Below are 288,358 nucleotides of genomic sequence, written 5' to 3'. Positions count from 1 at the left end.
CCCTACACACACACATACACAACGGGGACACATACCCGCACACATACATGCCGACATGCGCACCCGCCGAACTACACACATTGCCCATAGGCACAGCAGCACTCCCCGCCCGCATGCACGCACTCACACACCCCCTCTACACACTCACACGCACGCACACATCACACAACACCCCCCCACCCCCTCCCCTCACGGACGATCAACTTACCTTGTGCGTTGGTCCTCCGGGAGGTGACAGGAGCCATGGGGAGGTGACCGCCAACAGAAGACCGCCAACAGAAGACCGCCACACAGAAATGTGGGTCGTAATTCTGTGGGCGGTGTTCTGCTGGCGTGGCGGTGGAGGTTGACCAGTCTCCACTTTCCCGCCGACCGCCAGTGTGGCTGCTGGCGGTTTTCCGGCGGAACGCTCCCAGCGGTCAGAATGCGCACAGCGGCATACCGCCGCGGTCGGCGGTCTTCACCGCGGCGGTAACTCGGCGGTCTTGCGAAAAGACCGCCAAGGTCAGAATGACCCCCCAAGTGTTTAGTCCATTATTTAGTTGCATTTCCCATTGTTTGATTTCTTTTTGCAAAGTCCTGGTCAATGTCCACCTTCCCTGAGAAGGGGATTGATTAACATGGACAGTGTAGATAGCACTTTAGGCCATTACTTTAGGGGGGCAGTCTTTCAGCTGATCCTGCCCTGTAAAGAATTCCAAACTTTGCATCAGCCAATTGTCAAGATGTTTGATGTTGTCAATTTGCCATTTATTCTTTTGAATCGGTTCCAGCTTACGTTGTGCTCAATCAGGATCAAAGGGAGAAGATGAGTTTCTTGTATATTTATGGCACACTCCAGCTGTGTGTGATCCCTCGCCAGGGTGGGCAGCACTTTAATGTCTCTGATCTTATGAAAGTGTGGGATGGATACCCACATGTAGTTTAACGTAGCAAGTATAGGGAGATGTGAGTATAAGCAGCTGGTTGATCATTTGGCCCTTTTCTGTCAACATACGTAGACCTAAATCTTTTAGGCATTGCTCATACGGATACCATGCACATCCTTCCTTGGGAACTGAATCATTTTAAAAGGGAAACTCCAATAGCTGTTATCAATGTCCTGCCAGCAAAGGCTGGCTCCAATGTTAAAAACACTGGCATTGAAATCACCAGTAATTAGACACATCAGTCCTCATTATGACTTCAGCAGTCTTCCTTGAAGACCGCCAAAGCTACAGGCGCCAGAAGACCGCCCACCATCTTACGGGTACTGCTGGATTGCTGCCACATTTTTGGCGGAAATCCAGCAGTAGTCATGCTGACAGGCAGAGGCACTTGGGCGGATCTACCAGTGGCCCCGCCCCACCAGAAAGACTCCGCCCGCCAAATTATGTGCAATAATTATCCTCACCGGATAAGTTAAGTCGGGTGTCTGATGGGGGGACGGGAGGGTGAGGGGTGTTGTTTGTGGGTGAAAATTGCCTGAGAATTCTCCATGCACTATTCCTATGCCCCACTCAGCCATCTGACCACGATGCCCTTTCAAATGAGGAACTACACCAGGGTTGCCAAATGTTACTTTTGTATGTTTGCTGACCTCAATTCGCCTGGGAGGGTTAAATGCTACAGATTCCATGTCATTTTACCTTATTTTATCCAGATGGCTTAAACTTTGCACACGGCTACTTCCACTCTACATTGAAACTCTACATGCTGAATATGTTTGAAAGTTTTTGGCCACAGCTTTATTCACACCAATGTTGTAAAAGGCCTAGCCCCGCTCCAGCTTTATTAGGGACATAATTCATCCTGCACATCCACTGCTCACAAATGATCATTATCAACCATAAATCATAAATGTCATCGAAAATCACAGATTGTTTCTTGCGGCTACATCATAAATCATGCCATAAATCAAAACAGCTTGGCTTGTCACCAGGTCATAAACAAAGTTACAAATCAAACGTACGGGTCATAAATCAAGTCATAACTCAAACATATGGGTCATATATCAAGTCATAAATCAGATGTACAGGAATCTTGTTGCTGTGTCATTAAGTCATTAATCGCCATCAGTCATTCTGGTGTTTATTGCTGTTAGCTGGAGCCCTTGAGCTGGAGCTTCACCATCTATATTGGGTGGGGGGGCCACTTTCACAATCTCTTTTCAGGACCAACTTGCTACCTTTGCTAATTTGGTGTGGTCTGCTGACTGGGGGGCCTGGGCTGCGATTACCATGTTCTGTGCCCCCCCCAGACCGCCTTACACTTCTGTGAGGCATCCCAAGGTAAGTAGCAGGTCTACCACCCCACCGGGATCAGGTGGGTCCTTTCAACCTCCTTAAGCGCCATTTATCTGTCTCCTTTATTGTCTTGTTGCTGAGACAACCCTTTGTTGGGTGTGGGTTTCAATGAGGAGCGGCACTCGTCCTGCACGAATAGTGACCAGACATGGGCGCTTGACCCCTCTCAATATGGCAAAAAATGCCCTAGGGGAAAATTTTGAAACCGCCCGGGCTTCCCACTGGCTGGAGGGTTTTGCGCCCTTTCTTGCAGGTTTAATGCCCTTTCCCCATTTCGCCCCTCTTCGGGGCGGGGGTACCATTTGTTGTCTGTTGTCCCTTCTGAGGACCTCCATTCCCAGACCATGGTGTGGTTTATTACACTGGCCTCTCTTGCCCCTTTTGGGTGCGGATCTCTGTTCTAAACTTCACACGCGGCTACTCCCATTCTGCATTGAAATGCTACACGCTGAATATGTTTGGAAGTTTTTGGCCACAGCTTTATTCACCCCAATATTATACAAGGCCTACCCCCACTTCAACTTTATTGGGGTCATAAATCATCCTGCATGTCCGTTGCTCATAAATGATCACTATCAACCGTAAATCCCAGATTAATCTTTGGGGCCACATCCTAAGTCGTGCCATAAACCAAAAGACCCGGCTTGCCACAAGATCATAAATCAAGCTACAAATCAAATGTACGGGTCAGAAATCAAGTCAGAAATCAAACGTACAGGTCATAAATTATGTCATAGATCTAACGACAGGTCATAAATCAAGTCATAAATCAAACGTACTGCAATCTTGATGCTTTGTCATAAAGTCATTAATCGCCATTGATCACCATTAATCATTCTGGGGTTTATTGCTGTAAACTGGAGCCCTTTTGCTAGAACTTCACCATCTATGTAGGGGGTACTTTCACTATCTCTTTTTGGGCCCGACTCGCTACCTTCACTTATTTGGTGTGGTCTGCTGACTGGCGTGCCTGGGCTGCGAGTGCCATGTTCTGTGTCTGCCCAGTCTCTGACCGCCTTAACTTGCCATGAGGCATCCACAAGGTACGTACCAGGTCTACCACCCTGCTGTAGTCGAGTGTGGCCTTTCAACCTCCTTGAGCTGCATTTATCTGACTCCTTTACTGCCATGCAGCACGTGGCCTTACGTCCTCGGGCAATTCCCCTTTCTCCGGTTGTTCATTCATTACTGGCAACCTGTCAGCACCATGGCCGCCCATAGTTCATAATACTTCAGTTCCAGCTTCTGAGGGATGCACCCCGTCCTTAATCAAGTATTCTGGGCATCTCAAATGCCTGTCATATTGTGAGTGCTATAGTTATGGAGAACAGTTCTAAGACGGATATGTTTTGGTTGTCCCTGCTGCTGCCAATTCCACAGGCCACTTCTTTGTGCACCACTTGTCTCCTACAATTAGTCCAAAACCCAGGCTGCCCACAACATCTGTGTTGGGTGCTATTTCACTGTCTGAAACCAGCCTTCCCTCCACATGAGCACTGCATTCAAGTCCTTCAGGAAAGATAGCCATGTCCTCAGGTCCTGTTTTGCCCCTGCACTTAACCTGACAAGGTGGTACTTCTTCCGCAGCCCTCTTGTCAGCTGCATTAGCTGCCCTGCAAAGTCTCTACCTGCTGGGATGACCCTTGCCGTGAAGTTCAATTTACCTATCAGCTCTTGTAGTGCACCCAGCTTGGCTTTCTCTTTCCCTATCAGCATCCTGATTTTGCTTGTGATATCCTGTGCTTTGTCTTCAGGGATGTGCAACGTGCCCGCAACTGAGTCCAGTTCTTTCCCTAGGAATACAATCTTGATAGCTGTCCCCACCATCTTGTCTGCGGACAATGGCATGTCCAACTTGGCCGCTAGTTGCTGGAAGGCGCTTAGCATGTTCCTGCACTCATCTCCCCTTGGTTCAACTACGAATAGGAAGTCAACTAGGAAGTGGAGCTTGCCCCTCTCTTGGTGCTTTCTGTGTAGTGCCCACTCCAGAAAGGTGCTGAATATCTCAATATATGTGCAGGATATGGAACACCTCATGGGTAGGACTTTATCAATGTAAGTCTCCCCTTCAAACTGGAAACCCAGAAGGTGGTAGCTCTCAGGATGCACTGGCAGGAATCTAAAGGCGAACTCTAAATTCGCCTTTCACATCAATGCCCCAATCCAGCCGCGCACGTCAACTCAATAACAGATCCACTGATGCATAATAAACTGTGCAATCGTTGGGGTTGATCTCATTGCTGGTTGATTCCCCTTCGAAAAAAGACAAATGGCCATGTTCCTGCTTGGGTACCACCACTCTTGGGGAAATCACCAAGTCAGTTGGCTTCTGCATGCCCAGGCGACCTTCTATCTTACGCAACTCTTTCCATTTCATAATCTTGTTGCACTCTATCTCAGAGTGCTGGAGCACTGAGCAAATGTTTTTGGTTTCACCCGCCCTGACTCGCCCTGTTACTGAAATCTTGAAATGTTTCTCAAAGCCTTCACATAGCAGGTGGGCATCCGCCTTATTGTCATATTGATTAGCTTGCAATCTTTACACATGGTCTAGACCTTCTATTTGAATCTCCAACAGTGTGAAAATATCTATGAATACTGCCAGGAATATCAGGCTTGCTAGGCCTGTGGCTTTGTCACCATGTGTGGGTTTCTTAGTGTGCCCCTCTTGTAAGCTTCTGGAGGTAGCCTGACCCCATCTTGGCTTTGGACTCTGTCCCCTGCCTTGCTCCTCTATGGCTCTTTGGGTCCGGGTGGGCATTACTTGTTAATGGTGTCCCTTCAATGGTGGTTGCTTTGCTTGGGGGCTGTGTGGCTCCGTGTGTAGCACTTGTCTCTGTCTCCCGTGACCCTTTGCCTTGGCTCCTCTCCCCCAGCATGTCTGCCCAATCACGCTTATTTTCTCACCATTTAAAGATTTTGGGGGTGATTCTAAGTCTGGCGGGCGGCGGAGGCCGCCCGCCAGACTTCCCCCTCCAAAATACCGCTCCGCGGTCGGAAGACCGCTGAGGGTATTCTGGGTTTTGCACTGGGCTGGCGGGCGACCGCCAAAAGGCCGCCCGCCAGCCCAGTGCAAAACTACCTTCCCACGAGGACGCCGGCTCCGAATGGAGCCGGCGGAGTGGGAAGGTGCGACGGGTGCAGTGGCACCCGTCGTGAATTTCACTGTCTGCAATGCAGACAGTGAAATTCTTTGTGGGGCCCTCTTACGGGGGCCCCTGCAGTGCCCATGCCATTGGCATGGGCACTGCAGGGGCCCCCAGGGGCCCCACGACAACCCATACCGCCATCCTGTTCCTGGCGGGCGAACCGCCAGGAGCAGGATGGCGGTATGGGCTGTCAGAATCCCCATGGCGGCGCAGTGAGCTGCGCCGCCATGGAGGATTCAAATGGGCAGCGGAAAACCGTCGGGAGACCGCCGGTTTTCCACTTCTGACCGCGGCTGAACCGCCGCGGTCAGAATGCCCAGCGGGGCACCGCCAGCCTGTTGGCGGTGCCCCCGACCGCCAGGGTTAGAATGACCCCCTTTGTCTTCTTGCTGGCACTGGGTGTTGCATATGGGGGTTCTTTGCCTTGTTTCCATCCTCTTTCTCCTCAGCATCCTTCTTGCCACTCCTTGTAAAGAGGCACTGGCATTTCTTCGACTCTTCTGTCTCTTTGCTCTCTTCCAGGCTGTCTTCAGACCACTCCTCACTGTCGCCACTGTTGCTAGGCTCTTCAGGCTGCTCCATCCTCATTGCTCCCGTCTTAATTATTTCAACAACCATTCTTTGCTATGTGTGATCGCTGCTTCTCTTGCTGCCCTGATTATCTTCTTGATGTCCTCTGGCTGCATGTTGCTGCCTGGTTCCACCAGCCTTCTCGAGTTATTGCTCCTACAATTGTGCAGATGGGTCATGCTGCCAATCGCTGGCTGTCCCCGCTGTCCTTGCTGGTCCTTCTGTGGTCTTACACCAGCCTGCATTGCGCCACCCCTTTTGGGGCTGTCCCCAGCTGTGGACTTGCTTGGCTGCATTTGGCTTGACCACCACGGGTTGCATCGCTCTTTGTGGGCTACTCCTGGGTGCAATATGACCACCTGCCCTGCTGTTTGGTGGTGGCTCTGCCCCTTTTGCCCCATGGGTCACATTGCCCTTCTGGGCTGTCCCCATGTGCTCTTAGTGAAATAGGGGTTGGGTATGGGGGGGGGAGCTTTGGTTTGTATTGATATTCCACTGATGTATTGTTGCAGATATTGATGAAGATTGTCCTTTATTGGTTATGCAAAATGCCCAGTGGTTGCTCCCTTACCCTATAGTGCTTTGCTTGTCCCCATTGACTGGTTGTCTAAAGCTGCTTAATCTGCTGAGTGCACCAGCTCAAGGCATTGCAGGGCTTTAATTCAGCAGTTCGGTTGCTGATAAGTTGATGCGCAATTGGGTCATGCACCCAGAGTGCTTCCGCATGTGGCGTCCCCCGCTATCTTGGTTGCGGGTTCTTGTGAGGGGGCCGGGATGAGTTCCTAATAGGCTTTTAACCCACTACTGGTCTTGTCAGCAGGTCACTTAATATAGGGGCTCAGATGCCATGCCTGCACCTTTAAGGAGACTCTGGCTCTTCCTTATTTGTAGGCGGGCCCCCAAAGTTTGGGTGAAGGCCCACACCCGAAGGGAGCTCGAGGGGCCGGAGCAGAAACCCCTCCAAGGCCCTCGAGTAAAAGCACGCTGGAATGGGGTGCGCAAAACAAAGGGGGGACCGGAAGTGGTCTCCCCTCCTCTCAATCACCTCCTGCCTCCCCCACCCTTCCGACACCCCGGCACAGGCAGGAAGCAGAAAGGGGGCAGTAAAACTGATTGGCCCAATGGGGGCCAAAGTATTATTTGAATTTCCCCCACCGTGCCCCAAGGGCATAGGTGGGGGCTTAAAAGGAGGCTGCCCGGCCCGGAACCCCTCTTCTTTTCTGGGCTGCCGGGCAGCGACAGTGGAAAAGGAGAGCTAAAGAACAATGAAGGCAACACCCAACATAGCAGGGTGGCAGGGCTACTTACCTTGGAATTCCTCACGGCAGGCTAACATTCAGATTTCGACAATTTATGGGGGTTGTTAATATGCAAAGTGATTTATGACCAAAATGTACCAATTTAAGCATAAACCCATGGGCCTTCAACCTCATGGACGATAACATGATTTATCATGACCTCTATTGCATGTACAGGTGATATGACACAATGATCTATGGCCCTCTTAAAAGCAGGGCAAACATGCTGTAAGTCAACGCTAATAAACTGTGGCCAACATTTCCCAAACCATGAAACCGATTTATGTACTATTTATAAGTATTTGTGGGAATGGGCCGTCTGGGGGGTTTACGCTTGCTCACCCTGACTCCGCTGAGCTCTCTTCTCTTTCTTGGTCACAGGCCATGGTGGTAATGCTGCCCTCAACAGGACAGCCTTGTGGCTGCAATGCGATCATCCGGAAGCTCCCAGGACCTCTTGATGTTTCTGCTTCATGCAGTCAAAGCACCGCTCCTTCTTTTCTGCTGTATGACTGTGGCACGCTCCGTCACCAGCACCAGCTCTTTGCCTCACTTGCTGCTCCTTGGCTGCGTCAGTGGTCCACTCCTCGCACATGCGGCTCAGTCTCCTCTTGGCTTGCTCGCCTCCTGGGTCGCTTTCGTGATCTCCACGCCAGTATGCAGTTCCTGGGCTGCAGCTGTGATTCCAATGAGGGAGAAAACTTTGGTAAGAGGTAACTTTTAAGGTCATGTTGAAGGTTTCAATGAAGAACGGCAACTGTCCTGCACAAATAGTAAATTTTGAAACCCACCCAGCCTTACCATTGGCTGACTGGTTTGGTGCCCTTTCTTGTGGGTTTGGCACCCTTTCACCCCTCTCCCCCCGCTCGGGTACGGGGGTGCCATTTGCTGTCTGTTGTACCCTCCTGAGACCTACATACATGGGCCTTGGCACTGTTTATAATGCTGGCTCCTCTTGCCCTCTTCTACCAGGAACATCAAAGACGGCGGCGACGACCACAGTGAGTACTGCACCTAGCACACAGGGGAGGGGGGAAGGAAAACGAGAGTGACACACACATGCAACACCTTCATCCCCCACCCACAACAACATACACATAAACACATACAGCAAAATTACATTCACTCTCCGTAACCCCCTGGAATAACGCAAGGACCAAATGAAATGATTGTAACAAATGTAATCATCGAAAATCCAGATAGGCCAACATAAATTTAAAAGATCAGTATATACAAATATTTACAGCAAGTACACAAGTCCGGATACTGTTCCATTACATGTCCATGGACCAGTGGTCCCAAAAACCATGGGCGAAGCCCACACATGACACCTGCCTCAAAAGGGAGAGAACACTTCTGGGGCATCAGGTCGATAAAAAATAGGCACCTCAGAGGGAAGATGAGGGGGGGGCTCTCAGCCGGATGATGGGACGACCCCACTGCTCCACGAGGGGGCTCCATGCCCACTGCTTGCTCCTGGGGAGTGCAAAGCCACAGTCACTCAAGTCTCTCAAGTGGGTGCACTGGCCACTGTTTGGTCCTGGGGACTGCAAAGCCACAGTCGCTCAAGTCTCTCAAGTGGGTGGTTTGCCCACTACTTTATCCTGGGGAGTGCAAAGCCACAGTCTCTCAAGTCTCTCAAGTGGGTGGTTTGCCCACTGCTTTATCCTGGGGAGTGCAAAGCCACAGTCTCTCAAGTTTCTCAAGTGGGTGGTTTGCCCACTGCTTTATCCTGGGGAGTGCACAGCCACAGTCTCTCAAGTCTCTGAAGTGGGTGGTTTGCCCACGCATTAGTCCCGGGGAGTGCAAGGCCACAGTCTCTCAAGTGGATGCTGTTCTCCACTGGTTCTGGAGGGGGCTTTGTGCCCAGAGGGCTTCATCCTGCCAAGGACTGTGTTAGTGGATGCTTTTCTCCACTGGTTCTGGAGGGGGCCTGGTGCCCAGAATGCTTCATCCTGCTAAGGACTGAATTAGTGGATGGTTTTCTCCACTGCTTCTGGAGGAGGCTTTGTGCCCAGAGTGCTTCATCCTGCCAAGGACTGTGTTAGTGGATGCTTTCCTCCACTGGTTCTGGAGGGGGCCTAGTGCCCAGAGTGCTTCATCCTGCCAAGGACTGTGTTAGTGGATGCTTTTCTCCACTGGTTCCTGGGGAGGGCCTGGTGCCCAGAGTGCTTCATCCTGGCAAGGACTGTGTTAGAGGATGTTTTTCTCCACTGGTTCTGGAGGAGGCCTGGTGCCCAGAGTGCTTCATCCTGCCAAGGACTGTGTTAGTGGATGCTTTTCTCCACTGGTTCTGGAGGGGGCATGGTGCCCAGAGTGCTGCACCTGGGGTGTGGCAGTTCCCATTCCCTCACCTGGGTGTCTGAGCCACGCGATTTGCTGGGAACAGGTAGCATGATCCTCTATGGCGGCAGAGACACACTCCTCCCTGCGGCGACTTAGCCTGCCAACTGCTGGTTGTGATGCTTCATGTAGTGTGTGCAGGGTCCAGGACGTCTCCTGCAGCCTCGGACGACTGCCCACTGGGGATGATGCTGATATCGGCCTGGTGGCACTGGCTGGGCACGTCACGGGGCAGGTGGCGGTGGCTGCGGCGGAGATGCTGCTGGTGGTGCTGGTGTCAGCACCTGTGGAGAGAGACAGCAGGATGTCTCCTGCAGCCTCGGACGGCTGCCCACTGAGGATGATGCTGTGGACTGTATCAGGGGCAGCAGACGTGGTCACTGCCGTACAGGTTGCTGTTCTGTCTTGCAGAATGGGTGACACCAATCCCTCACCCGGAGGCTCCGTGCCCTGAGCTGACTTCCCTTTGGCCTTGTGTCCCTTCCCCACCTTGGAAGTCGCTGCTGGGACCTTGGCACTGTCCTCTTTTGTCTTGGAGGAGGCCTTGCTGGGTGGTTGGTGCAGCTTTTCCCTACGGCATGCCCCTTCTTCACCTTGGAAGGTGGCGGAATAGGGTGATCCTTGGCCTCACTAGGTGGCACACTGGCAGCCCTGATGGGTGCCGCCCGCGATGTTACTGGTCTTGCAGGGACCACAGTGCCAGAGGATTTTGTGGCTCAGGTGCTGGGCTGGGATCTGTACATCCTGGCCCTAGAGGAAGGACGGGGGGGTGTACAGAAGAGGTCAATGTTAGCCAGGAAAAGTTTCTTTGACACCCTGGGACGGGAAGATGGAGGGGGTTTGGAAGTGGAGGAAGAGGTAGTGGTTGTAGGAGGTGTACGTCTGCTGAGTTTGGGTGAGGGTGCATGGGCAGGAGGCTGTTGTGAGGTGGATGGCTGTTGAGTGGGTGTGTGCCTGCGTTTGTGTACTTTGGGAGGAGGGCTCACAGACACCTGGGAGAGGGCACAGGGGATGTGTGCATGGTAGTGGGGGTGGTGATTGCACGTGAGCGGTGTGTGGTGACGGGCATGCTGGTGATGGAGGTAGTGGCTGAGGATGTAGTGCATGCAGGTGTGAGTGGAGACGAGACTGGGAGGGAGGTGGAGGATGTGGAGGAGGGGGACACAGTGGAGGCAGTGGATGTTGGTGTGTCTGCATGGGGATGGTGATTGTGTGAGTGCCTGTGGGATGTGTGCTGCTTATGTTTGCCTGAGCCACTTTTGTGTGTTGATGAGTGTGCATGCTGGTCTGATGGTTTGCTTGGGATAGGCTGAGGTAGAGGGGATTGGGTCTGGGTAGTGGAAGTTGGAGGGTGGAGGCTGGACACAGGGACAATGGCTGCCATCAGTGCTGAGGCCAGAGCCTGAAATGCTCTCTGTTGGGCTGCCACACCAGAATGAATGCCCTCCAGGTATACATTTGTTTGCTGCAAATGCCTCCCAACACCCTGGATGGCATTCAAAATGGATGACTGCCCAACAGTGAGGGATCTCAGGAGGTCAATAGCCTCCTCACTGAGGGCAGCAGGGCTGACTGGGGCAGGGCCTGAGGTGCCTGGGGCGAAGGAGATGCCCACCCTCCTAGGTGAGCGGGCAAGGGAAACACGCTGAGGGGCTGCTGGGAAGGCAGTGCTGGTAGGGGGGTGGCGGTTGTACCTATTGTTGAGGTGGGCACATGGGTGCCCACCACCGAAAGGGAGCTCCCATCAGAGGAGGAGTCGCTGTCGCTGGTGTCCTGTCCTGTCCCTGTCGTGGAGCTCCCCTCGTCCTCCGTCCCACTGGTGCCTTCAGACTCTGTACATTCACCCTCGTGGGCCATGTGGGTTGCAGCTCCCTCCAGCTCCAGTGCCAATGCTCCCCCGCGAGATGATGCTAATGCACACAAGGACAGGGTGACAAAACAAAAAGGGGGGGAAAGACAGGAGACACATGGTCAATGCTAGCAAAAACACCACAGTTGGCGGACACAACACACAGGGAGCAGCCCTATGCACTAGGCCATGCACTAACTGTACTTGGGAAAATCACCTCCCCATGGAGGACTGTGCCTAAGCCCATTTGATGCACACCTGGAACCCACAGGAGCCTGACTTGGTGTAGATGGCCACTACCACTTTTGGGGTTGGAGTGCCACAGAGCCTGCCTAACAATGGACCTACCCTAGCAAGTTTGCCCTGGCCTAGGGGAACCCACAGCCCACTTCCCCCACCCTGACACCTCATACAGTGCGTAGAGTCAGCTGAATGTGACTGCACTCACCCCCTTGTGGCTGCTGTGATGCCTTTAAGCGCCCATCCAACTCAGGATATGCCATCGCCAGAATCTGGTACATCAGGGGGGTCATGGTGCGACGGGCACCCCTTCCACATTGGGAGGCCATCCCCAGCTGGGCCTCCACCATCTTCTTGGTCCAGCGGCGCAGGTCCACCCCTCTTTTGCGGCAGTGGGTGCTCCGTCTATGGTAGACCCCCATGGTCCGCACTTCTTGGTGATGGCACGCCAAATACCTTTCTTCTGGTGGGCGCTGACCTAGAGGAAAAGTGAAGTAAGAATGGATTTTACTCCCCGTCCGCTTCTTCTTACTCATTGGCCACAACTTCCCACCCTGGCCCAGAAACACATACACTGACCATCCTCACATGCTGGCCTCAGCCCCCCCTGTATCTTCCATCCACCCCACTCCATATATTCATGTCCCATCCATCATGCTCACAGTGTACTCACCTGTTTGTCTGGAGGACTGTAGAGTAGCATGTACTGGGGGAGGACCCCAGCTACCAGGTTGTCCAACTCCTCCGCGGTGAAGGCAGGGCCCTTTCCCGAGACACTGTAGCCATTGTCGCTTCCAGACTCAGGTCACAGCAGCACTTGCAGTGTAGGTCCTCTCCTGTTGAAGGTCAGGTATCAAGTGAGTGAACAGATAGAAAATGGCGGTTACGTCCGCGGAGGTGCGTACCATCACCGCCGGCATACATCATCATTGGCTCCTGGAACCCATAGGGCCCAATGACAACCAATGCTGAATTGCGCCGCGGTCTTCGCCGCCTACTGCGACGCTGCACAATGCCCAGCGCAGTTACCTCATTTCCCCTTGTCCCTCCTTACAGGTCAGGCAGCTGCCATTTCAGGGGGCCACACGGCAGGGCAACTAACTGCGTCACAGCACTTTTGGGCATGAATACGGACAGACAGCACCACACACCGATTACATCACAATTGTTCAAAACACCCTTGTGCAAGCTATGTGGTGTATGACCCTCTGCTCACCCTTCTCATCCATAGGGCCCATCTGTTGGGGCAGATAATGAGATGGCGTCATCCTCCAGTATACAGACCCCTGGTGGACCTGTCGACAATGGAAGACAGACACATCATTATCACCTACAGACTTGATCATGCCATAATCCATGAACTGTGTGCCCAATTGGAGCCAGACCGGATGTCAGCTATCCGCCATCCCACAGGAATCCCCCCTCCAGCGCAGGTCTTGTCAGTACTCCATTTCCTGGCCAGTGGGTCCTTTCAAACAACAGTGGCCATAGCATCAGGGATGTCACAGCCAATGTTCTCTAACGTGTTGTCCAGAGTGTTGTGTGCCCCGCTGAAACACATGCGCAGCTACATCATTTTTTCTTAGGTGGAGGATTTGCCCACAGTGAAAGATGGCTTCTATGCCCTGGGACATCTCCCCAACATCATTGGTGCCATTGATTATACACATGTGGCATTTGTCCCACCCAGCAGGAATGAACATGTGTACAGAAAACGCAAAAGCTACCATTCCATGAATGTGCAGATTGTGTGTTTAGCAGACCAGTACATCTCCCATGTGAATGCCAAGTATCCTGGCTCAGTGCATGATTCTTACATTTTGAGGAATAGCAGCATCCCTTATGTGATGGGGCAACTCCAGAGGCACCGGGTGTGGCTACTAGGTGAGCCCAAGGTCCCAACACAGTTTGAATAGGTGTCTGGGTATGGGAGAGTCCCTAAGGGTTGGTGTGTGTCTAACAGTTGTCCCTCGATATTTGCAGGTGACCCTGGTTACCCCAACCTGTCATGGCTACTGACCTCATTGAGGAATCCCAGGACAAGGGCAGAGGAACGCTCCAATGAAGCACATGGGCGAACTAGGAGGATAATAGAGTGGACTTTCGGCCGCCTGAAGGCCAGGTTCCGGTGCCTCAATCTGACAGGTGGCTCCCTATACTACTCACTGAAGAAGCTGTGCCAGATAATCGTGGCATGCTGTATGTTGCACAACCTGGCTTTGCGATGCCAGGTGCCTTTTCTGCAGGAGGATGAGCCTGATGTTGGTCTTGTGGCAGCTGTGGAGCCTGTGGACAGTGAGGAAGAAGAAGCAGAAGAAGAAGATATAGACAACTGAAACAACATCATCATGCAATACTTCCAGTGAGACACAGGTAAGAGACTGGCACTGTTCCTCTCATATCATACTACTGTAAGTCATAGCATGATTCTACCTTTTTACCCCTGTGTATGGACCCTGACAGTTCACTTTGGTTTTCCATTTCACAGATCTGGGTACCACTTTCTGCCTTCTGCTATGTTTACTGCTGCCCAACAACTGTTGAACATTGGTATGTGAAAATGAACATTGACATTACTATTTGTCAGAGAGGTTGTAATAACACACTTGTGAAAGTACAGACTGACTCCAGATCGTTTTGTGATTCAAGGGAGTTTATTTAAGTGCTATTCAGTGGAGGGGTATGTGCAATGGGCTGGGGTGATGGTGGAGGAATGTCCATGGTGGAGTCCAGTCTATTGGTATAACAGGTGCATTGTCCAAGGGGGCATAGGAAGTGGAGTAATGGCAGTTCAAGGTTGTCAGGGTGACATAGTGGGACAGAAGGGTGACAATCAGGAGAGTCTTATTTCCTGGCAGGGGTCTTGGCAATGTATTCTGTCTTGTGCCTGGATCGCAGGGACTGTTTGCGGGGTAGTTCTCCTTCTGCAGAGGGTGGGGTGCTTGTGGCCTGTTGGTCCTGGCTGTCCACTAGGGCCGGCGGACGTGGAGGGCTGTTCATCGTTCAGGCTAGTGTCAGGGGCCCGTTGGTGTGCCAGTGTCTCCCTCATGGTGTTGGCCATGTCTGCCAGCACCCCTGCAATGGTGACCAGGGTGGTGTTAATGGACTTCAAGTACTCCCTGATCCTCATGTACTGTTCCTCCTGCAGCCGCTGGGTCTCCTGCAACTTGGCCAGTACTGTGCCCATGGTCTCCTGGAAATGATGGTTTGCTCCCATGATGTTGGAGAGTGCCTCGTGGAGAGTGGGTTCCCTGGGCCTGTCCTCCCCCTGTCGCACAGCAGTCCTCCCAGCTTCCCTGTTATCCTGTGCCTCTGTCCCCTGAACCGTGTGCCCACTGCCACTGACCCCAGGTCCCTGATTGTCTTGGGTTAGTGGGGTTGCCTGTAGTGGTGGACACACTGCTGATTGACGTGTCCTGGGGACAGAGGGATGGGCCCGCTGGGTGGGTGCTGTGGTGGTGTTTCCTGCGGGGGGAGGTTCAGTGGTGGTTTGTGAGTGTGGCAGGGGAACCGACTCTCCCGAGGTCCCTGATGGGCCGGGCTGGTCATCTTGATCTAGGTTTGCAGAGCTGCTGTCGTCTCTGTGGGCCTCTTCTGTGGGGGGACTGGATATGGCTGGCACCTCCTGTCCGGTGACGTTGGGTAGGGGTCCTGTTGGGGTGTACATGCATAGTTATTGTGTCTGTGTGTGCCATCTTGTGCAATGGGTGAGTTACCCTCCGCTCCTGTGCTTGCATTATTGGCTTGGCCCTTGAGTGATTGGTGATTTTGTGGCCTGGGTGAGTCTCTATACTGGACATGCTTTGGTGATGGGTGTCCATGCATTGGTGTTACATGAGGGCTTGGTATTGGGATGTGTGGGTTGTGATAGTGGGGTATCTGTAGGGAGTTGGGGTGATGGGTGTGAGGGTAGGGGTAGGAGTTTGTGATGGCATGCAGGTAGGGTGGGGGGATAAAGTAGTAAAGATTTGCCTTACCAGAGTCCAGTCCTCATGCTACTCCTGCAAGGCCCTCAGGATGCATGACTGCAAGACTTGCTCCTCCCATGTTGTTAGTTGTGGGGGAGGAGGCGGGGGTCCACCGCCAGTCCTCTATACAGCTACCTGGTGTCTGGATACTACGGAACGCACCTTCCACCTCTTCCTGATGTCATCCCGTGTTCTTGGATGCTGTCCCACTGCGTTGACCCTGTCGACAATTCTCCGCCATAGCTCCATCTTCCTTGCAATGGACGTCTGCTGCACCTGTGATCCGAATAGCTGTGGCTCTACCCGGATGATTTCCTTCACCATGACCCTGAGCTCCTCCTCAGAAAACCTGGGGTGTCTTTGAGGTGCCATAATGTGGTGTGGGTGATGTGTGAGGTGATGTTTGTTGTGCTGCGTGATGTGTGTTCTTTGAGGTGCGTGGATGTTGTATGAGTGATGGTGTTCTATGCCTGTGGATGCTGGTGTTGTGTTTGCTATTCTCTCTTTATCTGTGCTTCTTGCAAAAATGTAGTTGTAAGGGGTTGTGGGTAATGTGGGTGTGTGTATTTTGATCTGTCCAATGTGATTGTGTTTTGTAAATGTGTGTGTATTTTGAGAGCGGCGGTGTGTACCGCCAATGGGTTACCGCGGTTGAATGACAGCCGCGTTGATTCGTGGGTCGTGATAGTGTGGATATATTCTTGTTGGCGTGACGGTGTGGGTTTTGCTATCGCCAGTTTATCACTGACCTTTGGTGTGGCGGACTTGTGTGGGTGTCTGTATTGTGGTGGATTACGAGATGTGGGTTGTAATACCTGTAGCGGATTTCTGCCACGGTATCTTGAGGGCCGTCAGCACGGCGGTAAGCGGGATTTACCGCCAGGGTTGTAATGAGGGCCATAATATCTTATGGACAGATGGCAGCAGAAAGAACAACACATTAATTTCTCACACATACAGAACAGGTACAACTCAGGCTTCTATCATACTAAAGAGTGAGTGAAAGATATTAAATTGTATAATTTTTGTAAACAGACATAAATATTTAGAAAGTAGAAATCTCCTGCGAGACATATACAAATTCCTTATTGCTATGCTGTCCATTCATGTAATCATATAGGGTGAACCCTCACCTACCTTGTGTAATATCCTTTATGTATGGGCTCCATTTCTTACACTGTGACGTATTTGACAGTACTACTGTTCACTGGTTGTACAGTCTCCTAGTTATTGGGGTCCCTAGTTTGGGCAAGGTTATGTCACATGTCGACATTTATTTTCTCCCTTTGTTAAACTGTTAGACCTACATTAAACTTTTAGGCGGGTGAGCACAAAATGTTTTAACTGCTGTCTCCCTGCTACAAGTTTAACAACGGAGGGCCAAGCAATGAACACTTCTTTTCTATCAACTTATTTTAGTGCTGGAATATTGGCCCTTTAGGGTCAGGTTTCTTTCCCAGAAACATAGGTATTTCACATTAAGGGGGTCATTCTAACCCCGGCAGGCGGCGGGCGCTGCCCGCCTGGCGGGAACCGCCATTTGGCCGCTCCGCGGTCAAAAGACCGCGGAGGCCATTCAGACTTTCCCGCTGGGCTGGCGGGCGCCTGCCAAGGGAGCGCCCGCCGGCCCAGCGGGACAGGCCCTGCAACATTGAAGCCGGTTCCGAATGGAGCCGGCGGTGTTGCAGGGGTGCGACGGGTGCAGTTGCACCCGTCGCGATTTTCACTGTCTGCTATGCAGACAGTGAAAATCATGCTGGGGCCCTGTTAGGGGGCCCCACGACACCCGTTCCCGCCATCCTGTTTCTGGCGGTGAAAACCGCCAGAAACAGGCTGGCGGGAAGGGGGTCGGAATCAGCGCCGCCATGGAGGATTCTCCCAGCCGGGGGTAATCCGGCGGGAAACCGCCGGACCCGGCTGGGCGACCGCGGCTTTACAGCCGCGGTCGGAATGCCAAATGAAGCACCACCAGCCTGTTGGCGGTGCTTCCGGCGACATCCACCCTGGCGGTCATAGACCGCCAGGGTTGGAATGAGGGCCTAAGTCTTATGAAACAATCCCTGCTTCATACAGCATGTTCACCAGTCTAAGAAGCAGGAGTGGTGCTGGGGCAGGCTGCACAACAGGCTATTGGAGAAGTTGTCAGTATGCAACATGTTTCCAAAGAGTCACTGTAATTTCAGCCTGCACTATGAAACAGACCATGCCCATGCTGCCAAGCCACACTCGCAACTGCCTGTGTGTGGGCATCAGAGATGCACAGGCCTTGAGACTGCGAACTACACGCCCAAAACCAATGTTTCTCCTGTCTCACTGCAAGCAACAGTAGGATAGTAGTAGTGAGGTGTGACCGCCAGTCCCCTAATTCTCTGCAGACCCATATGTGTTGCATCTAGTCTGGAAAAAGCAGTGCAGTGGACGCTTAAGGGAACAGCTCCTGCCCCAGCCTGGACCTCCTCATCTTCTTCAAATGTCAGGGACTGACACTTTATTTATAGCTGAGGTACAAACTTGTAGGCAAAAAAGTGTATTTTGGATTGTTTTACTTTAGCGTCTTACAGTTTATCACTGCTCAGAACGGCCTTTATTAAAAATTGTGAATCACACTCTTCCTGTTGTGACAATTTTATTAATCACTCAAGGGGAAAGTCAGTTGTCTTGTTTGGTCCTATATACACCTGTTATTTTTATAGAAGCAGCAGCATTATGGTCTATAAAACCATACACGAGAGGTTGTTGTACAGTTTGCATCCGGAACTATTTCAAGGTTCTCTCAAATGTTGCAATCATGAAAAAGGAGTGGAGAAAAGTAATTGCCTGAGACAAAGGTGACTACGAGGTGTAGGATTCAAATGGTATTCATACTGGTAGGCATTTTTTAACAGTGCTTGGTCTGGAGAAACTCAAACTCAGGATTCAAAACATAACACAGTGGTTAGGGTTGGTTTTAATTTATTTCTACCCAAACAAACCCTTTTAGCAATATTATGATAATGAAAGACTGGAAAAAAATAACTTTCTAGCATGTACCATGCAGTTTGCATGCACCTCTTTGAAGGCAGTTCATAGCTCACTTTCTATATTACGATTGTAACTTATGAACTGAGAGTAACAAAAAGGATTTATATGACAAAAGCAGCAACCTGCTGAACTATCCACATAAAATATAGTTCTATTATCTGCATGGTACACTTTTCAGCAGGCATACTAACCCTCTGCACTACTTTAGACAAGTCAAAACTGCAACTAGACAAAACTCTAATCCCTCTCCAGCAAGAACACTAATCACCAAAGTTACCTTGACTTTTTGGGAAACGTCCTGAACAACGCATTGTGAACAATGCAGACTTTTTCCATGTCAGTGTAAGCACGCTTGCCGGAACAATGCATGGCTTTTTCTCTGCCTTTACCACACGTGCTGAACTACGCATATGCATGGTTATGTCAGAGAAAAAGGCAGAGTGCATCGGGCAGGAACGCAGTCAGGTAAGTGGGGTTGGGGCAGGGTTGGGGGTAGTTTTTAGGGGTGGGGTGGATAAAGGGCTTAGGGTGCCGGTGAGGGGTTGGGCTATTGATTTTAGGGGCGGCATTAGCGGGTATTTGGGATTTTTTTTTAAAGGTAGGGCTTAGGGTGGGAGTCGCGCAGGGTTTGGGGGTAGTTTTTAGGAGTGGGGTGACTGGTTGGGCTGTTTTTTTTAGGGGCGGGTAGGGGATGTTTGGGATTTTTTTTAGGGTGGATTGGGAGAGGGCTGAGGCTAGGGGGTAATTTTTAGGGGTGCAGTGGGGGGTTGGGCTATTTTTTTTTAGGGCTGGAGTCGGGGTAATTTTGGTTTAAGGGTGGGTGGGGTGAGTCGGGTAGTTTTGTTTTTAGGGGTGGGGTCAGGGTAGTTTTGTTTTTAGGGTGCGTCGGTTGTTTTTTGGGCGGGTGGGGGGGTTCAGGGAAGGTTTTAGGGCTCAGGGTGGGTGGTCAGGGTAGTTTTGTTTTTGGGCAGGTGGGGGGGTCAGTTGTTTTTAGGATGGGGGGGTCAGGGAAGGTTTTAGGGCTAAAGGTGAGTGGGGTTGTTGGGGTAGTTTTGTTTTTAGGGGCGATGGTGAGGGGGTCTGGGTAGTTTTGTTTTTAAGAGCAGGTGGGGGGTCGGGGTAGTTTTGTTTTTAGGGGTGGGGTCGGGCGTCAGGCTAATTTTGTTTTTAGGGCTGGTGGCGGTTCAGGGTAGTTTTGTTTTTAGGGGCCGGGTGGCGGACTCAGGGTAGTTTTGTTTTAAGGGTGGGTGGGGGGCCAGGGTAGTTTAAGTATTAGGGGTGGGGTACTTTTTGGCCTTAGGACTGGTGGGGGGGTGGCATGATAGAACCACGCATGCCGTTCCCACATATGCCTTTCCCAGATATGCTTTTACAATGAAAAATCGTTGTGAAGGCGTGCGTGGTAAAGGCATGCGTGGTAACAATGCAGTTGTTGTCCCAGCTGCGTTGTTAAGGGATGCGTGGTTCCCACATGTGTTGTTCCATCATACATTCTGACATTTTTATTGCTGTCTGAAAACTGCTGGATATAAAAGGAACTCTGCAGCAGTGCTTTGAAAACCAACACATTTTACAAAACACAGTACCCCCAGCACAGCAAAACCGTCCCCCGGGAACAAAACCGTCCTCTACCATTCAAGCCCCCACAGGGAAACGTCCTTACAGCCAGTCCAGCCTTGTCGATTACAGGAGTGGAGGCCCAAACTGGCTGGTTGCTGACGGCTTTATCAAAAAATAAAATACAAAAAAATAAAAAAACAACCGGAGACGAGACGTCAACTCTTAAAATTAATCACTGATGAGCCCCCATTACCCACTGGTCTGTCGGTTGTAACATGTGGAGTGTGGCAGCCTTTATCATACTCATCCCACTGTCCTTTATATATGGGGAAGGTGCTCCTTCTGTCAGAGTTTACAGAACCGGGAAATTCAACATAGAAGAAATGCCCAGAAGAGCCGTAGCACCACAAGAGTGGAAATCAGTGGTGTAAAATAAGCCCTTGCAGCCCTGAGGTGCAGGATGGGGGGCGGACTAAGTTTCCGGAAGCCCCCTCAGCAAAACTGTTACGTAGTAGGCCAGAGAGGAGGGGCCCCCCTCCACAGGGTCGGCTTAGCGCTAGTGCGTCCTGTGCAACAGTCTTTTTTGGCGCCCCCATCCCATGACCACCTCCTCGGATTCACTCACTACCATGTGGCAAATGTGCCCCTCATCTCTCCGTAGCCCCCACCTTTCACATACATTCATATGTTTGAAAGCGCTTGTAAAGGCTGGCTTTACTAATCCACTCAGCTATCCACATAAAATATGGGGCCATATGTATGAACTCATTTTCCCATAGACGCAGAATGGGTAAAACCCTTTGATACATCTGGCCCATAGTTCTGTTCTTTGCAACAGGCACATTAACCCTCTACACTACTTTATGGAGAGTTAAAGCTGCCACTAGACAAAACTCCCATCTCTCTCTCTAGCAGGAACATTAATCACAAACGGTATCTTGATATTTTAATTGTTTCCTGAAAGCTGGACTAACAAGGAACTTTTCGGCAGGTGGTTTTAAATCGCACATTTCGTAAGTCATTGCTAAACACAGCGACCCCCCTGATGTCAGCGCCCCCCAATCCAGGTCATCACCATGTGCGGCCGCACGGCTCGCACCGCCATAAAGCTGGCCCTGCCCCTCCATGTCCTTTGCAGGCCCCCACTTAAAGTTTCGTTCTGCTTTCTGCTTGCACTAATCTGTCCGCCACCTTTCCGCATCACTTTGTGCTTAAAGGAGGCTACAGGACGGATGCATTACTCTCACCCTCATGCACAACACGACCACTTCTAACATTATAAAAGCACACTCTGCTAACCGTGCACGGCAAAAGGAGTGGTTGCTTGCCTGACCACCAAGAATGTGCTTGGGGGCCTGGACAAGAATACGAAGAGCTCTGCTAAAACCAGTGCATTGCGAACCTGCTGGCCCAGAGACTTAAGCACCAAATGAAATCACAGGAAAGTGAACTCAGTGCCTCGTTTAGTGTCCAGTATCAATGGAAAATCCTCCAGTTTGAGGAGGAAGTGCTAAATCAGGAGCCGCAGCTAACAGCTGTGATTTCCATCAAAATGCTATCCAGTGGACGAATTCCTCTTCGGATGTAGTACTTCCACAAGGAGCAGAAAAACTTTCAATTACCACCAAACGCTACCCCAGGCCCTCAGACATTCATCTTTCGAAGATCGATAAAAAGGAGACCTTTGACTTCGGCAGCAAAAATAAAATCGGCAACACATACTATACTTTGTGGAGTGCCCTATATACAGAAAGTAACTTTATCTTTGATAATGTCACATCTCCCTGAACCCGAGGGGCTCCCCAGGACTGTGTATTTATACCCCCTTTCTCTGATGTTCATTTCAGTCATACAGCTCTCTCGAACTGATACAAAAAGTACTGACCTATCCTCTGGTCTACTCAAGCAACGTCCATTCAGAAAATATTGCGACTAAGAAAGGCATGTTTTGAAAAACATGTCTGTATTAGGCCCAAAACCCTTATTTGCCTTTCTCAAAAGTGCTTTGTGTGGGATGTTTGAAGCATTGGTAGATAATGTGTTTTTTTCAAACATCAGTGTGTGCAGCGGGGAAGCAGAGGCTGCACTCACAGCCAGGCCACGGGCAGCTCGGGTATAATTGTGTTGTCATGGGAAAGAAGTCGCTGAGGCCAAAATAAAAGGGAGCCTTGGCTGAATGGCACTAAGGGGGTTCGGCCCTGACCTTTCCCCTCTCCCAGATGTCTAAACGGGCCGCGCATTCAAAGGGCCTTTTTAATTCCATTCGGTTCCCGGACGTTAGCCCTGGGGACACATTGGCCACAGATTGTGAGATTTAGGGCCAGATGTAGCAAAGGTTTTTCCCCATTCTGTGTCTATGGGAAAAAGTGTTCGTACATATGGCCCGTAGTACCACACTGGGGCTGGTGGGCTTCCATATTTGAAACAGAAACTGCAAACACATTGCACTGGACTTGGCTGCACTGAAGGGAAAGGATGAGCTCGAGTTCCTTAAAGTGCAGCGCGCAGGGTCGGACTGGCCTACGGGCAACACATGATTGACAAGTAGCTTGCAGACAGCTCTCTGGAGCGGATGCTTAACTCTTTAGGGGGTGTGTATCGGTGGATAACTGAGTGAATACACAAGTTCGGACACCACTGGAAGACCTGCTGTTGTCTGTCGAAGACCTGTTTGTGTTGATTCTTTGATTCTCCACACGTTGGGAAGTAGTCGTTCACTAGTAGGTCACTGTTCTTGGGAGCTGCCCATCCAAAGCCTACGTTACTATTCTCAAGAAAGGCACACAGATGCCAACCTTTTTAAGAAAGGTTTTGAATGCACGCTCACCTGGCGCAGTGCAATTCTAACCTCAGTGAGGTCCCTGTTCAATATGTTGAGGGCCACCAGTACCGAACACTCTCAGAGTCTCAGCCGCCTCCTCTGTTTCCTCCATCGCCTGCTCTCAGGTCCAGCCATCCTCCTCTGCTGCCTGCCGCTCCAGGTCCCATGGACGTGTGTATGTTCTGTGAGGTCAGAAAGCATGTACCAGTCTGCTCTGCTGGAGCTATTCTGCGGGGAAGCGAAGATTGGACTTGCTGCCTTCTATGAGAGGGGAAAGAGTGCTTTACTACTTCATGCTGCACCCGTCCTGTGCACTGCTGCTGCAGTTTGCGTCTGTCTTACAGTGGGGGAAGCTCATGCTGCTGTTGCCTTAGCTGCATCTGTCCTCTGAAGTAGGGAAACACTGTTTCTGCCCAATGTGTACATGCTCAATGAACACGCGTTGTCACTGTTATTGCCCAATCATATGAAAAACAAAGAATATATTGAATGCACTTGCATGAGATGCCCTATGGACCAGGGACTTTCAGAATACATGCTATGAAATAACTATATTCCAGTGGAAGGAGAAAGACTCCTTTGGGGCAATATTTGAGGCAATATTTGAATGCTGAAACATGTTGATGGACAAGAAAAGCAGTGTTCACTGCTTGATCGGCCCGTTCTTAACGTTGTGGTAAGGAAACATAAGTAAAAACATTTTTAGTTTACCAGCACAATTCTAATACAAGTCTAACAATGGGAGGACATAACTGTTGACACAAGAGGGGACATAATCTCACCTAAATTAGGATTCCATAACTCAGAGACTGTACAAGCATTGAACAGTAGCATTCTCGGATGCTTCTCAGTGTCATGTGTGGAGCCCACTGATGAAGCAAACCACGCTAGGTAGATATAGGTTCATCATCGTATATGAGTACCCGACTGCATGGTAATTCGATAGAATGTTTGCCTGTTTCTCTCAGATTTGTAATTCTTTTATTTTTATGTCTGTTTATGGGGAGCATTTAAACTCCCTCGCTTGCTCTTTAGTCTGCTAGCTACTCGTGTTGCATACGTTCTGTATGTGTGGTAGAACGGTGTGATGTTGCTCCTGTTGCTCATCTTGTCCTTTGTTTTTTTGTTTTAGGGAAGGTTGTGCTGCTGCAAGGACATCATTTATGGGTCGCCAGGGGTCGCAGCTGTGACCCCTGGCCTGCTCTTTGTGACCCATGGCACTGCCTTTGCCACCCCTGGCCTCAGAGTTGGAAAAAACAGTGCCTGGAACACAGGACAGCAGTTGGGGCTTCACCCATTTTGTTTTCTGTCAATTTGTTATTACACTATTAGTGATAATGGTACATTATTCAGTATTGGAGTAATAAAGTGGCTTTTTATTAGTATTTATTAGTTGGACTATGACCTTCCCTGGCAGCTGAGGTGAGTAAAAAAGGCCTTTAAATGTAGGTTGTGTGCGTAGCAGCAGGTGAGATTGTGTTTATGTTGGAGAGTGTGCGTAAGCGTGGATGTGTCTATATGTCTAAGCATGGGTGTGTGAGTGAAAATGAAGGTCAAAGGGCATGTGATGTCACCTCTGTTACCCCTGGTATTTTGGTGAATTGACGTCCATGTGTTGCTGCTGTCAATGTTGTATCTTTGTTGTGAAGCTCCGTATAAAACTTCCCACTAAACAAAAGACAGCATGACTTTCATTGCCACTGCTAGTTTTAAAGTATGATGTGAATGAAAGCGTAAACGCCCGCAAAACATGTGACCAGAGTTTACTTTTGGTTTTACATGTAAAAACCCTTGTAAGATCTACACAAATGACCCCTTGATGAATTCAGAATTTTGTCTACTTTTCAGAAATATTTAGCTGTCTGGGATCCAGCATTGGTTTCACACCCATTTCTGTCACTAACTGGGAGGAGGCTGAAAGCACCAAAAATAGTAAAAATGGGGTTAGTCCCAGTAAAATGCCACAATTGTGTTGGAAAATGGGGTTTTCTGATTCAAGTCTGCCTGTTCCTGAAAGCTGGGAAGATGGTGATTTTAGCACGGCAAACCCTTTGTTGATGCCATTTTCAGGGAAAAACCACAAGCCTTCTTCTGCAGTCCTTTTTACAATTTTTTTTGAAAAAAACAAAATTTTTGCTGTATTTTGGCTATTTTCTTGGTCTCCTTCAGGGGAACCCACAAAGTCTGGGTACCTATAGAATCCCTAGGATGTTGGAAAAAATGGACGCAAATAGCTTATGTGGACAAAAAGTTATGAGGGCCTAAGTGCGAACTGCCCCAAATAGCAAAAAAAGGCCTGGCACCTGAGGGGGGAAAATGCCTGGCAGCGAAGGAGTTAACCATGTGCATTACTGCCTGGTTGCCCACCATGAAAGTCATACTTCTGCCCCTCAACTCCTCACCCCCCAGCCTCACTGCCAGCAACACTGGAAAAACAAAATATAAAAATGCAATTCTGTACTTCCTTTGCTTTCATGCAATGAGTCATGCTTCGAACACCAACTCCCTTTCAAGTACAATCAAAACCCTTCAGCCCCGGGTGCACTGGAAATATTTCCATCTTCTATGATACTGGGCTTTCATCTGCATAACTGTCACAACTGTGATGGCAATCATCAAATTATCACTGCAGAGTCCAGCTCTAGCCGAAGATGTAGTGGCCTCTTGTCTTTTCATTCGCTTAAAGAATCCCAAAATAATGTGTCACTTCCTGAAGCTTGGCATGAGCCTTGTACATTCACGTCCCTCCCCCGCCTTCCCCACTATCGGAAAATTGTCAAGGTAGTGCAGCACATGCTTTGATCCTGTGACTTTCAATACTGAGCAGTCCATGAATGTGAAACTGTAAACTTTGCACTTGTAAGTTAGGGTCTCAAGGCGCTGTACACATACCACTGTGGAACCCCTCCTGGCTTTTCCCTGTGAAGCGCCCACTCCTGGGCAACCCCCATGGTGAAGCCAGGCATCCAAGCACTGTTGGGGCCGTTGGGGAGATTAAGCAAGCTATTGCCCAGAGTTACAGAGTGGGGACCCATTAATTAGATTAGGCACTGAGGCGAGAATGATCTGGTACAAGGGAATTGAGCCCAAGACCCACTGAGGCAGGAATTGAACCCTGGTCCCAGGCCAGATCTTTGCATCAGGGTCTGCCGCTCTAACCATTGTGCCACACTTCTCCACTAAGCTGCTAAACCTCTTTAATGCCACACACACACACAACCCCACAGCCTTTGGACAGGGACATATCTATGTACATACACCCTTCAAGTTGTATGCCCAGCAACTGAAAGTCATTTGGGTGTACCAGCAAAAGTTTAAAAGCAGACTTCTTGTCTGCTTTCCCCACTTCTGCTCCTATACCGCAACATCTAACCATATTTACTGCATCTAAGCTGAAGCATGACACCGGGCATTCATTTTGGTCCAAGTAGTCATTTACTAAACGAGGACCTTTCCAGCCTTGAAAGATGATGTTTCAACAGGAATTTACCCTTACTCTTCTTTGGCAAAATGCCAAACAATTATATCAGCACGTCTTCTGTAGGTGGCATCACAAATGGCCCTGCCTTACTCCCACCAAAGGCTTCCTTAGTGAGTTGGTCATGCATAAGAAAATGAGTTACTTACCTGTAACTATGGTTCTCCAGTATTGATATCTTTCATAGATTCCCATACTTGAATGATTCCCTGTTGTTGTAGTGGGAGTCCCAGGGTATCGTAATAAAGTAGTAAGTGACATTGCTATAGGCTTAATCGGCAATGAAAAGTCACTGCAATAGCCTATCTATGTCATTTTAAAAAAAGGACCAAACTTGAACCACAGCACCCTGTAGAACACTCCCAAGAGAGGCTGAGTCCCTCAGATTTTTAAACACAATTGTGACAAGAATGATGTCTAGCTTACAAGGGAAGCCTCTCAGGGGAGGAGGGGAGGTCGCTTGTGAGTCCATGAAAGATACCAATACTGGAGAACCATAGATACAGGTAAGTAACTAATTTTCTTCTTCAGTATTGGATCTTTCATAGATTCACCTGCTTCAATCAGAATAGCAAGCAGTTATTGTAAGTACACATTGCAGTAATATAATTACCCTTTGAGGATGGTGGGTAATACTTCAATAGATACCTATACAGCTAAAGAACATTACTGTATACATAATAAAGGAATCATGAACTACATTTGACCATAATATGAATTATTAAGATATAAGTGCAATAAAACATCTCTATGAAAAGAGGCCTACCTTATTGGACGAGATGATGTAACACCGCCTGTCCTACAGCTGCATCACTGCGGTGTGCGGATTCCAGGCAGTAGTGCTAAGTGAAAGTAGGGTGCTGTTGGAAATGGCCCTTTTTGCAGGGTTATCCCCAAACTTCTTGCCTTCTTCCTCCTATTGTTTTAGGTCTGTTTTTTGCTGGTTTATTGTCTCTGCGCACTTTACCACTGCTAATCAGTGCTAAAGTGCAAGTGCTCCCTATAGAAATTGTACTGTTGATTGGTTTATCCATGATTGGCAGATTTGATTTACTAGTAAAGTGCACTAGAGGTGTCCAGGGCCTGTAAATCAAATGCTACTGGTTGTGCCTCCCACATCAGTAGCCCTGTAAAAATGACTCAGACCTGCCATTGCAGTGTCTGTGTGTGCAGTTTTAAACTGCCAATTCGACTTGGCAAGTGTACCCACTTGCCAGGCCTCAACCTTCCCTTTTACTACATGTAAGGCACCCCTAAGTTAGGCCCTAGGTAGCCCTCTGGGCAGGGTGCAGTGTATGTTTAAGGTAGGACATATACTAGTGTGTTTTATATGTCCTAACAGTGAAATACTGCCAAATTTTATACTGTGCAAGGCCGATCTCTCTCATAGGTTAACATGGGGGCTGCCTTTAAATATCCTTAAAGAGCAGATTCCCTTTGAGAGTAGATAAAAATGTGGAGTTTAGGGTCTCTGAACTCACAATTTAAAAATACATCTTTTAGTGAAGTTGGTTTTTAAATTGTCTGTTTGAAAATACCACTTTTAGAAAGTAGGCATTTTCTTGCTTATACCATGCTGTGACTCTGCCTGTTTGTGGATTGTCTGTCTGGGTCAGTTTGACAGTTGGGCTGTTCACACCTCTCCTCTAGACAGTGACACAAAAGGGGGCTGGGGTGTAGCCTGCATATCTTGATTAGCCATCTGTGCTGGAGGGGAGGTGAGGAGTGGTCACTCACACCTGAAAAGACTGTGCCTGCCCTCATACAATGCCATCTCCGACCCCCTGTGGAGTGTCTGGGGCCTCGTCTGGACAAGGAAGGATCTTGCAAACACTTGAGACTTTGCTTTGACGTTTGCCAACTTCAAAGGCAGAGCTGGGTATAAGAAGAACTTTTAGAATCTTTCTGCGATCAAGAGGAACCTCTGCCTAGGGGAAGAGCTGAAGGAGGAGTACTGTCCCCCTTTGCTGTGTTGCTTTGCTGGACTGGCCTGCAGTTGCTGCTTCTGCCTGAAAAGAGTGCAAAGGGTGAACTTTGCTGTGTGTCCTACTTGAGAAAATTCTCCAAGGGCTTGGAGTAGAGCTTGCCTCCTGTTGGAAGTCTCAGGGACACCAAAGACTTCAGTTTCCTCGACCTGCAGCACTGGGAACTGTGTGTTTTGTGCTGTTCCAGAGCAGAAACCACTGCGACGCCACCAACGACGCACTGGCCTGCACCGTGACCTGCCGACGCCAGTGGAGTCGCACCGCCCCGCTTCACACCGCAGCCCTGGTTTCACCGACGCCGCTGGACGCTGTCACCGAGCCGTTGCCTGCACCATGACCTGTGGGCACCGCACGTTGCATTGTCTCACTTCGCACCGCAGCCCGACGCCATCCACGCCAGCGCACCTGACTTCATCAGCCTGAAGTTCGATCTGCAATGCGTGTGACCTCAAGGGCCCGACGACTCCTGCACCGACTCCAGACCCGACACTGCAACGTCAGTGACGCTGCCCTCCGTAGCTCACCGGGAGGATCACGGCACCCTGCAAATCCAAGGTACTGTTTGCGGGTCTTCCCGACACCGTAGCTGGGCCGCTACGCTGGGGCCGGCCTGAACTGTTGGTTTTGTTGATCACGACGCCGTTATAGCCCCAGGTGGAGCTATCGACTTCAAGGAACTGTAGTTTTGAGTAAATCTTGCATAATTCATATTTTTCTTACTGTATGTTGGATTCTTATCGTATTTGGTCTTGTTTTATATAGATAAATATTGGCTATTTTTCTAAAACTGATGTGGTGTCCTTTTGTAGTGTTTTCACTTATTACTGTGTGTTATGTGCAAATGATTTACACATTGCTTCTGAGACAAGCCTGACTGCTGGTGCCAATTTACCAAGGGGGTGAGCAGGGGTTATCTGAGCGGGCATCTCCCTTATCCTAACTAGAATGAGGGTCCCTACTTGGACAGGGTGCAAACCGACTGCCAACTAGAGACCCCATTTCTAACATTGGTTGTCAGCGGTGAGGATAGGACTTGCATTTGCACTTGACCTACAGTGATTGGTGTACACTACTACCATATCGCAGACCATTACGTGCCACATACATTTTTTTTGTTTTTGATTTTTTCTCTTTGACCTATTTTTGATCTTGAGTTCAAATGAACCCCAACAACATCATGTCTCAATCAAGAGCATCTTTAGTTGCATCCCAGGATTTGTTTTTTGAGTAGGATAGGTTGGAAACCTATTCCATGAAGGAACTGAAGGCAGTTTGTAAAAACCTCAAAGTTCAGATCAGAGGCCTCGCCAAAAAGGAGGAGCTACAGAAGGCGCTGAGGGCCTGGGTAGCAGCCAGAACTGCTAGTGGGCAGTCTGAGGATCCAAATGGAGAGTCTACTGACACAAATTCTAGGGAAGATGTACTGAGGGTGCAGGAGCTGCCGGGGGTGGAGGTACCCCCTGTGCCAAGCAGCAGTGGTGAATCAAAAGGATTGACTCCAGAGGAGATCAAGGACAGGAGAGAAGCCAGGAGGCACCAGATTGAGTTGGAGAGATTAAAAATGGAGGCTCAGAGGAAGCAGCGAGCCATGGAGGAAAGAAAGATGCTTTTGGACCATGAGCTTAAAGTAAAAGAGCTGGATGTGAGGAGCAGGTCCAGCCAAGATGGTGGCAGCAATTGCTCAGTGCAGTCAGACAGAATTGTGCACATTCCTAAAAAACGTAGGGAGAGAGTACAAGAAGGGAGATGACATACAGAGGTGGTTTCAGGGATATGAGGCATCCATCCACATGAATGGGGTCCCTGAGAAGAATTGGGGAGCAGGATTGTGGAACCACTTCACAGAGGAGGGGAGGGACACTTTGCTAGCTTTGGGTAAGGGGTACAACCTCACCTACGCTGAGATGAAGGAGGCCCTTCTCACTCAGTATGGTCTAACTCCTGACAAGTACAGGGATCAGTTTAGGCAGAGTAAGAAAACTGAGTCCCAGACCTGATTAGAGTGTGTAGATTCGTTTTACAGAGCACTGGATGGTTGGGTGAAGGGCAGTAATGTGACAGATTTTCAGGGGCTGTACAACTTAATTGCGTGGGAGCACTTGTCTAGTCTGTGTTTTGCAGAGCTGTGCCAGCACTTGACTGATAGTAAGCTGACAGACCCCAAGAAGCTTGCTCTGGAGGCGGACCGCTGGGTGAGTACCAGGGTCCACAAGAATGTTTATGGGGGAGACTCAGCCAAAGGTGGGCAGGGTTCCCAGAAGAAGGACAGGGAAGTCAAGGGAGATGCAGACAGGTCCCAGGATAAGGAGGGAGAAAAAGAGTCCCTGGCCCCTTCTGACAGGAAGGAGGGAGGTTCTGGTAGGCGGTGGCCCAGGGCACCCCATTTTCAACCCCAGTGCTTTGAGTGTTCCCAGTTAGGACACATAAAAGGGGACTCTGTCTGTCCTAAGACAACCCACATTGGTGGCCCCTCTACCGAGGTGGCTAATGTGGCCTTAGATGAGGTAGCCCCCAGGGGCAGGTCATAGACCATGCCATGATATCCCTTAGTTGGGAGGTTGACTCAGAGGGTGAGTTGGTGATCCCTGAGGGTAGGAGTCGTCACTTCCACCAGTTAACAGTGAATGGGGTCCTAGTCACTGTGTTGTAATTTAATAGCGATTAGATTAAGCATTAGCAGAAGACATCTTGTATTTAGCAACTATTGTGAACATTTGGCGGAATCCATTTTGTATTCATGGCAGCCATTTTCTCTGCCATGTGCTCGCCATGTGCTCTGTCCTACCTATCTGTTAACTACTCTTGAAAATCTGTCTAGTGACAAGTTATATTTAGCATTTCCCACTTTCGCACATGCCCAGTAAGATATGCAGCTGTTAGTAATCAGTAACAGACAGTAATGTGTCAACTAGTCCTTGAAACTGTTAGCCCCTCATACCTGTCGACTGTGCATTTCCATATGACCTTACATGTATGTAAGTCTTGCTTCTATAATTGTACCACCTTCTTTTAGCCCCTGCGTGGGTATAAAAGGACCATGCTCTCTTAGTTCAGTGTGCTACTTCAAACATTACCGAAGGGTGCTGTTTGAACTGTAGTACCACCTCATGAGGTTTAATAAACTTTGTCTTTTATTTCAGTTTCTGTGCCAACTTCTTCCTATATGGTCTGAGGACTTTGTGCAGAGAAGGGCGAACCCCTTGCACTAGTAGGCCTTGCTGAGGCTTACTTCAACAAATTGGCACCCGAACAGGGACTCATCGGCGACTCGGACGCCCGACGGATTGGTCGCGACGAAGGATTGGGATCTCGCTGCAGACGATCAATGCCTGAGGAGACCCGAGTCTTGGCAACCACAGCGTTTTTCCCTTCTTTCTGATTTGACCATCCAGGTGGCGCCGGTCCTCGACTGAGATCCTTTTTGTTAATTCGTCATGCAGTGACCATTTGGTCGATTTTAGAACTTGGCGGTTGGAACCTGGACACCCTGTGATTGGTAAGAGCCGTTTTACGGCACTTGCTGTGGGTTTTGATGCCTTTGTTTGGTAATGAAGTTTACCACTACTTACTGTGGCTGTCGTGTTTTGGGTGACTAGTCAATTTGTGTCCTTTGAATTGATATATAAATTGCAATTTATATAGGCAGGTAATGAGGAGAATTTTCTCCAATTTAATTTTGATTTGAACAGCACCTTAAGTGCTACTTTGATTATAGTATTGCATATTCTGCACTATTTTTGGCATGCCTGTTTTTAGCGCACTTCGTAGGATGTGTTGCTTTTGAAATGTACCAATTTGAGACTGGAAGAATCGCAACCGGCACCCCCAGAGGGGACGCCCAATAGAGATATGTATGTTAAACATGGTCTTTCTTCTATAATGTACAGCACATTATGGAATAAATACACTTGTGTGGATCCTGAGTTACGTTGGCCTATGCATGGGTCATTTGATTTGCGAAAGATTGAGTATGTGGAACAATGTATGTGTAAGCGAAGGTCTAGGCAAGATATGTTTGACTGTGTACGAATGTGGGAGAAAGAAGTGTGTGGACGAGTGAAGCGTGAGCAAGCCTTGCTTGAGAAAGAGCAGCGGAAGAATGTATATGTGAAAGCATTGGAAATGAGAAAGAAAGAAATAAATGACTTAAAGGAGCTAGAAGAGAAAGAACATAAATTACAGGTAACTGGCCAATACACCGTTAGGCAACCTCTCTATCCTATCCTTAATAAAGCACACAATGATTTTTTGTTACTAGATCGCCCTCCACCTCCGTATGTCGTTCCTTCTGCCCCTCATGAGTTAGCTAAGGTCTCCGGTTCGGAGCAACAGAAGATACGAGACAGTCGCTCTATGTTGCCTGCTGACCGTGCGTCTGAGCTTAGATCTATTGCTCATAAAACAATTCGTAGCGTTGTCTCTGCTTCTGAACTTTTAGACAACATGAAAGGGTGGACGGAAAAGGAGAAGCTATATTTTACTGAGGCATTTGGCACAGAAGTTATTGAACTATATCGGAAATATTCTGATGAGTTAGAGCCCGATGATGTAGCAGCTGATCATAAGCAAATGCGTGATGGTCTTTTTGTTTTCCCCCAGGTGGCTGATGCAATCAGGGGTTTGGTGAAATTATGTGTTGTGGCAGTCCGTTTGCAAGAGGAGAAAAGGGCCGTGGACGTAGTTGCACGGACATCTCAGACCGGCGGGGTGCAAGCTTCCATCTTCGGAACAGATAAGACTATGATAGTTCCCGCGAAACCAATGCAGGAGGCTGCGTCTTTGTATGTTCCTCCTAAAGGATTGGGTACAAGTGATGATAAAACTTCAGTTGATGCTAAGGGTTATTTTATTTATAATTGGGTGTATACTCCTTGGAATAGGGCAGATGTAATGGCACTTAAAACAGCATTACCTGACCAGCAGAAAAATCCAGCCACCTTTTATGAGGAAGTTGAGGGAGCAATTAGTTCTTGTACTATGACTTTGGCTGACATTGATTTATTTTTCGGATTGATATTACCGCCAGATATGTGGAGAACTGTTCGTAAAGTTGATAATCGTGTAGTTTTTGGGGCGTCATGGAAAGAATTAGAACAGATGGACGGGGATAGGGAACCTGCGAAAAAGCCATATCAGTTAAGTTAAAAACGATTATTCCCCCTAAAAAGATAGATTGGACTGTTTTAGTGTCTTGTAAGCAAAAGGCAGATGAATCGGTCTCTGATTACTTTACACGCTTTGAAGAAGCATTTCATGATTTTAGCGGCCAGTTATTGTCAGATGATACGGGCAGACATTTGTTTGTTGATAAATATATCGCAAATCTGTTACCAGGAATAGCTAGTCGTCTAAAAGCTAGTGAAAGTTCATGGACTACCTCTACTCCGGTTTCTCTTTTGACTATGGCTCAGTATTATGAACGTCAGGAATTAGAAGCAAAAGGTAGCGAGGATAAAAAGATTAAAGAATTAAAGACGAAGGTTATGTTGGCTCAAGCTTATGGTCCGCCTTTTAGAGGTAGTGACAGAGGTGGACGTGGATCTTGTGGTTCTCCTTACACTCGTTCGAATTTGTCTGTTGATCAGTGTGCGTATTGTAAGAAATTTGGCCATTGTCTGCCGATTGTCCAGCACTACGTGTTCAGCAGTGTTCACGTGGTCGGGGACAAATGAGAAATCGCTCAGGATATTCAGGGCCTAGAAGAAGCACGAATGATCATGCTAGGGTTGATGCTAATGTACGAGGGCAGGATGGGTTTAACACTTTTGATAGACGGAACCAATACCAGATGTCTAACTATGTGCAGCCTGATTTCCAAGATTCTGCTTATGCATAGGATTGCCTAGGATGGGGTAGAGAATCAGTTGAAGTTCCAGTAGATCAGAGGGGTCCCTATGTTACAGCACATGTTTTGGGTTCTACTGATCAGTTTCTGGATGATACAGGAGCTACTCGTAGCGCCTTATCTAAACAATTGATTCCAAGGGCTCCCCTGTCTGGCTTAACCATTACATCGATAGGTTTCGATGGAACACCTTCCCCTAGCCCATTGTCACAACCACTTGTATTCCATGTTGATAAATTTACTGCTCCATGTCCATTTCTGCTTTCTTCAAATACACCAGACAATATTGTGGGTCTTGATATGCTCAAGTATTTCAGGGCTACAATACGATGCTCTCCTGAAGGGGTGCGTGTTATTTTAAATGATAATCATCCTGTGGTGGAAAGAGTTTGTCTTGTTAAAGAGAATATTGCATTAGCTTCACTCCCTAGTACTTTGTGGGCTAGTTCAGATACTGATGTGGGACAAATGATTATTCCACCGGTACATATTAGTGTCAAGGAGGGAGCTGTATTGCCATGTTTGCCTCAATACAAAATTTCACAGGAGGGCGAAGAAGCACTCACACGAATTATGCATGATCTTATTGCAGTTGGAGTTGTTGAGAAAGTTCCGTATAATGTTTGTAACAGTCCGATTCTTCCTATTCTGAAAAAGGATACTGATACTAGGATTTACCGATTCATTATTGATTTACGAGAAGTCAATAAGATTGTGATACCACAATATCCTGTGGTATCTGACATCACAACACTTCTTACTTTGGTTCCCCTGACAGCAACTACATTCTCTGTGATAGACTTGAAGAATGCTTTCTTTTCGATCCCTATTCATCCTGACAGCCGATATTTGTTTGGTTTTACTTTGAATAAACGATCATATAGATTTTGCAGAGTTCCTCAAGGCTATACTGAGAGTCCTAGTATTTATAGTCAAGCGTTAAAACAACAACTTGATTCTTTTGTTTTGCCTGAAGGTGTGGCTCTCATACAGTATGTCGATGATATTTTGTTGGCAGCTGATACCCCTGAGCAATGTGAAAAGTGCACTTTGTCCTTACTTTCTTTTCTTGCTTCACACCATCATAAAGTGTCACGAAAGAAATTGCAATATTGTAGACCAAAGGTAACCTATTTAGGTCACCTTTTGTCTAAGGAGGGCCGTGCACTTACATCAGATCGCATTCAAGCAATTTTAGACACACCAGTACCCTCTACTCAGAAAGATGTTCATGCATTCCTTGGTCTTACTTCTTTTTGTAGGCAATGGATATGAGGGTTTTCACACATTGTCAAACCTTTGCTAGCATTTTTGACTAAAGATACTCCAATGCCCCTCCCATAGACAGATGAATGTGAGACTGCTTTCTGGCAGCTACGACAAGCCCTTTGTTCAGCACCAGTGTTAGGTACTCCAGATTACATGAAGCCTTTTGCACTTTACGTATATGAGAAAGATGGATGTGCGTTGTCAGTTTTAGTACAGACACATGGCGATAAGCAGCATCCCTGTGCATATTTTTCAGCAGTACTTGATCCTGTCGCTCGAGCGTTGCCTGGGTGTTTACGTTCAGTTGCCGCAACAGCTGTGTCAATACGTCAGAGTGAAGGGATAGTTTTGTCACATAAGCTGTTGGTGTTAGTACCCCATGCGGTTGATGCTCTTTTAAATCAAACAAAGACACAACATTTAACTAGCGCTCACCTAACAGGATATGAATTGACATTGCTGGCTCCTCACATTACACTGAAGAGATGTGCAACACTAAATCCAGCCACTTTGTTGCCATATCCGGTGACTCAGCCTCAGTCACAAGAAACACATGATTGTATATTCCTTACCGAAGAACAGACAAAGGGTCGTACTGATTTACAAGATACGCCCCTTCCAGATGTAGACGGGGAATTGTGGGTTGATGGGTCTTGTTTGAAGTTGCCAGACGGTACGACCTCAGCTGCATATGCAATCACCACAATACACACTGTAGTGGAGACAGCTCGTATACCACAGAGGTAAGCTCAAGCAGCTGAACTAATAGCTTTGACACAAGCATGTGAGCTTAGTACTGACTTATGTGTGAACATTTATACAGACAGCCGCTATGCTTTTGGAGTGGCTCATGATTTTGGTTTGCTTTGGAAGGAGAGAGGCTTTCTCACATCCCACGGGATGCAGATAATGCACGGAGAATTAGTGCATAACCTCTTGACTGCATTGACATATCCAAAGAAACTAGCTATTGTGAAATGTAGTGCACACAAGAAAGTGACCAATAAGATAGGGCAAGGTAATGCCCTTGCGGACCGGGTAGCACGTGAGACTGCGATGCAGCGAAGTACTACTTCTATGTATGTAGTGAAGTCACAAGCTGAACGTTGGTATAATGCTAGAAAAGACGTATTAGATATCCAGAAATCTGCTTCTGTGAAAGAACGTGAGCAATGGTCTGAAGAAGGAGAATTGGATGATGAGTGCTGTTGGTGGAATAAGCAGATGGAAAAATGGAAATTGCCTATAGCTTTTGTACAAACTATGGTTCAGATGGCACATGGGCTGGCACATGTTGGAGCTGGGAGAATAGTACAGTCTTGTTTGATCTGTTTACAATACAATCCTGGAAAAGGGACATGTACTCCTGCAGGAGGGTTTGCTACACCAACTGCACCTTTTGAAGTTCTACAAATGGATTATATTCAGCTTGAACACTGAAACAATTTAAAGTATGTCTTGGTGGTGGTATGTGCCTTCAGTAAATGGATAGAGGCGTACCCCACAAAGGATAATACTGCCATTACCACAGCGAAGGTGCTTTTTAAAGAATTTTTCCCTAGGTTTGGTGTTTGCAGACTTTTATGGAATGATAACGGAACTCATTTTGTTGGGGAAGTTATTAAGTATGTCCTGAAAGGATTAGGGATCAAACAGAAGTTCCATGTTGTTTTCCACCCACAATCAGCAGGGTTGGTGGAAAGGTATAATGCTACTTTGAAGCTGAAGTTAGTGAAGATACAGGCATCCACATCCTTAACTTGGCCGGATGCATTACCGTTGGCATTATTGTCTATTAGGTCAGTGGCACACTCTCGAATCGGCCTCACTCCTTACGAAATAGTGTTTGGAAGGCCAATGAACATTTGGGGAGTTCCTAAGCCAAATTCTGTATATGATGTACCTTGTGTCCTGATGAATGATTATTTGGCACAGTTAACCAACAATTTGGTTTCTATTCATCAACAGGTTCGAGAAGCACTTCCTGACAGATCTACAGGTGAAGGCCATGAACTCCGACCTGGTGACCAGGTGATGATTAAGTCCTTTGAAAGATCAAGCAGCTTGGAACCAAGGTGGCGAGGCCCAGAACAGGTGCTCCTTGTGACAAGGACAGCAGTTCGAGTGACAAACCGAAAGAATTGGGTCCATAGTACTCACTGCAAGAGAGTGCTACCTACCTTGGTGGAACCTGCTGTGCTGACCGATCATCGAGAGATTTTGACTACAGAGAAAGGCCGTGCTATATCACCTGATGAATCCGCGGAGTTCTTCCCGGACCATACGATTTCTGGAGTGTCGCGATATAATTTGAGACCGAGGAAAGCCCCCGTAGTGCTGGAGAAAACTGGTTGAGCTACCGCCCTGGGTTAGTGAAACGGAGAGCCAATCTGGCAGGGGGGGGAGGAGGGGAATCAGCCATGCATTAGAGTAGTGACACCCGTCTTGGTCCGTGGTGAAGAAATCAGCGGCTGCCCAGGGATAAGAGCTCCAACGATTGTTTTTAATTAATTTCTGAAAGGGTCGATTATCACTGTTGCTAAAATGAATAACAAACTGATCATTAGTACTATGGGGTTTGTTGTTGTTTTGGTGGTTATAGCAATAATCACCTGGTTTGTTGAAAAGAAGGCTCCTGCTCGTGAGTTTTTTGTTGCCACTACTCCAGTACCAGAGGATCACTATTACTTTACACTTCCCTATCAGGAGCAGAAGCACCGTCAATCGTACTTCAATAATACTTCATTCAGATGTTGCATCATACTCATAATGCTACAAATACTACTAACTGTTGGGTATGTGGAATGATACCTGCGCATCAAAAGAAAGGAGGAACACCTTTCATTCCTCTTCCTTTTTCACACAATGGTTCTTGTCAAGCTTGGTATACACTTTTGTTTGCATCTGGAAAACGTACAGAGGGCGGACTTCTTTTTTGCCTTAATAAAGTATGCTCCCAAGACAAAGATGGGTATCCCCAAGCCAAAGGAACTAAATGGGAATGGGAAGAGTATCAACCGGACAATGTTTCAATACCATATGTCTTCACAAATATAAGAGACTCTGACAAGAAAGAACAATTTGTGATTTCTGTTACAAAAACGAAAGCAGATTTATGTATACATAGCATTGGGCGAATTCCAGTAGGGATAAGCGATTGTACCTTGATTTTAACTATTGAGTGTGTAAATAATAGTAGTTTTACAGCTTCACATAATACACATTTTGTTTCTGGTAACTATGGATATTACCAACTACCTGTTGGGTGGTCAGGTGTGTGTTATGTATCTTTTCTATTACCCCCTGTGTTTTTGGCCCCTGCATCATATCACCGAGATTTTAAACTGTTCAATGACATCATTAAAAATAGATATAAAAGGACAATAAGTACAAATGAGGTAGACCAAACGGATACTAGCCTGCAACAATATGTTGATTTTAATTTAGGGTTGTTCTCCTTTGTGGGTGCTGCGTTAAACAGTAGGAAAGTGAGACGATTGACTAGGGTTGTGGAAGCTATTACCAATCAGGCAGCTCTGGCACTTGGGAATATTACCTAGAAGCTCCAAATTGCGAGGATTGTAGCTCTCCAAAATCTAATGGAACTAGATGTGATATTAGCTGATCGAGGTGGTGCATGTCGCATCATCGGTAGTAGTTGCTGTGTTTTTATTCCAGATCACTCACCTTCCAGTATATGATGCAACATCTAAATTGCATAAAATTGCTGCAGAAATCCATACAGATACTGGTACTTGGACTTTTTCTGGATGGTTTTGGGCTCTTGTTTCCGCTTGGGGCTGGAAACTACTGACTATCCTGTGTGTAATGATTGCAATATTTTTCACATGCTGTATCTGTATTCAGTGTGGTCCAATGTTCTGCTCCATGTGTATTACTGCTTGTATGCCTACCAAAAGAAATATTACAGAAATGAAAGCACAACACATGTTAGATAAGGAAATAGCTGAAATGATGAGCATAAATATACAAGAAGAATATTTAGATTATCCCAGAAAGACGAATGTCTTCAGCTAATGCTGAAAGGGTCGTCTTTTGTAATTTAATAGCGATTAGATTAAGCATTAGCAGAAGACATCTTGTATTTAGCAACTATTGTGAACATTTGGCGGAATCCATTTTGTATTCATGGCAGCCATTTTCTCTGCCATGTGCTCGCCATGTGCTCTGTCCTACCTTTCTGTTAACTACTCTTGAAAATCTGTCTAGTGACAAGTTATATTTAGCATCTCCCACTTTCGCACATGCCCAGTAAGATCGGCAGCTGTTAGTAATCAGTAACAGACAGTAATGTGTCAATTAGTCCTTGAAACTGTTAGCCCCTCCTACCTGTTGACTGTGCATTTCCATATGACCTTACATGTATGTAAGTCTTGCTTCTATAACTGTACCACCTTCTTTTAGCCCCTGCGTTGGTATAAAAGGATCATGCTCTCTTAGTTCAGTGTGCTACTTCAAACATTACCGAAGGGTGCTGTTTGAACTGCAGTAGCACCTCATGAGGTTTAATAAACTTTGTCTTTTATTTCAGTTTCTCTGCCAACATCTTCCTATATGGTCTGAGGACTTTGTGCACAGAAGGGCGAACCCCTTGCACTAGTAGGCCTTGCTGAGGCTTACTTCAACAACTGCTCTGAGGGATAGTGGGGCTAGCCATACAATGATGGTGGAAAGGCTTGTCTCCCCAGAACAGTACACTGGCCAGGTGTGTAGGGTGACAGCAGCCCATGGGCAGGACTTCTTCCGTCCTATGGCCCTGGTATCCCTAGAGTGGGGTGGGGAGGTGACCCTGAGGCAGGTCATTGTCAGTCCCCAGATGCCCATAGACTGCCTTCTGGGTAATGAGTTGTCCCAGGTGTCAGGGGAACTGGGAGGGGTGGTCCCCAGAGGCACCCTCACAGTTCAGTTGTCTGGGGGTACCACTCCAAGGCAGAGGGTACCAGATCCCAGCACGAGGGACTGGAGGAGGGAGAGCCCGCCCTTGCCCCCTGCTCAGCCTGAGGGTACAGACCCAAGGGTGAGTGACCAATCTCAGGACACCACTCCTGAACTGGTGGGAAGGAAAGTAGAAAAAGGGTGCAAGTCACCTGTGGTTACTGCCCCCCACTTTTTAAAACCACAGAGGCTAGAGACCATGGCCTGGGTCCTGGCTCTTGACACTGACAGCTGTTAGTGGCCTCTGTTGGTTGTTATCCTTGTGGTAAAAGTTTTCCCTGGGAGGGGGACTAAAGTCAGACCATAGGGGCGGAATTGGCCACATCACACTGTTGGCTCTGGTGGTACTTTCTGCCTACTGGGATGCATCTGTGAGCAAGGTAAGGTTAGGTGCTGCACAGATGGAGCTCTCAGATGAGGAGAAGAGGTCCCCCAAGGTTAGTTCAGTGGGCCCTGAGAGTGTTGACCGAGGGATCAACCTGGGTTCAGAGAGGCGTAGAACTGGCAAGAGCTCCTGCAGTAGTGGGCCATTGCCCTGGTTCTATCGCCCTGAGCAGGGAAGTCCAGCAAGGTATTGATTGGCCTACCCTGGCTTTAGGCTGGGAGGGGGTTGTGTTGGAAATGGCCCTTTTTGAGGGTTATCCCCAAACTTTTTGCCTTCTTCCTCCTATTTTATGAGGTCTGTTTTTGCTGGTTTATAGTCTCTGCACACGTTACCACTGCTAATCAGTGCTAAAGTGCAAGTGCTCCCTATAGAAATTGTACTGTTGATTGGTTTATCCATGATTGGCATATTTGATTTACTAATAAAGTGCACTAGAGGTGTCCAGGGCCTGTAAATCAAATGCTACTAGTGGGCCTGCAGCACTGGTTGTGCCTCCCACATTAGTAGCCCTGTAAAAATGACTCAGACCTGCCATTACAGTGTCTGTGTGTGCAGTTTTCAACTGCCAATTCGACTTGGCAAGTGTACCCACTTGCCAGGCCTCAACCTTTCCTTTTACTACATGTAAGGCACCCCTATGTTAGGCCCTAGGTAGCCTTATAGGCAAGGTGCAGTGTATGTTTAAGGTAGGACATACACTAGTGTGTTTTATATGTCCTAACAGTGAGTTACTGCCAAATTCAGTTTATACTGTGCAAGGCCTATCCCTCTCATAGGTTAACATCGGGGCTGCCTTTAAATATCCTTAAAGAGCAGATTCCGTTTGAGAGTAGATAAAAATGTGGAGTTTAGGGTCTCTGAACTCACAATTTAAAAATACATCTTTTAGTGAAGTTGGTTTTTAAATTGTCTGGTTGAACATACCACTTTTAGAAAGTAGGCATTTCCTTGCTTATACCATTCTGTGACTCTGCCTGTTTTGTGGATTGTCTGTCTGGGTCAGTTTGACAGTTGGGCTGTTCACACCTCTCCTCTAGACAGTGACACAAAAGGGGGCAGGGGTGTAGCCTGCATATCTTGATTAGCCATCTGTGCTGGAGGGGAGGGGAGGAGTGGTCACTCATACCTGAAAGGACTGTGCCTGCCCTCACACAATGCCGTCTCCGACCGCCTGGTGAGTGTCTGGGGCCTGGTCTGGACAAGGAAGGATCTTGCAAACACTTGAGACTTTGCTTTGAAGTTTGCCAACTTCAAAGGCAGAACTGGGTATAAGAAGAAGACCCAAAACCCCAGACTTTTAGAATCTTTCTGGAATCAAGAGGAACCTCAGCCCAGGAGAAGAGCTGAAGAGCTGAAGGAGGAGTACTGTCCCTTTGCTGTGTTGCTTTGCTGGACTGGCCTGCAGTTGCTGCTTCTGCCTGAAAAGAGTGCAAAGGGTGCACTTTGCTGTGTGTCCTGCTTGAGAAAATTCTCCAAGGGCTTGGAGTAGAGCTTGCCTCCTGTTGGAAGTCTCAGGGACACCAAAGACTTCAGTTTCCTCGACCTGCAGCACTGGGAACTGTGTGTTTTGTGCTGTTCAAGAGGAGAAACCACTGCGACGCCGCCAACAACGCTGCTGGCCTGCACCGTGACCTGCCGACACCACACGGAGTCGCATTGCCCGCTTCGCACCACGACCCTGGTCTCACCGACGCAGTCATCGAACGACTTCACCGAGCCGCTGCTCACACCGCGACCTGTGGGCCCCGCACTCCGGCATCGCCTGCTCACATCGCAGCCTGGGCATCACTGACGACGATGCTCCTGCTGACACCGGTGCCGCTGCCTGCACCGTGGCCTGTGGACACCATTCGTGAGGTACACAAAGCACCGTTCCATCCCGCACTGCAGCCCCGGTCCAACGACCCCAGCACCATCGACTCCTGTGTCGTCCCCAGGCATCCTGCCTGCACAGTGGCCTGTGGACACCGCTCGTGAGGGTCATGAAGCACCGTCCCGCGCTGCACTGCTGGCTTGGGCATACCGACGACAGCGCTTCAGCAACGACGCCGCCGTTGCCTGCACCGTGACCTGTGGACACCGCATGTCGCACCGCCCGCTTCACACCGCAGCCCTGGTTTCACTGACGCCGCTGGACGCCGTCACCGAGCCGCTGCCTGCACCGTGACCTGTGGGCACCACACGTCGCATCGTCCCACTTCGCACCGCAGCCCCGACGCCATCCACGCCGGCGCACCTGACTTCATCAGCCTGGAGTTCGATCTGAAACACGTGTGACCTCAAGGCCCGACGACTGCTGCACTGACTCTGGACCCGACACCGCGACGTCAGTGATGACGCCCTCCGGAGCTCACCGCGAGAATCACAATGCCCTGCAAATCCAAGGTACTGTTTGCGGGTCTTCCCAACACCGTAGCTGGCTAGCAACACTCCGGCCGGCCTGAACTGTTGGTTTTGTTGATCATAACGCCGTTATAGCCACAGGTGGAGCTATCGACTTCAAGGAACTGTAGTTTTGAATAAATCTTGCATAATTCATATTTTTCTTACTGTATGTTGGATTTTTATCGTATTTGGTCTTGTTTTATATAGATAAATATTGGCTAATTTTCTAAAACTGGTGTGGTGTCCTTTTGTAGTGTTTTCACTTATTACTGTGTGTTATGTGCAAATGCTTTACAAATTGCTTCTGAGATAAGCCTGACTGCTCATGCCAAGCTACCAAGGGGGTGTGCAGGGGTTATCTGAGCGGGTATTACCCTTATCCTAACTAGAGTGAGGGTCCCTACTTGGACAGGGTGCAAACCAACTGCCAACTAGAGACCCCATTTCTAACAGGTACTCTTCCACGTTGCAGCATGGCATATCTTTTCAAAGGCACGCCAGCAAAGTGGAAGTTGAGTTGGACACTGCTGTTGTGGACTGTTCCTTAGTCTTTACTGTGACTGGTTTGCCAACTTTTGAATGGCAAAACTGGATGGTAGCAGAAATCCATTGTGCAATAGTTGCTTTTGTGACTGCGTTGTGTAGCCATTTTGGCTATAATTCTATACGTTATTTTAGCAAACTAGGCCTGCCGCTGTGCACTTTAACCTAGATATGTTTTGTTTTAGCTTCGTTATATTATTTTAACAGTAGCCGCATTTGCGGTCTTGTTTTATTTTTTCTATCTAACTGTTCTTCGTCTAGGTCAGCACTAAGTTCTTAAGACATTTCTTTCATTCTGTTGCCGGCGAAAGTGGTACGCTTTGTCTCCAATGTTCACAGCAACATACACACTCTTACGTGGGGATCCTTTCTTGGAACATCAGCTGTTTTATTATAAAAACACTACTTTGACCCATGTACGTGAGGGAGATTCTAGCCAGATGACCACGACTGTATGCTGATTGCTTTTCTGCAGCTGCCTATTTAGACTACAGGCCTCTTGCTCAGGTATGAGGGATGATGTCTCCCCAGGGGAAACCTGAACAGCAGAATTAGAGCTTAACATGATATGCTCTAACACAGCCTAGGTAGGAACTATCTCTACAAACTCTAGTGACACTACGGTAGCATTATTTATGTGTTTTTCTCTCCTTGTCACAATTTTAATCTTGTGCTTTATCATCCTAGTTATTGCAATGCATGCCTTATTATCTAAGCAGTTACTTCAATAAAACCTTATTGAACTATACTCTGTCTCTGATTGTCCTTGCATATGCGCAACTAATGTAACTGAGAGAAACGGATGAGATCTGAGTGACCACGATTCCCCTGAGGGGTCATTTATGTCATGCGCCCAGTTGCCTACTCATCCCTGCTCTTGGGTGGAGATGAGGCACTGCTAGTTAGCTGGAACAAAAACGGATTAGGCCGACAAGTGTCACATGGTGCGGGATCAGACTCAGTCCCCCACAATACAGGTGATTCTGCCGCCAAAATCCAGTAGTCTCATTAGGATAATGAGAACCTAGGCGACATGGTGCCGCCAACGTTTGGTCAGGCACTAATTTTCAGGTCCTCCTAAGTATCTCTGTCTCACTACATGCAAAGACACCTTAGTACTATTTACGGAGATGTCCATGGTATTGGGGATTTTCCTCCTCAGCTAAGTAGGGAGTACCTAACTAACAATTTAGGTTGTTCAAGCCTGAACTCTAAAAGGATAATTCCCATTTGGTGTACTCATCTCTGAACAAAATTTACCATTCACCATGGCGAACTCGCAATGGGTAGCAATTGCAGTTAATATGCGACCATCCCTTACTGGACATTTACTGGCACATGGCCTAACGGCCAGGGGGGTTCCAGTTACATTTGTTGATGAGGCTCATCCAGCCTATAGAACAGACATTTTCTATTCTTGGGTCACATTTCCAGCAGCCGATGGGAACACAAATACATTTCACCACTATACACCTGCAAACATACCTGCACAATATAGAGCCTATGCATATCTAGAGACATCTCTAGCTTATCAAGACCATAATAATTGGCTTGATGGACCCTACTACATACAGTCCTACATGTTAGGCTAGGTCCTCTAAGTAATGATGGTCATACATGGCCTTTATTGGCCACATATGCACCGCACCCTGATGCAGCAACACTGACGGTAGCTGAGGTTCGCCACTTAAATGCTGAACTTACGGCAATATAGACGATTAGTACAGTTTGTAATGCAAACATTAAATAAATTCAAACCCAGCACGTGCTGCCCCAGCGCAACCACATGCAGCAACGCCAGGTATTAATCCTGCGACTGTACATTCAATTATGGGTAAGGTACCCGCTAAACAGGAAGAGATTCCGTTTTGGTTAGCTCAAAAAATATATGCACTGGAAGCAGAATTTCCCCATACGGGACCTTAGGATAAGCATAGAATATTTACTATGTGCTTGCAATTTGGCATGGTTCCCACAGTAGATAACTGCAATACTTGGAGCACAGTATTTGCTACGCTCTATACTACGGCACACAGTACACCAACACTTGCCAATCTTCCGGAAGTGTTCAAACAAATTCAAGATGAATACGGGGCTACTTCGGCCCTAGACTTGGGGATGCAACTCATGGGCAATTTTGCCACTGTATCTTCAATTATATTAAGTAACCTTAAAGGGGAAGGAGTTGCACTAGCATTGCGTATGCAGCTTTGGGACATTCCTCCACAGGATCAAGAACGTGAGCTGCCAAAGATTATCTCGGAGACCTACTCTAGTATTGGTCGAGATAGCCTGGGGGCCAGACCCACGAAACCGCAGTTTCAGGGTAAATCTAATAAAGATTCTACTAAGCAAGCACCTGAGGGTTCTAAAAAATGCTGGAATAAAAAACAACAAACAGTTAAAAAAGAAATGGGAGAATCTCCGCACTCGGAGACCCCTCAGAACAGATATAATATCAGAAATAGAGATAATATCAAAACACCTGGCAGATATCAATATACTGATACACGTCAATCTCTTTCCTTTCAAGACTCACTGAAAACACGCAGTGAGAGAGTTGGGCGGTCAAAACGGAGAACTGAGTACGTGAAACCGAGACTGGAATCACAACGCTCTACAGAAGTTTCTGTTAAAAAAGAAGAGAAAGTTCCTGTAACAGGGTAATCTGCCCTGCCGGGGCACACAATGGATCAGGCCGAAAGGATGGTGCCACAGAGGGACGGAACAGGGAATCGCGTGCCGACGTCAGCATGTTCAAAAAGGTAATCCAGAAGAAGGAACCGCAGAGAGGGAAGAGATGAGAGGGGCATATGAGGAGGACGGACGGGACACCGCAGGGACTGACGGTAAGCCCAAAAACCAGGAAGTAGAAGGAGTCACCTGCAACATTGCCAACGAGGGGAACGCCTGAGGAGAGCGGAAGACTCGACCGAAGGAGGACAAGGAAGTGGATGCCTTCAAGCACGTCGAAGACGCAGGCCAGAGGTGCAAGGAGGGCTTCGAAGAAGACCGAACCGCTTAAAAGATTGAAGAATCCCAATTTTGGGACCCAGCAGCCCGCCACATCCCAGGAGGGACATGGCTAGCCCAGGTACGTCCCCAAATTCAGGGCTCTGCTACCACATTATTAAAAAGGGGAAAAAGGAAGTGGGGAATGGCAACACAGGAAAGGGGGAGGGGGCCCTACAATAAAAATGAAAAGGGCTGCTAGGAGGTTAATTGAATTCATATGAAAACGCATGTTGTTGGTAGCACATACACGCCTACACTATATATGAGCACAAACTTAAGAGATCATACACAGAGTGGTTACATTTATCACTAGACCCTCACCTACCCTCCCACTATAGATAACTGTAAAAATATACCAATCACCAGAATAATAAACTTACCTGTTGCAACACTATTTTCTGTTCTCTCCTCATGCTCCTTTGTGACGATGTTGCGACTGCAAGGACCATCTGAAAGATACAAGAAGGAGATTAATGTAGAGGACTATAAAGAAGAGACAGAAAAAAAGAGAGAATAATACGAACACACAAAGGACTATTCCAAGAACACTATTTAGAAGTGTGGAAAGTGCTAAAGAAAATAAAAACCTCCCTGGTGGTGATAAAGACCTTCCTGGAGTTACCCCCTACACTTCCCCAAAACATACCCCAATTTAAAAAGAAAAAAGTGGCAGCAGTTGCGATTCGTCTTGCCACTCAAGAAGAGGGATCTATTGAAGAACAAGACGTGGGTGCTAGCTCTGCTAGACAGCGCAGCAGAGGTCACAATAGTTCGCCGAAACCTCCATGAGCATCTGGAGATGAAAGCAACTGATGACGTCCTACAAGTTGAAACTGCGGACATGCATGTCTGCACACCTGACAGGGTGTACAAAGTAACGATACAGTTAGAAGGAGACATTGAAAGCACAATTGACGCAATCTTCTAGGGCCGCTCCATTAACATTTATATTTTACTGGCCAAAAAGGATTGGCCACTTGAATTAATCCCTACTTGCCCATATGGGGAAGAGGTTATCAAACCTTCTTCCTCACCTCTTGTTCCCGATGAGCTCTCAAAATCCTACACCATTGATTGGGCATTGGCGCAGGCACCCGCGTTATATCGCAACCATGTAGAGTGGGATAAAGATTCCCCATATCATGTAATTCCAATTAAAAATCAACCCCAACCTCAACCCCAATACCCAATAAAACATGATGCTAAAGCACCATTGTGGGAGATCCTCACACAACTAGAGTACCGGGTGTAATCAAACCCTGTGACTTACCAATGAATAATCCTCTATTTCCTGTAGCTAAACCATACCATTCATACAGAATAGTCTTAGACTACAGACACTTAAACAGTCATACATGCACATATGCTATACAAAACTCTCATAGAATGGCACATATGAATAACATAGTGCACAAAAAATACAAAACAACATTGGATATCTCCAATGGTTTCTTGTGCCAAAATATAGCACCTGATGGTAGAGACCTAACAAGTTTCAGCGCACTAGGGGCCAGATGTAGCAAAGTGTTTGCGCCTCGCAAACGCCGAAAATCGCCGTTTGCGAGGCGCAAAAGCCACTTTGCTATTCAGAAATGCATTTTGCGAGTCGGCTCCGACTCGCAAAATGCATTTCCGACTCGCAAATAGGAAGGGGTGTTCCCTTCCTATTTGCGACTCGCAGTGGGATGCAATTCCATTGCAAATGGACTCGCAGTTACCATCCACTTCAAGTGGATGGTAACCCACTCGCAAATTGGAAGGGGTCCCCATGGGACCCCTTCCACTTTGTGAATGGACCCAAAAATATTTTTTCAGGGCAGGGAGTGGTCCAAGGGACCACTCCCTGCCCTGAAAAAATACCGAAACTAAAGGTTTCGGTTTTTTTTTTAAAGTGCAGCTCGTTTTCCTTTAAGGAAAACGGGCTACACTTAAAAAAAAAAAAACTGCTTTATTTAAAGCAGTCACGAACACGGAGGTCTGCTGACTACAGCAGGCCTCCATGTTTGCGAGTGCCTATACTCGCAATGGGGCCGCAATTTGCGACCCACCTCATGAATATTGATGAGGTGGGTCATTGCGACCCCATTGCGAGTCGCAGTCGGTGTCTGAGACACCGTACTGCATAGCAAATTGCGACTTGCAATTTGCGAGTCGGATGGACTCGCAAATTGCAAGTCGCAATTTTGCATTTTGCTACATCTGGCCCTAGGCTCCCAGAAAAAATTCTGTCATTTACCACAGGGGTACAAGAACAGTCAAGGACTGTTCTCAGCTTGTGTGACTTCAATTGACGACATTGATCCTGAAGCATTGTCCTATGTAGATGATATCTACCTTACAGACGATGAATTACTGCAACATCTAAGACGGGTAGCACACATTGTTGTAGGATTTGACGAATTCGGCTATAAATTAAACTTCAAGAAAACAAAAATAGCCTTCCTTAGTGCCCTATTTCTAGGATATGAATTATCAAGTGAAGGAAAGAGCCCAGCGTCACAATTCTGAGAAAAATGTGCACAGTTACAACCTCCAAATACCATTAAAAAACTCCAATCACTATTGGGTTTTCTAAATTTTGGCAGAATATACATTCGAGATTACGCTTCACACATAAAACCCTTATATGACCTAATACATCCTGACTTTTCCAGTAAATTCTGGACAGTCGAACACACACATATCCTCAGAGCATTGCAAAAAGACATGCTTGCAGCACAACACCTCCACACAAAGGACAATAAAAAACATCTGGTCATCAGAGTAATTGCTAGTGCCTTTGGTTTCACCTATGTATCATTCATTAGGGTGAGACGGTCCCGATTGCATACAAAACACATTTGTATTCTATAGCAGAACAACATTTTGCTCCCACTGAGAAAATTCTCGCTGCTGTTCAGATGGCTGTCATTAAAGAAAGACCACTAGCCCATGGGAAACGCATTATTGTCGTATCTTCAATCCCAGCTCTGAAGGCTGTTACCAAAGCCAGCGTTCCAAGCGCTACAGCATTACATCCACGTTGGATCCAATGGGCGACGTCTCTGACAGCCACTGATGTTGACTACATTTTGACCCAAAGTTACAAACTCAATAATTTTTGCAATATTAACTAGAATACCCAGTTCCGGCAAATACATTGCCTATTGATCAATATCAAAGAGTCATGTACGCCATTGGCTCAGCACAACCTGCAATAGGCACTGAGCATCAATACTCTGCTGCTTGCGCAGTTGTAAGCGGCTATATGGAGGGTAGTAAACTATCCACAAAATACCTTTACGCAAACTCTAGGAGATTGCACTGCACAACTAGCAGAGCTAAAGGCTCTGGTGATGGCACTGGAACATAAGGATCCTGACCAGTTAACACTGATTGTCTGTGATTTGTACTATTGCGTCCAGTCCTTCAATGAATATCTGTATTACTGGTGCCAGAATGGTTTCAGAGATTTCAAAGGTAACACCATCAAACACAGACTTCTGTGGGGGAAAGTAGCGGACCTGAAGGAAACGCTACCAAATGTCCATGTTGTACATACAATTGGACACCAGCGCAGTGGAATACACATTGCTGGATATACACTAGCTTATGAAGCAGCCAAATCAGCAGTAGCTACGGCTTCTTTTGCTGAAGTAACTCGTTCTAGAACGAAACCGAACGATGAAATACTGGCTGCCATGCAAGTGTCGGCTGACAGAACACCTTTACCTAAAGGATATCTCAATAAATATTCCTACCGGATGGGAGGCTTCCTTGACACAGAAGTAAAAATACCAGGCGTGGGAGTTCGAGTAATTCCCAATAAAGACCTCAGACCGGAGTTGATCAAAGCAGCGCATGAGGGAGTTGCCTGTCCCCATGCTGGTGTGGCGACTACAATTTCAATATTGCAGGCTCGTTATTGGTGGTCAGGTCTTTACAAACAGACCAAGCAATATGTACTTTGTTGTGATATCTGCCAACAAATTAAGGGGTCCACCGTCAAACACCCACCGCAGACACCCCTCCTAATTTCTGACAAACCATTACAATGTGTGTACTTGGACCATTGCGGTCCCTTGACACCTGACAGTGCATACAAATACATCTTAGTCGCTGTTGACTCTTGCTCCCGATTCCTATGGGTGTGGCCACAACGTGCGGCTGATGCTCAGACTGCTATTTGCAAGTCTTTATCGGCACATATGCAGTTGCAGCTTTCCACACAGACCAGGGCCCTGCTTTTGCCTCAAGGGCATTCAGGGACGCCATGGCATGGTTAGGGGTCCAACTCCATTACTCGTCTCCATTTCATCCCGAGGGAAATAGTGTCGTGGAGCGACGAAACTGAGATTTAAAGCATTCCTTAACAGCCAGAGTATTAGGTACGGGTTGTAGTTGGCTTAATCACCTGTATGGAGTCCAGAAAGCACTTAATAATCTGCCTAGAAGGTCCCTGGTGGGTCGTACTTCATACAAGTGCCTGCTTGGAACTCAAGTGTATGTTTCAGATCTTGATGGTCCTGGCGTGGAGCAGAAGAAACACCCTTCGACATAAATTAACGTGTCACTGCCTTGCAGGAATTACAACAGTTCCGTGATGACAACGCTTCTGCCAGTGCTGCCTCCATAGGAATTAAGGATGTACCAATAACATCTACCGGCTGGATTCCAAAGGTTGGGGATCTAGTATATGAAAAGGTTGCTGTGAAAAAGTAGTTTGGTCCTTCCTATCGTGCACCAGTTCCAGTCCTGAGAATACACTGTACCAAAACTGTTATTCGACCACCGCTGCCTGGCTCTAAAGAGAACCGCTTTGTCTCCATTGACAATGTCAAGTTACACCATGTGGCCGATCCTGCACAGCAGACCAAGAGGAACAACCAGTAGTACCCGAATCCCTCTTACTACTGGTCAAGATGTCCCTCTACAAGTTTTGATCAGTAACGCTGACACCTCTCTGAGCAGGTCGCGTTCCCTGGCAACATGTCAGCGCAAGGGACATATTTTCCACATTTAATTTAACACGACAACAACAACCAATGGCTAAAAAAGAAACAACTTATGTCATGCTAAATACTGAGAAATTAGAAAAGTTGCCTTTTACTGTGGCTGAAATACCATCCGCTGAGTGGTTAATACACGAGTTTATTAATCTGCCTATTTTAACACTTCAATTCACATCCTGCTTAAAACACATTCCAGTGGGCAGATATGAAAGGCTAGGAAATAGTTACATACATGAGGTGTGGGAGCTGCCCTTCTCGTACAAATGACTCAGTGGAGTGAAAGAGGTCTTTCTTTGCTGTAGTGAATGCAGGACGTCTGTCAGCCATTTGATGGTTTGTAAACAGCTGTCCTTGCATGGTGCGTGCAATGGTTCAGCAACAAACTTGGCTTGTTATCTGAAGGGAGTCCCAGTCCCCATGATTAGACCTAAGTTCCAGGTGCTCTCGAATGGCAGCTATGTGCTCCTTAATAGTGAGAACTGTTGTGGGATGCAAGCCGGAATAGTTTATGTTGTTTCGGTCTCCAAAATTGTTACATGCTGTGGGAATGTATTTTTTCCTCCTGCACGACAGAGAAAAGTAGCTGAGATTTGGCCCCATAGCACTACTTCAAATGTAAATTTGGACAAGTTGAGCAGACTCAAGGCTTTATTGTTTCAAAAACATGTGGTGCTTACATCTGCACGCAAGACCTACGCTCTTTAGGTTGCGAGGTCATCCGCAGTGATATAGTCGCTTTTATGTACTAACTTTCTGAGACACTTTGGTGAGCTCGTGGGACGGATATTTAATGCGTCCAGTACTACTGGAATCACAAATTTCTTTAAGGCTGTTGGCTCTGGTTTCGTTCACACCTTCTCCTCTGTATTTAGCCTAATACCTTCAGCCATCCCCTCAATATTTTCCAGTATTTTCGGGGGATTTCCAATAACTTTGGCTAGAATAGGTGGCATCTTGCTATTGCTACTTTTTCTGCTCAGTGGCTGTCCCGTTACAAGAAGGAGGACTGAAAGCGCTTCCACCAGCGCAGCTGTGTCATGAACGCATGATGCAGTACTTTGGAGCATCACTCCGGGAGCAATTGGAGTGCAACTTTGTCTCTGTCATTCAGACCGGTTTTGCATTGTGTACAGCCCGTGTTTCGGTGCCTCTGGTGTCCTTTTGAATGTGCACTCAAGGTTTGTCTTTCTACGCAACACTTGCTTTCATTGGATGCTGATGTGTTGATGTTCTCTCTGAGGGCTCATTACCAGACATGCGCGTTCAGTGTGCATTTGCTACGGGAAGCTGTTTATGTGTTGCCCTGTGGATCATGCAGCTCTAAACTCACTGTTGGACACACCACGGAATCCTGCTGCCTCAGCTGGAGCTCAGGCTTTGGAACATGAATGCTCCTTGGTTTTCCTTGGCAATGAACTTCCTACTTTACCACCTGCCGAAGTGGAAGATTCCCTATATTAAATTAACCTGGATTCAATTGGCGACTTTAAAAATAACTCTGACTTTTGAAATTCAGCTTTTCTTGACCCCACATTTAACATTTTAAATTGTCTTTTTAATACATGCCTAAGAATCTTTCGACTTGTCATCATTGACATTCCTGTATATATGCTTTAAGATGCATTTTAGTGGCTTTTATATATTAGATTAGGCTTTGAACTACCTTTTGAACCGGCAAGGGGAGGGTGTTGTGTAGCCATTTTGGCTATAATTTTATACATGTAATTTTAGCAAACTAGGCCTGCCGCTGTGCACTTTACCCTAGATATGTTTTGTTTTAGCTTTGTCATATTACTCTAACAGTAGCCGCATTTGCGGTCTTGTTTTATTTTTTCTATCTAGCTGATCTTCACCTAGGTCAGCACTACGTTCTTAAATAAGACATTTCTTTCACTCTGTGCTTTTCTCAAGGCTGCAGTATGATAAGTTGCTGGCAAAAGTGTTACGCTTTATCTCCAATGTTCACAGAAACATACACACTCTTACGTTGGGATCCTTTCTTGGAACATCCGCTGTTTTATTATAAAAACACTACTTTGACCCATGTATGTTAGAAGGAGATTCCAGCCAATGACCACGACTGTATGCTGATTGCTTCGCTGCAGCTACTTATGTAGACTACAGGCCTCTTGCTCAGGTATGAGGGATGATGTCTCCCTAGGGGAAACCTGAAGGGCAGAACTAGAGCTAAACATGCTGTGCTCTAACATAGCCTAGGTAGGAACTATCTCTACAGACTCTAGTGACAATATGGTAGTGTTATTTTTGTGTTTTCCTCTCCTTGTCACAATTTTAATCTTGTTGTGCTTCATCGTCCTAGTTATTGCAATACATGCCTCATTATCTAAGATGCAGTTACTTCAATAAATCCTTATTGAACTATACTATGCCTCTGATTGTCCTTGTATATGTGCGACTAATGTAACTGAGAGAAACAGATGAGATCAGAGTGACCACGATTCCCCTTAGGAGTCATTTATGTCATGCGCCCAGTTGCCCAAATATCACTGCTCATGGCTGCTAGTTAGCCAGACCAAAACCTGGATTAGGACGACAGGTGTCACATGGTGTGGGATCAGACTCAGTCCCCCGCAGTACAGGTGATTCTGCCGCCCGAATCCAGTAGGATAATGAGAACCTATGCAAAAACTGAAGCACCTTGTTTGAATGAACCATACAACAGTAACAGTTGGTCAGCCTTCCTAATTTGTTTAGTATGCTGCACATAAAATTTAAGGCATCTTTTAATGTACGGAGAGACCTCTCAGCTGGTGAAGAAGGATTTGGAAAGAAAGGTACAAAATATGATAGGTCCGTTGAGATGGAACTGAGATGGAACCTTGGGAATGAATCTTGGATTTGTCCTGAGCACACATAGGGGGTCATTACAACCTCTGCGGTCTTTTTACAAGACCGCTGAGGGACCGCCGTGCTGAAGACCGCCAGTGCAGGCAGTTTTCTGCTCGGCGCATTATGACTGCTGGCAGCCCTCCGTCCTTTTCCAGACAGAGAGCCGCCAGCAGCCATACTGGCGGTCGGCGGGGAAGTGGAGGTTGCTCCACCTCCAACGCCACGTCAACCAAACACCGCCCGATTCGGCATGGCGGTGTTCTGTTGACGGGGTGCTGGCGGCGGAGCAGCCCCCATGGATCCCGTCCCCTCCCGGAGGATCAACGGACCAGGTAAGGGGGTGTTGTGTCGGTGTGCATGTGAGTATGTAGAGGCGGTGTGTGAGTGCGTGTATACATGCGGGGTGTTGTGTGTTTGGAAATGTGTGCGTGGCTGTCTGTATGTATGTCTGTATGGATGTGTGCGTGTATGTCTGAATGTGGGTGTGTCTGCATGACTGTGTGTGTGGCTGTTGGCATGTTTGTTGGTGTGTGTGCGGGTATGTGTGTTGGTGGTGCCTGTGTGCGTGTCGGGTGTGAATCAGTAATGTGATGTTGGGGGTTGGGAGGGGGGTCCTGCCACCTTTGAGGGGTGGCAGGGGGTGGGGGGTGTCGGGGAAGGACTCAGGAGTGGGGGTGACCCCTATCAGTGCCAGGGAAGGAATGACGGCGGTATGATCGGAGAAGTGGCGGATGACCATGGTGGTAACTGCCATGGTCATAATTCCAATTTTTTTACTCCCAGCCTGTTGGCGGTAACACCGCCACTTCTCCATCAACCGCCAGGGTCGTAATGAGGGCCATAGTCCTCCGTGAACAATAGAAAAGTTTCTTGTGCTGTGAAAGCTTGAATTTTGCTGACTTTTCTAGCGGAAGTGAGAGCCAACAATAATGCAACCTTCTAAGTAATGAACATCAGTTCTGTCTTGTGGATTGGCTTGAAAGGTGGTTTCAAAAGCTGGGAAAGATCCATATTGATATGCCATTCCAGAGGAGAAACTCATAATGGGGAGAAACCTATGAATAACCCCTTCCTGAATTGTGTGATTATTCTTCTAGAACAGAGAAATAAAGATTGCAAAGAATGTCTATATCTTAAAATCACAGTGAGGTGACACTTGACAGATACAAGCACTAATCCTGATTAAGCAAGTGGAAGAAGGTAAGGCAGAATCTGTTCTGGTGATGCTTCCAGAGGATGGAGGTTATGCTGTTGACACCATGAACAGAATCACTTCCATTTCAATTTGTATGTTTTGTTAGAGGATTCAGCTCTTGCTTTGGATAATATATCCCTACATTCTCGAACAATGTCTATGTCTTTGAATTTGTTGCATTTAGGAGCCATGCATACAATTGAAGAGAAGTGGAATCTGGATGCAGGACCTGGCTCTTGCTCATTGTTAACAGTGCTTTCGTTGCTGGGAGGTGAATGGGTTCGGATTCGAAGAGCAGAAGGAGGAACATGTACCAATGCTGTCAGGGCCATCATGAAGCAATGAGAATCAGCAGGCATGGTTCCCTTTTAATTTTCCTGAGAAACCTGGGAGTGAGAGGTGATGGGGAAAAAGCGTAGGCATAGATTCCTGACCCTCTGATTGAAAACGCATTCCCCTGTGACCCTCTCTGAGGTTCCCAGCTTGCTCCGAACCAGCATTTTTGATTTTCCTGAGAGGCGGAGAGATTTAAGTTTGGTTTGCTGCATTGTCAGAATATGGAGCTGAGAACTGGTTGATTGAGCTTCCATTCATGACAGGACTGACTGGTTCTGTTTAAGGTATCCGCTAGATTGTTCCTTATGCCTGGCAGATGTTCTACTCTCATGGATCTCTGGTGTAGTAGAGCCCATTTCCATATTCTTTGCGCCTCCAGAAACTAAATGCGAGACCTCGTACTCCCCTGCTTGTTGAGATAATGCTTGTTTGTGGGGTAGTTTGTCTATATTAATAGGGATGACCATTGTATTCTTGGTAGGAAGGACTGAAGGGCTAGAAAAATTGCTCTTAGCTCGAGGAAGTTTATGTGCAGAGAAAGATTCCATCTGCCACTTATTTGGAGGTCTTGTAGATTGGCTCCCAAGCCCTCTAAAGAAGCGTCCATGGGGATTATATATTCGGGAATCGAAGAAAGGTATTTTAGCCCAGATGAGAGATTCTTGGTGACTTGCCACCAAGGAGGTGTCTTTTTCATAGTTGATGTGACCCGAATGAGATCATCGTATGAGCTGGTCACTTGGACCCATTGCTTGTCCAGCTGTTCCTGAATGGGTCTCATTCTGGGATGGCCGCATGGCACCTAAAGAATGGCTGATGACATCATGACGAGAAGCAAATTGAGGAGACAGACAGAAGTGAACTCTCTTTTGGAAAGATCGTGAGCCAACTACATGATGCATCTTTGCCTCTCTGTGGACAAGAATGCTTTGCCCTGTAACATATCCAGGGTTGCTCCGAGAAATGTTATCCTTTTTGAGGGCGAAAGGAGAGACTTTTGGTAGATGACTGTGAGCCCCAGGGATTGCAACAATTGTAGGCAGGTTGTTGTAGCTTCTGATGCTTGCTGAAGGGATGAGCCAGCCATCGAGGTACGGAAAAACTTGCAGGCATTTTTGTCTGAGATGTGCTGCTACTGAAGCGAGACATTTGGTGAAAATCGGGGAAGCTGACCTTAGACTGAAGGGAAGAACTCTGAATTGATAATAAGTGCCTGCTACGGTAAAGAGGAGGAACTTTCAAAGTCTGGGATGGATAGGGATGTAGTAGTATGCATCCTGCAAATCCAGGCTGGCCATATAATCTCTGTGATTGATGAGTTGTAATATCTCTTGGAGAGTGACCATACAATTTTTTTTTTCTGCAGGTACTTGTTGAGTTATCTGAGATCCAGAAGGGGACACCATTCTCCTGATTTTTTCTTTACTAGGAAAAAGCGAGAATAGAAGCCCATTCCCTTCTGAGACTGTGGGACATTTTCCATGACACCTTTGATCAGCATGGCTAGCGCCTCCTTCCTCAGCAGGTGGAGACGGGATGGGGTGATCTTTGTGGTGGATGTGTAGGTGGAATTGACCTGAACTCCAGAATATGGCCATAACTAATAAGAGCGAGGACCCACTTGTCCGTTGTAATTTTCTGCCATTGATGGTAATAACGAGAAATGTGTGCTCCCGGAGACCAAGGTGTTATGGGGAGTGCAGCAGGCACTAAAATGTTGTCACTGTTTTCGGACAGTGGCCCTCATTCTGACCCTGGCGGTCTTTGACCGCCAGGGCGGAGGACCGCGGGAGCACCGCCGACAGGCCGGCGGTGCTCCAATGGGGATTCCGACCGCGGCGGTAAAGCCGCGGTCGGACCGGCACCATTGGCGGGGTCCCGCCAGTGTACCGCGGCCCCATTGAATCCTCCGCGGCGGCGCAGCTTGCTGCACCGCCGCGGGGATTCCGACCCCCCCTACCGCCATCCAGATCCCGGCGGTCGGACCGCCGAGATCCGGATGGCGGTAGGGGGGGTCGCGGGGCCCCTGGGGGCCCCTGCAGTGCCCATGCCACTGGCATGGGCACTGCAGGGGCCCCCGTAAGAGGGCCCCTAAATGTATTTCACTGTCTGCTGCGCAGACAGTGAAATACGCGACGGGTGCAACTGCACCCGTCGCACAGCTTCCACTCCGCCGGCTCGATTCCGAGCCGGCTTCATCGTGGAAGCCTCTTTCCCGCTGGGCTGGCTGGCGGTCTGAAGGCGACCGCCCGCCAGCCCAGCGGGAAAGTCAGAATTACCGCCGCGGTCTTTCGACCGCGGAACGGTAACCTGACGGCGGGACTTTGGCGGTCGGCCTCCGCCGCCCGCCAAGGTCAGAATGAGGGCCAGTGTCTCTTAAATGTGTTGACTGCTTTCGATGCAGTTGTTGTTTTGAGTATGCAGCCGCTGGTGGTGCATGATATGACTGGTGCTGCTGATAGGTAGGGCGAAAGGACAGACAGGGGTGGTACGATTGGTTTCGTTGGTATCTGTCATGAAAACAATCGGTACCTCGTCCACAGGCTCCTCTGAAAGGTGTTTTCCTGAACTGAAGTGTTCCCAACAACCTTGCAGTATCTGTGTCTGCTTTTGTTGCTTGTAAAGCATCATCAATGTGCTTTCCAAATAACGCGTCACCATCATCTGGCATGTCTAAGATCTTGACCTGTATTGCAGGGTGGAATGTTGTTGCTTTAAGCCAGTCCTGGCATCTAAGGACTGCTGAACCTGCAAGCTGATGAAATCCAAGGGGAAGCTATGTCTTTAGCACAATTGATAATTTTGGAAGCAGACTTCTCTTCCTCTAATATTTTTCTTGCTTCTGCTTCTGCTTTCTTGGTATCTGGCAGAAGATCTAAATATGGCGTAATATCTGACCATATCTGTCAGTCATACCTGCTCAGGATTGCTAAAGAGTTTGCAGCATGCACAGTAGTGCCTGAGATGGTGGAAAAACGTTTGCTGATATTATGAGGGTGCCTGCCCTCTTTGTCAGGTGGTGATGAAATAAGCGTCGAAGGGTTCTTCGATTGGCACTGAGCGGCTTGTGTTTTCACTGAGTCTGACTTTGGGTGTCCTAGCAAACATGCTGGAGAATCGTGAGGAGCCTCATATTTCTTGTTAGTTCTAAAAAGAACTGCAGTTACTGTAGACGGTGTTTGTATTATCTTTATACCTCTCTACCAGATATAATTAATCATAGGGATTGTCTTCAGTGTCTTCCTTGGCTGCTCCTTGAAGTCATAGAGAAAGCAGTCGAACTGCTGGGCTGTGATTGGAAGCTAAAACCTCGTAGCTGCCCTCTCTAGCAATGTGTGAAAACCACAGATATCCTCTGGTGGAGAATCTATTGGTTGAGGTGCTGGGGGAGATGGTACGGTAATAATTGGCAGCTGACTGCATGTCCTGAAGTCCTCCCTCTTCTCTGTCATCTTCAGATGAAGACGGGTCATCTCTTGGAGGCATGGCAATGCTTGAAACTGGCGTAATCCCAGGTGTAGGATGTTGATTAGGAGGTGCCAGAGGTGATGGCTGTGCACGCAAGGGTATTGCTCCTGCGGGTAAAGGAAACCATTTATGATAGTCCTGCAACACTGCTTAAAATTCATGCACTAAAGCAACCGGAAGTTGGACCATGGGTTCATGTGTAGGTGTCAGGATCCTACCTTTTCACAGGAGTGAAATGGGCATGAGGAATAATTCCCTACCTCCCAGCAAGTTGGACAGGTCGTGATAACGATCTAGCCTGGCTCACCATGATGAAGGGACGAGGACAGGACAATGTAAACCCCAGACTGGAACCTGACGTCTTCAATTCCTGGCTTCTTCTGTACCTGAAACAGACAACAAACTTTATTGTTCTGAGTAATAGGGGTGTAACTAAACGTAAGTGTAATTAACAAAAATTCCACACACCTATTGTCTCTTCTTCCTAACGTATTGAGCAGAATGCACCACTATTAGTTTGCTAAACCTGCAAAAAAGAGAACCAAAACACTAAGGGGGTGATTCTAATCCTGGCGGGCGGCGGAGGCCGCCCGCCAGAATTCCGCCCCCATAATACCGCTCCGCGGTCAGAAGACCGCGGAGGGTATTATGAGTTTTTCCCTGGGCTGGCGGGCGGTCTCCAAAAGACCGCCCGCCAGCCCAGGGAAAAACTCCCTTCCCACGAGGATGCCGGCTCGTAATCGAGCCGGCGGAGTGGGAAGGTGCGACGGGTGCAGTAGCACCCGTCACGTATTTCAGTGTCTGCAAGGCAGACACTGAAATACCTTGCGGGGCCCTCTTACGGGGGCCCCTGCCGTGCCCATGCCATTGGCATGGGCACGGCAGGGGCCCCCAGGGGCCCCGCGACCCCCCCCTACCGCCATCCTGTTCATGGCGGCTTTCCCGCCATGAACAGGATGGCGGTAGGGGGGGTCAGAATCCCCCATGGCGGCGCAGCAAGCTGCGCCGCCATGGGGGATTCTGAGGGCAGCGTTAAACCGGCGGGAGACCGCCGGTTTACCCTTTCTGACCGCGGCCAAAGCGCCGCGGTCAGAATGCCCTGCAGGGCACCGCCGGCCTGTCGGCGGTGCTCCCGCCGACCCTCGCCCCGGCGGTCGAAGACCGCCGGGGTTAGAATCAGGGCCTAAATATGTAAGTGTTCGTTCCTAACTACTAATATACCATAAAGTGTCTCTATGTGATAAATGCTTACCTAGTAAATAAGGTGACAATACATTGTTATCTCATTCTTAGGTCTATCATGATCCACCTGGAACCTCATTCAACAGTATTTTCTTTCCTTTACAGATAGATCATAGTCTTTTTCACATTGGCAACTATACATATAAATGCCAGTCTTTGTATGTCCTTAGAGATTAACTTACAATAACCAATAAGGAAAACTCTTGTTATTTTCTCCTTGTAGAAAGTTTGGGACACAATCTCCAATAGAGTTCATTAAGTTTGTGCCACAGTAACTATAGAAGTCCAGAAATCCTCAAATAAGTCTTTTAGAAATATTAGCAGAAACTATGATATAAACGTGACGCTCAGAGAGACAGAATTACTGCTTACTTGTTCTTGTATATTTGCAAGATGCTGGAATGCTCACATCAATGCCACGATGAAGCAGGAAGACCGACTGACCCGATGCAACACATCAGCGCTACATAGTCAGAGAAGCCTAAGATGATGAAAGGAAACACCGAGATCCAAAGCCAGCCATAGGGAAACAGCAGGGAGCAGAGAGAAGACAGGAACTGATGTCAGCAGCAGGTAAACTTGATCCACATACATCGAAGGGGACTCACTGAATGACGAGAAGTTGTTCAGGTGTAGCGCGCTCCCCCCACTGAAGGGACTGCTCCAAGAATGCCGCTTCCGCCAAGTGCCCGACAGCACCCGCCCCCCCCCAAGATGCACTCCACAGGCTTCGGTATGTCTGGGTAGCGCTGATGAAACCTCCGTAACAGGCGGGGCGTGTACGTGACATGCAGGTTCCCAGGTGCGGTCTTCTGGTCCAAAACCCTTCCAATTAATCAAATAATACAGTGTATGGCGTACACGTTTGGAGTCCCAAATCTCCCCAACCTCAAATTCAGGTTCATTGTCTATAACAATAGTTGGAGGTTTTTGTGAAAGCAGTGTTCCAGAAGCAACTGGTTTTAATAAAGAAACATGAAACACTGGGTGCACACACAAATGTGAAGGTAGCCACAAATACTTTTAGGTAATGTCATTGATTTTCTTAATTACTGGATAAGGGCCTATAAACCTGGGTTGGAATTTCCATGGCCCCTTTATGTTAAGTTCTCGTGTGGAAAGCCATACTTTGTCCCCAACCTGATATACTGGGCCTTCCCTACGATGTACATCAGCAGTGTATTTGTATGCCTGTTTTGTCTGTTCTAGATTGTTTTGTGTTGTCTGTTGAATAGGCTTAATACGTCTGTAGTAGGAGATGACTGCAGACCTCTGTAGTAGAAGACAACTGTAAAAATAGAAAACGTGGATGCAGACCATAGTTACATTGGAATGGAGAGACCTTTGTAGCGCTGCGTTGAGCATTATTGTAAGCAAACTCTGCAACCCAAAGAAATCTGTCCCACTCTGCAGTATCACTGAATACTTGACACCTGGTATGTTGTTCTAGGCACTGTTTGACCCTCTCTGGATGTCTGTTTGGCCCATATAGCCCGTAGATAAATGGATCTCTATTTGCAGTTCCAAACTGAGGATCTTGATCAGACACAACTACTGATGGTAAGCCATGCAACGGTACAATGGACTGCAAAAAGGTATCTGCTAATTTAGGAGAGGGAGGTAAGCCTGACAATGGTATAAAGTGGGACATTTTAGAGAACATATAGAATTCAGCCAGCACTGTAGTAAAGCCCTGTTCTGATTTTGGTAAATCTGTGATGAAATCCATGGATAGTATATGCCAAGGATATAGGGAAGTGGGCAATGGCTGTAATAAACCTGTCGGAGCTCAGTGTATATCTTTGTTTTGAGCACACACAATACATCTTTGCACAAAGTGTTTGGTGTCAGATACAAGTGTGGGCCACCAAAGATAACAGTCGACTAGTTCAATCGTCTTCTTCTCCCTTGGATGACCAGCTAGTAATATTGTATGGCACCAACGTAACTCTTCTTTTTGTAGAACTATCAAGGGTTACTTATAAACCATTTTGTATATAGTAAAGATCATTAAGTAGCTTGCTATCTTGATCCTGTATGATTTCCTATGGTTCTTCTAAAAATTGTGCTGCAACTACATCGTTCAGGGATGCTTATTCAGACATTATAACATTATAGCGGTCTGGAAATATTTTAGAAGGAGGCTCTGATTTGTGTACCTCCATCCCTAATCCCAGACGTGATAGGGCATCAGCCTTTCCATGTTGTTTACCTGACTGAAACTGTATTACGAAGTCATAGGTAGTAAAGAATTGGGTCCACCTTAACTGTCTCATGGACAAAGCTTTAGCTGAATTCTGAAACTTTAAATTCCTGTGATCCGTGATTACTGTGATTGTATGCAAAGCACCCATAAAGTAATGTTGCCATTCCTCAAAAGCCTTTTTGATGGCCAACAGTTCATTGCCTCCACCTGAATAATTAACCTCTGCTGGGTTCGATTTCTATTAATAATAAGATATAGGGTGAAGCTGACCGTTTTCCTTATTTCTCTGTGATAAGACTCACCCTACTGCCACATGTGACGCATCAGCCTCCACTTTAAATGGTTGGGACGTATCTGGGTGCTGTAAAACGGGGGCTGTAACAAAAGCCTCCTTTCACTGTTGAAAGGCTCGCTCAGCAGCCTCTGTCCAGTGAAAAGCCTTTCCCTTTTTTAACAGCCTGAGTAATAGGTGTAACCACAAAGGAGAAGTGATCTAAGAATCGTCTGTAAAAATCCTAGAAAACTTTGGATTTCCTTTACCGACCCGGGTAAATTCCACTGTATTACAGCCTTAACCTTTTGGGGATCCATACTGACCCCTTGAAAAGAAAGAACAGATCCCAAAAAGGAAACCTTAGGTACGTGAAATTCACATTTTTCTAATTTGAGATAAAGCTTATTGTCCCGTAATCTTTGTAATACATTCCTCACATGCACCTTATGTTTTTTCATTGTAGAGGAATACATGAGAATATCATAAAGATAGACCACCACTTATGCATCCAGAAAATCCCTCAATTCTTCATTTATGAAGAACTGAAAAACTGTGGGGGCATTACGCAACCCAAAAAGGCATTAACAGATATTCATACAGGCTGGATTTAGTGCAGAAATCAGTCTTCCACTCAAGATCCTCCCTAACTCATACCAGATGATAAGTCCCCCTTAGATTTCATTTAGTGAAGACTCGTACTTCTTTTACTTGATTGAGTATGCTAGAAATAAGTGGCAAAGGATAAAGGTTGCTCACTGTGACATCATTAAGAGATCTATAATCAATACACGTACGCAGCTCGCCCCCTTTCTTTGGTGCACAAAAGAGAGAAGAGGATGGAGAACCAGAAGGTCTAATGAACCGTATATGTAACATGTCATCTAGACATTATCTCAGATGGATGTTCTCTTTTTCAGTTAACACATAGATCCTACTACATGCTAAATGGGCCTCAGAGATGAAGTCAATCTGACAATCATAAGGACGATGTGGAGGGAGGGTGGTAGCTTTCTGTTTATCAAAAACATCTGCTATATCTAGGTAGCATGAAGGGATCTGAGGATCTACATCCTCCACAAAGTGGCTGCAGTCTTTTCTGACACTAAATTAGGTGCCTGTTTCATGCAACGTTCAGAACAGAAGGAAGAGCAGAAGGTTACAATTCGACTCTTCCAATCAATATAGGGGTTGTGTGATTCTAAACATGGTATACCCAGTATGGCTTGAAAGCGGGGTGCATGTATCAAATCAAATGTTACTGTGCACTGCCATCAATAGTCTTGACTTCATCTACCTGTTCTTTCTGTTCGCATGGAATAACATAACAGGAAGCAAAGGTCTGATCCATAATTTCCCTGTGGCCCCTGAATCTACCAATAACTGGAAATCCACTGAACCCCCAGGCCAAGATAAATGAGCTTTCAGAAATAAATGATGGTATTGTCGTACACTAAACGTTTGAGCTAAAGTTATTGAGGTTAAATCATTCTGTATCCCCAAAACACTCACCTCCCCAGTTTTGGGGTACTTTAGTGTCCTGATTCTACTTTTTTCTTGGGTTTTACTGGACAATCATGCAAGAAATGACCTTTGTTACCACAATACAGACAAAGCTTTAACTCCCTCTGTCTTTGGCATTTATCTTCACTCAGGGGTCCTCTAAGACTCCCTTCCTGCATAGGCTCAACTTCATCGGTCTTTTCCGACTCTGATCTTTTTTCCCTGGGACCCACCAATTTAGTTTCAGACCTTCGTCTCTCTCTATGGCGTTCCATCAGTCGATGATCCTATTTTACCACTAGATCTATCAGTTTGCTACAGTTTTCTGGAGGGTCAACCATTTGCGCTAGTAGGTCTTTCAGCTCATCCCGTAACCCCTTATAAAACAAGGAACTCCTTTTGCTCTCTGACCTACCAGACTCTGCCATTAATCTATTGAATTTTGTTATATTTGTCAATAAATCCTTGTTCCCTTGACGTAAGTTTAGTAACTCCATATCTACTGACTGTATAACTGTGTGACGATTAAACAACAGATTTAACTCTGCCTTAAAGGCAGAATAGTAATACAACAAGGGATCACCCCTCTCAACTAAGGGTATCGACTGTGTGGCAGCTGTTCCTCCCAAATATGGCAAGATAAAGGCAACCTTAGATGAATCGTTAGGGAAGCAAGTGGGCTTACTCATAAAGTGTAAATGGCACTGATTAATTAAGGTTGCAAGTGTAGTGGAATCCCTAAATAAATGTTCAGGAGGGGCCAAGAGAAGAGCAGGAGGGGTTGTGACATGAAGCACAGGGTTTCCGATCTCATAACTAGGACCAGCTGCCGGACACTGCACAAAACTACCATCAACAGATTATCCGCCCTGATTTAGACCCATAGTGTTAGGAGTGACATTTGATGCTTCTAGCAAAGCATCCACTCTCTGCGCAAGTGCCTGAGTTTCTTTTTGTAAGTTACCAATCATGTGGGCCAAATCAGCTGAGGTGACTTCATGTGTGTCCATTTCACCAGGGGAAAATGTCAATGTGGGCTCGTCATTCCATCAGGATCCTACCTTTTCGCAGGTGTGAAGTGGGCACAAGGAATAATTTCCTACCTCTCAGCAAGTTCAACAGGTCATGATAACAATCTACCAAACAATAGCAAAAAGAGGGGGGGGGCTAAACAAATAGCGGGAGGTTCGAAAACAACATCCTGGTCCTGTGTATACTACTCCCAACAAACGTATAAATCAAAAATATATACACAGTTCCATCGCAAAAGGTATGTAACCATAAATCACAGGTCTCTGGGAGTCAAAATATTTGAAGCAAAAGCCCTCACTCACCGTTCGGTGACTTGCTGCATCATAGGGCTGTGCTCCTCGTCAGGCCGGCGCTTCAATGCCTGACAGGCCCCATGGGGGGGCTGTTTGCAAGAGATCTTTTGCAAATGATAACTAAGCCGGTCAAAATGAGTGCTGATCAAGGATTGGTATGGAAAACAGAAAAAGCAGTTAAAAATGACTAGAGGTAAAACGTAATTTAATAAGATGTCTGACCTCTGACATGATTAAAAACAGGAGTTGGGGAGAGAATGGAACAATGTCTAAACTCCCCAAACAAAACACAGGAAATGTTCTTTGTAGTAACTAAGTCTCTCAATATAGACATTAGTGAAAGTAGACACAGGATCCCCTGTACTACTCATGCATCTTGGTCAACATGTTTCTCTCTGTGTGCATTTTAGGCAGTGACAGTGCTGGTTAATTTTTCTTCTGGCCTTGTCAATCGCTGCCGGCTTGATAACCCCCAGCCAGGCTCTCCTAGGAATTAACTCTGTCCACAGTATGTAATACCCTGACCACTGTTGCTTTATCTCTTTTAAGTCGTCCTTCATGGCCCTCATCAACGCTAACCCTTTCTCCATAACCAAGTCATTCTCACTGACATGCAGTACTAAGACATCTGGACACTTCCCTCCTATTAACAGTTTGTTCAGGAAGAACAACAGTTTCCTCAAGTGCAAGCCCCCCCTGCCATGAAATCACACTTGAAACAGGGTGGAATAAAGCTCCAAATTCGTCCATGACTCCTCTGGCTTGCCTGCCTATCTGACCATTACATGAATGAGTGACCCACAATCCATATGGATAAATCAGCAGCCTCCGGGCCAGGTAACGAACCTGAAACACAGCAACAGCAAATGGATAATGGTAATGGATCAACACTCCCTCTCACCCTCCTAGAACATACTGCCGGGAGCATTCAGAAGACCACCCACCCAGCCCCATGAAGCACTCTCGACTGAAACCCCTCTTGCCTGGCCTGCCACCATTCCTATTCTAAAGGAATGTATCCCATAGCCTCTTGCCTTCACCGCCAAATAGGAAAGTGCCTTGCACAGAACAACTGAAATGCTGTCACCAGCTGTGCATCCTCATGCTTGAAAACTGACCCTACAGCACACCTGGTCTGAACCTCAGAGGGAGATGCCCCCCTTCACCGGGCAGAGCCTGTCAACAGGATACTCCCGGAGCAACACCATCCTACCCTTCCCCCCTGATATGTTTTGACCTGTATAACCAGACTTCATGCCCCGCACTTGATTGCCTCACTCCTTCCCAGAGCAACCCCGACTGCCTAACAGCTCTGAGACATGAAACTCGCCAAAGAACATCCAAGTCATCAACATGAAAAACAACACAGATTCGCTATCCCCCGACAAACTGCGGACAGACTGCAAATTATGTCACAAAACATGACTCAAGTCAGTGGCCTCCTCTTTGTCCCTCACGTCTGGCTTCCCTGGCACAACCTCCTAGCATCCTTCTCCCCAGTTCACCTGCCAATGGATAGTTACCCCGGAACACCTCACCCATGAACGCTAAGCCTGACAGTTTCTCTGATGTTATGACCCTTGACAGCCCGGTTTTAATTTACGACAAAATTAATTGTACTACATGCTCTGTCCTGGCCCATCCCTTCTGCCTTCTTCAAGCCTCACTGTCCAAAAAGTCCACCCAAGCCTGTGCATATGTCTCCCACGTGGATACTGCCAAGGACCCTACCACCAACTGGAGCATCCTCTGTCACCTACTGTACAAAGCTTCAGCAGCATTCCAGTCCTGTCCCTGTCTGCCTCCGTGGCCAGCCTGAGGAATTTCTCCCACTGTAAATGAGACAAGACATTTGTAATGTCATTGTCCACCCCGCCCACGTTTCACCCTAAACAAAAGATCATACTTCAGATACCTCAACACAGATATACTCAGCAGCTTCAATACCTGTGCATCTCTTGTGGAAAGCCGGTTCACCACCTGTACAACTGCCATGTTATCAATCCAAAACCTGACCTTCTTGTATGGCAACTCCGCCACCAGAGGGATATTGCCACCACCAGGGAAAATATTTCCAGAAAAGCAATGCTCCTCACCTCTTGTTTCCATGCCCATGGCAATTCCTCAGTGAACACTTCCCCTGCCAATACAAACTGAAGCCAACTCCTCCGCAGCACCTGAGTAGATCTGTGCATCCCACTCCACTTCCTTGAGTGCCATCAGTGGTACACCACCGAACAATTCCAAGAAAAAACGCCACATGTATAAGTCCTCCAAACACCACTGCTGTCAGCCGCACGTGGTGATGTAGCAACAGCAAGCCAGACAGGGACATTCTCAGACACCCACAGAAAGTCATCCCTGCTCTCACTACTCTACAGGCAAAGTTCAAATGCCCTAGCAACACCCGTTCCTCCTTGACAGTCACCTTGTCTTTAGCCCACATGGAATCCAAAAGCAAGTACATTGTGATTTTCTTATCTGCTGGAAGGCATGCTTCCATAGCCACTGAATCAATCTCAATTACTAAGAAAAACAGCACCGCACTTGGTCCAGCTGTCTTCTCTGGCACCAGCGGCACTTCAGATCCCCCAAGAATTCCTGAAAACTTACCAGCAGCTGCTGGCATCCCGTGGAACCAGGGTTACGAAAAAGAAATCATCCAGGTAGTGTGTATGTATTTGTGCCCTGTACACCATGAGAATAGCCACTGTAAGAAAGTACTAAACTGCTCAAAGAGGGCACAAGAGATTCAACATTCCATTGGTAGAACCATGTCCGAATTCCAGTGGCCTTCAAACTGAATGCGCAACAGTTGAAAATCTTCTGGGTGTACTGGCAGCAAGGGTAAGGCTTACTTGATGTTGCTTTTGCCCATGTGTGCCCCTTTTCCACCTTTTGCACAAGGGAGAGTGCTACATCAACCGATGAGTATGTCATTGAGACTTGTTCTTCCGGGATACAGTCATTAACTAAGTTCCCTCCGGCCACAATAGATGCTGTATCAGTCTGAACTGCCCCTTTTTTTGGGAACAACATCAATAGGGAACACAATCGAATTAGGCATGGGCCACTCAACAAATGGGCCAGCCATTTTGTCCTCTTGTATCTCTTTATGCAAGTAATCCCTCCCCACCTGCTTATGTACACTGATGGATTTACAATTGTTAGCCCATCTACACTCCCTTGGGCACTCGTATCCTAGTCGGAACCCCCTGCGGAACCCTTTCTTCAGTAAATCAGCATCCTCTTTTTGATTATAGCGCTGAAGCCAAAATTCCAGCCTTTCCAATTTAATTAGTGTTCATACCCTTACCCCCAGATCCTCGTGTCCCCTGCACATTCTCCTGAAACCTGTCATTTGTTCGTGCTGCGGAGTACCAGCGGGTCCCTGCTGCCACTGCCCGGCATATGTGCCTATGTGTCCCCCACTTAATAACAGTGGATAAGGGCATGTCTTCCTGCACACTTTGAACATTTGTGCCGGAATCTGCAGTATTCCCTTGTGCACAAGCCTTTAATAAATTCCCAACAGGCTCCCAGCTGTGTCCCTCACTCAATGTTTCCACCCCTCCCTGGGTGGCGCGCCCCTGAACGGCAGGCAAATTATCAGCAGTAAAGAACTTAGATGGAGTCACTGTAGGTTGCCATAAATCAGAATCTATCTCCCCCCATTGTGTCTCTGAATCCCGCTCCATGCTTGCCTAGAAGTCATCATCATATTGGGCCCAAGCATATCCCCCATAATTGATCTGCGCCTCCATGTCACGTCCAGGTACTTAAAAAGAGCCATGCACTCTAGGCCTTCTGGATAACTTGTGCTCTTGCTCCTTTCACATCTCTTTCTCCCTCAACTCCATGTGCAAGAGTATGAGCATCTCTACGTATTCTCCCTTCCAGATCTTTTCTTTGGTGGCCATCATTAAATGTGTGCCCAAAGGAATGGACACCTCCATATACGGAAGCTTTTTGATCTTTAGTTCTTTACCCTCGGGCCCATTGGTCTTCCCTTCCTCTCACTGGCGTCCTCCCTGTGCTCTTTCCTGCATCATTAGTGGCTGCATCTCTGCTGTCCCCTCAGGTAGCTCTTTTTGCGCCCCCCTCAGGCGTACTAACATCCTGTTTACTATCCCCCAACCGGTACCTGACTCTCCTTTAGCCTCCTCGCTGTGTACCTCCATGCCCACCCCGGTATCTTTTACATACAGGCCCGTCCTCACCCTAGTTTCCCCACTTTTCAGCATCTCTTTTGCACCTACTCCAATTGACACCATCCTGGAGGCTTTCGCCTCGTCTTCCAAAACCTTACCTGGTGCCAAGGTCGGTGCCCGCTCCGGACCCTGCAGTCTTGCCAGTTGCCCCCTTGTCTCCAGCACACAGTGCCCTCCATACCATGGCCGACCAGCACCTGAATTCTGAAAAACACTATGCACAGATTTATTAGACTCCCCCTACCTGTCCCGGCCAGTGTTGCCACCACCTAGTCTCTTCTGCTTGAGGTGCATCATCATCCAACCATTCGCCCTCCTCCAGACTCTCCTCATCATAATCCAGCATTATCTCCTCCATTGCGTCCATGCCCCCTGAGTTTTGCACAGCATGTGCTGCCCACCAATGATGGAACCCTTTTGCGCATGCGCAGTCCAGAGAAAGGGACAGGTCCGGCGAACAGGCCCTGGTCTGGCTGGAGCCCAAAACCGGTACTCGAACTCATCTGGCAGAGTAGAGGCGAACAGAGCCATTGCCAGAGTCAGTCAGTGTCAGCCAGTCAGTTACTACTAGCGGACTGAAGGCGGACAGTGAGTGCTATGTGTTTGGTTTTCTCTGTGCTCTGGAGCAAATTTAAATGCCAGGCTGGCTACGATCTATGATCAAGGACACTTGGATATAGCATGGAGCTGGCAGTAGGCCTCTGTTCCTCTTGGTAGTGGTGCAGAAGTTGGCCAGCGTTAGGCCAGTGCGGCTTGCGCCACACCTAGGGACCAGTGCACCCACGCACCTACGGGCCTGCGTTAGCTCCATCTCTCTCATTAGAAGCAACAGCAGCACAAGCAAACTTTCAGTCCTGCCTGCATCAGACACCTGGTGTGCTTGTGCCCTCTGCATTGTGCTCCATGTCTAAGGTACATGCAGGTATGTGCAGATAGGCGTCACCGCTCAGGAAATTCCCACTGTACTGGTGCAAGTTTTTGAGTGGTGCGAGAGCCAAGGACCAGGGTGTGCAAATGTCCGACACAAAGTTGCCTGAAACTATGTGAACTGCTGGTTTGCTCGTGCCTTCCTCTGTTGCTCTGTTGTGTTCGAACTTTGCTGGAGTGCTACGAGTGCGAGGAGGCAGCACCGGCCTACAAATAACTGTAGCTGATGTATTATGTATACTGCTATGCTATCTGGCTTACTCACCATAATTGGCCCGTTTCCCCTCCACATTCACTAACTTACAAAACAAAAACAAAAAAACACGAACCAACTTGACTGTAATCCAGGCAGCAGGAGAGTAGGAAGCCACACAGCATCTGAGACAGGTTGGGGAGGTGGGATCTTGAGAGAAGGGAGGCGATTAGCTTCGTCTGACTAGGTTGGGTACCCTTGATTGTGGAGGTGGCCTGGCTAGGCTCTGGTGCAGCTGCAGCCATGGGTGAGCTTCTGCCCCCCATAACCTTAGCTTTACCCCTTGTTTTAGAGGAGTAAAAGCAGTAGAACACTGGCAAGCACAGAGAGCTGCAGCAAGCTGGTTTAGGTGCACAAAGGTATTATCCCCCTATAGAAAACCGAGGAACCATTTAGAGCCTTGAACTCAAAACCCCAACAAGACTAATCATCTGGAGGGACAGATTATGATTAAAAATTCAATCTCACCGATCATTAGTGAAAAGAAAATACTAGAATTAGAAATTAATCAGAAAGCGTAAAGCCTTGGGGCCTTCAGCCCAGCAACAACTCAAGCCTACGAAAAATAGGCTGTGCTGCACATGGTAGGGGCAACTACATTATTCTGCCCGGATTACATCTCAAAAGGCCCTTTTCATATTTTAAACAGAGGTTAACACCCTGAAGCTCACCCATTTGATTCTGTCTCTGGGGAGTGTAACTACGAAGGATATTTTTGCAATAGAGTTCATAAATCCTGGCCCAGGGCACCACAGTGAGCATACCAAAGTCACCTGGAGCTTCGATGAATTAGGACACAAGGTAATGAAGGAGGCAGAGATCTTTAAGAACTGGCGCATATTGATTTCTGCACCTAAGACCTCTGGGTATCCCTATCCATTAGAACAATTTCACAACAAAGCACTCAGAGCAAACATGATGTCACAAAGGGTTTATTCGGTGTTAAGGAATGCCCGGAACAAATCTATGGAAACAACCTCACTTCCGGTTGAAGTGATAGCACTGGCACGCCCCCAACACGAAATCATTGAATCACAAAGGGGATGGTTAGCCCGTATGTTAAACACAACTAGAAAATTACGGTGACCAAGAGAATCCATCAGCGTTAAGAGTAAAACCACCCTAAGGAACTACTCCTGAAACATAAATGGGCTTATCAGCAAACTAGATGCCAGACAATGCAATACTTACGCAGCTTCCAAGCTGTACTTCTGCAAGAAACTTGGGCACACAAATGTGTGCCAATGGAAGGTTTTTCAAATATTTATATTCTGGCAACAGAAGCCCTAAAGCATGGGCACTGAAAATGGGCCTTGCTACTTATTTATCTATCTTCTATCCAGACGGAAGGCAAAGAGTGTAAGGACAAACATGAAGGGCTCCAGATAACTGATCTGGCTGCGACAGCATCTGATGGTTGGGTTTTCACCACAATAATGGTGAATATACTGTATACATCCAACCTAGCAAGGTGGTAAGAACGAAACTCTCCAAAGCCCAGATAGGTGAACTTATGAATTTAAAGTTGAGCGAGGGCATAGCTCCATCATAATTTCTGGGGACTTTAACATGTGGTTGGTGGAAGCACAATTATCCAATGAAGTTCTAAGGGCACAAGATCAAGCCTGGGGGATACAGCATGAAGAAAGACCAAAATGGCATAAAATGAAAAGCAAGGTCAGCTGCTGTCATCTTGAACATCTTGGGTTCAGGGCTCTAAATTGTTGCTTTTCTGGTGATCAACCCCCGGAGTTATCATACTACCTCCAGAGTTATCCCTGATTAATTACACCTTGATGGGTGTATCTTTATTGCAATATATAACTTCATACGTTCGGGGGGAGAAGATCGATAGCGATCATCGTCTGCAGAAGATAGCCTTATCGATCACCCTGTTAGAGCATGAGCTAGCGATCGTCCAGGAGACTTCAGCTTATATAATTAACAACAAGAGAATTAAATGGACTACTACTTCCTTGCCCGTTCTCCTGCAGGGTGCAAAGGAATTATTTTACACCCTGGCTGAAACATATAACCCAGTAAGAAGCTGGAAATACTTTACAAGTAAATATGGGGCACACTTTGCAACAACAGTAGCTACTCGCCATAATGGCTCTGGAGTCAAAGATCGCACTCATGGCACCCTAAGGAGAAATCATCACGTCAGGGAAATAACAAGGCCAGTAAACCAATTATGGAGACAACTGAGGAAAGCCCCAAGTGATCTAAACCTCTGGCGCACCTTCAGGAAAGCAAAACAGGATTTAAAAAATCAGAAATGGGAGATGTTGAGAATAAGCAATGAAACTTTTTGGGCAAAATTGCTCTGTGACACAAAAAGAAAAAAATTAGCAAAGTTTTGGGGTACAGTAAACAGCATCAGCAACCCCCCACTGCGGGAGCAAAGTTCAAATATTTTAGAATCTACCTGGGCTAGTTTCCTCACCTTGCATTTCAATGCAAAGGGTGCAACACATTTAAACAAACTTTTTGAACAAACTTAGGGCCTCAGGAATTAACCCTCAATCAAGTGTCCCAGTTTACACACTATGGAAATACTGTTGAAAGTGTAACTGAACAACATCTGGAAAGGCGAGATGAACCCGGCTTAATAATCAGTGTACAGAGTATTCAGAAACAAATTTTCAAAGGTCGATGGGAAAGAGGGCCCAGCCTCAATGGGATTGCCCTAACAATCTTTAAAGATGAACCAGCATACTGGGCGGAGAAATTAGAGCCTCTCTTCAAGTTTGCTCTATACAGCGACAGAGTCCCTGCCTCATGGAATGGATCAGTGATCTTGCCAATATTTAAAGGGGGAGATAAAAGCAAGTCTGAGAATGACCATCTAGTGGCATTAATTGACAATGAAGTGAAATACTTTGCGGGAATTATCTTGGAGGAGCTGCAATATTGGGCTGAAGAACATCATATTGTACCTTCAAAGCAGACGGGCTTCACCAAACAAACAGGATCTATAAGAAACATCATAGCCCTAGCCCTGTTAAGTGATTAGGCAATGTCATACAATCAGCCTATTCACCTATGTTTCATAGATTATAAATATGCTTTTGACAAGGTGAGCAGAAATAAACCATGGCAAAAACGTGCAGATTGGAAGATACCTGATGGTCTGTTAAAACACTGAGAATGCTGCATGCTGATACTTGGATTAGGATACAGCTTGGAAATGGCTCTCGCCTGTCTAGGCGGATAACAACGAAAGAGAGTCTAAAACAGGGATGCGTATTGGCCCGGACACTTTTTAATCTGTTTCTTGCAGATCTTCCACATTTTTTTTCACAAGGTAAATAATCATGCACCAAAACTGGGAGGATTTATGACACTGAACCTCCTATATGCATTGACTTAGTCCTGATAAGTGGGACAAAAGTGGGACTGCAGCGGCTCTTGGACACAATTTTGGACTACTCAAACAATAATGAGCTAACTGTTAATATGTAAAAAATCAGAATACTCGCATTCCAAATGAATAAGTGGGAGAAATACAACTGGCGCTTGGGCACTGGAACAGTGGAACAAACAGACATATATAAATATCTGGGAGTCCTATTTAGTTCCAAGGGGAGATCTGTAGTCCAAATGGAAGACATTAGGAGGAAAGGGAAAGCGCATGAGCTGTCCTGGGACTACTTTTAAGAAAATAAAAGGCTCTCTTTTATTCCAATACTACAGGTGGCCCGAGCCAGAATCCTGCCTACGTTAGCTTACAGGAGTGAGGCTTTGAGGTGCCAGATAGCACAACACTTGATCTTACAATCAAAAAAATTAACAAAGCAGTTTTTCATCTTCCGACGTATGTGTCCCCAGCACAAATTAGACTGGAGTTTGGCCTGGTCAAACAAACCCTGTGCAGATGGGTGACCTTTGTGAAGTGCTGCCAAAGCCTTAAACTCGTATAAGAAGGCTCCTTGAGTCATCATCTCAAAGGCAAAGGCAAACCGATCATATAAGCATGAGTAGAGAATGACAGCACTAGGGGCATGTAGAAATACAGTGAAAGCTACAAAGCCACCAGTTAAGTAACTAAACAAAATAAGCATTGGAAAAATTAATAGAGCTGGTGTTGCCCACCAACCTTTGGGTTTTGTCAATGCGTGTTTTGTTCTGTTGTGGTTTTTGCAAAACCTTATTGTTGGGGAAGCTGCCAGCCCATCATCTATCTAAAAAACACAGCTACATTTTAAAATATTTTTATGGACTCAAAAAGTACACATTTCTATAGTAGTGCCTTGTAATTTAGGAAAACTACTCTGTGTGCAAATGTGCTCCATGTGAAAGAGCACAATGTTGTCACTCATAGTGAAGTTAGCCAGTGGTGGAAGAGGGCTGCCCTACTGCTCCATGCTGTATGCTGGAGGGGGCAGAAGGAAAATGTAAATGACACAATAACAGACCAATGGATGTAAAGTGGTGGCTGAAAACCCCATAGTTAAGTATTTAATACATATATTTTTAGTAAAATCAAAAGCTCTTGGCTAATGCCAGACTTAAAAAAGAGATAAGAAGCAACAGTGTGAAAACAATAATCGTTGTATAGCCCAAATTATTAAGAAACATTGTCAGTGATGCATTCTGGGTATAAATACATTATCACTGAAAAAGAAAGGGAGAAGAGAGACTCAGGTGTGAGCTTCAGCCCTCTTGTGCTGTCAGGAGCTCCATGTAATTTAGCAACTAAAACAGAAATATTCTCAAATGGGAGATAACAGCTGGCAGTGATAACAAACAGATAGCAGGATCTGTTCTGAACAATGCCCAGTCAGCCACCCCTGCCCTCAGAAATCATCAACTGGCAATCCATTGCCACCATTTAGTCAGCTGGATGGCACAGTTGACGGCAGCCCCGAGTTTTCATGTCTAGGTGGCCTCCCTCAATAATGACATCAACTTACTAAGACAAAAGGGCAGCTTGCTAAAGCCATCTCTACGATGCAGGTGAAGAAATATTCAAATTGTTTCAAAATCTGTCAAATATGGGGGATGAACCAAACTATGATGCAGCAGTGGCAGCACTAGAGACAAACGTTATCCCCCAATTGAACCCAGACTATGAACGGTGCATTCCTAGGTCTAGCAAAAGAAGGGTGAGTCATTCAACAGTTTCTACAATTGATTGTGTTTCACCTCCGCACTAAAGTAGATGGCTGAACTGTGAAACTGATGCAACAGAATGGTGGCCACATCAAAACCACAGCAACTTGGTGCCATTGAGATTTGTAGCGATATGCATCTTCTGAATCAGGCAATTAAAAGTAGTGCTACCTTCCTCCAACCATTGATGACCTGCTATCGGATTTCAATTGAGCAAAATGGTTTCCAAACCTCAGCCTGAATTCCAGATATCATTAGTCTAGTCATTACTTCAAGAATGTTTTTACACAGATTGATCGGAGACACTAACAAAAGAGAACGTTGTGGCATCTCATCGACCCCCCTCCTCCAAAACAAATTCCAGAATTCCATTTGTTAAGCAATCAGGTCTGTACAGAGTCATGAACACCAATAATATGATATGTATTCTCATTCACACCAAGAGTGTAGCAAAACGTCACTGCCTTTTCTATAATGCATAAAGAAATGCAGCCTCACACTGAATCATGAAAAGTAAGAGTTCTTACAAGACAAGATCTATTTCTTTGGTAGAGTCTTCTTCCTAAGTGTCAGTATACATCCCAAGAAAGATATCATTATCGAGCATGTTCTATCACAGATTTTTGTGGTTTGCCCAGAATGAAAACCCACTGTGGTTAATTTCTCCTGAACCTGGTGACCATTATAGACTACCTAGGACTGGAATGCACTTTTGTATGTGCTCACTCTACAGCACACCATGAGGTGTGACTCAAGAACGAATTTCTGTACCCTCTTTCGATAACACGGGCAGGACTACTGGAAGAGTCCCACTACAGGCGAGGTGGCACCCAGTGATCTGTAGGACTGTGGTTCGCGTAATTGCCACCCATGCATTGCCATTCCTCAGGTATGGGGTGGCCTAATAGGCCCTCTAGCAGGGCCAAATGGACAAATGGACAAGTTTGACATCATTCTGTTGATCAGTTTTGTGGCTGTGTGTGGGCCTTTTTTGGTGTGTTGGGCCGGTTTTGTGGCTGTGTGGGGGCTAGTGTGGTTAACATTTTAAATAAAAGTGGCAGTAGGGAGCAGTACTGTGCAGGCCGTGGATCCTTTTGTCTCATTACATGCATGGACCTCATTTAGGGGTGCGCAGAGGTCGCAGCTGCGACTCCTTGACTGCAGCTTGGAACCCCTGGCAGGCATCTTGTTACCCCTGTCTTCCAATTGAAATCCGGTTTTATTGGACTTACTTGTTGCTTTGGTGAAGCTGCGATTTGGAGATACACAACCTTGCAATGTATTTTTTTACTCTGCTTGCAATCACACAAAGACTTTGTAGGGTGAATTTTAAACATTTTAGAGGTTTACTGGCACTATGGGCGAAGGAGTATGGCTTCATTTATTGAAGGTGTTTGCTGGAGACAGTGCTTCTGGAATCTGCTCCAAGCAAGATTTTCTCACTTGGGTGAACTTTCCCACATGTAGTGGGTATTGATTTTCTGTGCTTCCGTATGGGAATGCCTGTTTTTGTATGGTCACCCCCAAGTTTGTGTCAGTGCCGTGACCCCAAAATGTGGATGTTACATTTGTTATGCCCAACTGGCATAGGCTAGCTTACATATAGGTCCCTAGTATATGGTACCCAGGGCATGTAAGTTAGCAAGTCAACCCACGGATTGCAGCACTGCTTGTGCCACCCTCGCTGTGACACAGGTAAAATGTATCTCCCCATCTGCCACTGCAGACTGGAAATCAAACCAACACTAAGAATCAACTGTAGTAGGGAAAAATACCTTCTCATTATTTTCAAAAGTGATACATAAATTGATCACTTGAGTGTCCTGTATTTGTTTACACACTCTTCATTTTAGAATCCTCTTCTATTTGTACAAATGACTATTGCCCCTATATTCACATACGGAGTTAGTATAAGCACCTCAATTAATCATCACTTATTCAATATCACTACATGACAAAATACAAAATATACACAAGACAAAATCACATGTTTTTTACAAAAAACAGGTATCACGAATAGAAAAAAGTTTTCCCTAATTTCAAGTAAACTGCTATATGTACAATTCACCAAGCAGTCATCTCCTTTGGGGATGAAAATGAAAGTGTCCAGCACAATTGTCTCTTATGACATCCTGATTCCTTCATGTGGACTCATCTTTTTGCTTTTATGTCCAATTTACAAATTTTCATTTCTCCTCAAGAATCTTTGTCTGTCTACGCGTTTCGGCTGTGATAAATTTCAAGCCTCCTTAGGACATAGGAAAACATGAATACCTAAATATAAAATCACACTAATATATATTCTGGAATATAAAAAAGTGACTTTTCTGAAATCTCAAAACGTGACATAAAACCACCAGGGTTGAATTTCACCCTGCTCACCGAGGCATTTCGTTGCCGCTATACCATTGGAACACCTTGTGATTATTTTAAAACTATTTTACCCTAATAGAAGCTATTCACGCACCTCTAAACAAAACTTAATAAAATGGTGTAAGGACCTTTAACCCCTGTTGGAAAAGCAGTTTTAAAGCCACGGAAAAAGCCAAATCTACCTCTGCACTGTGTGTAAGTCACCCCAAAGGCAACCCCACCGAGCCCTAAGACAATGTGCAGCATATTTCACAGGCAGAACATGTATTTTACATGTTCTATCAGTAAAAACACAAAACTATTGGTTTTACTATGGAAGGACTTGGTTGCCCATTGGCGATTATGGCGTTACCTGCTAATCCTTCAGCTGTGCTAACTCTCAAATGGTGAGACAATAGTTGATGCTCCAAGGTATCAAATAGTCCTTTACATTAAGCCCGACTTGATCCTCAAGTTGAAATCAATATAACATGTGCTGTGTGCAACTTTTAGAAAGTTGCTATTATGTTGCCTTTAATTTCCTGTGCCCTTAACATTTGCAGAAGGAGCCTGTCCCTGAGACAGCTTTCTGCCCTCCTGGGGAGAAGTGCTAACAACTTGCAGGAAAGGAGACAATAAAAAACTACAATGGAGAGAGGTATTAATTCCCTTCTACAGCAAGTCACACAGGAGAAGCCACCTTTGAAGGGCAATTGCGTAACACTTGGAAAAGAGGCAGCTCCATTGTCTAGTTAGACAGGCTGGCACTAGGTACAAGGAAGGGGAAACCAATCGCCAAACCTTTTTTTCAGGGGCGTGTAGCTCCCATGGTAGCCATTCCTCTGCATTGGACAAGAGAGCTCTGGACACCAAGAGAGGGGTTCTGCAATGCTGAAAGTGAGCAGAATGGTGCATCCTGGGATACCTAGATGCCACATCTCACAGGAAGTATACATCAGGAGGGACGGAGACTGGTAGCCAATTGGCCACCAACGGCCTCCTACCCTGAGGGTATTTTCTGAGCATAAAAGGGCACCAAACTCAAATTTCGACTGGACTGGAAAAAGGGCCAAAGGAGAATTGCCCTGCTGCATAGTGGAACCGGAAAAGATCGGCTGCACCTGCTGAACTTGGCGGCCAGCAAAGGAGAAGGGACTGTGCCTGCTGTGTCCTGCTCACGGAGAAGTAATCTCTAGATGCCAGCCAAAGCAAAACACTCCAAGGGTCAGTTAGCTGACCTGTTCGCATCACAGGGCTACAACAACTGATGAAGCCTGCTGGGGCAAGTTAGTAGCCCAGATTTTCGCATTGCTACCAACCACCAGTGTGCAGCACAAGAGACCAGTACTTAATGTTCAAAGTTGCACCGGAGTCTGCTGGACCCGCTAGAGATGTCGGAGTGCAGTTTGCTTATCCATTAGATGAGTTGTCGCCCGCAGAAGGATTTGGCTTTGACTGCGATACCTGGCGACTGGTATTCTAGTGGCAACTGGACTTCTACCAGAACTGAGAGGACTTTGAGGGACATCAACCCCTGTGATAAGGACCGCTGCACCAAGTTTGTAGCCTTAGGAGTAGCCACAAGAAGATCCCCATCAACTGCATTGCATCCACAGCATCTTTGAGAATCTTAAGTATCCTGTATCCCTTTCATCAGGACCTCTTCATAGGAACCTACAGCAACAGTATGAAAGTGTCTGGAACTGCTTGAAGACTGCTTCTCCCACTGAAGAAACTGTTTCTGAGAACTTTGCTGGTCCTTCTGACTGGCTGCCTCTGGACTTGGTCACCCCAAGTAACTCTAACTGACCACAAAACAACCAGCCTAAACTTTTTACTGAGAATGTTTCTGACAAATTTGTTAAATTTGCCAGTGCTTGTTCGCGGTTAAGTGGAAAAGTGCATATATAGTATACTTTGTAAAATCTATATCTTCTGACACCTCTGGTGGATCTCTTTTGTTGTGGTGTCCAAAATACATTAAAATGTAGTCTATTTTTATAAATTGATGTTGGATTTTTTGAGTGTCTTGTGTAGTTCTTCTTCAGTTGATTGGGTGCTGTTTAAATGCTTTGCACTTGTTCCTTGCTGCTCTAAGCCACAGATACCCAGGGTCGAGGTAGAGGGTTTATTAAAGGAAACCTACCAGTCCTAATGGGGTTGGTGAGTGTATATCCTGATAAGGTTGCACACCACACCATATAATACACCCCGTTTCCTCACAGCTTCCATAAAGTGCAAGAAGTCCTGTCCAGAGGCCATTTACCGGGGAGTAGGAGTTGCAAGACATTTTGATTTAACTTTTTGCAAATCATATGAAACAAGCATCAACACAAAATTGGCTAATAAGGAAAATGAGCCTGACCTGAACTGTAGTCTATCCCGATGGGTTTCAAAGATTACATCTCTGGCACATCATCACATCAGCCTATTCAATTTGTGGTTTATTACAAAAGTCCAATTTTATCTATTAGAGTATAGAGGCCCTCATTTTGCCATTGGCAGTAAAAACCGCCTACAGCCGCGGTGACGGCTGCCAAAATACCGTCATCCGTCAACCGTATTATGATCTCTGCCAGACTTCCGCCACACGAATGGTGGAAATCCGGCAGTGAGCTGGCGCTGCTACCACCAGCATCGCCAAGCCAGTTGAACACAGCCAGCTGTTTCATGACCTGTGATACGGCCTAGCGGTGTTCTGCTGGCAGGCGCTGCTGGTGGGAGCAGCACCCCTTCCTGTTCCCTGCCGGAAGACCTCCTAAAGGTAAGTTGGGCTTCCGAGGAGAGAGGGGGCTATGGGGTGTTGTGTTTGTGTGTCTGGTTGTGTGCATGAATGTGTGAGTGTGTGTGTGAATGTGTCTGTGTGTGTTGTGTTGTTTGCGTGGTTGTATGCGTGTAAGAATCATGAAGTGAGTGCGTGCCTGCAAGTCAGTGTGATTGTGTGTAAGAATGTGTGCGAGCATGTCTGGGAGCAAGCGTGTATGCCAGTGTGTGTATGAATGCATGTATGCCAGTGTGAGTGATTGGGTGTATGCGTGGTGCATGTCTGCGGGTGTGTGCGTGTATGCGGGGGTGGGGTGTGTGTGTGAGGATCGGAGGGTGGTGGGAGAGAGTGTGTGTGGATCGGAGAGGCAGTGGGTGGAGTTTGGATCGGAGGGGCGTGGGTGGGGAGTTTGGATGGAGGGGGGCGGGGGGCATCTGGTGAGTGTTGTGGGGTAGGGGAGCTGCCTACCGGTGACAGGGAAGAGATTCCCAGTCACTGGTAGGGCCTACTGCCATGGTTTTTGTGGCATTGCTAATGCCACGAAAACCATGGTGGTAGGCAGGCTCATAATGCTGCCAGCGGAACTATGCCAGCCGCCAGGCTGGAGATTGACATCTCCGGCCCAGCTGCTGATACCGCCCCTTGGCAGTATTAGTGGAGATGTGCCAACCTGCCATTCTCATAATGTGGCGGAACAGCATGTTGGCGGTACTACCGCCACATTTCCACTCACCGGCGGGTTCATAATGACCCTCATAGTCTTTATCACTGATTATAGTTTTTATTTTAATTTCAGTGATTTTAGTTTTCTATTGACACTGCAGTCAGTGATCATGTGACACCACTTTCTGTAAAATTACTAGGGTCAATTATGTTACTTTCTGTGATGTCCAGTGCTTAATTTGTGCTTGTTGTTTCCGGTGCGAAGCACTGGCACTTATTTTTTAGGGCCAGCACTTATTTTTCTGCCTCAAGCATTTACTGCAAGCAAAAGACACAGGGGAAAGACAAAGGAAGAGAAAAACGAAAAAGTGTCACAATGGAAGAAATCAGAAAGCTGCAAGAGTGAGCTGAAGGGGCAGGGAGGGGCTTTAAATGTCTTGAAGAGTCCTGAGATGGCTTCAGGATTGCGTTGCCTCAGTATTCCGTGTTTGCAGATTCAATTGCAGCAGCCCCGTGTTTAAGAGGAGGGCTTTGGGCACCGACATATTTTTATTTACAAATTAAACACTGGTGGTGTCTTCGGATCAAAAGGCGAGTGATCTCACTTCTGATGAAATGGTTACATGCAGTGTGGCTGGACCAATCACACCTGGTGGGTAGAAGTGCAGGGATGCATCAATGTTTTTATCTTTTTGACAGGGAAGGAACATTATGAATTGCACATTTCGATAATTTTGCCACCCGCATTGCCTGTATGAATTGAAAATGTTATTAATTTTGCCACCCACATTACCTGCAGCAAATATAAATACCTGAGATCACTCAGAAAGCATGTTTTAAAAAGTCCAGAGTTTCTCAATTTACAACTGTGGGCCTTTATTTTTACTACCTAGTTCACAAATGTGGGCCACTTTCATTTTGGTGCTCAGGCTCATTTTCACGCAGTGCCACTCCCTGCCATTCCTACTAGACCATAGCTCTTCAAACTTTTTGATGCCGGGACCCCCTCTGAAAGGTTTTTGAGTGTAAGGATCCCCTCCTGACAAAACTTTCTAGAACCTGGTACTCATCATCGTCAATAATAAATGTGCCCATTTCCCAAAGCAAATTGTTTTTACAGTGAGGATATAATATTAATATTAAACAGTGTTTAGCAAACGAGAGGTCAGTGAGTGTGGGTGCATGGCCAAAGGTGTGGCTAAAAACAAAGGTCCTCATTTATGCAGATTTGGCGTAGGACAGTCCCACAAGTCTTCTTGCTACACTGCCCTATGCCAACACAAAAGGGCAGGACTTGACCGTATTTATGGAATACAGTGCATTTCTGTCCTTTCCCCTTGCCCGGCGGAGACACAGATGGCTGTGTATCTGTAGTTATAAGAAACTATCCCCTCAAAACTATTTAAGGATTTGGCGTAGGACAGTCCCACAAGTCTTCTTGCTACACTGCCCTACGCCAATACAAAAGGGCAGGAATTGACCGTATTTATGGAATACAGTGCATTTCTCTCCTTTCCCCTGCGCTAGTGCACAAATTGCTAGCTAGCACCAACGAAGCCAGGATTGTTTTGTGGAGGAAGGAGCACCTTGCTGCACAAAATCAATCTAGCGAGGCATTGTACCTCTTTCTATATCTGTAGCAGATAGAAACACACATGGAAAGAGGAAAAACGAGGAGAAATTAAAACATTCCTCCTCATTATGCCTGCTCTGGAGAGGCGTAAGGTTTTGGCACTGATCCAGTTTACTTGATTTTTTTAATCTGGAGCAGCGTCAAAATCCATGGGTATTGCTTGGGACACCCACCACAGTGCCCATGGAACCTCTTCTTGACGCAAAGTAAGGCAATGCAATGGCCTTCGCAGCCTTGCCTTACTCCATTTCTATAAGGCCATTCAAAGCCACGCAGGGTGGCTTTGATTCACCTCATACATATGATTAAGAGGCTTCTGCCGCTGGAACGTCAAAAACGTTTTGCTCCAGCAGCACAAACCTCTCATAAATAAACCCCAAAATATTCTAAGTTGTTTTTAAGTCTTTCACTGTCAGGTAGCTATATATAAAATAACAACCAGCCTAAATGAAAAATAAATAAAAGAAAGTTGTTACTCATTGGGAAATGCACTGTAGTGCATCAGGAAACCTATTAGTTAATGCAACGCAGAGGTCTGTGTGTAACCGGAGAGTGGCAGATTTAAATCTTTGTTGGTGCAGTTGAGAATAGGGCCATGTATTTTTCGACCCACAAGGTCACAGCCTGTGACAGAAAGCACTGTGAATACGTAAGGCATTATTTTATACTTGCGTTACACGCAGTATAAGATGGACCACTACACAAAGGTTTATGATAAAACTGTGCTTCCAAAATGTAGATTTAAGTAATACTAGAGCATATGCAATACCTTTTTTTATTAGCTGTCCCTTCAACACCTCCAGGTGAAGAAAGCGCTGTATAACTACAATTAAAAGCACACACACTTCTTAACTCTTTGCACTACCCCTAAAAAATAATAAATGTTTGTCATCACAAACCTTTGAGTGATTTGATCATCTCTCAAGCATCCTTTACAGTTGCAGATCACCCTTTATATTTGCAGATCAGCTCGTAGAGCACATTTGCATTTCATTCAGGAAGCAGGTGGCCTGGTGTGAAGGCCTCCTTAGCTGTCTGTGTGTCCTGGTATGAAGGCCTTCTTAACTGTCTGTGGCTTTCACAGCACAGGAGACTCAATAAATCAAAGTTCACCTAAGGAATTTTAACAATTGGCTGGGGGAATACGGGCCCTCCTTTACAGGACTCCACGGCACCCCTGGGAGTCGCGACCTCCAGATTGAAGACCTTTGTACTAGACGCTCACTGGCCGCTGAACCTTGAGGTGCAGCACACCTGGCTGACAGGAAGTAGCATTGGCATCAGGAGATGATACTTTGGGTACTGAAAAAGTATGCAGCAGGCCTGCCTCTAGTCACCAATGTTGTGAAATGATACAGCAGGCATACAGTGGTACATCACACATAGCTGGAAAAATGTCATGCCTGTGTGCAGGCACGGCCTGTCCTTTAGGGCAGAGGGCCACGCCCCCCACCTTTTGCCCCATCATGAAGAGTGCCTCTCAGGCTGAGCAAAGGTCAGCCTGAAAGACACTCTTCATTTTCAGGTCAGGCAGCCAGGAGCGAGACATGCGTGATTTGCGCAGGCTCCTGGCTGCCTGAGCTGAACTTTGCTGGGCTGAAGAGGTCACAGCTCCTGTGGGCGTGGCCTCCTCGGCTCAGCAAAGGTGCCTCGAGGCCCTCCCCGGGTGACGAGGGAAGCGGCACCCATTGATTTCGATCTGGGCACTTCAGGTTTAAGCCCTGAAGCGCCCCAGGCAAGTGTCAATCAGTGACACCTTGTCACATAGTGGGGTGGGATCAACAGTCTCACTGACCCTATCACACTCTGAGACAAAGTTGGGACTGCTGCCTTCCCTCATTAGCCAGCGAGGGAAGACAGCAGTCCCAACCCTCCTGGGACCTCCGAGGCTGAAGGTAAGTGTGTGTGTGTGATCTTTTTAAATGAATGTTTGGTGCATGCGTGTATGTTTGAATGTTGATGAGTGTTGTTAATGGATGTGCGTGCGTGTGTGTTTGAAAGAATGAGTGTGATTGTGCTTCCCACTCGCCCCCCCCTCCTAAAACTGCCGGACGCCACTGCCTGTGTGCCCAGATCTTTCTTCACTAACTCCAGATGTCATGCAGGGTATTTTGAGTATATGATTGCTCGTGTCAACATAAGTGCTGACTGGCACATTATACCTTCCTTCAGCAGTGAATATTCAAAATTACTTTTAAATAGTTCTTTATTCAACTAAGCTGATTATATTCACACCATACATATCAATAATTGCACTGAGAACCTTTTAACATAATCTTGGTACATACTATATGATTTCTAAATCTAGGTCCAATATTCTAGGCTGTACTGTACTTTAATAATAAACAATACAGCCATTAAACAAGTCATTCTAGCCAAAAAGGCATTATAACCTTGTAAGTTATTTACACTAAACCTACCTGTACTGCATGATGTCATGTCATATAAGACAGTGCTCCCCAAACTTCTTAGACTCATAGCTTAATTGTTAGAACAACATACTTTTGCAACTCACCTAACTTTATTTGACATGAGGTGGGCGGATTTTAAAGTAACTAAAGCATCGTGTGGTAGTGCACCGTCATTTATAGAGAGCACATTTTACGTTGAACTAAACTGCACACCAGTGATAAAGTGTGGAAATCGAGTTTCAGTAAATATTTATCATTTGTGCATCACCAAGTAAAGTATCTAAGATCCTAATAAAATATTTGTTTCCATTACAGAGGAGAGTCACAAAAACACATGCTTCATTTTTGCTTTCCTAACTGCTGAATGGGACCCTCTCTGAGTAGCGGTGCACTCTGTAAGTATGGCCATTCATTCACTCATTCCTTCATTTGTTTATTTATTGTGTGCAGTTTATTTACCAGTATTTCATTTTGTTGAGTTACAAAAAATGACATCTTACACCGTTTCCTTTCACACCCCTTATAGCTCCAGCAAGATTGTCACCAATCAACAGACATGAGAGGTGGGGAGGGGAGCATTAATCCAATTTTGTTTCCAGTTTGACCTTGATCACATCTCACTCATCACACGCTCACGTCCCTGGCTCTGAGCCGTCTGAGCATATCTGCGTCTGCATATGCCCACGTGTTAACTTCTGTGAACCAAAGCCCTATATTCAGTGCAGCGGCCGCTTTCCAAGCCACAACCAAACGTCTGGTTGCTAGTGTAAGTCCACAAACACACCAATGGAGTCGGTGTGATCTGCTTTTCAGTTATTTCCAGCACCGTCGCCACAATGGCACACCAGTAGGTGATAATTAGAGGGCAGGTCCAAGTCTGCGTCACTCGAGCCACAAGCCGGACACTCAGAGGACGATCCCACATACATACTACTAATACACTCTGGTGATAAAATGTCTGATTCTAATAACTGAACTGAGCATCCTTCAAGTGTGGATAACACAAAACTGCCTTCGGATATTAGAAGAAAGAACCCCATTGAACATCGGTGATAGGCCAATACACGTTCCGAGAGAAAGTAGTAAAATGACAACCAGACACTTCTCGGTTAATATGTCAAAAATCATCACATTCCAAAGAAATAAGCGGGAGAAATACAATTGGCACTTGGGCACTGGAAAAGTGGAACAAACAGACGTATATAAATATCTGGGCGTCCTATTTAGTTCCAATGGGAGGTTTGTCGTCCAAATGGAAGACATTAGGAGGAAAGGGAAAGCGCTTGAGCTGTCCTGGGACTTCTTCTAGGAAAATGAAAGGCTCTTTTTTAGTTCAATACTGCAGGTGGCCCGAGCCAGAATCCTGCCTATGTTAGCTTACAGGAGTGAGGATCTGAGGTGCCGGATAGCACAAGGTTTGATCTTACAATTTCTAAAATGTACAAAGCAGTTTTTCATCTTCCGACATATGTCCCCAGCACAAATTAGACTGGAGTTTGGCCTGGTCAAACAAACCCTGGGCAGACGGGCGACCTTTGTGAACTGCTGCCAAAACCTTAAACTCGTGAAAGAGGTCTCCTTGAATCATCATCTCTGGTTGGAAATACAGGGGAGGGATAGATCACCTACGAGGATCTACCTACAAAGAGCACTCACCACTTTGGACCACTCATCCACCTGACCCAGAAGCCAAGCTGAAATGAGATGAAAAAAATAATAAAAATAAATACTAAAACAATCTTGCTATTGGAAGAAAAACAGGATTTGGCAAGGCGGAGACATGGATGGCTGACTCTCCGTAATTATAAGAAACTATCCCCTCAAAGCTACTTAACAACAACTTATAGCAATCAGACAAAGGAGCAATTTCTAAAATTCAGGTTTGGGATAATGCCAGTACTACAGCACTATCCGACATGGCAAAGAAAAGATTATGAGGAACAATGCAGGCTTTGCAGTGAAGCACCTGCGAAGATTATTCAATCACTGTGCCTCTGCAAAGCCATCTTAAATGAACGCCGCAAAATATTGCGAAAGATGTTTCTTAAGAGAGGAATAAGACCCTGCAGAGAGGCTGGGATCATGTGGCTTTAATCCGGCCAACCTCCCACTCAACTGTACGGTAGTAAAGATTTTTAGGAGCGTTGAGAAGAAAATCATGGCGCTGACAAGGCCACCTGGACCTTCTTCGGTTCGTGGTCGTGCCGTCCAGTGATGCTATCCAGATGGCTACACGATGCCCTGCCTTCACTTCTAATTGGGGTATTGGAGCCGCACAGTGCTCTCCTGAGTCTGCCATCCTGCCACCTGCAAAAAGAACATAGGCCCGGTGTGCAACTTCCTTTAGGTTGCGTAGCCTGGGTTGTCCCCAGATCCCACAACCAACACCATCTGCCATGTTCTTCACTCTGCTCCACCTGAGATCTCCAATCCAAACTCTCCACCTATCTTGCCCTTACCAGTGCCACTTCCTTGGTCCCTGTGTCTGTACTCGCTGCCTCAGCCCTAGCTGCCTCACCCCTGCACCGCAGTGCTCTGGAATAAACCCTCACAGGCTTCAAGACCTCCCCACCAGCTACCTTACTTCGCTCCCTGTCGGGCAGCTCCTCTTCAGATTCTCCCTTGCCATTGTATACCTCTCCTTTGGTCCACTCCAGTAAAGCTGCTACCAACACTGTGGCTCGGACCCTGGGGGCACCTGCTCAGTGACTTCCCTCACCCCTTCCTCCATCACTTCCCCTCCTCTGCCCCCTGCAGTCCTAAGTCCACCTGGCCACCTTCCCACTAGGCCCCTTTTTCCACACTGTACACTCACCCCTTCTTGGACCCACTCTAACCACCCCACTTAGTCTAATAATATTGGGGTCCAACAGCCCCCGTTCCCCTGATTTGACCTGCCCCTGCCTGATCTATCGCTCTCCCTCCAAGGGGGCCCCCACCATCTTCTCTGTTGATGTCACTGCCCCCCGCCCTCCACTACGTGCTGGCCTGATACCTCACTTTTGCCTCCCTTACCGATCTGTTGTGTTGACTGGCCACTCCCCCTTCACTCATTGCTCTTTTGAAAGCTCCACGCCCAACGTGGCCTGCATTATTTACCCCCATAGTCTCCCTCCCTTTTGTAGCCACAGCCCTTGTATTCCTGCTTCCCGGGGCCTCCGCCTCTGACATTGGGGGCCCGCTACCTCACTTCCTCCTTGCGCACTGACTCGGCCGCCTGCATGGGCTCCTGCTTCACCCGCCGGCCCACCTGTGGTGATTTAGGGGCTGTTCTCCCAACTCTTGAGCAGCCCGTGTGCTCACCTTGATCCGCTTCACAGCCCGACGCGGCAGGAAATACGCCAGCACCACAGCTGCATCCACCTCAGATGACCCGCACATAGGGCGACCTCCTCGTACTGGCACTCCATCAGTCAGCAAATCTAGAAGCCCTACCTCCTCCAAAAACCTCATTCGTTGGGCCACTTTATCTTCTGCCACCTCACCTGCACAAAAACACTGACTTCTGCCTAATAGCTACTGTGTCGCCTACTGACAAAATGGTGGTTGAAAACTAACCTATTGTTATATATACGTGGGCTACAAAACAGCCCAAACCACCCCAAACCTGGTCTCATTTGTAGGACTGCACCAACTCCCCCAATTCTTCTGGAAGGCAAACCTCCCTCTGGACGTTTGGCCCACAAAACCCCACTGGAGTCTTGGAAGTATTTTCATGTTCTGCAGATGACATGTCAAGCTTGCCTTCTTGAGCTGATGAAGAGGTTCTATAATGGTCACTAAGTTCAGGATAAATCAACCACAGTAGGTTGTCATTCTGGGCAAACCACAAATATCTAAGATAGAACATGATGGATAATGCTATCTTTCTTGGGTTGTATACTGACACTTAGGAAGGAAACTCTACCAAAGAAATGGATCTTGTCTTGTAAGAACTCTTACTTTTCATGATTCACTGTGAGGCTGCATTTCTTTATGTATTATAGAAAAGGCAGTGGCATTTTTCTACACTCTTGGTGTGAATGAGAATACATATCATATCACTGATATTCATGACTCTGTACAGACCCGATTGCTTAACAAATGGAATTCTGGAATTTGTTTTGGAGGTGGGGCTGATGAGCTGCCACAACTCGCTCTTTTGTTGGTGTCTCCAATCAATCTGTGTAAAATATTTTTGAAGTAAGAACTAGACTAATGATATCTGGAATTCAGGCTGAGGTTTGGAAACCATTTTGCTCAATTGAAGTCCAATAGCATGTCATCAATGTTTGGAGGAAGGTAGCACTACTTTTAATTGCCTGATTCAGAAGATGCATATAGCTACAAGTCTCAATGGCACCAAGTTGCTGTGGTTTTGATGTGACCACCATTCTGTTGCACCAGTTTCATAGTTCAGCCATCTACTTCAGTGTGGAGGTGAAACACAATCAATTGTAGAAACTGTTGAAAGACTCACCCTTCTTTTGCTAGACCTAGGAATGCACCGTTCATAGTCTGGGTTCAATTGGGGGATAACGTTTGTCTCTAGTGCTGCCCCTGCTGCATCATAGTTTGGTCCATCCCCCATATATGACAGATTTTGGAACAATTTGAATATCTCTTCACCTGCATCGTAGAGATGGCTTTAGCAAGCTGCCCTTTTGTCTTAGTAAATTGACGTCATTATTGAGAGAGGCCACCTAGACATGAAAACTCGGGGCTGCCTTCAATTGTGCCATCCAGTTGACTAAATGGTGGCAATGGATTGCCAGCTGAGGATTTCTGGGGGCAGGGATGGCTGACTGGGCATTGTTCAGAACAGGTCCTGCTACCTGATTGTTATCACTGCCAGCTGTTATCTCCCATTTGAGACTATTTCTGTTTTAGTTGCTAAATGTCATGGAGCTCCTGACATCACAAGAGGGCTGAAGCTCACACCTGAGTCTCTCTTCTCCCTTTCTTTTTCAGTGATAATGTCTTTATACCCAGAATGCATCACTGACAATGTTTCTTAATAATTTGGGCTATACAACGATTATTGTCTTCACACTGTTGCTTCTTATCTCTTTTTTAAGTCTGGCATTAGCCAAGACCTTTTGATTTTACTAAAAGTATATGTATTAAATACTTAACTATGGGGTTTTCAGCCACCACTTTACATCCATTGGTCTGTTATTGTGTCATTTACATTTTCCTTCTGCCCACTCCAGCATACAGCATGGAGCAGTAGGGCAGCCCTCTTCCACCACTGGCTAACTTCACTATGAGTGACAACATTGTGCTCTATCACATGGAGCACATTTGCACACAAAGTAGTTTTCCTAAATTACAAGGCAATACTATAGAAATGTGTACTTTTTGAGAACATACAACTATTTTTAAATTTAACTGTGTTTTTTAGATAGATGATGGGCTGGCAGCTTCCCCAACAATAAGGTTTTGAAAAAAACACAACAGAACAAAACCCAAAGGTTGGTGGCCGACACCAGCTCTATTAATGTTGCCAATGCTTATTTTGTTTAGTTACTTACCTGGTGGCTTTGTATCTTTCATTGTATTGCTGCATGCCCCTAGTGGAGTCATTCTCTACTGATGCTTATATTATCTGTTTGCCTTTGCTGTCTTCTTTCCACCTAGGACTGGAATGCACTTTTGTATGTGCTCACTCTACAGCACACCATGAGGTATGACTCAAGAACGAATTTCTGTACCCTCTTTCTCTAACACGGGCAGGACTACTGGAAGAGCCCCAGTACAGGCGAGGTGGCACCCAGTGATCTGAAGGCCTCTGGTTTTCGTAAATTGCCACCCACGCATTGCCATTCCTCAGGTTTGGGCTGGCCTAGTAGGCACTCTAGCAGGGCCAGATGGACAGGTTTGACAAATCATTGTGTTGATCAGTATTGTGGCTGTGTGTGGGCCTTTTTTGGTGTGGTGGGTCGGTTTTGTGGCTGTGTGGGGGCTAGTGTGGTTAACAGTTTAAATAAAAGTGGCAGTAGGGAGCATTACTATGCAGGCTGTTAGATCTTTTTGTCTCATCACATGCATGGACCGCATTTAGGGGTGGGCAGAGGTCGCAGCTGCGACCCCTTGACAGTAGCTTGCAACCCCTGACAGGCATCTTATTACCTCTGTCTTCCAATTGAAATCCAGTTTTATAGGACTTGTTGCTTTGGTGAAGCTGCGATTTGGAGATACACAACCTTACAATGTGTTTTTTTTACTCTGCTTGCAATCACACAAAGACTTTGTAGGGTGAATTCTAAACATTTCAGTGTTTACTGGCACTATGACCGAAGGAGTATGGCTTCATTTATTGAAGGTATTTGCTGGAGACACTGCTTCTGGAATCTGCTCTAAGCAAGATTTTCTCACTTGGGTGAACTTGCCCACATGCAGTGGGTATTGATTTTCTGAGCTGGCGCACAAATTGCTGCCTAGCACCAACGTAGCCAGGATTGTTTTTGTGCAGGAAGGGGCACCTTGCTGCACAAAAACAATCTAGAGAGGCATTGTACCTCTTTCTATATGTGCGGCAGATAGCAACACACATGGAAAAAGGAAAAACAAGGAGAAATTAAAACATATCTCCTCATTATGCCTGCTCTGGGGAGGCGTAAGGTTTTGGCACTGCTCCAGTTTACTTGATTTTTTTAATCTGGGGCAGCGTTGAGGAAATCTGATTTTTAATACGATCGTATCGACCCGCCATTTTGTGGCCCGCCGCCATTTTATGTTGCCTTCACTCAGGCAGCACAGCGAACGAAGTCCATTCTGCCTTTTCTGCTTATTCTGCAACATGGTGTTCAAAACAGCCTTCTGCCTCTATCTTTACAAGGCTGGTATTAAGGTCTGACCGAGTACACTAATCCCTGTCTGGTTTTCTAATCCTTGTTTCAACTATCTGTAGGCTCACACTATTCTCCGCCGATCTTATCTTATCGTCTGGCCTTCGCTGTCCTTTGCTAGTATTCTCTCATTTCACAACTGTCCTCCAAACGCACACAAACTTATCGCACCACATGCAACTTCGTTGTGGATCGGTTAATGAATTAGTTCAAGGGAGGGGTGACAAACACAGCTGGAGGGGAGGCAACCTTAAGTCACTTGATACTTTGTTTTCCAATTCCTTCTATTGGTGCTGTCTTGTTTTCCGACATTTCTATTGGCTCTGTTCTATCTTTACATTATTCTTACTGGCTCCTTTCTATGTGTTCTGGGAGTGTATGTAGTTAATAAATGGTTTTTATACGGTATATAAGATTGTGCGCCACAAAGTAAAGTGGCAGTCTCCTGAGAACATACCTTGTGTACTTCTTGGACAACTGTACTAGCTGCAGCTAATAAAATCTGATCTTTTACGCCTGACAGAGTGTCCCGTGTCTCTGTTAGTTGAGGCAGGTGAATCCAAGGAGATTTCAGGCGTACCCTGCGCCGCCAGGCCCATAAGGTTCTGGTTCTTCAACTGGCGCCCAACGTGGGGCGGCTTCAGCGGTACCGGTTCTGCCTGAAGGTCGTGAGGAACCCCGCAAGAAAATTCTGGAGGAATCGCGAGCCACGTCAAGCGACCCCTGTATGTCGAAGTGGTCCGAAGGTCTTTTTCAGCGCGGTTACTCCTTCCTGACGGCTACTGACGACTGCTGCCCTGACTGCCGCCCTGCCTTGGCCCTTTCTTTGATGATGTATGGTAAAGCGAGACGATAGACGGGCCTCTGTTGGTGTAAGAAGACATCCTTAGTTAAGTATTTGGTGGGTCGCGCCCACAAATTTTGGTCTTTGTTTTGTCCTTAGGTCCTTAGATTTGGCCATTGCAGTGGCCAAAGCCGAGGGGTAAGTGCATTTGTGCTGTGTAAACTGAAAGTTTTACCCCCTTGATGTTTGTGAACAGCCAGTAAAAATCGTGAGATGTCTGGTCTGACTAAGTTTGGAAAACTTTGTTGCTTTGGTTGTAATAGGGACTCCCAGCTTGAGGACTCCTGTCCGATTCCTTCGGTTGGAACTCCCACATATGAGCTCTATTCTAAACATGGTGTTGGTCCTATTGCCTTTAATAAGACATGGACCCGATATACAAAGAAAGATGGTGTTTTAAAATGGCCAGAAAATGGTAGTTTCGAAACTGATGTGCTAGATAATTTAGAAGCAACGTTATTTAAAAGAAAAGCCCGGCCGGCAATGTTTGACTCTTTTCGCCTTTGGCGTAAGGAAGCCAAACAGAGAGAAATTAAACAAGCGAAACGAGATAGGAAAACACAGGGAATGACGATTATACAGGCTGCTCAGCAATTCAAAGATGATGAAATAGATAATGCAATGGAAATTTCAGACAGACAGCATCGAATGGCAATAGATAAATGCTATCCGACGTTGCCTATCTCTTCCCTTGATAAGAGAAAAGATTTTGAGGAAGATCCCTTAATGTCCCACTTATTGAAATTGCCTCCGCCCTATGTACAAGGTGCTAATGCACCCCCGATGTTACAGCCTGTTCAGCCGCCAGTTGTGCTTCCGCCTGCTCCAGCTTTTCCACATTTGCCTCCTCAAGTATTGCCTATGCCAGCTTTGCCTTTAACTCCTTTGCCTTCTGCTCCTTTGGCAATTCCTAATGCTCCTTTAGTTAATTCACCTAATACCTTGTCCCCTATCCTTATGTCAAATTCTCCATCTATGCGTAAGCGATTTGCAGATACTGTCTCTGGTCTCTTATCACCTTTCTTTGAAGCTTTAAATGTGTCTCCAGCTTTTTCTCGAAGACAGTCTCGTAGTCAATTCCCAGACTCCGAAGAGCGAGAAAAATTGGACTCACTTGCTTGTAGATGGATCAAGAAGGGTCCCCAATATAGTACGTCTGATATTATGTCCACCTTTCTGCAATGGAATGCACCTACGCAGAGATATGTTTTTAAAGTTATGTGCGATACTCTCGCTAAAGAATGGGAGGATATGAATTTGGGTTCGGTCCCACAGGATCTGTTAGATGTTCAGGCTGACTTTGACAAAGGACTTATTGTGGGTCCTAAGGTTGAAAACGCTGTCAGAACACTTATTTCTTTCAGATCCCTATTGTTCTCACAGACTTTTCCTGATTCTGATCCTTCAGTTAGGACAGCACTGAAAAACTATCCCATGAGAGAGGTTTCTCCAATATGGAAGGAAGAAGTTGCAGCAGCAGGTGCTAATCCAGCTATTCCTGCGCATTTTCAGCGCATATGGGTACATGTCCCCTGGAAAAGGTCTGAAGTTTTAGCACTTAAACAGTCACTACCAGATCCACGCAAAAATCCTGCTGGTTACTATAAAGAGTTGTCGCAAACAGTTGATGCATGTACTATGAATCTAGCAGATATTGACATGTTGATGGGAAATGTAGTTCCACAGACAATATGGGCTAAAATTCGTAGAGAGGATCACGCTCAAGAATTAGGCGGCGATTGGAACGCTATTATTGCCGCAGATAGAGGTCAAGTAGGTGGTGCAAAGCCCGACGCTTTGATCTCAGAACTCCCTGGTAGGATTATTACATTAATGAAAACAATGATGCCTGCTTTGAGAGTTAATTGGGATAAGCTAGCAGCATGTAAACAAAAGAAAGATGAAAGTGTTTCCGATTTCTTTACCCGATTCGAGGAGACATTCATTGATCACAGTGGTCAAGATATGGCTACAGAAGGGGGACAGCGATTATTTGTGGATAAGTTCGTATATAACTTGCTTCCTGAACTATCACACAAGCTAAAAGACTCCGAGAGTTCATGGGCAGTTTCTTCTTCCGCCCAGATATTGGCTACTGCACAATATTATGAAAATAGAGACAAAGAAGAAAGGGAAAAACAAGAGAAAAAGACGAAAGAATTAAAAACTAAAGTTCTCTTGCAACAGGCTTATCCTCCTCGTTATGTTCAGCCTCAGTTTCAACAGCCTCCGCAGTTTCAGAGGTTGTATCAAAAGCCTGAACCATTCATTCCAAGACCTTTGCTAGGTCCCAATCAATGTGCTTATTGTAGGGAGGAAGGTCATTTTAAGAACAGTTGTCCGGCATTGTTGCAGCGTAATGGAGCAACATCTGCTTCACGAGGTCGTGGTGGTCCTCAGTCAGCAAATAGAGGTAGAGGTCGAGGTGTGTTAACCCAAGAGCAGCGTTCTTTTGTTCCTCCAAATTCCGGAAATTACTTTGACCAGCAAAATGTTAGGTCTACACAGTATTACAGTGAGGATCAGTATATTGAAGGAGGGAATGAAAGTCTTCATTTTGAATAGGACAGCCATGGACAAAGTAAGGGGGTTACGTCAATTCCAGTGGATCAGAATGGACCTTATGTTAATGTCACTACAATGGGTGTTTCAGAGCCATTTCTTTTAGATACTGGTGCCATGAGAAGCTCTATCATTCATTCTAAACTCCCTGGCGCACCTTTGTCTGGCTTAACGAATGTATCTGTAGGATTTTCTGGCGCCCCTGTTCGCAATCCAGTTTCTTGCCCTTTGCCTGTTTCAATAGGCCCTTATGATTTAGAAGCTCCGCTTCTTCTGACGAATGGTTGTGGTGAAAATCTGTTGGGTTTAGATCTATTAAAAAGAATGCATGCTACGATATATTGTTCACCTTCTGGTGTATACCTCACTCTAGGACAGAAAATGACTAGTCCAATGTACTTATCAAAAGATCAATTCCCACCTGAATTGCTTTCTCTTCCCGAAACGCTTTGGGCTACGGGTCCGAATGACGTTGGTTGTCTTGAGATCCCACCTTATGTTGTTACTCTCAAGCCCAATGCTGAAATGCCACGTATTCCGCAATACAGAATCTCTACTGAAGGTGAGAAAGCACTTCTGGAAATTGTCCATGATTTGATTCAGAAGGGTGTGGTTGAGGAAACGAGAGGAAATACATGTAACAGTCCTGTTCTTCCGGTTCTTAAACGCACTGATCCTTCTCAGCCTCCTGTTTATCGTTTTGTAATTGATCTTCGGGAGGTAAACAAGATTGTCATACCGCAGTTTCCTGTAGTCCCAGATATCACTGCTCTGTTGACGATGATACCTTCTACAGCGACTTGGTTTTCAGTTATTGATCTAAAGAATGCTTTCTTTAGTATTCCCATCGCCGAAGAGAGTAGAGATATTTTTGGTTTTTCCCTCGGAGGCCGAAGCTTCCGGTTTAAACGCGCACCTCAAGGTTATTGTGAAAGTCCCTCTATTTACAGTCAAGCTCTAAAATGTCATCTTGATGCCTTTTCCTTACCGTCCGGTGCCGCTCTCATTCAGTACATGGATGACTTATTAGTTGCCGCTGATTCAGAGGAGATTTGCAAAAACGTGACCGTTGCACTGTTGCGTCATTTGTTTGATCTGAATCACAAGGTTTCTCCTTCTAAATTACAATATGTCTGTCGCGAGGTGACTTATTTGGGTCATCTCTTGTCAAAGGAGGGACGACGATTGACCCCCGAACGAATTCAGGCAATTGCACAAATGTCAGTGCCATCCACACAAAGAGAGGTACGTGCCTTTTTGGGCATTACTTCTTATTGTAGACAGTGGATTCCGAGTTTCTCTTTATTGGCTAAACCGCTGTTGGCGCTAACTTTAAAAGATGCGCCTCAGCCTCTTCCGTGGACTGACGAATGTCAGAAGAGTTTTACTGATTTGCGTATTGCTTTGTGTTCTGCTCCTGTATTGGGTACTCCTGATTACAGTAAGCCCTTTACGCTCTATGTCCACGAAAGAGAGGGTTGTGCATTGTCAGTCTTAACGCAGCGTTTTGGAGATCAACAGCGACCATGCGCATATTTCTCAGCTACGTTAGATCCAGTAGCTAAAGCATTGCCTAGTTGTCTTAAGGCGACAGCGGCAGCAGCAATTTCTATTCGACAGTCTGCTGGAGTAGTGCTAGATAATACTCTCATTGTTATGGTGCCACATGCAGTGGATACTTTACTAAATAGGACAAAAACGCAGCATCTTACGAGTGCTCGGTTGTCCGGATATGAGCTGACGCTTTTGGCTAGTCACATACACATCAAACGATGTAATACCCTGAATCCAGCTACTTTGTTGCCTCTTCCAGAAGAGAGAGATGTCTCTGAACAGCATGATTGTTTTCTCCGTACTGAAGAAGAGACTAAGGGTAGAATTGACCTAAAAGACACGCCATTAGTGAATCCAGATGGAACACTATGGGTAGATGGTTCTTGTTTCAAGCTCCCGAATGGAGATACAGTTTCAGCCTACGCTATTACTACTTTGCATACGATTGTGGAGACAGCACGCATTAGACATAATTCAGCTCAGGCAGCTGAATTGATAGCCTTAACTAGAGCGTGTGTGTTATCCAAAGGAAAAAGAGTAAACGTGTACACTGATAGCCAATACGCTTTTGGTGTAGCGTTTAACTTTGGGCGCTTATGGAAGGAAAGAGGATTCTTTACTTCCCATGGTACTAAGATACAACATGGTCAATTAGTGACTGAACTTCTTGAGTCACTTACAATGCCTACTCAGATAGCGATCGTGAAGTGTAGTGCACACAAAAAGATTGTGGACGATGTTGGTCGAGGAAATGCATTTGCAGATGAGGTAGCGAAAAAGACAGCCAGAGACGACACAAGTCGAATGTATGTTGCAGGTCCCGCAAACTGCGTAAGAGAAAAGGGAATGTGTGAAGATACAGTAGAGAGTGTGAAATCAATTCAAGGAGAGGCTACGGAGAATGAGTTGAGAAAGTGGAAGGAAAGTACAGGAATGTTAGATGAGATGGGATGTTGGGTTGAATTATCAGAACATCAACGTTGGCTGTTACCAGATGCTTATGTACTACCTGTAGTTACTATGGCACATGGTCCAGCTCACCTAAGTGCAAAAGGAATATGTAGACTTCTGGCTCCAGTGTGGCAAAATGAGGGGATCCCAAAGTGTGCAAATAATGTAGTAAAACATTGTATTGTTTGCTTGATGTACAATCCGGGAAAGGGAACCCCAACTCCAGCAGGTCATTTTGCTCCTCCAACATATCCATTTGAGGTGTTGCAGATCGATTATATTCACATGGAACGATGCAACAACCTCAAATATGTTCTGGTGGTAGTATGTGCTTTTTCTAGATGGGTAGAAGCCTACCCTCTGAAGGACAATACTGCTTTATCAACTGCCAAAATACTTTTGAAAGAATTCTTCCCTAGGTTTGGTTTGCCGCGCATTGTCTGGAGTGACAATGGGAGCGAATTTGTGGGTCAAGTCATGCAAAAAGTTTGTGCAGGTCTTGGCATAAAACAGAAGTTCCACGCGGCGAATCACCCACAGTCGGCTGGTTTAGTAGAATGCTACAATGGAACCTTGAAGCTTAAAATTGCTAAGGTGCAAGCTAGCACAGGACTTAATTGGCCTGATGCTTTACCATTGGCTCTTCTGTCCACCAGAACAGCAGTACACTCTCGTTTGGGGCTTAGCCCTTACGAAGTGATATTTGGTCGCCCAGCTAATGTATGGGGAGTTCCTCGCCCTAAGAAATACTCAGACTTGCCATACCCGATGTTGATTGACTACTTGCATGACCTTACAACTAAATTGCGTGTTCTTCATCAACAGGTTCAGAGTGCTCTACCAGAGGCTTCCACAGACCCAGGTCATTCCATCCGACCAGGTGACTGGGTCTGCACGAAAAATTTCCAACGACAGAGAAATTTGGAGCCCAGATGGAGAGAGCCACGCCTGGTTCTTTTGACCACAAGAACAGCAGTTAAAGTCGAAGGAAAGAAAAACTGGGTGCATGCCGCGCACTGCAAGAAAGTGCCTTTGCCCTTGCCTTTCGATCAGTGGGTCCGTAGAGGCATCAGTGACTCTGAAAGTGAGAAAGTTCCGCAATTTGTACCATTCAGTGATGCGCGTCTAATTGGAACACTTTCTGAGAAAGAGGACGACGACATCCTTCAAGAAGCAATACCATCGCATCGTCGCTTGAACACGACAAATCCAGGAACATTGTTTCAAAACCAGACTGCCTCTGGACAGGAACGCTATAATTTGAGACCAAGACCAAAGAACTTGTAAATTTCTCTCCTATGTAGTACTCTATCCCGGTTGCAGGGTCACGGTAGGAGTCTTAGTTACGACCTGAGTAAGTGGCAATAGGCCTGCAGGACCTCACAGTGTCATAGGACGGTAGATAATCGTGACTACAGTGATTGAGGAAGATTGCCGTGAGCATCCACTTAGAAAGATGGAGGCTACATTAGATAAAAGAGAAAGTAAAAATGTAAAGAATAATTGTAAAGAAATATGTAGTCGTTGTAGTATTGCTCTATGCGTCATTATATTGTCGTGTATTCTTTTGGCATCTGTAAACTGGATCATTATTACTCTGCAGCAAAAAGTTGTCTCTTCTCCTACCTCTACATCTTCTTCTACTATCTCTCCGCACCTATTTCACACTCTTCCCCAGCATGAACTCATCAGAAGAACTGAATACTTTAACAATTCCTTCGTCCAGTTGTTACATCAACATCAGTTAGTGATCAATACAACTGACTGTTGGGTGTGTGGACTCATACCACATACGGTAGAAAAAGGAATGCCATATTTAGTTCTTCCATTCTCCTATGAAGGTTCCGCTTGGGCTTATTTTGTAATTTTCAATAATGCATATCAAAGTAAAATTAAACAACCTGTCAGTTCACATAGTGTTGGTTCAGATTTCAGTCATAGTTTATTGATAAAGGGAATGGTAGCTATGGCTAAAATCATGGAAAAAAGTGAAGCTTCCATAGATGAAAGAAAAGCATATACCAATTGGAACATAACTAATTACATTTCCAGCCTCAATGATAAGGTTAAGCAAGGAAAATCTCCTCCGATACGGGTCATACCCCAACAAGGAAATTTCTGTCTGCAAATAAATGGTAGAACTCCAAACACCGGACAAAGAGAAAGTTTATGTTCCCATACATATGTTTATTCAGCCCTGAATTCACTGCCGTTAGTACCATCTCAAGGTACATACTTCGTTTGCCACGATAGGGCTTATACATGGTTGCCAGCTGATTTCTCTGGTACTTGTTATATAGCCTTTCTTCTTCCCCCTACATACACCGCTCCTGCGAACCATCATAAAAATAGATATGGCAGAGGGATTGTGGATTCGAAAGACACAGCAGGACAAGAGGGAGGAGATTTCCTCAAAGGATTTCTTCCCTTCTGGGGTCCAATGGCCAACAGCAGAAATATAAGGCAATTGGTTCGTGTCGTAGAAACCACCATAGACATCACTGTAGGAGCTTTAAGTAACATTACAGCTGAACTACAGGCTGATCGTCTTATGACCTTGCAGAACCGTGTTGCCTTAGACTTTGTTCTTGCGGACCGTGGTGGAGTATGCAAATTGATCGGATCAAGTTGCTGTATTTTCATACCTAATGACGCTCCGACAGTATACCAAGCTATCTCTAAGTTACACATAATCTCCGAGTCGATTCATCAGGACGAAGGAGATTGGTCCTTTTCAGAGTGGTTTTGGGGATTACTGTCCAAATGGGGTTGGAAGGTATTGACATTCTTTGGAGTAATTTTAGCTTTTATATTCTCTTGTTGTCTTTGTATGCACTGCGGTCCTGCCATCTGCAACCTATGTGCTACTGCATGTATTCCCAAACCCAAGTCACAAAGAGCAGAGAATATCAAAATGATGGTACAGCAACAGCTTGATGACCTCATGGCCATAGACATTGACTCAGATTAACATGAGTTTGTGTATCTTGCCTGAGTTCTGGCAAAAGGAGGGTCTGAGGAAATCTGATTTTTAATACGATCGTATCGACCCGCCATTTTGTGGCCCGCCGCCATTTTATGTTGCCTTCACTCAGGCAGCACAGCGAACGAAGTCCATTCTGCCTTTTCTGCTTATTCTGCAACATGGTGTTCAAAACAGCCTTCTGCCTCTATCTTTACAAGGCTGGTATTAAGGTCTGACCGAGTACACTAATCCCTGTCTGGTTTTCTAATCCTTGTTTCAACTATCTGTAGGCTCACACTATTCTCCGCCGATCTTATCTTATCGTCTGGCCTTCGCTGTCCTTTGCTAGTATTCTCTCATTTCACAACTGTCCTCCAAACGCACACAAACTTATCGCACCACATGCAACTTCGTTGTGGATCGGTTAATGAATTAGTTCAAGGGAGGGGTGACAAACACAGCTGGAGGGGAGGCAACCTTAAGTCACTTGATACTTTGTTTTCCAATTCCTTCTATTGGTGCTGTCTTGTTTTCCGACATTTCTATTGGCTCTGTTCTATCTTTACATTATTCTTACTGGCTCCTTTCTATGTGTTCTGGGAGTGTATGTAGTTAATAAATGGTTTTTATACGGTATATAAGATTGTGCGCCACAAAGTAAAGTGGCAGTCTCCTGAGAACATACCTTGTGTACTTCTTGGACAACTGTACTAGCTGCAGCTAATAAAATCTGATCTTTTACGCCTGACAGAGTGTCCCGTGTCTCTGTTAGTTGAGGCAGGTGAATCCAAGGAGATTTCAGGCGTACCCTGCGCCGCCAGGCCCATAAGGTTCTGGTTCTTCAGCGTCAAAATCCATGGGTGTTGCTTGGGAACAGCCACCACAGTGCCCATGGAACCTCTTCTTGACGCAAAGTAGGGCAATGCAGTGGTCTGCACTGCCTTGCCTTACTCCATATCTATGAGGCTATTGAAAGCCACGCAGGGTGGCTTTGAGTCACCTCATACATATGATTAAGAGGCTTGTGATGCTGGAACGTCAAAAAAGTTAAGCTCCGGCAGTGCAAGCCTCTCATAAATAAACCCCAAAATATTCTAAGTTGTTTTTAAGTCTTTCACCATCATGTAGCTACATATAAAATAACAACCAGCTTAAATGAAAAATAAATAAAGAAAAGTTGTTACTCATTGGGAAATGCACTGTAGTGCATTAGGAAACCTCTATTAGTTAATGCACCGCAGAGGTCTGTGTGTAACCGGAGAGCGACAGATTTAAATCTTGGTTGGTGCAGTTGAGAATAGTGGCATGTATTTTTAGACCCACGAGGTCACAGCCTGTGACAGAAAGCACTGTGAATATGTAAGGCATTATTTTATACTTGTGTTGCACGCAGTATAAGATAGGCCAATACAAAAAGGTTTAAGATAAAACTGTGCTTCCAAAATGTAGATTTAAGTAATACCAGAGCATATGCAATACCTTTTTTTTTTAATAGCTGTTCCTTCAACACCTCCAGGTGAAGTGAGCGCTGTATAACTACAATTCAAAGCACACACACTTCTTAACTATTTGCACTACCCCTAAAAAAGAATAAATGTTTGTCATCACATTGCTTTGACTGATTTGATCATCTCTCAAGCATCCTTTACAGTTGGAGATTACCCTTTACTTTTTCAGATCAGCTCGTTGAGCACATTTGCATTTTATTCAGGAAGCAGGTGGGCTGGTGTGAAGGCCTCCTTAGCTGTCTGTGCGTTCTGGTATGAAGGCCTCCTTAGCTGTCTGTGGCTTTCACAGTACAGGAGACTCAATAAATCAAAGTTCATCTGAGGCATTTTAACAATTGGCTGGGGGATTGGAGACCCCATTTACAGCACTCCACAGCCCCCCTGGGAGTCGCGACCCCCAGATTGAAGACCTCTGTTCTATACGCTCACTGGCCACTGAACCTTGAGGTGCAGCACACCTGGCTGAAATAGCATGGGCATCAGGAGATGGAACTTCGGGTACTGAAAGAGTATGCAGCAGGTCTGCCTCTAGTCACCAATGTTGTGAAATTATACAACAGGCAGACAGTGGTACATCACACATAGCTGGTAAAATATCCTGCCTGTGTGCAGGCACGGCCTGTCCCATAGGGCGGAGGTGCCACCCCCTCCCCACCTTTTGCCCCATCATGAAGAGTGCCTCTCAGGCTGAGCAAAGGTCAGCCTGACAGACACTCTTAATTTTCAGGTCAGGCAGCCAGGAGTGAGACATGCGCAATTTGCGCAGGCTTCTGGCTGCCTGAGCTGAACTTTGCTGGGCTGAAGAGGTCACAGCTCCTGTGGGCATGACCTCCTCGGCTCAGCAAAGGTGCCTCGAGGCCCTCCCCCGGGTGACAGGGGAAGCATCACCCATTGACTTCTCAAATTAATGTTTAGTACGTGCATGTATGTTTGAAATGTTGATGAGTGTTGTTAATGGATGTGCGTGCGTGTGTGTGTGTGTGAAAGAATGAGTGTGAGTGTGCTCCCGCCTGCCCCCCTCCCTCCTAAAACTGCCGGCCGCCACTGCCTGTGTGCCCAGATCTTTCTTTACTAACGCCAGATGTCATGCGGGGTATTTTGAGTGTATGATTGCTCGTGTCAACATAAGTGCTGACTGCCACATTATACCTTCCTTCAGCAGTGAATATTCACAATTACTTTTAAATTGTTCTTTATTCAACTTAGCTGATTATATTCACACAATACATATCAATAATTTCACTGAGAACCTTTTAACATAATCTTGGTACATACTATATAATTTCTAAATCTAGGTCCAATATTCTAGGCTGTACTGTACTTTAATAATAAACAATACAGCCATTAAACAAGTCATTCTAGCCAAAAAGGCATTATAACCTTGTAAGTTATTTACACTAAACCTACAGGTACTGCATGATGTCATGTCATATAAGACAGTGCTCCCCAAACTTCTTAGACTCATAGCTTAATTGTTAGAACAACACACTTTTGCAACTCACCTAACTTGACATGAGGTGGGCGATTTTTTAATGTAACTAAAGCATCGTGTGGTAGTGCACCGTCATTTATAGAGAGCACATTTTACATTGAACTAAACTGCACACCAGTGATAAAGTGTGGAAATCGAGTTTCAGTAAATATTTATCATTTGTGCATCACCAAGTAAAGTATCTTGATTGAGTTTGATCCTGATAAAATATTTGTTTCCATTACAGTAGAGAATCATAAAAACACGTGCTTCGTTTTTGCTTTCCTAACTGCTGAATGGGACCCTCTCTGAGTAGCGGTGCACTCTGTAAGTATGGCCATTCATTCACTCATTCCTTTATTCCTTCATTTGTTCATTTATTGTGTGCAGTTTATTTACCGGTATTTCATTTTGTTGATTTACAAAAAATGACATCTTACACCGTTTCCTTTCACACCCCTTGTACTCCAGCAGGATTGTCACCAATCTACAGATATGAGAGGTGGGGAGGGGAGCATTAATCCAATTTTGTTCCCAGTTTGACCATGATCACATCTCACTCATCACACGCTCACGTCCCTGGCTCTGAGCCGTTCCTATAGTTTGCGTAGCGTAGGTTCCCCCCAGATCCCACAACCAACACCATCTGCCGTGTTCTTCACTCTGCTCCACCTGAGATCTCCACTCCAAACTCTGCACCTATCTTGCCCTAACCAGTGCCATTTCCTTGTTCCCTGTGTCTGTACTCGCTGCCTCAGCCCTAGCGGCCTGAACCCTGCACCGCACTGCTCTGGAATAAACCCTCACGGGCTTCAAGACCTCCCCACCAGCTACCTTACTTAGCTCCCAGTCGGGCAGCTCCTCTTACGATTCTCCCTTGCCAATATCTACCTCTCCTTAACTCTACTCCAGTAAAACTGCTACCAACACTGTGGCTGGGCCCCAGGGGGGCACCTGCTCAGAGGCTTCCCTCCATCACCTCCCCTCCCCTACCCCCTGCTGTCCCAAGTCCACCTGGCCACCTTCCCACTCGACACCTTTTTCCCACTGTACCCTTCTGGGACCCACTCTAACCACCCCACTTAGTCTAATAATATTGGGGTCCAACAGCCCCGTTCCCATGTTTTGACCTGCCCCTGCCTGATATATCGCTCTCCCTCCAAGCAGCCCCCCACCATCTTCTCTGTTGATGTCACTGCCCTCCACTACTTGCTGGCCTGATACCTCACTTTGGCCTGCCTCACCGATTTCTTGTGTTGACTGGCCACTCCCCCTTCCACCTTCACTCATTGCTCTTTTGACAGCTCCACACCCAACGTGGCCTGCATTATTTATCCTCATAGTCTCCCTCCCTCTTGTAGCCACAGCCCTTGCATTCCTGCTTCCCGGGACCTCCGCCTCTGACATTGGGGCCCCTGCCAGCTCACTACCTCCTTGCGCACTGACTCGGCCACCTGCATGGGCTCCTGCTCCACCCGCCGGCCCACCTGTGGTGATTTAGGGGCTGCTCTCCCAAATCTTGAGCGGCCCCTTATGCTCACCTTGGTCCGCTTCACAGCCCGACGCAGCAGCAAATACGCCAGCACCACAGCTGACCGGCACATAGGGTGGCCTCCTCGCACTGCCACTCCATCAGTCAGCAAATCTAGATGCCCTACCTCCTCCAAAAACCTCAATCCTTGGGCCACTTTATCTTCTGCCATCTCACCTGCACAAAAACACTGACTTCTGCCTAATAGATACTGTGTCACCTACTGACAAAATGGTGGCTGAAAACTAACACATAGTTATACATACGTGGGCTACAAAATAGCCCAAACCACCCCAAACCTGGTCTCATTTGTAGGACTGCACCAACTCCCCCAATCCTTCTGGAAGGCAAACCTCCCTCTGGACGTTTGGGCCACAAAACCCCACTGGAGTCTTGGAAGTATTTTCATGTTCTGCAGATGACATGTCAAGCTTGCCTTCTTGAGCTGATGAAGAGGTTCTATAATGGTCACTAAGTTCAGGATAAATCAACCACAGTAGGTTGTCATTCTGGGCAAACCACAAAAATCTGTGATAGAACATGATGGATAATGCTATCTTTCTTGGGTTGTATACTGACACTTAGGAAGACAACTCTACCAAAGAAATGGATCTTGTCTTGTAAGAACTCTTACTTTTCATGATTCAGTGTGAGGCTGCATTTCTTTATGCATTATACAAAAGGCAGTGGTATTTTGCTACACTCTTGGTGTGAATGAGAATACATATCATATCATTGGTATTCATGACTCTGTACAGACCTGATTGCTTAACAAATGGAATTCTGGATTTTTTTTTGGAGGGGGGGGCTGATGAGCTGCCACAACTCGCTCTTTTGTTAGTGTCTCCAATCAATCTGTGTAGAAACATTTTTTAAGTAACAACTAGACTAATGATATCTGGAATTCAGGCTGAGGTTTGGAAACCATTTTGCTCAATTGAAGTCCAATAGCATGTCATCAATGGTTGGACGAAGGTAACACTACTTTTAATTGCCTGATTCAGAAGATGCATATAGCTACAAGTCTCAATGGCACCAAGTTGCTGTGGTTTTGATGTGACCACGATTCTGTTGCACCAGTTTCATAGTTCAGCCATCTACTTCAGTGTGGAGGTGAAACACAATCAATTGTAGAAACTGTTGAAAGACTCACCCTTCTTTTGCTAGACCTCGGAATGCACCGTTCATAGTCTGGGTTCAATTGGGGGATAACGTTTGTCTCTAGTGCTGCCACTGCTGCATCATAGTTTGGTTCATCACCCATATTTGACAGATTTTGGAACAATTTGAATATTTCTTCACCTGCATCGTAGAGATGGCTTTAGCAAGCTGCCCTTTTGTCTTAGTAAATTGACGTCATTATTGAGGGAGGCCACCGAGACATGAAAACTCGGGGCTGCCATCAATTGTGACAGCCAGCTGACTAATTGGTGGCAATGGATTGCCAGTTGATGATTTCTGGGGGCAGCGATGGCTGACTGGGCATTGTTCAGAACAGGTCTTGCTACCTGATTGTTATCACTGCCAGCTGTTATCTCCCATTTGAGACTATTTCTGTTTTAGTTGCTAAATGTCATGGAGCTCCTGACAGCACAAGAGGGCTGAAGCTCACACCTGAGTCTCTCTTCTCCCTTTCTTTTTCAGTGATAATGTCTTTATACTCAGAATGCATCACTGACAATGTGTCTTAATAATTTGGGCTATACAACGATTATTGTCTTCACACTGTTGCTTCTTATCTCTTTTTTAAGTCTGGCATTAGCCAAGACCTTTTGATTTTACTAAAAGTATATGTATTAAATACCTAACTATGGGGTTTTCAGCCACCACTTTACATCCATTGGTCTGTTATTGTGTCATTTACATTTTCCTTCTGCCCCCTCCAGCATACAGCATGGAGCAGTAGGGCAGCCCTCTTCCACCACTGGCTAACTTCACTATGAGTGACAACATTGTGCTCTTTCACATGGAGCACATTTGCACACAAAGTAGTTTTCCTAAATTACTATAGAAATGCGTACTTTTTGAGACCATAAAACTATTTTTAAATTTAGCTGTGTTTTGTAGATAGATGATGGGCTGGCAGCTTCCCCAACAATAAGGTTTTGAAAAAAAACACAACAGAACAAAACCCAAAGGTTGGTGGCCAATACCAGCTCTATTAATGTTGCCAATGCTTATTTTGTTTAGTTACTTACCTGGTGGCTTTGTATCTTTCATTGTATTGCTGCATGCCCCTAGTGGATTCATTCTCTACTCATGCTTATATGATCTGTTTGCCTTTGCTGTCTTCTTTCCACCTAGGACTGGAATGCACTTTTGTATGTGCTCACTCTACAGCACACCATGAGGTGTGACTCAAGAACGAATTTCTGTACCTTCTTTCTCTAACACGGGCAGGACTACTGGAAGAGCCCCAATGCAGGTGAGGTGGCACCCAGTGATCTGTAGGCATGTGGTTTTCGTAATTGCCACCCACGCATTGCCATTCCTCAGGTTTGGGCTGGCCTAATAGGCACTGTAGCAGGGCCAGATGGACAGGTTTGACAGATCATTGTGTTGATCAGTTTTGTGGCTGTGTGTGGGCCTTTTTTGGTGTGGTGGGCCGGTTTTGTGGCTGTGTGGGGGCTAGTGTGGTTAACAATTTAAATAAAAGTGGCAGTAGGGAGCCGTACTGTGCAGGCTGTTAGATCTTTTTGTCTCATCACATGCATGGACCGCATTTAGGGGTGGGCAGAGGTCGCAGCTGCGACCCCTTGACTGCAGCTTGCAACCCCTGGCAGGCATCTTGTTACCACTGTCTTCCAATTGAAATCCGGTTTTATAGGACTTGTTGCTTTGGTGAAGCTGCGATTTGGAGATACACAACCTTACAATGTGTTTTTTTACTCTGCTTGCAACCACACAAAGACTTTGTAGGGTGAATTTTAAACATTTCAGTGTTTACTGGCACTATGGGCGAAGGAGTATGGCTTCATTTATTGAAGGGGTTTGCTGGAGACACTGCTTCTGGAATCTGCTCTAAGGAAGATTTTCTCACTTGGGTGAACTTGCCCACATGCAGTGGGTATTGATTTTCTGGGCTTCCGTATGGGAATGCCTGTTTTTGTACGGTCACCCCCAAGTTTGTGTCAGTGCTGTGACCCCAAAATGTCTATGTTACATTTGTTATACCCAACTGGCATAGGCTAGCTTACATTTAAGTCCCTAGAATATGGCACCCAGGGCATGTAAATTAGCAAGTCAACCCAGGGATTGCAGCACTGCTTGTGCCACCCTCGCTGTGACACAGGTAAAATGTATCTCTCCATCTGCCACTACAGACTGGAAAAGCAGTTTTAAAGCCACGGCAAAGCCAAATCTACCTCTGCGATGTGTGTAAGTCACCCCAAATGCAAACCCACCGACCCTAAGACAATGTGCAGCATATTTCACAGGCAGAACATGTATTTTACATGTTCTATCAGTAAAAACACAAAACTGTTGGTTTTACTATGGAAGGACTTGGTTGCCCTTTGGTGATTATGGGGTTACCTGCTAATCTTTCAGCTGTGCTAACTCTCGAACGGTGAGACAATAGTTGATACTCCAAGGTATCAAACAAATCTTTACATTAAGCCCTACTTGATCCTCAAGTTGAAATCAATACAACACGTGTTGTGTGCAACTTTTAGAAAGTTGCTATTATGTTGCCTTTAGTTTCCTATGCCCTTAACTTTGCACAAGGAGCCTGTCCCTGAGACAGCGTTCTGCCCTCCTGGGGTGAAGTGCTAATGACTCCAAGGAAAGGAGACAATAAAAAAACGACAATGCAAAGAGGTATTACTTCCCTTCTACATCAATTTACACAGCAGAAGCCACATTTGAAGGGCAATTGCGTAACACTTGGAAAAGAGGCAGCTCCATTGTCTAGTTAGACAGGCTGGCACTAGGTACAAGAAAGAGGAAACCAGTTGCCAAACCTTTTTTTCAGGGGCGTGTAGCCCCCTTGGTAGCCATTCTCTGCGTTGGACAAGAGAGCCCTGGACACCAAGAGAGGGGTTCTGCCATGTTGAAAGTGGGCAGAATGGTGCATCCTGGGATACCTAGATGCCACATCTCACAGGAAGTTTACATCAGGAGGGAGAGAGCCTGGTAGCCAATTGGCCACCAACGGTCTCCTACCCTGAAGGTATTTTCTGAGCATAAAAGGGCACCCAAACTCAAATTTCGACTGGACTGGAACAAGGACCAAAGGGGAATTGCCCTGCTGCATAGGGGAACCAGAAAAGAGAGGCTGCACCTGCTAAACTTGGCGGCCAGCAAAGGGGAAGGGACTGTGCCTGCTGTGTCCTGCTCACAGAGAAGTCATCTCTAGAGTCCAGCCAAAGCAAAACACTTCAAGGGTCAGTTAGCTGGCCTGTTCACATCATAGGGCTACAACAACTGATGAAGCCTGCTGGGGCAAGTTGGTAGCCCAGATTTTCGCATTGCTACCAACCACCAGTGTGCAGCAGAAGAGACCAGTACCTAATGTTCAAAGTTGCACCTGAGTCTGCTGGACCCACTAGAGTTGTCGGAGTGCAGCTTGCTTACCCATTACAAGACTTGTTGCCCACAGAAGGATTTGGCTGTGACCGCGATACCTGGAGACTGGTATTCTAGTGGCGACTGGACTTCTACCAGAACCGAGAGGATTTTGAGGGACATCGACCAATGTTATGAGGACCACCGCACCAAGTATGTGGCCTGAGGAGTAGCCACAAGACGATCCCCATCAACTGCATTGCATCCACAGCATCTTTGAGAATCTTCAGCATCCTGTATCCCTTTCATCAGGACCATTTCACAGGAACCTACAGCAAAAGTATGAAAGTGTCTGGAACTGCTTGAAGACTGCTTCTCCCACTGTAGAAACTGTTTCTGAGGAGTTTGCTGGTCCTCCTGACTGGCTGCCTCTGGAGTTGGTCACCTCAAGTAACTCTAACTGACCACAAAACAACCCCCCTAAACTTTTTTACTGAGAATGTTTCTGTCAAATTTGTTACATTTGCCAGTGCTTGTTCACGGTTAAGTGTAAAAGTGCATATATATTATACTTTGTAAAATCTATATCTTCTGAAACCTCTGGTAGATCTTGTTTGTTGTGTTGTCCAAAAATACATAAATAATGTAGTCTATTTTTATGAATTGGTGTTGGATTTCTTGAGTGTCTTGTGTAGTTCTTCTTCAGTTGATTTGGTGCTGTTTAAATGCTTTACACTTGTTCCTTGCTGCTCTAAGCCACAGACACCCAGGGTCGAGCTAGAGGATTTAATAAAGGAAACCTACCAGTCCTAATGGGGTTGGTGAGTGTATCACATGATAAGGTTGCACACCCACAGCATATAATACATCCTGTTTCCTCACAGATTCCATAAAGTGCAACAAGTCCTGTTCAGAGACCATTTACCAGGGAATAAGAGTTGCAAAAGATTTTGATTAAACTTTTTGCAAATCATATAAAACAAGCAACAGCACAAAATTGGCTAATAAGGAAAATGAGCCTGACCTGAACTGTAGTCTATCCTGATGGGTTTAAAAGATTGCATCCCTAGCACATCATCACATCAGCCTAGTCAATTTGCGGTTTATTACAAAAGTCCACTTTTATCTATTAGACTATATAGGCCCTCATTTTGACATTGGCGGTAAAAAACGCCTACTGCCGTGGTGACGGCCGCCAAAATACCATCACTGCAGCTACCATCCATCCGCCATATTATGATCACTGCCAGACTTCTGCCACAAGAAGGGTGGAAATCCGTCAGTGAGCTGGCGCTGCTACCACCAGCACTGCCAAGCCAGTTGAACACCGCCAGCCGTATCATGACCAGTGATACGGCCTGGCGGTGTTCTGCTGGCAGGCGCTGCTGGTGGTAACAGCGCACCTTCCCGTTCCCTGCCGGAAGACCTCCTCGACAAAGGTAAATCGGGCTTCCGAGGGGGGAGGGGTCTGTGGGGTGTTGTGTCTGTGTGTCTGGTTGTGTGCATGAATGTGTGAGTGTGTGTGTGAATGTGTCTGTGTGTGTTGTGTTGTTTAACTGGTTCTATTCGTGTAAGAATCGTGAAGTGAGTGCGTGCCTGCATGTCAGTGTGATTGTGTGTAAGAATGTGTGCAAGCATGTCTGGGAGTATGCATGTATGAATGCGTGTATGCCAGTCTGTGTATGAATGCGTGTACACCAGTGTGAGTGATTGGGTGTATGCGTGGTGCATGTCTGCAGGTGTGTGTGTGTATGGCGGTGGGGTGTGTGTGTGTGTGTGTGAGGATCGGAGGGACGTTGAGGAGAGTGTGTGAGGATCGGAGAGGCAGTGAGGGGAGTTTGGATCAGTGAGCTTTGATGGAGGGGCGGGGGCGCCTGGTAAATGTTGGGGTGGTGGGGGAGCTGCCTACCGGTGAGAGGGAAGGAATTCCCTGTCACCGGTAGGGCCTACCGCCATGGTTTTCGTGGCGTTGCTGAAGAGGCCCGAGATGGCTTCAGGATTATGCTGCCTCAGTATTCCGTGTTTGCAGATTTAATTGTAGCAGCCTCATGTTTAAGAGGAGGGCTTTGGGCACCGGCACAATTTTATTTACAAATTAAGAACTGGTGGTGTCATCTGATCAAAAGGCAAGTGATCTCACTTCTGCAATCCCTGCCATTTCGATGAAATGTTTACATGCAGTGTGGCTGGACCAATCACACCTGGTGGGTAAAAGTGCAGGGATGCGTCAATGTTTTTATCTTTTTGACAGGGAAGGAACATGAATTGCATGTTTCAATAATTTTCCTGCCCACATTGCCTGTATGAATTGCACATTTTGTTAATTTTGCCACCTACATTGCCTGTAGCAAATATAAATACCTGTGGGTCCCCATGCATCAGAGATCACTCAGAAAGCATGTTTTAAAAAGTCCAGAGTTTCTCAATTTACAACTGCGGGCCTTTATTTTTACTACCTACTTCATGAATGTGGGCCACTTTCATTTTGGTGCTCAGGCTCATTATCGCCTAGTCCCAGTCCCTGCCATTCCTACTAGACCAGAGCTCTTCAAACCTTTTGATGCCGGGACCTCCTCTGAAAGGTTTTTGGGTGTAAGGATTCCTTCCTGACAAAAATTTCTAGAACCTGGTACTCATCATCGTCAATAATAAATGTACCCATTTCCCACAGCAAATTATTTTTACATTGAGGATATAATATTAATATTAAACAGTGTTTAGCAAACCAGAGGTCAGTGAGTGTGTGCATGGCCAAAGGTGTAGCTAAAAACAAAGGTCCTCATTTATGCGGATTTGGAGTTGGACAGTCCCACAAGTCTTCTTGCTACACTGCCCGACGCCAATACAAAAGGGCAGGAATTTACCGTATTTATGGAATACAGTGCATTTCTGTCCTTTCCCCCTGCGCTGGCGCACAAATTGCTGCCTAGCACCAACGTAGCCAGGATTGTTTTTGTTCAGGAAGGGGCACCTTGCTGCACAAAAACAATCTAGAGAGGCATTGTACCTCTTTCTAATTGTGCGGCAGATAGCAACACACATGGAAAGAGGAAAAACAAGGAGAAATTAAAACATTTCTCCTCATTATGCCTGCTCTGGGGAGGCGTAAGGTTTTGGCACTGCTCCAGTTTACTTGTTTTTTATAATCTGGGGCAGCGTCAAAATCCATGGGTGTTGCTTGGGAACACCCACCACAGTGTCCATGGAACCACTTCTTGATGCAAAGTGAGGCAATGCAGTGGCCTGCGCTGCCTTGCCTTACTCCATGTCTATGAGGCTATTGAAAGCCACGCAGGGTGGCTTTGCCTCACCTCATACAAATTATTAAGAGGCTTGTGCCGCTGGAACGTCAAAAAAGTTATGCTCCAGCAGTGCAAGCCTCTCATAAATAAACCCCAAAATATTCTACGTTTTTTTTAAGTCTTTCACCGTCAGGTAGCTACATATAAAATAACAACCAGCTTAAATGAAAAATAAATAAAGGAAAGTTGTTACTCATTGTGAAATTACACGCAGTATAAAATAGGCCAATACAAAAAGCTTTAAGATAAAACTGTGCTTCCAAAATGTAGATTTAATTAATACCAGAGCATATGCAATACATTTTTTTTTAATAGCTCTCCCTTCAATACCTCCAGGTGAAGTGAGCGCTGTATAACTACAATTAAAAGCACACACACTTCTTAACTCTTTGCACTATCCCTAAAAAAGAATAAATGTTTCTCATCACAAAGCTTTGAGTGATTTGATCATCTCTAAAGCATCCTTTACAGATGCAAATTACCCTTTACATTTGCAGATCAGCTCGTTGAGCACATTTGCATTTCATTCAGGAAGCAGGTGGCCTGGTGTGAAGGCCTCCCTAGCTGTCTGTGCGTCCTGGTATGAAGGCCTCCTTAGCTGTCTGTGGCTTTCACAGTACAGGAGACTCAATAAATCAAAGTTCATCTGAGGCATTTTAACAATTGGCTGGATTGGGGACCCCCTTTCCAGGACTCCACAGCCCCCCTGGGAGTCGCGACCTCCAGATTGAAGACCTCTGTTCTATACGCTCACTGACCACTGAACCTTGAGTTGCAGCACACCTGGCTGACAGGAAATAGCATGGGCATCAGGAGACGGTACTTCGGGTACTGAAAGAGTATGCAGCAGGCCTGCCTCTAGTCACCAATGTTGTGAAATTATACAGCAGGCAGACAGTGGTACATCACACATAGCTGGTAAAATGTCATGCCTGTGTGCAGGCACGGCCCGTCCCATAGGGCGGAGGGGCCACCCCCCCACATTTTGCCCCTCATAAAGAGTGCCTCTTAGGCTGAGCAAAGGTCAGCCTGACAGACACTCTTAATTTTCAGGTCAGGCAGCCAGGAGTGAGACATGCGCAATTTGCACAGGCTCCTGGCTGCCTGAGCTGACCTTTGCTGGGCTGAAGAGGTCACAGCTCCTGTGGGCGTGACCTCCTCGGCTCAGCAAAGGTGCCTCGAGGCCCTCTCCCGGGTGACGAGGGAAGCGGCATCCACTGACTTCGACCTGGGAGCTTCAGGTTTAAGCCCTGAAGCACCCAGGGTGAGTGTCAATCAGTGACACCTTCTCACAAAGTGGGGTGGGATCAGCAGTCTCACTGACCCCATCACACTCTGTGACGAAGTTGGGACTGCTGCCTACCCTCATTGGCTGACCTAGGGTCAGCCAGCGAGGGAAGGCAGCAGTCCCAACCCTCCTGGGACCTCCGAGGCTGAAGGTCAGTGTGTGTGTGTTATCTTTTCAAATGAATGTTTAGTGCGTGCGTGTATGTTTGAATGTTGATGAGTGTTGTTACTGGATGTGCGTGCGTGTGTGTGTGTGTGAAAGAATGAGTGTGAGTGTGCTAAACCTCCTAAAACTGCCGGCCGCCACTGCCTGTGTGCCCAGATCTTTCTTTACTAACTCCAGATGTCATGCGGGGTATTTTGAGTGTATGATTGCTTGTGTCAACATAAGTGCTGACTGCCACATTATACCTTCCTTCAGCAGTGAATATTCACAATTACTTTAAAATTGTTCTTTATTCAACTTAGCTGATTATATTCACACCATACATATCAATAATTTCACTGAGAACCTTTTAACATAATCTTGGTACATACTATATGATTTCTAAATCTAAGTCCAATACTCTAGGCTGTACTGTACTTTAATAATAAACAATACAGCCATTAAACAAGTGATTCTAGCCACAAAGGCATTATAACCTTGTAAGGTATTTACACTAAACCTACAGGTACTGCATGATGTCATATCATATAAGACAGTGCTCCTCTAACTTCTTATACTCATAGCGCAACTGTTAGAACAACATACTTTTGCAACTCACCTAACTTTATTTGATATGAGGTGGGCGATTTTTTTAAGTAACTAAAGCATCGTGTAGTAGTGCACCATCATTTATAGAGAGCACATTTTACATTAAACTAAACTGCACATCAGTGATAAAGTGTGGAAATCGAGTTTCAGTAAATATTTATCATTTGTGCATCACCAAGTCAAGTATCTTGATTGGGTTTGATCCTGATAAAGTATTTGTTTCCATTACAGTGGAGAATCACAAAAATATGTGCTTCATTTTTGCGTTCCTAACTTGTGTATGGGACCCTCTCTGAGTAGCGGTGCACTCTGTAAGTATGGCCATTTATTCACCCATTCCTTCATTCATTCATTGTGTGCAGTTTATTTCCCGGTATTTCATTTTGTTGAGTTACAAAAAATGACATCTTACACCGTTTCCTTTCACACCCCTTGTACTCCAGCAAGATTGTCACCAATCTACAGACATGAGAGGTGGGGAGGGGAGCATTAATCCAATTTTGTTTCCAGTTTGACCTTGATCACATCTCACTCATCACACGCTCACGTCCCTGGCTCTGAGCCGTCTGAGCATATCTGCGTCTGCATATGCCCACGTGTTAACTTCTGTGAACCAAAGCCCTATATTCAGTGCAGCGGCCGCTTTCCAAGCCACAACCAAACGTCTGGTTGCTAGTGTAAGTCCACAAACACACCAATGGAGTCGGTGTGATCTGCTTTTCAGTTATTTCCAGCACCGTCGCCACAATGGCACACCAGTAGGTGATAATTAGAGGGCAGGTCCAAGTCTGCGTCACTCGAGCCACAAGCCGGACACTCAGAGGACGATCCCACATACATACTACTAATACACTTTGGTGATAAAATGTCTGATTCTAGTCACTGAACTGAGCATCCTTCAAGTGTGGATAACACAAAACTGCCTTCGGATAGTCTAAGAAAGAACCGCATTGAGCATCGGTGAGGGGATGTCCCATCTGATCATCACATTTTGCTCTCAGGTCCTGACTACCCTGTGTATGACCTGTTAACAAAGTGTTGTAAAGTTCACTAATATTTTTTGGCTGTTCCGTGGGAAAGTAGTAAAATGACAACCAGACACTTCTCTGGTTCGAACCCCCCAACCCGATACTCGTGTGACCATTCCTGGTAGTGCACCATGTGTCAAAAATTACTCATTTGTATCTGACATATTTCCTGAAGCTCGGCAAATCTAGATGTCATGCCATTAGCAAATACATCCCCTACGCTCTCTATATCTGCTTACCTTCAGGGCTGCTTTTATATTCTGTTGCCACCATCTGAGGCACAGGAAGGTACTATAATGGAATCCTGGGTGAACATGTGTGCTCTCTCCTGTCCTTCTCAAGTAGTTCAAACCAACAAGCTCTGGCCACTTTTAACGACAATAGGGCTGAGGAGGAAAGTCTATTCTTCACTAAAAACCATAATGAAAAGTCTCCTTCTCTGAGTGCAGCCTGTATATCTTTCCTTTATGTTAAAGCCACATCATCACTCATCCCTCGCATCACTCACTGCAGCTGACCAGCCAAGTAGTACACTTCATAATTGGGTGCCTCCAAGCCCCCTTTTCTGGAGAGGTCTCTTTGCTTTAGGTATCACCACACTTCTACTGCCAGATCCCCGTATTAAACTAGAGAGCACTTACTGAAGCTCTCGAAAGAATCCTACCTTCATCATTATTGGTAGCACCGCAAAGTAATATATAGTAATCTAGGGAGTGTAGAAAGTACCCTCTTTTGACTTGGCTACCCCCATGTTTTGCCTGCTGTCAGTGTGCTTTGACTGTGTTCACTGGGATCCTGCTAGCCAGGACCCCAGTGACTGTACTCTCTCCCTCTAAATATGGCTGCTTAGGGCTTAGCACACCCCGCAATTGACATACTGGTACCCCCATATAAGCCCCTAGTATATGGTACATAGGTACCTTGGGCATTGGGGCACCAGGAGCCCCCCATGGGCTGCAGCATGTATTGTGCCACCCATAGAAGCCCATGTAAAATGTGTCTTCAGGTCAGCCATTGCAGTCTGTGTGAAAAAGGTGCATTCACACTTTCGCTACAGGTCACTGCAACAGGTCACTGTAAGTCACCCCATGGCAGGCCCTCCTAGCCCAGAGGGCAGGGTGCAGGTACCTGTGTGTGAGGGCACTCCTGCATCAGCATGTCGTAGTTTGGACTCTTGCTCTGAGCAAGACTGCTGGTCTCAGGATGACAGTACTTTCGTTTGTAGGTGACTAAGGGGGTCATTCTGAACGACCGCGGGAGCACCGCCAACAGGCTGGCGGTGCTCCCAAGGGCATTCTGACCGCGGCGGTATGGCCGCGGTCAGAAACGGAAAACCGGCGGTCTCCCGCCGGTTTTCCGCTGCCCTGAGGAATCCTCCATGGCGGCGCAGCTTGCTGCGCCGCCATGGGGATTCCGGCCCCCTCACCGCCATCCTGTTCCTGGCGGTTGTGACCGCCAGGAACAGGATGGCGGTGAGGGGTGTCGTGGGGCCCCTGGGGGCCCCTGCAGTGCCCATGCAGACACTGAAAATCGCGACAGGTGCTACTGCACCCGTCGCACCCTTCCCACTCCGCCGGCTCCATTCGGAGCGGCTTCCTCGTGGGAAGGGGTTTCCCGCTGGGCTGGCGGGCGGCCTTCTGGCGGTCGCCCGCCAGCCCAGCGGGAAACACAGAATAACCGCGGCAGTCTTCTGACCGCGTAGCGGTATTCTGTTGGGGGAACTTTGGCGGGCGGCCTCCGCCGCCCTCCAAAGTTAGAATCACCCCCACAGTCTTTTCCTACAACTAGTTGCAACTGTTGTCCAAACCTTACCGGTTCACTAGCAGTACCTCACCAGAAACACTATCGTAAAAAGTGATTTATGGCAGTCGTTTACGCATGGACTCAAAAATAAGATATCTCAGGGAATGTCGTGGTTAAACGGAGATTACCCTTTTCTCACAGATATATTATGTCTCATAAAAACAAAGGCAATAACACAGATGCAGTGAAGTTATAATAGTTTTTATTTAACATAACTGCAATTTGCGATAAGTTGCATGAACTGCAATGATTAGGATAATGAATATACCAAGCAACATTATTGTGAAGAAGAGAGTCATTGTTATGAAGACCCCCACCATTTTGCAATATATGAAAGAAATATATATGTATATATAAGATGGAATATGCCCTAATACCCTAATGAGAATAGGCCTAACCTCCTACCTAAAGGAGAGCTGGGTTTGCTAAACCTAATTTGCCAAAGCCGTGTCCATGAGAGGAGCCCCCAGCCCTCGTTACCTTGGAATGAGGTCTCTATCTCAGACTCCGTATGGACATGAAGACTGGGTCAGCGTCAAGACGACTGCAGCATCGGTATCAGCGATGGTGGCGATGCCCTCTGGTCGGAATCCCTCTGATTATCTGTCTAACGTGTGATGTATTTATACAGATCTACAAGGTCCCCTGACCTAGGTGTATTCCAAAACAATAGATAACAGGCATGCTTGGGACGGCAATTAATATCAACAATCCCTTGAAAGTATAGAGAGGGAAAATCCCTAAGTGTGAACACCTACTGTTTGTTTGTCTTTCGCGCTTGATCTTGACGCCTTGGCGCAGTGACACTGATAATAAAACTCATAACAAGTGGCCTAACTATAAACAAGGCAGCCATCTTAGAGGAAATAAATAATTAAATGGGCTAAGACAGAGCAAGCTAAGTAGGTTAAAAGTCACTAGGTGACGGGGGCACGAGTTTACAAGCCTACGGCTAAGCTAACTCCTGCTATCCCGTTAAAACAAACTAGGATTCACTACAAGCAGAGGTGCCTCTACGAATTCCAGCTCCATTTCCCTGGACTTTATAAGTCAGGGAAGCCATTTTACCTGTGTATTGTCCAGCTACATAATGGTAACTCCGAACCTGGGCATGTTTGGTATCAAACATGTTGGAATCCTACCCCAATACTGTTGCCACTATTGGTTGTATGATTCCATGCAGTCTGGGGGCTCCTTAGAGGGCCCCCAGCATTGCTCCCTCAAGTCTTCTGAGGTTTTCTGGGCAGCCCGCACTGCTGCCACCCCTCAGACAGATTTCTGCCCTCCTGCTGCTTGAGCAGGTTAAGCAGAGGAAGGCAGAACAAAGGATTTCCTTTGGGAGAGGGAGGCAATACCCTCTCCCTTTGGAAATAGGTGTCACATGGCTTGGGAGGGGTAGCCTCTCCAAGCCACTAGTATACTTTGAAAGACACATTTGGTGCCCTCTTTGCATAAACTGGTTTGCACAAGTCCAGGGACCCCCAGTCCCTGCTCTGGCACGAAACTGGACAATGGAAAGGGTAGTGACCACTCCCCTGTCCATCAACATCCCAAGGGTGGTGCCCAGAGCTTGTCCAGGTGCTCACTTGATTCTGCCATCTTGAACCCAAGGTGGCTAGAGGACCCTGGGAGCATCTGAGTGGCCCGGTCCGGCAGGTGACATTACAGCCCCCTTCTGATAGGTGGTCACCCTGCTAGGTGACCAATCCCCCTTCTTGGGCTATTTAGAGTCTCCTTCCCCAGTGGGACTTCAGATTCGACATGCAAGGTTCCAGCAGGACTCTTCTGCGTCGTTTACTTCAACTTCTGGCCACCGGGACTGCAACTTGACTCTCCAGGAGCCGAGAATCTCAACTACAGCGATGACTCTGCTCTGCAACACTGTTTCTATGGCTCCTTCCAGCAACTGCAACATTTCCCTGGCTGTGTATCCTCTGAGGGCAACAAGTCTTCAGCCTGCACAAGAAGCAATAAAGAATCTCCCTTGAAGTGAAAGAGTCACTCCCCTGCACACGCAGGCACCAACTGCAATGAAGACTGGCTGCTTGGATCGTCTCTTCTCCAGAGCTGCGTAGATCCTGCATCACAGGTGGTGGTCTGGAGTAGTCCCCTTCGTCCTGTCTACCAGCTGACCAACTGAGCAGATGGTAAGCCCTTGCCTCTCTTTGCAACACAGTACCCCTGTGCACCACGACGCTTGCAGCTACCAAGGCTTGTTTGTTCCTTCTCCAAGGGATCTTCAGGCTCTGTGTAGCCCCGGCCCACAGCACTCCCTCCTGCAAAGCACAGTCTCCTGCCTGCTGCTCCAGCGACGTGGGACTCCTCTTCAGGTGTGCTGGCTGGGCCTCACTGTGACTCCCGTGCCTGCTGCCCGTGGGTCGCCTGTGGGGGCTGCCTCCTCTTCTAGTGACTCTCAGCTGCTGAGGGTCACCTTGGGCTCCCCTCCTTGGGTCGAGTCCCCTGTGCCTTGCTGGTCCTCTTCAGCCTTGCAAAATCCTCTTCTCCAACTCTTTAATTTGCCAAGGCTTGTTGGTGGTTTTCAAGCACCACTGACTGATTGCATCACTTGCATCACTTCTGGAACTCCTCTTCTGCTCCTGTGCTGCACTTATGACTTTCTTCATCTACCGTCGACCTGGTCCTGCATCCACAGAAGGATGGGTAGTGGCTCCTGCCACAGTCGGACGCTCCAACTCGAACTGGACTTGGTCTACTTCTTTTGCAGGTCCTCTTCTGTCAGGATCCACCTTTGGTTTCTTCCAGTCTTGTCTGGGCCTTACACAGTCCTTTTCCAAAGTTCTCCTGTGGGTTTGAGGAAAAACCAGGTAATTACCTCTTCTTTCCTGGTCGCTGGGGGGCACCCTGGTACTTGCCTTTTGGGGTTCCTAGTTCCTCCAGCTCCCCTCGACCGATTCCACTTCTTTGGGTGGGGGATTGCCTTTCACATTCCACTTACTTAGCATATGGTTTGGTCTCCCCCTAGGGCCTTCACTATTTACTATTGTTTATACTAACAGCTATTCTATGCTAATCATTGACTTCTAATGTGTACATAATAGTGGGTTTACTCACCTCCTATTGGAGTATTGCTTATACAGTATTTTAGTGTTTGTTACTATAATAAAGTACCTTTACTTTTGTAACACTGGGTGGTTCTTTCATGTGTATAAGTGCTGTGTGACTGTAGTGGTATTGCAAAAGGGGAAACATCCTTTTTTACTACTTTTTTTTCCCGAAAGTCGTGGTTAACAAAAGCGCAACAACGCTTTTTTTAACCACGACTCCGTTTTTTTTGTGCCTTAACTACGTATGTTCTGAACAACGAACATTCGTGGTTAAGGTACAAAGAAGGGAGTTGGCGAAGGTAAGTGGTGGGTTTAGGTTTTGGGGAGGGGGTGGGGGGTCAGGGGGTTTTAGGTTTTGGGGTGGGGTTGGGGGTGCGGTGTTTTTGGTTTTGGGGAGTGGGTGGGGGTCAGGGGGTTTTAGGTTTTGGGGTGGGGTTGGGGGTGGGGCGTTTTTGGTTTTGGGGAGTGGGTGGGGGTTCAGGGGGTTTTAGGTTTTAGGTTGGGGGGGTGGGGCGTTTTTGGTTTTGGGGAGTGGGTGCGGGGTCAGGGGGTTTTAGGTTTTAGGGTGGGGTTGGGGCGTTTTTGGTTTTGGGGAGTGGGTGGGGGGTCAGGGGGTTTTAGGTTTTAGGGTGGGGTTGGGAGGGTGGGGCGTTTTTGGTTTCGGGGAGTGGGTGGGGGGTCAGGGGGTTTTAGGTTTTGGGGTGGGGTTGGGGGGGTGGGGCGTTTTTGGTTTTGGGGAGTGGGTGGGGGGTCAGGGGGTTTTAGGTTTTGGGGTGGGGTTGGGGGGGTGGGGCGTTTTTGGTTTTGGGGAGTGGGTGGGGGTCATGGGGTTTTAGGTTTTAGGGTGGATTTGGGGGGGTGGGGCGTTTTTGGTTTTGGGGAGTGGGTGGGGGGTCAGCGGGTTTTAGGTTTTGGGGTGGGGTTGGGGGGATGGGGTAAGGGATGTAAGGTGAATGGTGCCTATTGCTAATGATTTTATTAGGAATGCCTTTACAACGAAATATCGTTGTTAAGGCATTCGTGGTAAAATCATTAGCAGTAGCAACGAGGTCGGTGTTCCGACCTCGTTGTTAAGGCAGTAGTTGTTTTTTAATTCGTTGTTTCGTCGTACAATCTTGCAAAAGCTTTGCATGTCTCCTAGAGAAGCCTTGTCTGCTCATCCACAGCTACCTCTAGAGAGCCTTGGTTTCCTAGACACTGTCTACTGTCTACACCTCACTAATAGGGGATATCTGGACCTGGAATAAGATGATAGCACCATAGGTGCTCACCACACACCAGGCCGGTTTCCTAAAGCAAACACCAAAACCTTGGCTATAGCAACCCTGACCATTGGGGAAGGCGAAAGCTGAGTACAGAAAGAAACAGATTTTTTAGTAGCTTCCATCACTCATCCCAAATTGCCACCCATCAGCCATTCCATTCCGTGATATATCTGGACCCCCAAATACTTAAATGTATCAAAGCTATATTTCATCCTGGCCCTGTGAACCAAGATTGCTCCCCATCCTATGGAGAGCAGTGTGGGAAGAGACATGATTTAGTCCAATTAATTCTAAGCCCAGCCATCACTCCGAACTCATTCAGTACTTGCATCACATCATCCAGTGGTGAATGATCCTCCTTTAAAAGACAGAAGAGTGTTGTTGGCATATCAGGAACCAACATACTGACATCTGTGTAATTTCATTTCCCACCCCTGTCCGTTCTGTCTCAGTACACACACTAGAGGCTCCATAGCCAGGGCAAATAACATCGGTGACAAGGAGCATCCCTGGCATGTCCTATACCGTTCTCCCCAAGGGGCCGTAATTACAGCCCCCATTTTGACCATTGCCATGGGTTCAGAATACAACAACACAACCCATTTCCGAATCTCTGGACTCGCTCCCTGTCTTGTGAGCAGGTGCAAAATATAAAGCCACCTCAGTGTGTTAAAACCCTTCTCTATTTCAAGAGAGGACACCAAATCAGTGCCCCTGTCATTAAAGACCCTATCTATAATATGGAACAGCTTCCTCAGATTCAAAAATGCATTCTCAGTCAGGACAAAACTGTTTTGATCCAAATGTACTCTTCCAGAATCATTGTCAAAAACCAATAAGCCAGTGCCTTTACTCAGGATCTTGTAATTCAGGTTTAAAAGGGATAACAGATGATATGATTGAACGTCCAGGAAGTCCTGCTCTGCTTTCGATGGCATTTTAACAATTGCGTCTCTTACTGATTGAGGCAGTGTGGCCCATTGTTCTGCAATCTGGTATAATTTTAAGAAGTCTGGGTCAGCTGTGACTTAAATCAGGCACACCACTCAACAGGGAACCTGTCAGAACTAGGGGCCAGATGTAGAAAAGAAACATTTTGCGACTTGCAAATAGCGAGTCATAGCGACTCGCTTTTTGCAACTCGCAAAATGTTATGCAGTACGGTGTCTCAGACACCGACTGCGACTCGCTATGGGGTCGCAATGACCCACCTCATGAATATTCATGAGGTGGGTCGCAAATTGCGGCCCCATAGCGAGTCAAGGCACTCGCAACCATGGAGGCCTGCTGTAGTCAGCAGACCTCCGTGTTCGTGACTGCTTTAAATAAAGCAGTTTTTTTTTTTTTAAGTGTAGCCCGTTTTCCTTAAAGGAAAACGAGCTGCACTTAAAAAAAAAAACCGAAACCTTTAGTTTCGGTATTTTTTCAGGGCAGGGAGTGGTCCCTTGGACCACTCCCTGCCCTGAAAAAATATTTTTGGGTCCATTCACAAAGTGGAAGGGGTCCCATGGGGACCCCTTCCAATCTGCGAGTGGGTTACCATCCACTTCAAGTGGATGGTAACTGCGACTCCATTTGCAAATGGAATTGCATCCCACTGCGAGTCGCAAATAGGAAGGGAACACCCCTTCCTATTTGCGAGTCGGAAATGCATTTTGCGAGTCGGTCCCGACTCGCAAAATGCATTTCTGCATAGGAAACTCACATTTGCGACTCGCAAACGGCAATTTTTGCCGTTTGCGAGTCGCAAATTGTTTCCTACATCTAGCCCTAGGTGTTTTCCCTCGGGGGAGTTAGTCAGTCACTTTAATGAGTTCTTCCACTGTCAATGGGGCCTCCAGTTGCTGACACTGCTCGGTAGTGAAGGACTGCCGAGAATATTCACTAAATGTTGAGAAAACATGCCATGGGCTTTATGGGCACAAGTGTACTATTACCATCCAACAAGTACATCCTGGATCATTGTTAGAAGTACACTCTGGATCACTGTTTGAAAGTTGCCCTTCTGCAGGGTAACACCAATTTTTTGGCCTTATTACTGAACCCTATTTTTGCTTGCTATAGAGCTCTGTGCAGTTTACCCTGGATCACTAGTGGTAAAGTGGTTGTGCTCCTCCTTAAAACATGATGAAATTAGTGTATACTTGGTTGGCTCAAGTAACCTAACTATAGGTCCGTAGTATATGGTACACAGTGTACCAAGGGCCTGTATGTTAATTGTCACTAGTGGGCTGAAGAACCCTTTGTACAAACCATTATGGTGATAGGGGAAAGCATGTTTACAGACCTACCACTGTAGCTTGGCTCTATAGTTTTAAACTGCCAATTTGACCTGCCAAAATAAACCCTTCTGACAGACTAAAACCTTCCTTTTAAATACTAATGTCATCCCATAAGGTAGGTCGTATTGCTCTTAGGGTAGGGTGTATGGTATTCGAAAGCAGAACATGCAGAATTTTAATGTTTCACATGACTTTACAATGAAAAGGCATAAAAGCTATTTTCGTTGTAGAAAAACTGACTACTTCCATATGGAAACACAGAATTACATGATAACACCTTTTAATGCAAATTTCAGAATAGTAACACCTAGAGAAATATTTAAAGGATGCTTTTTAATAGTTAAACATGATCCAATGTAATGCTAAAGTCAAATTTTGTCAAACTATTATAGAAAAGGGAAGCATTTTAAAATGTTCAATTGTACGTTTGCTTCTTTATTTAAATACACTTAATTAATCTGTTAATATTAGTTCATTTTCTAAACGGTCAATGACCCCTGCTTCGCAGTCCCCCCCAGGGGTCCCCAGACCACACGCTGAGAACCTCTGCTTTATGTGTTAAATAGGGTTTATGTTTACGGGGATAAGCCACAATGGATAGCCAAATGCAGTACTACCCTGAAAGTATTTGAGTTTATTGCAGCTTAATAGATGACAATCTATATTGTCCTTTTGTGGAAGTTGCCAATAGAGGACCATACTGTGGGGAGGGGTCGCACAAGTATTTGAGGCTACAGATGTAGATAGAAGCAGTCCAAAACACACAGAAGCAGTTCAGAGATAAGGCCATACGGGCCGTACTGGGCATTGGGCGTTTCCCCAGGAGGCTGGAAGGGTGGGGGCGCTTTTGTTACTTGGGGACGGTTTTGCAGCAATGCAGCAGCCTTAAAAGCACCTCAGAGTTCCTTGCATATTCAACAGTTTTCAGGCTACAATAAAAGTGCCAAGATAACTGCAGTGATTACCGTACTTGCTAGAGGGGGGACAGAGTTTTGTCTAGTGCCAGTTTTGACTCATGCCTGCTGCAAAGAACATGTACTATGCAGATCACAGAACTGTATTTGCATAGCTCAGTGGAATACTGCTTTTGTCACAGACCTCCTTTAGGTACAGTGCAGTGCAGTTCATAAGTTACAATCATAATCCAGCACAGTGAGCTATGAACTGCCATCAAAGAGCTGCATGCAAACTGCGTGGTACAGGTTTGAAATATATGTTTTCCCCAGTCTTTGAATATCCTAATTTTGCTGAAAAGGGTTTGTTTTGGTTAGAAATAAATAGTTATTAGTAAATTGACTCTAACCACTGTGTTACGTTTGGAATCCCGAGTTTATGCTTCCCCAGACCAAGCACTCTTAAAAAATGCCTACTGGTATTTATGACAATTGAATCCTATACCTTGTAGTCCCCTTTATTAATATTTTCTAGACACTGATTTCACTTATGATTCATTGCCTCTATGTGTGTGTGTGATGTAATGTGCTCCAACACCCTACGCTGGTAACAAAATAAGTGAAATACATGTGAGAGAGGGGCAATGGACAGACGAGAGGCACTGTTAGAGGGTGATGGTGAGGGAATCATTCAAGAACTCCAATAAAGATTGCCGTATCTTGGTGCACTGTAAGGTCATCATTTACTACGCTTTAAGAACTAATACAACTGAATATGTAATGAAAAATGTATTGTAGAATGCGCGTTTTTTGCTATTTTTTCCCCAAATTTTCTTTGGGAAGGACCTCCAAGCTCCATTGTAGTGGTCAGGCTTGCTCGCTATGCACCCTATTGGGACAGGTCTGACTAAATTTGCCAGGGCTGCTTTGGGTTCCCAGTCCGGCCCTGGTCAGAGACAGTGTAAAGCATGGGCAAAGTGGACAATGGTCCATAGTCCCGCCTTCCAAGGCTCCACCATCTAAAAGTAAACTTTCCCTTCATCTAGCTTACCTCTGTCTATTTCCATATGTCAGAAACACAAATGGTCCTGAAGGGGGAAGTATAACTCTAGGCTCACACAACAGTATTGATACATACACCTTCAGTAGATATGTTGCACTTAAACACATTTATTAATTATAAGAACATGCATACATTAAATCATTTAGAAACATCATAAGAAAAGTATCTAAAACACATCAAGAACAAATTTTAATTCTGAATATCAAAATTATAACAAGCGCTCCCAAAAGTGTATCGGCGCAGTGCAGGTGATAAAGTGAATAAATAGTGCGCAAGTGCTATACAAAATAAAACCCTGTACAGGTGGCTAGTAAGGACACATAGATGAGTTAAACTACACTCCCACTGAGAGTGTAGAAATCCACAGTCAAACTTAAAGGGCATTCTACTGTAAAAAGGTGTGGACATTTCGACTTAATGATACAATGACTTAGAGAAGGGTCATCATCAGGACGGAAATATTTTGTGCAGGAGACACCCACTGAGGTCAGACAATCCCACTGTCCTGAGAGCAGTGTGGGAGGGCGTAGTGGCATGAACTGAATCCAAAACACAGTGCAGAAAATACTACCCCAAGCTTGAGCCACTGTTAGAAAGGCCGCAGGCCTATTCAGAATTGGGGATGAGCAGTGAGCATTAGTCTGTTGAGGAAGGCTTGTTCATTAATCATCAGTGGCCTTCTCTCAGCCTGGGAGACACTGCGTTGCCCTAGATGCTTGAGGTGGTTTCTGGCTGACTCTCACTTTGCCCAGTGGAATCGTAATGATTTCTGTGGGGCCTGAAAAGAAATATTTCTACAGTTTTTTATGATCCATGTTTCTGAAAGCTTTTTTTGCATTGTGTGGGCTTCAATAAGCAGAAAATGGGCAGTAAAATTACAAATGTGAGGCCCCCTAATATGTCTCGACTGGGACCCCAAAAAGCGTTAAGGTGGCACTGGGCAGGCAGTAGTGGATACATAAGCTGGGCTGTAGATCCAGCCATCTGTGGAAGGAGTGAAGAGCAGCAGCTGCTGGGGGGGAAACACAGACTTTGCACACTAAAAGGTCTCTTCAAGAAATAATGTGGAGCACAAAGGTCTTGGCACATGGGATGCTCACAGTTGTGAGTTGCTTGAAGAAATTATGTGGAGGGGAAGAGATAGGGCACATAGGCTATATCTGGTTGGGGGAGCCCAGGACCAATCAGCTCGTCTATTTCCTGAGGTGCATCGCCAGTCGGATTGACTTTGCAACTTCTCCCGCTACTTTCTCTGCAGCAGTAAATCCTGTTCCGCAGTCCTTCGCCACAGAGGTATCTAAGCCCCGGGAACTGTCTTCCGCTACCGCCTCCTGCCTCATCCCACTGGAGATTTTCAACTTCCAAAAGAGAGACTAAGCCCGAATGTAGAAATCTTCACTGCAGCTTTGACCCAAGGCTCCCCAATGATGACGCTTCCCCGCAGACACAGCCTGCACCCTTGTCCCGCTGGACATTACCTTCTTAGAAAATGTTTTCAAATTTTCTTCAAAGTCTGAAGGTAAGCGCTGACCAGGCCCAATCCACTTCTTGTATCCGAACCACACTTCATCGTGGTGGAAAATATTTTTCGTCTTGTGTGACTTGATGTCCACGAGTGTCACTTTCATCCTTTAGGCATTAGTTTTTACTGAAAACTAAAAATTCATAACTTTGGTTCTACTAATTGGATTTTTGTTGTTTGTGTCAAATAATTTATTAAAATATATATTTTTCTAAATTTGTGTGGGATTTTTCTTGTGTTGTGTTTTCACTTTAAAACTGTTTGTGTGCTGCATAAATACTTTGCACATTGCTTCTAAGTTCAGCCTGACTGCTTTTAGTGCCAAGCTACCCATGGCTAAGCACAGGTTCATTTGGTGACCTTTTTGTGGCTCACCCTGCAAAGGATTGTGGTTTTTGCTGGACAAGGGCTGACACTCCAGTCAATCCACAATCCACTTTCTCACATTGGTGGTAGTGATGGGATCAGGTCTTGTGTTTGTGCAGTACCATACAGTGATTTGTGTTACACAAAAATCCCAGATAAATAATTTGACACCAGGTTTGACCTCTTTTTAAATTCTTCTTAGTTTTCAATTGGCTGTTTTCTCCCTTTTCTAAATTTAAGTGCCCTACCTTCCTTTTTGCACCATGGAGATGGAGCTGTGCAACTCTGATACCCTCAACAGGGCTGAACTGCTATAGCTTTATATGCAGAAGGGGCTGAAAGCAGACAAGAGGGCTACCAAATTGGATCTCCAGGTAGTCCTCAGAGCCTTTGAGGAGGTGCGCTGGTGGCAGACCACCTCATGAGAGGATGATGGTGATGACAATGAGACAGAGGGACCACTAATAGAGGATGAGGGTAGAGCTGCAAGGAGAGCCCAACTCAACCACAGCAGAAATCCAGGATGCCCAGGATGGAGCAGGGAGCTGTGTGTCTGCCAGGGGTCTGACTCCAGAGTAGCTGGAGAACAGAAAAGAGGAGAGATGAATCTCAAGCTTTAACTGGGCAGGATTAGGCAGGAAGCAGAGGAGAAGAAGGCTGAGGCTAAGAGAGCCTTGGATGAGAAAAACCTGTTGTTGGCACATGAGATGAGACCATGGGACCTGGAGCTGAAAGCAAGGCAGATCTCAGAGTCCAGCAACAATGGTGGCAGCATACCTGTAGTGTCCACTGGAGAGGTGAAGGTCGACATACCTAAAGATTTGGTGCCCAACTATGTGGTAGGGGATGACATAGACAAGTGGCTTGCTGCATATGAAGTAGCTCTAAAGGTATGCGAGATTCCAGAGTAGCCTTGGAGGGATGGCCTGTAGAAAAATATGCCTCCTGTGGGGAGGGACACACTACTCACACTAGAAGTACAGGGCCAAACCTCCTATACCCCATGAAAGACATCCTTGTCACCAAGTTTGGACTCACCCCAGAGAAATACTGCATCAGGTTCAGGGACAATCAGAAGACGCAGAATCATTCTTGGGAGACATCCTGGATTATACCAGCAAGGCAATGAATGGTTGTGTGCAAAGGAGCAAAGATGACGATTTTAGTGGGTTCTTTAATCTGATACCAAGAGAGCACATGCTTGGTACGTGTTTTACAGAGCTGCACTAGCACCTACTGGACAGTACACTGACTGACCGTAGGAAGCTTGGTGAGGAGGTGGACCTCTGGGTCAGTACCTGAGTCTCTAAGAAGGTACATGGGAATGAACCCTTAAAGGGTGGTTCAGGTTCTCCCCAGCAGAATGAGGGGGAGGTAAAAGACAACTCTGAAAAGACCCAGAGCAAAGCGGGGTAAAAGATTCTCAGGTTCTTTCTAAGAAAGAGGGGGGTGCTTCTGGTGGGCTTCTAATGCCCCATTTCATGTTTTGAGTGCTCCCAGTTAGAACACAAGCAGGGGGACTCTGTCTGTACAAAGGAACCACCCACTGGTGGGGCCTCTACAGGGGTGGCCAATGTGGCCTTAGGGGTAAGTAATCTCCTGAGGTAGGTCTTAGACCATGCCATGATCTCCTTTAGCTGGGAAAAAGATTCAGAAGGTTGAGCTTGTGATCCCTGAGGGTAAGAGTCATCATTTCCATCAGGCGAAAGTGAATGGGATCCCTGTCAGTGTTCTGAGGGACAACGGGACTAGCCAAAACATAATAGTAGACGGACCTGCTATCCCTGAAGTGGGGTGGGGAGGTCACCCAGAGGAGAGTCATAGTTAGTCCCCAGTTGCCCATAGACTGCATTATGGGGAATGAGTTGCCCCCAGTGTCAGAAAAACTGAAAGGGGGGGGGTCTGCTCACGTTGCTCTGACAGTTGAGCCTTCTTGGAGTACCACTCCCAAGTGGAGAGTACATTAGCCCAGATGTAGGGACAGGGTGAGAAACAACTCATCCAGTTCCCTTTTAGCTGCAGGGTACAGACCTTGGGCTGAGTGGCCAGTCTCAGGATACCATCTGTGAACTGGTGGGAGGTTTAGCGCAAATAGGATGCCTAATGCCCAGGGCTGTTGCCACTCACTCTGAGAAACCTCAGAGGACAGAGAACCTTCAGGGGCCCACAGGGATCTCCTTGCCAGCCCCAAGGCTGGCAGAGAGGCCTACCCAATATTCCAGTCACCTGGCATTGGATTGCCAAGGGCCTAACTCCTTACACTGACAGTGGTCAGTGGCCTCTACTGTTTGCTGACCTTAATATAGGTAAAGATTCCTTGGGTTGGGGACAGAAGTCTGATCCAAGGGGTGGAATGTGTCACATCACCTTGTTGGCGATGGTGGTACTGTCTGCCACTGGGACGAGCAAGTTGTGGTGCTGCACATATGGGGTCCAGGTGTGAGGAGGAGGGTTCCCCACGGGTAAGTCCACTAGCTCAGGAGAGTGTAGACAGAGGGATCCAACTGAATTCAGAAAGGTGTAGAACTGGCAAGTGCCCCTGCAGTAGAGGGCCATTGTCCATGCTCTATCGCGTAAGCAGGGAACTCCATCAAGGTTTTGATTAATCTCCCCTGGCTTCAGGTTGGAGGGGTCATGTGGACCTGGACCTCTCTGCAGGGTCACCCACAAAAATTTTGCTTTTACCCTCTACCTATTAATAATTTTGTATTTGTTGGCCTTAGGACTCTATGCACCTTACCACTGCTAACCAATGCTAAAACTGTGCTCTCTCCTTAAAACATGGTAAAATTGGCTTACACCCAAATGGCAAATTTAATTTACTTGTATGTCCCTAGTCAAGTGGTTCTAAGTCTACGCAGGGCCTGTAACTTAAATGATACTAGTGGGCCTACAGCACTGATTGTGCCACCCACTTAAGTAACCCTTTAAATATGCCTCAGGCCTGCCATCGCCTCAGAGCCTGTGTGCCATTTTGACCTGGCAAAGTGAACTTTTTGCAACACAAAAGGATGATGGACGGAGTGGTGAAGCTTTCCAAACACTCACCCCTAGTCACAGATCTAAGTTTAATCTATTGTTCTTTTGCTCACCATGACACCCCAGTTTGGACCCAGCCATATGCAAATCATTCTTGAACCTCTTCCCCATTGGAACAGTCCAACCGGAACTGCCAGGCCAGGTCCTCCCTGGAAACAAGCATCATGGGACCGGTTTCAGGGTATCACCCTTTATCAGCCAGGCTAGCTTGAATCCAGTGGCACAGTTAGCACGGGCCCACGTCTGGGCATACCCTTCCCACTTAGGGCAACATTAGCAACACAAAAGGATGATGGACGGAGTGCTGAAACTTTTCAAACACTCACCCCCAGTCACAGATCTGGATTCAATCCATCGTTCTTATTCTCACCATGCCTCCCTAGTTTGGACCCAGCCATAGGCAAATGAGTTTTGACCCTGTTCGCCAGGGAACATTCCAGCCTGAACTGCCAGGCCAGGTCCTCCCTCGACCGGAAACAAGCAACCTGGGACCGGTTTCAGGGTATCAACCTTCACCAGCCAGGCTAGCTTGAATCCAGTGGCACAGTGAGCACAGGACCCATGTCTAGGCATACCCTTCCCACTTAGGGTGACCAAAAAAAAATCCTGAAGCGATTTCCAGAAATTCCGATGGCAAGGCGGGCATTAGAGAGTTTGCACTGCCCCTTACTGCCAGGTTTACCCTAGCGGTAAGGGGCAGTGAAAACTGACCTCTATGTACACCCATCTAAATTAAGTGGGCAGACATATAGGGATACCTCTGATGACCCTTACTGAGTTGGGATGTAAGACAGGTGTAACTATGGCAGAGTGTGAGCAGTCTCCACCGTGGTTACACCAAAGGTACACCAGCATCTAAAATTGGCAGACCGACCACTATATTGGCAGCAAGCATACTCCATCGCAGTTGCGACAAAGTAATCTTACCACCAAAATATAAATGAGGCCCTATGTGTAAGAAAAACCATCTAGCCTGGCATGGTAACCCCATTTTTACTTGTGTGTTTGTTTGTTTTTGCCTGTGTCACTGGGATCCTGCTAGCCAGGACCCCAGTGCTCATACTTGTGCCCTGTATGTGTTCCCTGTGTGGTGCCTAACTGTATCACTAAGGCTCTGCTGACCAGAACCTCAGTGTTTATGCTCTCTCTGCTTTTACAATTGTCACTGCAGGCTAGTGACTATTTTCTCCAATTCTTATTGGCACACTGGAACACCCTTATAATTCCCTAGTATATGGTACCTAGGTTCCAGGATATCCCTATGGGCTGCAGCATTTCTTTTGCCACCCATAGGGAGCTCAGACAATTCTTACACAGGACTGCCACTGCAGCCTGAGTGAAATAACGTCTACGTTATTTCACAGCCATTTTACACTGCACTTAAGTAACTTATAAGTCACCTATATGTCTAACCCTCAGTTGGTGAAGTTTAGGTGCAAAGTTACTAAGTGTGAGGGCACCCTGGCACTAGCCAAGGTGCCCCCACATTGTTCAGGGCAATTTCCCTGGACTTTGTGAGTGCGGGGATACCATTACTCACGTGAACTACATATGTCAATACCTATGTGTTGCTTCACAATGGTAACTCCGAACATGGCCATGTAACATGTCTAAGATCATGGAATTGTCCCCCCAAGCCAAATCTGGTATTGGGGTGCCAATCCCATGCATCCTGCCAAACTAGCTCTCTGGGGATTTCTCTGCAGCTACCACTGCTGCCAACCCTCAGACAGTTTTCTGCCCTCCTGGGGTCTGGGAAGCCCAGTCCGAGGAAGGCAGAACAAAGGATTTCCTCTGAGAGAGGGTGTTACTCCCTCTCCCTTTGGAAATAGGTGTTAAGGGCTGGGGAGGAGTAGCCTCCCCCAGCCTCTGGAAATGCTTTGAAGGGCACAGATGGTGCCCTCCTTGCATAAGCCAGTCTACACCGGTTCAGGGAGCCCCCAGCCCCTGCTCTGGCGCGAAACTGGACAAAGGAAAGGTGAGTGACCACTCCCCTGTCCATCCAGAGCTCCTCCAGTGTGTCTCAGACCTCTGCCATCTTGAAGGCAGAGGTGTGAGGGTACAATGGGGACCTCTGAGTGGCCGGTGCCAGCAGGTGATGTCAGAGACCCCTCCTGATAGGCTCTTACCTGGTTAGGTAGCCAATCCTCCTCTGAGGGCTATTTAGGGTCTCTCCTGTGGGTTCCTCTTCAGATAACGAATGCAAGAGCTCATCAGAGTTCCTCTGCACTTCTCTCTTCGACTTCTGCCAAGGATCGACCAATGACTGCTCCAGGATGCCGGCAAAACCGCAACAAAGTAACAAGAAGACTACCAGCAACATTGTAGTGCCTAATACTGCCGGCTTTCTCGACTGTTTCCTGGTGTTGCATGCTCTGAGGGCTGTCTGCCTTCACCCTGCACTGGAAGCCAAGAAGAAATCTCCTGTGGGTTGACGGAATCTTCCCCCTGCTAACTCAGGCACCAAACTTCTGCATCACCGGTCCTCTGGGTCCCCTCTCATCTTGATGAGCGTGGTCCCTGGAACACAGGAGCTGGATCCAAGTGACCCCGACAGTCCAGTGGTCCTTCTGTGCAACTTTGGTGGAGGTAAGTCCTTGCCTACCCACACCAGACAGTAATCCTGTGTACTGCGTCATCTGCAGCTGCTAGGGCTTCTGTGCACTTTTGCAAGACTTCCTTCGTGCACAGCACAGCCCAGGTCCCCAGCACTCAGTCCTGCATTGCCCAACTCGCTGAGTTGGCTTTGTGGGACCCCCTTTTGTTATGTCGAGACAACCGCCATGCTCAGATTTCTTGAACACCTGATCAAGTGCTTCTGCGGGTGCTGCCTGCTTCTGCGTGGGCTCTCTCTGTTGCTGAGCGCCCCCTCTGTCTCCTCCTCTAAGAGGCGACCTCCTGGTCCTTTCTGGGCCCTGGCAGCACCCAAAACCTTCATCTGCGACTTGTTTGCAATATTTCTGCGTGGAAACAACTCTGCATCCTCCAGCATGCCGTGGGACATCTTCTGACCAAAGGAGAAGTTCCTGGCACCTTCCGTTGTTGCAGAATCTTCGGCTTCTTCCACCCGGAGACAGCCCTTTTGCACCTTCATCCAGGGTTTAGGGGGCTCCTGCCCCCCTTGGACACTTGCGTGAGTCTTGGACTTGGTCCCCTTCCTTTACAGGTCCTCAGGTCCAGGAATCTGTCTTCAGTGCTTTGCAGTCAGTTGTTGTTTTTGCAGAATCCCCTATCTCAACTTTACTCTCTTTCTTGGGTAGTAGGGTAACTTTACTCCTACTTTTCATGGTCTTGGGGTGGGGTATCTTGGACACCCTTAGTGTTTTCTTACACTCCTGGCGACCCTCTACACACTACACTAGGCCTGGGTTCCATTCGTGGTCCGCATTCCACTTTTGGAGCATATGGTTTGTGTTGCCCCAGGCCTATTGTCTCCTATTGCATTCTATTGTGTCCTACAGTGTTTGCACTACATTTCTAAGCGTTTTACTTATCTGATTTTGGTTTGTGTGTATATTTTGTGTATTTTACTTACCTCCTAAGGGAGTATATCCTCTGAGATACTTTTGGCATATTGTCACTAAAATAAAGTACCTTTATTTTTAGTAATTCTGAGTATTGTGTTTCTTATGATATAGTTCTATATGATATAAGTGGTATAGTAGGAGCTTTGCATGTCTCCTAGTTCAGCCTAAGCTGCTCTGCTATAGCTACCTCTATCAGCCTAAGCTGCTAGAACACTACTAATCTACTAATAAGGGATAACTGGACCTGGCACAAGGTGTAAGTACCAAAAAACAGAATGAACGATCGAGGGTCCCTGGTATGATCAGTAGCCCATCCAGGGAAATATACTTGAGTACAAGCAAGAAGAAAATGAGCTACAACCAATATTCAATATTATCAAACAAATACAAAGCACAAGAAGTTTTATAACAATAAATTCAAAAAATGATATTTATTAAGTGTGTATGTACAACAAAACAGAAATATCTTAACTATATGGATATACAGATATGGCACAGGGAGGAAAACAAATATAAGCCTAAATCATGCATAAATATTAAAAAACAATTCAATACAACGAGTACAGGTACACAAATGACTCACAAGGACAAAGTGCCACACAAGACAGGACAATACAATAGTGATAACACAACAGTTAATACATAAATCTGTAAAACCTCAAAAGTATGTTTAATTACAGATGAATATAAGTATTTCCTCTATTGGCAATAACCCTGACACTACTCAAAATAACATAATCCTGTTATTTCAATCAACAATTGTCACTCAGTCTTGTCTAATAATCACCAAATTATAATTTCTCTACATCAGCAAAAGTAGGAACCAAGCCTGCGCGTGTTTCAGCGGTAATCCTCTCATCTAGGAGGCCGCCTTCATCACGGCAGTTCCTTAAGTATTTTATGATACAGAAATCGCAGGCTTCATCAATTTTGTAATCCTTCCCAAACATCAATGACCTGATAAAAAAAATTGCAACAATGAATGGACATATTAATTCAATAAATATATGCTCTTGAGATACGGTGAGCCACCAGTGACAACACCCGTGTGACCACTTTCACCAAGAATAAACGTGAGAATTAAGAATAAAAATATAAATCAATAAAAATAAAAAAAATAGAAAAGAGTGCTCAAAAGAATAAAACATGCACACACCCAGTGGCCAAGCGATGCAAACATACACTTCACTGGAAATATATACCTGCAACCAAGGCGAAGTTATGGGTAAAATCCAAATGCAGTTGGAAAATATCAAACTTTCTGGTTCCAGTGCCGGTTCAACCAATACTCCTTCCAAAAAGAAACACCAGATACCTGAAACTACCACTCTCCATTTCCGAACACTCAATAAACACAGTCCCACCATCATTTTATTATAAAAGATGTATAATAATACACAGACATACTAATATGGGCAATTGCCTTCCGCTTCACTAAGGGTGGTAGATCTTACGACAGAGTTTCACCCAGGGCATCTTCTCCATTACTTTTATTCATCAAAGCTCTTCCATCTACAGAAGAAGAGGGAAAGCGCCACGAAGAGATTCAATTCAAAGGGATTTTTTGACATGGTACATCAAAACGCGGTCTATCATTTCTAACATAATAAGACCTAGAGGACAATTTATGGCTTCACATACCAAACTTTACATACTCAATTCAAAGGGATTTTATGACATGATGCGGCAAGACGCGGTTTATCATTTCAAACATAATAAGACCTATAGAACTATTTATGGCTTCACATACCGAACTATACATACTACATAATACCACATTCAAAAGCCCGAATTCAATATATTGGCTCACATACCCTTTACACATATAACGCTTGCTGTAAAAGCACCTTTCCTCTGCTTTTAAAAAATCTTGAACGACCTCCCCTTATTTAAAAAAGACTTCATGCGAGTCTAGATAAGCGAAATTCTTCTCCATTCTCATGACACTCAATGCCAGTCCTTGAAAATACTTTACCTCATCATTAACAAAGATCCTCTACTCCTCGGCTCGCAGCGGCACCAGTAAACTTTTTTTTGGGAGACAACCTTTTGTTTTAAAAGCAGGCATCTCATCCCAGTTAGAAACAAAAAGCCGCGAGACAGTGCGAATTATCGCGAGATCTCGCTGAGTCAGGCAAAAGAGAGGAAGGAAAACCTTGTCGGTCATATTGAAAAGATAAAATCCCTCCAAAACGGGGTGTAAAGAGAATACAGTTACCAAATAGCCCGGCATGCTTCAAAACCTCACACAAACAGAAATCTGTTCCACCATAAAGTGCCATCCTTTCTCCATTTCAGAAGTGCGCTACCTTATGATGGCCAACTTCTTCTGTTCGTACTAAGCAGTAGCAATGCCAGCAGTTCCATACAATCCTCCTATCCTGATAAAAGTTAAGTACAGAGAGATATCGCGGGAGACCACGAGATCTCGCTTAGTGAGGAGAGAGAGTCAGCGAGCGGCCATATTGGAATGGTCTAATCGTACCAACAAAGACGTGGGAAAGAAAGTTACAATTCCCTAATCTACAAAGCTGAAAAGGGGTTAAGCCAATTTAACAGCACAGACCATTTCTATTCAGAATATATACATATAAAACTATTCCAAACAGTGCCTGTCCACTCCAAAATCTAGTCGATGTAAAGCTTCAGTCTCCATCCAGCAATAAGAGGAAAAAAGACAACAAAGCCAGAACCAAAACAGACAGAGAAAAGGTCACAACTTCTTGGTTCCCCCAAAGAAAATATACTACAATCCAAACACTAACAAATGGACAAAAAGGTGGAATTCAAACCAGGGCATTTTCCCAAGGAATGTACTCATTTAATCCATTACCATGAGTCCCCAAGGTAAAAATCCAAAAAACTTCAAGTTTTTTTCTGATTTTAACTCTGCCTTCTCCCTGGACGTCTTTAATTTTTTCCAAGACCGTCCAAAGGAGGTCATCTAGATTATGTTTCTCCTTCAACCAGTGCTGTACATGTGGAGCTCCCTCCCTCTTGTTTCGAATATTGGACAAGTGTTCTGAGATCCTAACTCTGATCTCACGTCCAGTCTCGCCAACATACCTGGCCCGGCAGGGGCAGGTTATGAGATATATACAGTTAGACGTTTTACAATTTGTCAAATCTGACAACTTATACTTTTTTCGTTTCCAGACAAGAGAATCACCAACAATTGCTCTTGTACATGCTTTGCATGTCCCACATTTGTGGTTGCCTTTGACTGGAAATGATCCAGTGATGGACTTCTGACAGAAATCTTTGTCCCGTGGTAGAGCTGCCTTAACTAGCTTGTTACGAATATTCAGATTCTTCTTAAAAGCCAACAGTGGTCTTTCTAAAGGTGCTAAAGTTTGATTGCAGTTCAAAATTTGCCAGTTGTTATTTATTATTTTTCTGATTTTATCATTAATGTTGGAATGTTGAATTACACAAACTATTTGAGATTTTGATCCTTTCGTATTTTGTTGGAACATACTTTCTCTGTTGAAATACTTTGCTCTTTTGTAAGATTCTCTAACCAGTCTCTTAGGATAGCCTCTTAACAGAAGTTTTTTTTTCAGTACATCAGCATTTAGGTCGTATTCACTAAGTTTCGTACATTTCCTTCAGATCCGTAGAAATTGACTAAACGGAACACCCTGTTTTTGGCTCCTAGGATGGTAACTATCGAAATGCAGAATAGTATTTTTTGCCGTAGGTTTAGTATATAAGGATACTTCTAACTGAAGATTATGACTCTTTATCCAAATATCCAGGAACTCGATTCTATCCCTACTTTTATGGATGGAAAATTTTAGATTCCTGTTGCACAAATTGATCCATTCACAAAATTCATCTAGTTGTTCTTCTTGTCCTAACCAGATGAAGAAAATGTTGTCAATATACCTGGACCACAATCTAATATTCTCATAGAATGGAGAAATTTCATTGTAGATGTGGGTCTCTTCAAATGCCCCCACGTAGATATTCGCAAAACACTCGGGCACAATCTGCCCCCATGCTAACTCCCTTCTTTTGCTGATACATCTTGCCATCGAATTCAAAGAAATTACCTTCCAGTACAATTTTTAGACAATTTAGTACTAGTCGCAGGTGGTCAGTCATACCTTCCTTTTCGAAGAGTTGAAACACCGCCTGCAAAGCTTCTTGTTGTGGGATATTAGTATACAGGGCTTCTATGTCCATAGTCACCAAAATTTCAGTAGCAGGATTGAAACTAACCCCTTCTAGTTTAGAAATAATATGTCCTTTGTCTTTTATATATGCAGACAACTGTGTGACTCTTTGTTTCAAAAACATTTCCACAAACTTTGATATTGGTTCAGTGACTGACCCTACCATGGACACTATAGGGCAAACAGGTGGATCCACCTCATTTTTCTGTATTTTTGGTAAGCCATATAAGATGGGAACTCTAATGATGGTAGGATTCAGAAATTGATATTCTTTGTCACAGATCAGGCCTTCGTTGTACGCTTTTGAACTCACTTCCTGAAATGCCTGTTTAACATTAGTTTGCCAATTATTATTGGCTTCACTATAATGTTCTGACACTCCCAGCATAAGATTAACTTTCTGCTTATGTTGATCTGTTTCTAAAAGCACAATACATCCTCCCTTATCACAAGGTTTGATAATGATGCTCTTGTTTTTTTGTAACTTATCAAGAGCCTGTTGTTCATTACTTGTAAGGTTGGGATCAGGTTTATGTGTAAATCTGCACAATTTTTTGACCTTTTCTAGAACCAAGTTCTCGAAAATTCTTATTTCAGGTCCCACCATGTCTAGGCTAGGAGTAAAAGTGGAAATAGGTTCCAAGCCTGACGAATTGATTTCTGGAATATTGGCCCTATTTTCAAAAAATCTCCTTAGTCTAATATGTCTAACAAATGCATGCAGATCCGTAAAAAGTCCAAACTGATTAATAGATCAACTAGGGACAAAAGACAACCCTTTCCTCAAAACCAAATTCATGTCTGGATCGAGATAAAAGAAAGAGAGTTTTTATTCTTTTGAGCACTCTTTTCTATTTTTTTTTTTTTTTATTGATTTATATTTTTATTCTTAATTCTCACGTTTATTCTTGGTGAAAGTGGTCACACGGGTGTTGTCACTGGTGGCTCACCGTATCTCAAGAGCATATATTTATTGAATTAATATATCCCTTAATTGTTGCAATTTTTTTATCAGGTCATTGATGTTTGGGAAGAATTACAAAATTGATGAAGCCTGCGATTTCTGTATCATAAAATACTTAAGGAACTGCCCTGATGAAGGCGGCCTCCTAGATGAGAGGATTACCGCCAAAACGTGCGTAGGCTTGGTTCCTACTTTTGCTGATGTAGAGAAATTATATTTTGGTGATTATTAGACAAGACTGAGTGACAATTGTTGATTGAAATAACAGGATTATGTTATTTTGAGTAGTGTCAGGGTTATTGCCGATAGAGGAAATACTTATATTCTGTAATTAAACATACTTTTGAGGTTTTACAGATTTATATATTAACTGTTGTGTTATCACTATTGTACTGTCCTGTCTTGTGTGGCACTTTTTGCTTGTGAGTCATTTGTGTACCTGTACTCATTGTATTGAATTGTTTTTTAATATTTATGTATGATTTAGGCTTATATTTGTTTTCTTCCCTGTGCCATATCTGTATATCCATATAGTTAAGATATTTCTGTTTTGTTGTACAGACACACTTAATAAATATCATTTTTTGAATTATTGTTATAAAACTTCTTGTGCTTTGTATTTGTTTGATAATATTGAATATTGGTTGTAGCTAATTTTCTTCTTTCTTGTACACAAGGTGTAAGTACCATCAGGTACCCACTATAAGCCAGGCCAGCCTCCCACACGAAGGCACTAATTTATAAGATAAAAAGAGATCCTCTGTACTAACTTGTTGGCTTTGGTCAAAACAAATATAGCAATACTGAAGGCCTGATCTATTAGGAGGGGCATCCCAGAAAGGTTCCGGCTCGTAGAAGAATAAACCACTGACGAATATGATCAGGAAAAGGCTATGAACTTGGGGAAGTGTCTTGGCACTAGGGGAATGATGCGCTGTTATAAAATAATCAAGGCATTGGGTATGTTATCAGATTGAGAGTTGATTCAGAATAGGTGTAGTCTGTCTGCCCTATTGTTAAACCTGTGCTATATGGATTTGATATGTGGTTGTGAGTATACATTGTGCATTTTCTAGTCACGAAAAAGCTGCTCGCATAAATGATGACTGGAATATCTTTGCATTTGGGTTGGCTCCATGTCGAAATGTCATTCATGGGAATTCAGGCAGGGCATAATAACAATGTTTATAGCCCTATTTCCATGGTCCTGAATTGTTTTTAAAATCTAGGCACCCTTTGTGGCTTTGGGATTTTGTTCACTGCAGTGAAAACAAGCATTTGCAATGCAATGGGTCTTCGATTTGCTCGAGTTAGAGCTATTAGCATTGTAAACTCCTAACCAGACTTTTCTTGCCACATAAATTGAAAATTTTAAGTAATAAAGTTTCACATAAACGAGCCGATTCAAAGTGCCACGATATCAGCGTGAAGGAGACACACAAAAGGAAAAAGAAGTTCACTCGTAGTCAAACGTATCGGCAACAGTGCAATTAGCCATGTAGCAGGGTCGATGGCCAAGGCGGCAACCAAACGACCTCAAGGAGGGACAAATGTAAAGCATTTACCAATTAAAACAAAGGATTTTTGAAGGGCAAGCCCATGAACGAGTGATAGAGATGGGTGTGGTTAACTGTCCAGATACATACTAACATGTTGGAAAAGCAGCACTTGTGGGCTGCTATTCTCGACCTAAAAAGGTCTGTTTACAGAAGTGAGTCCCATTGGCTAGTAGTCGGCAAAGTTAACGTAGTACCCAGGGACTAATTAGTCTGTAGCACAAACATCTGCACAGACTCTATTTTTGCTTGACAGAGTTTTGATGGGCAAATCATATATTTGCTGCTGCACATCAAAATCGGTCATATGTCCTTAACCACTGGAATGTTATATTTCAGGACCTCTTTAGAACTGTTTCAAAACCTCTAACAGTACCTGCATCAGGAGCGCTGCCATCCTGAAATGCCTCATAAAGTAATAATATGCACAAAAGCACCATGAATCAATGTTATTCGCTCAACTCCCTATCCTTAAAGTTCCAAAATAATTCAACTTTATTTTAATATTGTGTTTTTGGGAAAATACCCTTATAGTTCTGTTGGTCAAAGTAAATTGCAGTTATGGTTATTGGTACCTAAGGAGCACTTAGATCAAATATAGGCAAACAAGGCTTATCAAGGATCAATCCTGGATGCTCAAATAATATCAAAAGGGATGAACAGTTGAATTGTCATCTTGAAAACACAGCACATGGGTATTGACACTGTAGCAAAGTTACAGACTGAAAGCACATTAACAGGAAATTATTCCACATTGTATCTCAATGAACATCTCTTATTCATCAGCTTCAGTACATGGCACATTGGTCATATCTCTCACCCCTTGAAGTACAGGGCTGCAACTGTGCCAATCGGCAAATATGATAAGCTGCCATTAGGTATGTGGATCATGGATGATCTTGTCCTATCCACCTTCAAACAATAATCAAAACAATTGAGTATATCAAAATTCTGTACTGACAATGATAATTCTCACTCTTGCAAACCAGCAAAGCAGATTATGCCACATTACCCTTAATCATACCTTACATTGCATACAGAAGGCAGCTTAAGGGCTGAAGTGAACTAATACTAGGCTAAGTGTGTGCTGGTGATCGGCACAGTGATTGTTGTACATTTTGGAGGCAGACGTTTACTGTAGTTACTGGCGGATTTTCCACTGCATTCCAGCCAGATTGTGGGACACTGAACTATTGACTGGTTGTGTTTGCTGAATCACACCATGGCGAGTGACAGAGGCACTAAATGGCAGATGCACTTTTTGTACAATTTTGTGTTGGGACACATTATAGGAGCAAGGGAGATGCAGCAGTCACCCTTTAGCTTAAACTAAAAGTTAGGATATTAGAGAAATTATCAAGAATGGAAATCAATAAATGGTGGGAGGCAGTATTCCTAAAAAAAATATTTGGATGTCTCACGTGGACTGGAAATCTTTATTGTGCCCTCCTTTGAAAACCTGGGTTCTGAACTTCTAAAAGAATGGGCAGTGAATTCTACCAAGTGTTCTGAAGGGTGCTTAAAATTTTGATTAAATACGCTAAATGAGAGAGGGCGAAGATTCTTGCTGAAATGTAATCCCTTAATGGAGGATATCAGGAAGCAGGATTCACAAGAAAACTCTATCAAATTTATGGAAGCAATAAACTCAAGGCTCGAAAATTGAGAATGAGATAAAGTTGAAGAAACAACAGATGTTTGCTAGAGATTACAAGGACTACCAATTGGGAATAATGTATATCCTTTGGTAGGAAATATGATATCTATCTGCAAGAAGAGAGACAGTGACAACTAATCAGATAAAACATGACACACCAACAAATGAACTAGCCTTGGATACTGATAATGCCTGCGAGGACAGTAGCACGTTGGAGGGAAATACCTCAAGCCTGACGGACAAACCCAGGTCTAACTGTTTAGCTTAGCTTCACTCGCTCAACAAAGACAGGGGTCAGTAGCGAAGAAGAGACCAAATAATGAAAAAAAAGGTAAAGGAAGATGAGGAAAGGCAGATGGCAAAGGACAAGACCTCTGTGGGAACTATGATGATGGGCCTGAAGCAAGCAAAGGGATGGGGAATACGACCAATACGGTGATAAATTTATCCAAGAGAACTTTAATGTTAAATTAACTGAATGCATTGGAGATGTAGGTCTTTGCACACACTATCTGAACTAGATGCTGAAATTGCAACTCATTATGATACTTTTCCACAATTTAGCTGACTTAAGGGTAGAGGTTAACATGAGCTTCCCCAGTGGTTTCATATTACCATCTATATACATGTCTAATATGACTTTTCAACATGTAGTCACTGCAGAGTTGAAGAAACTAAGAAGAGTTATTGGCCCTTATAAGTCCAACCTGAGTTTGAGCCAACGCATAGTCATTTATATTGCATGTAATGCTAGCAACATTGTGATATGCCCTGCAGGCAAAGGAGGCATTGTGGTTTTTCTCTCTCAAGAGATGTACGTAAGGAAGGTGCTCTGACACACCTTTCCACACTGCACATCACAGCTCCTAAATGCCCATCTTGCTCCCAATTACTAAATACTCATAATTTACCATTGTTGTATAATCAGCCATTTCCTTGCTTGGCAGTTGTCTGGTGAAAATGACTGTTATTTTGCTCATACTGCCTAGTCTAATAATTGTTAACATGACTGTCCTTATGTTAAAACCTAATAAAAATCATTTAAAAAAGGAGGTGCTCCCACAGGTCTCTGATAAATCATGTCACATTCCTATAAATAAGGTATCTGTAAATAGGATCAATACAGAGTGTAGGGAGATATTGGTGGATTGGTGTGAGAAGGGATTAATATTGTGGGTAGAAATGATACTCCTCATATGTGATCATCTGAGGATCCCTATTTGCTACCTCTTCCCCAAGATTCACAAATGTTCAGCTAAAACCCCATGGAGACCCACTGTATCCGCAACTGGAAGTCTACTTGAAAACACTTCCATGTGCGTTGATGTGTTTCTGAGAACACATGACTCCTTCCTACCTTCATATATAAAACACACAAGGGAATTCCACTTACGTACCAAAGGTATACACTGGGAAGAGGAACATCTATTAATAACACTTGATGTAGAAAGCTTATATACGAGCACTAAGCAACTTCTGGGGGCAATGCATGTCGACATTTTTTACGATTATGGTTGGTATCACATTGCACAGTGATATGTTGCTTAACATGCTGATGCTTTGTCTACCTAACAATGTGTTCTTTATTTAAATTCCATTGTGTACAAACAACTAAAAGGAACTGCAACGGGGGCCTGCTTCACCCCGATCTATGGCAACCTTCACATGAGCTGGCTGGAGAAGCAGGTCCTCAGAAAGACAACAGTATTCGAGAATACTGTACTTTGGGTCAGATTAACTGATGATGTATTTTCAATTTGGAATGGGTCTGAAAAGGATGAACAAGATTTCATTAACAGGTTGAACCAGAATGACCTAAATTTATATTTTTCAAATAATATTAGACACCATCAGTTGCAGTTTCTGGACATGAACATTACAACGATGGAAGACACATTGGTGACTAGACTTTACATGAAGAAAACTGCTGGGCATAGCCCTCTACATAAACACAGTAGGCACCTGGGAAATTTGATAGAGAGTATCCAGTTTAGGGAACTGTTAAGGGTATAGAGGAATTGAAGTGCAGAAGGTCACTTCCTAGATGAAGAGGAAATTATGTTGAAAAGATTCAAAGAATGGGGATACGCTGATGCCATCTTTAAGGCAGCGGTGACACATGTCTGCACTGTTGAAAGAGAAGGCCTCCTATATGGTTGTAATGATCAGAAGGAGAAAGGAGAGGCAGATGTGACTAGATTTGTTGCCACATAAAATAACCAAGCAAGAAAGGTTAGGAGTATTTTACACAGGCATTGGCCCATATTTAAATGAGATCCAACTATTGGTAATGGAATATCTGATTGCCATAGGATAACATTCATAAAGTGTGCTTATTTATGAGACAAACTGAGTAAGAATTATATCACATTCAGAGCAAAGAAACTTCAGGGTTATGAGCAAGGTTTCTACACTTTTCAAAGTAAATCCAACAATAAGGCCCTTGCCTATCAAGTCCCATAAAAGGGTATGAGAATAATGATGAACTATATCACATGCAATACTGATTACACTGTATATGTCCTGACTTGCGCATGTGGTAAATTATACTTTGGAAGTACCATGCACTCTTTGAAGCAGAAGGTATTAGAACACATGCTAGCACTACAGCTTTCTAGTTGCCAAGCATTTTTAGTGATGTACATAACAGGAACTGTAATGTGTTGAAATTCTTGGGGATGCGCAATTTTGACACCATCTCCTCAATTATATTAAGTAACATTAAAGGGGAAGCAGCAGCTTTGGCAATAAGCCAGCAGCTCTGGGATGTCATTCAATGGGATCAAGAACGCGAGCTGCCAAAGATTATTTCTGAAACTTGTACTGGTATAGGTTAGGATAGTCTGGGGGCCCGGACCAACTAAACCATAATTACAGAGTACTTCTGGTAAGGAAGGTACTAAGCTTGCACAAGAGTGTTGTAAAAAAGCTCTGGAAAAAAATACAAAAACCTAATAAAGACAGAAGAAGCCAAAGAGGAGGATCTCCGCAATCGGAGACCTCAGAAAAAAGATACAACCTTAGAAATAGGCACATTTTAAAAGATCCTGATAGATAACAAGATAATGACAGTCGCCCATCTTGTTCCTTCTAGGGCACACCAGATAAATGGAGTAAGAGAGGAAACTCAGCCCAGTTTGAGGGGACTAGAAGTTCATGCATATTGCTGCTAGATTCCAAAGTCCTTAATGGTCTCGATATAGAGGAAGAACTTAATGTACATTTGTGTGTGGCACAATAAGCACAAGTGATTCCTAATGTATGTGCATACAGGGATACTGATGACTGTGGTTCTGCTATAGCTTTATCTGCTGCATATGTTTTTATTTATTATATGTGGTTTTAACAGATTTATTTTTCACTGTTTGATGCTAAGATTTATAAATGTCCACTTGGACTGAATTTTGAGCTGCCAAGTGTATGCGATAAAATATATGATTAATGACAATGTGACATAATCTGTAATGTATATATATATATATCTGCAGTGGAAGGTTTATTTTGTATTATTTTAATACTTCTAGAACGCATTCAGACTGTAGGTATTGAAGCGCTAAACAGGAAGAGAGAAGCAGACGCAACCATGAACACAAAAGTAAAAATATAAATTAGCTGCTTTCTGGTACTCACTCTTGTAACATTTATATAACTTCTCTGCCAGGAAAATGAATGTGAGAGAGAGTGAATAGCAGCGGATTGCGAGGGTGGAGAGACAGGTGGGAACAGTCGAGGGGAGAGAGGAATACAAAGTGTCTGTTATTGCAAGTAGGATGGAGACAATCGGAAGAGAGAAGGATAGAGGCATAGGGCAGGAGACAGACTTGAATAAGCAGAGATAAAAGCAGCGGGTGCGGAGGGCAGCTGGGAGGGGACGGGTGTCCTGTGTTTCTTGGTGGGGAGGGGGGTCACTTGTACACGGTGCACAAAGGAGAAGCCAGCATGTAAAACAGGGGACGCTGTGGGCCAATCGCAAGCCGGGGCCGGGTGATGAGTGGGCCGGCAGAGCGGGCCCCAGAAAGAATAGAGGAAGCGGCCGAGGCGGCGCTACATACAGATTCGGTGTGCAGAGGGTTCCGAGAAGGTGCCTCTGAGCCAGAAGAACCCACAACATAAACATAATACGGGAATAGCGCCCATCGTGAGGTGCGAGGAGGGCCCGCTGGGACCAGGGAGAGCCGGCTGCACAGACCAGAGAAGAAGAAAAAAAAACAGCCGCCCCAGGAGATCACGGCACCTCTAGATCTTGCAAGTAATTCAAGGTGCACGAAGAACTAGAAAACAGGGCAGAACGGCCCACAGGGAACAAACGGAACCGGCTGAACTGACTACAAAAGGAGAAGCGCCTTTCTCACGGCGACCACCACCCACAGCACCTTCGCTTCTTGCTGGAAAGGAGGCAGCAGGGGCCCCGGCTGCCACAGAAACCCCATCACAGCTCCTTCCTGTTCTGTGCATTCACCGTAGCGCCTTTTCTTGCACAGAACCGCATACAGCCCGAATAGGAAGCAGCTGCCCAGAGCGCGCACTTAACACCCGGCACAGCTAGCGCCTCAGAGGACACGACCCGGTACCGGCACGCTGCTCGGAGGACTCACTCAACCGGCATCCTCCCCTGAGGACTCAACCAGCACCCCTCCTCGGGGGACTCATTCAACCAGCAACCTCCCCTGAGGACTCAACCAGAACCCTCCTCAATCAGCGCCCTCCTCGGAGGACTCAACCAGCATCCTCCTCGGAGGACTCAACCCGCACCCTCCTCAAACCTGCACCCTCCGAGGAGGACTCAACCCAGCACCATCCTCTGAGGACCTAACCAGCACCCCCTCTCTGAATACCCTCTGGAGATTCAGCGGACACCGTGTACCCCCACAGTGCCTTGTGCAGCCTCACGCTTCCGGTGTGGACGTATGGTGAGTGAACCTGCGTGGCTAGCCCACGAGACGGAGTGTGGGGGGCCTGGGTCGGCGGGGAGGGGGGCCTGGAAGTGAGTGATGGGGCGGCCCACCTCTAGAGTCACATTCTAGCCACATAATCACCATTGTGATAGATGCGATGACGAGCGCCGGGCAGGGATGCCTCTGGGGGGACCGAGCCTGGGGGGACCGAGCCCGGGGAGCGCCTGTCATCGGACCCGGGCGTGGGGGCAGAGGTGCGGAGTGTGAGGCTGTTTTCAAGAGAGGGTTGAGGGACTTCTCCTGCTTGCCTCGGTAAAGGGAATTCCAGTGCCTATACATGTACCCCGCCCCACATTCTCCTCTGTATCACTGGGCGGGGGAGGGGTCTTAAGAGGCTCATTATTTTAATTCAATGAAGCGCTTTCTTTAACACCGCGGGGTGTCAAGGTGCTGGAATCATTTCATGGTCTCACTGTATCCCAGACCTAAGCCCCTTCCCTTTCACTGTGACAAAAGCAAACCATACATGGTTGGAGAAGGGAGGGGGCGGGAGAGAGGTGGCTGGAGGCGAGGGAGGGAGAGGAGAGGGCTGTGAGGAGGGGGCGATGTACAATTTGTGGGGATTAGGAGGTAGGGTATTTAGCATATCAATTAATTATTACCAAACTATAACGGGGAGCTGTCATGCGTGGGGTGGTAGCGGGACCGGATTTCCGTGTCTGTAAGAGAGGGCGAGGGCTGTCTCAGTGAGTGTTGGGAGGGGTGGGGGGCATCTTTTACCCCCCTTTTCACCCGTTCCTGGTGTCCCTTTTCCTTAGATTGCCTCGTATTTCAATGATGATTCACATCGGGACATCAGGGGGTCTATCGCTGACTTTTAAACTATTTTAGTCTCTCATGATTCGTTAATGACGAACACTTTATAGATTTAACATTATTGTTATGCGAATACGAAGCTCACTCACTTATGCTCCAAACCAGACCGACTAGTATCCCCCGCAAGAATTTACCCCTCCCCATCCGACAAGAATATTGTATTTGGTTTTTTTTTATAGTTCCAACTAATTATAAGCCCATCCTTAGAGGAGAAGAGATGTGAAAACCCGCATTTAGGGGGGGGGGGGGGGGGGCTGCAGGCGATTCTCTTGGCTCCATGAGCCCGAGCACCAGGTGAGCAATGTCAAGATTCAGCATATAAATCACACACCCATCATCATACAAAAATATGATATTTTCCAGATTATGGAAAAGGTTATTATTGAACCCTGTTTAACTTTAGTACTTAAGATGTTATCACTACATCCAAATACAGTATACGTGAGATTTTACACACGAACTTTTCCCTACCCCAAATGCCTTCAGACCACTGCCATGATGAATCATGCGATGTCAGTGTTTCATGCGCGCTACATATATGGCCAACAGCCTTCTTATATCTGCTTATCAAATACGAGTCAGGTGTTTATATAAAGCGCATCCTCAAATGTATTACTTGAAGGTGGCCTCAGATTTGACATCACTCAAAATGTGTCACCGTGACGTAAAGTGATTTGCGGGTCTCAGCCGGGATTTGAACGCGCGTTTCCTGGTAACTGACCCACTGGCCTAACACCGCTTGTTCTCTCACTTGAACTTCAGAGTAGAATTCCCTGAGTTTAATTGATTCACAATTGAAAATAGTGGCCCGGCTTTCAGTAGTATGACCAATTGTACTATATCCTCCCTGCAAATCTGTTATGTATATATTCTTGGTGATGCTGTACTTGTACTCTGTTGGTAAACATAAATCCCTTTATTAATTTATTGATCCCCATTACCTAGATCACCTATACGCAACGTGAGCCCCCCTTGACCTTTAGATGTGCCCCCCTGCTCAGCTGCAGCACTGGGATGCTGTTACTTGACTAAGCACTGATGTTCAGAAACCTGTTAAATAAACCCCCATGCATTTCTTTACAGGTTAACTGAAAATAAAGTAAGAAAGGGACTGCGGTGTCCTGCGTCACTTAGATTTAGGAATACCTTCATTTTAAAAGACATCTTGCAATAAACGTCTATAAATGTCTCTAAATGTCTCTTCAAAATTCAAAGAGTGTATTCCATAAACATGCAGAAATGTTTCACTTTAGAGCATAAGATTATATCAGTGCAGTGAGAAATATATATTTTTAAGAAGTGATAGTTTTCCAAAATGAATTTAGAAACATTCATGCTTCCCCGCCCTGACAACAATGGCAATAGTGACTAAGAGGCCAGACAGTTGCTATGTGCACCCACTGGGAGCTATTATAAATCAACAACAACACCGTTTATAAAATCAAACCACAGAGAAGGTTGTATACAGCACACCTATATTTCAAGGTCATCTTATATGCGAAAATGAAAAAAATGGAGGGAAAGTGAAATAAAACATTTGCCTAGGATCACACAATTTAGTCAAGTGGGGAAGTGGGGATTGATCCCAGGCTTTCTGGTTTCACACTGTAATTTCCCTGAACCCCCTAACTGCATGTCCGCACAACTTAAATCCTGCTGGTATCAATGCAGCCCTCTGTCACATCACAGACCAAACTTTTTGGCCCCTGGGAGAATGCAAGTGTCCATGATCTGGATTATACACCCCTTATACTATAATTGTCAATTAATCTCTGATCAATACTGTGCTGTAAATAATGTTTGTTCTGTAGTGTTACCAGCAAAGCATGATTGACTCGAGCACGGTGTTCTCACACCCTCTTTGGTACAGTGCTCTCAAATCAGGTTGGGTTAATGCTGTGCTTCATAAAACAACTAAAAATATAATTTGCTAACATTATTGTCTCAAGTTAGTCCTTTCATATTATAGATTTCCTCCACTTGCACTATAAATGTGCCCCATACTTGATGAATGTTCTCTTCTTCCAGTTTGCATTTGCTTCCCTTTGGCATGGATATTTTCCTCTTTCAATATTCATGTCCTCTGCATTAGCAATAAAATTCCTCTTCACAGCATGACTATTATTTTTAGTTTTTGTTCATTTGCCTTTATGCATCAGCTCATGTACTAGCATTAAGTTTCACACTACACAGCACAAGTGTGCCTACCCAGAATTGTTTATTCACTTCTTCAAAAGACTTGTTGTTGCCCTCTGTTTGTTCAACATCCAGAGCTAGCAAGGTTCACAGAAGCAAAAAAACATATATCAGCATCTGAAGAGCCTCCCTCTTGCATCAGAGACTTTAGGGATTGTCATGCTACAGGAACTTCTGCCACAGAGATAGGTTCCTCAGAGCTTTTCTAAGTGTCTATGCGGCTATCTGCAATCCCGGATGTCCACCAAATGCCTGTCCATTCCATGGACCCTAACTCAAAACATTTAGAGAGAATTAAATGTCTGTCATATGGGGATGGTTATTCTGTAGATCTGGAGATATGCCTGTCCATATCTGCAGGTGAAGGCTTAGTTTTGTGGCAAAAGTTCAAAACAGAGTGTAAGGGAGCAATGGCATTGCAATGAATTTTTTTACATTTCTTCTACTCTTAATGGCATCAAGATCATGAAACAGGAGAGGGGAAGCCATTTGACATTTGATGCAGGAGAGATCAGCAAGGTAAACATGTCGATTTAGGGAATATTTGCATAAAATTAAAGTGGAAAGTTATTTTAATCAGGGGTTAGTTTTCTTCTTAGCATGAGCGTTCCTCCTTCACCCCACCGTAATGCCTGTTTCATCTTCTGTCCTTCCTCTCTGTTTTCTGTAATTTGTGACTATTTCCCTAACTTTTCCCTTTCTCCGTTCATTTTCCACATCTAGTGATCCTTAAGCCAACAGTCTCTCCAATGACGGTTATTAAAAAACTTCAAATTATTCAGAATGCTACTGCTGAATGCTGTTAGGTATTCCTATAACACTGTCAGAATAGGCAGCACTGAAACCCTTCATCGCTGACCATAAGTCGGAGAGTACAATTCAAGGTACTGTATCTTATACATCAGGCAAAACATAAAGAGAGGTCTTATGTGCTCCAGCAACTGATCATACCCCATTGGACCAATAGGGTCCTCAAGCCCAACAACCTTGATCTTTTTGTTGTCCCATGGGTCAAGAGCGCTAGAAGTGGAGGTCGGGCCTTCACATATCTTGCACCCAAACTCTGGAACTCCTTGCCCATCAGCCTGAAAATAGAAAATAAATTCACGAGTTTCAGAAAGCAGCTAAAAACCCACCTCTTTCCCTAATTAGTTTATCTATCCTCATTCTATCTAAAGCCTCTAGCGCTGTGAAGCCTGGTATTGTCTGGCCATCTGCTTTATAAAACTGGTGAATAGAATAGATCGCCTTCTGCTGTGCACTTTTCTTGGATCTAAAAACAAAATTCAAGGCTTTTCCAATCTCGATTTTGTTTTCTTTATTGTTTTTTATTTTCAGCATTTTATTTTGCATTTCTCACTGTGCTTCATTCACAGCAATCTTAGGATAGCTTCTGTTGCAAAGAAGGCTAAAACCTAACCCTTCAGGCTTATCAGCTTGTCCTTTTAAAATTTTCACCTAGGGGCAGAAAGGAAGGTCTAAATGCCACAAGAGAGAACACAAAGGTCCACAATGGAATTTAAGGTAGAAACCAGACACTTGTGAACCCTGTATGGGGACACAGTGGGATTGTGTCTGTGGCTTCTGCCCCTCAACCAGGAAAACCCACAATGAAATAACGAATTTCGAGGCCTCACTCGTCGCTCTCCAGTGGCACCACGTAGGCGTGGAGGCACACCAGCAGTAGGATAGATGGTCCGAGGGTCTTCATGAGGATCCTCATATCTCCCTTCATTTAGCAGGTACAGTGGTTCCCAGACTTCATACTCTGCACCCAGGAACCCAACCTAGCTTTAGACTGGAGCAGAGCCCAATCAGGGGTTCCATTTGTGTTTTGGCTCCCTTGTTGGGAGAGTCACCTAGGTGCACCGTTCCTTGCCCCCATTAAAGCGTTCCCTCCAAGGAGGTGGGCTCAAAATGTAGAACACACTCTGGGATTCCCTCATGGCACCTTAACAGAACCTTTACCCCTTATATTACACCAAAGTCAATATGCACACACTACTCTGGGTACCTGGGTGTTTGTCTCTGGGAAAGGATCTCTGGCGTGAGAATGTATGAGAAAGGACTACCAGGCCTACTGAGAAGTAGGCCATATGTGTCAATGGGACATGAACCCTATACATCTTTATGGAATGAGCTCTGGGGATTAGAGTGTATTAGATAGTTTTACCTTTCTACTGCCAATCAAATCTCCCTGAAATTGATAAACTCTGTCTTTGTGAATGTTTTCATGTGTTGGGTTATTCTCCGGCCTGTTCCTTCATTCGTCCCTGCCTCATTGTGTTAAGGTCTGCATCGCCTGTCTCTGCGCTAGGACCACAAAGCTTCATTTGCATCCGTCCATGGACGCGTGCTCAAAGGTAGACTGAATAACATCCATGGAAACAAATTTGAAGGGTAGGCTGCTGAAGTGCTTTCTGGGATGCATGCATTATGCAAATGAGCTATTGCGCTCCCAAACGTGGGTAGTCGGAGGCCGCACCATCTGTTCTGCTACTAAGTCTAATGACAGATGCAGAAAAAATGTACAGAAAGAGCTGTCCCACATGAGAGCATCGAAGTATGATCTGGGGGAAGAAACGCAGAGTTTGTTCTATTTTGGGAGGCGCCATAAAGTGCTCTTTAAACATTTCCTTTGGATTAAATTCCCCCAGAATCTCAAAAAATGTTGATCTCTGTTTGAACCTGCCATTTCCGACCGAAATTGGAGGGTTTTTGGGAGTGTCATCGCTTTTTGCGTACAGTTTGACATTTAACTGTGCTATTTTAGGATTGTTTCCATTGTGTATAATCATTTTATCGCACACTCTGGATAAAAGATTAAAGAACACCAAAAGCAGAATTGGCCTTTTTCGGTGTGCAAGTAGATATTCTAATGGATGCTAGATCCGGGGCCTCGACTGTGAATGCCCATGAGTAATATACTTATGAGGTATTTCTTGCCACGCTGAAGAGGCGAGTCCTGGAAAAAGCTCCGGGCCCAAAGTCAGCGTCGAGAAGGTAAATAATTACATCTTAAACCATGGAGCTGACCGCCTTCCAGGTGCTGGGGTGAGCTCATTTTCAAATGAAGAGAGAACAAGGTTGAATGTAGTACATTTCAATGTATGTTAAATAAACTAAAGCCTATCAGATGTTTTTGTAAGGTCCAAAACAAATAAGAAATTGATAAGCTGCAAGAAACTGAGAGATAACTGGCTTGATGGTGTCAGAGAGGAATTTGAAAAACTTTAGTAGGCAACTTCAAAATATTTCTTAGTAGCTAACGACCATAATCGCAGTATGTTTAAATTGAAGACATTTACCAAAATCTGGAGGCCTGTGGAGTAAAAACCTCTTCATACAAGCCGTGCAGGAAAAATGCCTACGTTTCAAAAGAAAGAACTAGGTACCATTGGTGGGGGTGCTCTAAGTGTGGCATATTTCCGACTGGGGAAAAATAAATCCTTCTTTTGAAACATAGGGGCTATTCCTGGTAATATGGGCGTATGGATTAGAAAGGTAGCACCTCCTCCTTACAAAGACAGCACTGAAAACGTAGAACATGGAGAATTGGTACACTTTTTATGTAGCAGCTCACTGCATTGTTCTTTCCAAGGCTTAGGTTCACAACCTGACTCGTCAGCAGGGGTCCCCCAAACCCCCCAGGCTAAGCCAGGAGCTGAAAAATAAAATAATATATAATTATCGTTTTATTTTTCAGCTCCTGGCTCAGCCAGCAGCATGTGAAAGGAGGGGCGGGGCGGGGGAGAGGGGAGGGGGAGTAGAGCCTGTGTACTTCTAAGTGCGCATGTGTTTTTGGCCGGCTGTCTCAGGCCGGCCAAATACACATGCGCACTTAGGTTTCTCAAACCTGGCTGTGCTACACAGCCAGGTTGGAGAAACTGCACAAGCTCCAGTGCACTGTCTGAGCAGCAGAACAAGCCGCTCAGACCAATTCTGGTGCTGCTCTCATGCTAGGTTTCGCATGAGAGCAGCACCAGGATTGCTGGGGAGCTTGTGCTGGTATCCCAGTGAATGCTGGGACATCAGAAGAAGAGCAGAGGAGCGAGGCAACAGGAACATGTACTTTTTTTTAAATTATTTTTTATTTCTCTCCTCCGTCCCTCGCCCGCCCACCTCTCCCCTTGAGATTTGCAGTGGCCGTCGCTGCTCATCAGAGTGAATCTCTCTATGTACATATAAGTATGGTAACTGTATAGTGCTAACCTAACCAAAAGGCAGCAAAGTGCTTTGTAGGTCAAAGGCAAGTATACAGTGAAAGAGTGATAGAAGAGGTAGATTGATTCTTAGAGCAGAAGTGTACTTTTGCTGAATTAAGATGTAGTGTCCTTTAAAGAGATGTGTTTTCAACTCATTCAAATATTACAACAGCGCTGGGGCAGTCCTAGTGAATACAGGGTTGCTGTTCCACATTCAGGCTGCATAGATAGAAAAGGTCTGCTTCAGGGATGTAACACAGGCCTCTGTAGCCCCGACAGCACAGTGGGGCCCCTCATATTTCAGGGAGGCCCAATTCCGTCTAAAGTCTATGGAGATCTGCGAGCTATGGGAGATTCACGTGGCCCTCATTATATTCTGCAGGATGCACTTATCAGCCTGCATTACACCACTTGTCAGCTGTCTTGTTTTTCTTTTTTACACTTCTTAGTCTTCAGTCTGATTGTGTTCTGGATGTGGGTGCACCAAGAACCACCAGAACTGGTGAGCTTGTCTGCAACATAAGCAACAGTGCAGGCTGTGATGGCTTTTAAATAATGCTGTTGGATTTTAACATGGTGTGGGCAGCAAGAGAAGCCAGTGGGGTTTTATCAGGGTTGGAGTGCTTTGATCGTATATTACTGCCTCTGGATGAGACATGGTGCAACATATAGGCTGACCTTTAAAGGAGGTGGGGGCAGCAATGTGGAGTTTAGAAGGCCATGGTACAGTGTGTTACCACTATCCATATGCAAGGGTGCAGGGGCTTAAACAACAGTTCTGAAACTGCTTTCTAGAAGAAATAGTTTCCCTTTTTAGACAAGAGCGCTTTACCTTGTTGTTTTTGGCAATGTGTTCTTTCATAGTGAGGCTGGTGTCCAAGATGAATCCAAGTGATCTGGAATTTGGTGATGGTTAGGGTTAGAAGCGTCAAGGTTTATGCCAGTGAGCAGGTTTGTACTATTTTATGTTGTTATTCTTAACAGGGACTCTGTCTTGGTGAGGTTAAGCTTCAGGTAGGTGCTGAACATCAAGGTCTGCATGAGGTGGAGGCAGTGTTTGAGGTGCTGGATATCTGAAGCAGAGCAGTCTTTCAAGTAGAGTAGTTTATCATCGAATATTTGAAAATATTGATTTTATTATCTGTGATTAGATCCCAAGGGACTTCATGTTGAGGCTAAAGATGACAGAGGGACAGTATGGAACTCTGTAGTGAATTTCTCAGTAGCACCTTTGCTGGTCGCACAGTGTAATGAACAAAATAATCCCAGGTTACAGCAGAAAGGGCAGATGATTTTTTTGTGTCTTCAGTTGAAGACCCTTGCCCTCTGTGTGACTTGCTTCTAGCTGTCAGACAAACAGGGGAGACTCCTCCCTAAGGGCAGAGGAGCGTCGCCCCCCAGCCAGCAGTGACAGCTGCAAACCTTTTCCACCAAAACGATAATAAACTTGGTTTATTATCGTTTTTGTGGAAAAGGGGCGGGGCCACGGGGGTGATGAGCAATGAGGGGGAGTGCTCAGCACTCTCCCTCACTGCGCATGTATGTTTGGCCAGCCGTCTCGAGCCGGCCAAACATACTTGAGCAGTAGCCTCTCTCAAGACTGGCAACACAGTTGCCGGGCTTGAGAGAACCTGCACATGCTCCCAGTCCGACTGTGAGCACCCTGGGTGTGCGCTCCCAGCCAATCCTGGTGCTGCTCTGAGCAGCGTCAGGATTAGCGCAGGGCAGGCTGGGAGCCTGTGCCTGCAGGCAGAGGAGCAGTGCAGTTTGGAAGGCGGTGGCACAGGTATGTTTTTTAATTTAATTCCCCTCTTCCCTCCCTCTCCGGTTAATCCCCCCTCCCCCGCGTGCCACCCCGCCCCTTCACTGTTGCGCGAGCTGCAACTGCAGGCAAAGTGACAATAAATACATCTATGCTCATTGTGCTGATTATGGTCTGGTTACATGCTTTTACCTTCTTTGCCCCAGATGGCCTTCATGCTTTAGAGCAGTGGTTCCCAACCTTTTGATTTCTGTGGACCCCCACTTTAACATTAATGGAACCCAGGGACCCCCACTGAATCATCATTGGAATCCGGGACCCCCGCCTGAGTCATTCCTGGAAGCTGGGGACCTAATTTGTCCGTATTTGTTAATATTTTTTAATTTTCTAGGCTCTCGCGGACCCCCTGAGAAGGCTTCGCGGACCCCTAGGGATCCCCGGACCACAGGTTGGGAACCACTGCTTTAGAGTCATGTCAAGCTCAGTTCTTGAAATGTGGATGCTTCACTGGCAGTGCTCTAAGGCCTCTAGAACTGTGCAGCTCTCTCCGGAATGCAGATTTCCAAAACAAGTTTTTGGTGGGCCTCTGGTAATGGATACTGAGGTGCCTATCTGTATGGAGCTACCACCTGTACTTTAGGCATGCCACTAACAGAGTCATACTGCCTTCTGTGAGTCCTGCATAGCAAACCAAAGCACACCTCTTTGCACTCTGAGTATCTGAAAGAAATTGGACGCACGTTTTCCCAAGGTTCACATATAAAATAAACTTAATCACTTTGGGTGAAATGCAAATTATTGACAACAATGAGGTGTACACCAAGCAAGACGGGTATTCATTTGCATCCTCTGTCCATCTTTGGCTAGTTGTAAGTGCACATCTCAGCATGACAGCTGTTGTCAACCTATTTCTGACAAAGCTTAAATCACATGTGCATTTAAGCACCAGGCACCTGTTCAATGCTGTGCTTGTCTTGGCTATAGGCTGTCTCTATTAGATTAAGTTGCTTGTGTAGTGTCCAAGCTATGCGCGAGACAAAGAAATCGACATTGATTATATATCTAGTGGGTGATGCTACTTCTCACGTGCACCTCAGCCCAGTTGGCCCTTATCCTTCTGGTGAATCAACTGTTTTTGCTCCGCATTATCAGTTGCAACCACAGGATCTTTTTTACGGTCAAGAAATAAAAGAAGTTCTGACTTCTGTATGCATTTTCAGTTTTGCCATCATATGTGGTAGGATGTCTTGGTCAAGGCATTTTAAACTCCTGAAGATATCATTTTTGATGGCAACTTATAAGTTGGTGCCCACAACTATCTGTGCATGAATGTCACTAATTAGTGACCACTAGTCATAATTTATGACTATCTGGAAATGGCTTTCACCAAGGTCCTGATTTTTCTCTGCTGCAAGCATCTTAGTCCTGAACTTTAGTCATTATATAAGGATATACCGATAGCTATCGAGACTTGGTGACATGGTGGGCAACTTGCTGTGAAGCAAGAAGACAGCGCTTGTTGCCGACTGCAGTTTGGAGCATTATCTTTTTAGGCCCTGTGTGTGTCTCAAGGCTGTGTCAGGGTTGGCCCAACTATAGCATTTACCTCTGAGGATGTCCCCTGAGACTCAAACACTATGCCAGGTCACAGGGAACACAGGGACGTTTTCAATGAAAATGGTGAGGTGAAATATGTTGGGAGAAGTCCTGGAGAGGTTAGAGAATTGCCTTGACTCTAAAGGATGAGGGGTCTGTATACAGGGAAAGCAAATTAAGGCTAAACGGCTATCTCTTTAATATACCTTCGTCATAGACTTCTTGCACCTTCTCTCATTTCCTTACCCCTATCTTCCCTTGTTTACCTTTTTTGTTTCGTCTCTTCCAACCATTTTGATTTTTCTTCAGTCAGTCATTCCTTGTTTTCATGTTTTTTTCTCTTCCAGGTCTTTTTTTATTCTCTCGATCAATTCTTCATTTGTCATTCCTTTGGCTCTCGTCTTCCCTATTGACCCCCTTTACTTCTTCTTTCGCAGTTCCATTATGTCTTCTCTTCTTCCTCCCTTTCCACCTTCATTTTTTCATTAAATCTTTTTTTCCTTAGAGAGTCTGGCTTGATAAAACACTGTGGCCACATAGTGCTTAGCTATCCGATTGGTTCTCCTTATGTATTTGGATAGAACATAATGTCTAAGATAGGACAGGCTACAGCAGGAAAGGAAGATGCTTCACCACCAGATTCCACAGCAAATGTTCCACATCCAAACGACACACCTTTTAATAGCTACGGCTTACTCCAAAAGCTGTGAGTACCTAAGGGGATTTGTAGAAAGGAAGAACCATTTATTTCTGCTTTGGCATTATTTGCAGAATTCCAGCTTAATGATACCTCAGTCTTTGAGTCACTGACAAACTGTCTGGTCAAAGTGGCCATGGGGATGGTGAGGTCTAACCTTGGTCTCCACTCAGTCACCAGTTTGAGTTCAAGCATTTGCAAAGGCCAAACAGTGATTTTATCTCTGAAGACCCTCCATGTGCACAGCTTTGATTGTTTCCTACGAGGAGCTCCAGTTTTTGCACAACGCTGAAGCGCAGATGCTTATAGGAATCTCTTGCTGAACTCTTCACTCCAGTTTTATGTACTCTGACTTGGTTACTTGTGGTTTTTCAGATTAGATTCGCTCCTCTGGACCTTGGAAGCATCGCAGGCATAGGACCACAAATTCTCAAGAGCTGTGCTGCAAGTGTGTAATTTGCCACCAGTGGGTCTGCGCGACACACTGAGTCTAATATGTTTTTTAATATTTCTTCTGCAAGATCTACATTCACTGTGAGCCTTTCCCTGCTTGACGGTTCTTCCACACCACTGCCTTTATTCAGTCTTTGTACATTCAATGGAAACTAAGCTGACGTTTTGGCATGAGACGTGTGTCACTGAAAATGTTAACAATTTTCAAAATAGAATGAACATGTGAATCTCTGCTGCGTGTGAATCAGAAGTCTGATTGACGCACTAGATATATAAATAAATTGGTAGTTTTGCACAGAAATTGACATATAGTCACCCCCGGGCTGCATCTTTTTGACTTCTACTTTAAAATACAGGAGGTGGCACTTTGTGGGAGAAGTTCTGCTATCTTCTTTTTCTTCAGAAAGCAGAACCTTATACACTAAGTTTGCAATGCGGGTGAATTTGTGTTCACACATCAGTCCCATATGTGTCAAAAGGATCACATGTGAAATCTGAAAAAAAGGAACCGCCTCACCCATGCCAGGAAAGAACTTGTGAATCTAAGAAAGTGCGGTTTGTGGCTGTTTTTCTGTAGGACTTGGCTAATCGAGCTACCAAATAGCAATATACAGTTGAACCTTCAGAGATACCAGCAAACATGCAAAACATCTCACTGGCCTTTATTGTATATAAATTGGCTTTATACATATTCATTTTGGATATCCAGATAATCTGACACAGATTTTACGGTTCGGAGACTCGACAGGCCTAACTCTAGTTTGGGGTTTAAAAGGCAATAGCCTCAAATCAGGAACATTTTCCCCCACACAAGTCATTGGACGCCTACAAAAGGGCTTTTGGGTACTTATTTACTAGGAGCAGTGCTGGTACTGTGGGCCTAACACTTTCTAATATTTGTTTATGTATACATATGTGTTTCCCTTAAAAATCAATTTTACTCCATACATATCGATAGGGAGTGAAGAACCTCTTTCTGACCCTAATCTTACAAATACTGTCTGACACAGTTGCTGCTGAGACACAAATTGTGAAAAGGTTTGAAATTAGGTATTTCAGTGTAAACTGTAAAAACAGAAGAATGATAATAGGCGATGCATACATGGACTAGACCAGTGGTTCTTAACCTTTTTATTTCTGTGGACCCCCGCTTAATCATAATTGGAACCCAGGGATCCCCGCTGAATCATTATTGGAATTTGGGGACCTCACTGAGTCATTATTGGAACCTGGGGACCCTGGCCTAAGCTTTTCGATGATTTGAACCACAAAACAATACACAAATATTAAAGAAACAAGCATTCATCAAACAAACACACAAGTGATAACATATTTTATTTAATTCACAAAACTTTCAGAAAAATCAAAATGTTGATTTTCATGGAAAGGTAGGACCTTTTCTAAATTCAATTGAGCCATCCATGTTCTGTTTGATGTTCCTGCACTGCTCATGTGAATCAATCTGAGGATGCTAACTTATTTTTTAGCCTTCAATTTCAAATTCCTTCACATTTACAGAAGGTTTTACAAATGTCAGTGTCACATTTTGCTTCTTTAGATACACTATATTAATCTGTTGATATTACTTAATTTTCTAAGTAGTCGCAGACCCCCTATGGTCCCCGGACCGCAGGGTAAGAACCACTAGACTAGACCATATTGGTGAAGAGTACATGACAGACTCCCTAGGGTTATTACAGCAACCCTTTCCAGTGGTATTGGAATAGAAAAGCTTGCATAAATAAAGCAGCTATGTTAAGCACAGGGACACCCAGAATGTTTTGGATTTTCTTTAATCTACCTATACTTTGATAAATCATAGACAACAGTATCAGAATCTTACTTCAAGTTACACCAGAGAACACGTTTCAACACCCATACAAATACTGCTCCTGACCCTCTGCATAGCATGGGAAATGTGTTACTTGCCATCCTACAGCCCTTCAAAAGCCAGTTACTGTGGGGAGTAGCAGGTTTGGCTCTCCTCGATTAGAACCATAGGTTAAATCACCATGCAGCAGCATAGCCAGTGTGCCTGGCCTCTCCTGCAAGGAAGGAAATGGGACACATAGATGCTGTTTGAATGATAAAATACAGAAATAATCAGGGCTCAGTGGGCCCATCAGGACTCTGAGTCTTGGTGCCCAATGACCATATGGGACCGACTAGGACAAGGCCTTTCTACCCTAAACTATCTGAATTGACTACTTCTAAAACACCAATACAACAAACAAGCAAACTTCCAGTGTACAGGCGTCCCCCAAGGGTGTGTCCTCCACCAACTGCTTTTCATTTCTTACTTCTAGCATATTAGTCTCACATGAGATAGGTTATTTTCCTTTATGTTGACAACACATAGCTCCACCTCAGGCTTAATAATGTATTTGACAACCTCCACAACCCACCTTGCTGTCTTACACGAGTCCAACATTGGATGCAGAAAAACTTGCTCTTTCTCAATTTTAATAAATCTGAAATTTTGTCCTATAGCGAAAGACATGCCTTGCCTAGATTGCTGGTGAACCCCATGCACCTTTCTCAAAATTCATTAGAGTTCACAATTGCCCAGCCCACAAGGTATTTGGTCTGAAACGTCATGCCCACGTCATTCTGGCCATGAAATATCTCAAAAGGCTCTCTGTAAAAGAAAGAATGACTTTCAAAACTATTTACCTAGAACTTAGGGCGCTCCAAGGTCGATCACTGAATTATCTTACAAAACGGTTCGGCAGCTACTGACCAGTCAGAATCCTCAGGTCTGCCCACAGATGTCTCTTGACTACCGATCCTACTAAATATAAGAGATTTTGTGGCTGAACTCCTCATGTCTTGTGCTTGCCCTGGTAGACCTCCATACCACTATGAGATTTGAGGATAAGTTTGCAAGTTTGGAAATTCCTTAAAGCGTCACATATTCTCACTGCCATTTGGATACTCTAACCATATTCAGACCACTCCTTTCCAATTTGTGCCCCATAGCCCTGGATGATCATGTACCATAGATCGCAAACATTTTTCACAGTTTGCTTTCAGGATAATCTTTTTACAAAGCATTGTCATCTTTCGAAATATATATGAGGGTGTGCGTCCCCGTTATGATTAATTCTTCCCATAGGGTCCTCCTGATTTAATCACCAGGATCCATAATGCACTATCTTCCGACCTGTATATCTCTATGTGCGTCCACACCCTAAGCACTCGAGGCAACTAATGCTAAGTTAGTATCACTTTGCACAAAGCCAAGATGGAAAATATAAATAATAATACAGGGCCCTACTGCGAAACCTAACTCACTGCTTCGGCCTTTCCACCATGCAATCAAATAAATGCTGCCACACTGTCCAAAAAGTGGAGGGCGGCTGCATCATTCAACACCTGAAGAATGGCCTCTGTACATTATGGCCCCTTATAAAATCTGGCAATCCACAACGTCCGTCCTATCCCAATCACTGCAACCCAAGACACCCTGTTCCCATACTACCACTTGTGTAATCCCCTCCATGCTAAAAGTAAAGGCATTAGACTTAAAGCACATGCGTTTCATGAACACAAGCAACAGAGAGAGTTCCCAACGCGCAACCTATTCAGACAACATACGCCATCTAGTTGGCTCTGCAGTGCTCAGTAGTATTTGGCATCTGAAAATTACAAATCAAACATACAAAACACTTTAGGCAGAACGTCTTGCACCCCAAGTACGGCAGATACTAGTTAGGACACCACTCGGTTACCGAACAAAACTCAGACACGTCAAGATGCAACACTGTCAAATTATTTCCAGAAACTGGACAGGGGACATGTCTACCAAATTAGAAGATGTCCAAGAAATTTGCCAAGCCCCTCAGCCTCAGCCTGACCTCTTCATCAACATATCAGACACCTGCCACTCAATAAACAAGACATACCCTACAAACCTAGAAATGTAGCCGAACAGAATGCCTCAGTCTAGGATGGAAGCCTTGGAGCCATCTGGATAGCTGCCCTGAACCACCACAAAACACTATGAGGCCAACCCGATGGCAGAGTGTGCCCTGTGCAATACCAGTGTTATAACATAAACGGTTCATCAGCTGTAGGGATAACAAGAAATTAAAAAATAAGCACCCAGGGCACACAGCAACTCCACAGTCTACCAATGAAATTAAGATGCATTTTCGAATATTGTTGCCACAACTCAAAATTATCTACATAGAACTCACTCATAGGATCACCATTGTGGAATAAGCAGATCTACAGCAGCTGTTCACCCGTCCTCGCAGTCCGCAGATTCCCAAAAAATAACTCGTGCCCGTCCCAGGAATATGGAATGCTCTTCAGGCTAGCATGCCTCTCTGTTTGAATTCCTAAAATGCTGAGATTTCACCTGTTCCAAACACGCCCCCACCCACTATCTGCACCCTTTCAGTATCTGCACCCCTCCTCCTCTACAGGCCTGGAGGAGAAAAGGAACCCTTTTTTACTACAATCTAAAATGTCCTCTTCTGCACTAGAAAGTGAATTTGATATCTATACACAGAAAAAAACGAATAACTTTGAGAAAAAATGGACTCGCTCCTAGTTGAACTGTGCCGCACATATGTTTTTCAACACCAGCAGATGGTTGCAGCTGAGTCCTTGCTCTGGTATCAGAATTACAAGAATATTATACAAGGCCTCTCCACATTTGGAATTGCCTGTACATTTTTTGAGTAGCATAACTCGTTTCAGTAGAATCTCTTCTACCCATTATAATGACCAATAAATGACTGCAGATAATCCCTTGCTCTTTATTAAAGTATTTAGGCCCATATTTATACTCCTTTTGCGCCGCATTTGCTCATTTTTTTAACGCAATTTCGGCACACACTTAACTCCACATTTATATTTTGATGTTAGACACGTGTAACGTCAAAATATAGGAGTCTGCACCATTTTTTGGATGAGTGAACCTACCTGGGGTCAATGAGATGCAAGGTAGGCGTTCCCATCCAAAAATTGGTGCTATCCCCATAGCCCAATATTTATCCCCCATATGCTAAAATGACGCACGGGTGGGAGGAGGGACTCAATAACGGTGTAAGCACCATTATTTAACGCCTGAGTCAGACCAGGCGTTAGGGGACCTGTGGACCCATTTCCATGGTTAAACACCATGGAATGGGTCCACAGGTGCCTCCCCAGAACAACCCCAACCCCACCAGAGGGACACTGGAGGATGGGGGACCCCATCCCAGGTAAGTCGAGTTAACTATTTTTTACTTTTTTTTTTGCAATCGGGGGCCCTAACTTGGGGCCCCCTGCATGGCAGGGGGTGCAATGGCCATGCCCAGGGGACACTTGTCCCCTGAGCTGGCCACTGAGGTGGTGGGCATGACTCCTGTCTTTTCTAAGACAGGAGTCATGTTTTTGTGGTTGTGCGCCAGGAAATGGCACTAATCTGGTTAGAGGCATTTTGTTTGCCTCTAACCAGGCTAGTGTCATTTTTTGACTCACAACCCCTCCTTCCCTACCGCCACCCCCACCCAGCTAGCGTCGTTTTTCAGGATGCTAGCTGGGCCTTACCGCTAACTTGCACCGTTCAATAAATATGACGCCTCGCATGCGTCTGAGGATGACGCAAGCCGGCAGTAAAGTTTTTGATGCAAAACTGCATTAATGCAGTTTTGCATCAAAAACTTTAAATATGGGCCTTAGTTCTGTATAGCTGTCACGATGTGTGGTGGTCAACGCAGAGCAATATTTGAAGTAAGCAGGGAAGGGGAGTCCCAGAGGTACAGAAGGGCGAGTGATCGCAGGAGAGTCGGTCAGTGAGAGTTCCATCTGGTAGTCTATTGTAACCTGGAGGTTTGTAGCCTTTTCTGAAACACAAAATCTCTTTTGAGGCACTGGGGCACCAGGTTTGGTATACAGGACCCAGCAATGCTCACCTTTGTGTGGCCAGTGAATGTTTAATTCTACTGTTTGCTTGATCTGGAACCACTGCAAAGACATCAGTGTGATATAATGCGAAACTTGACCGTGTCCTTAACAGGAACACCGTCATAAATGCTGTGGGTGCAGACCACGCAGGAGCAGACCACTGAAGGACAAAAGGTAATCCCTTGAATCTGGTCTGAAGACTAATGTTAGACTCTTGGTCCTCCTATTACCCCTTGTAAGCTTTTTCAACACCACTGTACAATGCTTTAGAAACGTTAACAAGGCATTATGACCACAGACCAACTAGAAACTCTTGCTGGGAATACAACAATAGAGCTAATGCAATGTGGGCAAACTGATGTATGCCTCCTGAAGCAGAACTCTCGAAGTGTAGAAACATGTCCATGATCATGGCAAGCAACTGTCTTGAGGTCGTGCAATGTTAGAACAGATGAATGGAGGCTCTGAGCTGCACAAAAGACAAGGCTGCCTGGTGTATTCACCTGAACAAGATGGAGATGATCTACAGGCAAAAGGGAAAACACTTTATAAAATCTATGTGTTATCTCACAGCTTTGTCTCTGGGCACAGGCGGCCACCACTAATAGGTGCAGCTAGTTACTGTCCTTAGTAGGAGAACTGGAATGTGTGGGGATAACTAAACCGAGTGGTGAGGAGACCTTACCGTGTGGATTGGAGCTACACGCACATAGCAGTGGCAGACAGCCGAGACCTTAGGGCATTTAGATATATTTTAAGACGCTGAAGTCAGTTCTCATGCTTTTGAATATTACTTGTTTGTTATCCCAGCTCCCAACACAACTGTGGTACGAACCTTGCTGTGATCGTCCCGGAGATAATGTTAGAAGCGCTGAAAGTTTTTAGGCCTTGCTTGCAGAAAGCAATCACTGTCGGCCAGTTTCATGTCATCAAACACATTCATAAATATTAATATTGTATAACTAGATAGAGGGATTTTGATTCAGCCCTCTTCATCGGTTGGTCTGTGCAACTGTCATTCACATGTTGCTTTCACCTACCACAGCATGGTGCAGTGGGTCTGCCTACTTCATTGTCAGCTATTATCTCATTGTACAGTGAGCTGCAGCATTTTTCATGATCATGCTCTTTGCCAATGTTTTTTCTTTCCATCTGTATCCTTTTTGTGCTTATCCTTGTGTGTTTAAACTATTTCTTCATTAGGGTACAATAATTCAAAGCCAATTTTGTTTACACGAACTGGAATCACGTTTTTGTGATCTGCAATAAACAAAAAATGACTTTTACATGTGTTCTCATATATAGGGAGCATTCTTATGGCTCTATGAAAATGATATGCAAGGGTTCATGTATTTTTAAATTTACATTAAAGCTTTATTTGCAAGCATATGGCCTCCACTTGTAAGCAGCGGTATATTTTCTGTTTTTTACTCGTACTTTTTTGTTCCTGACATATGTTTGCAGGAAGACATGAAAAAATGCCCATCACACCAGCTTGCCTTTGCAATTGGTTGTTGTCGTTTGTTGTTGCTGCACACAACTCACCAGATTGTGCTTTAGATGAGGGAAGGATGGCCCGTAGGTATATGAATACGTTTTGCTGCGTATATAGGAGGCACCCATGGACTCTATACATGAAAGTATCCTGTTGTCCTCTATGGAGCAGCCTGAAAGGGCCAGGACGATGTGGTGACTGAAACGTGACCTTGTAATAAACTTTTGGTGGTAACTACATAACTGAAGTTTGAAAGTGCCCAAAAACTTACACAGAAACTGACAGCCGATCAGCACCGCCCAACTAGCTGCGACCCCGGAGGGCTCTTCTGAGTAACAACTCTGGCTTTACATTTACACTGCGAAAAATGCTCGGCATCTGCCCCGGGCCTCTTTCAATCACGTTGATACCGTTCCTGCTCCTCCTATTGGCAGGCATTTCTAGCCATCCAATTACCTTGGAGTGAAGGACAGAGTGAGTGAATGAGTTCACATGCTTGGTCAGGCCATGCATGACAACTTCAGCCTCTTCTGCTTTTTTAGCCAACAACACGTTGCGTTATAGTACTCTAACATGGTAAGTATGGTCCTCTAACATGTTAGGTATGGGTTTACAAATCTGCAGTGCTTAATTTGTAAATAAGCAAGTGCCGGTGCCCAAAGCTCTCCTCTTAAACACGCGGCAGCTGCAACTAAATGTACGAACACGGAATACTGAGGCGGCGTAATCCTGAAGCCATCTCGGGCCTCTTCAATCCATTTAAAGCCACGCCCTGCCCCTTCAGCTTTCTACTTTCTCCCGTTGGGACGCTTTTTCGTTTTTCCCTTCCTCCGTCTTTCACATATGTGCAGCAAATGCTTGAGGCAGAAGAATGAGCCCCGGCCCTCAAAAATAAGTGCCGGTGCTCACCACCGGAAACAACAAACACAAATTAAGCACTTCAAATCTGGGGGTGCAAGGAAGTTGGGTAACAGAGTGAGGTGTGCTCGCGTACAGCACTGAAACAAAGACACGGCCCCACTTGGGATGTGTGGTCGGCGACAGTGAGCGGCACAGTAAGGATGAAGAGATGGCCCTGCTTGGGATCTATGGTTAAGTGAATAGGGCGCACTTGTACAGCACAGAAAGTTTCAACATGTGGCCCCGCTTGGGCGTTGTTCTCGGTGACGTAGTGGGAGTGGCTGGAGGTCTGCACTTGTAAACCACCGAAGGGACAGGGACTGAGGCGGCTCCCAGGCTGGTGACCTATCACTACTCGCCTTGTTCTCGGCGGGATCTGAAGCTTGTGCTACATCAGCATGTAATTTCTCGTTGTCTTGGTTTTCTAAACAAAACTTGATTCTAGCACCTTCCCCCTTGTGGAAACCGAACTGCAGTTGTGCTTTGTCATTCACATAGGCCAGTCTGTGGGTTAAGGGTCCATTGCTGCTGTTAGCTGTGCTCAAACTTCAGGCAAGAGGACTCAGCCGCCCATCCTGCCTTCCAAGCTTGTGCTTGTTTTGTTACGGGATATTAGTCAGTAGGCTCTATAGCCGATGCCAACTCAGCCTTTCATCCTTCCTAGGTTGATAACTTGAGTAGAAGTAATTTGGGTAATTGAAACATGTTTTTTGCAGTGTTTAAAAATAGCAATGACTACTATGTAAGGCACTGCTCATTATCACTGCACGGCACGTGGGCTTGTTTTGCAACACATCAACTTGTAACTATATTATATACATTTTTGAAGTGGTACAAAAACATGGAACATTGGTGCAAGAAAGCATTGTTGCATAATGGGTAATATAACAGTATTTGCACAATGGAAAAATACCGGGAAATAATTTTAAACCATTGCGAACATATATGTACCAATTACTGCTAAACAATCATTCAGCTTAAGTGATTCGTTTTTTTAACAAAACTAGCGGAACAAAGAAAAAACACTGACAAAAAAAGAGCTAACTGATTTTGCACCATTGGTTCTGCGTTTGGAATCAAAATGGAGCCAAACCATTCTGCCTCAAACATCTGGCCTAGGAACAGTCCGCATCAAGGCACACTATCCACCAGTAGCCTAGATAAGCGAGCATGAGGCCCGACGCCACATTTAAACATGAAGCTGCCCATTGGCAGGTGAGTGGACAGTACAGTCCCCGTTGTTTTTTTTTTGTATGTACCAGAATGCAAAGTAATCCCTGTGACAAGGAGAACCAACACACTCGTGACAAAGTTAAAGAGACGCTAGTCTGCCCCATCGATGCTTCAAAGCAATACAACCGCCCACAACAAATCCTGTGAGTTAAACCACTTAGGGAGGGTTTCCACAAGGGGACGGTGAAGAGACAGATATTTCAAAAGAGCTCCCCATTATGTCTGTGCCAGACACCTTCAATAGGTGACACTTTGGTGACAAAATCCCAGCGCCTCCTTCCTGGCTCTCTGTATGATTAAGGTGCCATTATTTGGTATTTGTGGCTCGTGTGACTTAATTGTGATTGATTATTAATCAGAGGTCTCTATGGTTGTGCAATATACTGTAGATAACATGTATCTCCTTGCACGAGTTTCATGGTAGCAGCTTTTTATTCTCCACCATTCCGTCATGAGCCACCCTCTCCCACCTCCAGTGAGCGAGCGAGCAGCTGCTGGGGTCTACAGACAGTGTGAGGGGTTTGGTGTTAGTGCACGTAGAGTAAGTGCTGGGGTCTACGGACAGACAGTGTGAGGGGTTTGGTGTTAGTGCACGCGGAGTAGCTGCTGTGGCCTACGGACAGACAGTGTGAGGGGTTTGGTGTTAGTGCACGCGGAGTAGCTGCTGCGGCCTACGGACAGACAGTGTGAGGGGTTTGGTGTTAGTGCACGTAGAGTAGGTGCTGGGGTCTACGGACAGACAGTGTGAGGGGTTTGGTGTTAGTGCACGCAGAGTAGCTGCTGGGGCCTACGGACAGACAGTGTGAGGGCTTTGTTGTTAGTGCACGCGGAATAGCAGCTGGGGCCTACGGACAGACAGTGTGAGTTTAGTGTTAGTGCACGGGAAGTAGCTGCTGGGGTCTACAGACTGTGAGGAGTTTGGTGTTAGTGCACGCGGAGTAGCTGCTGGGGTCTACGGACAGTGTGAGGAGTTTGGTGTTAGTGCACGTGGAGTAGTTTCTGGATCCTACAGACAGACAGTGTGCAGGGTTTGGTAGAGTAGCTGCTGGGGTCTACAGACAGTGTCAGGAGTTTGGTGTTGCTGCACGCAGAGTAGCTGCTGGGGTCTACGGACAGACAGTGTGAGGGGTTCGGTGTTGCTGCACGCAGAGTAGCTGCTGGGGCCTACAGACAGACAGTGTGAGGGGATCGGTGTTGGTGCACGCGGAGTAGCTGCTGGGGCCTATGGACAGACAATGTGAGGAGTTTGGTGTTGCTGCACGCAGAGTAGCTGCTGGGGCCTACGGACAGACAGTGTGAGGGGTTCGGTGTTAGTGCACGCGGAGTAGCTGCTGGGGCCTACGGACAGACAGTGTGAGGAGTTCGGTGTTGCTGCACGCAGAGTAGCTGCTGGGGCCTACGGACAGACAATGTGAGGGGTTTGGTGTTAGTGCACGCGGAGTAGCTGCTGGGGCCTATGGACAGACCATGTGAGTTTAGTGTTAGTGCACGCAGAGTAGCTGCTGTGGTCTACAGACATACTGTGCAAGGGGTTTGGAGTTAGTGCACGTAGAGTAGCTGCTGGGGCCTAGGGACAGACAGCGTGAGGAGTTTTGGGCTTGGGGTCATGGACAGGCAGTTTGAGGAGGTTCGGTACATGACCAGTGTGAGGGGTTTTGGGCACATGAACAGTGGGGAGGGTTTGGGCTTTGGGCACATGGACCGGCGGTCTGAGGAGTTTGGCCACATGGAAGGCGAGGGGCTTGCGATGTGGGGCACATGAACAGACAGTGTGAGGGTCTTGGGCACATGGCCAGGGTTTGATGACTTTGGGCTTTGGGCACACGGACAGATTACAAGGAGCCTGGGAGCAGCGGGTGTGCGTGCCTCGCTCTGCTGAGGCAGTGCCCTCCTGACACTGCCGTGAGGCCTTGGCCCTCCATTGCCAGGTTGCTCCCTCGCCACGAGCAAAGTTGCCCTTCACTCTGATACAGTTTATTTGACGTGTTTCGCTTTTATCTGCTCCCGCTGTGGTTGCTCGAGACCTTGGAGCCAGAACGGAAAAATCCATTTTCAGCTGAAAGGAACATTATGTTTTCAGGTGAGAGAGCATTTGGTGACAAAGAAACACTTGAGCTGCTTTACGTCTAAGGAGATGGGGGCTGTTGGTTGAAGCGTTTGCTGGGCCAGGAAAAATAATGCATCAGATACAATCCTCACAGACACACAGGTGCTTCTTCTTTATAGACACACACAGGCGCCCCTTCCTCTCTCTCACACACACACACACACACACACACACGTGTTCCATCCTTATAGAGACACAGGTGGCCCATGCTTACAGAGACACAGTCACCCCGTCCTTATAGAGGCATACAGGCACCCGATCCTTATAGATGCATATAGGCACCCCATCCTTATAGACGCATACAGGCGCCCCATCCTTATAGAGACATACGCCCCATCCTTAAACAGACACTGGCGCCCAATCCTTATAGAAACACGTGCCCCATCCTTATAGAAACACGCGCCCCATCCTTATACAGACACAGGCGCCCCATCCTTATAGAGAGATGCGCCCCATCCTTATAGAGACACAGTCGCCCCATCCTTATAGAGACACAGTCGCCCTATCCTTATACAGCCACTGGGGCCCCAGCCTTATAGAGACACGCGCCCCATCCTTATAGAGACACGTGCCCCATCCTTATGGAGACACAGGCACCCCATCCTTATACAGCCACTGGGGTCCCATCCTTATAGAGACATACGCCCCATCCTTATAGAGACACAGGCGCCCCATCCTTATAGAGACACGGGCGCCCCATCCTTATAGAGTCACAGGTGCCCCATCCTTATAGAGAGACGCGCCCCATCCTTATAGAGACACAGGCGCCCCATCCTTATAGAGACACTCACACCATCCTTATAGAGACACAGGCACCCCATCCTTATAGAGATACAGGCGCCTCATCCTTATAGAGATACAGGCGCCTCATCCTTATAGAGACACAGACACCCCATCCTTATAGAGAGACGCGCCCCATCCTTATAGAGACACAGGCGCCCCATCCTTATAGAGACAGAAATGCCCCATCCTTATAGAGACACGCGCTCCCTCCTTATACAGTTACAGGCGCCCCATCCTTATAGAGACACAGTCGCCCCATCCTTATAGAGACACAGACACCCCATCCTTATACAAACACGCGCTCCATCCTTAAGCAGTAACAGGCGACCCATCCTTATAGAGACACAGATGCCCCCTCCTTATACAGACACGTGCTCCATCCTTATACAGCCACAGGCGCCCCATCCTTATAGACGCATACAGGTGCCACCTACACACATGCAGGTGACACTTCTTTTTACAGATAGTCAACCCATCATTATAAGCAAACACAGGAGCGAACACACAGACGTACACAGGTGTCTCTTCCTCACAGGAGCCCCTTCTTTAAGACACTACAGACACACAAAGGGGCTCCTTTCTAATTGTCACACACAGCACTCCTTTACCCCCATCCAAGTACACCACCCTGTGCACTTTACTCCAATGGTACAGGGGACAGATATACCACTATGATTACTCCACTTTATAGGAGAGGGGATAGTTATAACACCCTGAATACTGCACTACTAGGGAGGCAGGACAGATATGCTACTCTGTGAACCCCCTCCAAGGGACTGGTGGGGACAGATATACCACTCTGAGTACTCCCCTCCAAGGGACTGGTGGGGACAGATATACCGCTCTGAGCACTCCCCTCCAAGGGACTGGTGGGGACAGATATACCACGCTGAGCACTCCCCTCCAAGGGACTGGTGGGGACAGATATACCACTCTGAGCACTCCAGATATACCACGCTGAGCACTCCCCTCCAAGGGACTGGTGGGGACAGATATACCTCTCTGAGCACTCCCCTTCAAGGGACAGGTGGGGACAGATAAACCACTCTGAGCACTCCCCTCCAACGGACTGGTGGGGACAGATATACCACTCTGAGCACTCCCCTCCAAAGGACTGGTGGGGACAGATATACCGCTCTGAGCACTCCCCTTCAAGGGACTGGTGGGACACATATACCACTCTGAGCACTCCAGACATACCACGCTGAGCACTCCCCTCCAAGGGACTGGTGGCGACAGATATACTGCTCTGAGCACTCCCCTTCAAGGGACTGATGGGGACAGATATACCGCTCTGAGCACTCCCCTCCAAGGGACTGGTGGGGACAGATATACCACTCTGAGCACTCCCCTCCAAGGGACTGGTGGGGACAGATATACCGCTCTGAGCACTCCCCTCCAAGGGACTGGTGGGGACAGATATACCGCTCTGAGCACTCCCCTCAAGGGACTGGTGGGGACAGATATACCACGCTGAGCAATCCACTCCAAGGGACTGGTGGGGACAGATATAACGCTCTGAGCACTCCCCTCCAAGGGACTGGTGGGGACAGATATACCGCTCTGAGCACTCCCCTTCAAGGGACTGGTGGGACACATATACCACTCTGAGCACTCCAGACATACCACGCTGAGCACTCCCCTCCAAGGGACTGGTGGCGACAGATATACTGCTCTGAGCAGTCCCCTTCAAGGGACTGGTGGGGACAGATATACCGCTCTGAGCACTCCCCTCCAAGGGACTGGTGGGGACAGATATACCACTCTGAGCACTCCCCTCCAAGGGACTGGTGGGGACAGATATACCGTTCTGAGCACTCCCCTCCAAGGGACTGGTGGGGACAGATATACCGCTCTGAGCACTCCCCTCAAGGGACTGGTGGGGACAGATATACCACGCTGAGCAATCCACTCCAAGGGACTGGTGGGGACAGATATAACGCTCTGAGCACTCCTCTCCAAGGGACTGGTGGGGACAGATATACCACTCTGAGCACTCCACTCCAAGGGCAAGGAAGCACACATACCACGCTGAGCACTCCCCTCCAAGGGTCTGGTGGGGACAGATATACCACTCTGAGAACTCCACTCCAAGGGCGAGGAAGCACATACACCATGCTGAGCAACCCATTCCAAGGGACTGGTGGGGATAGACAAACCCCCCTAAGGAAACCACTCCAAGGGAATGGTGGGGACAGGCATACCACACTGAACACTCCACTCCGAGGAACTGGTGGGGACAGATATACCACTCGTAGCACTCCATTCCAACAGAGAGGGAACAGATTCACAGCTCTTGAGTACTCTACACCTAGGGATGGACAGTACACAACCCTGAGCAGTCTGTTCCAAAGGAGAGGCGCACTCCATTCAGAGTGAAGAAGACTTGTTGGGTACTTGTAGGAAGTGGGCTCTGTATGTACTATTTCAAAGTAAGAAATAGCATGCACAGAGTCCAAGGGTTCCCCTTAGAGGTAAGATAGTGGCAAAAAGAGATAATTCTAATGCTCTATTTTGTGGTAGTGTGGTCGAGCAGTAGGCTTATCAGAGGGTAGTGTTAAGCATTTGTTGTACACACACAGGCAATAAATGAGGAACACACACTCAAAGACAAATTCCAGGCCAATAGGTTTTTATATAGAAAAATATATTTTCTTAGTTTATTTTAAGAACCACAGGCTCAAGATTTACAAACAATACTTTAAATAAAAGGTATTTCACTCAGGTATTCTAGGAACTTTGAATAATCACAATAGCATGTACAGTTTTGACAAAAATGGCAATAAGCTATTTTAAAAGTGGACACAGTGCAAAAATCAACAGTTCCTGGGGGAGGTAAGTAAATGTTAAGTTCACAGGTTAGTAAAACACTTACAGGGTTCAAAGTTTGGTCCAAGGTAGCCCACCGTTGGGGGTTCAAGGCAACACCAAAGTTACCACACCAGCAGCTCATGGCCGGTCAGGTGCAGAGGTCAAAGTGGTGCCCAAAACACATAGGCTTCAATGGAAATAGGGGTGCCCCGGTTCCAGTCTGCCAGCAGGTAAGTACCCGCGTCTTCGGAGGGCAGACCAGGTTTTTTTTTTTAGGGCACCGGGGGGGACACAAGCAGGCACAGAAAGTACACCCTCAGCGGCACAGGGGCGGCCGGGTGCAGAGTGCAAACAGGCGTCGGGTTTCTAATAGGAATCAATGGGGAGACCCGGGGGTCTCTTCAACGATGCAGGCAGGCACAGGGGGGGCTCCTCGGGGTAGCCACCACCTGGGCTAGGCAGAGGGTTGCCTGGGGGTCGCTCCTGCACTGGAGTTCGGTTCCTTCAGGTCCTGGGGGCTGCGGGTGCAGTGGGGTTTCCAGGTGTCGGGTTCCTTGAAGCAGGCAGTCGCGGTCAGGGGGACCCTCTGGATTTCCTCTGCAGGCGTTGCTGTGGGGGCTCAGGGGGATCAACTCTGGCTACTCACAAGCTCGCAGACGCCGGGGAGTCCTCCCTGTAGTGTTAGTTTTCCGCAGGTCGAGCCGGGGGCGTTGGGTGCAGAGTGGAAAGTCTCACGCTTCCGGCGGGAAACGTGTGGTCTTTAAAAATTGCTTCTTTGTTGCAAAGAGTTGCAGTTTCTTGAACAGGGCCGCTGTTCTCAGAAGCTTCTTGGTCCTTTAGATGCAGGGTAGTCCTCTGAGGCTTCAGAGGTCGCTGGACCCTGTTGGATGCGTCGCTGTTGCAGTTTTCTTCGAAGTAGGGAGACAAGCCGCTGGGGCTGGAGCCAAATCAGTTGTCGTCTCTGTCTTCACTGCAGGGCTTCAGGTCAGCAGTCCTTCTTCTTCTTCAGGTTGCGGGAATCTATCTTCCTCGGTTCTGTGGGCCCCTAAATACTCAATTTAGGGGTGTGTTTAGGTCTGGGAGGGCAGTAGCCAATGGCTACTGGCCCTGAGGGTGGCTACACCCTCTTTGTGCCTCCTCCCGGTGGGGAGTGGTGCACATCCCTAATCCTATTGGGGGAATCCTCCATCTGCAAGATGGAGGATTTCTAAAAGTAAGAGTCACCTGAGCTCAGGACACCTTAGGGGCCGTCCTGACTGGGGGGTGACTCCTCCTTGTTTTCCTATTATCTCCTCCAGCCTTGCCGCCAAAAGTGGGGGCAGTGGCCGGAGGGGTGGGCATCTCCACTAGCTGGGATGCCCTGTGGCGCTGTAACAATGGGGGTGAGCCTTTGAGGCTCACCGCCAGGTGTTACAGTTCCTGCAGGGAGAGGTGAGAAGCACCTCCACCCAGTACAGGCTTTGTTCCTGGCCACAGAGTGACAAAGGCACTCTCCCCATGTGCCCAACAACATGTCTGGTGTGTGGCAGGCTGGCAAAAACTAGTCAGCCCACACTGGAGTCAGGTATGTTTTCAGGGGGCATCTCTAAGATGCCCTCTGGGTGTATTTTTACAATAAAGTGCACACTGGCATCAGTGTGCATTTATTGTGCTGAGAAGTTTGATACCAAACTTCACAGTTTTCAGTGTAGCCATTATGGTGCTGTGGAGTTCGTGTTTGACAGACTCCCAGACCATATACTCTTATGGCTACTCTGCACTTACAATGTCTAAGGTTTTGCTTAGACATGTAGGGGCATAGTGCTCATGCACCTATGCCCTCACCTGTGGTATAGTGCACCCTGCCTTAGGGCTGTAAGGCCTGCTAGAGGGGTGACTTATCTCTGCCATAGGCAGTGTGAGGTTGGCATGGCACTCTGAGGGGAGTGCCATGTTGACTTAGTCATTTTCTCCCCACCAGCACACACAAGCTGGCAAGCAGTGTGTATGTGCTGAGTGAGGGGTACCCAGGGTGGCATAAGACATGCTGCAGCCCTTAGAGACCTCCCCTGGCATCAGGGCCCTTGGTACCAGGGGTACCAGTTACAAGGGACTTATATGGGTGCCAGGGTTGTGCCAATTGTGGAGACAAAGGTACAGTTTAGGGAAAGAACACTGGTGCTGGGGCCTGGTTAGCAGCATCCCAGCACACTTTCAAATCATAACTTGGCATCAGCAAAGGCAAAAATTCAGGGGGTAACCATGCCAAGGAGGCATTTCCTTACAGTACTGAACACTTTAATTTAAGGCCTGATACACGCAACTAAGCACTTCCAGGCCACAAAGTCGAACAAGGTGCACACTCTGAGTCCTTAATTCTAAGAATGGACAAGTTCATCTGCACATTCTGCTGTAAAGGAGCTGGAGCAGATCAAGGCAAGAGCAGCCTATTCAAGACAAAACCAGGCTATAGTTTCCACAAACAGCATCTTTTTTTAACTAGCATGATGCCCATATTAGAGGATGACAAAAGGTGAGTGAGAAAAGAGTGAGTGTCCCTGTAATATCGCGGAGTGCACTTAATAAATACCAATACAATACAATATATAGCACAATGTGTTGGCCACTTAAGTAGTTGTGTAGGTGTGAACTGTAATGTGTCTAATTGAAAGTATCATTGTGAATTTCATTACTCTTGATTGCTGCAGTGGTGGTCCTAAGAAGGTGGTCTTGTGCCGGGGCACCGGTTCATGGTTTCTGTGGTGATGCCCTCCCATACACACAGCTGCACGCACAGTACACAATAGGAGGGATCGTTCAGTTCACTTACATAGTAATAATAAAAGGACATCTAGAAGTTTCGATATTGAGGGTTTTTGTTTGTAGGCTCAGCGGCACAAAATAGGCAAAACTAATGGTGTAGGGTGGAAAGAGCCTGGTCAGTGCTTATCCTAGAAGTGAGGGGCGTTGTACCCGTTACATGACAAACAGAAACATCAGCGGCGAATTGAAAAAGCAAAGCTCTATCCAGTGGTGTAACACACACTGATGCCCCCTTCATAATGTAATGAGGGCCCCTTGAGTTTCCCATAGCTCACAAATATTACTTGGTGTAAGGCTGAATGCTCCCCACCCTCCCTAACCCCCGAAGGGTTGGCACCCCCTGCACCGCAGGGGCAGTATGGGCCTGTTACTCGCCTGGCTAGATCTCTTTATACACTCAGTGGGCTCGGGGCAAGGCCCCTGCAGCAGGCAACTTGGGCTCCAAAGAACTCTGCTGTATTTCTTGGGTGTCAGTCCCGCTCACATAAGGGTGGGGGGAGATCCCAAAAAATAGGTGTGTGTGAGGAGTCAGTAGAGGAGTTGGGGCCGTACCTGGCAGGTGACAATCTTCGCCCCAGCCCCACTGGGCTTTCAGTCACCAACCTCTCTGGAGCTAGTCGGATTTCCTCTCCGTGACTCTGCGTCCATTGCAGTGGCTGATGCAGACTTGAAATACAGATACATACAAGATGCCCTGCACCCTGCAGCTCGCAAGGGTAGGCTCTAGCACCAGAAGCCACTCCTTGGGGCTACAGCTAAAATACAGAGACACCTCACGCCCCACGTGCGACGATACAAACTCCCTTTTTCGGAAAACGTCCAAGTCTGGTACTTACGGAGACCAGCCACCCCTCTGCTGAGTTGCAGTGGTGTGCAGTTTGCGTGCAAGTTCACGTGCGACAGCGCGAGCGCCAGCTTCCATCGTGGGAAAGGAGGTTGCTAAGGAACAACCAGCCTTCAGGTGACAAGAATGAAGTCACACGGATGACAATGGCAAATATGCTTCACTTCAGGCTACTGTTATGTGTCGGAGGGCCGCGCCGCGCAACCACTGCATGGAATGGCCTTGAGCGGCGCCTGCGTTGTAGGACACCTCGGTCAAGCTCAACTCAAAGAGATCGCTGGAGGAGAGGAAGATCCATCTGACTGACATCCGTCCCCGTACCGATCGCTACGGTAGGTGAAGATCTGACAGGGTAGGTGGGTGTTCAGTCTTCCATTATCAAGGCACCTGCAGCTCTCACCGAAGCCTCATATTTCATCGCAGAGACAAGCAGAGTCCCCGACAAGCTCCACTTTCCAACCTCCAACGCAGACTCCGCAACAGGGTTGGACCGACCTACAAGGGCAGTCAGCAGTGCCCGAGGGAATGAATGGTACGATAGGGCTTTTGTTGATTCTTTGTCGGCCTGTTTCGTGGTCTGATGGGCCTGGTTTTACTGTTGATTTCCTTGATATTATCACATTCTCTGTAGCAAGAACAAACGCATGCAGTCTTCACTACCTAAAAAAACACCTACACAGGGCGTCTTTACAAGTAAAAAACTGCCCTATTTGCAAATGTGGACCCTTTTTAGGTCCAGCCTAGGCAGCACGGAAGCGCTGTCTCTCGACATGTGATCTACATCTGTGGGCTTGCACCTCACCCGTCTCACACCTATCACTTCCATTCGTTCCTTGGCCTGTCTTTCAAAATTCCTTTGATTTTGTTGGTAAATGCTTTACGTTTGTCCCACCTTGAGGTTGCTTTCTTTACCCCCTTGGAGACTTTCCCTGTTACATGGATTATTGCCCAATCAGCCATATACCTCAGGGTGGCACACTACTTTTATTCTTTTGCTTCATGCTGAGTGGCCGTATGTTGTTTCTTCCTCTTCCTTGTTTTTGGCATGCCCCAGTCTCTTTGTGGTGTCTGTGCCCAAAGGCTGCAAGCTGGAGGGGGGGGCGGGTCTTCTTTATTTACTTAATAATAATTTTGAAAAAAAGTTTCATATAGAGTAAATTCAATCAGTGGATTGCTTTACATGAGTACGTGAAGTTTCATATAGCGCAAACTCGATTGGAGGAGTGCTTTACATGACTACGTGAAGTTTCATAATGCATGACCCCAATCTGAGGAGCGCTTTACATGACTACCACTTACGTACATTTTTAGCAATTGAAAAATATACAAACTGGAGCATTTACAACAGGAAAAAAAACACAGAAATCCTCAAAGCGGCTCTCCCTGCATAGCAGGAGAGCCGATACAACAATATTCTCTGCATTTGGGAAACTCGCCTCAAAATGCGTTGTGGGCATTTCTTTTTCAAAACATTTTTGCCCATAACTCACCGTGTGGTGGTCCTACGACAACGGGAGCACCATCAAAATGTTTAGCAGAACACACTCTTTCTGTTTAGGTCATCTCTGGGTCCCCACACTAGATTGGGGGGGCATAATAGTAACCTCTCCCACCATTTAAAGTCTTTTTAAGCTCTCTCACAGCTGGAACTTTTGTTTTACATCTGGGAGTAGTTTGTCTTTTAAGGGCCTTGTTTGTAAAAGTACTGTAGTAGGCCTGCTAGGCCTGAAAATGCGTAAGGCACAACGCCCTCTAGGGGCCACATATATGGTTGCACTGCATTACTTTCTGCCATTCTGTTTTCATGTTGTTATGCCCGCTAAGGGCTGACTGTATGGTTACATGACCATGTTTCTTAAATATGCTATTCTTATTATGGTGCCATCTAGGAGCCGTTCTGAGCATTGCAGTAAATATACTATAATATGCGCTACACTCGAAAAACTCCCCCATAATGCTTTGCAGGGTATTCCTTCTACAAAACATGTTTGCCCATAACTCACCATGTGGTGGCCCTAGGACAGTGGGACCACCACCAAAATGTTAAGCACAACACACTCTTTCTGTCTAGGGCCCTCAAATTAGGTTGGGGCACAAAATAATAACCTCTCCCACCAGTCAGTGTCTTTTTAAGTTCTCTCATGGCTGGAACTTTTGTTTTACAGCTGGGAGTAGTTTATGTTTTAAGGGCCTTGTTTGTAATATTATTCTAGTAGGCCTGAAAATGTGTAATGCATTACACCCTCTAGGGGCTAAATATATGGCTACACCGCATTATGTTCTGCCATTCTGTTTTCATGTGGTTATGCTCTCTAGGGGCTGACTATGAGGTTACATGACCATGTTTCTCACAATTGTTATCTTTATAGTGGTGCCCTGTAGGGGCTGTTCTGAGCATTACAGTCAAGATACTACAATATTTGCTGCACTCAGAAACTCGCCACATAAAGTTTTGTAGGGCATTCCTTTTACAAAACATTTTAGCCCATAACTCACCGCACAACGTGCTCCTTCTTCCTAGGTCATCTCTGGGTCCCCACACTAGGTTGTGGGGAGTTGGGGGGCGGGGCAAAATAGTAATATAAAAAATATAATAAATAATGGCAATCTTTTACATTTTTGCTGAAGATAGAGGAAGACGGGAAATTGAGGTGCTTTAGTTATATGCAGGGCCACTGGAATTATGTGGCAGGGAGGACCGAATTATATGGCAGGGTTGACTAATTTATGTGGGAAGAAAAGTCCAGTTATGCATTTACAACGCCAACAGCTCTAACTCAAGCAAATGCGAGACCTATTGCATTGCAAATGCTTGTTAAGCTATCTGATTTGCTAAAGGGGCTGGTTTTATTTTGGTTCCTTACCCTTTTGCAAGGAAGTGCACAGGGCAGAGAATAGGTCCCTATCCAGTATCTACAAGGGAGGACTGGAAGTGGTGCACCTTGTGGCTGTAAACCCTATGGCTACCTTATTTGTCTGAATGATGAGCAGCAACAACATATAGTAGGCATGGTGCAATGCACATCCCTACTGAAAGCTACATTGCTAGCACATCATTCTGGGATTTGGTAGCTAAAGCCTGAGATTGAGATCGTGTGAAAAAACAGCACATGATCAGAAATGATTTATTCAAAGGCTGGTACTGTGTGCAGACAGCACTCATTGGGGTGCTGCTTTCGGTGAGTAATGCCCACCCACAGAAACTGAGGCAGCCTAGGTCACACACAGAGAAAATTCACAATAAAGAAACTTTCTAACCTCAAATAACCACAGACCTAGCAGCCTCTCAGGCATGACAGGGTAATGGGAGGTGAGAAAGGAAGATGCAGGGGTTTGTAAGTATGAGGAAGAGATGGGAGGAGAACGTAAAGATGGCACACGTGTGGTGCAACTAATACAGGGTAGGAAAATGCGTCTAGATGCTCAGCCTCTCTCATTCGCATTCAACCTTTAAACCATACCATTTCTTGTGTGGTGTGCTTTAAAAATACTGGATGACATAACATAACAAGACTGGTACTCTCAACCAAGATCAATACTGACTGATGTTTGAATATTCAGTGTCGACTTTTCTGTGCTACAGTTCAATTAGTCTATCATGTCATAGGAATCTGTTACACTCAGACCCCTCCTAGGATTCTGTGCCACAGTGTAAGTTAAATGTAGCGCCACCTTCATGAGATCTTTACTGATTGTCTTGTACGATGCTTGGCTCTTGCTTACAAATATTTTTTACATTTTTTAAAAGAAATCTGCGTCTAGCTCCGAGCCACCTGGATTATCATAAGAAAGGGAAACAGCTAGTGGGCGTGGGATGTGAAAGGGAGGCAAGGACTCCTGCCTTTGTCTTGGCTGAAGTGGCTTCGATATTGAAATCCCCAGATCTTGGTCCTCGGACACTGTGTGCTTGTGTCTGAGCAACTGTAACTTACAGGGAATGATGATTAATGGCTTCATCATCAAGGCTGCTGCTCAAAGGACCCATTCACTGCACTAAGTGTAGAGGTCGCAATTTCTGGGACTGTGTTTTTTGTTGACGTCTTTTTAGTTCAGCTGCTTTCACCACAGTCATTGGAATATTTCTAATGAATGTGTAACTTTACTCATACCAAGTTTCCCGGAAACAAACAAGTGACTGCCTTGATCCCATCCACTCCTAATGCACAGGAGGCCATGGACTTCAATCAGGGGCATCGAGAGGCCTGGCTTGCACTTTACTACCATGGGTTTCAGAAGTCATGAAGGCAGCAGCAAGAACAAAGACAAAGTATACAGGACTCATGTGGTGCTGTTTTCTATGTGTTTTTGCCATTCCCTGTCATTTCGCTAGGCCTTCAGCAGCATTTTTTTTAATACATTGAGGGACTAATGGCAGGGCAGTGGATCAATTCTGCAATATCGTTGTGGGTTTAAGAGTGTATAAAGTCAGTTCAACTACTCCTGCCATTCTGGTCAATGTTCAGTTGGGGTGGGAGAGGTCGAAAGTCACTGACTAGCTCAGAGGGTCCCCAGACTTTTCTATAATAAGAGCTACTTATATTCAATGAAAATCATCTTGAGCAACTTTTATAATTAGCGTTGTAATAGAGACCACATCAGACAAGATTACAGTAGGGGCCACCATATGCAAGATTACTATCAGTGATCACCTCAATGCAGCAGGCAAGGTTACCAGCAGTAATGTAGAAAAGGCTTTGTCAAAGTGGAATGCCTCTATAAGGGTAATACATAACAACCATAGCTGCAATGCCCTGGCACCACGGTAATATCAGTAATGAGTCTCCTGAACTCCACGTGAGTTGTCACCCAAATGTCAGCTTTAAATTTATTTTGGTAATTCAACCTTCAAACGCAAGCTTATGGATTCTGAAAATACACTATAGTCTAATATATACTTTTCAATTTAGTTATACATAAATTACTTCAACCAAGCAGAAGCTTCTAATGTTGTAGTCTGTGCTGCACTAAGGAGAGCTACTTAAAGCTACCAGTAGCTCACGAGCTACTCATAGGAGATGCCTGGACTAGGTCCAGTCTATTGCTGCTCGGTTTTGGGGTGTAGCCTATCTTCCACCCAAGGATCACCTATCAAAGAGGTAATGTCTTTGATTCAATTTATTACTGAGAGGTTTCCGGGGCAATAATCTAACTCAGATTTATTCTGATGGTCTCAGGTGGCAATAGTCTGATGCGAGACACTCATTTATGGATTTGTAGGATGATATCTTAATGCTGTACCTTTGCTGAAGGGCTCGGAGGTGACATTGGAGGCTAATTCTAATCACATGCATTTGATGGGTGGTATATTAGCTCCATTCTGTTCTTGTCTCTGGAGTATATTCAACTATATCTGTTTTATTTTATTACTTGAAGGGATTGGTCGCAGCTGCACTCTTTTCTTATGGGCTTCAAGGGGGCTGTTCTAGCTACATTTCATTCTCAGAGGGTGGGATCCTATATCGAATGCTCTTAGTTACGCAGATCCTGGGTCCCGCCCCTGACACCCTTCACATGTAATCACCCCACAAAAAAATCCACCCAAAATGCACACTTCTATGCATTGGTCATCCTTTGCCACAACTCGTGTGAGCACTGAAAAAAACAGAAAAAGACCCGGACCGACATAGGAGAGTCATCCTAGTGGCAGCACAAAGACTGAGCCGAGACTAGATCTGGTGCTGCGACGGCCATCTATGCACCCCTATGCCAGCCCTCCAGAGACCACAGTGTTACACAAAAAAGATGTCAACACGACGAAACGTACAGCAACAAAATAAAAAAAATTGTATAGTTCACATAATTAAAAAACATACTAACAACAGACTAGGCCTTTTAGTTAATAAACATTACACCATTTACAGCAGACGGGAGCCGTGCAAAGCACGTGGCTGTTTCCATCAGCTGCCTAGGGACGCATGGGAGAGGAGGAGTCTGAGAGAGCTCGTGCTGACCAGGCCTCGGAGTCAGTTTCAGGAGGCGGGTGTGTACAGGCAGAAAAACCAACAGAAGTAACAATTTTACCATAAAAGGCCGTTTCCTCTGTGAATGGATTCCAGATACTGCTCCCCCGTCCCTCAAGGCAGAAGCAGGCCCCTCCCCATCTCGTGAGAGCAGCATCTCGCTGTCTCAGTACTGACCCAACCAACCGGACAAGGGTCATTGTTTGGGGGCTCAGACACTAAGCGCTTTTATAACTATCGTTTTTTTATGTGAAGTGCTGAATTCTGTGGTTGTCCGGCTTCTAAGCACTAACTGTGCCCGCCCGTTTAGGAACTGGCAGATAGGACGCTTTGCCTGTGTGCAGTAACTACAATCTAAACTCGGGCTTTGTGTCTTCGAAGCCAGAGGCCACACGTCCGCCTCCTTTCGTTTGGTTACTGTGACTTACATCTGCGAACCCCATAACATTAATGTATTTTATTGGCATAACACAGGTGCTTGCGGTGACACACTGAGACGCTGAATCAAAATTAAAATCGCACACAGTAAATTCTTCGAATGCGGGATGTTTACTGTCTCAGTTCCAAACACTGGAGGTATGCTGGGTTTAAAATCCAGAACAGATGTTTCTCAGTCAATTACAATCCTCATGAGAAAACACATTAGACTCGAGTGGACATTTAGGGGCAGTTTTATGGAAAGTGGCGCCCCCCCCCCCCGCCGCCACCATGTGTGTGCCGCCTTTAAAATACGGCGCACCATGGTGCAGGGTAGGGGGTAATAGCGTCATCTTTCATGATGCTACTGATATACTCTGCAGGAGTAGCGCCAAAATATTGGCGTTAATCCTGCAGAGTAAATAGGGCCCAATTCTAAAGAATGGAAGGCCCCTTTTAACGCCTGCTCTTGAGCAGGCGTTTAAAGTGCCAAAAAAAATGATGTAAGGAAATCTCGTAGGTTTCCTTACGCCATTTTTCCAGCTCCCCTAATGGAGGAACGTCCCCTTTGCATACATTATGCCTGGCGCAGGCATAATGTAGCGCACAGGGTTGGAGGGTGGCGCAATGCACACATTGCACCACCCTGTAAATACAGCGTGGGGATTTTGGAATCGTTGGCCCATATTAACCTCAGAAAAAATTACATTAATGTGGTGCGAGGTGGCAGTAGGGCACTATAAATATGCCCCTAAGAGCCTCAAAAGTAAAAAAAAAAAAACACACACACAACTGCAAGCGTGTGCGTGCCTTTGTCCTACTTATATGAAATGGACAAACCTGTGATTAAAGGTCGGGTTGGCACAGAAATAGTCGCCGTTCGAGCTATGACTCTGCTCCAGCCCAAGAAGCCATCTAGCATTTACACCATATCAGGAAATCTTCACATTTCTAAATGTACAAGTCCGGCCCCTGCAGAGTTGACCTTAGCTCAAATGGACATTCAGTTCTTACAGAAATCTGATGTTTTTTAAGGGCTCAGCCTTGATTTCCAAAGCTTTGGGGCACAGAGGCTAGTCTGACAGTAGCAATGTGAAACAGCAAGCATCTGGTGTCTAACTGCAATCAGTGATGCCACCCTGGTCACCCAACAGTAACTTAAGGGAAGACGGTGCTCTGAACACTGGAGCCTGGTTGAAGCTTGGTAAAGTTCCAGGCTTCTCTTTCCAGGCTATAATGGGTTTTCACATTGAGTTCCACCTTAGCCATTGGCTCAGCACGTACCATGATGGTGCTGTGCGCTGTATTAGGCTCTGTACAAGAGCCTTCTCAACATATAGAAATACTCAGGACCAGTTACATTTGCCCTCAGATGGACGAGTGTCCATCAGAATTTGTGAATTGGCCGGGTACTTTTTCTTGAAGAATGCCACCTGGCCACTCAGTCTCAATGAGTCAATTTTGAGTTAGGAAAACAGACAGTCTACTGGTCAATTCAGAAGTAGGTTGTCTCAACTTGGTTAACGTTATAGCTATGTGCATGTTCTAGCTACCAACCTATCATCAAGTACCAGCATCAGTGTATGGTAGTGTCTCAAGAGTTTCCATGTGTGTTAAGGGGGTCACATCGTGCATCTGGTAGCTTTTTAGCACAAAAATACCACAAATCACCACACCAAAGGCCACCTTACAGGCAACAACATATCAACTGTGGAACAAACTCAATTTTGAATACTTGTGAATATTTAGAAACACAACTAACATCCAACATAGATCTAGACATAATACATTCAGTTCAAAAACTCTATCAATGCCTTCAGGAAGCTTTGGATATCCCTACACTGCTAAAAACAGGAATAAACAAGTACTTTGGATTAATGCAGAACTGCATTTGCAATGCAATGGGTTTTGTGTTTGCTAGAGTTAGAGCTGTTTTTTGCCACTTAAATTGAAAATGAAAAATAAAACAGTTGACATAAGTGAGCTGATTCAAAGTGCCATGGCCTGCCAGGAGCCAGAGCGTGAAGGAGAGACACAAAAGGAAAAAGAAGTTTCCTTGCAGTCAAACGTATTGGCAAACGTACAATTAGCCATGTAACAGGGTCGATTTCCAAGGTGGTAACCAAACCACCCAAAGGAGGGATGACAGGATTTAACAATGATAACAAATGATTTTTGAAAAGAAAGCCCACGAACGAGTGATAGTGATGGGTGTGTGGTGGGCGTGGTTAAAAGCCCACAGGTAGATTACAACAGGTCTGAGCACTTGCACCCCCGACCTAAAAAGGATAAAATAACAAATTGCAAAGCTGCAACACATCTGGCTTAAAACAAATAACAATCAAGTCAAACTTTACCTACACAAACTTTAACAGAATATACAAATCAACAATCTAATAAGCTATTAAAAAGGGTACTATTCAAATAGAATTAAAAATGCTAAATGTGCAAATAAATCATTTTATAAAATTCTCAATGAATTTGGTAAAACTAAATGCACAGAAGGAACTCAAACCATTGCTCAAGAATTTACTGACAAACTGCATCAAAAACTAAAATACTCACATGTTGCAACTGGAAACATTATGACCCACTCCGCTCCTGGCATGACGTTCTTGGACCACCTCCTAAAGTATTCAAGAAAGTAAAAAACTTTGGAATTAGCATGGACTCCAGACTATCAATGAATACCCAAGTGGTTAAGTTACCAGGATCATGTTTCATTCCTCTGAAAAGCCTGTGATGCATCTTCCCCATCAAGGCAGAAGACTATCTTCGTGGGAGTGTTTGCTGTGTTACACCCTCTAATAGATCTATTCTCTAGTAAATAGTTGGGGACAGGTGTTTTCAGTCCGGTATAGTGAGGAGTCAATTGGATTTCATCTTGGAATTTTTCATACACATACAGTCAAAAACACACACAGATAAAAACACGCGCTCTCTCTGCCTGTCATCCCTATTACGAAGGTCTGAAAAATTGTTGGTTATTTTACAAATTATTGTTTTAAGCACTCCGCACAATCTACACTCTGCTCCCTTTCCACCGCCCTTTAAGCTCCCCTTCTGAACTACTTCTCTTATAATGTATTTTAACATGATATGCCACCAGGGTTGTTAAAAAAAACGGAAACCCTGTCTCCCCCCAGTAGTAACCACCAGATTACATTCCTGCACTAAGGATTTTCACATAAGGTCCAAGCTACTATCTTTCTTGTACAGTCTAAACTTGATTACACCAATGGCCTGTACCATGGACTATCTTTATAAACTATGAAAAGACTACAACAAATTCAGAATTATGGGGCCAGACTACTCCTGCATGTAAAGCCACAAGGTCACATCTCCCCTGCCATGAGGGCCCTACATTGGTTACTGGTTGCCAGAAGATCCACCTTCAAGTTACTTTGTATCACCCATAAAGCAATACAAGGAACAGGACCACTTTTAATCAGGAACAAAATCACCAATACATACAACAAAGGAACTTCCTCTCCAAAATTGGCACCTCTCCTCAACACCCCAGCATAGAAGGTAAAAAAAAACAGGGTGGTACATCTTTCTTTGTTCAAGCAGCCAAACTACTCCCAAACATAAGATCCATGTATAACTATCTTATCTTCAGAAGACTACTTAAGAGGCGGCGTTCCCTCACATGACCACCATACTCAAAACACAAATGTACAGAATATGCCTGTGTATGTAAACATGTATAATTTGATTATATATATGTATTAAGATGTGTGCATTTCTTTGTACATATATAATTTTATGCTTACTATGTATTTAGGTCAGGGCTCCTGATGATGCGGAACCCAATATACACGAGTTTGTACAGACTATATATATCATGGGCCATGGTAGACACTTGATCTGATGGCTGTACAGAGGTCACGAGAACACCTATTTACATCACTCACTCCCCTACAAGTCAAATGGGAGAAGGACCTGGGCAGGAAGCTTTGAGACAAGGAATGGGCCTCGCTCCCTGGCTATCCTAAGGAAATATCCAGCAACTCCTGGTTTAAATGCATTCAGTATCCCATATCACACAGAGCATATCTCACGCCACATAGACTTAATTCAATGTACCCTGTGGTGTTCTCCGCATGTCCCCGATGTCATGCCCCAAATGCTGCTTTAACACATATGTTGTAGACCTGCTCTGCTTAATTCTCATATTGGGCACAGATCCATACAGCACTAGTAGAACTGGCCAGGAAGAATACTTGACAATCACTTGAAAACTGTATTTTGGGGCTGTTTCACTGACCCACAGGAATTAAGGTGATGACATGATTTGTGGACTTAACATTACTATCAGCTACACACCCTCTGACTAGGTGGTGGAACTCCGCAATGGTGCCTTCGATGATACAGTGGAGGGAGGAAGTGAAAAGCTGGGGATTAGCAAAGAGTGGAGCTCTACGAGAATACCTTTCTTAGGACTGCGCAAAAAAACAATAGCAATGGAATGGGACGCATTACTGGAATCCTTTAAAGCCCAAGACACTAATGAAGACTAACCTCTCACCACATGGACACAACCTAGGATACACAATATTAATGTACTCCTGCAGAGCTGACTTTGTTACACCTCACTGGGCAGGTGAAGGGGGACTACTGGAGGTGGATTACAAGCATGTTTAGTACTGCAATAATTTGTACACCATGATGCTCCTGTACTTCAGCAATATAAACGCATACCACCAAGTCTGCTATCTCACATGATGCACCAAGAAGTGTGCATGTAGGGGAGATGTCTGGTTAAGGGGAGGGTGGGGGGAATTAGAACATTCAGATTATAGTTCATAACAGACGTACGTTACTGACGCCACAATGGAGCTGTGTTACATCTTTCATGTTGTCAATATTATTTCCAAAGCTGTAAACCTGCTGTTGTCATTATCCTGTTTGATGCTATGGAGATTTCATTTGATACCTTAGCCTCACATAAAAGGGAGGAGATATCTGTACCTCTATACTTTCTGAAAATCAATAAATTTTGTTTTAAAAAAACACGATGTATATAGGCCAGTGCATAGCTTACATATAAGGTATTTGATTTTATGTTTATGGGCCTCTCATTTTATATCGTCTATCACAATGTGTAAATATGAACATAAGAATTGTACCTATAAGTGATTCACTGTTGAACTGTTGGGGAAAATTAAAAATAAACATAAATATACAAACAAAAATAACAAAATACATTAATAAATTAGCTTTATGTACAGCAGCACCATTTATCTATACATGTACATATGGGACGTTATATAATATAACTTTATACCTCTGTATTATTATCCATATACAGGCATACCTTTCTATGTAATCATGCAGCTACATATGTATAACTTTACTCTTATGTGGAAAATAAATAAATGAACAAATAACCCAAAAATCCTTCAACTCTCTCCAGTTCACTACTCAGTATCATCCTATACCTATTTCAATATATCCTCTACTTCCACTCCCACTCTCTGGCTCACCCCAAAACGTATTGTAGTACTTTGATCTCCCTAACACCCCTTTATATACTGTTCTCTCCTCTATCTCTCCTTTGACTCATCTCAAACCTCATTTTACTACTATGATCGCCCAAATAACACTTTCTGGACTCTACCTTCCTCTATCCCTGCTTTATTCTGTTCATTCCAACTAACAGACTCACTGGCCACCCACCACCCGAATTAACAACTTAGATTTCCCATTCTAATCCACCATGATTCCACTCTGGGTTCCGGAGTAGCGTGCCAAAAAGCACTTCAACACCTTGCCAGGGGTAGTAAGCGCTATATAAATACCATTACAATTACAAAATGACACGCTGCTAATTCTGATCTTGAGGCCTATTAGTCAGTAGGATCTTAATCACTCAAACTATTATGACAGAACGGTGCAATGCAACTTTTCAATTTTCTAAAAGGAGAAATTTTTATTTTAGAAATTATTTTGGGTTTGGTTTTAATGTTGCTGCAGTGGCATTCACGCAAAATCAGTTGTGGATGTAATGAGAAGGCAGGTGTGTCTGGAGTGAATAATAGTAGGGATTGAAACATTGCTCGATGTGGGTAAGGCAAGGTAAGATGTGTGGAGCTCAGCCATTAACTAGTGCGGAACTGTCTCGTTTTATTGGGCGTGATGGTAAAGTAGACCTCCTCTCTAAAGGGTCCATGTTGGGGAAAGGCACTTACTTCTGCCGCCTGCGTGCAGAGCACAGGAGAATAAGGGATAAATGAAATAAGCACATTAAAATACACCAGATATTTTCTGTGAGAAAACTTCTTAATCTTACAAAGAAAATACTCATTCACAGTGATTTTGGTTTCTTTCCTCCTATCGTGTCAGATTAAGAGATTTTTTTAAGAGGATATTCATGTCAGTAAGAAAAGGCCTAGACAGTCAAATAAAATATCGGTACGGTTATTAGTACAGAGTCGCATTTGTTATTTCACACAGAAAAAAGCAAAACAGTAACAAGTCAAATGCAAATGGTCAACACCGTAGATACCAAATCTATTTTTTCTTTATTTTTTAGAAAATGACAGTGCGTTTACAGAATTCGTTGAAGCATTTTCGTGGCAAAAGCCTTTTTTGCAACAAAAGAGATGCAAAAATATACATACAGATTAGGTTATTATAACTGAAAAGGAGAGGAGTTAGATACACTTTAGATAGCATTTAAAAAAAAAAATAGCAAAAAAGTTGCTGGAGGACAAATAAATAGAAATAGAGCCAGCAGGATGGCTCAGTGGTGAAAATACTCACCAGCAGGTCACAAGCACGAATTTTGAAAGGCTAACTCACTATTTCAGAGGACCACGTTTGATAAATTGCGGCAAATAATCTGTTTTTATGAAACGCGTAATACTGTAGTTGTTGTTTCTAAGTGGAATGACTAACTGTGTAGTAATGGCGTTTGGTCCACGTGATAAGGAAACGTGGCAAAGGGGAGGTGTCCATTTCAGTTACACTCAATGGGGGAAGGGACAAAGTCAGAGTCCTGTTACTCGGTGGGCGAACTAGCCCACTGAAGGTGTCTGTGTTTCATCCCAAGGTCACAGGTTCGATCCCTGCGAGTCCACTCAGCCCTGCTTACACCCGAAATCAATAAAATGAGTACGACTAAGTTGGATAACAATAAACATCTGTTATGTAGTGCCAAGATCCCCCCTGCGGTGACTGTGAGATTTAATCAACTATATAATGGAATGTATTTTAGCAACATATAGGCTAGAACTTGTCAGAATCGTGATCAGGTTCAAAGCTATTCAGGGTTGGCCAGGACAGCCACATATCAAAGCCCTGTAACCGACGGCACTGGATGTCACTCATGTGACTGGCATTTTTTGTGAGGATTTCGGAGATGTCCTTCATCTTATTTTCATGTAAGTGTGCTGTCTGCGATTGGTTACGTGGTGCCTGGCTACGTGTGAGCCTGTGTGTTTCTGAACATGGGTGACTGCCTGTGTTGTCTGTGAGCAGAGGGGTCTCTAGGTCAGCTGGTCGCTGTATTTCGGGTGCCTCTAGGTATGCAGCTCTGCCTGACTGTGCGTGTGCGCATCTGTGCACTACGGAACGATGCTCGCCTGTGTGTGCTCTGTACACAACCAGCCATATTATCTTTTTGACCGTGTTATTTCCTGTTGTAGTTGCTTGTATCACGCGATGCCCGTCAGAAACGTGCCCCGCCTCATCCAAGGTCGGTTTTTCCGTTCTGAACAAGGGACCTGTACACAACCACGGCTTTGTGGGGTGGGCCTAGCATGGCGGCCTCAAGTGTTTTATGAGAGCACAATGGGGGACCTCTGTGCACGGGCGTAGCTTTGTCAGTAAGGTTGGGGAGGGGTTCAAATCTCCCAACAATCACACTGGCATATTGTGACAAAATACATTATTTGAGACGCAGAGCATAAGGGGTCTTAAGGGGCAGTGGGTAGGGATAGCAGTGCGGATTGTTAGGGTTACTTATAAGACATATTGTAAAATAACCAACAGTTTTAAGAACTTTGAAACAGAGGGAAGAGATCGAGAGCATGTGTGTCATTTTTTGCCTGTGTGTGTATGTATAAATCCCAAGTGAAATTCGAGAGCCACCACACCATACCCGACTGAAAGTACCTGTACCCAACTATTTACCGGACAATGCATTTATTAGGGGTGTAACACCCCAAACACTCCCTGACGCCACGCCCTATCCTCTCTGGCATGTCGCCATGCATCTGGGAGTACACAACGCACACTTTGCGTTTAAGGCATTGCAGCGCTTTCGGCAGCGAGGGCTTCATTTGACAGTTAGCGCTGAAATTTCAATTGTTGAGTAGAGGCCAACCAGGCCAGGAAAGTTGTTTTAACGTCTGTGTTGTGCTTGTATTTGGCCAGCGCTGTGTCAACCTGCACCGACCCTCATTAGTTTCTGGGTTTATACGTTTTTACCATCGTGCGATGCATTTTACGTAGGCCTCTCGCGTGATGTGAAACCTCCTGCCCCCGGAGGCACTGGTACACACTGGAGTATTGCTAATGATGCCTAGGCTGCTGGTGTGCATTACAGCATGAAGCATCAGCTGGTTTCATCGCTCTACAACTCTACACTCCCTTGCGGAGGCTCAGGTCACCCTCTGTTGCTGCCGGTTGCTAGGTTACCTCTCGGCGGCCCTGAGCTGAGCATCAGTGCTGCAGACTGGCATCCGATGATGATCCCTGACAGAGACCGCAAGGTCTGCTGAAGCGCCACAGGGCATCGGGGGGCGCCCTCCGCGCCACGTTCAGCAGGCAGTCTGCCATGCGGACGGGGTGCCACAGGCTAGGCGGTGCTCATGTGTGAAGGTGGGCACCGAGTCTGCTGCAGCCTGCACCGTGCACATTCTGGCTCTCATACCACCCTAGCAGTCTTCCTATATCCTTTTATCATCTACAAAATCAAACTCTCAAGTGTGGAGAGAAGGTGTGAGTGTGGACATGAGAGAGGATGTATCTCCCTTTGCCAGTCCCTCTCTTTCGTAAGGACGACACGAGGCAGCACTAGAATCTTTAAAAAGTTGTCCTCAGCTGCCTTTTTCACCTGAATAGAACACACCATCACTACCTGCCTCATCCTCCGCTGTCATACTGGTCCCTTCTCCCCAAGTATCTAGAAGAGCCTGTGTAAGCTCCCTTTACTCGGACAACTGGCTTTGCTCCAGAAGAAAACACCGGGTATAAACAAGGTAGACCTTTCCCACTACTGCGGTCCAGATCACCTGTGCCTCCCTGTCCAGTGTCTCACATCGCCCGCCATTAGGTGGAAATGATACCCAGTGCTGGCGCATACTTAGCCTCAATTCTTGAAGGAGAAGCCTTGAGAACACTATCGTGTCCACAGCCTTAGCTCCGTGCATCAGAGGGCCCTCCCCTACTTACCAGTGCCTCCTTGCTTGCACCCCTGCTCATGCCTGCCAGTAGCCTTATGCTTTACTCAGCGCTAAGGCAGGACGCTACCTCCAGTACCTCAAGCTGTCAGTTTCCCAAGACAGAAAGCGTAAGTTCTACAAGTCATACTCTAGCCCACCTCAGCTGAACAGCTCGAAAACAAATAACAAAATACATTAACATGAAGTCTTGAATTGCCACAATCCAGTCTGGAACTTGTTGGTTGAGGGTTATGCTATTTTCTTGATCAACAGATTCTGGTGCTTTCTCAGGGTGTATCGCCTAAATATCGAAATTCACAATACCTATGGTACACAATACTGAGGACAAAATACAGAAACAAAAGAAATATCAACAGCTAAGTAAGACTAGGTTTTCTATGGCTAACACTGCATATATGTGCTTATGCAGTAGATATATCTTCAAGCTACATAGACATAAAGTTCGGAATAGTATAATTCCGTTCAGCCGTTTTTACCTGTATCGCAGGCCAAATTTCCCTGTGGGATTTAACATGAGGAATCAACATTTTTGGACCCCACCCCTTTTTTCTTGGCCCCGCTTAACAGTACAATACAAAACTTTCCAGGCAGGAGCTGAAGTGGCTGAACTGTTTTTGGAAAGTTTTGTGCATCAATGTTATCAGCAAAACAAAAAACGCTCTTTCCATGGAAACTATGACCTAAGTATAGCTACGGAGTGACACCTGCCACTGTGATATATGTACGGTCTATTTTTGCGGATCATATACTAGTACCCATTGCCTAGAGACTGTTATGCCTCCTTAAGCTACCCCCATTCCATATTACACAAAAAGGAAATTGTACTGCATCTGACGCATGTTTAGGTATCAGTGTTAGGAAGCAGGTTGTGAAGATGGTTAACTGCTGTATACAATTTAAGTGCTTAAATGTTTAATGTTATAAGCTAAGTAAATATATTTGCAAAAAGAGGAGGCCTGTTAACCCTAGAGCTCATTATTCTCCACTTCTCCATGTTTGCTCTATAATATTATCAGCTTGTACCAAATTATACAGACACATTTCAGTGTTAGGGCTTAAATGGTCGCAACCATATCCACCACAACTTCAGTGGCGGTTGGTGGGATACTAAAAGGAGGGGCGCAAAACAAATATTTTATATATATTAAAAAAATTGTTTCACTTACCTTACACTCCCGATGTTCTGCAGCACGTCATCGACATAGCTGGCTCTATACTGTAGTCCGATTGCAAGGTCCACCACCCCACAGCCAACTCCTTTATCCAATCAAGATGCTGCTCTCATGCTGTTAAGCGTCTGGATTGGCTGGAGCGAGCTGCCTCGGTGCTCCGAAAAGCACTGAAGGCCTGTGCCTGCTCTCCAAACCAGCTGTCTAAGACAGTTGGGTTGGAGTAGTTTGAGTTGCGCATGTCGGTCTGGCCATCGCAAGGTAGCCGGCCAAACAAACAAGGGCTCTTCACACTAAAGTGGCCATTCCTCACTGCTGCCAATACACAGCAATGACACACTGGCCATACCCTCACACTCTGTTTGCTGGCAGGCAGTAAAAATAAAATGGTAATAAAATCACCGCTTCTATGGAGGAACCACCGAAGCACAGCTCTCACATTATATCTGCCTGCCCATGGTAGCCCTTTTCTAAATAGAAGGCAAAGCGGCAATTCAAACACTGAAAAAGCCTGGGCTTTGCTTGGCAAAAACACATCTACATACCTCTCACGGCTACTACTGCTCGCTTTATTGCCTCCTAGCAGTTACTTGGCTACTACTGCTCGCTTTATTGCCTCCTAGCAGTTACTTCTGGCATGCTGACACTGTGGGTGCAGGTGTAATTGTCAAATATGTCACTGGTGCTGGAGGGGCAGTAAGGTTGCTGCAGTGATTTAATGCAACAAAGCAAACTCATACATTCCGTAGTCCCCTACATCACTTTGAAGGTCATGGATATCCACATTTAGAACTCCAAACATGGTTGTTTGCTCTTGGCAAATACATCACATTTAAAGGGATAGTACCTTTAGGATACGTTTGTACTCATAAAACATAAAAGCAGGTGTTTCTCACTGGAAATCTGCCCCAATTCTGGGGTGAAATCCATTGCAAAAAAGTGCCAGAGGATTCAGAGTTGTGTGAATTATCAATGAAATTCAATTTCCCGCACAGTGGCGTTGCATTCCCATTTTTAAGTCAGGCATTAGCCAAGACCTTTTGATCTAGTAAAATGATATACATATTTTATACATTTAGACAGTCCCCTTCATGTATTGGTCTGTTGTTGTGTCATTCACATGTTCTTTCTGTCCACTACAGCATGGGGGAGTTGGAAAGTCCACTTTAGCTCTGGATAATGACTGTGAGTGACAGTGTTCTCTCTTTCACTAAGTGCACTTACTCACACAAGTAGTTCCCTTCAGTGCAGGCGCCTCTATGGTACTGTGGGCTTTCTGAGACCAAAAATGTTTTTGCTTTTAGCTATTTTTGTATTTTTATATTGTCGTGGGCACAGCAGCTCCCCCAGCAATCAAGTTTTATAAAAACCGTGATAAAAGGCTAGCAGCCAGTCCTAGCGGTTTTGCCAATGCTTGTTCTCTTAGTTACTCATAAGATAAGACTACACCTCCCAAGGCTAAGCTCGATTGAAGCAGAGCAGCCTCTTTTCCCCTTTTTTAGTGGTAGCATGGGGATGTAAGTTCTGATTTATTCAGATATATAGAGCAGTGTTCTTCATGCGTATATTGTCTGGATCACTCACTGCTTTACTGCACCCTGGTCACACGACCAGCGTATCCCACAATGGTAGAATAAATGTGGCTTTCCACTTCTGCATTCGATTCCACCGCAGAGTAGACTTCAAACCTAATGTGTCATGCTCAAGCTGCCTGCTAAAAGCAGTTTGAATTCGTGACTGAGTTCACTCAGAGGAGACTCTGCTGCCATAAATATACACTATGAACCAATTCCTGACTTCTGTATCATTTACAGACCTGGTGGAAAGGAGGACTGTATATTCTCAGTTTGTTGTATTGCACCAACTTGGTAACAATAGTGGATACAAGAGTGCAGCTTTCACTTGCGTCTAGCATGCTGTCAATGTTACACGCAAAGGAAACTTACATTATGGCAGAGCCACAAATAGGTGCTCATAGAAGCCACAACAGACTACTAGTCAATGGAAACTGACAAAGCAAAGGAACCTAAAGTGGTTAGGTGCGTCGGATGAGACAAAAACAGACAAGGTTATCTGTGCAGCGTGAAGCAACTTCTAAAACTAGAGTTCTGGTGAAGAGGAAGGCAACACCCAAACAGGCGCTGAAACCGACTAGGAGACTGGTGAAACTGTAGATAGGGTCTTGCTGTAAACAGCAAGGGATAAACAATTGTTGGTGAATAAAGCCTGCTATGCACTAGAAGTTATTACTCGGTGCTTCAGGACACAAATCAGCCTCCACACTCTAAGTTGCAGTGACACAAAACAGGAGAACACCAGGCTTAAGTGCTTCCCTGGGTGCAGCTACTAGCCAGATCTACCAATGTGGTGACCCACAAAGGAGATACTTTGATTTGTGGTACCACAAACAAAAGCATGTGTAGGTCTAGTGCAGCTCATGAATGATGAAAAATGCAGCCTAGAGCTTCGCATGAAGGATGAAGAACACTACATCTTAGAGTTACTCTGGTGAGATAGAAGACATCCCAGTGCACCAGGAAAAGAGTATAAACTTGAAAAGCCTGATAAATTATCATGAACTCTCGAATTAAGAATACAAAATCTGAGTCTACTGACTAAAAACAAGCTGGATTTGGCAGAAACCCCACTAATGAGCCAGACAGGACTCATGTGGGTCCCAGTTTCAAAACAGGGTTGTCTGTCCCATCATCTGCTGTCATATTTGCTGCAAGACACTTCTGTAGTGAGCTCAGCTAAGAGGTGGAGCCTGCTTGATACTATCATGTTCAGCTAGGTGATGGGACAAGCTTTTGAGGACAACCTCTTCCCCACTCCTAAATCCGCTAGACCCTGAGGCCTCGGTTGGACCTTCTTCGCTCTGAGGCCTCGTCATTACAGGAGGACCTATTGCCAGAAAAAGAGACCAGCCGGCTATTCCTCTCTAACTTCAGGCATAAATATATAAGTATACGCTCTCCTCCCAGGATTTTCGAAACTTCATCAACTGCTCCCTCTGGTGAGGCGAGTTGCCCTTTTTATAACTATTTTTTATGGAAGCTTACCCAGCGATGTTGAATAAATCCCAATATGTTAAATGAGTGGATATTGTAATGGAGAATAACAACAGTGACACTGAGATCCCACACTATTCATATATATAAAAACACGATGAACCCTTTTCGTGCTCGCCAGGTAGCGTTTCTTTCTCCACACACCAGCTGGTTGGATAGCCTTGATACACTGAAGACATCACAATTAATAATTTAAAGATCTGTAACACGGTTAAAGAGGGACACTCAGCCAGTCTCTCACTGACAGACAGGACACCTCGCATTAAACCCCCAATGGCTTGTGCATTGTCAGAAGCAAACAATGGAAAAGTTCAAAGATGCAGCTTCGCAGAGAGCCAGGACCCGCAAGCCAACTTTGTTTAAATCCCCTGGCACCCATTTGGAGAAATGAATTATTCATAGGAAGTGAGGATGAGTGCAGCCCTCCTTTTACACTGCTTCAGCTGCTGGCGAGTTACAACTCTCAGGTTTCACAGGTCACCGTGACCATCCCCAACAGGAGCAGCCCAGCACTGGACTGTCAGGCCACCTCGGCACTGGACTGTCAGGTCACCTCAGCACTGGACTGTCAGGCCACCTCAGCACTGGACTGTTAGGCCACCTCAGTACTGGACTGTTAGGCCATACCCCCCGCCCCTACACACACAAAACAGAAGCAATCCTAGATTAATTGTTGCCTAATTGGGCCTCAACAGGGAGGTGCGGCCTAAATACCTACGGTATTGTAGTGCACAGTCACAATAGGATGCCTGGCCCACATAGGGTTACAAACCAGAAATCCACAGAAAAAGAGGATAATGCAACCCTAAAAGTATACTACTGTAACGTTTCAATAAATACTTCTTACGAATGAAGGCCTTCGACACGCACTCCAATGTGAACCAACACAGGGCCCAAATACGTCAGGAATATACGGTAAAGGAGTAACGTTGTGGAAATGAATTAGACTACTTGAACATTCAAAGTCAACAGAAAATGTCGCTGTGCCCTCGTGTCTTTTCGGGTCCAGGGCCGTGCACCCAGGCAGGGCGCGGGAGCCCCGGGGACACACAATGGGAATGTCAATAATAGTGTCTGGGTTAGAAATCCAATTATGATTATTTAGCCGCCTCGGGTGCCTTCTCTGGGAGCGAGACCGCCGTGCTCTGCCTCTGACAGGATTACGGGCCTGCACATGGACAGAGCCTTGGCGCGCGCGGTCCAAGGATGCCAGGAGTGCCTAGGATTGGAGCTCACGATGGAGTCTGCCTGCTGCGAACAGTCAAGATGCTGAATTCTGCACCAAATAGGAGTGAACTGAAATGACATAGTCGACAGCCGATAAACAAGTATCGTAAAGCTCCAATATGTAATGCTGCGGTAAATTTGACAGTGAAAATGAGTCCGCTATGAGAATAGGTGACTGCCTGAGAGTCCGGCCCTCTTTGCTCAAAGTTTTTATTGTACTTGGGGCACGAGTAGCAACCTGTCTGCTCTGTGAACGGATTACAGTCAACTGAGAAAAATATTTTTACAAGAGCAGCACATTTCTAGGCACCAGAAGCACAAGTCTGACAAGTTGCACAATAGTTTTGCACACAGTGATGATGCTAACAAGTCAGAGTAACACCGAGCATAGGTCAAGTGTTCACATAATTATAACAGCTCCAGAGATCTTTAGTTGCCCCTCAGCACAACTCATATCATTCACTGACACATTAATCCTATATGGGCGAATTAAAACATATATTTCTGTATAACAGTTGTTCCCAACCTGTGGCCCAGGGACCCCTGGGGGTACGCGAAGCCTCCTCAGGGGGCCAGCGACTGCTTAGAGAATTAAATAATATTAACAGATTAGGTCCTCAGTGGGGGTCACTGGATTCCAATAATGATTCAGTGGGGGTCCCCATGTTCCACTAATGATAAAGTGGGGGTCCACAGAAGTCAAAAGGTTGGGAGCCACTGCTGTATACAGTTAGTCTATAAGTGTGCATGATGCACAATACTTCCCATTGAAATGGCCACTAAAGTTTGCATTAACAAGCAGGTTTACTGATAAAATTATACAGTGTGTAAATTGAGTTCCCGTGAATATTTATCATTTGCTCATCACCAAGAAGTGCCCTGATTTGTTTGGGTCACATTAAAATCATTGTTTCCATCACTTACGGCTCAAACATTTTGAAATATTTGTACACTTCATGTTTTGTGCGTTAGAATAAAATTGACATTGTACAGCCTTTTGTCACACTCTTTCTGCCCGCATAAAATTGTCACATAGCTTGCTTTAAAAAAATCCTCTCACTTTGCAGTCAGAGAAAGAAAAGTAAACACCAATCTCCATATTAAAAGATTATGCAGCAGTTTGTCAGAAGACATAGCCTATTTGACCACTGCTTTTAATGTACAGCAAATGTGACCAGATAAAAACAAAATGTAAAGGCCTCTTTATTGCTCAATCACCTCCTAAACTCTAGTATGGTTATTTTGGAGGTGCTGCAACACCACCCAACACCCCTACTTACAGCGCCTATGCTCTGGAGGCCCTGTCTGTCACACATCAGGGATGTGGTAGTGTGATATGTATGTGTGTGTCAGCACTCGTACCACACCAATTTTCGTACGTTGTTTGCGTAACAAAATAATAATACATAAGTGTCAGTAGCAACTTCGCTTTTCCTTTCCAGTACATGTATGTTCTTTAACATAGCACATACTATTGTTGTATGCTCTAGCCAATTTGTAAGGTTTCCTAAATTCAGGAGAACTAAGGCACAGGCAAAAGAGATTCATTGCATCAGAATTTGCTCCAAGCTTTGCACCAGAGTAACTAAAAAGCAACTCTTCCATCTGCTGTTGTTCCTCCCATTCCATCTCCTGTCTACTTTTATTTGTGCCTTTCTTTACTTCATCTCTTTATTCTTTTCACTTGCTTCACTCATCTTCTTGCTTCACTTCCCATCTCTCTGAATCCCTCCTACCACAAACAGTAACACTGCTAAGAGTCCTTCAACGCAGAAGCAAATTATATCAGTATAGTGGTTGGCTTTTCAAGGAATATCTTGAACTATTCCAGTCACTGTGCTTCTTCCCTGGGCTTTGGTGAATGAGGATCTACTCTACATTGATGAGATGACATTGTTCGAGCACAGGAAATGGCGTCTTGTAACGATGATCTCACCTGGAGGGTGCATAGCACATACATGGCAAATTAATCAATATTTGGGTAAATTTAGCACTTCGACTGGAATGTGGTATGCATCAGGAGTGTTTTCTAAGGGTTGACTAAGGAAAAGTAACTTCTGTAATTTCATCTGTGGCCTAGGCTAAGTACTGGCTTTTCAGACAAACAGATGGGTAGTAATCTGATGTTGAGTTCTACAGTTCATGGGCTTGCACTTATTATTTACCTCCCTGACACTTGATATTAGAAGCCAGGTGGAGGCTGGTAGAGTTATCTATCTTGCTTGTTACACATGTGACAAATCCAGTCAGTTAATAGTGTTTATTTTATTTATGTGTTTTAATTAGTCCCAGCATGTTACCCGAACGCAACCACATAGCACCAGTGTTGCAGCGACCTGTATGATTGCCACAGAAAGTCTCAGCAGGTGAACTGCCTGTGGTCACTATATACTTGTGACACCTGAAAAGAGACATTCTTCTCAAAACTGAAGTGCTTTGGTCATTGTCGACCTGTGATCTGTGACCTAACGCTGCAGATAAAAAGTGCGTATGGTCGGTGTTGACCTGCAATACCTGGGACCTGGCCTACAGGGCAAATAGTGTGTCTTTCTGGTAACTTCCTCCTTGTGATGCCTTTGGTGTGCCTGCATCGATAGCAAGGATGTGCTTTTGATCACAAATAATTACTTGTCTTGTTAGTATATTTTATTGCGCAAAGATTTCCCAGGAGTCACATTGACCCTCATGTATATCTTGGCGGTTAGAAAGGAGCTTGGAAAACCTTAATAAATCATTTTCTAAAGCAGGCAATTAATCAGTGTTTGCCGGGTTTCTAGGACATTTTGACCCTCTATGTTACTTATGTGCCTGAAAGTATATAAATAAATAAATAAATAAAAATCCCATCCGAAGCGGACATTTGGAAAACAGCAACACGGTGACATGCCTGGTGGTTTCTTAGTGGCAAGGCTGAGCATCCTAGAGAGAAGCCAGTTCCAGAGAGAGGGCTGCGGAGAGTAATGGACCTGCACCCGCCCCCACCCTTCTACAGCGGAGATATGTCATACACACATGTAGCTCTCTGTACCCCCACCGCTCTCGCAAACGACACCATGTGATGACTGTGGAACAAAGAATATCTATTTTTGTACTAGGCCGACAGACATCAGCCGTGACCCCGGGATGCTGCTGGTGTTCTCACTTCAGAGGATGCTCGCAGTACTTTATCTCTGTCTTCCTGCTCTCTACTCCTTCCACCGGGCCCCCACCCCTCTGCCTTTATCTTGAAAAGCGCATTTCCCCTCGTTTCTCCACACTGTTCCTGCTGAGAGGTCTCTGCCTACCGCTGGCAGGAAGTCGGTGTAGCAACTCACTTGTGCTAGCAGCCGCTGCAGGCGGCAAGCATGACTGTAGCGCTTGGGTACAGTCAGCAACGGGGCCGAGACGGCAGCATGGCCTTGGCATCAGGCACAGAGAGGCAGACAGCATCACCAGAGCCCTGGGGTACAGTCAGCAATGGGGTCGAAGGCATGTTACCCTAGACCTGGGGGTCCGCCCAGCAATGGGAAGCAGCAACCCATCTCTGCTAGCAGCTGCTGCAGGCAGAGAGCATTAATAGGGGCAATGGAGGGATGGTCGTCAATGGAGTGAATCTACCCATGTGATCTAGCAGCCACTGAAGGCAGTGATCAGTACCATACTCCTGGGGTATAGTCAGCAGCCCATCTAGGGGACCACTGCTGCAAGCATTGTGAATCATCAGTGTCTTGCTCTGATTTGGAGGTGTGGTTTTCAGATTTTCCGACAATCGCCCTGGCATATCCAGATAAAATACATCACAAGACAAGGGTGGCCTGAGGTGAGCTTAAGAGGCAGTGGAGAGAGAAATGAGGGTGGATTGTTAGCAATACCAGGTGACAGAAAACACAATATTTTGTAAAACAACTAACATTCTTCAAAATAGATAGGGGTGAGAGTATGTGTGCTTGCCCCTGTGTATAGTATCTCGGTCAAAATCCAAAGGAAATCTGAGACTTCACAATACCTGACTGAGAGCACCTGTACCCAACTATTTACTACAGATTACAAGTATCAGGTGGGTGTAACACCGCACAAACCCCCCATGAAGCTACGCCCCAGTGAATTACTACTAGGGGGGGCACTACTGTAGACCTCGTATAGAGCCAGCAGAGCATACGTGTTGTCCCGCTCCGTGTCATGAGTGTTTCATTAGCCACCAGCACCAAGCATGCAGGTTCACTGTTCCTCTTGTATGTATCAGTCAGTGTGTCTGGCATGCTAGCTTAAAGACCTGGACTGACGGAAAGTCACCTTGTGCTCATCTGTCAGAAAGGTACTGGGCGGTAGTTGCGTGCAGGCAGCTGTTGCAAGCTGGGGAGCTGTACCGCAGGCCTGTGGTATGTTCTGCAATGAGGTGTAGTGACTGCAGCTGCTGCAGGCGGGCTAGCATTGTTACAGGTATGGAGGCCCCAGGAAAGAGAGGCTGCTTGGGCCCATCTGTGCAAGTTCTGCCTGGCAGCCAGCAACATTAGCACGCTGGGGCCTGCAGTATTGCTCTCCCTCTTGTATTTACAGGCCCCAGCAAGTGCTCGTCAGGCCACTCTACCGAGAAGAAGCTAGCCAAAGCCATTTAGGATGCAGGGACCTTTGTTTGTTTTAAACAAATGTATTTAAGGCAGAGTGACGGTAAAACATTTTCACACACACAAACCTAGTGGCTGTGTAGCACGCTTGAATACTGCAACAAACGCTTTATAGACCAACTAAGCAGTTAGTGAGTGGGACCGTTTGGGGTTGGATGAGGGGCTGCTGGTGAATCGGGGTTACTTCCTGGTGGTAGTCAGGGTACCTTGACTCCAGCTCTTCACAGAGTCTGCTCTGGGTGGCACAACTGTGCCAAGCGTCTTGGCTGCAGAGGTGCAACAACTCCAACCCACGTTGTTTCAAAGGGCGACCAGTGGAAGCTCACCCCAAATCACAACGTCTGTAGCCCTCTGTCAGGAAAAGAGGCCAGTACAGAACACAATTCTGTTAAAATGCGTTTCAGAAACTGATGCTAACTATGCAGATTTACTGTCAGCCCATTTATAAGTCATAATTTTGAAATTGCTAATTTGCATATTGATTGAAGTTTGGATATGGTATTTTCTGCAGGAACTTGGCTGTCAGGTGATGCTATTGCTGTCTCGATGGTCTGGTTTCTGCAACCTGTTAAATGTTATGTACAGATCATCCAAAACCAGGAGGTGTCTTTTTAATATTCATATGCCCTTTTCATAGGTTCCTGCTTAGCAAAGGGTTGGAGTCAATCAAATTGAATTTTTTGCCAGTTTGGTAGCATAACAATTGTTTGTTTTATCACCATACTGTGCAAGAATCTCTATTATTTCAAATTGTTTAGTTGACATGTTTTAGGGACACTCTCTGCTCGAAAATCTAGTGGACGGAGCTTCTAGAGGATTTTGAGTAAAGCGATGACCCTCAAATGTACTGGAAGCTTTCAAACTCTTGGTGCTTCTACAAATGCCACACCAGTGAAAACTGTGTCTGATCATTCATTTCAAATGTACTCCACATCCCCCAGAGCAAATGCAGCTGACATTTTTTTTTCTATCTCAGCCTATAAACATCACCCAACAAGCATCAAAACAAACCACTGCTCCTCAGGAAACTACACCAAAACCCACCCTTTCTGTGTGGTTAGCCCTTCATTCAAAGAACACTCGTTCATTCAGTCACTTCTCACACCCCCTCCATCACATGGATGTAATTTTCCACAAATACTCCTCATATGTGATGTCTGAGTGGTACTCTTTGCACCGTTTAAACTTTCTGTAGTCCCATTTGCCCTTCCATTTGGCCCACATGCCTGTCCTTCTGATGACCATATAGACATCGATCCAGAGGTCACAACACCAAGGCTATATCTCACGCTTCCCACCTGGGCCTAGTTTGGAGGGAGAGTTGCAAGCATGTGAATGTACTCTGCCCTGATTCCGTTTCTTTGGTCACTGCACGGAAGTGCAGGTCTCCCTGGGGACCACGCAACAATGATGAACTAGGTACTGGCTGAACGATCCAGTACGTGTGCCCCATCTGGTGCCAATTTACAGTAAAATGGCACACAGTCCCAGTCTGGCCTAGACACACCTGGAATGGATTCACCTAATGCAGGCCAGAACTGTGTGCCAGATTATCACAAAATAAGTGTTCGCCACAGCACAGGTGCAAACTCCTGTGTGCACACCCATGCTCTTGAGAGCACAGAACTAAAGGACTGAGCAGTGGTTTAACCCTCTGCTTATCATTTCACTTTAAGCAGGTCTGCCTGCCATCTGAGAGAGGGCATATGACGCAACCCCCACCACCCCCGAATCAGGGAACAGTCTGTGACAGGTTCAAAACGTATGCCTGAACAATGGGTGTTATATGAAGGGGCATACAGTAGCTCAGGACCTCTTCTGCAATATACACGTGGGCACAAAAGGGAGGTGAAAATGACTCTTCCAGAGCAATTCCAAAATGTGCCTCCTGTACGTGGAGATTGAATACCAGCTCCAACCAGGTCTCTTACAACATCTGGATTCTATTGAAGTTTTCCAATCCTGGAGAAGCATCCATTCCCTATTACTGGCCAGATATGTCAAGCTTCTAGGCCTAGAGTCCACGGAGACACCAGTTCTGATGGGTCCAGGTATTATGCGTATTGGCCCACACTGAGGCCTGCATCAGCTCCCGTTGTCCACAACACAGGAAATAGAGGATGGGTTTGGGTCACCAAGTAGAGAAGAAAAACTACAGTGGAAAAGGGAATCGACTGAAAATCTTACCTTTAAACCACGTGCATAGGTTTCGGGGAGGGGACAGGAAGGAATTGAGTGTTGCCCAGTTTGTCCGAGACAGACATCAACCTGCTCAAAGGGCACCATCATTTTGAGCATACACATAGTCACAAATACACCCACACTTACTCCACTATTCACCAGTCGACTCATGAACCAAACAACATTCATCTTTTATGTACATAGACATGATGACAGCAAGGGTCCTGCTGGCCCTTTTACTTGGCAGAGCCGGTACACAGGCTCCTCAAAGGGATACAGGTAAAAGGTCCTCACTTTCACCATCACCAGCTACTACATTGCCTGAGTTGAGAGGAAGTAGCCAGCCCCACTGAGGCAGGTATACACTTTTAATATCACTGGACATCAGCACACAGCCCCGACTTTGTACAAGATAAAAAATGACATAAACATCTCCAGTGGGCCCGCGTGACTATCGAGCTCACTGGAGGAAAAACGAAAGGCAAGCCAGAAATATTTTAATGGCATGGCCAAACAGCCTTTCTAAGCCGTGCATGGGGCATTCATCTAAATATACAATATATCAACATTTCAACATATCCTGCAATTAATTCCAATCTTGCACACCAAAGGAACCGGTAGCTTCCAATCTCTGACTTTTTTGGGCTTACAAAATATTGCTGCATGTTCTTTAAAAGGTATTTTGTTTCTACTCTTGCATGTGCATATACTACCGTCTAATTCTCCATGCGAAAAGGTGTTCTTCTTGTCAAGTACTACGAAGTCAGGCTGAGTGTTAACCTGCCGGATAATCTCTGGTGACTATTTAGGTACAGTTCGGGAGACACCACTCATCCCGCTGTAAGGGATGATCTCACAAGCCATATGCATGATCGCTTCCAGTCCATCTCAATCCCTCTGGATTTATCAGTAGCCTTTAACCAGCTCCCGTCTTCACTGCAGGAACATAGAGGGAATCAGTAGAACCCACAGGATCCTCAAGCCTCTAGAAAAGGGCAATGACCGCCACCCCTAAAGGAAGGGCTAGCCCAAGAAAACATTCATGGGGGAAAAAAGGCCCAATTTGTTTTCCCTTTGACTCTCATTGAGGTTAGCGTTGCGTGACTGTGACGTTAACAACTCAGATCATCGCTTATAACGAGCCCTGTAGTGTACGTTACAGAACAAAGACAGGGACGCTGTCCACCGTATTATCTTTTATGAGTAAATTAATCTACTTTAATTCAAAATAAAACCTCTTTACGTGTCTAAGTAGAATTCTTCACAAGATTACATCCTAGAATAATCATCGTCCAGCACTCAATTCATCAAGCTGCCTACAGAAAGAGAAGGTAGGGAGGTGACCTTTGAATCGATGATGACGTCACAGATCACGAGCCACAGTAGGTTACATCACGGAGGATGTAAAGCAGTCCACGAGTGGCAGATAGCAACAGAAGTGCACCGGTTCCTGCAGCGCATATCTTTTTGTTCCCAGAACACCGGTTGATGGCTTCTTGTTTTATTTTAGTGTATGCAAACACAGTGTTTAAGCAGAAGGGGTGCATGCAAAGCTGGCAAGAGCCTGTGTGATCTGGTGGTTTTGTGTCATGCACCTACTGGGAGGGGTCGATGTTAGGACAGCACAGGGAAACAACAATAGAAGCCACAGAACACAGGAAATGATTTCGGCGAAGGGATGTGGTAACTTTCCCTCCTGGTCTGTGCTAAGATACTGCTGTTTATCCAGTGCTGCCTGACTAAGCCACGATTAAGAGGAAGCCCCGCCCCTTTATTTGGCTGGGGGTGGGGGCACTACAATCGACTAAAGATCACTTTCAATAAAAGGTAACTCCGGTCTAATTACATGGGATGGGATTCTGGCCCTTCTCCTCCATCTGTTATTGTTCATGACTCAGCTTCTCTGTGGAGACTGAATGTCCCGGTGGGTTGCCATAGAGCTAATACTAAGAATATCACGTTCAGAGCCCCTCATCTCAACAGAATGGCAACACGCCACCAGATGATTTTGAAAAATTGTGCAGGGGTGGCGGGTGAGTGCTGACTCCAAGGCCAATTATAGTGCTACAAATTACATGCAGATGGAAGAACATGCACTGAAGGCGCTGGGTTCACACACTTCATGGATTTCCAGCAAATGTAGAAGTCCGATTCTAACATGTATTCATTCTTTTATTGGTACAGTGCAAACGTTCAAGAACAACAAGCTAATTTACATTTGTGTAATTGGCCGGCGCAAAAATGCCAATGCACCAGACAAATACGATATTGAGCGACAGGCACAGTGTTTTGTTTGTGTCTGATTTACACACTGATGTGAAAAATTAGAATCAAAGTGCACCCATGGGTTTGCTGCCCACGCACATTGTTTAATCATGGAGAATTACACCAGTTACAAGATGCTGGTTACTGTTCCAGAAACACAGACGCAACCACAATATTTTGCTCTTCTAACATATGCTCCTGCTAAAACGGGTACAGATTGAGATGGAGGCTCTTTTTGACTTTCCATCTTGGACTAGACCCGGTATCTGGAACAGGGTTGAACCTTGTGGAACTGCAAGGTTTACTTCTATTGAAGCTGAGTAGCATATCTCCGAGTGGACATACACCAGTGTGGTTCCCATGACTAAGGCGATGCAAGTTTCATTCTTCTCTGACACTCTAGTCCCTGCTGACAAAATGAGTCAAGATGGTGCTATGATCCAGAGTTTGGAATGGGTAGACACAGCCAACTTAACACTATGCCATGCTGATTATCTGTTACAAATGTCTGACATCAGTCTTTACGAAAACATGCGTCCATAGTGTGAGAGTAATGGTCAGCAGAGCAATAAGCCTGGTAGATACCAAGCATATGTCACTTTTGTATGCATAGTACCTTATGTCTGAGATTTTTGTTCGATGATGAAAACATTATCTCCAAAGTTCTCGAAACTAGGTTACTTCTATACCAATTATCTAAAATAAAAAAAGTCTGTGAATTCAGCAGAAAATGAAAGTAAAGTCTTAGGCGAATGTTGAGGCGAACATTTAAACAAAGGTATGCACGCAATCAGAAGAACACAGAAAACAAGCACTCGTAAATCCAATAGGTCTCAACTATTAGATGAAAGATATTGGTTTGTCAGTATTTAGCCATGTGGTACAGCAACATTGTGTCCTCATCATAGATTTTGTTTTTGTCATGTTGGGAGTCAAACAGCAACATGGACAAGGCAAGGTGCAGTCAAGCAGCAATATGAAAAAGAGAGGAAGGGGGCAAGAATCAGGCATCTTGAAAACACGGTTTTACCTTCTAAATGGCCGCCCTGTTGAGTGACACAACCTGCATTGAGTTGTCACATTTCTTCACGCAAAAGAGCAGCCACTTTCAAGATGCCTCCCACACTGCATGATGCAATGCACATTGCGTTGTCACATCCCGTTTCAGAATGGCCCTTTTGAAAGTACAGAAAACAATGTACTTTCAAGATAGCCACTATGTTTTGTAATCTGTGGTGCATTTCATCATCATGTTTTGCCTTGTCTTCACTTTTAACATAACTTGGCAACTCAACATATTTTGTATCATAAAATACGGCAGCTGTTTTGAAAGTATAAAACAAATTATCTTCTTTACTTTTAACGTAGCTGGATGCCTCTTTTGGCTTTGCCAATGCGAGTGGATTTTAAAAGCACCAAGCACTGGCAAAGCTAACAGGGGCTACCTCCATGGAGTGGAAGTGGGGCAGGAAGGGAAGAGTAATAAAAAAAGGACTTAGAGGAAAGTGCAGGTCGACACCACCCAGAGCATCACTAAGGGTGCCATGCAGTGCTTCGCACACCATAGAGGAGCATCGGGTGTGGGTGTAGTAGGAGAGAGGAGAGACACAGCAGAGAAGCGTCTGGAGATGAGTCGGAGGGGAGAGACAGGATGAATGAGGAGGGCAACAAGAGAAAGCACATACAATTGTTCTAAACAAAAGGAAAGGTAGAAAACATGCATTCCCATCGAGTGCTAAACAACTCCTTAAGGTTTAAAAAAAAAAACATTGGCAAAGTTCATGGGTCTCAAATTTGGGACCTATCCGCTTTACCAATGGTTTTAAGCTGCGCTGAACAGCATCCCCGATGCTGTGCGGCATGGTCAAAAAATAAAAAAGAAAGCTTTTGACGCGGCCACCTCCATCATTTTGTAGGCAAGCGCCCCATGCAGGCTGGAACCTACAAAATGTCTTTGGTGCTTTTTTTTCTTTTTAGCTTCCAATCCAAGTTGAATCTGTAGCTAAAAAGGAAATAACATACCATGTAAACGTGTTTTTTTAAATGGGTGGGGGAAAAGCAACATGGCATGGAAGCAACATGGTTCAGGGAACAGAAGCAATGGTTGACCAGGCAGGGGAGATCACACGGGCGAGCAAGCAACAGGGTAGTATACGGGTGAGAAGGAGAATCAATGGGCAAGAGCGGAGGGCGTAGCTAGGAAGAGAATCAACAGAAGAGAGAGCAACGTGGAGGGGGAGAAGCACTCAGGCAAAAAATAACGAGGTGAGGGAAGAAGCAAACGAACAACAGAGAGATACCAAGTGCAGGGGGATAGAAGTCAGCTGGCAAAAACGTGCACTTTTATGGAATGCTTAACTGAAAAGAAAAGAGTAGTCCTTGAAAAGGAAGCATAGAAGCCAGCTAATTGAAAGCAATGGCAATGAGGGAACGCCCCATGGGTGGGATAAACATAAGATTGACAAGCTGGGATTTGAATGAAAAGTAGGCAAATGAGATTGACAGGAACGCCGACTAATAATAAGCAATGGGTGGGCTTCTACTTCTTTACGTTATTGGTAAGCCCATAATGTTTTGCAGCAGTCAGCACATGTGCTGTCTAGTAGGAGAGACCTAAAAAAGGAGTTCCATGACTCCAGCAGTGGAAGGATACACCCTATTCAAAACAAATGCAAGACTAAACAAGATATGCTTCGGGAGTGGGACAAACACAGAATACAGAAGAAAGCCGTCAAATAAAGAACAGGTAGGTGACAATATGGATGCCATTTAGGGGTTAACAGGGGTCTCAGCTGCGACCATTGTCTTGCCCTTTGTGACCCCTGGCACTGCCTTTGTGACCCCTGGCCTCAGAAGTGGTAAATTCAGTGGCAGGAACACAGTGGCGGCTCCTCCTTATGGACGTCGGTTGGGGCTCCGATCTCTTTGTTTTCTGTCAATTTTGTATTACACTAATAGGGAATAACAAAATATTATTTACTATTTATGTAATAAAAATGTGAATATGCCCTTCTATGGCAGTTGAGGTAAGTAAAAATGCTTTAAAATGTATATTGTGTGTGTGCTTGCTGGTGAGAGTGTGTGTGTATAAGTGTGAATTTGCGTATATGTGTAAGTATGTGTCTGTGAGCGAAAGCGGAGGTCAAGCAGCGTGTGATGTCACTTTTGCTACCCCTGGCATTTTGGTGAACTGAGGCCTATGGGTGACACTGACAAGAAAGCTATATAATCATGAGCACAGACTGACACAAAGCCCACACTGTGTAGTAATGTATACCACGCTGTATTTGGCGAGCCAAAAAAATGGAGAACACTCATGACTCAGAGGACATAACTGAGGCAACATATTAAAAAATATGAGAAAAGTATTCTGGAGAATATGTTAAAATATCCAGCTTAGCCTCGCTTGAAATATTTTGGTGCCATACATTTGAAAACCCTGGGCAGTAGCCACATGCCATCCTGCATATGCCATCCTACTCATTATGTTTTCACTCTTACATATCCAATATGTTTTAAAATACAGGAGCCTCGTTTCATGAGCCTCATGACAGATGCTCTAGATATTTTAAATGTTGAACACCAACACAATGCAAAACTCTTAGGCAATAGGATAACCCACTGTGGTATTTCTGCTATCACGGGTGACTTCCGTCTTCATGACTAGGCCATGATACAATTAGTGGCTGGTAGCAGCAGATTAACAGTAGAGAGGCATAGAGCTTGTTACCTGCACCACAGTGTTGGAAGCTGCCTATTGGCTCTCCCACGTACATTTATTTGGTCAGTTATGCCTGGGAGCCATAGTTAAGACCCCCACCCTGTATGTGTGTAGCCCCTAAGGTGTGGCATGTGTCAGATCTGCACTTACCTCGTAATATGCATCTAACAGGAGCAATGTTAATATCCACACTTCATTGAAACCACTAACAAGCATGAATTAAAATGTGTATGCTGGTCAGCAGTAGACCTGGGGAAAATGAGCAGAACAGGAGAGAGAAAGAGACAGTGGATATTTTAACTCTACCTATTCTTATAGTTGGGCTCATCCTACACTGCAGAGGTGTTGATATGTACAAAAACTAACTCAGTATATCATTATTCACTTTCCAATTCACGATTCCTCTTATGACATAGAATATACCACGTAGCAATCTCCGTTTTACTAACTTTGCTGGTTGAAACTCAGTGACTTACTAAAGCTGAAATACAAATGAAGCCTGCATCATAGATATATAAAGTGACCTGAAACGTAATAAGGGTTTCTATAACGATAACTATCTTTCAAGATTGGTAAACCGGGCCTATGATCTGAAGGATTTTCAGTGTAACAAATTAATCTGCTGTAACATAAAGAATACACATTAGTATTGTACCTTTCCTCCTGACAATGTACATTCACTTCTCCATCACTGACAATACCTTAATACTATAAGTAACTCTAAAGCAACATAAACTCAGTCTGTAAAAGTTGAGGATTCCTCTCGCCCCTCTAGTAAAAGGGTAAGCGCACATTCGAGTTCACAGGCTTTGGAAAGCGTAACTACAATAAAAACAGGCAAATCAAAGTCTGAATCCTTGATCTTCAGTGTTAGCCCAGAATAATTCTTAGTATCCAGTAAACTCTTGAAACTTTAGATGCAAGGATTTCTACTCTCCAGGCAACAAGGGTCCAGCTGCATCAACTAAGTATTGTGACTACCTAGCAAGTAACTCTCTGATACAAAACAAATAAACTTATAGTCAGTGCATAATTTGATCCGGTGGGTGCAGGTGGATCCACCAGAACTTATTTTTGTGTACAGGCACTTATTTTTCAAAATCAAACTTTGAGCAACAGAGAGTAAGGCATGAAAGGGGGAAAGAGGGAGGAAGAGAAAGATGGTAAACAAACTTCTGACACAGGGAAAAAGCAGGGATGTAAACCTGTAAAGGTGAGAAAAAAAGGGCAAAGGGGCAGGGATTGTGTAGTTGTGGGTTAAAGAAGACGGGTGGAATCAAGACTACAAAGCTGTGGTATTCAGCAGCCTTGACTTTGGGTAGCACAGGCCGCTGCTTCTGAGCAGAACTTTGGGCCCCGGCATTTATTCTTTTACAAATTAAGCACTGCTTACAGTCCATAGATCAAAGATGCTCTCCACTATTGTAAATCTCACGAGATTTCTGTGGCACTCTGGGACATATAATGTGTCTGGACTCATCCCTTGCGCTGTGCAAGGGTCACAGCCACAAGTCCTCAAATCAAGTGGTGCCCACATGCTGCACACACACCTACCTCCTCTGCATTGGAAGAGCTGAACTCCTAAGAAGTTCTAAACAGCACAAATCCAAGCCTGCCCAGCTATGCAGATGAGTACCGTCGGCTTATCATAACAGAGTGCTCCATGACTTAGTGGTAATGAGAGATGCTATCTATCCCTTCCTGGCCTTTCTTCCTGTCTGCGGTTTGCTTTTTTTCGTGCGAAATCAATTGGAAATCCAAATGTAACTTTGAATGGAACAAGCAAGATCCTTGTTATTCACTTTTCCTAGTCTATGACCGTTCCAGCAAGTCATCCTGAAGTCAGAGAAGGTTATCACCTGAAAAATATAGGTACAGACCATGTTGAAGGCCGCCCATCTACACAGATAGTCTGCATGCTCATTCATCGCATCCTTTGTTCAGGACTGCCAGGGAGTCAAGACCTAGAAACAGCCCTGATTTGAAAGATGTTGTTTGTTTTACAAAATGAGAGTGGCAGTTCATATTGCTACTGGGTTGTTAGAAAGCTGTTGCACATCTGAAAACATTGCACCGTTGAAAGAGAGGCTCCTTTATAACGCTTTGGGATAACTGTAAAGCTAATTTATCTGTTGGCTGGAGAATAAGCTATGCCCTTACTCAGAGTTTACTTTTCCATTTGGAAGAGCTTGCCAGAGAAATGTTATGAACAGAGGCAGGAAACTATAGTTATTTTCCCTGAAGGGGTAAGGAACAAACTCAAGCATGGAGGAGACAACTGTCTAAGTGTGTAGATTGGAAAGAAAGAGTGGTATTTTAGGCAATATGTGCACAGTCTGAAACATGAATGGTAATCCAGGTATCAGTGTATACTTGGTAGAATTACCATAGTTCAAGCAGCAGGCACGCAGTTGTGGACAATGAGTAACCCAGGCTACGGGTATGCAGTTTTGGGGTTATGAGTAGCGAGTATTAATCTTGGAGAAAAACTGATAATTCTTGTTCTCTCTCTACAGATGCGAAGAGGCGAACATTAGCAAAGCAAGCAGGACCAACAGCCGACTAACAGGGACATCGGAATTTGGAGAGAAACTATACAGATACTATGCTTCAGGCCAAAGGACCAGCCACCGCAGCCTCAACTCTTGTAGGTATCAAGGGCAGACATATCAGTCCAATATCAGCAAGGGGTGAGGGACCAAGCAAGACCGCTCACAAGGAGCGGCGCCTTCATTTATAGCCTGGGCAACCAATCGAGTTCCTTGGTGCAGTCAGCAACGCAAAGCAAAAGACAGCGGCGCTCCCTTTTCATGGAACAGACAGATAAGCTGTACGAAATGTAAGTGAGGGAGATAGGTGCTGGCTTCAGGTATAGTAAAGGGAATAAAGAGTCCGTAACTTTCTAGCATATGGCAGACTGAGGAGCGCTTGCCTTATATTAAGGCAGACTGATGTATTCCTCCTGTCAATTCTTTGACCCTACTAAAGAATAGAATCATGTTTTATTTTCCCAGAAGTCCAAGCTGAGTAACCTTCCTCTATCTCACCCTAGCACAGGCTGCAGAATCTACATTTACCTCAAACTGACAGACTGTGCAATCCTCTCTCTCACCCTGCATCAGTCCAAATGTGCTGCAGTCGCTTGTTATGGAATTTAGCCTTGATCTGGACTTCTTCTTATAAGATGTCCAGTGACTGGGAAAACAGATTTTTAGCAATCTAGGCTAATCTGCAATGGAGGTAGATATCTCGGGGATGTACTGATATTTTAACACCGGGTCTCCAACCTGTACAAAGCCATCAAAACATTAAAATGAACGTTAGGCTAGGGCACATTGGTTGCTATTTTGGAAAAAGGGCGTTTCCTATTATAATACAAATCGCAGGAAAGTGTTTGAAGCGCTCTTTTCACACTTTGTAGAGGTGTTTTCGCCTGCCTCGTTCATATTATAACTGCAAACAATAATCAGTGTTCATGAGTTCAATGCAATTTTCTATTTTATTTCCAAGAGTGTGTGTGTCACTACTTCATTTTAAAATATTTCTTATTCCTTTTTTAAACATTATTTGTGACGGGGGCTTGTCTGTTCTTGGCATACTTCCAAGGCGGGGTTGGTGGTTGGCTTGTTTTGGATCTCAGACCTGACAACATTGTGCGAGATTCGAACTTCAAAACCAGCCTACAAAATGCTCATAGTCAGGCTCAAAAAAATTCCACAAAACAGTTTGCTCCGTATTGGTACAACCTCGAGTGCTTGCCCAACATTCGTTCTTACCGCAAAGGACTTCCTGCCCTGATGCTGGAAGATGCTCAGTGTAATTGCTTCTGAAGAAACTGCCCCGCCAGCAACTCAGGAGTGCAACGCCCCCTGCTTCAGCCAGGGGAAGGTGTGCATGAGCTAATCTGCACCATTTTACTGCCATCACAACTGAGGCTGAACATCTGGGGACATCTGCCCACGGACTGAGCGTGCCCAGGAGATAAATCAATACATCTTCTTTCTCTCTCCGACTTTTCCTTCTCTCATCTGCCCCTTGTGCTGCAGTAGCAGGCCAAACAGTTCCTGTTCTACTGCCCTTTCATGGGTCCTCAACAGTAAACAGGAGAATACTGAAGGCTCTTGGGAGCCACTGAGAACAGAAACTGCTGCTCTCTACCCAGCTCTAAGCTTGCCAACCTTGGATATGTATCCAGACTGTAAAAAATTACTAGTTCGGGGTCTAAGAGGCAGGAAATTAGAGGGCCTGCGGGATGAGGGATATGAGGTGGGTTTTAGCGTTTAAAGTTCAAAGGCTTAATAAGCAGTATCTGCTAGCACTGCATCTTTGCTCATCCTGTCTTCATTTCTTCTACTTATTTATCCCATATGCAGTAGACATGGTTCAGTAGCTAAGCAGCTCTTTGCTGCAGTGCACACACACACACATGTGCCAGAGCAAGAAGCTGAATCTTATTTGGATTCCAGACAGCATCCCGCTTCTCACGGGGAGCACAGAATTTTGAGAAAAAAAGGAATGGGTTACAAGACTTTCACCTCTAAACTTTTGCCAGAAGATAGGTCCTCAAAAAAGATACCACTGTTGCTGCATGTAACATAGTGTTGTAGTGTTTGTAGTTTGTTCAAAATCAGATGATACCCAGAGCCAGCAATCAAGGTCTGGTTTACAATGTTTCTTCACTGTGTATCAAACATCCATCACTTGATAACAAAAAATATAATGAATAGACATTGAGGGTGAACGAAAGCTATTTATTTTTCAAATGTACTTAAGATTCAGAGTTTAGGGCTTGATGATATTTGTGCCACCCCAAATTCTGGATTACCCAAAATGTCGGGTTATTTTGAGGAAATGTTTTCAAAAACAGTTTTTTGTGGACACTGCGTTGTGATGGAAAGCCAAAAATATACAGTTGATCCATGGATAATAGCTGATCCATGGATAATAATCTCCTACCTTCCTGCATTCCCACACCTCTCCTGATTAAAATGGTGGGACACAAGTGTATTACTCCACATAGGCTAGGCCCAAAATGCAGCAATGGAAAGAACCAGAAAGCAGCTTGGGGTTAGGTTGATTTTTGTGAAGAGGATAGGAGCAGTATTTTGGTCTAGGGTTATCCAACACCTACTGAAACCTTCAAACCCCAGACATTTCTTAACATTAGACACCTGGAGGAGTCCTTGATATTGTTCTTTGGGAGGGTGCCACCCCCTTTCTTACCCAGAATGTCTTGCAGAAGTGATACACTGGTTAAGAAACTGAATGTCCTCGTATGTCTGTGACCAACAGTTTAGGAATTTGTGGGGAACAGCAAAACTAACCCCTGCCCCCCACTGTTTTTACACTCCTACCAATAAAAAGAGTGTCTTACATGTGTAGATAAGCCCATCACTAATAAAAGAAACAGGCATGCCATATCTGTGAACATGTGAAGTCAAACTAGTGCCAATGTGGTCTGCATATGGTCACAATGGTGGCGGATTCCGGTATTGTGCAATAGGCTCACCCACATTAGAGTTATTGTTTTTATTGGGAAAATGGGGACATTGGATGGTAAGACTTTTGCGATTTCCCTGAACATCTAAATTTTTCTGTCATAAAAGTGAAAATGTGTTTTTTTACTGCTACTTTGGCATTTGCAGGGGGGAGTATGGGTAATAAAACATGCTGGGATTCATCAAGCCACATCACTGTGGACTATCCTGTGCTTATATGTTTTAGTAATGTCTGGGGTTGGTATGTTCATTGGGATTCAGCTTTCCCAATGGAATCACCCTCCAGCAAAAACATTCTGAGGTGTCTGACATGTTGAACCCTGCTCAAACCCTTGGAATACCCACAAGTCCGATAAGCCCCCACTTAGAAGACCCAGGGTAGCACATACTATTATCAAACCTTGGTAAGGATATCTCACTGTGTGAGGATGACTGAAGAGTGGAAATTTGTGGTTTGGTGTCGAATTATGAGGTGCGGAATGGAATTCTGTGGAGTTTAATTCTGTATCATGGATTTGTGTGGAGTTGATGTATTAAACAATGTTTCAAAACAGAGGTGCTGATTACCTCCTGCACGTTTGGATTCAAGTACTTCTGACCCTCTCCCCCCACCCCCACGCCATCAATATTCACTGCTTGTAGCTGCTCCCCCCCCCAAATAGACCACTCATGTTCTCCTCCCAGCCCATATCACGTGGCCAAACAAAGATTTGAAGCAAACCACCAGATGGAAGTGGACGATAGCTACCTACGCTGGCTGTAGTTGTTCATAACAAATGGGAGAATGGTCACTATGATATAGCGCCAGCTACACAGAAAATAGAGAGCGTGTTGAGCACAGAATTCTATCCAAAGTACATATCTTGAGAGGGAGAGAAAAGTGAATAAAGCTCTAAACGTTTGTGCCGGAAACCTATCTAGTGTAAAGAAAATACACAAAAGTAAAATCAACTGAAATGATAGCAAGGGTACGAACAGGCAACAGCAAGCAACTATGCAGAGGCGCTATGGATGAACAAGGGCGGGGAATGTGAAGTCTTCCTTCTACTTTTGGAGTGGTGACACCCAACTCCACTAGCCCCAGACTGCAAGATGTTGGCGGTGTTATAGTCTACTAAATGAGAGGCATTGTTTTTATACAAATGGCATTCTGCACTCGCACATTTGGGAGGTCTTTCTTATGCGATGATGAAAAAAGGGAGTTTTGGTGAAATAAAATATTTGCCTAAGATCACACAATTTAAGATGGTAAACCGTTATTTATCCATGTTTTCTGGTTTCACTTTCTATAAATCAGTATAATTTATGGTTCTTTAGTTTTTACCTCTTTGTGCTTTTTTCTGCATTTTTATGTAGTCTGAACTCAAGCCGAAGATACTGAAGGAGCTTTACATGAGCACTAGTTAATTGGCGCATGGACACAATCGTTTTTGTGGGTTTTGTAGGCATGGGGGTATTATGTGATTTGTCCAGAATTGCAGGATGTTGAAGCAACGCTGGTTCCCTAGTTCTAGCGTTGGCAGGTGTGGCCATAACGCCACATCCTGTTTAGTGTAATGGGCACGTTAAATCTAATTCTGCCCAAAACTGCCTCTGCGCTGAGCTCCGAGCCCAAGCAGAGCTATGACATTTGTTCAAAAACTGAATAGACTATGTTGTTAATTGAAGGGTTACCACAGTGTGTCAACTTCAGTGCGCTAGACTTAAAGATACAGGCAAAAAGTTCTTCTGCAACTGTCACTTCGAATTTTCTTTTTTGAATACTACTTATTTTTTGTGAAATGTGTATATGTTAAAGCACTTTTTGAGGGAGGTGGGGGTGGAAAATATCTTAGTGAATTGGAAGTCCTTGCGTTACACGTCTCTGGGCGATTTTCTGTATAAAGCCACTTTATACAGAAACAACTCCGAAAGTACAATTAATATACAGTAATGCAGTGCTGTGATTGGCTCCTTTAGTTCTCTCTTCAATCGGAAATCCATTGTTGCAGCCCCAGCCTGCTCTTTGGTGTTAAAGCGAATTCTCCTTGCTCCAAGCAGTCCATTGGGAGTGCCCTCCTCATAAGCTCTTCCCTTGGAAACAGATCCACAACATGGTTGGCAAGATAAATGTGACCTCAGCCTGAATCCTCCTTCCAGCCAATTAAGCAATTATCAGTTCAGAAAGGGTCTAAGAATGGCGCCTTGAAGCGGACCTCAAGTGGCGCTCCAGAAATCTCAATAGTAAATGACCACACGATCTTGCAGTGCTTTTCCAAGAAAAGAGTCACCATTTCTGGATGTTTTGTGAGATCACTTTACACTTTTAAAATTAAGTGTTATGTCCATCTACGTGGGACTTAGGGTGAAATGTATTAAATAATTTTCCCATAGACACAGAATGGGTAAAACCCTTACATACATCTGGCCCCTAAAGTGGTGTTCAGCATAACCTTCCATGTCTCACCTTGAAGGCAGTGAATGAAAGGAAACTGGCCCCTTGGAAAACAACGCCTGACATCTGACCTGGTCTTTGAATACACAGCAAATGTGACCAGATAAGAACAAGATTGATGAGCCTGCTTACAGAGGAGCATGGAGCAGGAATGAGATATTGCACTTTGTTTCACTTCTTGGTGAAAAGAAGGAGCTGCTGTTGCTTCCTGCAAAGACTGCTATATGCGCTTTACTATCAAGAAAAACTGCGTTTAGATATGTAACACTGTGCTCTTGCCGCTTCATCAACGAAGTGTTGCAAATGAATACATACAATTTTGTTTGAAGTCCTATTCAGTATGAAGTCCAGGCATCTGCTTACTCTTAAAACAACAACGAATGGCAGATAGTTCTCTTTTCAAAAGGCGGCAACCCTACTTGGAATGGGTGTCCTGACACCAGGTATTTTCTGGCATAGGAAGGAAATACTCAACAAGAAGTAATTAAGAATAATGTCAAGGAATGGAGAGCAGAAGCATCCTAGGAAGGTGTTGTACATGATGCAAAAGAAGAGTGCTAAAGAGTTTCTTATCATCAGGAACCCAGGTTTTGTAGGCGCTTCACCCACACCACGTGACCTGCATCATTGGAAAACTCAAACTTTGTTTTCGGCTCTTTGAGAAAATTAAGAGGATTCCACGATTAGCGTCTGACTTGAAGCAAACACATGGAAACACTCCTCACACAGGATTGAGAACAAATACGTCTGTTGTGTTCCATTTGAGAGATAAGAGTCGTGCCAATAAAAGGAACTTACCACAACACATACCGCGTGTAGTTCTTACAACTTCCAAAACAGTGCTTTAAATAGACAAACACTTGCAGGTGAGTACTTCCACTTCCTAAATTTGAATGGAAAATAATCTGGCCTTCCGAGCTACGCTGCAATACATTTAAAGTACCAGCACTTTCTAAGTAGAGAAGCACAGCGTATAGCAAGTAGCAGCATTTCCGTGTTTGCACTTAAATCACTGCTCCTAACACCCACCCTATAAATAGCGGAATACAATTTGTCACCCATGGCTCTATTAATTTAAAGGTCATTTTTCTAATGAGTCTGTACAGTGTGCTCACATCTGACTCAGGTCACCACGAATGTAACGTAACACTCATGAGCCCATTTTCCCATTTACAAAGGTCACCCGCTGCGAGCCCAGCACCGCCCTCTGCTGAGCGGCAAGCTGCTGCAGACTGTACCAGCTGCAGCCATGCCTGTTGCCGCACAGCCTGCTGGGAAACATCGTTTGACCTATTAGATAACTGTGTAGACTAATGATTGGATAAAGTGGTCCCAGGGAGCGTAAATATCACAGTGTTTTTTTTTCTAGCTGTTTAAGGAGAAATTCAATCATTTATGTAATGTAGTTGAAAAACTAATGAATATATACATATGAAAAGCCTAATATTCCAGGCTGAAGATGAATATAAGAAATAAGTATGCTTCTGCAAAAGCAATGCCAAATATTGCTTACAGGTCACACTCTATGCCCCCCTTTTAAAAAAAAAAAAAAATGCTTTTTCGTACACTACTCGGACACTCACTTACCTCATCTGAATCTTGCCCTTTCATTTCTCTCTTGCTTACTGGATTCTTGAAGATGAATTTTCAGAGCATCAGCTGCAACAGCTGAGAGTCTCAGAGAGTACCACACCAGGTTGAATCCACGTCTTCTGATACGTCCATATGTTCGGATAGCGTTGCAGTCATTGGGGCACGAGAAGAGCAAGCAGTAAGATAATGATTGGGGGATAGGAAAGGAAAAACACACTGGCCAATTGTTTACATTTTGCTGTTCAGGAACAACAAACAGCTGGTAGTTGAACAAGATAAGAACATTATTTATAGGCCTGTTTCCAGAAACGGTGCATGGTGATGGGAGCGAGTGAAAACACTAGCGCTCCTGAGGAGGGCTTGTAAACTAAGAAAAAAGAAGTTCCTAAAATGGTAATAAAATGAGAGATAGTGAAGGGACAGTTTACTTAGTTCCTGGTCTCGGAGTGGAGTAAACACAGGAAGGGGCATGACAAATGCATGTCATGCACAAATGATGAGCAACAATGGGAGTGCAACAATGGAGCCAGCCAATGGCAAGCCTATGGGCGGGCTGAAGCCCACAATGTAGCTACAGCATATCTCGGTTCGAGACAGCGCATGCGCGCCATCTAGAGCCAAGACCTAAAAAGGAACGCTACTAATTGCCACCTCTCTGATGGCAGCTGAGTTAAAACTATTCCTGAGGCTCCTGTGTGCGAGCGGCAGCAATCTGGTAGTTTTCAATAACCTCCATCCGGTGAGTCTCCAAAGTAACGTGGAAGAGTGTGTTCAGTACATAATTCAAAGATTGTGGTTTTGTGAACTTACGTTGTTCCTAAAAAGGGAAAATATATTTAAGTGACACTGCACCTTCCTCAGCAGTCTGACAACGTGCTCATTGTTATTTTCCGTGCTTATGTGGTGTTTTTCTTTTGGACATGACAATAGTAATGGTGTAAATGGACTTGAATATAGTGGTTTTCCTAATGAAAATTATGTTTATAGGACTTGCAGTTTCAAAACTAAACAGAACATTTTTCACTATCTGAAATTCGGTTTGTGTGCATTCGTGTGTGCATGTGTTTGTGTTCTCGTGCATAGGGAGCAAGATGGATAAGTGTCAAGCCATGACACATGATATTGCTGGCAAGTAACCATGTCCTTGGATGACTGAAATCTTCAGTCTGTTCTTGCTTTTCACAAAAAGTAACTTTGTTTTTCTGGCCTGTTTTAAGGAAGTATTAAAACCATTTTTATGCACAAAGTGAGAGTTTCCCAATATTTATCTTATTTCAAGGGTATAACTGCTTTATTCAGTTCACTATAAAGTGTCACTGAACGTGTCACACATATGGCCTTAAAATGTCACATATAAGCAAACCCAGTAACTGAAAATGTCACACATAAGGAAACTGAAACCTTGGTAGCTATGCATCTGCACATTTCATGCATCATCTCTTTCCTCTTACGCATCCTGTTTTCGCTATCTGCTGCATTCCACTTCCTTGCATTTCCTTCATTTCACCACCCCCCCACACACATCCACTCCCCAGTAAGCACTGCATTTTCTTTTACTTTTGTACACTATGGGGGTCATTCTAACATCGGCGGGCGGCGGAGGCCGCCCGCCGAAGTTCCCCCACCAAAATACCGCTCCGCGGTCTAAAGACCGCTGAGGGTATTTTGGGATTTGCCCTGGGCTGGCGGGGGGCGGCCGCCAAAAGGCCGCCCGCCAGCCCAGGGCAAATCAACCTTCCCACGAGGACGCCGGCTCAGAATTGAGCCGGCGTAGTGGGAAGGTGCGACGGGTTCAGTGGCACCCGTCGCGTATTTCAGTGTCTGCATAGCAGACACTGAAATACTTTGTGGGGCCCTCTTACGGGGGCCCACGGCATCCCCTACCGCCATCCTGTTCCTGGCGGGAGACCCGCCAGGAACAGGATGGCGGGAGGGGGTGTCAGAATCCCCATGGCTGCGGAGCGCGCTCCGCAGCCATGGAGGATTCTGTAGGGCAGCGGAAAACCGGCGGGAGACCGCCGGTTTTCCTTGTCTGACCGCGGCCGAACCACCGCGGTCAGATTGCCCTGCGGGGCACCGCCGGTCTGTCGGCGGTGCTCCCGCCGACCCTGGCCCCGGCGGTCTGAGACCGCCGGGGTCAGAATGACCCCCTATATAATTTGACAACTGTGTAGCTCTTTCACACACTTTCGTTTAAAATCATAGTTACAATTGGCATTTGTGACCCCTGCTCTCTGCAGTCTGCAGAGGCCTAGGACTGGGTGAGAATGTATTATTTACACCTTTAAGCCCCATGGACAGGCATTGCCTTTTGCCTCAACTCCAGAGCTCTGAAACGTGACAAAAATGTTTTCTCGTGACATTTCAGGTGAGCGCGCAGTTCTGGCAGAAAATCATTCCACTGTTTTTTGCTAAATTCACTGCCAATGTTTAACCATTCACAGAACGGTTTGTATAAGATATACCAGTCAGGGGCATGGAGCAAAATCTTGATGAAGATCCACATGAATTTTATTATATATAAAAAGTACAATTAAAATAGATCATTATAAACACCCACCCACAACCTAACTCACACAGATACCTACAGTTCAGAGTACGCACTACTGAACAGTAAGTAATATGCTGAGTGAAACGGAAACTAAGGAACAACAACATCCTGGAAAAAGCAAATAGTCTTTTGAAAGTTAAATAAGTAATACATGTGAAATGTAACTAGGAGCTACCTCGCTGACATGGGTGGTTTGTCTAAAGGTTTTGTAGAGCCCTTTCGCAGAAATCGGTCAATGTGTTTCCCTGCAACGTTAAGGACAACCTATAGGGTCCAATAGGGACCTGTTCCAACATCAGCTTTGGCCCTGGAGAGATCTGCCCGCTTAACACCCTGATTATAGTATGTTTTCATTCAGGGGTTATACCTGTAACTCAAAGACGGGTTTCTTAAACCACCATTGTGCTTGTAGCTGCTTTCCAAATTTCCAAAATGCTCTGCACTCAGTTTATCATCTGTGGGTACCATGAACCCACACACATGATGCATGTCTGCTACCTCTCACCCCCGAGCCCAGGAGAACCAGCGACTTGGGGCTCAAGCCTTGGCATGGATATGTTCCTGTGTGAGGAAGACTGGAAGGAATTATAGCGATTTCGAAACAAAATGCTAAAACTTTGCCATATGCTGTGTTCAGAGAGTTTTATCGGTCAGGCAGTCTGGGTTAGGGAGGTCTGGCTTGCACTAATTGATTTCTTAGGCCACATAGAATTAGTAAGTAGATACTTTTTATGCTTTCCATGTAGTGCTACACAGTGCACTAGAAACACTGGCACTAGAAACAGTGGTTCTGCCACACTTTTGTTGTCTGCACTAACATCATACACCTGATTGTGCAGACTACATTAGGTATTGTTGGACTCCAGGCATTCAAGGTAATGCTTCTTTCGATAGCGTTTGAGGATTTGTGTTTGTTTGTTTGAGAAATGCAACAAATTATTGGTCAAATTTGTTATAAGAATGAAAATATTTCCTCATCTTTTTATTAAATATTCTGGCTGAATGATATTGGCATAGGGTTTGCACCAATACGTAGCACTAAATGTACTGAACTAAGGACATTGTGCGGGTGCATACAGAGACTATGCATATGTTTTAACAACCAAACACCGATATATTTAAAAAATATTTAGACACTCACTTGGCAATTGTGTTTAGAATGAGTAAGTTCCCAACGCTGGAGTTTGTATTCTCTTAAAAGAAGATGAATGACCCTGAAGAGCATGTAGCAGGTGGGGCTGTTTTACATTTTCCCTGCCCACTATGCCTCACATTGTTACACTGACAGGGAAAATGAGAACGGGTTGGCTCTCCAGCAAACACTTAAGGAGACGCAAAGTATTTATAAAAAATGTGCTTCAATCACAACCAATTTATATATTTTAAAATTGATCTTCTATCCCTCTGTTTCCCCACTTAGGAGGTGAAGAATAACTCTGTGGCAAGTGCAGTCCAGCGCTCAAAGGTAAGTGACGAATAAATCCTTGCCCCCCACCCCCATAATCAAGCAGCATAGTTCAGAACAGGGGCGTCATTAATCCCTGCTTTAGCAGCTTGAGCTTGGACAGGTGCCAGTGGCGGTGTGTCTGACATAAAACCTTTAAAATGTTCTTTATGAATATTTTGATTTTGATCAGAGGCACTGGCAGGAAAAGCATGATGGAGCTGTGGGGTTGGGAAAAGTGCAACAAGAGAGTACAAGAGGAAGGAAGGATGGATTAGCAGATGGAGAGATGGATGAATTGGTAGATTGGAAGGTGGCTGGAGGGATCAAGGCATGGATAGGTGGATGAGAAGTGGCTGGATTGATGGAATGATAGGATTATGTAATGATGGAAAGCTAGAAGGAGGATGGATGGATGGGGAGAATTAAGGATGATGAGTAGGTGTGAGAAGTAAGGAAGGTGGATTGATGGAGACACGTAAGGATGGATAGAAGGTTTGTGGAATGGAGAGAAGTAAGGTAGATGGAGAGGTGGATGCGGAGAAGGAAGGGTGGAGAGAATGATGGATGGATGATGGGAGGAGAAAAAGACCGATGGGTGAATGAATGGAACGATGGATGGTTGAAGGAAGGATGGATGAGAGAAGGAAAGAACAGAGAGGAGGCTGGATAGATGGGTGAATGAGCACATTCACTGAGAATGTGGGTGTTTCAGAATTTCCTCAGGGAAGTACCGAACCAGGGCCCAGCACACTCATCTCATTCACTCAGTGTTTATTTTTCTAGTTACTACCTTGGCTCGGATCACTCAGAAGAAAAACTAGACACAAAGCAAACTGTTGATGTGGGCCTACAGATTGTCAATTTATTCAATCATTTATTTTTATAATCTCACTTCACGACACACCCAAAATTAATCCTTACCCTACCTACAGTTCCAAAATGAGCCTTTCTCTGGATTTAAAGCATAGTTAGAAAGCGATCCCTATTCATCCACTTCATTTAATGCATCACAATAGGTCACTCTCTATAAACGGGCAGAGAATGTTCAGAATGAATAAAAACATATAGAACTGCAGACGGCTAGCCATAAGAACACATTAATTTTATACAAAGGGGGTTTAATAAACAGCTGTATCAATGTGATGGACAACAGGGAGCAGCATGTCCATGTGTGTAGTCAGTATTCCCGACATTATACATATGTGTCCCCCTTACTATTTCTGTTACAAATGTCCCTGGCTCCTACAACACCCGATTTATACTGCTATTGCTTCCGCCTCACTCTTCCAGGGCACTGTATTTCTTCTTTCTCTTTACTGTTCCGAGATATCAGCTTGTCAGTTTATAGAAATGATCATCTTGCTATTTAATATAGCCTTTAAATTTGGAAAAATAAACTACAGTCTCAAACGAAAACGTTATGAATGAAAGACCACCAGTTTGTCCTGCAATACCAGTATGCCCGTGCAACATCATATCTTGCTAGGGATGCCAAATATTAAAACTGTTATGTAGGACCAGCATTATACCAGTGTTGGGCATCCCGACACCATGGATGTCCACCTTATGAAGAGAATTACTGCCCACAGCCAGCAATGCATCAGGGGTGAGCACTATCGTGCCATAGATGGCCACGATATGCCAAGAACTGCCAAAAATAAGACATCACAGAGTAGGCATCATCATGCCACGGATGCCCATAGGATGTCATTATCGCCATTAAGCCAGAGTCATCATTTTATAGAGGTGGGCACAATCATGCAACGGATGGCATTAATATGCCACAAAGTATCACTTTTACGCAAGGACCAGTATTATAACAGGGATGGGTACTATCATGGATGCCTACAATAAACTACAACCATGAATGTTTACAATATGGAATATATTACCAAGCTTATGGCACAACCAAAACTATCCAGGGGTGGACACAATCATGCTACAGATCCCTAAGTGTGCCAAGAAGTACCACACTTATGCCATGGTGTGCTTTAAATGGATGCGCACCATCATGTCAAAAATTCCAACAATATGCCACGAAATACTACCATTATTCCATGTTTATTTTATTACTCTGGAGAGCCTCAGAGAGATGGGAAAGCTGGGTTGCCCATATTGGTGAGTTGTTCCTATAGTCACTTATATACACACACATTTGCTGCAAGTCACTCACACACTCACATTCTCATTCTCAGGCACCAGTCTTCCTCATCCCTTTTTCCTTTCTAATAGAGACTTAAACATCTGCATTTTTTTCCATGCATCTAACCTATGGCCCCCTGTGCAGCCTACCCCAACAAATCTTAGCATGAATAAGTGAAAAAGTCACAGAAAGATAAAGGATGCCCTTGCACTTACACAGACAGAAAGATAAAGGATGCCCTTGCACTTACACAGACAGTTTCAGCCCTTCACAATTTTGCTGAAAATCTTGACAAGCAGTAACCCTTCATGTATTATGTGAGACTGTACCTTTTTTCATTGCTATGTCCTACATTCCTCATGGAGTCTACGTGGGATATGGGAACTATGTCCCACACCCTTCACTCTCTTTGTGAGACTGATCCACTGTCTCTCTGGCTTGGCTATAACATTTCTGCAGACTGTGATCATGCCAGTATTTTGTCATGACAACATTACAAAGAGGAAATTCCATGTCCGCACTGCTGCATGTCTCACAACGTCATTTGCAAGTGTAGAGAGTCTGACGGGGTATGGCTGTTACAGCTTGCCTTTGAGTAAGTCGGACTGGTCTTCCTCAGGCTCCATCCTCAAATTTCACCCGGGAGACTGCTGCTGAGCATGTCTTCTTTGAAGCATTGTGGTTGCATGTCCTGCCTCTTTAGAACTGCAGGTTGAAGAGTAATGCTACCTGCAGCAGTCACATGTACATGAGTGAGGCTATTACTTTGTTTTGCACAAAACGCAAACTCCAAATATGTCATTTGATTTCACAAGGGGTGGGGAGGATCCTATTTATGTGTTTCTTACAAGTAGGAACTGTTCTTTAATCATTGTACTCTTATCTTGTCAGTGATTCTAACAACTGAGCAGATTGTGCATTACTGTCTTTAAATCACAATGTTTTATGTTTTAAATGTCGACTGCTGTATTGTCGTTACATCCAAGTAAAGGTGACGCCTTGTTTACTTTATGGTCTAACCCTAATCTTATGAGTCACTAGAGCAAAGAGGCCCGTTATTGACAGGTTAATGGTTGCCACAGTTTTGTACAGCTGCCTATCGGACGCTTGTAGGAAGTGACAATTTCAGCCAGTCCTGGTTTGTAGACCACATCACTTTATAAGCTAGGATATTTCATCCTTACTTAAAAATAAAACTGCAAGTTCAAGCATGTAAAATTCTGCTGGTTAAAAAGCCAACAATGACTTAAGCACTCACAAAATTGCCTGAAGTACTCACATGTGACATTAAGGGAGCATGTGGAAACTATGGCTTAAAGGGCAGGTTCTTCATTTTCAATGGTTCATATAATGTTTCCATGTCTTTTTAAACTTTGATGTCATGTTATGTTTTCCATATGCATTGGCATCATCACAGCGGCTGCCTTGTCTACTGTATTGCACAATGACTGTGACCACCTGTGTCAGCTATGGACTCATGAAGTTCAAGTGGAACCCTAATTGTCTGGATAAGGAAACCTCACAGTCTCGTGGCATGCTTCATCATAGGTAACCTTCCCCTTCTTGGTAAGGCAGTATTGCCAAGAGGCAAGTAACGTAGATGTATGAGTCTTAGTACTCACTAGACATTCCTCTCTTCTAGTGTAACATTACCAGGGGGTCCCATATCAATAAAATATATCATTTTTGTTTATATAAGGCAATTTTATAACTGTGGATCCCTTCTTCCACTCAGTTTACTTTATCAAGAACTTCCTCTCTGAGAAGGTTGAGTCCATCCACTATCTCAACAGGATTGGTTAAATGTACCTATGATGAAGCATGCCACAATCGAGGGAGTGAGGTTTCCTGATCCAGAAAATTCTGGTTTCACTGGGACTCCATAAGTCTGTAATGTAAATGTGGCATGGCATCATTCCAAGTGAGAAAAGGTAGAGTATTTCCAAACCTAGAATGCTGTACACTCTGAGCATATGTGAAGGATATTAACTGGCACTGAATCGCTTGAGTGCAGGCTGGAACTGTGCTGCATTCTCTGATGTAACAACAAAAACCATTAAAGTAATTGGGCCCGAAATGAATTACCAATAAATTAATCTCAAAGTAATTAATATTACCCTACTGGAAACAACAAGCTGAAATAGAAATATTAATGTAGAAATTCACTTATCTTGAGCACAAGAGTGATACGGTACAATAAGATTGATTCCCAGAGTTCTAAATGTCACATGTGCCCTTTTCAATTTTGACCAAATATTCTTTGCAAGCATTGCAGATGAGTGCTGTGTGCACGGAACAGAGACTTATCAAAGGTAAGTGGCGCACCTGAAGACAAGACAAACCAAAACAGTTAATAGTCTCATTGGGGCTCGGGACACATGCAGTCACCCAATCCAAATGTATCGGCAATCGGGCAATTATCCATGTAATAGATGATAACTAAGGATTTTTGAAAGGCAAGCTCAGAAAGGAGTGATAGTGAGGGGCGTGCAGTGGGCGTGGTTAAAAGCCCACAGATAGATTACAACAGGTCAGAGTGCATGCATGCTCGACCTAAAAAACATGTTTCCTGCGACTGGCATAGTCTATCTTGAGAGAGACAAGCTCTGACTCCACCTTGAAAGTGTGATACACAAGTAGAATCATTGTCAGATCTACAGTAATAAAGGAGCATGGTCGCAAGGTACCTTTGTGTGTTACTTAGAGTACTAACCTTAAGGTCTCACTGGCTGCTTCTGGAACTTTGAGAATTCGTTTTCCGTGTTTGAAGCACAAGGCCGACCGTGCGCACAGCAGTGATCAGCATGCCATTGTGCCCAGCGTCCAAACGTCAGGGCGTAAGGTCACACTTACGTGACCGGGCATGGCGGCCTTCTAGTGCTGTCATTAAACCGCTCATAAATGAGAGATCTTGGTATCGGAAGTTTACCTGATTTGGGAGATTGCCAGCGCCCCAGTCGATTAAGTGCGCTATTCCGAGTACAATACAACACGCAGCTGGCATTTGATTGTAAATAAAGAGAGAATATTTATTTTTAGTTATAGAGCTCTTGAGTAGCAACACGTGGAAAATAATTTTGGTTTTTACTCCTAATGCCTGAACTACATAGAAGTGAGTTAGGAGCATACTGTGCGTCAGCAGAAACCGCGCCAATGGCTAGGGAATTACAGTAGGCAGTTTAAAGTTGCCCAGGTGAGTGCCCGCTGTAGGACAAAGGTATGCTTTACATTTACTTAATTTGGCACCACCCCAGCCCTTCCTTCCCTCACTAGAAGATCCAACAATGAAGTGGAAAGAATGGAGTGAGACTTTATGAATTATACGTTTTTCAGAGGCAGCATGGAAAACGTGAAACCACTGATAACTGTTCCAGCTTTAAAGAAACTGAGAATAATGTGTTGCATCGGTAATCTACATAATTCAAACATTCAAGGTAAATTTTCGGTGACTGATGATTCATCTTTGAAAGCAGGTAGCTATTTTAAGCAAGGCTGAGATAGCAGAAAGGTAAGTAATCCCGAAAGATGGGACATAGTGAGTAAATTTACCAAAGATAAAGGCCATAAAGGAGATTAATTTCAGAGTAAGTATTCTAAAAATAGGTATTATGATGAGACGAAAGGTAATCAAGGAGAGTGGTGTAAAGATAAAGATATACATAACAAATGTTCTCACAATCAGTGAAAAACACCACGTTTTGAACCAGAAGTGTTCCGGGTGCAGCATAACTGGACTTTTTTTTGCAGGAGTATGCAGGAGAAAGAAAGAAGAGAAAAGAGTTAAATGTGTGACTGATGAACAACAAAGTATTACAGTGACTTACAATTTAAAAGCAGAGGAGTATGTGTCAGGGATTGAAAGGGAGGTTTCAGGTGTATATGGTGCAGTAAAAAATAAAAATAAGACATGAAGATTGGTGGACTTGAGATGAATATTGAAGCAGACCCAGGCTGTCTGTACACCATAGTCAACAAGAATGTATGGAAAGGTATGTTTGTTGGGAAACTGGGGAATGGATTTGAGTCATAGTAGATCAGACCAGAACACTACACTGGAAAGTTAATAGAAATGTTCGGATTTAGACAGCTTACCTTTGTGTTAAAAACAGATGGGTGGAATGGAAATTAGACATTGTGAAAAAGGGTTCTTCCATCCTTTGGTGAGTGGATAAAGAAGCACTTCATATAGTGATGGTCACAAATAGCCCTGAACAAGGTATAATTGAATGTGAGAGTGAGAGCATGTGTCAAAGGATAACGTTTCTGAGTGAGTTTCTGAATAAACTTCGGGGAAGCTTCATGGTTTTTCATATAAGATTGTATTGAATGAAAATGCTAAACCACGTAAACGCAAAGTGAGGAGCTGTTGAACAGAGATGTTTAAAGGCTTGTGCAAAGTGGGCTCTGGTCCAGGGGTCCAGCCTTTCAGAGGGGCCCTTAATAAAGCCAGCTGTTCTGCACAGAGTCTTGCCCCGATGACTTTGAGGAATTCTTAAACAAGTGGTTTTAAATACCGTTTCCTTTAATTTAGTTTAGATGTGGGTGATGTGTATGTCTGTTATGGACATTTTGCAGAGAAATGCCGTGTTTATGTTTCATGCAACATCCATAAAAACGTTTCTTTTAGATCAAAACAGAACCTCACACATCAGAAATGGGAGAACATCACAAAGATTGTTTGCAGTAGCATTAGTGAGCTGCTGCTTTGTTAAACATTGAAAACTCAAGTCAATATCTCTGAATAATAGATTTGAACACATTTCACATTTGGACCAGTGTGCCTGAAAACTGTCAGTGGCCTGGCCAAAGAGAGCATGAAAAAGCTACTGTAACTGCATCATAAATTCAACGCTGTTCTGGACAGAGGCCCCAAAAATCTGTTTGTCCCAAGGACCCCAAAATCCTTAAAATGTTCCTGCCTCTGCGAGACCTTAATGATAACATTTTAGTTTACAATTTACACCTACCAAATATCAAAGAATTATTGTTGAAGACAAAGTATTATTTGGTTTTCCACCATAGATCTATCTTCTGCATACAACTAAGCACCTGTACATCCCAGAGGTAAAAGATTACGATTTTTCATAACTCCAATTGTGTGTTTCCAAGTTTTAAGAGAACCTTTTGGTTTAACGTTAGCGGCTGGTGTGTTTTAAAGGCTAATTGTGGCATTTGTAAAGGTCTATAAGGTGTTATTCTTTTCTAAGATGGCATTCTTTTGATGGGAAAATCAAGGCAGAGCACTACTTGAGACTGGAGTGGGTGTTGAAGATTGTAGGAAAGAACAGATTGACAGTTGAACATAGTGAAAGAAGATTACCACATGTAATAGGATATTAACCCCTGGTCTCCCATGTCCTCGTCCCATTCATAATAAGTGAGAATATCCAAGCCCACAAACCGGCCTTCATAGGAAACAAAAACAACACCATCCAAGAGGCCACCTCAAAATGGCAGGCAGCACACCCTGGCACAACCCAACAACACAAGCAGGAAAAAGGAGCAAAAAAAAGAAGCCCAAGCCGCAACAAACATCAGAAAGGGAAACCGACCACAAGGCAGACACAACAGACCTCCACCCAGATGAAGAAGAGGAGGCCAAGAACGCAGCAACCCAAACAGGGAGAAACAACCACTGGAAAACCAGGCAACAGGGCATCCCAATGATCCAAAAAAGTAACCAAAAAGTCACAGCCGAGACAACAGAACAAAAATAAAGAGGCAAGTGACCTCCACCGAAGCAAAACCCATCCAGACAGACTGCACACCGCCCATCACAGGCCAAAGAGGGGGCAGGAGACAGGAAGAACCCCCACCCAAAAACACCAACTGGCGAAAAAATAGACAACCCAAAAAGGGAGCCGCAGAAGCCAAACACTCAGATGAAACCAAGGATGCAGAGGAGAACTAGAAAGAATGAGTCCAGCCAGAGCCAAGGGAAATCAGCAACCCAATGAGAAAGCAGGGGAAGAAACCCAGAAAATAAACAATTGTGGGAAACGCGCCAACCACACACCCACAGCCATGAAGGAAGCAGCCAGCTGAAATGAAACAGCCCCTACCCAAAAGAAGGAGCAGGCGAAAACACATAGAACAGAAAACTGAAAAACAGGTGCTGCCCAAGAACAACCCCAGACCAAAAGAGAGAGCAGAAACCAGAGGAGTCGAACAGGAGGAAAAGGGTCACCCACCAACAGGTGAAGCTGCGACTTCCCCAGGTCCGAGAAGCACTCACCCCCACAGAAGAGAAATAGGAGACAGAGCTGCCTACAACTGCTGCACCATACGCTGTGTTGGTGAAAACGCCACAGATCGAGAGGACCCCCAAAGGCAGCATAGAATAGTCCCGGGAAGAAAGCGAGTTGGAACACCAGGGGCCATAATGTGCTTGAGGCAGAAGGAAACCCAAAGAGACTGGCTGAGTCCCCGCTAGCTAAGGGAGTAGCCAAGCTGCCAGATCAGACAACTGGGAAACCCCTTCAGCAAACATCCAGGAACCCGGGACATAGAAATATGCAAGCAAAGGTAGCACGTCAGCGACAAAGTGCCAACGGCAACCTAAGGGTGTGGAGGAATGACCATGAGCCTCAGTCAGTCACACGCAGTACACAAAGGCAAAGGGAGGAAAGTGAGTTGCCCACAGTAAGTGAAGTGCATGGCCACACATGAATGGGATACCCGAGATCCACACCAGGAGCTTCCACTGTAATGCCACGTCCTGGGTAAGGGACCACAAGAGTGCAGAACCTACCCACTCCACTGTAGCTCACCCAGCCCGCCACACCAAGCTGAGAGAACACCCGGAAGACCAGAGTGCCCGCAAAAACATCAGAAAAAACAGGGCAGCCCAGCACACTACCTACAAACCGAGGAGCTGACCACTCCACGGCAGCAGGACTCCTCAGCAAAGGTGTCCGGTGGAGGAGGAACAGCTGAGTCCTGCAGGGCACAGCAGCACCAGCCGACATTGTGTGAAGCCATCAGAAGAACCAAGAAACATCAGATGGCAAGAACCAGACCAGCCCCCAGACTTCTCACCCAGAGCCCAGAAAGCAGGGACACATAACCCTGTCCTCCCACACCCTGCTCAGCTGGGGGTGAAGGCAGGGAACCTGCAAACAGCCAAATAAGACACGGCAGTACTCACCTAAGCGCTGTCCCCAGGAATCCACAGCCTAAGAGCAGGAAGCTGCACAAGCATGTTTCCACCCTTGCACAGGGGAGCATGCACACCCGGAACACCGCCTTCAACCAGACATCTGAACCACCAGCAGCTGCCAAGGGAGCAGGCCCCAAAAACACCACACAACTCCCTACAAGCCCTGCAGGCAGGGAGACGTGTACCTAGCCAGCTGTCACCCCCGTCCAGCTGACGAGCCAGCCAGCCATGATGACTGCAGTCCAGTAGGAGCCCCAACACAGCAGCAGCCAACCTCATCCTTTGTCCATAACATCCTGTCGGCAGACAGTAAAAAGAACATGCAGAACGCTGGGTAGGTACGTCTTAAGTACTCCCAGTGAGAGGGAGTGGGAGGGTAGGTTTCCCAGCATTCCTTTGTTCTTTTTCCAGTCCGCGAGATAGGAATATCTCACTTGTTATGAATGGGACGAGGACAAGGACAAGGGGGACCAGGGGTTAATGCAAATTTGAAGTGCACAGTGTGACTTCCTTGAGGAATTAACTGACTTAGGTGGTGTCAAGTCCAAAAAAAGAGTTAATTGACTTGATCAATGAGGTGCCTTCTCCAAAGAACTAGGGAGATGTCAGTGCCTTTTTAGGGTAGGCAGAATTGTATCCAAAGTCTGTGAACAAGTTTGCTGAACAAAATGTATATGTACAGCCCCATCCTTACACAGCTTCAATCTGTAAGATAAGAGCATTGTTACTATGGAAGCGAGTGAGAGGCGTTTGAGGCTGTGTTCACTTAAAATGACAGACGTGGAGGTGATTGTGCTTGCATCTCATTTCTTTAACACCAACAAGGGAGAAATACTCAACCAGAAAAATAAAGACTAACTTGTGTGTGGCCTCTGGAGCAGTTTCATCGGTCTATTTGGGGAATGTCTGTAATATTCAGGTGCAATCACACTCCTGTCATAAGGTCCTTACTACCAGTGGGATGTACAGTTCATTCCCACGTATTGCCAAGATGTCGGTGAGATTACAGCTATGCAGTACAGTATGCACCTGGTATATAGAACAAGGGGGTGAACATCCTGAGCTGTATGCTAATGCCTGGCAAAGGGTACCAGCTGATAGCCAGAGAAGAGGTGCATGGGAAAAGCATTGCAAGCTTTTCGGGAGGTCAGGGGTGAAAAGACAGTGAGAAACGAATTGATGATAGGAGAGGAGCGGGGGAGCGGGTAATAGCTTCTGTGAAGCTGAGAGACAGGATTGAGATATTTGTCATGAGGGGCATCTAGATATTATCACAACAAAGAGTAGGGTTAGATATTTGTATTGGTAGCAAGGTTTGATATAGATATTGGAAGGAAGCTAAGATAAGAAGTTTAAAACACATTTTGTCCTATTGGCTTTCCCAGTATCCCATAGGAACGAGTAGGGATCTATAGAATGAGCCCACGGCATGAAGGTAATGGGGCCCTGAAGTATATATTTGTATTGATGGATCAATTTGCAAAGTGACCAGTAGTAGAAGTGGTTATGAGGGCAGATGCTATAGCTGATACAAGATTTCTGGACAGATTTTTCTTGGGAGAATGGTTACCAAATATACATTAAGTACCAATGGGGGACAATATAATGGCCTCATTACGAGTTTGACAGTTCCATGGCAGTGCCCCCCCCCCCCCTCCGGTTATATTAAAATGTTTCCGCCAGTCTGACCGGCAGGAACATTGTGATAGAGCATTCCCGCCGGTCATTCCGGCTGGAACAGAGCTGCAAGATAGTACTCGGAGCTGAGTGCTATCTCATAGCACAGAGGGGACCGACCAGCACCCTGGGAATGTGCACTGTCTACAAAGCAGACAGGGCGCATTCCTGCACTACCCATGCCATCCGCGGGCATCATTGGAGTCGTAGTCGCCATGATGACGTCAGGAGTAGTACATAGACACCACCTCAGTGCAGTGACAGCAGTTTCTTAAACGACTTTCCACGCCAAAGCGCTGAGCAGCTAAGAACACTGAGACTGGTGCACCACAGCTAAGGACCTGAAGGGGGAATCCCTGTCCCTAGAAATCAATTCGCAAGCGGGGAGGATGGGTGGGTCAGTAAGGAATCTGCAACTAGAATATGTCTCTACCAGATATTTCGTTACCGAAGTTAAGTAACTTGTACATCTGATAGAGACTTCTAGTTGCAGATCCCTTACCTTAGAATAGATACCCAAGCAATGACATCCTCGGAGGTGGGCTGTGAACCAAGATAATACTAGAAAGTCCTGCAGGACCGAATGACCAAAGTAGCTGTCCCGACGGACCTGACTGTCCAGGCAGTAATGTTTAGCAAACGTGTGCAGGGATGCCCAGGTAGCTGCCTGGCAGATATCCAGGACAGGAACTCCATGTTCTAACGCAGTGGAAGCAGCAGTTGCCCTGATGGAATGAGCACACAAGCCCTTAGGGGGTTCACTCTTGGCCAAAGTGTAGCACTTCTTGATGCAAAGAAGTACCCATCGAGGGATGGTACGTTTTTGCACTGTCTTCTCTTTCTTCGCACCCACATACTCGACAAAAAGTTGATCGTCCATCTGGAAATCTTTAGTACGATTAAGATATAACTCCAATGCTCTTTTTAGGTCCAGACAGTGACGTCTCTTCTCCTCATGGGAAGGATGTGGGGGTGCGTAAAAAGTAGGCAAGGTGATGGACTGACCTACATGAAAAGGCGCAACCTTGGGAAGGAAGTAAGCCTTAGTGCGCAACACCACTTTGTCAGGGTGCACAGACAAGAAGGGAGGCTTGGAAAGAGCTTGAAACTCACTCACTCTGTGAGCAGAAGTGATGGCAACAAGAAAGACAGTCTTGAAAGTGAGGGGCAATCGTGCATTGGCTCAAAGGGAGTACACATTAAGTAAGTAAGGACTAGATTAAGGTCCCACTGAGGCATGACAAGATTAGGTTTTAGGGTATGTTGGTGTTTTGTGTCACCGGGTTTGTGTTTTTGTGTTGGACTAGGTTGGTATTATCACTTGTGCACTGTATGTTCAATGTAAAGCTATATGTTCTAAGTTTGCCAGCGTATTTTGAAATTGAGAATGCATTTGGAGGTCCACCTGGAGACTAGCTGGAGGTGCTCCTGTGGCTGCAACAAACCTAGTTACTTTCACACAATTCTTTTACATTATGTATTAACTATAACGGTTTAAAGGAATCAATCTAATGAGTCCTCTCTCCCTTTGAAAATGTAATGAGAAGACATGTTGACCAACTACTTCTTTTCTCCAAGAAATAATGAGAAGCTGAATAGGAGTGTAGAAGTGACTAGGCCATGCCGACGAAAGTGTCACCTTCACAGATTGGGATCGAAGTTCGTTACCTGTAAAGTGACTTATTTAGTGGGCATCAGCTAAACCCAGGGATCCCGTGGGCACTTTAGGCTTCCAAATCTTACAAACATTTCAAACGAGAGCAAGGTGGTGTCCTATGCCGCTCATCTTACTCTGTGAACTGCTAGCGAGATTTCTGAGTTCCAGCTTAATTTCACGCTATCTCGCTTTCCCGGGCCCACCTGCCAGCGAAGGAGAGATTTAACAATGTCCACGTGAGAAGTGCTCGGACACTCCACACTGAAGAAAAACGTTCATGGCTATGCTGAGTTGCCAGACCTCGAGAGGAAATGCCCTTGGCCGCCAACCAACAGCTGTCTCCACTTGTTACTGCAGTCTGTCCTGCAGAACACCTTGACATACAGGACTCTGCTGTATACTTTCCATCCTTTTTCTGAGATTTGTAAGGACTCCACCTTCACTTTGTTCAAACTACTCTTCAGAAATAAGCTTGAGAGAAAGAAGGTCAATTTCGCCAGCCTTTCCTGGAAACCTTATTTTCTTGTTTCCAGATCAGCATTGGTGTTCCCAGGGCTGCCCTGTTCGCAAATTGGATCCCAGGAGTTTGCAGTCAAGGGCGGCTTTAAAGAGAAGAGTAGAAATAGAAATAACACACTGGATGTGGTAAATGGCAGTGTTTGCCCAAATAGATCTTGTGCTCAAAAGTCTCAGCTCCCAGTTGACACTATCAGCACTGTGGTGTAACTTAGTGTTGGTTAAATAAATGCGAAATTGCAGAGGAAGGTGGACGAGAGAATTTGAAAGAGGGAAGTGAGCCCAGAGATGCGCATTAATAACGCACGACCGTATATTTTAACTGCAAAGGTAGTTTTTATTCATGCAGCTCCCCGGAGATGTTCTCGAGCAAACAGTACCAGCGTTACTGTAGTTAAGTAAGCCTTCGGGTTCTGAGGACGGCATGGAAGGCAACCACACAAGCAACAACACAGATGATGTAATGTGCATCCCTGGTTAGTCACACTGTTCTGTCTCCGGTCCCGAGGATGCAATAAAAGCATGGTAAAACATTGGCTTATTATGTCATCATCTAGAGCAGTGGTTTTCAAACGTTATAATGCCGTGGCCCTCCAGATGAGAAAGCAATAATCATGGCCCCTTCCTCACCATTCTTCACAATTATTCTAATAAATTGACAATTGTTTAAATATATCTAGGTATTTTAAAGATTGCATTTAAGTTGTGTTACCTTTCTAAAAACTCAATTAATTATTTTCTGCTTAAAACGAAGCACTGTTATCTTCCCCCGACCCCATCACTTGAGGCCCCCCGTTTGAAGACCCCTGCTGCGTAAACGGGAAATGAGAGAAAATTTCCTGATGAGGTGCAGTGCTGCCATCTACAGGGCATGCTCATGTACAACAAGAAGTAGCAGAAATGTCAAAGACGATAAAGCGCTCTATGTATCACTTTTATATTGGGTGTTGGGTGTCTTTAAAGTGCTGTCACCCAGCAGCAGTAAACAGTCAGTACTTAGTTTGAGCTGGTGATTTCAGGTGGGGCGGCGGCCCACGGGCACTCAGTTTGGAGACCACCAACAACTTTTCCTCATGAGATTTTAACCCAGAGCAAGAGGAAAAAAATAAAGAATTAGGAAGTGTACGACGGAAAAACAGCGATAAAGAAAGAAAGCAGGGATGTACAGGAACCTAAAATAATGAAGTAAAAAGGCAGAGTGTGGCTGGTGATGGATGAAAGAGACATTAGATGGAATTAAGACTTTGGCCCCCAGCACTTATTCCTTAACAAATTAAGCATGCTATACAATGTCTGCCATTAAGACAGGGAGGCACCTGAAAACGTACTAAATGAATAAGGGCATGCTTGAAGGCTGTCTTCATTTACAAGTACTTGCAAAGGCATTTGCGCCCACTGAGGAGGCAGTCACGGACCCCCAGGAGGGCGCGCCCTACAGTTTGAAGACCTCTCTCTGGTCTACACATCAAGACATCCAAAAAGCCTGGTAGACTGAAAACCCTGTGCGATGCAAGAAACATGTTACATGACATAACACCCATATGAAGGTTTTACATAAACGTCTTTGTGTTTACTTTTCCCTCTAGCAGTTCCTGCACATGAGATCTGTTTGTTGTCTATGACGCTCAGCACTACGAAACATGCTGATGTGGCACATGATGTGATGTGATGATGTGACTTCTTGCATGCTGTAGCTGAGAAGTGAGTGGAGGCCAAATATATCACTGTAGAATGACATTTACTTCAAAACAACTTCCCCGGCAGGGTCTTTTGTATCCTGCTGTAACGGTTTGTCTCATTTGGTCTTTACCCTCAGCTGCTACCTTTTTAAAAGTTATACGAATAATACATTGGAGGATATATTAACGATCCCTCGCATAGGCAGTTGCACACATTGCAGCTCCGATGTGAGTAAGACTTACAGAGAAGTGCACTATTCAAATCACACGTGATAGTCCAGGAACTGCTGAAATAGAATCACCCAACTGCTGAAAAGCACTTTCAATGAGTAGCCAGTCTGAAGATCACAGTTAGATGTCGTCAAGAACACACTCAGCTGGAAATGTTTCTGTTTCAGTTATCAGGTTGTTTTACTTTTTGAATCTTAGGCAAACCAGTTTGAAAACCATAGCAGGGACCAGGCAACAGACCCAGACGCCATTTACACGCTCCCTAACTTTACTTACAAACTGCTTCCGTTAAGTCATTTCTTCTCAGCTGCAGGTGAGCGCAACTCCCTTAATCTTTCCACTTCCATGTTGGTCCCACAGATTCCTGCTAACATCCGCTCTCATGCCTTATGCAGCCCCTTGCCCATCGCCACCCTTCCCTTTGCCGCCTTTTCCTGAGCCTGCTCCTGCTTCCACCAATCGGGATCCACTCCCGCCGCCGCCTGGCTCTCACCATCCTCCTGCCTGTTCCATCGCTTTAACAGCGCACGCACACGCAGCGGTGCAACCCATCATGCAAACTTGTGTGTCCACACGGGGGCCTCGGACGGTAGGGTGATTTGATTTGATTTATAATTGTATATAGCGCTCAAATGCCCGGGGGCATCTTGGCGCTGCTGCTGTCTTGATAAGGGTAATGAAAACGTTAACTACATTAATGACTGGAGAGCCAGTGCTTAAGACACTGAAGATGCTTTGGTTGAAAAGGGAAGAATTAGTTCGATTAATTTTACCTGCAAAGTGTAAACAAGAACTGGCACACTTATTAGAACTACTGCTGCAAGACCTGCAAGCTAGGGAAATATTCTATTTAATATCTACACACCTCAGAATCGTCAGTCACGTTAGGCTTGTGGCTCAGGTGGGAGATGGGACTTGGCACTAGGACTAGGGTTTGGGAACCTCAGCGCAGCAGGACCAGGCATGCATGTAAGTAGAAATCACAGGTATGTAGAACTGCTGTAAAGAAAGTTCTCCTTAATTCGAATCTTCACTGATTTCATTAAAGCTAATTAGCTCTGTCTATGTGCAGGATCCTCAAACACTGTTCAAGAAATACTAGCTCTGTTTCATGAACACAAGGATATCTACAGGCTGGTCTGTGAATCCCTATTGCTGGGATCACTCTAAGACAGTTAGGGCCTAATACGAGGCTAGCAGTCTTAAGACCGCCAGCCTCGCGGTGGCGGTCAGGACCGCCACTGCTGTGGTGGTCCGGCTGCCACATTATGATCCTGGTGGTCAGACCACCAGGGTTCTGCAGTTTCTGCCTGGATCAGTGATCTTGATGGGTTGACGGCGGGTGGAGGTCGCAATCTGCCAGGGCAGTAAGACCTCGTTTTCTGTCAGCCTTTTCATAGCAGTTTTACCGCCATGGAAAGGCTGGCGGAAAACAGGGGCAGGGGGCCACCGGGGACACCAGCACTACCCATGCACTTGGCATGGGCAGTGTACGGGTCTCCCTGCCCAGCACCATTGCAATGTTCACTGTCTGCTGTGCTGGTGCACCCTGCAGGCGACAACATTGCTGCTGACTCGATTTCGAGCCTGAGACAATGCAGCCACCAGTTTCCCGCTAGGCTGACAGACAGAAACCTGTAATAGGTTTGGCAGGGTGGTTGCCACTAGGGTTTGCAAACAGGCTATGCTGTGAGTTTTCCCAGTAGAATGACACATTTGTTGAGCATATCATGGCAGGTGACCCATTCTTGGTGCTTTTCCACTTTATTCTGCTGAGAACATCTGGTTGGTCGCTCTCCATGTTTGATGTGTGCTCCTAATAGAGGGACTGTTTTTGAGGTAAATTTCCATGTTGTGACTCAGTGCCTTATTTTCAGGGAGTCAATGGAGAAGTTCTGCGACCTTGTTTCTTTCTATCTGTTCAGAAAGTCCCTCAAAGTTGTGTTGTACATCTATAGCAACAAACATTGTCCATTAAGGCTGGCAGGAAGAATTTCAAGATTATATCCAGAATGTTTATATGATCCAATGAAGTGAACTGTTCTCCCCCACAAGAGAGGTGTCTAGCACTTTTGTTTTGGTCGTCAGTGATTAGTGGAATGGGCAAAATTCAATCTTGTCTTTATTTTTCATCTGCCATGGTAAAGATTGCATAATCAACACACGGAATGCCAACTTGTCTTCACAGTGATTTGAGTGCTGGATCCATTGGTCCTCTATCAACTCTTTCAGTGGTCTCATGTGTAGCTTTGCACTGGAGGATATGAATACGCTTTCAGGAGAGGGTAAATGCAACCCATAAGTAAGCAAGGTTTTTTAAGTAGAAACTGACAATTCTGGAGGAGAGTTGTCTTTATATTGGAAGGCATAACTTATTTTTTGTCTGTGATATGCCTTCACTACTGCATTTGGAGAAGGCTCTTGGTGCTGCTGATTGAACATCAAAAGATAGGACCCTGAATTGGAAATGCTCTCTGTTTACCATACATATTAGAAATGTTAGTTGTTTCTCCATGACTGGGATATTTAAGTGTTTATCCTACAGGTCTGTGGTGCACATCAAATCCCCTTCTGCAGTTGTGGAAAATCTGTTGGAAGGTGCAGTAGCCTAACATTTTCAGAACCAGGGTTATTCTGTACTTTTCTCTTGGATCCATTTTACGGTCCAGAAAGCACATTAGGGTACATGATTTTGTTCTTTTGGGCTCTCAATAAGCATTTAATCACTGTTAATTCTGAAGCATGCAGACTTCCAGGACCAAGCGTTCTTTATGCAGTTGCTTTAATCATGTGGGTGCAATGATCAGAGGTGGTATTTTGGACCACAGAATGTAACTACTATCCACAATAGATGCTGCCCATTGGTCTTTTTTGCCACCTTTCTGGGCAAAATCTGAAACTGTGATTTTGTTAGGGAGGTAGGAGAATATGTGCCCTAAAGGTACTCATCATGGTCAGAGGCGTCACTGCAGTTTCTTGCTTAAAGGTCTTGACTGCTGAGTATTACTGCGAGAAAACGGTGCTTGTCTCTTTCTCATTAGCATCTCTTGTAGTGGCAGTTTGGGAGGGTTTTTTTCCTAGCAGTCTCGTATGTAGATGCAATGTGTAGGAGTCAAGTCAGGGATGCTGGGGCAAATCCCGATTTGGTGGTGAAGTCTCCAATGGTGTTAATATTGAAAGTTGAGACACTTGATGGCAAACAAATGCGGATCCCTGTTCCTGACATGGTCTCCCTTAATATCAGAGGTTTCAGTATAGATTTTGATGGCAACTCTTTCATGTACTTTGGGTTCCTTGATGCTGAACACCTAAATGCCATCTCTAAATATCGAGTGAAAAGTTAAGACTGGCTTGACTAATCATAGTAACTTTATGTTTTATGAAAAATCTCCTCAGGATCAGCAAATTTGATTTCTGGTGGCGCTAAGATGGAGGCTGAGTCTAATCAATCATTTTCAGATTAAGAGAACCACTTGATGCATAGTCAGATGAGGCTATAGAACCCACGCTATCCCTGTTGCAAAACTGCTAATGATCCGTCAGTGCTCTCCCGGACATTTTTCTCAGAGGGGGCACTCTTGTGCTGTATGGCTTGAGAGAATACAGGGGATATAGAGAACATAAGGGTCTTTTCTAACCTTATTATTGTCGCTTCCCAAAAAAGGATAGCATAAAGTTGCCAAAGCACTCACAAAAATCAAAGATGTCACCAAAATGTTCTGGTATCTGAATATAAACTCCAGAATATTATTTGAGTATAATATCATGATCAGAAAATGTGCAGCACAAAACAATTGCGTGGCAGAATATCAAGGGTGTCTTTTTAGGTAACTTTTGTAAATAATATTGATGTTCAAAATAGAGTATACTAAAGTATTGCTGTAGATAATATTGTCTGTAGGTATTACATTATTTGGACACATTTTTTATTTTTTAGCTATAGTATATGTAAATATATTATCATGTATTGTAATTGGATCAAATTAAAAATGTTAGATGTTTGGTTGATTGGGGGATGAGATGGGTAGTGTTTTATTTAAAACATATGTAGTCTGAGATTATTAATATATTTTTTCAGGCTTGAGGTTTATTGAGGAATTGATGAGTAGTGTTTTGGTGCATTACTGATTTCTTTTCTAAGTTGTGGGTTTTATTGGGGTATTGGGTGGGTACTCTTTTATTTCAATGATATATTCATTAGTTATACATTACTAGTACATCATTTAATTAATTTAAATGTTTATCATCTTATTTTAAAAATAATTGTAATGATATTTAGACATATACAGTGGTTAATGTATTTCAATTGTATAAATCCTAAAAGTTAGAGAAATTGTTTTTCCTTTTTTGGGGGAATGGGTGGGCAATTTATTTTCATTAGGAAGATTAATTTACAAAGTTATTAGTTAGGTCTCTGTACTTAAGTTAATAATTATTTGTTAAAAGATTTTAAAAAATAGGGTTGGCATTTTTCATACTTTCGCATTTTCATTTACATTTTTACAACTTTTAAAAATATTTAGTATTTGTTTTGTATATTTTGTCATAGAAAGTGTATTGTACTTAAATAAATAATTTATTTGAATGCATTTAATTTACAACTTATAATAATAAAAGCATTCTATGACATTTGGCAGTATTATCATTTAATTTGTTTAATTTATAATAATATATTAATAATTCTTTATTTGTAGATAGACTATTGAATCTGACACCCCCCACACAATATGTAAAATCTCCCCAATATTAGTTAGTTAAGATTTGACCTCTGGCCAATGTTTTGGACTGGAACTTGGAATAGTAAATCCACCCTTCTGCCTCCAAATATATGTATTTTGCTCAATGTTTGTGGCACAGGAGTTACAATAGTAAATCTGTCCCACCTAGGATATATGCATATCTAGTATCACTACTGCCCCAAAGTATATGCACTTCAATAATGTAAGGCCCATATTTATACTGTTTTTGCGTCACATTGGCATTATTTTTTTTTACGCAAATGCGGTGCAAACTTAACTCCATATTTATATTTTGGTGTTAGACACGTCTAACGTCAAAATATTGGAGTTTGCTCAATTTTTTAGATGCGTGAGATGCAGGGTAGGCATTCCCATCTAAAAAATGGAGCTATCCCCATAGCCCCATATTTATCCCCCTGTGCTAAAATGACACACAGGTGGGAGGAGGGGCCAAACAATGGTGCAAAGCTTGCTTTGCACCATTATTTAACACCTGGGTCAGACCTGGTGTTAGGGGGCCTGTGGACCCATTTCCATGGTCAGACACCATGGAATGGGTCCACAGGTTCCCTCCCCAAGCCCCAGGAACACCCCCACCAGAGGGACACCGGAGGATGGGGGACCACATCCCAGGTAAGGAGGGTAAGTAGAGGTAAATATTTAAAAAACGTTTTTAAAGTACCATTGGGGGCCCTGAAATGGCCCCCCTACATGGCACTGGGTTCAGTGGCCATGACTAGCCCTTATCCCCTGTGCTGGCCATTGGGGTGGTGGGCATGACTCCTGTCTTTTTTGAGACAGGAGTCATGTGGTATGGATGGTTTTGTGTCAGAAAATGATGCTAGGCTGGTTAAAGGCATTTTTTGCCTCTAACCAGCCTAGCATCATTTTTTGGTGCAAAACCCCCTTCTCCCATACCGTCACCGTCACCCCCACCCGGCTAACATAATTTTTTTAACGCTAGTCCACCCTTTGCGCCGGCTTGCGGGGTTCCATAAATTTGGCGGCCGGCTGGCGCTCTAGAATGACGCAAGCCGGCGCTATACTTTTTGACGACAAACTGCGTTTGAGCAGTTTTGCATCAAAAAGTGTAAATATGGACCTAAATGTCTTGTGCACTTGCCCAATCCTTGTGGGACTGGTGTCAGAATATTTACTTTCCCCTGCCCCAAATATAGGCATTTTTCCCGGTTATAGTGGAACTTGCGGTAGAATATTATGGGCCTCATTATGACCCTACGGGCAAAAGACCGCGGCGGGTATTACGAGTTTTCCCCTGGGCTGGCGGGCGGTTCCAGTTAAACCGCCCGCCAGCCCAGGGGAAAACGACCTTCCCACGAGGATGCCGGCTCGTAATCGAGCCGGCGGAGTGGGAAGGTGCGACGGGTGCTACTGCACCCGTCGCGTATTTCACTGTCTGCAAGGCAGACAGTGAAATACATTTTGGGGCCCTCTTACGGGGGCCCCTGCCGTGCCCATGCCATTGGCATGGGCACGGCAGGGGCCCCCAGGGGCCCCGCGACCCCCCCTACCGCCATCCTGTTCATGGCGGCTTTCCCGCCATGAACTGGATGGCGGTAGGGGGGGTCAGAATCCTCATGGCTGCGGAGCGCGCTCCGCAGCCATGGAGGATTCCAATGAGCAGCGGAAAGTCAGCGGGAGACCGCTGACTTTCCGCTTCTGACCGCGGCTGAACCGCCGCGGTCAGAATGCTCATTGGAGCACCGCCAGCCTGTCGGCGGTGCTCCCGTGGTCGGTGGCCCTGGCGGCCACCGGCCGCCAGGGTCAGAATGACCCTCTGAGTCTGTTCCCACCCAAAAAAAGTGCACTTTCCACAATTTCATTAGTTAGAATACTAAATATTATCCACTATGCCCACAAATATATGCACCTTCCCCATTTTTAGTGGGACAGGAGTTAGAATAGTAAATCTGCCTCCCCAAAAATATGCACTTCTCCAGTTTTATTGGGACTGCAGTTAGAATAGCAAATCTTAGCTCCCAAAAATATACCCTGTCCCCGATTCAAGTTTTTTTTTAAAACTATTCCTATAATGTTTTATATTTTTTTATTTGTCACATTTTAAATTACAATAGTTATGTTATTGATATTTCTGCAGTTTCATTGCTGGGATAGGAACTAGATATTCTGGTAGTTTTTTTCCATGATATATTTGTAGTTGGTATTTCGACACACAACCCACCAAAATATGTCAAATGAGGTTGATTTTAGGAAAAACATTGTGTGCTAGTCAAATACAAGCATAAGTCTAAAGCCCTGTGTTCAGGGAGCTTGTCTTTGCAGAGGGGAAAAATAAACTCAAATCAGGGCCTTGTTTTTTCCCTAGGATCCGAGGAGGATCCTCAAATCAGCGGATCGACCGAACAAAAAAAAGGGCAATTTCTTGACCATGAAGGGTCCCGAAGGGACACTCTCCATGTGTCTTGTATGTTTTCCCACAGTTTTTTCCCACTCCCCAGGCAATGCAAAAAACAAAATGTCAGCTGTAACTTTTCTGTCAGGTTGCGGTAAGCCAATCAGAGACCTTCTTTTCTTCTGAATCCAAGGAGGATCTGTGTTGCTATATACACAAATTTGGTTTTCATTTAATAACTAGAAAACTACTGAATGGATTTACACCAAATCACAAAAAGGGCACCTTTCTCGACCCAAGAGCTACCATTCTGCCAAATTTGGTGTAATTCCGTCCAGTGGTTCAGGCGCTATTGCTGTTCAAAATCCCTATGGAAAAATGCATGGGGAAAAAGTATTTTGGGACCCCCCCTTTTTTTCAGCCCCTGCTTGACGGATCACCCCAAAACTTTCCAGACAAACGTTGAAGTGAGCATCATGTTTTCTTGGAAAAGTTTGTGAAGATTCATCAAACAGCACCAAAGTTATTAGCAAAACAAAAAAATGCTTTTTCTATAGAAACTAGGTCCTAGCTATACCTATTGTCGACCACGATAGATAGATAGATATTAACTAGTGGCGGTCACCACTAGGTAGTTATAGTTAGGACCATGTTTCCATAAAATAAGCATTTTTTAGCTTGCCTATATCTTTGGCATAATTTAGCGAATCTTCATTACATTTTCCCAAAAAAAAGTATGATGGCGATTCTTCGTGTGCATGGAAAGTTTAAGGGTGATCTTTTAAGGGGGGGCCGAGAAAAAGGGGGGGGGGGTAAAAAAACATGTGTTTCCCATGTTAATTCCCATAGGAGTTTTGAACACGACCACAGCCCAAACTGCTGGATGGAATTACACCAAATGTGGCAGAAAGCAAGATTTTGTTCCACAGATTGTGCTTTTGGCAATTTGGTGTACATCTGTTCAGTAGTTTTTGAGATATTTTAGGGAAAACACATTTGTATATCTAGAGCCGCAGATCTTCCCTGACGACTTCATGAATAATAAGAGCTCGTGCACGGAGCTGCAGATCTCTGATTGCCTGTCAACACTTCAAACCAGGAAGTGTTGGCAGCCATCTTGGGAATCGGCTTCAGTTGAGTCCCAGAAAAAAAATTACAAAAAAAGAAAAGGGGACAGGGTAGAGACACCCTGACCCCTTAGCTGTGGTGCTGGGGTCACAAAGGGAACTGCCTTGGCAAAAAAGCACTTTTAAAAAAACAATTTGGCGCAAATTTGTAATGACGTGAATTCACGGCAATTTGTTTTTTAAAAAGCCCTTCGGTGGGCCAGGTCCCGGGGGCATGTTCAAATAAAGGAGAGGGACGCACTGGGTCCCGCTCCTAGGACATTTTGATGCCCCAGGGACCGCCGCCTCCCCAGGCCTTTAATTATATTGAATGCGTGGGTGGGGAGGGACACGACCCCCCTTAGCTCTAGGACTGCCACCTACCCGGGGCTTTAATCAAACACAATGTGGGGGGTTGCATGCCCCCCACCCGCAGCCCCGGGGACCACCACCTCCCAAGGGCAGAACCAAAAGAATGCAGGGGGTCCGTTGCGGATCCCAGGCCCTGGGGCCCACCACCTTCCCAGGTCTATTTTACTTTGAGACTCATAGATGGCTCATAGATGGCCCTGGGGACAGCCCCTCCCAGGTGCCAGCTCCTCCTATGTCCTAGGGTGCCCACCCCCAGGACACAGCTGTTTGCTCTGACTTGCCAGGAGCTTTGACACCTCTTGCCAAGTCAGAGCAAACACTCCACTTTCAGCAAGTGAGAGCTGTTAAACAGCTCTCACTTGCAGAAAGCGGAGTTTTAATCTGTTTCCCTGCACGCAAATATTTGTGCAGGGAAACAGATGAAAACATTGCTCCCGCAAGCAGGGAGCTGCTTGTGGGAGCAATGATGTCTCCTGCAGGACGTGGGGAGCCGGCTAGAACAGCCAGGGCCTTGAGACTCCCCCCACCATCCTGTCACTCTCTCTCTCCCATCCCATAATGGGATAGAAGAGAGAAAGAGATTGTCATTCTAATGGTCTCTCTATGCATAATGTCAAAGTGTCACACTAGCAAGATGTCAGTGTGTTTGTTTATTTTCTAGTGTTTTGACTGTAAAATATTCCTAGTGATGGACCATTGAAGTCTTTTTCCCCTCAAAATCTGTGGGTTGAATGTCAAAGCTAGGGGCCTAATTACAAGTTTGGAGGACGGGAACACCCGCCTGCCAAACTCCTGACAGGGTGGCCGCCACTGTAGTGGCGACCACCCCAGTGGCCCCATTATGGCTTTCCCTCTGGGCTGACCAGCAGAAAACCAGGTTTCTGCTGGTGAGCCCAGCGGGAAAATGGTGGCAACATTGTCGCTGGCTCGTAAACGAACCGGCGGCAATGCTGCCGCCCGCAGGAGGCACCCTAGTAATCCGCACTGTCTGCACAGCAGACAGTACGCATTACAAGGGTGCTGAGCAGGGGAACCCCTGCACTGCCCATGTCGCAGGCATGGGCAATGCAAGGGCACCCCTGTGGCCCCATGCACCTGTTTTCCACCAGCCTTTTCATGGCGGTGAAACCCGGTCGTAATCAGCAGAGCAGTGCTACGTGCAGCGCCGCCCTGGCTGATTGCAACCAGCCCCCAGCCCGTCGAGAACACCGTTCTCGGCGGAGACGGCAGTACTCTGGCAGTCGGACTGCCAGGGTCATAATGTGGCAGTCAGACCACCACAGTAGCGGCGGTTCAGACTGCCACCGAGAGTCTGGTGCGCTAGTGACCGCCAGACACATAATTAGGCCGTAAGTCTGGACACTGCACAGTAAGGGGTCACTCTGGCCTAGTGGTTAAGATTTTAGACATGCACACTGAAGGTTAGGGGTTCCAGTCTAGGTGAGTTTTTGGTCATTTCCTGCTTTAGTTTCTTTTTAATGATAAATATTTAAGTTACATACTGAAAGGTGATCTCACTCTTCGTAGTTGAAAAAAAAACAGTTTTCTTCTCAATTTGACCAAAAATATCTCATTCTAGGTATATCACTCATCAAAACCTAAATCGCTCTCACTCTCTCACTCTCTATCAGGGTTGGGTGGTTAGGTGGTTTGGCCGCAGGGACTGGCTACATGCCAGGGCCTGCAGCCCTGCGCAGTGCAAGGTTGGGTGGTTACAGGTTGTCGGTCACAGGGCCTGGTCAGAGGTCAGGCCCTGCTGACAACCACCACCATGCACAGACAAAGGCCATGCACGGCAGTGGTTAGATTAACGTATAGATGAAAAATACTTTACGTTTAAAAAATCATAGAAATTCACAGAAAAAAAACAAAGGTTACAGCAATGTTATATTTAGGAAATAGAACTGAAAAAAACATAGAAATTCAGTTAAAAAACACAAAGGTAACAGGGACGTTATAGTTAGGCTCACATTTTAAATGTACAAAACCATAGAAATTCACTTGTTATAGTTAGAGTTATCTCAAGTAACTATAACTTGTGCCCAAGGGTAATTATACTTCACACCATCGCCATGCACTACTAATTACCCCACAAATGACGACACTCATGACATCTTGAATAACATCAATGATAATATCAATGTAATATTTGTAGTAAAATGTTTGATGAAAAAACTGCATGGTGGGGCGCGAGTTATAGTCACCTCAAGGCACGAGTTATAGCTACTTGGGATAACAGGTGAATTTCAATAGTTTTATACGTTTAAAATGTGAGCCTAACTATAACTTTCCTGTTTAAGTGAATAGGGATATATACAAAGAAATTATGCTGGTAGATGGGCAGGAAGAAATATTAGTATCGCTCATAAATGTTAATGGACTGCCGCAGAAAGGAAACGCTTATGACTAGAGGTTTATGACTATCAATGTTTATGAATATCAGTGAAGATCTCATGATGGAGAATGGAGACTTCTCCAGTGGGACCACCCCAAATCTGTAGTGAAGACTGTAGGTGGCCTTTTGGATAATACTTATTTGCATTTTGAAGTCCCTTCCCAAGGTTGTACAATGATACTAAATATATTGAAGTACTCTACTACTTCAGCTTCAATACTATGGGAAAGCCTTGTTGTTTGTCAGGAAGAAAACACACTTCTTTCCATGGCTGAGCTGATGTCGAGGTTTACTTTAGAAAATATTGTGATATTGCATCCACTCTAATATTGGAAGTTTACACTTAAGTCACAATGAGACACAGACCATTCACGCATCCTTCAGACCCTCTTTCCAATTCACCAACCAATATTATTACTTCATGTCCTGCTGTTCATGCTACTGCTGCTTTGGCATGTTACATTTACAAGAGGGATTGTGTGTTTCTACTTGAACTGTTTTGTTTTTACTTTCTTATTCAGTCATTCAACTTAAAGCCACCGGTGAAGGAGCTGTGTGCCACATGCCAAAAAACTGTGTATCCAATGGAGCGCCTTGTGGCTGATAAACTCATCTTTCACAACAGCTGTTTCTGCTGTAAGCACTGCAATGCCAAGCTAAGGTAAGGAAAGCATGCAGGGCACAAGAAGCAGTTTCGGTTTTAAAGTGCATTCGCTCACTCACATAACTGAATTTGGTTTCCTAGTCTAAAGAAGGGGACTCAGAGCTAATGACTATGTAATGGTAATCCACCCTTCAAAAGAGCAGTGAGAGGCAATTAAACAGCAATCAGATATACGTACAGGTTTGGTAACCTCGGTAAACAAATGCATTCTGGCGGAAGACACCACAATTGTATGGGGTAGCTCAGGATCTTGGGTTTTGTAGCTTGAAACTCCCACAGATTCACATGCTGTACATTATTCCACCATCTAGTGGTTGGATAAAACATTGTCTTGTGAGTGTCGGCCACTGACATTATCAGGGAGACTCCCTATGATATTGGGTGTAAGATTTTCATGCCCCCATACAGCGTTAGCATGGTCAGAATCGTTTTTCTGACACTGGGATCGAAAACAACATGAAAGAAAACAATAAAAGTTGGCTGAGGAATCTGAAAAAGAGAATCTTAAAATTTGAAGACAGAAGCACGATTGCCAAGACAGACAACAACATCATAAAGCTCAGCCATGAGCAAATATTAATCATGAGGCGAGGGTATTCATTTTACACCAAGACATCGATCAGAACCCAAAGAAAACAGTTTTTTCTATTGGAGGTCTTTTAGCACAATGGTTCAGAGAATGTATTTCCGGAGACCAGCTGTTATCTCTGGGTCTTTTCGTCTCATCAAGGGAGGGGGTCGTGAAAGATACACCCTTTAGGTGTTGCCCTAAATGCCTCCACAAACTGGCCAGTAAGGACCCACACATTGCCTGCAATTGATGCCTCCCAAAGATCACGAGTCCAAAGGGTGTCGAGCATGCACTGCCTTGCAGTCAAAGGCTCTGAATACAAGTCAAAAACAAATGTAAGCACATTATGTTATATCACAGGCCAAAGATGTTTCTCTTAAGGAACTAGGGCCATCAACGTGGAAAGACTCTGATATAGTGGAAGATAAGTAAGGGGTTCAGTGACAAGAACAAGAGTAGAAGCCAGACGTCTACGATTTGGCAGATATTCAATACAGGTAATTGTTGAAAAAGATGTTCTCGATGCTGAAGCTGAGGTGTATAATGCCTCATAAAGAAAGCCTCTATGAGCCAACTGGATTGCCAGACACGGAGGAGAAGACAGTTCATTTCCAACTGAAAGAATAACACTCAGCGATTGAGGAAGGCAAAAAGAAAACAAGCATTGGAATGCAATGGGTCTCGCGTTTGTTCGAGTTAAAGCTATTAGTGTTGTAAACTCCTAACCGGACTTTTCTTGCCACATAAACTGAAAATGAAAAGTAAAACAGTTACACATAACTAACCGGACTTTTCTTGCCACATAAACTGTAAAGTAAAACAGTTTCACATAAGCGGCCGCCATGAGCGCAAAGCAAACACACAAAAGGAAACAGAAGTTCGATCGCAGTGAAAAGTATCAGCAAAAGCGCAATTATCCATGTAACCGGCAAAAGTGTAATTATCCATATAACCGGCAAAAGTGCAAATATCCATGTAACAGGGTTGATGTCATGTAGAGCGCTCGACTACTGCCCAACGAGATCACGCTGTCTACGAAATAAAGAGAAAAAGTAGTGCAGAAACCATATGGAAAACATGGAAAGGGGCTGGTGGGTGCCTGGAGAAACAGGGAAAGGGGCTGGTGGGTGGGTAAAAAAACAAGGAAAAGGCGGGTGGGTGAGGGAAGAAACAGGGAAAGGGGTAGGTGGGTTTTGAAAGAAACAGAATAAGTGGTGAGTTGGTGGGGGGAAGAAATAGGGAAAAGGGCGGGTGGGTGGAGGAAGAAACAGGGAAAGGGGTGGGTGAAAAAACAGGGAACGGGGAGGGTGGGTGGAGGTAGAAACAGGGAAAGGGGTCGGTCGGTGGGGGAAGAAATAGGGAAAGGGGCGGTGAGTGAAGTATAAGAAACAGGGAAAGGGGCAAGTGGGTGGGGAGAAACAGGGAAGAGGCGGGTGGAAGAAACAGGGAAAGGGTGAGGGGTGGTAGGTGGAAGGAACAGAGATGGGGGTGGGTAGGGGAAAAAACAGGGAAAGGGGAGGTTGGGTGGGGAAGAAGCAAGGAAAGTGGCGAGTGGGTGGGGGAAGAAATAGTGGAAGGCAGGTGGGTGGGGAACGAACAGGGAGCGGAGCGGGTGAGTGGGGAAGAAACAGTTGAGAAATGGATGGGTGGGTGTTCGAGAAAAAGAAACAAGTGCAGGTGGGTGGGGAGAAGAATCAGGGACATTAGAAGAAACAGAGGCAGGTGGGCGGGGAGAAGAAACAGGGCATGTGGTGGGGACAAGAAACAGGGACAGGCAGGCGAGGGAAGAAACAGGGAAAGGTGTGGGTGATAGCAAGAAGCAGCTAAAGGAGTGGGTGGGGGTAAGAAATTGGGAAAGGGGCGGGTGTGTGGAGGAAGAAATAGGGAAAGGGGTGGGTGTGTGGGGAAAGAAACAGGGAACGGGGCAGGAGGGTGGGGGAAAGAAACAGGGAAAGGAGTGAGTGGATGGAGGGAAGAAACAGGGAAAAAGGTGGGTAGTTGGGAAACAAGGAAAGGTGAGGGTGGGAAGGAGAAGAAACAGGGAAAGGTGTGAGTAGGCGAAGAAAAGAAACAGACAAAGAGGCAAGTTAGTGGTGGAAGAAATAGGAAAGTGTAAAAAACAGGGAAAGGGGCGAGTGGGTGGGGGAGAAACGGAAAGTGGCAGGTGGAAGAAATAGGGAAAGGGTGAGGGTTGGATGGAAAGAACAGGGATAGGGGAGGGTCGGTAGGGGAAGAAATAGGGAAAGGGGAGCATGGGCAGGAGAAGAAACAGAAAGGGTAGGGTGGGTGGGGAAGGAGACAGGGGCAGTTGGGTGGGAGAGGAGACAGGGGCAGGTGGGTGGGGGAAGAAACAGTGGCAGGCAGGTGGGTGAGGGGAAGAAACAGGGGCGGGTGGGTGGTTAGAAAAATCAGGGACATGTGAAGAATCAGGGATATTAGAAGAAACGGGTGCAGGTGGGTGGGGAGAAGAAACAGGGGCAGGGATGAGTGACTGGGGAGAAGAAACAGGAGTAGGGGCGAGCCGAGGGGAGAAACATTGAGAAGGAACAGGGGCAGATGGGTGAGGAGAAGAAACAGGAACAGTTGAAGAAACAGGAGCGAGGAGGGTTGGTTTTGAGAAGAAACAGGGACAAAGGTGGGTCGGCGGGGAGAAGAAACAAGGAGGGGGGTGGGTAGGGAGAAGAAACAGGAACACTGGCTGGTAGGGGGGTGAGATGAAACTGGGAGGTGGGGACGGAGAACAAAGAGGGACCGAGGCTGGTGGGTGGTGAGAAAAGACAGGGACAGGGGTGAGTCGAAGAAACACAGACCCTGGGTCGAAGAAACTGGGACCGGGGCTTCATAGAAACAAGAATGATGTTTCGAAGAACCAGGAATTTTGGGTGGAAGAAAGAGGGATTGAGGGAGGTGAGTGGTTCGAAGAAACAGGGATTTGGGTGGGTGGGTAGGTCAGAGAAACAGCTACTGTTTATGGATACCGTTAGATGAGGAACAGGAAAACGTGTTTTCCACTAGAAATACTGCAGCTAATGCAGAGGAAAAACATCTGCGCCTTCTTATGTTGCCAAGCATAACTCATCGAGAAAAAGAGACATTGAAGGAACCAGGATCATCTAAAGCAGTCACTCATAGCAGGACGAAAAATATGAAGCATCCCACAAGACCCTATTTACACAATGGATAGTGCGCCTGCTAACGCGTTCATTCTAACCACAACCAAGAAAAGAGCAAATGTACTGGCATGAACATCCTCCAGACAAGCACAGCAAGAGACGGGACGTTGTCCGGACGAAGGTGGAGAGGTCAACAGCTGCACAATGGAATCCTGCGAACCTCAATAGACATGGGCACCAGCAATGAGAGGAAATCATGACCTGAGGCAACACCTTCTAGGGTGAAGCAGTAACACAGGAAGGCTAGGCACTTTCAAATTCCAAAACTGGACACTTTTGATTCTGCCAGATGCGAAATATACACAGGCGCAATCCTCCGCTGTGCATTTCAGATTTCAGGCTAGAAGTGCAGGCAAACATCATTAACGATCCGTTCACAGCAGAGCATTTATCTGAACGGGTTGTCGATGACTACATGGACAAATGAAGAATGTAATGATCCCAGCAGACCCATGAGAGCCTTGCAAACAACACGTTCCCTTCAAAGTAACACAACCAATAGCAGCAGGGGTGAGGGTCAAGCCCTTTTCCAACAATAGCATTTTCAAAGACTCCAAGCCCCAGGGAGCCAACAGACCACCTCTCACTGGCAGCAGACTGGACACAGAGAGTAACCTTTTCATGGTAGAGATAGGTTTACAGCCCGAACCCCCAGTGGTGCGGACTAAACAACAAATGACTCAGCTAATGTTCCCCAGATCACAACAGTGCAGTTAACAGCAGAATTAGGTGGTTTTCTGCAAGAATGGCAGAAAATCACATCGGACAAATGGGCACTAAGTAAAATACAAAATAGTTATTTTATAGACTTGGAAAAAAATCCAAATATACAACCAAAGGGACAGGGATACTAACGAGAATACAAGGAGATTCTCCTACTGGAAATACAAATGAGTGCCATAGAAGAAGTACCCAGAAAGAAACGCAATAAGGGCAATTTACTCCAATAAACTTTCCAGACCTAAAGGTCCCAAATAGGTATGTCAAAACGAGGCGAATCAAGATAGCAACGCTACGAGAAGTAATAGTTATCCTGGAGCAAGGAGATTACCTGTGATGACATACTCCCCTGTCCCAGTGAAGAAGGAACAACACAAATACCTCAGATTTGTAATGAGGGACAAATGTAATTGATTCAAAGTGTATTCCTTTAGGATAAAATTGGCACCAAGGCCCATATTTATACTTGGTTTGTGCTGAATTAGCGTAATTTTTTTGTTAATGCTAATTCAGCGCAAACCTAACTCCTTATTTATATTTTGGTGCTAGATACGTCTAGCACCAAAGTTATGGAGTTTACATTGTTTTCTGGAGGGAAAATCCCACCTCGCGTCAATGAGATGCAAGGTAGGCGTGCCCGTCCAGAAAAGGACGATATGGCCTTTGCCCCACATTTATCCCCCGTGCTAAAATCCAGCATGGGGGCCTTAAATAATGGTGTTAAGCTTGCTTAGCGCCATTATTTAACGCCTGGGTCCTGGCAGGCATAAGGGGACCTGTAGGCAGATTTCCATGGTTGGAGACCATGGAAATTGCCCACAGGTGCCCCTCCCTGTCCTCAGGGACACCCCCACCCCCCTCTACCCACACTAGGAGGTCACCTGAGGATGGGGAACCCATCCAAGGTAAGTCCGGGTGAGTATTTTTATTTTTTTGCCGAACACCTCTCGGCCCCTGACATTCGTCCCCTGGGCATGGCCATTGGGGTGGTGGGCATGGCTCCTGTCTTTACTAAGACAGGAGCCATGACCATGAGGGTTGTGCGCCAGAAAAGGCGCCCCACTGCTTAGAGGCAATTTTTTGCCTCTAAACAATGTAGCGCCATATTTTGGCCCGCAAGCCCCGGCTCCCCCTATGCCTCCCCAGCCCTGTTAGTGTCCTTTCCAAGGATCCTAACAGTGCCTTAGCGCCGGCTAGCACCATTCCATAAATATGGCGCATGGCCTGCGTCTAGGATTGGCGCTAGCGGGCGCTATACTTTTTGGCGCAAACCTGCATTAGCTCAGGTTTGTGCCAAAAAGTATAAATATGGGCCCAATTATGTTCACAAAATTCTTGGCAGTTAATTCAGCAAAGCTAAGAGGACAAATGATACCTGGGTACCCTTATCTACACAACTAGGTGAGAAAGGGGAACTTGTTCTGACAGTGCCACAAGATCATAAACAAGGTCATTTGCACACTGTTCCCAGTGGGGTTCATATCAATATGAAAAAATCCTCTCCCCTCCAAGAACAAGGTATTCTGGGAGTCAAATTGTATCCAGTAAAATCATTCATACAAAAAGCATTACAAGACCAGGTTTGTCCCTACCACAATTCAGTCCATGACAGTGAGGAAAGTAATGAGGTTACTGGATACAATGACATTTTGCACCCCCCTTAGACCACTAATGGGACTCCAGGAACACCACACAAGCATGGCTAGGAAACCAGTGGCCACAGCCAACAAGGGATTAGGACAATCTTGTTGTCATGAACAAAGTTCAGAAGGAACTGAAATGGTGGTCATGTCACTGGAGATCATGATGAAAGGCAGACACTTTGCAGACCAAATCAACTTTGTGACAATCACCACGGAAACATTATAAACAAGATGGAGTGCAAACATGGGAAAATTGAAAATCAGATGACAGAAAGCACAACAGGAGGCTGCAAAACATATCAGTAATGTATAACTAAAAACAATATTTCTAGCACTAAAGGTCTTTCCCTCCCAAGCAGAATGGGAGACTGATCAAATTTAAACAGACAATACAAAAATGATGTTCTACCTACACAAACAATCAAGATGGAACTACATTCTACCACTCTCAAAACTAGCCTTGGAAATATTGACATGGACTACCGAAAAACAAGCTAGGGATAATGGAAGCATACTTACCAGGGGGTCCAACAACAGAGCTAGACTGGCAATAGTAGAAACACCCTCAAGAACATGGAAAACAGCAGACATAGACCTGTTTGCGACAAAAGAAAAGCCAAAATTATATGTCTACGTATCCACACCCATAGTCTAAGGGAAATGCACTATAGATGATTATCTGCTACTCTTTTCTGGCAATACCACTCATACCAACGTGAGAAACAAATGCAAACAGACACATATGGTAATAATTCTTATTGCACAGCGGTGGGTATACAAAATTTGGTACTCACATCTATTAACAATGACACAAAGAGACAATAAACCTTCCAAACAGAATACAGCTACTGAGAACACAGCAGGGGTGGGCCTGCCACCCAAACTCTGCCAGCCTCAACCTATTGCAGGGGCTCCTGAGTACCTAGACTTTGGACCTCTGGTCTACCTACAGAATACATGGGTAGATCAGGGAAGCAAGGGGACCAGCTACTCGTAAGTGGTATGCTGCAAGCAGAAAAGGTTCTTTATCTAGTGTGCTAGAGAAGAGAGAGGGAGAGTTAAGAGGTGAGATTGGTATTGTAAAATATCTAGTGTACTTGCTAAAATCAAAATTGTTACTAAAGAATTTACTTATCTGGCATACTCTGGGCAAGATTTAAAACTTTTAAAATACAGTAATCAAGAGATTCATAGTGTCGCGTGGGCTCTCATTATTCTAAATGAGACTACTGGATTTCTAGGCAGCAGGATCGATAACGGTGTGGGGGACTGAGTCTGACCCACGTGTAAAGAACTCTGTCACCCTAAATCCGGTTTTTGCTCCGGCTAACTAGCAGTGCCTAATTTTTCCCGTGAGGAAGGAATGATTTGGCAGCCGAGCGCATGACATCTTTGGAACTTCTCAGGGAAGTCGTGGTCACTCAGATCCAAACCAACTCTCTTATTTCCAATATGATCTCATATACAAATGACAAAGACAGTATACGTTTTATATAATATTTTAATAAAACAACTGTATTCTAGATATTAAGGCGTGAGCCGCAATAACCAGAATGATACAACACAGTAGAATTGAAATAGTCACCAGGAGAGTAAAACATAAGAACAAAGCTATCATATTGTCTAACTGTTTCTACTCTCCCTCTGCTTGTTCTATTTAGAGCACAGCATGTTAAGCTTCTAGCTTGCCTGTCAGAATCACTGTGGAGACATCAGCCCTCATACCTGAGCAAAGGCCTGTGATCTTAGTTCAGCATATGCAACGAGGCAGTCAGCGTCTAGTAGTGGTTCCCTGGTCGGAATCTCCCTCTTGCGTGTATTGGGACAAGGAAGTGATTTTATAACTAACATGTCATCGTGATCACAATATGTCCCTACGCAGGAATGCCAAGTCTAAACTCCTACCACGTCTATCGGCAATGTACCAGACTGTATCCTTGACTGAAGCACAGAGTAAATATGTTATGGAGAACTCCAGTGCTGAAGTAGGCAAAACAGTGTGATATGAATAAAAAAACAACACCGTAGAACTGGCTATTTGAAAAATAACAGTACGAAGCCTAATAAAAAGCATGTAGAGCAAAGTGCACGGAGGCTCTAAGCTGTCAGCAAATGAATAAAATATATTCAGGGCAAAGTGCACAAAGGCCTAAAGCCTGAAGCTAAAGCGCAATGAATACGTAAAAACTGACCACACTACAATAGAAGGAGCAAAGAATATAAACCCACCTCCTGCAAAACCGCCTCCAATGTGGAATCTGAACCTGGCACTTACAGACTGATACTACGAACCCTTTGTACCAATAATGAATAAGGCTAGTTTAAAACACCTCACATTGAAAACAGCCATCTTCATAGCAATCACCTATTATCGCTGAGTGGGTGAGATTCAGGTACTAACTATTTGGGAACCTTACCTTCAAGTGCGTAAGGCTAATGTTATAATGAGAACCATTCCTCACTTTATTCTAAAAGGAGTGTCACAACTTAGTGTAAACCAATCTACTCACCTACTCTGTGCGTTCCGACAACCAAAAACACAAGCTGAAAGAGCACTCCATACTCTAGATACTAGGATGTATTATTCACAAAACAATAAAGTAATATTTTTGTCTCGCACTACAGACACAAAATAAACATCTGTATCTGAGGGAACAAACTACACAGTTATAATTCAATTGAGCTGGTAAGGACTTAAAAGTAATGCTGAAAAGCGCACGCCAGAAGGAAGAAAGAGACTACAAAAGTATATGTCAGAATTGTCTGACCACAAGGCATATGCAACGCGTTCACCTGTTAAAAAATGCAGGCATTTATTAAATACTACTGCATAGATATTCAGTCATGGAGAATGGAACTCATGGGGCAAAATATCCTTAGCAACCTATTCATACCCAGGCACACTTCACATCCCCTCTCCACTAAAAATGAGTACTGATATAAAACGCAATGCACAACTTGTGAATCTGGCAGTGGTTCACACTGAAAAGAAACCTGCTATCAGTAACAATAGTACTGGAGCCTGAAGATCCTCTACATTCACATGTAACCCTCTTACCTACCGAGTGAGGGAGGACAGTTGTTGCAAAAATAACTGAATTGGCTAAAACAAACTGAATTAGCTGAACAAAAAAAGTATCCGGTCCCTACTAACTGGAGCATTGTGGGCTTTGCTCCATTTCACAGTTAATCTACTCTACTTTGCCTACAGTCTGCACTCACCAGAATAGTTTTACGTTTAGACGCGGTTTCTGGACAAAACCAGTTTATGACGGAATCGTCCTCAGCATGTGAATTTAGAGGCGTTTCAACCTGCAATACTATTGTTAAAGTTAAGTAACCTATTTGTTATTGTCTAGAAAAGGAAGACTGTAGATGATGTAAAGGACAGACCAGAGTGATAAATATGGCAATAACAAATGAGCAGGCCAGACCATCTGAAACAGCTGCATTTGGATTTTTAGGTTTAGCTACAGATTACACACAAGTACAATATTAGTGGTTGAGCTCTTTTTAATGCATCAAATAATCTACCTGAAGACGGCAGTCATGAGGCGCTTCCAAGGCAAAATTTGCCTTTAGTATCAAGATCTGTATTCGCATAGAATTTGGAACAGTATGGGCTTCTGTGGATAAAGAAAATAAAATAAACTGTCAACGACATCATCTCTAACTTTCCCCTGGACCTACTGGTATGAATGTAGGTATTTCTCATTTCCACAATGATACTAGTTTTAACTAGTTTTCATGCTATATATTATTATTTTCTGGACAACCACAGCTTTCTATTGTTAAACTCTCTAAATTCACATTCCACTGCACAGTACAAGTATTGACAGATATGGTAATTTTGCATTCTTGCAAAATGTTGTTTTTTCTCAAACGTAAATGTAAATTCTCAAAGACAATCTAGGGTCTGAATAAGTTCTCCCTGTGGTTGTAATCTTCAGAGACATTAAAGTAGTATTTGTGGCTATCAAACAATTCTTGGAAATGAACTGGTAGAGTGTATCTCTTTTTTGTTGATAGCAAATAACTTCAGGCTCATAATCAAGTGGCATGATGCAGTAAATGATTCTGAAAAAATGGGTAGTAGACTGTAAATAGGACTATATATTTATTGCCTTTTCACAAAGTCTAACTTGTCTTTTCTAAGGTCTCCACACGGAAACAAAAATGTGCCACATATATGTATCCCTGCAGGTAGCATGGGTGTAAAACAGGGTTCGCACATGGATTTGAGGGCTTAAGAGATACTAAGGAAAAAGGGGGCATGTCATTAAATCCCAAATTTACTAATATAATAGCATATGCCTTCTTTTGTGAAAGTAAATAACAACAGGACATTTAAAACCTCAACAAAAGAGAAAGTGACTCAGATACTCCCAATCAGTAGATTTTTTTCCCCATTATCTACATTTGGTGTTAGTGTGACTTCTAGTTTTTATCACCCACACAACCACACCTGCATCATAAGCTTTACACCTTCCTGCTCTCTGCACATGAGCACTCTCAACCGTGTGTTGTTGAGAAGGCAGTCAGAGGGTTCCCCAGACAACCTTTAAATAATAATTAGTGTGTGGTTCTGATCCCCTCAGGGCTTGCAGCTTGCTTATGCATTTAGCCAATTATATGGCCACCAAAAAGGAAGCTTTGTGTAACTAGAGACCAATGATCACCTGGTCCCAGTAGGATGTGAGATGTCTGATCTAGGGAAACAGGTGCATCAGGCCCATTAAATGTTTTTGAGTTTTGTGTAAGGACTCCCCAAGCCCATTCCAAACAGTCAGAGGTTAGGTTCTGCATCTGTACACCTGCACATCTGGTTCAGCCAGATGATTTGATGCAGTGAAAAACATGATAATGTCTCACCCACATGTGAACAGGTTCACTTGCAAGATCCACTAGCAAAACTCAGCCATTTGCTACTATACTGAGCTGGTGGTGGAACTGTACAGACATTTAGGTTCTCTGCGAAGAGTCCAACGTGGGCAAATTCTAACTCCCCACGCAACTATTCAAGCAATTTCAGAGATGGTAGGTGGAGATTCTACACCCATCCCTTCCTCCATGGAAATTCTCTCCTCTGGGAGAAGGGTCTTAGGTCCTTCTGAAGTAGATACAGCAGTTCTGAGAACCAAACTTGGTGAGGCCAATTTAGAGTCACGAGGATGACTGAGGGACTTAGAAAGGCCTGAATAGATCTCCCAGAAACTGGTTTCAGTGTTCTAGAGCATGATGCTACAGTGAGCACAAGTTGGGATGGACATCAAGGATCACCTATTTGACAACCTTTGCCATGTTGAAGCCAAACCCCCCCCCATTAACTGAACCCTCTTGAAATGTGCCAAGAAGGATCTGGGGTAATTCCCTGAGAACCTAGGGTTGTACACGGTCCTGAGTGTGAGGTCTAGAGTAGACTACGATTCCTCCTATTTCACTCCTCAGATGAGACTGCCATTTAGGTGAGACTGGATAGCAGTGGACCTTTAAATGATGCATTAAGGCCACCACTGGTGCCAGGATATAAGGGGCAACATTGAGACAAAACAATGGGTTTGTACTAGTAGTGTTTATTTCGCACAGTGCAATGGGAGCAGGGGGAGTTTTAAACTCCTCGTCACATGTTGGGAGAGCTGTAGGGCGTTAAGAACCTGAAGTGCTATTATTGATGGGGATAGGAGCCTGGTCGCCATTTTCCACCCAGGAACTTTTCTGTTTTTTGGTCTCCAGTTTGGTAGTAAGCACACTAGTGGTTGCACTGATGCATAGGTTGGTAAAGCCATAAAAAAGGAAAACAGCTGTGAGGCCTCACAGTGGTTGTGCCAAATGCAAGCCCATCTACCCCTGTCCATGCACCGACCATTCACAATGCGAGCCAGGCTGCCAGTATTAATGCAGATGGGAGTTCCAAATCTAAGGTGTGCTATTCTTGGGCATGCTGGAATTTAGAAGGAAATGGCGAGGGCTTTTTTGTAGGAGATTTCGTAGGAATAGATAAGACTCTACATGTGAATATTCAGGTAGGCGAACAGAGGGTAGCTGTATTTGAGAATGGGAGCAAAATGTGCGGTAAAGGGACGATGTACAAGAACTTTGGGGAAGTGGTGGGGACAAATAGTGAGGAGTAAGAGAAAGTTGTAATGAGAAAGTGCATGGCACTGGTGGGAAAGGGAAGGAGGGGAGGTTTGCTAATGTAATGGTGCAGTGTTGCCTGATTAATGCCAGGTAGCAGGTGAAGCATGCTCTAGAAATCCATGACCACGTAGTTGATGGAATTTATGATATGTTATTCATCACGGAAACCTGGCTCACAGACGCAACTGGTCCAGAGCTAATGTGTGTGTGCCCAGATGGGTTCAAAATATGCACCACATGTGGTTTAATCAATGCAGAGGTGGGATGGCAAACATTCTCCAAGAGAAGCTTATGATGAAGGGGTTACCTACACCAGATTTCCCTTTTGGCAGAAATGATGGGCTTCAAAATCTCTTCCACAAATGCCACAGTATACCGTGGCCTTCTATGTTACAGTCCGTCTATAGCTGGTGATGAAGGGGTTGCCTTCACCAGATTTCCCCTTGGCAGAAATCACAGGCTTCAAGATCTCTTCAACAACTGCCACATTATTCTGTAGCCTATTATGTTACCGTCAACCTGTATCTGAGGAGGGATGTGTTGTCCCTTCCTGGGGCCTGTGCTCCTGTTTTCAGTATGCTAATTTTATATTAGTAGGAAATTTTAACATATGTGCAAAGACATCCATTAGCTAACTGGTGGACAAATTTATTTTGTATATCGATGCACTGGGCCTGGCTCTGAAAGTGATGGGCAGTACCCACAATGGCCACACTCTTGACCTTATATTGGATCAGGTGACTTTCTGGACTGTAAGGAAACTATGCCTCTGAATTAATCTGACCATCTGTTAATACCTTTCTTGTGCAAGTGTCACCCAACACAGATGGATGTAAAAAGACCTAAAGTTAATTTGCAGAAGAAATAGCCATAGACTAAGCTATCAGTCCCAGGTCTAGTGCAGCAGACAAGAGACCCCAAGCCTTTGGTAGCTGATGTCTCAGGGATGGAAGCTATGCATGCTATTCAGACTCGGTTGCATTAACATATACAAAATGCTTCCTCAAAGAATCAGGGATCATAGATCCAGTCCTACTGCTCCTTGTTAATCTCCCATGTTGAGGGAGGCTAGCTGGCTTGCAAAAAACTAGAGAAAATTTGGCAAGTGGACTACTCTTGCAGTGTGAGAGACTCACTAAAAAAGAGCCCCAAAGGATTACAAGAGTTGCCAAATCAGCCTTCCTCACCAATAAAGTCCTCGGGTCTGAGACCCCAGAATAGGGAATGTGTAGATTGTTTGTAATTCCCCTCCCTAGTGTGCGGTAAATCAAATTGTGAAATCCCAGGAGCTGGCAAATAGGCTGTCTAATTTTTTCAATGAGAAGATGTGTAATATTCTGAAAACCTTAACTCCTTGTGTGGCAGATCGTGACCCAAGGGTTGAGAAGCAGGGCTTGTTGGGGTGAGCACGATGGTAGGCAGAGGGCTTCTGGAAATTATAGTAATAACCATCTGGAAAAATGGGAGCCATTAATGCCTGACAACTTCATTTCAAACATGGCTGCCCTAAAATCAGGTTCTTCACTGGATCCACCGCCATCCTCTCAGTGCAAAGCACAGGATGAAGCCCTTGGTCCATTTCTTCTGGAGATCTGTAATAACTTGATACAGAGTGGGCGTGTTCCAGGGGAATGGAAAAAAGCATGCGTAGTGCCGCTATTAAAAATGGCGAACATGGATCATGCTGTTCTTACAAATTATTGATCCATCTCTCTGTTGACATTTGCTGAGAAGATAGTGGAGAAACACGTCCATCATTTCCTCTCTAAGTGGCTGGTCAGTGAACTAATACTTTACTTGCTCCAATCAGGGTCTTGCCCATTACATAGCACAGAGATGACTCTGCTAGACTTGGTGGATGTCCTTTGAATCCTTACAGACCAGACAGTGTTCGGTCTTGTTGTTATTCGATCTGTCCACAGCATTCAACACAGTATCTCATTCTATTCTTCAGACCAGGCTCAAGGAATTCAGCATTGAAGGAAAGACATTAAAGTGGTTCTGAACCTACCTGACAGATAGGTCCTAGATAGTTTTGCTACCGGCATATATGTCTGAGTTTAGGACCTCGAGCCAAGTAGATCCTCAGGGTTCAGCACATAGCCCCACGTTCTTCTTTAATACCATTGACACTCAAAATCCTTTGAATTACTATCCTTTGAATTATGCGAATGGCACTTGGTTTATTATCTCACTGGATGGGCCAGGTGCCAATCCTACAGAACCAATACATTGCTGTATGGTAGCAATGTCTGACTTGCTGAAGGCCGACTCGCTAAAATTAAACTTTGGCAAGACTAAAGTACTGTGGATTAAACATTCCCACGTATCGAAATCACTCTCAATATCCAGACAACTGTTCAAACGTCTGCTAAAACTGTCAGAAATATGGGGATTTATCTGGAACTTTAACTTTCCCTGGTGAGTTAAAAAACACTTTGCATTAATGTGTTTTTCCTCCTTGAACTATGAATGATTCTACCCTTTATTTATAAATCAGCTCTCTGTGTGACTCAGTGTGATATTAAATCGTCTGGGCTGCTGGAGTTCTTTATGTTTAGGGCTGGATGAAGATCTTCTTAAGAACTTGAATACAAAATGTAGCATCCAGATTACCCAAGGGGCTCCTTTGTTTGTTTCTAACCTCTGAGGCTCTGAAATCCCTGCCTTGGATACCAGTGAAAAAGAGGGTGATCCTTAAGTCACTTTGCCTGGTATTTAAAGCAGTTCATCACACTGGCCCTGAGGACTTCATCCAGATATTTTGCAGCTATACACCATCATGCTGCCTGCGCTCCTCCAGAGCATACCTGCTGGCAGTGCCCAGATTCAAATGGGCTCACTTCGGTGGAAAAGCCATTTCAGTGAGGGCAGAAAAAATTCTGGAATAAGCTGCCACATCCTTTAAGACTTGCCCCTTCCTTAATAAGCTGATCCCTAGTTGGTTGACAGCACCGTTTCTGTGCTTTGATTTGGACGCTCCTTTCCCTGTGTTTATTTAGTACACCTTTCGAGGTATTTGCCACACTTATCTAAACATAACCTAACTAAACATAAACATAACATAACTAAACATAACATAAAAGACATAAGATAAAAATATAACTAAAAATAACTAAACATATCTAAACATAACATAACTAAACAGAAATAACATAACTAAACAAACATAACATAACTAAACATAAACATAACATATGAAGAGAGCTAGGAAACAAGTTACTTGAACTTTAGACTGCAAGCTTGAGCTTGTGGCAAAACAGACGGAATGAGTGTGGTGGAAGAGTTGTTGCTGCCATTAATTCTTAGAATTCCTAATACTCCGAGGCGTCATTTGCTTCTCAGTGGACAGCGTTTCTGAAGCCTTAGTCATGATAGCACGATAACATGTGGGAAGCCGGTGTCTCTGATTACTTATACCAGCTTTAAATGGTCTTGCTTGTGTGGTCGGAATTCTGGTGGACAATGGCAGGTGAATCAGGACTGGTAGTGTCAGTTATAATGGGGACGTTATGCCCAAGGCTGGTTCTTGGAAAACTGCCCCAGGGAAGGCAGGTGTTGCACTCTGGATGAGGAATCAGAATAGGCTTCCAAGCTCAGCTTTGTACTCCGTGCATCCAAGAAGGATTCTGAGCTGAGGATTGAAGGGCGTAGAAGGAAACATCCTAGTCCATAGTTCAGATGAGTCTGACTTGTCCACCATTGGAGACCATTGATTCTGAGGAGGTACAGCAAGTGGAGCGTCCTAAGGGGACAGACCATAGGCACCAGTAGGGCCATGTTCATGGTGTACCTAAATACTGAGAGACTAAACTATCTGTTTCTTCTAAAAGGAAGCTTTCTACTGGGTACCACTCTCCTTCTCAAGCATCACCTGCACTGCAAGAGATCAGCTCCACAGAGGATATGGGTCTGTCGGTGAGGCTGAGAGTTGTGCTTAATACCCCCTGTGCAAGACTCTGGAGTACCTGGAGAGAGTTCAGACTTAGGGTGTCGGCTCACACACTATGAGAGTGATTTTCTCAACCTCTTAGTGCAACAGACATGCAGCACAGTGACAAGGAAGAATCCTTAGTACGGCAGGATGAGGAGCTGCATTGGGCTCAATGGTGCAAGGCTGTCTCCAGAGCAAGATGATTTTTAGCTCCTGAAGAGCCCTTCACTCTTGCCCGTCATGCCCATTCCTTGAAGCACAGCAACATAAACTGGTTTGAAGAAGTTGTCCAGTACAAGAGCTAAACCAGTGTTCCCACCAAGTTTTCACCTTCTCTAAGGTTACTCACACAACTTGAGTAGAGCTGGTATTTTGACCTCCGCATAGGAGGAACCCTGGGGGAATGCTTCGCTACCTCACCAGCAGGAAGAGTGCTCTTCAGTATACCTCCAGGCAACATCATGCACTTATCCCTGATTCTTTTTTCTAAAGATGAATTTCAGTGTCTCCTAAGTGAGTGGCACACCAGTAGACTAGAAGCAAGCCGGGTAGCTCCAGAGGCATCATGTACCAATGGTAGCACACAGAGGGCAGATGTGCAGTGGGACAGTGACAGGGATAGGGCAACTTAAAGCTGGAGTGTTGCAGCATATGTTAGCTGAAGGACAGTGATAGAGAAAAACAGCAAACAAAATAAATCCAAAACTGATCAACTGATACCTTAGCTGAGTAATTTGTTAAGAAGTGTGAGGCTGTCCTTCAGTTGCCACCACGAATTGGCAAGGGCACTCATACACACAGGGATATGGAGTGGCACAATACATACAGAAAGTTATGAACTGACATTTATATAAGCACTTTATGGACCCACCACCTACTGGTACAGCACCCACAAGGATAAAATAGGAAAAGAGGTAGGATGCAGGAGTATGGATGTGGTTTTTTAAAACTTGTTTTTATTTTCATTTCCACAGTACTGGCAATGCAGTTCCACATCTCATCAAATCATTACACAAGTGAAAGTCACTGATTACATAAATGTACTTAGCATCTATTAGAGGGCCAGCGCTGTATGTATTAGATAAAGTGCCTCACATTCTGCTATAGCAAATCCCACCCACATATATCCCTTTATGAGTCACAGTACCATGGCATTGTAGGAATAAGTGTCATAGCAAGGGCTGCCTCAAACTACAACATCCTCTTTCATGACTGTCTTGAGAACGATCAATCATTTGTGGTAAGCAAAATTATCATTCAAAATTCAACAGTATCATCAACTGTAACTACGGCTAATCTAGATATCTCTCTGTCAGGCCGTGGGGCTAGCAGTGCAAACGTCATCAGGGGTAGTATCTCTATATTCGTGTTTTGGCTTGGTAATGTAGGGGGAGCAATCCTGTGCAGCTCATTAGGCCATGCTGCCTATCCTTTATGTCTGGTTTTATCTTACGTCTACGCCATGTGTGCTGGGGGAAGGGCCCAAGTAGGGGGAGGAAGTGGAGTACCCCCCACACGGCGTCTGTCCGCTAACTTTCCACCTGGTCAGCTGGCTCTTCTGTCCCTCCTGAGAGCCTGCCACATCCCGACCGACGCTCCAGAGGTCTGTGTGGACGCCTGGGAGCTCTGAGCCTTCAAGCCCTCCAACTTGTCACCCCATGCTTCTATGTCTCGCTCTGCGTTTTCGGCAGTAAGGACAATCTGCAGTTGTCTTTCTTCCATGATCCCTCAATCCCTTAGGTCAGCCCTCCATCTGTGCGATAGCAGGGGGCTTTGTATGAGCCCAGTGTATCGCAATGGGGCGTTTGTCCAGCACCAACTCCAGCAATGCAAATCAATACTGCATTTTCTTCCCCTGTCGTGGATGAGGGAGGATTCCTAATAAGCAATGTTTGGGTAATGGGTCCATTCACATTGCTGTGATTTCCTTCAGATCATCAATGATAATGGCCCAGAAGTCGCTCAGCTGAAGGCAGCTCCAGGTCATATGAATAAAAGATGCCGGTGTAAGCCCGCAATGTGGCCAATCTGGTGCATGGGCAAGTTTAAATCCTATGAAGTCTCTGGGGCCTGAGATAGGTACGGTGTAAGTAATGACATTGGGTTAGCTTAAAACATACATTAGTAGCCACCTCCTTTATTTGGGCAAAGGCCTTCTTCCACTCTGCATCACTTAGAGGGGGCTCAATCGCCGGCTCCCATCTGCGCCGCACCACCGTCACATCTACACTGCGGTCTGCTTTGAGGGCTTTATATATACGGGATGTCAAACCTCTAGTGACCCTGGGGATCCAGAAGGGTCCGCAAAGTGTGTGACTCCTCTAGTTCTTCTGGAAAAGATGGCCATATTCCCCTGACTATATGGGAAATCTTAGCATATTGTAAGTGCTGACCCGAGGGTAGGTGGAAAAAGTCACACACCTCATCGAATGCAAGGAATGTTCCCTGGTGGTATAAGCCCCCTGCAGGGACTCCCCACCCCCTCATCAAGTATCCGGGAAGGTCAGTCACTCCCATCCATGTACCCAGGTACTCCTTTTCGGTAGTCATTTCATCCGTACACCACTGCACTGCATATTGTAGTATTCCAGCATAATAATAGTACTGATGGTCAGTAACACCCAATCTCTGGTCCAATTTTAGAACCTCAAGCTTAACTCTACTCTGCCTCTCTCCCCATATCAGAGAGACCACGAGGTGGTCAATTTTTTTTAAAGTGACTCGAGGAATAAGATATAGTGAGTTCTGTAGGATATAAAGGCAGCGTGGGAGAAGAATCATTCTGCACAGGGTCGCTCTACCCAGAACAGCGAGCCGGAGTTTTTTCCAAAACTCTATATACCTTTCCAGGTTCTGTAAAGTGGCTCCCATATTTAAGTGATCTGGGTATGAGTGAGCTATTTGGATGCCTAAATAGCGGAAATGGTCGCATCTCCAAGTAAGCGGTGTCTGAGGTCCTCTCTGGCCCATCCCACTAAACTAGCTCTCGGGAAGAGTAGTGTTTCGCTCTGGTTGATATGCAGGCCTGACACGTCACCAAATTCTGTCAGTGTGTCTAAAAGTGTGGGCCCGGAGCGCTCAGGATTTGGCAATGGATGTTTTTAATGTATGCTATTAATGTACTAATAGTTGGTGGATGGCAAGCCATCCTGAATTATTTCAGTGATTGCTTTCCCTGCCTGTTGCTTCTTCAACAGAGCAGACGTCGAAACTGCCAACTGAGCTCACAACCTTCTCATTAATTAGTTGTGAAGTATGCGATTCTTGTGGGCAGTAGCGGTTCGACCTTCTGGTTTGGTTTGTGCATCATAGTTGTCACTGTCTCATTGTAATGCGCTTCCTTTGTTGATTCTGTTTTGCAGCCTGGGTAGCTATGCCGCCTTGCACGGAGAGTTCTACTGCAAGCCGCACTTTCAACAGCTCTTCAAAAGCAAGGGGAACTACGACGAGGGCTTTGGACGCAAACAGCACAAGGAGCTCTGGGCCCATAAGGAGATGGAGAATGGCACCAAGTCTGCTTGAAAGTACCACCCTAGAAGCCATGTCCTTTGAAGAAAATAAAACTTTACTGCAAGAATGTGAACCAATTAAAGATCGAACCACATGAACTGAGCTGATGTAAAATGACTTTGACTGTCTGACAAATATGTGCATTCTATACAGTCTGACATACTTAAAAAGACACATTTCCTGAGGCAGACGGTTGATAAAGCAGCAACAGAACTGGACTTACTGTGCCCCGTGCACATCCACAACAAATGGGGTTGGAGTAAGGTTTTAAAGAGAAAAAGCATGCTCTATAAGAGCCCCTTTTCTGTCACTTCCACCATTCTTTCTGAAAAGCCTTATTACCATAGCCTCTGTTACATTTTTCAATTCAAGACATAAATCAAGAAATGTTACTTGCCGTTTGGTAGGGCTCCATGATAGTGTACAGCAGCAACAGAAGAAGACCAGTCTGTGAGAAGCAAGTGATATTGTTCTAGGTGATGGTAAGCCCCTGTGACATTTGTAGATCAAACAAGGCATATGTTCACGTGTGAAAAGCAAGAAAGTGATAAAGTCTCGTGATACAGTGGACTTGAGTCAATGGCATCCACAAAAGTTTAATATATATGTTGATATGTATATGCCCATAAATGTACGTATTTGTACCCATACAGCTAACGATAGAGGTTGCCCATCAGTGAGAGAGATATTGCCGGCATCAAAGGGGTACGAGAGCCCACCGAGGGAGGAATTAAAGGAACACATCTGGTTAGTGGGCACAGTTTTAAGCAAAGCTGCCTCTTCAATGAGTACATTTTACGGGAACTCGAAGAGCTCACTGTAAGGGACAGTGTTTGCTGAATGGGTTTTAAAGGGGAGACAAATGCCCTCTGAGTGAGATATGAGAGAAAGAGACCTGTCCAGTGATTTAGGGATCTCAAAGCTGAAGGTAGTCTAGTGCAAGGCGGTAACCCAATATAGGCAATGGCGAAAACTGTTCTGACGAGCCTAAACTGTAGGAGACAGAGATTTGAAGGAGGTCATGAGGGCTTATATTTTTGGTGTGATGGCAGACTCTGAAATCAGCCCCCTAGCTTTCAGCCCCCCACGAAAATGCCATATTGCCAGAATGGCCAGTCTGGTCCTGCCAATATCTGGAGCTTTCCAAGGAGCCCCTAGTACCAGACAAACTACTTATGAAGAAAGATTGCTTTGCAGTCATCGAGGGCATATAGAAAGTAGCAACCCACCAAAGACCATAAACCACGTTATGGCCAACAATGCCTTCTCAATAGAGGTGTGCACATTTGGTGCACAATCATACACGCAGCGCACAAATGTGTCCAGCAAGAGAGCGCGCCTGAGGTTAAAGGAAACCAACAAAAGGAGCCACAAAGGAACCGCCCCCTGATTGTAGTGGTTCTATCCAATGAAGGGTCAAGTGAAACATGATGCAAATCCAGTTGATTATTTTATTACCTGTTGTTTAAAAAAACAAATTAGTCTGCTTCACCCCCTCTCAATTATCCACAAAGAACCATGCGATTTGGAGAAGCAATGGCTTAAGCTAGAGGGGCCTTGACAAAAAAATGAAAACAAGTTATGTACTTTTTAGTTTTTTAGACCATTACTGTTTTAATGTGCTGAAATCTAACCTTTTTATTACATCAACTCAGTTCAGCTATAGTTCTGTCTCGAAACGTGAGCATGTTTCAGTGTTTTTGAAAAATTATTTTGCCTTTAAAAACGTTTTAGGAAGAAGTAATTTCAATGTCTTACGTATTTGAGTGGTTTATATAAAAACTCCCGAAAACTTTATTCTTTTGGTTTTGAATAGTTTTTTTTTCCAAATATTATTGCTTCGTTACATCCGTTCTGCTTGCGGTCCAATACCTTTGTTCCACACTGTGTCAACAGGTAAAAAGATGGTTTTAATGCTATTATTTTTACATAAAACACGTTTTCCTTATTTCTATCTTGTCGGGATATTAATCTGCTGAGCTATGGCTGGTATCTATAACACATTATAAATTATTTACCTATTACAGTCCTGATCTGAAGTTAATTAACGTACTGCATATTTTCCAATTTCATCCAATGCTGAGTTGACAGACCACCATGCAAGTGTGTGAAGGCATGCTTATAATCTGGAACAGAGCAACCAGTATAATTTGGATTGTAAGGACGAGGGCACTGCACCATATATTGAAAGTGATAAAGGACTCCTTTCCTTACATATAGCCAGGGTTCTGCAGGTCTCCTCAGGTGATCTTATAAAGGCAAATGAATACTCCATTGGTTACAGAACTCTCCGATGACTTTAGATGTTGTGTTTTAGTTCTGGCCTAAAGACAGTTGTAGCGGTCATGTCTGTGTCAAATACAAAAAAAAAAAAATCAACGATAAAAATGCATACACGAACCTAGAGGGCTTATGGACAGTCCTCTCCATCCATTGATTTGTTCACCATCAGGTTCAGTATCAGCAACAGGGGTCAATCTGAGTCAGTATTATAGTTCAATTCTCACACCTTTTGTTTTAAAAACTATAAAACAATTCTCTGGAGGATCAACCAGATGATGTCATAAAATGAAGAATATGTTATTGTCCTTCAGTAATGCTCTTTACTGTGGATACTCTACATGTAGATTGCTTGGATTTTGATTCCTTTGGGCGCCACATTGGATTCAGAAAAAAACATATAATAGCTCCTGCCCACCAGTAGTTGGCGTCATTTGCTTCTATCATGGCTTCAGCACCCCTGGACATGATACTATGGAGCTGCACATAAGAACAACACCTTTGGGCTTGTCATCCTTTTCCATGGCCTCAGACACGAAAATGTTGCTGAGAAGATGGCTGTGATAACTAGCAGTGCCCAAATCTAACCTGGATGAAATGCTCCTTGGTCTTGGTTCTGCATCATAGTAATCTGCAGTGAAGACATAAATGTTAGAATAAATCCCCACATACACATAATCCACATACTTACAGATAAAGATGCATTAATCTGCATATCCAATGATATGGAGCACCCTCCAAAGCCTATCAAAAGCCACATTATTTCCTGAAATTGTAACAATTCCAAAAGAAAAGCCCCCTCAAACCTAAATTGCAGGTGGGTAGCCACCGCACAGCTGTTCACGACCTGGGAAAGTACAACCCTACATAGAGAGGAAGCACAAGGCCTTCATAAAATACCCAATAGCGCCGGAATAGGATGAATTATTCACAGCCCTCACAGAAAGCAGGAATAATGACTTAAAAGACTCCTCTAAACCATTGTGATTATTGTAAGTGACAACCGCCCTTCCCACACATATTGCTCCCTAGTGATCTTCAACTAGACCCTGCACACTGGTCACATCTCTTACCTCGTAAACGATAGAGGCATTTAGGCATCCCCCTCCCTTATTTTACTCCCTTGGATTTCCAGTGTCTTTGTACACTCATTTTTGTTTCTGCTGCATGCATGTGTTTGTGCGCTGTGGTTGTGAAAGCTTCTGTTGATAAAAAAAACTTCAAAAAGGGGCTTAGAAACTGCCCCTTACCTGACCTTAGCATCGGCTTGGTTCAACGTTGCTCTGTCTTCGCTGATGTCTTTTTTCTTCACTAACGTCTTCTTTCTTCACTGCTGTCCTCTCTGTTTTCTTTCTTCACTGCAGTCTTCTTTCTTCTTCCCCGCATGCCCTCTTCTATGCATTCTTTCTCCACTACCCTTCTTCTTTGCCGCATGCTGTCTTCTTTCTTTGCTGTCCTTCTTCTTTGCTGCATGCCATCTTCTTTGATATCTTTCTTTGCTGCTGTCTTCTTTCTTCTTCACTACGTCGTCTTCTCTGTCCTTTTTCTTCACTGACAACCTTCTTCATTCTTTACCACATGCCATCTTTTCTGTCTTCTTTCTTCACTGCCCTTCTTCTTTCTTCTTCGCTGCATGCCATCTCCTCTGTCTTCTTTCTTCACTGTCCTTCTTCTTTCTTCGCTGCTGTCTTCTCTGTCTTCTTTCTTCTTCTTTCTATCTAATTGGATTATAAAATATTAGAAAAAGTTTATAATAATGTTTGTTTTCAATTCGATAAACCATTAATAGTTGTTTATGTTGTGATGTATGTTGAATTAATAAACAACATACACAACTATTAACGTTTTCTCAAATTTAAAACAAACATTATTATAACATTTTTCTAGTAGTTTGTAATCCAGTTAGACAAAAAGGAAAAAACAAAGGCGAAACCCAATGTGTTTGCCAATGCTTGTTGAAGATCGTCACTTGCATCTTGTAGGAGCTGATGGGCCTACTGTTACTGTCACTTTAATTAAGTTTTTAATCTTCTACCCTGCAGTATATAGTTGGCACATGTAAGTAAACACGTCATTCCTTTCAGTTGCTCCTTACGCAAGCCAATGGCTTATGACTTAGATGGCTGAGCTCTACTGTGCTAATTGACTTGAAGTCCCACAATCTCATTATGCACATTTTGGCTTACCTATATGCCACTGTGGATTATTTGTTATGTATCGGTCATAGATAGAGTTGTGAGAAAGGATATGACATTTATAAGCTTGTACCATTTTTCTCATGTTCAGAAAAAGAAAAATATAGAAAAAAAAAAACAAATTTGAGCAGCTTTAGATCATAACTTCTCCCTAAATCTGTCTACATCGAGGGGGAAAAGGATACCTGATGGGCGTGAAAGAATTAAAAAATCACCTGTGTCTTTAAGAGGTCCAGTGGCTTCCAAGCTGATGACATCTTGTGCTGGCAGTGTCCTCTCAGATCCTGTTCTTTTTAACAGAGATGTAGACTTCTACATACACTTAGGGCCAGATTTACAAGGCCCTTGCGCCCCTTAGCGGCACATTTGTGGCAACATTTTTGCTGCAAATGTGACGCTAATGGGCCACTACCATATCGTTATATTCACAAGTTGGCGCAAACTAGGTTTGTGCCACCTTGTAAACCCTTTGCGTCACATCATGCATAATATATACATGATGTATGCAAAACGGGCGTTTCCTCATTAGAGGGTCGCCCAACATGGCGTAATGGAATCTACAAGATTCCATTGCGCCATTTCTACCATAATTTTTAGCGCCTGCTTAAAGCATGCGTTAAAATGAGGCTCCCATTGATTTCAATATGCCTCTAAACACTATATTGGATTAGCATAATTGTTTTTTACGCTAATTCAGTGTAACGTTACAATAGCGTCAAAGAATGACACTATTGCCCCTAACATGCGCCATGGTGTGCCATATTGTAAATACGGCACTACAGTGGTGGCGTTAGGGGACGCAAGAGGGCCGCAAGAAAAGTGGCGCATCGCTAGTGATGCTCCACTTTCTTGTGAATATGGCCCTAAGCGTCTTCACCTTTATACAGCATGACTGAGAAAACAGAGAGAGGCAGGAGGGTTGTTTATGAATTCAATGAAGATCACTACTATGTAGAGTGAGAATTATAAAGTAAGTAGCTATGTCTGTAGCGTGTTTGGCTATTAGCATGTTCTGCATGCTCCTGCTGTCTAGTCGTTGGCGCCGACGTTTCAAGTTGTTTTTGTTCGAAGTGTCTATGAGTCACAAGGTCTCCTGTGACTCCTTCCTCAGCAGGGAATGCACATGTCCAACTACTCCATTGTTAGATTGTTCTTCTCTGCCACCGCTTTCGGACGGAACGTGAGGCTTCCACATTCAGTGGTTTTGACGTTCGTCCTTCGCGCTCCTTCGATGAGAACTTCGATCCCTGTCACCAGACGTTTTTCCATCACCAACCCATAACGGTAATGCGAAAACAGCGCAGGGATTTCAAACACCAATTCCACAATGAGCTTGGTGCCAATTCCCCATCAGGGCGCAAACCCCTTCCTTTCCATCGGCTCCAGAGAATGAGAACTACAAAGAGTGATGGAACAAAAGTTCTTTAAAATCATGCTCACAGTGTGACTCAAAAGATCCCCGGGCCAGTGTTCACACTGTATGCAATCTGTGCCTTTCCCCAGACACAGGGACACCTAGGGTGCCTTTTGCTTGGCGTTCCATAATGAGAAGGCGCTTAGGCTCTGCAGGGATTTACGCCTAGTGCACATCAAAGTGGAGTACCAGTCCATCAACACAACGCCTAACATCTTTGGTGAGACTGATCCACTCATTGCCCATGAAGAAGTACAGGAGGATGTTGAGTCTCAGGGCCCACTGGCACATCAGCCCAGTCCAGAGGTAATACATTCCAATGCTTCTGAACCAAAGGATCTCGATCATGAAGATGCTGCCTCCACATCTACACAACACCTCAAAGGAAATCCATGCTAAGGGTCGAGAATATGGACAGACCTCAACACCATAAGACTCACAAGCAGCCTCACTCTGAGGCAGAGCACTGCCCCTCTGGGGATATGTATCTAGCCCATCGCATAAGGCTGCCACCTCCATTGTCTACCCACCCTTCATGCTGCAGTCAGCATTGAGGCACGGCAGCAGACCTGAAGAGGGACATAAACAAAGGCCTTATTCCCCATCGTCCCTCTGGCTCCAACAAACTGAAACACCTGTCAAAGCCAAAACACCTGTCAATTCCGACACCCCAGTCAGACTCAAAGAAGATCTTGAGCCTGAAGCCGGCTCCGAAGCATGCTTTCAAGATGCGATCAATGCTGAAAACAAAATCAACCTCATAACAGCCCTCCATTTTTGTTTCCAAGGACTCTGAGAGGCCAATCCCAGAAAAACTGCAGGAGGAGATTGATGGAAGACAGCATCAAATTACTATTCACCTGCACAGGGAAAGTATATTCCAAGGATCCTGAGGCCTCAAAATGCACGTCAAAGAAGGGAATGTTAACTTCTGATATGGAGCCCACACCAGACACTCCATCAAATGCCCTTCCACAAACCAAGCGTTTTATAGATGGAACTACTAGCCCTCCTCCTCATGCACCTACTTCCCCACCACCACCTCTTCAGGAACTAGCCTCATCATCAATCCCTCACACTCTCCACCAGGGTCACCACAGTGTTACTCAGCCCCAGCCCTTGCACTCTTCCTGAGGACTATGATGCACCGTTTTATTCTCACTAAACAGATGATCAGTGGAAGGAGTACAATGTTGACCCCACAGGGGACACAGACATAGAGCCTGTTGCATACCATTGAATCATTCAAAGCACTGCACTCTTGCATAAAGTGGACATACACACTATTCCCGTTGAGGAAGACTTCCTCGTGGAAACACAGTCTTGGTCTAAGCACTACATGCAGTTCCTCCCAATGCTGAAGGGGAAGCTCATATCTACCTCAGACATATTTAAGGATCCTGTCACGGACTGGGTTGTTGTCCTCAAAATAGAGAAGAAATATAAACCTTCTCTCTCAGACCCTATTTACATCAGGGAGCACATCCCACTGACCTCCTTGGTGGTGTACACTGCCCCTGACTGGGTCACTGTGCAAGCCACCGGGGAAGCTCCTCCCCCAGATAAAGAGAGTAGAAGAATGCCGCCAGCAAAAGTGACGCTGTGGGCACTGTTATACACGAGTGCATCCCTAACTCTGGGGGTCAACTTTCTAGATATAATTGAGCCCAATTGGAGGGTCTCCTACAGCACCTCCCAGAACAGTTTGAGAAAGGGAGGAGAAAATTATACCCATGGGTAAGTTAATTTCTAACACCACTATAAGGTGCACTATACAGTAAGGTGCTACAGCAGCCAGAGAGGTTAACACATCAGTTATCCTAAGAAGACATTCATGGCTGTGTATGTCCAGCTTCAAACCAGATGTGCAATAACAAAACCTCAATGGCCTTCCTTTTGATAAGGAGCACCTTTTTGGTGCACAGGTAGACAAGTACTTGAAAAGATCGAGAACAATACTGACACAGCCAAATGCATGGGTGCTCTCCAGACACCATTCTCCACTGACTCATTTCAGCGGCAGCAGTACAAGGGTGAAAAAAGGTCATTTCTCCAGAACAGCCACTGTCTTACCAAAATCAGCCACAATCCAGTCACCAGCAAGCAGGCAAGGGATACACATGTGGTTTATACGGGGCAACTCCAACAGAGGCAAGTGTAGAGCTATTCCCAATAAGGGAGACCCCACCACAAAGCACTGACTTACAATGCATTCTCTCCAACCACACTACACCTGCTGGGGAAGACTACAGTACTTTCTTTCTAGATGAGAAGAGATCACCATGTTCTAAACATTATAGAAAAGGGATATTGCCTACAATTTCTCTCAACCCCATCAAACATGCCTCCCCATGCACACACCCTAAGTGCAGAGGGCCCATAGAACTTGTGCCCTTTCACCACCAAGGCAAAGGGGTATAGTCCCTGTACTGATAATCCCCAAGAAGGACAACTCTCTAAGACCAATCCTTGATCACAGACCCCTCAATAGATGCATCCTATCAGAACATTTCCTTATGACCACTCTTCAGGATGTTATCCTGCTGCTGCAGCAAGGCAACTTCATGAACACCCTGGACCTGAAGGACATCTGCTTTCATATACCCATCCATAGAGCTCTTTAGCACTACCTTCGCTTCATTGTAAGTGAAAAACACTACCCATTCAAGGAGAGGCACATGTCTTCCCTTATCTGGGAGATTGACTTGCTGATCATGTGCTAGAGACCCAGCAGTGCCTACCCCACACTCAAACTGCCATCTCCCTTCTCCACAGAATTGTGATTTACAATAAATGCCATCAAATTCCATATCCAGCCTCTACAATTTCAGGCCTTTCTGGGGTCAATTTTAAATGCTATAGTTGGCAAGTTTTACCCCAACCTGCAAACAGTGCTAGATTTCCAGCAGCTACTGCCTTTATTCATCTTCTTCCAGTCAAAACAGAGATGGTTCTCTTAGGAATGATGACTTCTTGTTTAGCCGTAGCTTTCCACGCCAATCTGAACAGCGCTCATTGCAGTTGTGCTTCAATGACCTCAAACTTCTTGCCATCTACCTAGCACTCAAGGCCATCTTTGAAAACATTTGGGGCAAGGTGGTACTCATCAAAACCGACAACATGACTGGCATGTATTATCTCAAGAAACAGGGGGGCACTCCCTCACCAAAGTTGTCAGCACTGGCGCATTGGGTTATTCACTATCAAACACACCTCCCAGAGAAATACCTCCCAATAGCAGTGCTTAATTTGTGCTTGTTGTTTCCGGTGCTGAGCACCAGCACTTATTTGTGAGGGCCGGGGCTTATCTTTATGCCTCAAGCATTTGCTGCGAGCAAGAAGACACATATGGGAAAGACGGAGGAAGGGAAAAACGAAAAAGCATCATAAAGAGAGAAAGTTGAAAGTTGCAGGATGAGCTGAAGGGACAGGGGTGGCCGTAAATGTATTGAAGAGGCCCAAGGTGGCTTCATGATTACGCTGCCTCAGTATTCAGAGCTGGCAAGTTTAATTACAGCAGCCTCGTGTTTAAGAGAAGGGCTTTGAGCACCTGCACCTCTTTATTTACAAATTAAGCACTGCCCAGGAGTGGACAACAACTTTGCAGATCTGCTCAAAGGGCTGCAGCAACAAATCCACAAGTGGGAAGTCCACCTACAAGTCCTACTCCCCTACCTTCAATGATAAGGGTTCCCTCAAATAGACCTATTTTTCACTCATGAAAACACAAAATGCCAAAGCTGTGCCTCCAGGTTTCTACACTCACAATTCATGGGCAATGCCCTATGGATGAACTGGTCAGGCATATTTGCCTATCTTCTCCTACTCATCTCATATATGGTGAGAAAGACACAGCAAACATCCCTCATTATCATCCTGGTAGCTACCATGTGGGATAGACAACCATGATTCTCAATCCTACTCATGATGTCTGACCCTTGTGGGAGAGGCTCCCGAGTAGGCTGGATCTTCTCACTCAGGAACAGAGGAAGATCATACATCCAGACCCCAAGCAGCTCAATCTAGCAATCTGTCACCTGCGATCTTAGAGTCTGGTTATCCAAGCCTTCCATAGGAACGCATGGTTATTCTAAAAGAACGTCACAGACCTACTACTGGGGATGTTATGCAGCAAAGCGAAAGATATTTTTCCACTACTGTAGCTTCAAGAATTTAGATAATCCTAAACCTGCAGTACAATACGTTGTTTGCTATTTGCTTCACCTACAGAAATCAGGGTTAGCATATACTTCAATTTGCCTACATCTTGCAGCCATTGCTGCATAAATGCTAAACAGAGAGAATTCCTCACTCTTCAGAATTCCTGCCATTATGGAAGGCCTCAAAAGAGTGATTCTACCTAGGGTGCCACCTGTCTCTCTATGGAATCTCAATATAGTACAAACAGCACTCATGAGTCCCACATTCGAGCCATTACATTTGTGTCCTTTGCAATTCCTTTCTTGGAAAGTAGGTTTCCTTACAGCCAATATATTTTTAGGTACATAAGTGAGCTGCAAACCCTCACTTTGCAAGAGCCCTTCATCCAGGTGCATGCGGATAGGGTTGCCTTCAGAGCTGTCCTAAAATTCCTTCCCAAGCTGATCTCTTTCCATATCAATCAAACAATTGAGCTACCATTCTTTTTCCCTCACCCCAGAATCTATAGCTAAAAGGGCTCTACAACCACCTGTCCTCCCCTTATATGTACTTTCTCATGATGATACTGTCCATTGTTGCTAACTTAAAGTCACTGCCCCATTGATGATAAGCAATTCCGGTGTTCTAGTCAAACAATCACCCATCTTACCAAGTATCACAGTCTGTAGGCGGGGGGCAAGAGGCCACTGTAAGCTTCTCCCTATTCCAGTCACTTGTCACCGATGAGTAACACCCTCAGGACCACCCATGTCGTGACAGTCAACAGAAGTGATCTGTGCACCATTATACCAACTCCACCTGCGGTGAAGGCGAAGCTAGAGTGGACAGGGCCTTTGTATCTCCCTCTACAGAGAAAGCTGCAGTGATTTCCCACTAGGACAGAAGGATTAGATCGGGATTGTATCGGTACAAAAAGTGCAATACTGCACCTCTCTTTAGTTTGTAGCCCACCATGTTCATATTCCATGAGTGGACGCAGAGACCCGTGTTAGGTATTAGGTTATTCTTGCATGGTCATTGTTCGAATGTGCTACGTAGTGCTCAGCTGTGCTCACCCCACCAACCCTGCCCTGTGCTCCCCATACCCATAAAATGCCCCCTCCCTACTTCCTCAGTCTGCGAGTTCTCGAACTACTCACCTCCCCAATGCCTGAGGTTTCTGCCACCCTCCCCACCTGAACGTCATACCTGCTGCCATCCCCGCCTCAGAGTTTCCTCTCTCAGTCCCTAGATGGTGGGGTAACGGTGAGGTCTGTAGGGTGTATCTGAATGGTAAGATTCCTGCCTTTGGTTATGCAGCTGATGTGGTTTAGTCCGCATTCCAAGTGCAGCCCCGCATGATGACACAGGGCGGACACTGATCTGCGATAGTTCAGCTGGTAGAGCCTGTCGTTGCGTGCTCTGGAGGGATTGTTTCCTCTTCATCAGATCTTTTAGGTGATTTTCATGGGCTGCCCCCGTCGCCTGTTTTCTACTGGATGCCATCCCTTCCACAACTCCCAGGCCTCGTCTGGTGAGCCAACGAAAGAGGATTTCCCTTCAGCGAGGATTTTGAGTTTAGCAGGAAAGATCATCATATATTGCAGGTTGTGTTTTCGGAGTTGGAGTTCCAGTTTCACTTTATCAAAGTATTGCCTTCTAGTTTGTACTACCAGAGTATATGAAGTGGATACTGACCTGGAGTGTTCGAACTGTATAGAACTTTATATTTTCAGTGTACGCACGCAATGTTTGCAAAATCATTGGAATACACAATAAAGACAAATGTAAAAAAATGATATGACATTGCAAAACCATCTTAGGAAAAAATGATGAGTCCTCATCACTGCACTCTTAGACTGAAAGACCAAATAAGGCTCAACAGCTGAAAGAGCCTGCAGCTCATTAACACTGTGTGCAGAAATTAAAGAGAATGAAAATGCGTGTACTGGGTTAGATGCTGCAATGAAGCTTTGTGGATGAACTCACATGAAGGACCCATTAATTTGGAAAGGTCTTAAGTAAGTTTCTATGGTAGGGAAGGCCCTTCACCAGTTTATATATAATCTTGATAGATGCTCATGCTTTGCTTGCTCATGTAGTGCATTGTGGTGGCGTTGTCTATCTACACTGATTCTGACTGGTTGTCGGATGCAGCAGGAAAGTCTTTAAGATTACGAGGCTAGATGAACTACCCTGAACTCCATGAAGCTGATGTGAAAAGACGTCTACTTATGTGACTGTAGGCCTTGAGGAGACATATTGTCTAGGAGAGCTCCCCAGCATGTGTTACTATTGTTTCAGAAGGAAGACTTTGCTGAAAAGACAACCTCTGTAAAAGGTTGCACCACCAGGAAATTGATTGTTGGTGCTGATCAACAAGGACACTGCACTCACTGCTTTTAAAACTAACTTCATTCCTCATGGCAATGGTGGCTTTTGAAAAACTCTCTACATTACTCCAGTCCAAATGGTTTGAGAGTCTCTGCTTCTGGTTTTCATCGGGACATTTCCTCAGCATGTTACGTTGTCAAAATAGTGTGCTGCCTGGGAATTGCAGCTTTAATTCTTTTAGCTGAGCATCAGGCTTCAGTTGTGTGAGACAGAGCTATGAGCACCATCTGACAGTGATGCTGAGGCAAAGTCCAGATCTTGCAAGTTCTGTCAAGTCTATGATTCACATAGAACTCTTTCCTACCCAAAGGTATAAAAAAACATGCTTCTTCTTCTTGCAGAGCTCATCAACAAACCTCTGCAGTGACTTCCATATGGACTGATCTTATCTCATTAAAAGTGCTGCGAGACTAGCAGCTCTGAGAGCTATGGAGGCAGTCAGAATATCTCTTTCCATACTGCATTTGCTTTTCTGCTTTCTCTTGCAGAAGGACTGATGTCTCTGGAGCTGGATGCATGCCTCTTCTGAACAGAAGAAACTATAACAGTTTCCTTTCCAGAAGGAGGAAAGCTGGGTCCTGGTCAGGAACTCTATATTGTTTTAGCAGAAAATGAGCAGCTACTTTCACTAGTGCAGAAATGGGGAACGTTGTCTTCTGCAATTTCCACAATTCCTGCTACTAGAGTAAGCAGATGTTTTGAAGCTGCTCTGGTAGGGTCTCTATGATGACTGATAGTGCTGTATGAGGGTCTTCCAGAGGGATGTTGGTTTTGGATGCCCCTCTTGACAAAACTTCCCAAAAGGTGATAATATCATCCACCGGCAAAATGCTTCATGAACCTGTGATGGATGTTGGTGTGTAGGAGGAGGTACTGTCCCAACCAATTGAGGATCTGTCAGGAGATGGATAAGATGTTCTTTGTCAACTACGCTTAAATGTGGCTAATCCTCCTACTGATCATGAGTTTCCTGAGGAGAGTGTGATATTTTCTTTATCCAAAGTATAAACCATAATTTATAGTACCAGTTTGTTATGTGTGCGTGAGTGGGAGAGGGAGTCCGGTAGGGGATGATATACCTCATTTAGCCAGGAGGGTCTGTTCCGCTGTGAGGAGACATTTATCAATTTATGAGTTCCCTTCTAGGTCTCTATTGTATCTCAGGCATGCTATGCAGGATGGTACTACTTTGCATCACTGGGACTTTAAACAGAGTGAATAGCTTAAAGCATCTCTCCTCAGTACCCACTAAGCAGGGAACAGTGCCAAAGAATGTGAGTGATTGATCCCTTTAGATTGCACCCGCTCCAGTATGTCTGTCTCTCTTAATATATCACACACGGTCCAGTGCCATCTCCAAAATATTGTGACCACAGTTTCTTGACCCTCTACGTATGTAATGCTCCTCTATTTAGGTGTGATGAGTGTCCGATTATGAGTTTATTTACTATTGTTAAATAATTCTCAAGCCCACCA

The 288,358-nt window shown here is 45.3% G+C and overlaps 1 protein-coding gene across 2 annotated transcripts; it reads left to right on the top strand.

Annotated features, from left to right (window-relative positions):
- The first annotated feature begins 148,705 nt into the window (after nt 1-148,705).
- On the top strand, nt 148,706-276,256 carry LIMD2 (LIM domain containing 2). 2 transcript variants are annotated; one of them, XM_069238017.1, is made up of 5 exons: nt 148,706-149,864; nt 217,052-217,182; nt 228,032-228,076; nt 254,628-254,767; nt 274,312-276,256. In XM_069238017.1, the coding sequence occupies exons 2-5, from the start codon at nt 217,141-217,143 to the stop codon at nt 274,469-274,471; spliced, it is 387 nt and encodes a 128-aa protein (XP_069094118.1). In that variant the 5' UTR covers nt 148,706-149,864; nt 217,052-217,140; the 3' UTR covers nt 274,472-276,256. The 2 variants fall into 2 exon arrangements, with proteins under 2 accessions (XP_069094118.1, XP_069094120.1); XM_069238019.1 differs by lacking the exon at nt 217,052-217,182 and having other exon boundaries at nt 148,718-149,864.
- The last annotated feature ends 12,102 nt before the right edge of the window (nt 276,257-288,358 follow it).

Source organism: Pleurodeles waltl, chromosome 6 (genome assembly GCF_031143425.1).
Source record: "Pleurodeles waltl isolate 20211129_DDA chromosome 6, aPleWal1.hap1.20221129, whole genome shotgun sequence".
In the NCBI taxonomy this organism is placed as follows: domain Eukaryota; kingdom Metazoa; phylum Chordata; class Amphibia; order Caudata; family Salamandridae; genus Pleurodeles; species Pleurodeles waltl.
Note: the sequence above shows the minus strand (reverse complement) of the source record. Positions and strands in the feature narration are given on the sequence as shown.

Coding starts and splice junctions, on each gene's coding strand:
- LIMD2 (XM_069238017.1), top strand. CDS start 217,141: ATGCTTCAGGCCAAAGGACCAGCCACCGCAGCCTCAACTCTT. Junction 228,077..254,627: donor GTGCAGTCCAGCGCTCAAAG/GTAAGTGACGAA, acceptor TTTCTTATTCAG/TCATTCAACTTAAAGCCACC. Junction 254,768..274,311: donor CACTGCAATGCCAAGCTAAG/GTAAGGAAAGCA, acceptor TCTGTTTTGCAG/CCTGGGTAGCTATGCCGCCT.